Source organism: Bufo gargarizans, chromosome 2 (assembly GCF_014858855.1).
Source record: "Bufo gargarizans isolate SCDJY-AF-19 chromosome 2, ASM1485885v1, whole genome shotgun sequence".
Lineage (NCBI taxonomy): Eukaryota > Metazoa > Chordata > Amphibia > Anura > Bufonidae > Bufo > Bufo gargarizans.
Genome location: NC_058081.1, coordinates 497528975 through 497756816, shown reverse-complemented (window position 1 = coordinate 497756816; position 227842 = coordinate 497528975). Strand labels below are relative to the sequence as shown.

The following is a 227842-nucleotide window of genomic DNA, read 5'->3' as shown; positions in this document are numbered from 1 at the left end:
ATGTTTTTCCAGTGGGCCGCCCGAGTCCTCTCCACGGCGGGTGAGGAGATCTGATGCGTTAATCAATGATAGGAGCATCAGGTACTTATGCCCTCCTGAATTCCTCAGGATAGTGATACAGCAGTATTTTATACTGCACTGTGGTAATTGGCTTTGCTGAGGCGGTATTTTGTGCTGCACTACAGTATTGCTGGCCCCACCACTTCTGTTGTCCCTGCCGACTTGTGTTGTCCCGCCTTCTGTCAATTTGGACTCGTCTATAACATGGGCCCACGTTAAGTTCCCAGTCTACTCCTGGCCATGTCATTGCTAGAACTGGTAAACAGAGACTGGCAGAGGGCCAGGAAACCATCTGCATGGATGCGGCAGGGGATTGGTAAGGCGAGTATGACTCCGTTTATTTTATACCAGGAAGAGATGGCAGACAGCCCCTTCCACTAGAAACCAGGTAGTTGCAGAGCAGCTCGGCCGAATCGACCATGCACCTGTACAGAGGTGCCAGGACAGAAGCAGAAGCTGCAGGCCAGAAATCTATTGTTTATGGCTGGCAATATACAACCACCAGAGGACAGGTGGGAGATAACACAGCTTGGGATGTAGAAGAGAAACAAGCAGCTCTACAGGGTGCATGGAGAATAAAATATGATGTAACCAGGGGTGGACTGGGTACTTAATGTGGCCCTGGAAAACCCTTAAAGTGCCCCCATGTTGTAGGTGGGTCCAAATTGAAAGAAGGCAGTGCAACGCAAGGGTCAGCAATACCACAGTGCAGCACAAAATACTGCCCCAGCAGAACCATATATAGTTAAGTTACATAGTTAATACGGATGAAAAAAGACGTAAGTCCATCAAGTTCAACCAAGGGATAGGTGGGGATGTGAATCCCAGAAGGAAGTGAGAATACCACAGTGCATCACAAAATCCCGCCCCAAAAGCAGCCCTTCTGTGGTTGCCAGCACCAGCTGCCACGTTCTGCCCTCCTCTAGTTGTCTCTAATTAAAATATAGAGCAGGAGGCTTAGCAGGTGAAACGTGGACCAAGGAACAAGCCAGTCCTACCTGCAGCATGAATAATAATGACCCCTATAGTTCCCCCAGTAGTATGCTCCTCAAGTGGCCAAGGAAACAAAATGAAATACCTGCGCCATTTGTACACTGTCTTATATAGTGGCCTTTGCCCTGATGCAGTATTTACATGTATCACCATCGTATGGATAGAAATACAATTGAATTTAGGAGGGCATTTGCAGCAGATGGCCAGGTACATAAGTACCCTGGATGTAATTCATGATCCAGTATAATGCCTCATTCACACGTCAGTGTTCGGTCAGTGATTTCCATTAGTGATTTTGAGCCAAAACCAGGAGCGCCTCTAAACACAGAACAGGTGCAGATCTTTCCCTTATACCTTATGTCTGTGGAGGCTCCAGTCCTGGTTTTAGCTCACAATCACTGATGGAAATCACTGACCAAACACTGATGTGTGAATGAGGGTTAAGTGTCTGCAAAATTTCTCCAAATTATAGCTAAAGATAGATAGCTAGGGTCCACATGTAGAGGTTCTATTGTCATTTTATATAAAATTACAGCAACACTGCAGTGTGTGGCATCACCCTTAGGCCTCTTTCACACTACCGTTTTTTTTTTCCGTTTTGCGGTCCGTTTTTGGCGTTCCGTATACGGAACCATTCATTTCAATGGTTCCGCAAAAAAACGGAATGTGTTCCGTATGCATTCCGTTTCCGTTTTTCCGTTCCGTTGAAAAGATAGAACATGTCCTATATTTGGCCGCAAATCACGGTCTGTGGCTCCATTCAAGTCAATGGGTCCGCAAAAAAAACGGAACACATACGGAAATGCATCCGTATGTCTTCCGTATCCGTTCCGTTTTTTGCGGAACCATCTATTGAAAATGTTATGCCCAGCCCAATTTTTTACATGAAATCACTGTATACTGTATTCGCCATACGGAAAAACTGAACGGAACAACGGAACGGAAATGGAACCACAACGGAAGCAAAAAACGGAACAACGGATCCGTGAAAAACGGAACGCAAAACACTGAATTCAACATACTGTAGTGTGAAAGAGGCCTTACCTGGACACTTAGGCTAGGTCTACACGACGACATTTGTCGCGCGACATTTTGTTGCACCAATGTCGCGCGACAATTTTTATAATGGCAGTCTATGGTGTCGCACTGCAACATGCGACATGCTACGACTGCGACGCGACAGTCGCAGAAAATCCATTCAAGATGGATTTTTCTGCGACTGTCGCGTCGCAGTCGCAACATGTCGCATGTTGCAGTGCGACACCATAGACTGACATTATAAAAATTGTCGCGCGACATTAGTGCAACAAAATGTCGCGCGACAACTGTTGCGCCCTATCTGTCGCGCGACAAATGTCGTCGTGTAGACCTAGCCTTAAAGGGAAGGTGTCATCAGAAAATATTTTTAAATAATTTTTGATGATATTTATTTATGATTTAATTTTCCATGACAATATCTATATTTAAACAAAAACCAAAAATCCTGCCGTTTTCACACTGGCCGCCATGTCTAATTATCGGTGTCACTTCTTGGTCTGTACAGATCACTTTACTGCAGTTATCTGCTCATCCTGCCTGTAATTATAATATATCACCTCTGTGTATAGATAAGACAGGATCCACCAATCACAATAGGTGACTGTCAGAGCTTATCTATGCTTTCCTTGTACAATGACCTCTGCACAGGGCACAGAACATGCCTAGTAGACTCTCCCATAGAAGTCAGTGAGGTCCCCTCCTGGCCATTGTGTCTACTGACCATGGGGCTGCTGTAAAGCAATTTTCTTAATGCTGTGTAAATCCTGTCAAGAACAGCTCAGGCAAGATGGCTGCCCCCATAAGCATCCTCAGGAAATAGAATAAATAAATCTACAATCAGAAAATAAAAATAGATTACAAAAAAGAATATGTGTTACTGGTTTTAACTGGCAGAAAAAAAAATTGGTGACACTTTCCCTTTAAGGCACTGAAGCAGGGCTGAGTTTGTCTGCACACATAATTTAAACAGTTCCAAAAGAGTGAAATGACAAATCCAGCACTGCTACATGAAGCAGAGTTGATTTTGCCATGTAACTGTCTCTTCTTTGCACAGAGAGAACTCACTTGGCTTATCTGCAGTCCTATGGAAGACTGAAGTGAATACATTGTCATATGACCATAAACTCTTCTCTGCTACACACTGCTGCTGCTCTCCCTTTTGGTTTCTTGTAAGGTCATTCTATGTTGCTGTGACTTGCGCTTCCAAGAAAATGAAAAATCTATAGCAGGGAACAGCAATCTCCGGTACTCCAGATTTGTTGACACTACAACTCCCAGCATGCACACTTGCTTGGTTGTTTTCAGAACTCCCACAGAAGTAAATGGAGCATGCTTGGAGTTGTAGTTTCACACTAGCTGTGGTGCAGGAGATCGCTGACCCCTGATCTATAGGCAAGTCATTTGCACAGGACTGCTTGCCTGAATGTACTCACTCAGCACCAGGAGACGTCTTCTATGTCATAGAACTGACCTGTGGGGAAGGAAGAATCACCGTTAACTGTTTACTCACTGCATTATATGATGGTGTCCGGTGGCCCCTCACTCACCGTGCAGTGTGGCCCAGAATGCTGTTCTCCGCAGACTTGTTTTGCAGTCAGTTGTTAGTCATATGTCAGACTGTTGTCCCTATAGAGTTGCTGTGCTTGCAACTTTCTGTTTCATCTCAGGTTTTGCCAATTCAGACCCCTCCTACCCCTTGGCCTGGATCCAGGGTCAAACTGCAGAACATTTATGTAATCACTCACTGGAAGCAGGGATAGATAATACGAATCAGAGCAAAGACCTGTAACATCTAGGGGCGTAACTAAAGGCTCATGGGCGCCCAGAACATCTTCTCCGCGCTCGGCAGCTGCAGCCTGTGGGTTCTTTTAAGTGACCCTTCCATGCAGCACCTGCTATCAAGTTCATTGCAAGGCTCTTAAAAATCAGGGGCAATAACATAAGCTCTGACCCCCCTCCAAAAAACATTTATTGGCATATCTATAAGACAACTGATCTAACATGGCAGGCTTAGATATGGCGGCTCAGCTCTATAAGATTGCCAGCCATTCCTGTGTCCGTGAAAAAAAAATAGACATGAGGTTGGTGGTACTTGACTAGATTATTTTGGTGGTAAGTATCATCATTTTACAGCTCACAGTAAATGCTGGTGGTGCGTTCTTATCAGTATACTGCGCTATAGACATGGATTACTTATAATCTTTATCAATCATTAGGATTTTCCAATTTGTCCATAACAATTTTTTTTTTAGCTGTCCGTGATTTTGGGATAAGTTGTCCAGAAAAAAAGAAAAAATGTGGTTTGCAACCCTGTCAACGTGGCGGATCAGTTCCATTCACATGAATGGGGATTGCTGAAATCCGTGTGCTTGGATCATCTGTGTGCTTTCCGCATCCGTAAGTCCGTTCGGCAAAAAGGTAAAATATGTCTGCAAAGTGCAGACCATGGACCATTTAAAAAAAAAAAAAGGGTCTGCAGATTAAATGTGGATGGTACATGGACCGCATCTGTATTTTGCGGATACGGATACAGTCGTGTGCATGAGGCCTAATGCGGTCACCAAATAATGATCAGATATAGAGATGAGAGAACCGACTCATACGAATAGATTTGGTTAAAGCTCGTGAGCAGTGATGGACTGTCCCTAATGCTCAAGAGGCTCCCTCCCGCTTGATGGACAGGCCGGACATGTCTACTGGACCTGTCAGTCTCGCACTTGCTCTGAGGAGCGGCACAAGCACAGCGAAGGTGCATGCGCTGCTACACATCCATTTATTCTGTATCTATGACTTCTTGTGCAAGCAGCATGGGACACTAAGACCCCAGAACAGCTTCAAAATGGGGCTTATTATATTAAATAAAAATAATTTTATTTACCAAAAATGTAGAAAAATGTAATTCTTCTCATCAGTACCAAATAATCAGTATTCTGTATTATCCGCCACAGGACCTGTTAAAGCGAACAGGTCCTCCTTGAAGACAGAAAGAACAGAATTAGGGGCATACACAAAAATTATAGGGCCCCATGATAAATCTAGGAATGGGCTGCATTTGCCTGCTATACAACATCTTTGGTTTTCCAGGCCTATAATATTGATGACCTATATGTAAGATTGGCCGTCAGAATCAGATTGTGGGGGTCTGATCAGAGCCGGCCTTAGGTGTTCAGGCTCCCTGTGCGAGCTATCCTTGTGGCGCCCCCCCCCCCCCCCTTCCTCAAAAAAAAAATATATTGAGTGGCACAGTGTAGGCTATATGTGTATAACAAACATAAAAACTTACAGTTACTTGGCTTGGCCCTTGGGGATCTCAGACGCCACTTCCACACTTTGGCGGGGGGCTCGGTGGAGCTGATGTGTTTTATCCTAATGAGAAAGATTTCATAATAAGTATTTGGAGAAGGGGCAGAGGGAAAGCAGAGCAGGGAGAGGCTGGTGCTGCTACTAGGGGGTCATACCATGGGGTAGTAATAAAGCCCACCATAATGCCCCCCCCCCCCAGTAGTAATAATTCTCCTTATAATGTGCAAAAAATACCCCCATGTAATGCCCCCATTTGAGCTAATGTCCTCATAGTGCCCCCATAATGTGCCAGTATAAAATACCCCTATATAGTGCCCCTAGTAAATGACCCCATAGTGCTCCACACCCTCCTTCCTCCTAGTGCCCCCCATAATGTACCAGTATAAAATGCTCCAGTAGATGCCCTCAGTGTCCCCCATAATTTGCAAGTATAAAATACCCCTTCTTAGTGCCCCCCGTAGATGACCCCATAGTACTCCTCTCCCCCCTTCCCCATAGTACCCACCATGTGTCCCAGTATAAAATTGTACTGTACAGAGAGCCCATATAAAATACCCCTTCTTTGTGGCCTCAGTAGATGCCCCTATAGTGCCCCCAATCATGTGCCAGTATTAACAGCCCCCCCGTGCCAGTAATAACAGCCCCCAGTAATAAGAGCCCCTCTGTGTCAGTAATAACAGCCCCCAGTAATAAGAGCCCCTCTGTGCCAGTAATAACAGCCCCCAGTAATAAGAGCCCCTCTGTGTCAGTAATAACAGCCCCCAGTAATAAGAGCCCCTCTGTGTCAGTAATAACAGCCCCCAGTAATAAGAGCCCCTCTGTGTCAGTAATAAGAGCCCCTCTGTGCCAGTAATAACAGCCCCCGCCAGTAATAACAGCCCCCCTTTGCCAGTAATAACAAACAGCCCCCGCCAGTAAAAGTATTGTACATAATAAAAAAAACAAAAAAAAACACATACTTACCTCCATGTCAGTGATGCGATGCAGGCCTCTTCTGGCCTGTGTCCCACGCTGTATGGCTCAGGCGGCGCGATGACGTAATCGCACCGCCTGCGCCGGCCTCTGATAGGCTGCCGGCCTAGTGCCTGCAGCCTATCAGAGGAAGGGAAAGGGACACGCCTCTCCCTCCCCTACAGCAGCACAGGCAGGCATCTGTATCGCTGTCCTGAGGACGGTGATACAGATGACTGGAGATGAGCGCTTCTACAATGGAAGCGCTCATCTCCCTGTGCCCAGCCGCCGCCGCCAGCCCGCCCCGAGGGAGAACACAAGTGCCGCCTCGCCTGCCGCATATTACACTGCGAGCTGTCGGCCGCCCGGCGCCACTGTTGCTATGGCGCCCTGTGCGGCCGCACAGCCCGCACACCTCAAAGGCCGGCCCTGGGTCTGATCAGTTCAAGGCTGAGCTCCCTCACACCAGTCATGTGCCCTGGTAGGTAGGTACACCCCTGATCTTCCTTTAGCTCAACCCTATACTGGCCTCTTGGGAAGTTGGATGGAGTCAATCAGCAAACCACAGTAAAGAAAAGGTCAGAGTACAGATGTGTTTTGCATTCTAAGCTCTGGGGTGAATGGGTGCGCAGCTAGCGAAGTATCAAGAAGTCAAAGTTCAGATTAAACATTAAAGCTTCTGGACTACAAATCCAGGCAGTTTGGAACCACAACTCCCAGCAGGTTCAGTTAGGATATCATTCAAAGGGACTCCTCTACATTGTTCACACAAATTTGACATTTAATCATGGTCGATGGCGTCATCTGGTGGTGGAAACATGTATGTCGTTCTGTGTATTGTAAATGCTGCATGAAGTTTATTTATTATATGCACTTATATAGCGCTACTATATTCCGCAGCGCTTTACAGACATTATCATCCAACTGTCCCCAATGGGGCTCACAATCTAAGGTCCCTATCAGTATGTCTTTGGAGTGTGGGAGGAAACCGGAGTACCCGGAGGAAACCCACGCAAAGGCGGGGAGAACATACAAACTCATGTAGATGTTGTCCTAGGACCCCAGCGCTGCAAGGCACTAGTGCTAACTACTGAGTCACTGGTTGGTTTCTTGAACTTAACTTTTTTGCACCCTGATTCTATTCTAGTGACAAGTGTAAAACCCCAACTTTGAGGCCAAGATGACATTGCAATTTTGGCAGTGTACGGTTCCTGTTTTACTTTCTTTTTAAATTCAAGCCTGGGCATGGATCCAAAAGGGAAGAGGGGCTGTTTACCTCTTCAAGCCTGGGCATGGATCCAAAGGGAAGAGGGGCTGTTTACGTCTTTCTTTTTTTTGTGGATCTGATCCCCATCTGGGAACAACAAATAAAAATAGGACATGTCCGGTCGTGATAGGGGCAGGGCTTGTAAGTATAAAATAGCATAAATCTTTTCATCTGGCATTACCTAAACCTCAAAGGAAAAAGACTTGGCCTCTGTTGGAGTGTCCTTGGGCTGAAAAGGGCACAATAAAACTCCAGTATACCGAAAAAAGATGACTCGCAATCAGGCGCCACTCCCTAGCAGGTCAGATGTGGTAAAAAATGATTGTGAAGATAATAGCAATTAAAACCAATGGTGGATTATATTAGGTAAATGAACTCAATGGTCAATAAATAGAAATACAAACCGGATTCCAAAAAAGTTGGGACACTATACAAATCGTGAATAAAAACTGAATGCAATGATGTGGAGGTGCCAACTTCTAATATTTTATTCAGAATAGAACATAAATCACGGAACAAAAGTTTAAACTGAGAAAATTTACCATTTTAAGGGAAAAATATGTTGAATCAGAATTTCATGGTGTCAACAAATCCCCAAAAAGTTGGGACAAGGCCATTTTCACCACTGTGTGGCATCTCCCCTTCTTCTTACAACACTCAACAGACGTCTGGGGACCGAGGAGACCAGTTTCTCAAGTTTAGAAATAGGAATGCTCTCCCATTCTTGTCTAATACAGGCCTCTAACTGTTCAATCGTCTTGGGCCTTCTTTGTTGCACCTTCCTCTTTATGATGCGCCAAATGTTCTCTATAGGTGAAAGATCTGGACTGCAGACTGGCCATTTCAGTACCCGGATCCTTCTCCTACGCAGCCATGATGTGATTGATGCAGAATGTGGTCTGGCATTATCTTGTTGAAAAATGCAGGGTCTTCCCTGAAAGAGATGACGTCTGGATGGGAGCATATGTTGTTCTAGAACCTGAATATATTTTTCTGCATTGATGGTGCCTTTTCAGACATGCAAGCTGCCCATGCCACATGCACTCATGCAACCCCATACCATCAGAGATGCAGGCTTCTGAACTGAGCGTTGATAACAACTTGGGTTGTCCTTGTCCTCTTTGGTCCAGATGACATGGCAGTCCCAGATTTCCAAAAAGAACTTCGAATCGTGACTCGTCTGACCACAGAACAGTCTTCCATGTTGCCACACTCCATTTTAAATGATCCCTGGCCCAGTGAAAACGCCTGAGCTTGTGGATCTTGCTTAGAAATGGCTTCTTCTTTGCACTGTAGAGTTCCAGCTGGCAACGGCGGATGGCACGGTGGATTGTGTTCACTGACAATGGTTTCTGGAAGTATTCCTGAGCCCATTCTGTGATTTCCTTTACAGTAGCATTCCTGTTTGTGGTGCAGTGTAGTTTAAGGGCCCGGAGATCACGGGCATCCAGTATGGTTTTACAGCCTTGACCCTTACGCACAGAGATTGTTCCAGATTCTCTGAATCTTCGGATGATGTTATGCACAGTTCATGATGATAGATGCAAAGTCTTTGCAATATTTCGCTGGGTAACACCTTTCTGATATTGCTCCACTATCTTTCTGCGCAACATTGTGGGAATTGGTGATCCTCTACCCATCTTGGCTTCTGAGAGACACTGCCACTCTGAGAAGCTCTTTTTATACCCAATCATGTTGCCAATTGACCTAATTAGTGTTAATTGGTCTTCCAGCTCTTCGTTATGCTCAAATTTACTTTTTCCAGCCTCTTATTGCTACTTGTCCCAACTTTTTGGGGATTTGTTGACACCGTGAAAATTTGAATCAACCTATTTTTCCTTTAAAATGATACATTTACTCGGATTAAACGTTTGATCTGTCATCTACGTTCTATTAGGACCGTGAAAAAGCCCAATCTGAACTTAAAGTGAGAATGACAGCTATTCAGCACACCAGCAATTTTTGGACTTCCGAATCTGACTCAAGCCAGTCTGAAACTGGATCCGTTGCACGGACCGCTAATGACGTCCCTTTAGGAAGAGAATCCGAAGTGGACGAGGTCACCGCAAAAGGAAGGAATGTCCAACCGCGCAAATCCACGAGTAGAAGATGCCAGGTTACCTGGAAACAGTGATCATCCCTGACCAACCCCCGTCCTTACAGGACTCTAGTAGCATTGTGATCAACCTCACGGCCTATGAGTTGTCCTCAAGCTGTATCTCACTCCTCCAGCGAGGACTGGGATACAGCTTGGTGGAACAATTCAATCCTGTCGACTTCGAGGTGGACTTATACAAGGCGGTACGCAAGTTATTCTTGAGAAAGTTGTTTGCTGAGAGAAGTGCCACACGCCCCCCACCCTTACCTGGCGAAGTCCAAGCTCGTATGACATGCGCTGAGTTTCATTTGCAGCATAGATTCGATACAGAGGAGTTGTTATGCATTCAGTTCCTGGCAGGCATTGATAGTGAGGAGACTACCTTGTCCCAGCCCCAAACACTGTTTACGGGTGGCATCAGGTTCACATCGGGCTCCCCCATTGACCTTTTTCATAAGAGAGTCCTTAGGGATGCACGTGCACTGATCTATCCAGTTGCACCCCCTAATATTACTCAGGAGGAAAAGGTCCGCCCTACAGTGGCTTTGCGGTCTTGAAGATGTGGTCATTAAGCCCGCCGACAAGGGGGGCAACGTGGTCCTGATGTCGAAGGCCTATTACTTGGAGGAAGCTTCTAGACAGTTAGATGACCTGAGTGAGAACCCTGTTCCATCTATATTAGCCAGTGTTCATCCACTCCTTTCAAAATATGTTGATTTGCAGTTTCTGCCGAAAAGTATTTAAAACAAACTGGTCCCCAAGTTCCCCAAGAATCCGGCCTGGTACTTTGTTCCCAAAGTACACAAGTCGCTGTCCCATGCCCCGGGACGACCTATCGTCGCTGGTATGGGGTCAGCCACCGAACCCATTTCCAGATATACGGATTGGCTACTTAGGCCCTTGTTACGAGGCACTCCCACGTACCTTAAGGACACCGGGGACTTCCTCTGCGCCGTCAATGATATTGAATGGCGGGATGAATTCCACCTTGTGTCCATGGACGTAGAGAGTCTCTATACCCGTATCCCCCATGATGCTGGCTTGAAAGCCATAGTCCCTCAACTTGATACTTACCAACAATGTCTTCCAGTTTAATGGTCAGTGGTACCGCCAGATACTAGGTACAGCGATGGGCACGCCCGTGTCGTGTACATTCGCTAACCTGTATCTGGCGGTATTTGAGGAGACCTACGTCTTCTCCTTAGATAACCCCTTTCTTATGCACATCCATCACTTCCTGCGTTATGTGGACGATGTGTTTCTGGTCTGGTCAGGCAGCGAAGGGCAGTGTAGGCAGTTTGTGCAGCACCTCAATGAGATTAATAATATGAACATGAAGTTCACTCTCAACTTCGGTGGCAACTGTCTGTTTATTTTTAAATTCAGCCCTGCAGCTGACATAGTGAAACGAGCTGTTTACAATAATTGGGACCTCCTAAAAGGTGAACCTTCTCTGGGTGGCGTGGTTTCTAGCAGACCTCTCATTACTTTCAGGAAATGCCACACCTTGAAGGACACGTTTGTTCCACCCAAAATGGTGATCCGTCTGGCCTCTCCTTTGCTGGCATTGAGGCCGTGGGATCCATCCCTAGGGGTGGTGATCACCACCGCCTCTTGCTGCAACGGGAGGCCAGATGGATTATCAGGACGGGTGCCATGGGACCCCATGGCCTCAACGACAAGAATGACATGGCGGTCTTTTTATGACCCCACTATCCCGTCAGCATTGACGGGCTTTGAATGAACCCCCTCAATGTTTTTTGTTCATTCCCTTTCCTGGCTTCTAACCAATCATGCGCTTCTATGTACCAGCTATGTATCCTCTCGTGTACCTCCGTGCCTGGAACTTGTCGCCATAATAGGATGTGTATAATGTTTTTTGCTGTAATTGCAATGCTGTACTCTCATGTGATTGTCATTATTCTCCTGTCTCTCTCTGTTTTCCTGCAGCTGCGGGGAGCGTCAGGGATCACCAAGGTGATGATTGACGGCTTCCTTTTAAAGGCACGTCCGTGCGCCTGCACATCATAGCCGGTCTGAAGAAGCGCGATTCTTGCGCGAAACGGCCGTTAACGCTTATGCGCACCGTGGCCATCCCGCTCCCCAGCCTGCGCAGTATGCAACTTAACCTGCAATAAAGCTACAAGTATTCACATGACCTCAGTGAGTGCCGCTTCTCTTCTTCTATACTGATTTTGTTCCCCTGCATCACGCTGAGCACCACTATCCTGGTCAACGGGGGCAGCCGCAGGTCTATGGACTTCCGACATACGTAAGGGGCAAACAGGTGATTAATACTACTGCGTAGTGCCGCTGTTTTTCCATTCTTTCTCATTTACCTTTGTATTAGACTTAAAGTTTATATAGGGGGTAATGTGATTGACAGACTTTGCACCCAGTACAATGAGTGACTGAGTACCTGTCATCTGCCTGCGACTGTAACCACACCCCCATGATGAGGTCAACTACCAAACTAATAAAGAAAAAAAAAGAAAAAAATAGCCTTGATAGCCTTTGGACTGAGGCTATCAAGTCGATAGATCCATCTTGTTTCTTCTTTCAGAAGGGTAACATCAAGATCACCCCTTCTGGCGCCTAGAGTCTTTTTACAGATGCCCCAGAATTTGAGTACTTTGTGATCTCCATCATGATAAGCCCTTACATGTCTGGAGATTGACGTGTCTGCCTTGGTGTTAATGCTGCTGATATGCTGCCAGATTCTTCTCCTGAACTCTTGGGACGTCTTACCGACATATATCTTGGGACATAAGCATTGGACGGCATATACTATGCCTTTGGTCTTACAGTTTATATATTGTCTGATATGGTATTCTTTTCCATCTGCAGGATTAGTGAATGATCGACATCTTCTCACAAGAGGACAGAACACACAGTCACCACACGGGTACGTGCCCACTATTTTAGATGTTAACCAGGTAGTCTTTGGTGGTTCAGGGCGATAGAAGCTATGGACCAACACATCCTTCAAATTCCTATCTCGACGGTAGGTGACACTGGGATTCTCTGCGTGATAACATTCCTGAGATCATTGTCTGCCCACAGGACATGCCAGTGTTTCTTCAGAATCCAAAACACTTGATTGTTTTGGGCATCAAAGGTGCCGATGCATCTAACAACTTATGCAACAGATGTCTTTAGGTGCAGCGTTTAACAATTCTGTCCGATTGATATTGCTTGCTGATGCAAGACCTTTTTGGGATATCCCCTTACTCGAAAACGATCGTACAGGGTATTACTCTCTTTAGTGAAACTGGCATCGTCTGAACAATTCCTGCGGGCTCTGATCTACTGTCCACCGGAGTGGTTTCGGGTGGCAACTATTCCACTGCAATAAATTGTTTGTCGCTGTGGGTTTCCGATGGATCTCGGATTGGATGTGGCCATCAGGGTCCAGGAACAGTCTGAGATCAAGAAACGTGATTGTGTTATCATGAATCTCAGAAGTAAACTTCATCCCAATAGAGTTTGTGTTAAGGCTGTGAACAAATTGGTGACATTTTTCCGTGGTGCCTTCCCAGAGTATTAGTACATCATCAATGTACTTACCCCAGAAAAGTACGTGCTGTATGAAATCAGAGTATTCATGTGTAAAAACAATAGTGTCCTCCCACCACCCTAAAAACAAATAAGCATAATTTGGTGCACACTTACTACCCATCGCGGTACCAACCGCTTGTAGGTAGTAATGTCCATCAAAAAGAAGATAATAGTGCGTAAGTAAAAATTTAAGGAGAGTAAGAATAAACTCATTATGTGCACTGAATTGAGTGCTCTTAGTGGAAAGAAAAGTGAAGACTGCCTTAATCCCTAAATCGTGCCTCATGTTAGTGTACAAAGCCTCAACATCGAGGCTTGCTAATTTGGTCTGTGATGTGACCTGTATATCCTGGAGCCTGATGACCACATCCTTGGTATCCCTAATATATGAGGGTAAGCTTGGTACAAATGGTGCCAAAAACTCATCTACATACTGGCTGAAATTTTCTGTCATGCTATTATTGCCGGATACTATCGGTCTGCCCGGCACTGGTCGCCTTTGCCTATGCACCTTTGGAATGGCATAGATGGTGGCAGTTGTTGGATGCATCTTAAGGAGGTATTTAAATTCCTCCTTAGAGATGAGTTTTCCTTCCTTTGCTACAGAGAGTATCAATTTAAGGTCACCCAGAAACTTGTCTGTTGGATTGTGATCCAGCTTTTGGTAGGCATCTACCGTTTGTTTAACCAGGTCTTCAACCATCTTTTTATAATCCAGTTTGTCCATAAGGACAACGTTACTGCCCTTATCTGAGGGTTTTATTTCAAGATCATCATTCTCGCTGAGTTCATCTAGCGCTTGTAGTTCTTCCACCTCAAGGTTTAACTGTGTGGTGGGTATTTTGGTATTGAGGGTTTTAAGATCCCTTGTCACTAGTTGGACAAAGGTATCTATATTACCGTATTGAGAGAATGAAGGCGTGTATCTGGATTGCGGTTTTAGTGATGAAAAAGGTGCCTCAACAAGATCTTGGGCATCAGCATTATAGGTGTCCAATGATTCTAAAATGGCCACAGCTTCTTTTTCCTTGGCCTGCATTCGGTGGAAATCTCTGGATTGATGGTTAAAAGATTTATGGAGAGCAAGCTTTCTCACAAACAAATTTATGTCCTTAACCCAGTCAAAACAATCATAGGCTGGAGTCGGTGTAAAGGATAAGCCTTTACTAAGTATCCTAAGGTGCCTAGGTTCCAGCTCAAAGCTGGAAAGATTGATAACTCTCAGTGGATCATCTATGTCTTTACATTGTACGCCCACTTCTCCCTGTCTCTCAGGACTGGGCCCTGGCCTAAAAAAGAGGGGGGTGCCATAGGTGCTGCTGCTGCTGCAGATACTGTCACAGGTGGTCTGAAAAAAGACCCAGATGGTGCACATTGTAACGATTGTCCTCCATACGTGGAGGTGTACTGTTGGAAGTTGGCTGATGGAGCGGGGGAAGGCACTGTCAAAGCTCCATTTTGTACTAGGGAATAATCCCTGAGGGCCCTGCCATGGTTGGCCCGATTGTGTCACTGTACCTAAATGTGGGGCAGGTGCCTTCCTTTGATTGGATGCTCCTTTCGCTCAGTACTTACGTTTAGTCCCCACAGGGTCTTTATTTTTACTGGGTCGATTCTCTGACCCTGACCAATCCGACTCAGAGTAGTCAGATTGCGAGGCGTTAGACTTGTTAGTATTATATCTTCTGGCTTGACTGCCAACAGTACAAGGCTTATTGAAATAAACCTGACCCGTATCAAAATCCCTTTTGTCCCTGATGTATTTGTGGTGTTTTCTTTCTTTTATTTCAGTTTGGAAAGATTCAATATGCTTCTGCAGTCGCAATTATTGTGCTGCAAATTCTACATTAGGCCTGAGATTTTGGATCTGAGATATTTCTTGCTCTAATTGCTTCGCCGTTTTGGTCAGAGATTTTTCATACTCCAGCAGGTATTATTGCATCCGCAATGAGTTCTCAGTTAGTAATTGTTGCCAACCCTTGATAAAAGTGGCATCATCTTGGTGTGAATGTGGGACTATATTTATTCGCATACCCCTAAACACCAAACCCCGTTGCTGGTAGGTGTCTAAACTTGCAACTTCCCACTGGGCTCTCACATACTGTTTATAAGTTTTTTGAATTTCTCTAAACGCCACTTGTATATCAGTGGTATTAATGGGGAGGCACCCAGTCGAGAACACTTGTGCTGCCTCTGTGATATTAAAATTTGAGGACGGAACGTTGGAAAGAAAACCTGCCAAGATAGTTCTAGTTATCTTTACTTTATGATTTTTTTTTCATTGCTCAAGTGTCAGTTGACATCTATGTATATAGAACCAAAATTTTGAGCACCCTATCTACAGATCATGTTGTTTTGAAAATAGAGGTTTTTCCATCATGCTGCATATATTATATCTCATACCCCACATCTCAGTACGCTGCTGAACATACTATATATCTGTACACTCTGCATCTATTATACCTCGTACCACACATATCAGTAAACTGCTGTATATACTATATATCTGTACTCACAGCATCTATTATACCTCGTAACTCACATATCAGTACACTGCTGTATATACTATATATCCGTACTCACAGCATCTATTATACCTTGTACCTCAAATATCAGTACAATGCCGTATATACTATATATCTGTACAAACTGCAACTATTATGCCTTGTACCTCACATATTAGTACACTGCTGGGTATACTACATAAATGTGTCCACTGCATCTATTATACTTTATAATAGATGCAGTGTATATATATATATATATATATATATATATATATATATATATATATACAGGGAGTGCAGAATTATTAGGCAAGTTGTATTTTTGAGGATTAATTTTATTATTGAACAACAACCATGTTCTCAATGAACCCAAAAAACTCATTAATATCAAAGCTGAATATTTTTGGAAGTAGTTCTTAGTTTTAGCTATTTTAGGGGGATATCTGTGTGTGCAGGTGACTATTACTGTGCATAATTATTAGGTAACTTAACAAAAAACTAATATATACCCATTTCAATTATTTATTTTTACCAGTGAAACCAATATAACATCTCAACATTCACAAATATACATTTCTGACATTCAAAAACAAATCAGTGACCAATATAGCCACCTTTCTTTGCAAGGACATTCAAAAGCCTGCCATCCATGGATTCTGTCAGTGTTTTGATCTGTTCACCATCAACATTGTGTGCAGCAGCAACCACAGCCTCCCAGACACTGTTCAGAGAGGTGTACTGTTTTCCCTCCTTGTAAATCTCACATTTGATGATGGACCACAGGTTCTCAATGGGGTTCAGATCAGGTGAACAAGGAGGCCATGTCATTAGTTTTTCTTCTTTTATACCCTTTCTTGCCAGCCACGCTGTGGAGTACTTGGACGCGTGTGATGGAGCATTGTCCTGCATGAAAATCTGGTTTTTCTTGAAAGATGCAGACTTCTTCCTGTACCACTGCTTGAAGAAGGTGTCTTCCAGAAACTGGCAGTAGGACTGGGAGTTGAGCTTGACTCCATCCTCAACCCGAAAAGGCCCCACAAGCTCATCTTTGATGATACCAGCCCAAACCAGTACTCCACCTCCACCTTGCTGGCGTCTGAGTCGGACTGGAGCTCTCTGGCCTTTACCAATCCAGCCACGGGCCCATCCATCTGGCCCATCAAGACTCACTCTCATTTCATCAGTCCATAAAACCTTAGAAAAATCAGTCTTGAGATATTTCTTGGCCCAGTCTTGACGTTTCAGCTTGTGTGTCTTGTTCAGTGGTGGTCGTCTTTCAGCCTTTCTTACCTTGGCCATGTCTCTGAGTATTGCACACCTTGTGCTTTTGGGCACTCCAGTGATGTTGCAGCTCTGAAATATGGCCATACTGGTGGCAAGTGGCATCTTGGCAGCTGCACGCTTGACTTTTCTCAGTTCATGGGCAGTTATTTTGTGCCTTGGTTTTTCCACATGCTTCTTGCGACCCTGTTGACTATTTTGAATGAAACGCTTGATTGTTCGATGATCACGCTTCAGAAGCTTTGCAATTTTAAGAGTGCTGCATCCCTCTGCAAGATATCTCACTATTTTTGACTTTTCTGAGCCTGTCAAGTCCTTCTTTTGACCCATTTTGCCAAAGGAAAGGGAGTTGCCTAATAATTATGCACACCTGATATAGGGTGTTGATGTCATTAGACCACACCCCTTCTCATTACAGAGATGCACATCACCTAATATGCTTAATTGGTAGTAGGCTTTCGAGCCTATACAGCTTGGAGTAAGACAACATGCATAAAGAGGATGATGTGGTCAAAATACTCATTTGCCTAATAATTCTGCACTCCCTGTGTATATATATATATATATATATATATATATATATATATACACACACAGTACAGACCAAATGTTTGGACACACCTTCTCATTCAAAGAGTTTTCTTTATTTTCATGACTATGAAAATTGTAGATTCACACTGAAGGCATCAAAACTCTGAATTAACACATGTGGAATTATATACATAACAAAAAAAGTGTGAAACAACTGAAAATATGTACTATTCTAGGTTCTTCAAAGTAGCCACCGTTTGCTTTGATTACTGCTTTGCACACTCTTGATGAGCTTCAAGAGGTAGTCACCTGAAATGGTTTTCACTTCACAGGTGTGCCCTGTCAGGTTGCGTTGTGGAGAAGAAGTCAGGTGGATACACAGCTGATAGTCCCACTGAATAGACTGTTAGAATTTGTATTATGGCAAGTAAAAAGCAGCTAAGTAAAGAAAAACGAGTGGCCATCATTACTTTAAGAAATGAAGGTCAGTCAGTCCGAAAAATTGGGAAAACTTTGAAAGTGTCCCAAAGTGCAGTCACGAAAAACCATCAAGCGCTACAAAGAAACTGGCTCACATGCGGACCGCCCCAGGAAAGGAAGACCAAGAGTCACCTCTGCTGCGGAGGATAAGTTCATCCGAGTCACCAGCCTCAGAAATCGCAGGTTAACAGCAGCTCAGATTAGAGACCAGGTCAATGCCACACAGAGTTCTAGCAGCAGACACATCTCTAGAACAACTGTTAAGAGGAGACTGTGTGAATCAGGCCTTCATGGTAGAATATCTGCTAGGAAACCACTGCTAAGGACAGGCAACAAGCAGAAGAGACTTGTTTGGGCTAAAGAACACAAGGAATGGACATTAGACCAGTGGAAATCTGTGCTTTGGTCTGATGAGTCTAAATTTGAGATCTTTGGTTCCAACCACCGTGTCTTTGTGCGACGCAGAAAAGGTGATTGGATGGACTCTACATGCCTGGTTCCCACCGTGAAGCATGAAGGAGGAGGTGTGATGGTGTGGGGGTGCTTTGCTCGTGACACTGTTGGGGATTTATTCAAAATTGAAGGCATACTGAACCAGCATGGCTACCACAGCATCTTGCAGTGGCATGCTATTCCATCCGGTTTGCGTTTAGTTGGACCATCATTTATTTTTCAACAGGACAATGACCCCAAACACACCTCCAGGCTGTGTAAGGGCTATTTGACCATGAAGGAGAGTGATGGGGTGCTGCGCCAGATGACCTGGCCTCCATAGTCACCGGACCTGAACCCAATCGAGATGGTTTGGGGTGAGCTGGACCGCAGAGTGAGGCAAAAGGGCCAACAAGTGCTAAGCATCTCTGGGAACTCCTTGAAGACTGTTGGAAGACCATTTCAGGTGACTACCTCTTGAAGCTCATCAAGAGAATGCCAAGAGTGTGCAAAGCAGTAATCAAAGCAAAAGGTGGCTACTTTGAAGAACCTAGAATATGACATATTTTTAGTTGTTTCACACTTTTTTGTTATGTATATAATTCCACATGTGATAATTCATAGTTTTGATGCCTTCAGCGTGAAACTACAATTTTCATTTTGCCTTGCAAAAGTATTCACCCCCTTGACTTTTTTCGTATTTTGGTGCCTCACAACCTGGAATTAACATATATTGTTTGAGGATTTGCATCATTTAATTTACAGAACATGCCCACAACTTTGAAGTTCTTTATTTATTTATTGTGGAGCAAACAAATGGTGCATAACTATTCACCCCCCAAAGTAAGGCTACTTTCACACTAGCGTTCGGGTGTCCGCTTGTGAGCTCCGTTTGAAGGGGCTCACAAGAGGCCCCGAACGCATCCGTCCAGCCCTAATGCATTCTGAGTGGACGCTGATCCGCTCAGAATGCATCAGTCTGGCAGCGTTCAGCCTCCGCTCCGCTCAGCAAGCGGACACCTTAACGCTGCTTGCAGCGTTCGGGTGTCCGCCTGGCCGTGCGGAGGCAAGCGGATCCGTCCAGACTTACAATGTAAGTCAACGGGGATGGATCCGTTTGAATATGACACACTATGGCTCAATTTTCAAACGGATCTGTCCCCCATTGACTTTCAATGTAAAGTCTGGACAGATCCGTCTGAGGCTACGTTGACACTTAGAATTTTTTTTACAATATAATGCAGACGGATCCGTTCTGAGCGCTGCGATTGGCCAGCGCTACAGCATAGGAGAAAGAGACGCCGGCAGGTTCCCCCGGGTGGAGCCTAAGTAGGAACATACCGGAGGCTATAACAGGAGAACGGAGCGGCGCCCGGGGATAACAGTAAGTGCAGGGCGGTCCCTGGGCGCCGCTCTACACGTCGGTATAGTCAGTTTACATACTTTTTCCTGGTGAAAGGTCCTCTTTAAACCCCCAAGCTTAAACCAGACCACTTTTTACAATTCTGCTCTACACTACTTTCACGGTTTATTGCTCGGTCATACAACTTACCACCCAAATGAATTTTACCTCCTTTTCTTCTCACTAATAGAGCTTTCATTTGGTGGTATTTCATTGCTGCTGACATTTTAACATTTTTTTTTATTAATCGAAATTTACCGATTTTTTTGCAAAAAAAAGACATTTTTCACTTTCAGTTGCAAAATTTTTCTAATAAAACTACATTTCTATATACATTTTTCTCTAAATTTATTGTTCTACATGTCTTTGATAAAAAAAATGCAATAAGTGTATATTTATTGGTTTGCACAAAAGTTATAGCATTTACAAACTATGGTACAAAAATGTGAATTTCCGCATTTTGAAGCAGCTCTGACTTTCTGAGCACCTGTCATGTTTCCTGAGGTTCTACAATGCCCAGACAGTAGAAACACCCCACAAATTACCCCATTTCGGAAAGAAGACACTCTAAGGTATTCGCTGATGGGCATAGTGAGTTCAAAGAAATTTTAAATTTTTGTCACAAGTTAGCTGTCACAAGTTAGCGGAAGATGATTATTATTATTTTTTTTCTTACAAAGTCTCATATTCCACTAACTTGTGACAGAAAATAAAAACTTCTATGAACTGACTATGCCCATCACGAAATACCTTGGAGTGTCTTCTTTCCAAAATGGGATCACTTGTGGGGTATTTATACTGCCTTGGCATTTTAGGGGCTCTAATGCGTGAGAAGTAGTTTTAAATCCAAATGTGTAAAAAATGCCCTGTGAAATCCTAAAGGTGCTCTTTAGAATGTGGGCCCCTTTACCCACGTAGACTGCAAAAAAAGTGTCACACATGTGGTATCGCCGTACTCAGAAGAAGTAGGGCAATGTGTTTTGGGGTGTATTTTTACATATACCCATGCTGGGTGAGAGAAATATCTCTCTAAAAGTCAACTTTTCCCTTTTTTTTATACAAAGTTGTCATTTTAGAGAGATATTTCTCTCACCCAGCATGGGTATATGTAAAAAAAGGAGGGGAAAGGCGTCTGCCAGGACATAGGAGCTCCGCCCAACATCCAAACCCACTCAGCTCGTATATGCCCTGGCAAACCAGATTTCTCCATGTGGATGAATAAATCATTGCCGTTTTTTTTTTTTTATATACAAAGTGTTTGCCAAAGCATATGAACACCGCCCCTCAGCTCATAAGCCTCGGCAAACGTATCTTTTTTACTGCAGAGGAGAAATCTCGTCTTGCAGCGCCGCATACACCGACTTTTGTGCAATCTGACAGCAGCGCAATGCTTCTGTCAGAATGCACATCAGTGCTGCAGCTAGTTCATCAGTTGGTCCACCTAGAAGATAAAAAAAAAAACAGGCCGCAACGCAATAAATTTATTAACATGAACTTTATAATAACATTTGAACAGAACATTAACTTTTATAAACTTTATTTAACTTTTTTTTTTTGTTTTTTTTTTACCTTTATAGGACAAACCTCTCCTTCCCCATGGGACAATGCGCAAAGTGCAAATCGCCCAGAGATGTGGCGAAGTACATTATGCACTTTGTCCCAGGTGAAAGGAGAGGTTTGCAGCAGCTGTGAGTGAAATGGTCCTAAGAGCCCTGTGTGCCTGTCCTGTGTGACGCAATCCCTATGCGGTTTGTTTGAGGTACCATCAACGACATTGGGGAAATGTCGCTCGTGTAGGTGGCTCACTACACTGGTGGTTGGGGCCACGGAACCTCTTGGATACAGGAGGTTCTCGATGATCTATTTCTGAAATTTGAGGTAGGATCTTGTTCTCCCAGCCTTACTGTAGAGAACAAAACTATTATACAGAGCCAATTGAATTAAATATACAGACACCTTCTTATACCAGTGTCTGGTTCTGCGGGAAAGTAAATAGGGAGACAATATCTGGTCATTGAAGTACTTGTGTAAAAATTGTCCACATAAAGATGGTACCCCTTGCCAAATAAGGGTGACACCAAGTCCCAGACTGTCATCCCACTGCTCCCCAGGTAGTCAGGGCAACCGACCGGCTCCAGGGTCTGATCTTTACCCTCATAGACACGAAATTTGTGCGTATAGCCTGTGGCCCTTTCACAGAGCTTATACAATTTGACCCCATACCGGGCGCGCTTGCTTGGGATGTATTGTTTGAAGCCAAGGCACCCGGTAAAATGTATAAGGGACTCGTCTATGCAGATGTTTTGCTCAGGGGTATACAAATCTGCAAATTTGGTGTTAAATGGTCTATGAGGGGCCGAATTTTGTGGAGCCGGTCAACAGCTGGGTGGCCTCTGGGACGAGAGGTGCTGTTGTCACTAAAGTGCAGGAACGCAGGATGGTCTCAAATCGTGTCCTGGACATGGCAGCAGAGAACATGGGCATGTGATGAATTGGGTTCGTGGACGAATATGACCGCAATTCATGCTTTTATGTTAGGCCCATGTTGAGGAGAAGGCCCAGAAAAGTTTTAATTTCGGAAACTTGGACGGGTTTCCACCCTGAAAGACTGGGCATATAAGCTTCCCGGGTTGGCGGCTATAAATTGAGTGGCATACCGATTTTTTTCTGCCACGACTAAGTCCAAGAGCTCCGCAGTCAAGAACAGCTCAAAAAACCCCAGTGCCGATCCGATCTGAGCCATCTCAACCCGAACTCCAGACTGGGCGGTGAAAGGGGGAACTACTGGTGCGGCTGAAGTTGGGGGCTGCCAATCAGGGTTTGCCAGCACCTCAGGGACTCTACGGGCCTGTCTGTGCGGTGGCTGCGACGGGGGAACTACTGCACGTGCCACAGTACCAGCTTCAACTGCCCTTCTGGTGCTCGCCACTTCACCATGTTGTACGGCAGTGCTGGTACTAGGTCCAGGATGGGCTGCGCTGCTGGTGTATGCCTCACCACGTAATCCGACAGCACCAGTCCCACTCTGCTTGCCCTTGAAGCGGATCCTGCGCAACCTGTGGTCTAGCAACACGGGGCTGGGTACAACTGGTGGTATCAGGGACCTCAACCTCCTCGTCTGACCTTTGGGTCAGACTGCCACTGCTTTCTACAGGTTCGTATTCTGACCCGCTGGATTCGTCAGATGAGGGTTCCCATTTCTCATCCGACTGGGTCAGAAGCCTGTAGGCCTCTTCAGAAGAATACCCCTTACTTGCCATTTGGTCAACTAAATTTAGGGGGTATTCCCTGAGACTACCCTAGAAAAAAAGCAAGCCTGTCTTACAAATGGGAGGCTAGCGAAGTACCGGAAGCCGCCGCGATTGATAAAAAATATCAAAACAGATTTTTTTATCGCCGCTGCGCTTGTAAGGTGACACTAATACTATTATAGATATGACTGTGATCAGTTGTGAATCTGTGATCACTTACAGATACTATAAAAGTACAAATGCTGATTAGCAATACGCTAATCAGCGAATCAGTGACTGCGGTGCGGTGGGCTGGGCGCTAACCGACGCTAACTACCTAACAAAGGGGCCTAAACTATCCTAAAACCTAACAGTCAATACTAGTGAGAAAAAAAAAGTGACAGTTTACACTGATCACTTTTTTCCCTTTCACTAGTGATTGACAGGGGTGATCAAGGGGTTAATTGGGGTGATCTGGGTCTAAGTGTAGTGTTTTGTGTGTACTCACTGTGAAGCCTGCTCCTCTGCTGGGACCAACCGACAAAAAGGACCAGCAGAGGAGCAGAGAAGCCATTTAACACCTTTTTTAAAAGTCCCCAACCTGCCAGTGCTGATCATTGGCTGGCAGGCTGGTGACGAAATACTCCTTTAACGATTCCCGGCCCGCACTGCGCATGTGCGGGCCGGCTCTGCCCGAAATCTCGCGTCTCGCGAGAGGACGCATCGGCGCGTCCAGGAGGAATAACAGGGCCGCCGCCAGAACGCGATCCTGAGTGCGGCGGTCCTGTAGTGGTTAAGGACAGCCAGGTGCTGCCAAAACCCGGACCGGCACTTAAAATCCTGTCCAGTATTTGACCTCACCTGTAAATAAGCCCAGCAGCACATGCTGGGAGGAAAATACCTGTTTTCCCAGACCAAACCTCTCACTGTGTCACAAATATATATACAGACGTGGACAAAATTGTTGGTACCCTTTGGTCAATGAAAGAAAAAGTCACAATGGTCACAGAAATAACTTTAATCTGACAAAAGTAATAATAAATTAAAATTCTATAAATGTTAACCAATGAAAGTCAGACATTGTTTTTCAACCATGCTTCAACAGAATTATGTAAAAAAATAAACTCATGAAACAGGCATGGACAAAAATGATGGTACCCCTAGAAAACACAGAACATAATGTGACCAAAGGGACATGTTAATTCAAGGTGTGTCCACTAATTAGCATCACAGGTGTCTACAACCTTGTAATCAGCCATTGGGCCTATATATATGGCTCCAGGTAATCACTGTGTTGTTTGGTGATATGGTGTGTACCACACTCGACATGGACCAGAGGAAGCAAAGGAAAGAGCTGTCTCAAGAGATCAGAAAGAAAATTATAGACAAGCATGTTAAAGGTAAAGGCTATAAGACCATCTCCAAGCAACTAGATGTTCCTGTGAGTACAGTTGCACATATTATTCATAAGTTTAAGATCCATGGGACTGTAGCCAACCTCCCTGGACGTGGCCGCAGGAGGAAAATTGATGACAAATCTAAGAGACGGATAATCCGAATGGTAACAAAAGAGCCTAGAAAGACTTCTAAAGAGATTCAAGGTGAACTTCATGCTCAAGGAACATCAGTGTCAGATCGCACCATCCGTCGTTGTTTGAGCCAAAGTGGACTACATGGGAGACGACCAAGGAGGACACCATTGTTGAAAACGAATCATAAAAAAGCAAGACTGGAATATGCCAAACTACATGTTGACAAGCCACAAAGCTTCTGGGAGAATGTCCTGTGGACAGATGAGACAAAAATCGAAGTTTTTGCCAAGGCACATCAGCTGTATGTTCACAGACGAAAAAATGAAGCATATCAAGAAAAGAACACTGTCCCTACTGTGAAACATGGAGGAGGCTCTGTTATGTTCTGGGGCTGCTTTGCTGCGTCTGGCACAGGGTGTCTTGAATCTGTGCAGGGTACAATGAAATCTCAAGACTATCAAGGAATTCTGGAGAGAAATGTACTAGCCAGTGTCAGAAAGCTTGGTCTCAGTCGCAGGTCATGGGTCTTGCAACAGGACAATGACCCAAAACACACCGCTAAAAACACCCAAGAATGGCTAAGAGGAAAAAATTGGACTATTCTAAAGTGGCCTTCTATGAGCCCTGACCTCAATCCTATTGAGCATCTTTGGAAGGAGCTGAAACATGCAGTCTGGAAAAGGCACCCTTCAAACCGGACACAACTGGAGCAGTTTGCTCATGAGGAGTGGGCCAAAATACCTGCTGAGAGGTGCAGATGTCTCATTGACAGTTACAGGAAGCGTTTGATTGCAGTGATTGCCTCAAAAGGTTGCGCAACAAAATATTAAGTTAGGGGTACCATCATTTTTGTCCATGCCTGTTTCATGAGTTTATTTTTTTACATAATTCTGTTGAAGCATGGTTGAAAAACAATGTCTGACTTTCATTGGTTAACATTTATAGAATTTTAATTTATTATTACTTTTGTCAGATTAAAGTTATTTCTGTGACCATTGTGACTTTTTCTTTCATTGACCAAAGGGTACCAACAATTTTGTCCACGTCTGTATATATATATATATATATATATTTATACAGTATATGTACTAATGTGACAAGTACAAGGTATAATAGTGCAGTGTGTACAGATATATGTGGTCAGTTATTTATTATGTTTATTGTGTGAGGTACATGAGTTAATAGTGGTTGTAACTGTCTGCAGTACTATATATATGTCAGTAAGATATGAGTAAAAATAGGAAATGGTGGGCAAATGAAGAGAAAGGAGGAGGACCTCCTTTTACTACTCCATAGAGAGCTCATTGTGCAGTTCTTCTCCATGTTGATGAGGGTTGAAGGACCTGTGATGATGCTCTGTCTTCACTAGATGTACAAGACCTGTGATGCTGAAAATGATGTCATCACAGGTCCTGGCAGATGCTCCTATCTAACCTGGGAACTACACTATTCTTTGCGCAGTTCCTTTACTAGATGTACAGGACCTGTGATGACTTCACCACAGGTCCTTTAGCTTGCTCCACTGATGATAGGGATATTATAATGGAGCTGGACAGTAATGAGTGTAATAAGTGCGTGGAGCCTTTGGTCCACTGTGGGACCCTTTTCCCCGCGGGCCCCATAGCAGCTGCGTGGTCTGCCTCTACTGGAGGTATGCCACTGGATACTGGGTTTCTGGGGAAGTTATATAGGAAGGGGAGAAGTAATTTTAATATTTTATTAGTTCATTAAAAATGCAATCTGTTCTGCCACTACTCAGGGGCATAAATACCCCATTATTATGCTGCTGTTAGGAGTAGGGGAAAACAAGATTAGCATTAGAAATCAACGCTTGTGCACTGCAAAACACATATGGTCATTTGAATGGGCCCCAAAACATAATTTTTTTTTTTCAATCATGTGCAATAAAGGTTGCATTATTATGGTAGAACCATCTATCAACAAAACTATAATGCGTAGCTAAATAATACACATAATAGGCTGAGTTCACACTTCAGTTATTTGGTCAGTTATTTCCATCAGTTATTGTGCGCCTAAACCAGTAGTGAGGCCTACCCAGAGATAAGGTGTAATGGCAAAATTTGCACCCGTTTCTTGTTTTTGTCCCGAACCTGTCTTTGGATCATTATAACTGATGGAAATAAATGACCAAATAACTGGTGTAAATAACAAAATGTGCATTGATTCAAATGCATATATATTTACAGTGTTTTTGTTTTCTTAAATACTTCTTAAAGGGGTTATGCAGTAATGGATAATGATAACCATTGCTCAGGATAGGTCATCATTATTAGATCGGCGGAGTTGCTGGAACTCAGATCTGCTGTTACAGGGAGATGCCATGCTCAATGGAGCTCAGGTGACTGCAGCCGGCTCCTGGCAGCTCTCCAAGCACAGAGCTGTACATAGTAAAGCGGCTGTGATTGGTATTGCAGCTCAGCCCCACTTACTTCAATGGTCATGTGACCAATGTACAGTGATGTCACATGGCCCAGGAAGGAGCCACGCCACTGCACTCACGGAGCGCCGGCCTCTTCTAACAGATGATTGGCGGGTGTCGGACCTGATATTTATGACCTATCCTGAGGATAGGTAATCAATATTAATTACCAGATAACTCCTTTAAATAAATAAAAAACTGCATTTTTGTAAACAGTCTTGCCTAAAAATCTTCCTTTGAAGACCTATGTAGCTCCATGATTGCAGGCTACAAACATAAACTGTGGAATTAGATGTGGCACTTGTGCGTTACTTTACGCCTGCTAACAGTCAAACAGTAGAAGTTGAGACAGATAACTACAGTATCAGACTACATAGGGTTTGTTTGTAGTCTGTAACCATGGAGACACATAGGTCTGCATAGGTGCTGTATTAAAAAAAACTGTAGTAGATTTTTAATAAAGACTGCTCCAGAGGTTAGGTATATTACAGCAAAAAAAGTTGAAAAGTTTACATATCTTTTAAATACTGTGTTTACTGGATATAGAAAGTCTGTGTTCCCGCACTAGGGGTAGACACATACATTAAAAGTGAGTGCAGAGGTACCATCAGTGCCCCCTCACAGACATGTCAACCACATAGGGGGACATCAGTATTATAAATGAAACACGATGGTAGGGGATTCATGGTGCACATATTTAGTTATGACCCAGGATCTTCAAGTTAATTATCTAGAAGCACTCCATTTGACAGCTTTGTCTCCTGGGGGGGCTCCTAACATCACTGTGCCCGCAACTGGCAATTCCATTTGTTAAAGGGGTTTTCTGAGTTAATTAGAAAACGTATCAATGCTCCCAAATGCTGTTAAAAAAATGACATACCCATGACATTCTCTGGCACAATACTCTGTGCCGTTTTTTTTTCTTTCGCTGTTTACAGGCTGCAGTGGTAAAGTGCAGTTATGCGGCACAAGATGACTGCAGCCAGTCACTCTACTATGCGTTATAACATTGAGGACAGTGACTGACTACAGTAGTCACGTGCCGTAATCCTGCAAGTCACAACTGCCAGGGGTGGACTGGGAACTTTAAGTGGCACTGGAAAAAACTAAAAGTAGTTCCATGTTGTAGGTGGGTCCAAACTGAAAGAAGGTGGGGCAATACAAGTAGGCAGGGACATCAGAAATAGGTAGGTTAGCAATACAATAAAATACCACCCCAGCAGAACCAAATACCACAGTGCAGCACAAAATACTGCTACCCCTGCTGCAGTATTCAACTGTATCACCAGCCAGGTGCAGAAGTACCTGATGTTCCTAGCATTAAAGAATGCCGAGAACATCAGATCACTGATACCTGGTAGGTGGCATGAGGAGGACTTGGATGGCCACCTGGGCATTGGCCCAATGGAAAATTTCCCAATAGAGTCTATGGCCAGTTTGCCTCTGACTGCTGTAGTCTGTATATAAAAAGCAGGAGAAGGACCGCACCGGTGGTGCAGAGAGCGGTGTTTAAGAAAGAGGCGAGTATGGACCTGTAATCATTTTTTACAGCATTTGAAGGCATTGGTGAATTTTGGAATTATCACAAACCCTTTAAACTGTACATAGTTCAGCTAATGAAGGGTCCTCAACAGTAGAAGGCTGTGAATTGAGCCGTGATCAAAAGATACATCAGTCGGAGGATGGGACTGTTTTTGGAAGAGGCACCAGACTGACTCTCTGTCCAGGTTTCCTTGTGAATTTTGAAAACCCATTAGAGGTCTTATCTTTTAGCATATGCCCCTTAGGTGGAACAGGTATAGGATGGTCAGTATCCCGATGTAGCATAATACTTTCTACAGACCCTCCCCCTTCACCCGTTTGTAGTCCAATCAGGATGTCCTTCCAGGTGTTAGCAGGGAGGTTAGCAGCAGCTTCCAGGTTGGCATGGTCAGTAGTAACATGATCCTCCTGGGGGCATGGGCCAGTAAGCTTTCCCAATTTCCTTTTCTGTACTGTCCCTTTGTTATACTCAACTGTTGATTTAATTTTGACCTTGGTAGGGGGCAGTGGTCTGGTTCTTGTGGATGACTTGTGTGATATATGAGGCTGGGACATCATTTTCGGCAAAATGTTCTGCACTTTTCTGTAGGGGAACAAAAGATTAAATATGACAATGTGTGAATTTTTTTTTCAAATGACCACTTGTGATTGATAGAATTCCTCCGTAATATGGTGTTAGCTATAGTCACTTGTGCCATTTAATAGTATTTGTCAAGGTCTGATTTTCTCCTCCTTGTTTGCTAATACCGTGTCTCCTTGAAGGAGAAAGAACTACATACATCTCTATCTCCGCAGGAGTTCTCACCAAATCAGGCTGCACCAGCGTGACTGTCAGCTTATTATAGGCTGTTCTTCTGTGCCACTATGCACAAGCCCGAGAGGAGCCAGAATGGAGGATTGGTGTGGTAGAGGCTCTAAATGCAAAAGTCTATCACAATGGCTCGCCTCACACTGTTGATCCTTAGGGACAGGGCAGTGGAAAGAGGGCGGACCCTTTTTCCCCTTAAGGCACAAGTGCAAAATGAGGGTTGTAGTACATCCAGAACATAATTACAGTAGTTCACAGTGCAGGTTTTCCCAGATGGTTCTGTATTAGTACATGCCAGGTTTGAGAATGTGGTACTCCAACCAGTGATGATGGCAGGGTTTGGTGGCTGTGTAACTGTGTGCAGTGGCTAAAGGGACAGGACAGCCATAAATCATAAAAAGCATACTGGACCAAAACGAGGGGACACGCCAAAGGGGACTATAAAAAATACAGTATAAAGAAAATATAGACTATAGAAAATATAAAGAGGAGACTAAAAATACTATAAGTAGGAATAAGTGTCTTCCCCCCACACACACACACCAGACTTTTACTTGAATATACTAACATTTCCTTGTTACTCATATTATTCTCACAGTCCCGTCAACGTGACTTCTATACATATTTAGGGACTTTCTGTAACTAAAAGTACTGTAAGTAGGAGAAGCTCTATAAGGATGTTCTAGTAACAGGTTAAATTCTGCAAATGGCTCACTAAAATAGTGATAAAGTGTGTGTTTTACTTCGAGTTAAACAGATGGCAATGCGTGAAATGAGTCTGCTATGAACCAAGTCTACAATATTTTGGGAGGGGGTTATAATCCAGGACAGTAAGCAAGTATGAGAAAATCTGAACTAGAGCACATAACTGTACGCAGTACAAGAGTTTTGAAAATGCCAGTCAGGAGTCACTAAGCAGTTTCCTGCACAAGCAACACTCCGAACAGTCTGCAGGTAGACAATTCCCATATGGAAAAGCTGTGATGCACACACTGTGTGTCCATTATGGAAAAAGCTGTGATGCACTATGTTCTGACACCTTCATCACCAACATTTTTCAGTAATGTCTGCTATAGTTGCTCTTCTGTTGGACTGGACCAGATGGTTAGCCTTATCTTCTCACCTGCATCTTTGACCCTGTCACTGGTGGTCTTCTTTAAAGACAAGTTAGCGGCTCACTGAAGGATCTGATTACAAAGAAATCTATGGAGAGGGGAAGGGGAGGAGAAGGAGGGTGGCTGCTGGAGAGATGCAGAGAGACACACATACCATGCTGCTGGCTAGTCGTTTATGGTCTCATTTCACTGCTGGATTCGCATCTACACTTCTTAGGTCTGCTGTATAATGTTCTCCATTACTTAGTGCTTCAGAAGGTAAGCTACACACAGTTAGGGGTAACATGGGTATATGTCTACCTCTGAAGTGTTTCATAGAATTTTTGTGCAAAGATGAATTTGCAGTTCAATATTATTATGCTTAGTGTGCATTTTTTCCATTTTTGGTGGTAATATTTTCAGGTTCACATTTGCTTTACATGTGTTTTATATTAAGCTTGTACATTATCAGCTTTACGGGAGAAGAATCTCCTGGTTTCTCCATGTGTGGTCTATGGGAAACATCATAGCAGCTAGTCTACACCCACTCGTTCAGGGAGAATGGAGAGCTAAAGCCTGCAGTGTGATAAAACTAGTGAAAATGCAGAGTATAAGTCATATAATGGTCAGATGTCTCGCTACTCCTCATGTACACAAACATGGTGGCTTAATTTAAAAGCTCATCTGACATTTAAATAGATGTGAATGTCATTGGATAAGTTTAGCAAATGGACTAAATATGGCAGATGAGATATAACCCAGCATCAATATAAAGTTATGTTACATACATACATACTGTACATACACTTACTGGACTTTGGTGGCAGCGGTGGTATACAGAATGTCTGTTCCATTAAGAGGAGCTTGTCTACAGGTAGCCACATCTGGCAGGAAGATCTCTTCCCTCTCATGTCTCAGATGGTCTATTTTCTCCCTTTTCTGTCCACTCCCTCTGTAATCACTGTTTTGGGACGCAGGAGAACATACCTCCATGGGCTTGCTGTTGTGCTGCACAAAGTTACCTTGAGGAAAAAATTCATTGTTAGAAAAAGATGATTATTCTTAGGCTACTTTCGCACTAGCGGCAGCCTTCTCCGGCAGGATGTTCCGGTGGGTGAACAGCCTGCTGGATCCGTGCTGCCGGAGGTCCGCTCCGGCCCCATTGACTATAATAGGGGCGGCCGGAGTTTAATCGGCAGCGCGGCAAACATGCTGAGAGGCGGGCGGAATAAAACTATGACATGTCACCAGTTGCTAGGCAGATGATCCCAACCTATGGGTTATGTTAGGTTATGGCAAAGCCCAGTAATCTGCTTTGAGGAATTACTCCCTTCTGAATTTAATTAATTTTTGCAAACTAACGTGACCACTTCTTAGTGGTTTCCTAGCCACTATATGTAGATTTCTAAAAGATATTTAATTGCCCTCTGGATAGCAGATATTGGAATTAATATTAGAATAAAAAAAAACCTTGCAGGAATGACATGATATATATAACACAAATCTGCCTATCAACTAGTGACGATGGGCATGAGGACTGGTTACTGATAAAATTCTGCATAGCAACAATGGATGTCATGCTTCCATACTGACGTTCTGCTCCATGATTGGCTAATTTACATTTTTGTGCGATGGCCGGCATCGGCGCAGTCGGAACCTGGACACGCCGAACTTTGGCATCTGCCTCGGAGCCCCTTGGGAACCACATAGATTTCCACCCACTAAGTGATCTTTTGGCTATTTCTTAATATTTTGACTTATGGTGAAATTGTATGAATGTCTAATTATTTGAACACACCCACTTAATGGGAGATAGTTTCCACTCCCACCTTTATGGTAACTATATAAACACACAGTGCACTTCACTCTTCTCAAATGCTTGATAAAGACTTGCTTAAGTCAAAACATCGCAATGTAAGATGCTGACATTTTTTGCACAAATTGGAGAGTGTTGTGGATTTTCTACAATTTCGCTACTTGAAGTGCCGTTTACCATCCATTTTTTCTATTTTAAACACACATCACATGAGCTTTACTATACAGATTGGAACATTATGGACTGAATGAAGATAGAAGAACCTTCTATCTTCATTTAGCAGGACCTGCGTGGTGAGTGCGATGACGTCAGCGCAGATCTTTTGCAGGTCCTGCAAGAAGAAGAAAGAAGATGATAACGGCTGCGCGATCAAGTGGATGAGGTAATTTTTTAAATTATTTTTTAACCCTCAAATGGACATTTTACTTAGCATTCTGTATTAAAGAATGCTATTATTTTCCATTATAACCATGTTATAATGGAGAATAATAAAGTAAATGGACTTTAATGGGGTCCTGGGGCTCATCCTTATTTATCATCATCTCCTTAGCAACCATCCGTGAAAATCACATTGCATCCGCACTTGCTTGCGGATGCAATGCGGTTTTCAAGCAGCCCCATTCACTTCTATGGGGCCTGCGTTGCATGAAAAACGTAGAATATAGAACATGCTGCGATTGATCAAGTGATGCATGAAAAACATCGCTCATGTACACAGCCCCATTGAAATGAATAGGTCAGGATTCAGTGCGGATGCAATGCGTTCACGTCACGCATTGCACCCGTGAGGAAAACTCGCCCGTGTAAAAGGGGCCTTAATGAGCTACTTGTGTCACTCACCTGAATTGTGCGCTCTATTACCAGACCCATGCTCACAGACCCATGTGTCGTTGGCAGTATTAGTTCTGAAGGAATTGCTGGTATCTGGACTGATGTAGTAGCAGCATGGCTCTAGAATACTGTTGAATGGGCATCGCTGGGAAAGCAGATTTTTAAATAATGGGAGTGGCCTCTTCCAGTTAATACCTGGCAAAATAAAATAAAAACTTTTTAGGCAACATCCAACATTTTAAAACATCTGGCAGCTATGCAGACGCGATTCTAATTGGGCAGCTGCAGAAGAGTGCAGCTAGTGGTCAGAGACAGCCAGACTCCCCATAGAAAATACAGAGACAGGTTACTGCACACCCTGCACTCAGGGAGCACACTGTACACAATTTTAGTAAGCAGCAATGGCTTCTCCAGTTTAGCGATCATGTTTTCACCAGGAGCTGATTAGCTGCAGGAGCTTCAGGTTTTTTTGTAGACCAAGAACAGCTCTACACTCTATTTCAGGAGGCTGCATTCACCCTCTAAAACTGGGGCAAATATGTCAGCTCTGGTTCCAGGGAGAAGTAAGCAATAAAAAATGGTGACATTTTAAAATGTCCCCCAAAGGTCTTGTATGACCTTATGGGGAGGGATAGTGTAAAATAAAATATATGAGCAAATATAAAAAAAAAAAAGAAAAAAAAAAAGCCTGAAGCCACCGCTAGCCTCAACCCTGATGAGCCAAAGATACATATCCCCCATATAAAGATGACCATAATGAAAAACAATGTTAAACAAACAGAAAAAAAAAGTATTTTATTTTTTACATTTTCTTCTGAAAAACTAAATCACAAAAATAACCACTACATGCAGGAATTGATAAAAGTTAGGTGACAAGCCCTGTGGGAGCTGTGATGGGGGCAATGCTGGTTGCCGAGCAGATTTTTCAGAAAAAAAGTGTAAGGCCTCGTTCACACTTCAGTGTTTAGTCAGTGATTTCCATCAGTGATTTGTGAGCCAAAACCAGGTGCAACTCTAAACACAGAACAGGAGCAGATCTTTCCCTTCTACCTCATGTCTGTGGAGGCTCCACTTCTGGTTTTGGCTCACAAATCACTGATGGAAATCACTGACCAAACACTGAAGTGTGAACGAGGCCTAACAGCGGCTGCTGTGCACCACTGTTCCCCTGCTTACCGCCGCGGTCTCGGGTGCCATGTTCAGCGGTGATCTGCTACCAGTGTTTCCTTTCAGCCCTGGCCACAGCATGCTTGCTGCTTGTTTCCTGCAGCATTTCCTTAAGGCTCCATTCAGACGTCCGCACTTTGGGTCCGGATCCGATCCGCAATTATACGGAACGGGTGCGGACCCATTCATTTTCAGTGGGGACGGAAAAGATGCGGACAGCACACAGTGTGCTGTCCGCATCCGCATTTCCAGTCCGCGACTCCACAAAAACATAGAACATGTCCTATTCTTGTCCGTAGCTGCAGACAAGAATAGGCATTTCTATTGGACGTGTGAATGGACCTTAAGGGCCGACGCGCGTCTCTTCCTGTGTTTTATGGGTTGGATCATGTGACCTCGCTGACAAATCCTAGCCCTCCTGCACATATTTAACCACTTCAACCCCCCCTAGCTGAAACACCCTTAATGACCAGCCCACTTTTTACACTTCTGCACTACACTACTTTCACCGTTTATTGCTCGGTCATGCAACTTACCACCCAAATGAATTTTACCTCCTTTCCTTCTCACTAATAGAGCTTTCATTTGGTGGTTTTTCATTGCTGCTGACATTTTAACTTTTTTTGTTATTAATCGAAATTTAACGATTTTTTTGCAAAAAAATGTCATTTTTCACTTTCAGCTGTAAAATTTTGCAAATAAAAACGACATCCATATATACATTTTTCGCTAAATTTATTGTTCTACATGTCTTTGATAAAAAAAATAATGTTTGGGCAAAAAAAAAAAATGGTTTGGGTAAAAGTTATAGCGTTTACAAACTATGGTACAAAAATGTGAATTTCCGCTTTTTGAAGCAGCTCTGACTTTCTGAGCACCTGTCATGTTTCCTGAGGTTCTACAATGCCAAGACAGTAGAAACCCCCCACAAATGACCCCATTTTGGAAAGTAGACACCCTAAGGGCATAGTGAGTTCATAGAACTTTTTATTTTTTGTCACAAGTTAGCGGAAAATGATGATTTTTTTTTTCTTACAAAGTCTCATATGCCACTAACTTGTGACAAAAAATAAAAACTTCCATGAACTCACTATGCCCATCACAAAATACCATGGGGTGTCTTCTTTCCAAAATGGGGTCACTTGTGGGGTAGTTATACTGCCCTGGCATTTTAGGGGGCCCATACGCGTGAGAAGAAGTTTGCAATCAAAATCTGTAAAAAATTACCGGTAAAATCCGAAAGGTGCTCTTTGGAATGTGTGCCCCTTTGCCCACCTAGGCTGCAAAAAAGTGTCACACATCTGGTATCGCCGTACTCAGGAGAAGTTGGGGAATGTGTTTTGGGGTGTCATTTTACATATACCCATGCTGGGTGAGAGTAATATCTTGGCAAAAGACAACTTTTCCCATTTTTTTTTATACAAAGTTGGCATTTGACCAAGATATTTATCTCACCCAGCATGGGTATATGTAAAATGACACCCCAAAACACATTCCCCAACTTCTCCTGAGTACGGCGATACCACATGTGTGACACTTTTTTGCAGCCTAGATGCGCAAAGGTGACCAAATTCCTTTTAGGAGGGCATTTTTAGACATTTGGATCCCAGACTTCTTCTCACGCTTTAGGGCCCCTAAAAAGCCAGGGCAGTATAAATACCCCACATGTGACCCCACTTTGGAAAGAAGACACCCCAAGGTATTCAATGAGGGGCCTGGCGAGTTCATAGAATTTTTTTTTTTTGGCATAAGTTAGCGGAAATTGATTTTTATTTTTATTTTTCTCACAAAGTCTCACTTTCCGCTAACTTGGGACAAAAATTTCAATCTTTCATGGACTCAATATGCCCCTCAGCGAATACCTTCGGGTGTCTTCTTTCCAAAATGGGGTCAGTTGTGGGGTGTTTGTACTGCCCTGGCATTTGAGGGTCTCCGCAATCATTACATGTATGGCCAGCATTAGGAGTTTCTGCTATTCTCCTTAGGCCTCATGCACACGACCGTTGTGTGCACCCGTGGCCGTTGTGCCGTTAGACGTTTTTTTCTGCGGCTCCATTGACTTTCAATGGGGCCGTTGAAAACTCGGCTTGTGCACCGTTTTTACACCGCGCCCGTGACCCGTGTTTCTAGGCCGTGAAAAAAATATGACCTGTCCTATTTTTTTCACGGCCAACGGTTCACGGGCCCATTCAAGTCAATGGGTCCGTGAAAATCACGGATGCACCCAAGATTGTCATCCGTGTCCGTGATCCGTGTCTGTTTTTTCCTATCATTTCAATGGCAAACTTGACTTAGAATTTTATTTCATTTTTCATGTCCGTGGATCCTCCAAAAATCACGGCAGACCCACGGAAGAAAAAACGGGCACGGATCACGGTACAACGGAACCACGTTTTGCGGGACGTTAAAAAATACGGTCGTGTGCATGAGGCCTTATATTGAGGATACAGGTAATGAGATTTTTTTTTTTCCGTTCAGCCTCTGGGCTGAAAGGAAAAAATGAACGGCACAGATTTCTTCATTCGCATCGATCAATGTGGATGAAAAAAATCTCTGCCCAAAAAAAAAAAGGAGGGGAAAGGCGTCTGCCAGGACATAGGAGCTCCGCCCAACATCCATACCCACTTAGCTCGTATGCCCTGGCAAACCAGATTTCTGCATTCACATCAATCGATGTGGATGAATAAATCATTGCCGGGATTTTATTTAAATTTTTTATATACAAAGTGTTTGCCAAAACATAGGAACACCGCCTCCTCCTCAGCTCATATGCCTCGGCAAACGTATATTTTACTGCAGAGGAGAAATCTCGTCTTGCAGCGCCGCATACACAGACTTGTGTGTAATCTGACAGCAGCGCAATGCTTCTGTCAGAATGCACATCAGTGCTGCAGCTAGTCGATCGGTTGGTCCACCTGGAACGTAAAAATAAAAATAAAAAATAAAATAAAAAAAGAACAAACCAGGCCGCAACGCAATAATTTTATTAACTTTGGAACAGAACATATAAACTTTAACTTTTTGAACTGAACATTAACCTTTTTGCTTACTGGTGATTTTTTTTACCTTTATAGGACAAACCTCTCCTTTCCCATGGGACAATGTGCAAAGCGCAAATCGCCCAAAGATGTGGCAAAGTGCGTTATGCACTTTGTCCCAGGTGAAAGGAGATGTTTGCAGCAGCTCTGTGTGAATGGGCCCTAATAGCCCTGTGTGCCTGTCCTGGTGAGATGTGATCCCTATGCTAGGTGTACCTGTGTGTGGTACTTCCGGAAACACTCCCCTAAGCATAGGGCAGTCAGGACAGAAAAAGCAGGTGTCACGCCTTATTCCACTCCTGCTACAGACACGACATCTTTTTCGGGTGACGGTTGGGTTGAGGTACCGGCAACGACATTGGGGAAATGTCGCTCGTGTAGACAGCTAACTACACTGGTGGATGGGGCCACGGAACCTCCTGGGTACAGGAGGTTCTCGATGATCTCTTCCTGAAATTTGAGGAAGGATCGTGTTCTCCCAGCCTTACTGTAGAGAACAAAACTATTATACAGAGCCAATTGAATCAAATATACAGACACCTTCTTATACCAGCATCTGGTTCTGCGGGAAACTAAATACGGAGACAATATCTGGTCATTGAAGTCCACCCCTCCCATGTGAAGGTTATAGTCGTGGACTGAGAGGGGCTTTTCAATGACACGGGTTGCTCGCTCAATTTGTATTGTCGTGTCTGCGTGAATGGAGGAGAGCATGTAAACGTCACGCTTGTCTCTCCATTTCACCGCGAGCAGTTCTTCGTTACAAAAGACAGCCCTCTCCCCCCTTGCAAGACGGGTGGTAACGAGCCGTTGGGGGAAGCCCGCGCAACTAGTTCGCGTGGTGCCACAGCAGCCAATCTGTTCTAGAAACAAATGCCTGAAGAGGGCCACACTTGTGTAGAAATTGTCCACATAAAGATGGTACCCCTTGCCGAATAAGGGTGACACCAAGTCCCAGACTGTCTTCCCACTGCTCCCCAGGTAGTCAGGGCAACCGACCGGCTCCAGGGTCTGATCTTTTCCCTCATAGACACGAAATTTGTTGGTATAGCCTGTGGCCCTTTCACAGAGCTTATACAATTTGACCCCATACCGGGCACGCTTGCTTGGGATGTATTGATTGAAGCCAAGGCGCCCGGTAAAATGTATTAGGGACTCGTCTACGCAGATGTTTTGCTCTAGGGTATACAAATCTGCAAATTTCTGGTTGAAATGGTCTATGAGGGGCCGAATTTTGTGGAGCCGGTCAAAAGCTGGGTGGCCTCTGGGACGAGAGGTGCTATTGTCACTAAAGTGCAGGAAACGCAGGATGGCCTCAAAACGTGCCCTGGACATAGCAGCAGAGAACATGGGCATGTGATGAATTGGGTTCGTGGATCAATATGACCGCAATTCATGCTTTTTTGGTTAGACCCATGTTGAGGAGAAGGCCCAGAAAAGTTTTAATTTCGGAAACTTGGACTGGTTTCCACCGGAAAGGCTGGCATAAAAGCTTCCCAGGTTGGCGGTTATAAATTGTGTGGCATACCGGTTTGTTTCTGCCACGACTATGTCCAAGAGCTTCGCAGTCAAGAACAGCTCAAAAAAATCCCAGAGCCGAACCGATCTCAGCTGTCTCAACCCGAACTCCAGACTGGGCGGTGAAAGGGGGAACTACAGGTGCGGCTGAAGTTGGGGACTGCCAATCAGGGTTTGCCAGCACCTCAGGGATTCTAGGGGGTCTACGGGCCCGTCTTAGCGGTGGCTGCGACGGGGTAACTAATGCACGTGCCACCGTACCAGCTTCAACTGCCCTTCTGGTGCTCGCCACTTCACCATGTTGTACGGCAGTGCTGGTACTAGGTCCAGGGAGGGCTGCGCTGCTGGTGTATGCCTCACCACGTAATCTGACAGCGCCAGCCCCACTCTGCTGCCCTTGAAGCGGATCCTGCGCAACCTGTGGTCTAGCGACACGGGGCCGGGTACGCCTGGTGCTATCAGAGACCTCAACCTCCTTGTCCGAACTTTGGGTCAGAGTGCCACTGCTTTCTACAGGTTCATATTCTGAACCGCTAGATTCGTCAGATGAGGGTTCCCATTCCTCATCCGACTGGGTCAGAAGCCAGTAGGCCTCTTCAGAAGAATACCCCCTGTTTGACATTTGGGCAACTAAATTTAGGGGTATTCCCTGAGACTACCCAAGAAAAAAAGCAAGCCTGTCTTACAAATGGGAGGCTAGCGAAGTACCGGAGGCCGCTGTGGTTGATAAAAAATATCAAAACAGATTTTTTTTATTGCCGCAGTGCGTGTAAAGTGAATGTGCAGTGATCAAAAAAAATTTAAAAAAAATTGTCACTGCGGTGGGGCGGGTGTGGGCGAACGCACGTGTGGGCGACCGATCAGGCCTGATCGGGTAAACACTGCGTTTTGGGTGGAGGGCGAACTAAAGTGACACTAATACTATTATAGATCTGACTGATCAGTTTTGATCACTTACAGATACTATAAAAGTACAAATGCTGATTAGCGATACGCTAATCAGCGAATAAGGGACTGCGGTGCGGTGGGCTGGGCGCTAACTGATCCCTAAACTACCTAACCAAGGGGCCTAAACTATCCTAAAACCTAACGGTCAATACCAGTGGAAAAAAAAAAAGTGACAGTTTACACTGATCACTTTTTTCCTTTCACTAGTGATTGACAGGGGCGATCAAAGGGGTGATCAAAGGGTTAATTGGGGTGCAGGGGGTGATCTGGGGCTAGTGTGTGGTGTTTGGTGTACTCACTGTGAAGCCTGCTCCTCTGCTGGATCCAACCGACCAAAAGGACCAGCAGAGGAGCAGGGCAGCCATATAACAGATCATATTTACTAATATGATCTGTTATCTGGCCTTTGATTGTATTTTTTAAAAATCATCAGCTTGCCAGCCACGATCATTGGCTGGCAAGCTGATGACGCGACCCCCCTTGAAGAAATGCCGGCCCGCATTGCGCATGAGCGGGCCGGCTAAGTGCGTCATCTCGCGTCTCGCGAGATGACGCGCCAATGCGTGACTGCGCGCAGCGCTGCCGCCTCCGGACCGCGATCCTGCGTTAGGCGGTCCGGAGGCGGTTAAGTGGCTCAGCCCCCTTCCCAGATGCCTCAGTGTCAAAGTCCTTGTGTCCTGCTAAGGCTCCTGAAATCCGCTTGTGTTCCTGTGTTCTTGACTCATACTTGTGTTCCTGCATTGTGCAACCTGTTTGATCCCTGCCTGCTTGTCTTGACTCTCCTGTTGCTGATCCGGATTGCCTGACCCGTACCTGTGCCGCCTGCCCTTACCTATTGCCTGTCTGACTTCGCCTCTGCCTCATCCTTCGGTCCTGCACTGTTGCTCCTGGTAATGACTCAGCCTGCTGACAACTGTACCTCTGGTACCTCTAGGTCTGCCTGGACCAGATGCCTCGTGTGCCTATCCTCTTCAAGAGGAATCGACCTGGTGTTGCCCTCTGGAAAGTCTATCCCACCATCAGGGGTACTGTGAAGATCGAGGGGTTCACTTAGACAATGCCATTAGAGGAGGTAGGACACATGGTACAGTGGGTTTGTGACAGTACACTGAGGCTGGGATTACACCTGAGCGTTTTACAGCACGTTCCTACGCGCTGTAAAACGCTCAACAAGGAGAAACCAATGCTTCCCTATCGGCATGGTTCTCACCTGGGCGTTTTACAGCGTGTAAGATCACGCTGTAAAATGCCCGACGCCCCAAGAAGTTCAGGAGCTTCTTTGGGGCGTCTTGTCACGCGTTCCCGTACATAGACTTCCGGGAACGCGCGACAATAGGCGTTCGATTGTTCCGGAGCCGCGATTGTAAACGCGCATACAATCGCGCATACAGAGCGCTCCATCCCGTACGCTCAAGTGTGAACGCAGCGTCAGGCCATGGACCCTGCTGGTCACCCCAAGCCTGTCGTTCAGGAATTGTTACATGAAGTGAGGCGTCAGAGCGAACGTCAGGATGTCATGATGCAGTTCATGCAAAATGTTGCTGCACGTCTGGATGTCATCTTTTCTCCAGCTACTACAGGGTCGCCAGTCGCTGCTGCTCCTGCAATTCCCACACCAGTGAATCTGGATTTGTGTGCCACTGGTGTGCAACATCTTCTGCCATCATGCTATGGTGGAGATCCAAAAACCTGTCGTGGATTCCTGAACCAGTGTCTGATCCACTTTGAGTTGAATGGGCAGAAGTTTCCCACTGAGTCGTCCAAGGTTGCCTTCATTGTGTCCCTGCTGTCTGATAAGACCCTTGCTTGAGCAAATCCTATTTGGGAACATGGAGGTCCATAGACCACTAATCTGCAGTGTTTCCTGGCTACCTTCCGGCTGGTCTTTGAAGAGCCTGGCCGCACGTCCTCTGCTGCATCAGCTCTGCTGCATCAGCAACAGGGTTCCTCGTCTGTGGGTCAGTACACCATCCATTTTCATACCCTGGCTGACGAACTTGCATGGAACAATGAGGCTCAACTGGCGGTGTTCTGGGAGGGCCTTTCTGACCGGATTAAGGATCAATTAGCTGGTAGCGACCGTCCATCTACTCTGAATGACCTGATCACCTTGGTCACAAGGATAGATATTCGTTTCAGGGAACATTCTAGGGAGGTCGCAGGCACCAGAAAACCACCCCATTTGGCTCCATCCTTCCAGAGGCTGGTTCTTCCTCTAGTGTCCATCCAATCTGAAGTTCCCATGCAAATAGAATGCCTTCGATTGTCTGACCAGGAACGTTCACGCCGCAAAGCAGAGAACCTGTGTATGTGTTGTGGAGGCAAGGCCCACTTTGTGTGTAATTGTCCACAGAAGCCAGGAAACGCCAATGTTTAGGGTCAGTTGGATAGGTGTTCCTAGACGAGGAGAAGTCCTCTCCGAAACTTTCAGTTCTTGTGACTCTCTCTCTCTCACAAAGGAGTCACAATGTCTGTGCCTGCATTCTTGGACTCTGGGTCAGCCGGTAACTTCATTCACCAAGCTCTGGTCCATCAGTACCGGCTTCCTACCATCTGTCTAGAAAGGCCTCTGTCAATGGCTTCCGTAAATGGACTGCCACTTCCCGGACCTGTGCTTTCTGTTATTATGCCCCTTAAGTTGCAACTAGGGGTTCTGCGTTCAGAGATTATCTCCTATGTGCTGCCAGCGTCTGTGAATCCGGTTATCCTTGGCCTTTCCTGGCTGCGTCAGCACACTCCAGTTCTGCTGGAACTCCGGTCAGATTCTGTGTTGTGGATCATCCTGCCAGTCCACCTGCTTATCAGAGGTCCGACCTGCTTCCTCACCTACTATACCTATAGACCTGCCTGGACTTCCGCAGCAGTATGCCAGCTTCTTCAGGAAGAAAGAGGTCAAGCCCCTGCCTCCTCATTGTCCTTATTATTGTCCAATTGACAGTCTGCCTTGTGCAAGTCCTCCTCGTGGTCGAGTCTACCCACGCTCGCTTTCTGAGACCTAAGCGATGTCTGATTACATTAAGGAGAATCTCAAGAGGGGAGTATATCCGGAAATCTACTCCGGAAGTCACAGTCAAGAATCGATACCCTCTTCTGCTAATCTCCGAACTCTTTGACAGGATCCGGTGAGCTAAGGTCTTCGCAAAATTCGATCTGCGTGGCGCATACAACCTTATCCGCATTCAAAAGGGCGAGGAGTGGAAAACTGCTTTCAACACTTGTGATGGACACTACAAGTATCTCATCATGCCCTTCGGTCTGTGCAATGCAGTATTCCAGGAGTTGGTAAACGATATCTTCCGGGACCTGCTCTATGTCTGCGTGATAGTGTACCTGGACTATATACTGATCTATTCTCCAGATTTGACCACTCACCGGAGGCATGTACGTTTGGTTTTACAGCGGTTGAGAGAGAATCGACTTTATGCCAAACTTGAGAAATGCATCTTTGAAAAATCCCTCCCAGGGCTTGGGTGAACAACTCCAAACTAGCTGGTCACCCAGGGATCCGCAAGACCACAGAACTTTTGTCTCGCCACTACTGGTGGCCCACACTGTCTAAGGATGTGCATAATTATTTGTCTGCCTGTACTCAGAATAAAGTCTCTGACCAAACCACCCGGGCTGTTGTTACCTCTTCCTGTTCCTGATGCCCCATGGCAACACATTGCCATGGACTTTGTTACAGATCTGACCTCTTCTGCCGGATGTACAGCTATCTGGGTGGTCGTGGACCAGTTCTCCAAGATGGCGCACTTCGTTCCTTTGGCTGGACTGCCTTCGGCTGCTGAACTTGCAAAACTGTTAATGAGACACATATTCCGCTTGCATGGTCTACCTTGGCATATTCTTTCCGATCGCGGAGTCCAGTTTACGCTCTGGAGAGCTCTTTGCCGGCTGCTCGAAATTGAGCTGGGCTTTTATTCCGGTTATCATCCCCAGACCAACAGGCAAGTAGAGCGGGTCAATCAAACATTAGATAACTATCTCTAGCATTTTGTTTCAGCCCAACATGACAGCTCGGTACAATTGCTACCTTGGGCTGAATTCTCCTATAACAACCAGTCTAGTGAGTCTACTGGATCCTCTTCATTCTTTGTCGTTTATGGACAACACCCTCGTACTCCTCTCCCTGTTCCTACATCATCTGGGGTACCAGCTGTGGATTCCTCTTTTAGGGATTTTTTGAAGATTTGGCGTGACATCAAGGACTGCATCAACAAAGCGGTGACTCTCATGAAAACGAATGCAGACAAGAGAAGAAAACCACTTCAGTTCTCGTCTGGAGATAAGGCTCTCCTCTAAAAACATCTGCTTAAGGGTTCCCAGTTTCAAGTTTTCTCCTAGGTTCCTATGCGCCTCTGTTCGCATGCTTACTGCCGTGGTCCCGGGCGCCGTGTTCAGTGGTGATCTGCTGCCAGTGTTTCCTTTTAGCCCTGGCCACTGCATGCTTGCTGCTTGTTTCCTGCAGCATTTCCTTAAGGGCCGGCTCACTTACTGTGTTTTATGGGTTGGATCAGGTGACATCGCCAACCAATCCTAGCCCTCCTGCACATATATAAGTGGCTCAGCCCCCTTCCCAACCCGTCCTGTAGATCCTACACATTTGTAGGTTACTGAAGATGGCATCCAAGCTGGCCCCATAAATGCTCAATTGGTGATAAATCTGGGGACCAGACGGGACAAGGAAGTGATGTAATTAAGAGGAGACATTCCTGTAAAAACCCTTGCTGTGTGTGGGCAAGCATTATTCTGATGAAAAGTGCTAGTTGGAAACCCTGCCATAAGAGGAACACATGTGGCTGCAGGATGTCCTGCACATATCTCTGGGCTGTTAGTGTCTCTTGTATCACTACTAGGGGTGACCAACTGTCATATATGATGGCTCCCCAGACCATCACATCAGCAGAAGGGGTAGTATGTCGCTCCACAGCAAAGGCAGGATTCAAGCTTTCACCATGAAGCCTCCATACTCAAACCTGACCTTCATGGGATCCCAAACAGAACCTGGATTTGTTGCTAAAGACTATGCCGTTTCAGTCTGTAGAAATCCTGCTTTCTAATTTATGACACCACTACAAAGGCAATGTAATGGGTGCGTCAGCCAGAGGCTCGAGTGGAGGATAGGTGATAAGTTGTTCCCATGGGACAACTGGTTTAATGAGTAAATAAGGCCTCCTTCACACATGAATTTGCTTCTTTTTTTTTTTAAAGGGCTGTCTCACTTCCACAAATAGCATCAAGTAGAGTTAATAAGTGATTCTTTTTCCTATAGTGTGCAAGCACGACCACCACTGCAGGATTGGCCGTAACCAAGGAAACGAGAAGTGTATACTGTGATGGAAAAATGAATCAAGCGAGCAAAGGAGACAATATGGATAATAACAATACATTAGTAAGAACAACACTAGCAAAAAAGCATGTGTCTTATGTTTTAAAATTCCCATAGCCTTTCAGCTAACATCTGGCGCTTTTCCTGCAAAAAACCTGCATAATACACATGTAAAAAACAATGAGTAAAAAAAAACAACCTCAGATTCACAACTCATTCACAGAAGGCATCACTGTGTCCTAAAATGACTTAAAGAGGTTGGCCCATCTTGCTCTTTGGTGGCATATCGCTAGGATATGCCACCAGTGTCCGATAGGTGTGGGTCCCACCGCTAGGACCTGCACCTATTTCTAGAATTGGGCCTCCAAAATGAACGAGGGTGCACTGGCAAGTGCAAACACCCTGCATTCACTAGGAGTTCCAGAAAAAGCAGAGAGCACTTGTTCAGCTCTTTTCAGAACTCCCATCAAAGTCAATGGAGGGCACTTTGTGCAAGCATGGTGCACTCTTCTTCCCTTTCGGTGCCCCGTTCTAGAGATAGGACGCGCACCTATTGGACATTGGAAGCTTATCCTAGAGATATGCCACCAAAATGCGAGATGGGCCAGCCCCTTTAAAGCTTAACTGTCATATTTTTTTTTTAAATGTAATTGGATTGGTGTGACTAAGTTTACCTTAGTTCCCTAGTTAATACTTTTGTATAGGTATTGAATTACCTAGTAATTGCAGCATGTTCTTTCCTCCCCCAGGTATTTTAGTGGTGCAGCTAAAACAGCATTGCTAGGTGTCCTCCGTCTCCTATCTTCTATATACAGAAGACGGAGGACGTAGTAGTGGGCAGTCCCGAATGCTGCTGTGTGCATCAGACCGGGATAGTGCCGATATTCGCGATAAAAATTTGCGATTAGAATATTCGCGATCAACTACTCTGGAGGAAGAGGGCGTGTTTAAGTCTGTAGAAAGCCAACTGGTTGGGGTGAGGCTGTGTATTCCCGAGATGAGCCAAATTAATTCTGGGTAGTTAGGGAGGGAGGTCTTAGCCCCAGGGTAAGGGCATCGGCAGCCCTCTTGAGAAGATAGTCAGAAAGAAGTCTTGTGAGGAGCGGTTGCCATGGACGGAATCTTATTAACCACTTCAACCCCGCTAGCTAAAACCCCCTTCATAACCAGGCCACTTTTTACACTTCTGCACTACACTACTTTCACCGTTTATCGCTCGGTCATGCAACTTACCACCCAAATGAATTTTACCTCCTTTTCTTCTCACTAATAGAGCTTTCATTTGGTGGTATTTCATTGCTGCTGACATTTTTACTTTTTTTGTTATTAATCAAAATTTAACGATTTTTTTGCAAAAAAAAAATGACATTTTTCACTTTCAGCTGTAAAATTTTGCAAAAAAAAAAACGACATCCATATATAAATTTTTCGCTAAATTTATTGTTCTACATGTCTTTGATAAAAAAAAAAATGTTTGGGCAAAAAAAAAAAAATGGTTTGGGTAAAAGTTATAGCGTTTACAAACTATGGTACAAAAATGTGAATTTCCGCTTTTTGAAGCAGCTCTGATTTTCTGAGCACCTGTCATGTTTCCTGAGGTTCTACAATGCCCAGACAGTAGAAAAACCCCACAAATGACCCCATTTCGGAAAGTAGACACCCTAAGGTATTCGCTGATGGGCATAGTGAGTTCATAGAACCTTTTATTTTTTGTCACAAGTTAGCGGAAAATGATGATTTTTATTTTAATTTTTTTTTTTCTTACAAAGTCTCATATTCCACTAACTTGCGACAAAAAATAAAAAATTCTAGGAACTCGCCATGCCCCTCACGGAATACCTTGGGGTGTCTTCTTTCCAAAATGGGGTCACTTGTGGGGTAGTTATACTGCCCTGGCAATTTAGGGGCCCAAATGTGTGAGAAGTAGTTTGCAATCAAAATGTGTAAAAAATGGCCTGCGAAATCCAAAAGGTGCACTTTGGAATATGTGCCCCTTTGCCCACCTTGGCTGCAAAAAAGTGTCACACATCTGGTATCGCCGTACTCAGGAGAAGTTGGGGAATGTGTTTTGGGTGTCATTTTACATATACCCATGCTGGGTGAGAAAAATATCTTGGTCAAATGCCAACTTTGTATAAAAAAAATTGGAAAAGTTGTATTTTGCCAAGATATTTCTCTCACCCAGCATGGGTATATGTAAAATGACACCCCAAAACACATTCCCCAACTTCTCCTGAGTACGGCGATACCAGATGTGTGACACTTTTTTGCAGCCTAGATGCGCAAAGGTGCCCAAATTCCTTTTAAAAGGGCATTTTTAGACATTTGGATCCCAGACTTCTTCTCACACTTTCGGGCCCCTAAAAAGCCAAGGCAGTATAAATACCCCACATGTGACCCCACTTTGGAAATAAGACACCCCAAGGTATTCAATGAGGGGCATGGCGAGTTCATAGAATTTTTTTTTTTTTGCATAAGTTAGCGGAAATTGATTATTTATTTATTTTTTTCTCACAAAGTCTCACTTTCCGCTAACATAGGACAAAAATGTCAATCTTTCATGGACTCAATATGCCCCTCACGGAATACCTTGGGGTGTCTTCTTTCCGAAATGGGGTCACATGTGGGGTATTTATACTGCCCTGGCTTTTTAGGGGCCCTAAAGCGTGAGAAGAAGTCTGGAATATAAATGTCTAAAAATGTTTACGCATTTGGATTCCGTGAGGGGTATGGTGAGTTCATGTGAGATTTTATTTTTTGACACAAGTTAGTGGAATATGAGACTTTGTAAGAAAAAACAAACAAAAAAATATATATATTTCCGCTAACTTGGGCCAAAAAAATTTCTGAATGGAGCCTTACAGGGGGGGTGATCAATGACAGGGGGGTGATCACCCATATAGACTCCCTGATCACCCCCCTGTCATTGATCACCCCCCTGGTAAGGCTCCATTCAGACGTCCGTATGATTTTTACGGATCCATGGATACATGGATCGGATCCGCAAAACACATGCGGACGTCTGAATGGAGCCTTACAGGGGGGTGATCAATGACAGGGGGTGATCAGGGAGTGTATATGGATGATCACCCCCCTGTCATTGATCACCCCCCTGTAAGGCTCTATTCAGACGTCCGTATGATTTTTACGGATCCATGGATCGGATCCGCAAAACAAATGCGGACGTCTGAATGGAGCCTTACAGGGGGGTGATCAGGGAGTGTATATGGGTGATCACCCCCCTGTCATTGATCACCCCCCTGTAAGGCTCCATTCAGACGTCCGTATAATTTTTACGGATCTATGGATACATGGATCGGATCCGCCAAACACATGCGGACGCTGAATGGAGCCTTACAGGGGGGTGATCAATGACAGGGGGTGATCAGGGAGTGTATATGGGTGATCACCCCTCTGTCATTGATCACCCCCCTGTAAGGCTCCATTCAGACGTCCGAATGATTTTTACGGATCCATGGATACATGGATCGGATCCGCAAAACACATGCAGACGTCTGAATGGAGCCTTACAGGGGGGTGATCAATGACAGGGGGTGATCAGGGAGTGTATATGGGTGATCACCCCCCTGTCATTGATCACCCCCCTGTAAGGCTCCATTCAGACGTCCGTATGATTTTTACGGATCTATGGATACATGGATCGGATCCGCAAAACACATACGGACGTCTGAATGGAGCCTTACAGGGGGGTGATCAATGACAGGGGGTGATCAGGGAGTGTATATGGGTGATCACCCCCCTGTCATTGATCACCCCCCTGGTAAGGCTCCATTCAGACGTCCGTATGATTTTTACGGATCCATGGATCGGATCCGCAAAACACATGCGGACGTCTGAATGGAGCCTTACAGGTGGGTGATCAATGACAGGGGGTGATCAGGGAGTGTATATGGGTGATCACCCCCCTGTCATTGATCACCCCCCTGTAAGGCTCTATTCAGACGTCCGTATGATTTTTACGGATCCATGGATCGGATCCGCAAAACAAATGCGGACGTCTGAATGGAGCCTTACAGGGGGGTGATCAGGGAGTGTATATGGGTGATCACCCCCCTGTCATTGATCACCCCCCTGTAAGGCTCCATTCAGACGTCTGTATAATTTTTACGGATCTATGGATACATGGATCGGATCCGCCAAACACATGCGGACGCTGAATGGAGCCTTACAGGGGGGTGATCAATGACAGGGGGTGATCAGGGAGTGTATATGGGTGATCACCCCTCTGTCATTGATCACCCCCCTGTAAGGCTCCATTCAGACGTCCGAATGATTTTTACGGATCCATGGATACATGGATCGGATCCGCAAAACACATGCGGACGTCTGAATGGAGCCTTACAGGGGGGTGATCAATGACAGGGGGTGATCAGGGAGTGTATATGGGTGATCACCCCTCTGTCATTGATCACCCCCCTGTAAGGCTCCATTCAGACGTCCGAATGATTTTTACGGATCCATGGATACATGGATCGGATCCGCAAAACACATGCGGACGTCTGAATGGAGCCTTACAGGGGGGTGATCAATGACAGGGGGGTGATCAATGACAGGGGGTGATCAGGGAGTGTATATGGGTGATCACCCGCCTGTCATTGATCACCCCCCTGTAAGGCTCCATTCAGACGTCCGCATGTGTTTTGCGGATCCGATCCATGTATCCATGGATCCGTAAAAATCATACGGACGTCTGAATGGAGCCTTACAGGGGGGTGATCAATGACAGGGGGTGATCAGGGAATCTATATGGGTGATCACCCGCCTGTCATTGATCACCCCCCTGTAAGGGGTGATCAATGACAGGGGGGTGATCATGACAGGGGGGTGATCAGGGAGTTTATATGGGGTGATCATGGGTGATCAGGGGTTCATAAGGGGTTAATAAGTGACGGGGGGGGGGAGTTGTAGTGTGGTGTTTGGTGCGACTTTACTGAGCTACCTGTGTCCTCTGGTGGTCGATCCAAACAAAAGGGACCACCAGAGGACCAGGTAGCAGGTATATTAGACGCTGTTATCAAAACAGCGTCTAATATACCTTTAGGGGTTAAAAAAAATCACATCTCCAGCCTGCCAGCGAGCGATCGCTGCTGGCAGGCTGGAGATCCACTCGCTTACCTTCTGTTCCTGTGAGCGCGCGCGCCTGCGTGCGCGCGTTCACAGGAAATCTCGGGTATCGCGAGATGACGCGCCGATGCGTCCAGGAGGAGTAAATCAACCACCTCCCGGACGCATCGGTGCGTTAGGCGGTCGGGAGGTGGTTAAACAAGTGATTTGTGAACACAATAATTAGTGATTATGGATTATCACCACAGCAGCAACAACATATCTGAAAATTGAATTTTGAGTGAAAATATTGAACTTCACTGTTATTGAACTTCATCACAAAGTCTGGACTCAAGTTATTTCCTTTATACCCCCCAATTCAACTACCCCTTATTTGCTGCTTCGGAAGACGACACCTGGGGTCCAGCGTATCCAGGCAGGAGCACCGTGACACATACAAAACATTAAGGGACATTGTAGGCCAGCCTATACCATATATTTTTACTCACTATTGAAGGTGCTCGTAATGTCCATGACATCCTGGTTCTTGGTGTAAGGGTGGGACTAGATATAAAATAATGAACAGAAAAAATACAGATCAATTTTACACAAAAATACCGATAAGCACTGTCAGCATGGTCACTGCAGGTCTCCAGGAATAGGAGGGAGGAAACCCACTATGATGTGCTTAATAGGGCACATGGACAGGGGGTGTCTTCATGGGACAACCCCTTGAAACCTTACATTTGGAATCATGATCCCCACGTTTAGGGCTTATAAACGGCGTTGGTTTGTAATCTTGGAAACAATAGGTCTGCTTAGGAGCTGCAGACATAAACACGGTGGATACTATGTAGGAAAATTGCTTCCTTTTTTATGTTAACATGCAGTGGAGAAATACAATTTTAACCTTTTAAAGGTTGTAACCGTCCCTTTCCTGAGCCCCCCACATAGACTATTCATGGTCTGTGGACTTACCTTAGTTGTAATGACTTCTCCTTTGGCATTGAACACGAGGTAGATCATGGAGACCTGTCACACAGGCATGGGATTAGAATGGGATCCAAACAGCTCTATGTCTGGTTCTTTTATAGGACAGTCAGTAATATCTACTGTACATTATATGGGCTTGTGTACTTTTTTTTTTTTGATGGATGTAGATTAGCTTATTCTAGCTAAAAGTACACAGAGAATATGCCCGATTTCAATAGCACAAAACGCCAAAGATAGAAGAATTGGTACTGTGCTGCTCTCTAGTGTCCACAGTCAGAACTGCTTGTTTAGTAAACCTGTTTCATGTTTTCTTATAAAGGGAGGATTAGGGGCAGTTTTAATAGGAGGCAAACTGGGCATTTTCTCAGGGTGCCCGAGACTACCTGATTAAAATCAGCTCTAAAAATACCCTGTAATACTTAGCAGTGTATGGTGGTATTATGGGAATTGAATTGCAGTTGTTACTATATGGTGGTAGTATATGAACTATATATGGTGGTATTATGTGAACACTAAGTTAAAGGGCATCTGTCAGCAGATTTGTACCTATGAAACTGGCTGACTTGTTACATGTGCGCTTGGCAGCTGAAGGCATCTGTGTTGGTGCCCTGTTCATATGTGCCCACATTGCTGAGAAAAAGTTTCAATACATGCAAATGAGCCTCTAGGTGTCATGATAGAGATCAGTGAAGCCCTGAACTCTACCCACACCACTATCTGCCCTAAGTAACGGCCCACAACTGGAAAGCAGTCCTTTCCTTACTAAATGCAGGGGCCTACGTAGAACGTTACATAGGACAGAAGCAAAACGTAATGACAGACGCACAGAGCAGAAAACAGACAATGAGGTCCAAGAGAACCAGAATAGACCCAACACTGAGACACAAGCTAACAAGCCAAGGCCAATACCAGGAGGATCTAAACAAAGCCCAAATCAGAAATCGAGATCATACCAAGCCAGAAGTCAAAACAGGGAGTCACGTCAAAATCCAAATTGTCAGGCAAAGGGCAAAGTCTGGTAAGAAGCAGAGGTCGGTAATGCAGGAGTCAAAAGTAAGTAATAACTCAGGCAAGGACAGCGCAGAAACCAATCAGAGGCACTGTAGCCAGCAGTTGCCTGGATTAAATAGGCCGTGCTTCCAATCATGTGATGTGTCCTGCATCATGTGACTGGTGACGTCACCACGCTGGATGAGCCAGCACTCAATCTCATTGGCCAGTGCTCCTGCATATGCAAGCCCGGCCTTATCACCAAGGAAATAGAACGTGGTGGTGCCATTTGTTAGGAAGAGCACCTGCCAGCAAAGGTATGTATCTGACATTAATGACGGTGGTGCTGCTCTCAGCAGAGCGTGGCCGCCAGTCTATAACACTAGGAGAAATGGGGGCGTCGCTGTTACACCAAGAGGCTCTTCTCTGCACTTTGATTGACAGGGCCAGGTAGGAGTAAGGAGGTTTTCATTGCCTGGCTCGGTCCATCAAAGTGGAGATGGCGTGGCAGTTTCAGAAAGAGCTGAGCCTCTAGGAGTAACAGCAACGCCCCCATTGCTCCTAGAGGCTCATTTGCATATATGAAAACTTCATTTTTATCAGCAATGCAGGCACATGTGAAGATGGGACCAACACAGATGCCTTCAGCTGCCAAGCGCACATACAACAGGTCAGCCAGTGTCATAGGTACAAATCTGCTGACAGATGCACTTTAAAAAAACATTTCCACCATATAATACAGTACAAATTAATTTATGAAGTTATCATGCAAAGTCTCGCAAGACTTTGCAAAGTATTTCATATACAGTACAGACCAAAAGTTTGGACACACCTTCTCATTCAAAGAGTTTTCTTTATTTTCATGACTATGAAAATTGTAGATTCACACTGAAGGCATCAAAACTATGAATTAACACATGTGGAATTATATACATAACAAAAAAGTGTGAAACAACTGAAAATATGTCATATTCTAGGTTCTTCAAAGTAGCCACCTTTTGCTTTGATTACTGCTTTGCACACTCTTGGCATTCTCTTGATGAGCTTCAAGAGGTAGTCACCTGAAATGGTTTTCACTTCAGGCTACTTTCACACTAGCGTTCGGGGCTCCGCTTGTGAGTTCCGTTTGAAGGCTCTCACAAGCGGCCCCAAACGGATCCGTACAGCCCCAATGCATTCTGAGTGAATGCGGATCCGCTCAGAATGCATCAGTTTGGCACCGTTTGGCCTCCGCTCAGCAGGCGGACACCCGAACGCAGCTTGCAGCGTTTTCGTGTCCGTCTGGCCGCGCGGAGCCAAACGGATCCGTCCAGACTTACAATGCAAGTCAATGGGGACGGATCCGTTTGACGTTGACACAATATGGTGCAATTTCAAACAGATCCGTCCCCCATTGACTTTCAATGTAAAGTCAGGAGTCCCTATTAATATACAGACGTGGACAAAATTGTTGGTACCCTTTGGTCAATGAAAGAAAAAGTCACAATGGTCACAGAAATAACTTTAATCTGACAAAAGTAATAATAAATTAAAATTCTATAAATGTTAACCAATGAAAGTCAGACATTGTTTTTCAACCATGCTTCAACAGAATTATGTAAAAAAATAAACTCATGAAACAGGCATGGACAAAAATGATGGTACCCCTAACTTAATATTTTGTTGCGCAACCTTTTGAGGCAATCACTGCAATCAAACGCTTCCTGTAACTGTCAATGAGACATCTGCACCTCTCAGCAGGTATTTTGGCCCACTCCTCATGAGCAAACTGCTCCAGTTGTGTCCGGTTTGAAGGGTGCCTTTTCCAGACTGCATGTTTCAGCTCCTTCCAAAGATGCTCAATAGGATTGAGGTCAGGGCTCATAGAAGGCCACTTTAGAATAGTCCAATTTTTTCCTCTTAGCCATTCTTGGGTGTTTTTAGCGGTGTGTTTTGGGTCATTGTCCTGTTGCAAGACCCATGACCTGCCACTGAGACCAAGCTTTCTGACACTGGCTAGTACATTTCTCTCTAGAATTCCTTGATAGTCTTGAGATTTCATTGTACCCTGCACAGATTCAAGACACCCTGTGCCAGACGCAGCAAAGCAGCCCCAGAACATAACAGAGCCTCCTCCATGTTTCACAGTAGGGACAGTGTTCTTTTCTTGATATGCTTCATTTTTTCGTCTGTGAACATACAGCTGATGTGCCTTGGCAAAAACTTCGATTTTTGTCTCATCTGTCCACAGGACATTCTCCCAGAAGCTTTGTGGCTTGTCAACATGTAGTTTGGCATATTCCAGTCTTGCTTTTTTATGATTCGTTTTCAACAATGGTGTCCTCCTTGGTCGTCTCCCATGTAGTCCACTTTGGCTCAAACAACGACGGATGGTGCGATCTGACACTGATGTTCCTTGAGCATGAAGTTCACCTTGAATCTCTTTAGAAGTCTTTCTAGGCTCTTTTGTTACCATTCGGATTATCCGTCTCTTAGATTTGTCATCAATTTTCCTCCTGCGGCCACGTCCAGGGAGGTTGGCTACAGTCCCATGGATCTTAAACTTATGAATAATATGTGCAACTGTACTCACAGGAACATCTAGTTGCTTGGAGATGGTCTTATAGCCTTTACCTTTAACATGCTTGTCTATAATTTTCTTTCTGATCTCTTGAGACAGCTCTTTCCTTTGCTTCCTCTGGTCCATGTCGAGTGTGGTACACACCATATCACCAAACAACACAGTGATTACCTGGAGCCATATATATAGGCCCAATGGCTGATTACAAGGTTGTAGACACCTGTGATGCTAATTAGTGGACACACCTTGAATTAACATGTCCCTTTGGTCACATTATGTTCTGTGTTTTCTAGGGGTACCATCATTTTTGTCCATGCCTGTTTCATGAGTTTATTTTTTTACATAATTCTGTTGAAGCATGGTTGAAAAACAATGTCTGACTTTCATTGGTTAACATTTATAGAATTTTAATTTATTATTACTTTTGTCAGATTAAAGTTATTTCTGTGACCATTGTGACTTTTTCTTTCATTGACCAAAGGGTACCAACAATTTTGTCCACGTCTGTACCATCAGATCGGAGTTTTCTCCGATCCGATGGTATATTTTAACTTGAAGCGTCCCCATCACCATGGGAACGCCTCTATGTTAGAATATACCATCGGACTTGAGTTACATCGTAAAACTCAGATCCGACAGTATATTCTAACACAGAGGCGTTCCCATGGTGATGGGGACGCTTTATGTTAGAATATACTGAGAACTGTGTACATGACTGCCCCCTGCTGCCTGGCAGATGCTGCCAGGCAGCAGGGGGCAGACCCCCCCTCCTCCTGTAATTAACTTATTGGTGGCCAGTGCGGCCCCCCTCCCTCCCCTGTATTAATTGTAGCCAGTGCGGCCCCCCTCCCTCTATATTCATCGGTGGCCAGTGCGGATTCCCAGTATTAAATATGACCAGTGCGGCCTCCCTCCCCAGTATTAAATATGACCAGTGCGGCCCCCCTCCCTCTATATTCATTGGTGGCCGGCCAGTGCGGATTCCAAGTATTGTGACCAGTGCGGCCCCCCCCCCCCCATCATTGGTGGCAGCGGAGAGTACCGATCGGAGTCCCAGTTTAAATCGCTGGGGATCCGATCGGTTACCATGGCAGCCAAGACGCTATTGCAGTCTTGGCTGCCATGGTTACTTAGCAATAAATACAAGCATTATACTTACCTGAAGAGCTGCGATGTCTGACCGGCCGGGCGCTCCTCCTACTGGTAAGTGACAGGTCTGTGCTATAGGCAATGCGCCGCACAGACCTTTCACTGTCTCTCCGCTGCCACACAGTTCTCAGTATATCCTAACTTGAAGCGTCCCCATCACCATGGGAACGCTTCTGTGTTTAGAATATACTGTCGGATCTGAGTTTTCCGAAGTGAAAAATCAGATCTGAAATAAACAGTTATGCAAACGGATCCGTTCTGAACGGATGCAAGCGTTTGCATTATAGGAGCGGATCCGTCTGTGCAGACACCAGACGGATCCGCTCCTAACGCAAGTGTGAAAGTAGCCTCACAGGTGTGCCCTGTCAGGTTTAATAAGTGAGATTTCTTGCCTTATAAATGGGGTTGGGATCATCAGTTGCGTTGTGGAGAAGTGGATACACAGCTGATAGTCCTACTGAATAGACTGTTAGAATTTGTATTATGGCAAGAAAAAAGCAGCCAAGTTAAGAAAAACGAGTGCCCATCATTACTTTAAGAAATGAAGGTGAGTCAGTCCGAAAACTTTGAAAGTGTCCCCAATTGCAGTCACAAAAACCATCAAGCGCTACAAAGAAACTAGCTCACATGCGGACCGCCCCAGGAAAGGAAGACCAAGAGTCACCTCTGCTGCGGAGGATAAGTTCATCCCAGTCACCAGCCTCAGAAATCGCAGGTTAACAGCAGCTCAGATTAGAGACCAGGTCAATGCCACACAGAGTTCTAGCAGCAGACACATCTCTAGAACAACTGTTAAGAGGAGACTGTGTGAATCAGGCCTTCATGGTAGAATATCTGCTAGGAAACCACTGCTAAGGACAGGCAACAAGCAGAAGAGACTTGTTTGGGCTAAAGAACACAAGGAATGGACATTAGACCAGTGGAAATCTGTGCTTTGGTCTGATGAGTCCAAATTTGAGATCTTTGGTTCCAACCACCGTGTCTTTGTGCGACGCAGAAAAGGTGAACTAATGGACTCTACATGCCTGGTTCCCACCGTGAAGCATGGAGGAGGAGGTGTGATGGTGTGGGGGTGCTTTTGCTGGTGACACTGTTGGGGATTTATTCAAAATTGAAGGCATACTGAACCAGCATGGCTACCACAGCATCTTGCAGCGGCATGCTATTGCATCCGGTTTGCGTTTAGTTGGACCATCATTTATTTTTCAACAGGACAATGACCCCAAACACACCTCCAGGCTGTGTAAGGGTTATTTGACCATGAAGGAGAGTGATGGGGTGCTGCGCCAGATGACCTGGCCTCCACAGTCACCGGACCTGAACCCAATCGAGATGGTTTGGGGTGAGCTGGACCGCAGAGTGAAGGCAAAAGGGCCCACAAGTGCTAAGCATCTCTGGGAACTCCTTCAAGACTGTTGGAAGACCATTTCAGGTGACTACCTCTTGAAGCTCAACAAGAGAATGCCAAGAGTGTGCAAAGCAGTAATCAAAGCAAACGGTGGCTACTTTGAAGAACCTAGAATATGACATATTTTCAGTTGTTTCACACTTTTTTTGTTATGTATATAATTCCACATGTGTTAATTCATAGTTTTGATGCCTTCAGTGTGAATCTACAATTTTCATAGTCATGAAAATAAAGAAAACTCTTTGAATGAGAAGGGGTGTCCAAACTTTTGGTCTGTACTGTGTGCAAATGAGCTTCTAGGAGCAATGGGGGCGTTGCTGTTACTCCTAGAGGCTCAGATCTCTCTGAAACTGCCACACCATCTCCACTTTGATTGACAGGCAGTGAAAACCTCATATAGTATTGGAACAAAGTTTTATGCGAATCGACTTCGGATGTTTAATCTCAAGTCGATTCGCTCATCCCTAGTGGTATTATTTCGACCCCCGAAAGTATTATTTAGAAGTAATATGGAGCTGTTATTTAGGCAGTATATGGTAACATGATTTAGGGATTGTATGGATGTATTTGAATATTAAATGTCATTTTTTGGCCAATGAATGGCAGTTATATGTTGGCAATATATGGCACTGTTATTCTGGCACTTTATTGTGGTCTTGTATGGATACTGTATGGATGTATTATTTAGGGAATTGTATTGCAGTCCTGTTTTATATATGCAGCTTTGCAGTTCTGAGAAACCCTACTGATGAAACTGTGGAGCTTGCTGCTCAGTGCCCCATTTGCTCTAAAAGACGCCCAGCGTCTACACTGTGACTTGGCAGCTGCGCGCAGTGTCTTCTTCTCTGAAAATGATATCCCAGGACATATAGGATTCATCATTACAGTCCTGTATTCCTGGCATGCAACACCACATAGATGCTCTATCAGAACAGATCAATCATAGCTCACTCTTTCCAAATGAAGTTACCCAGTGCTCTGTCCATGTCCCAAGATGGTGGCTTTCAAGATGGTGGATGGAAAGTGCAACTGATAGGATAATATTCCAGGAACTATGGATTGGTATTGACAAGATCAGTAAGCCTCTTACAGAATACATACCTTTGTAGCACTTATGTCTTGGAAGAGAGGTGTCCTCTGCTGCTTGGTCATCCCGTTTTTTTTGGACACTTTGTTAAGGTTGTGCAGCTTCCTGACAGAGCTGAATTCTGACTGAGAAGATAAAGATTTGTAAATCATCTGCATAGTCCATTCTCATGTCCCCAGCAGCCGCCAGAATTTAGTTTTGCAGCTGCAGGAGAGTCATAGGTTGGGGAACAATTTTTAAGTAGAGGGCTAACCTTTTGTTGGCTGGTGCTGCCTTTTGGTGACACTCCTATATGGACTACTGCCATACAGCGCACATATAACCATACTATACAGTGCATTATTAAAAGGGTTATTTCATGAATAATATAAAAATCACATACTGTATAATCTAACAGATGATAACTTCTTTCTAACAAAGCTAGAACCAGCCCTGTACCTTACATGGATCCAGAGCTCCCCATTCAATGCTGCAATTGCTCTGTATTAATTTCAAGCTGGAGTGTGTCCTGTATGCTGTAGCTAGTGGCAGTTAAATGTTTGAACTGAGCAGGACGAAGAAATTAGTAAAAGAGCAAACAGTAGGTGGCGCCATACTGATAGATTTTAGTAGCCATAATACATTTTTAATTACATGCAATTTCAAAAATATTCAGATTCAGGTGCTGAGTGATAACCCCTGTGGGAGCTTTAATGACAAACCTATTGGCGATTACTGAGCTTTCCCAGAAATCTATACCTAAGAAATGGTTGTCTAGAATTTTTAACAGGAGAAGAAGACTCAATATTTAGCGAAGAGTTTGTGGTTTGAGGCACTGAGAAGCGTTAGCGGTGTCCTACTGTCAGGCAGTAACCAGTGATTAGAACACCCACAGGCTTTGATGAGGTGTTTATCGCGTCCGTAAAATGACAGCAATTATCCACATAGAGATAGCAGAGGACCTATCGTATAACGAGCGGTTGTGGCGCCTTCAAGGAGGCGGGATGGATAAACAGCAGAACAATTTCCTTCTAGAAATCAAAAAAATACAAGTCCTAGAGTTGTATTATTCTGTCCAGTTTTGAAAGGCTTTCTTTAACCATTTCTTAGTTATACTGTATATGTTTCTGGGAAAAGCTGAGTAACAGCCATAATGCTCATCATTACTGTAATTTGCACCGAGATTTACCATTATACCCAGATCTCTGCTATTCAGTCTTGTAAAGCTCGTCTAATGACCGTGCTAGGTTCCACCCAGAAACAAATATAACTAAATACCTTTTTTATTTTTTATTTTAATAATGACGTGAACGCACCGGAGATCATTTAATAAATGCTGTCCTCGTCACTGGGGAGTGGCAGAGGTATGGCAGAAACCGGGCCAGGCCATCAGCCCCCTCAAATTCACAAACATTTACTAACATTACTCCAGTCAGGGGCTGTGGCAGATTTCACTCTAGGCGCACAGACTGCTGGAGGATGCGCCTAATTTATGATAAGGCCTGCACCTTGTCATAAATTAGGCGCATTCTGCGGCAGCACAGGGGGTATCAAAGACAGAGTTATAAATCCCCTGCTTAGATATAAAGCTTACAAACTCTGTTTACCTGCAGCCACCACTAGAGGGAGCTTAGGAGCTTACACATGCCTGGCATAGTGTTTGTACAACAATAGGCTCAATAACTAAACAGTATGCAGTAGTCTCCTGAGCTCCTTCTAGTGGTGATTGCGGGCAGACAGAATTTTAAGATATATCTTTATGTCTGTATGGGGGGATCTGATCTGAAGACCATAGCTACAGTCTCTATTTAAGAAATGAATCAGCACAAAATGTTGGGCATATTTGTAAGATACATATTTTATTTTCCAGATGAATTGAAATATTCATGTTTGGATTTGTTCTAATCTAGTCCTGCTCATGCAGCTGAAGGTTTGTTATAAAGTATCAGTGTAGACAGTCCTCTATAGGTTGACGATAGCAGTAGCATAACTCCTCCTCCTGTCCTGGACGCCAGACTAATTGGTCTTACCTATGCTGATACTTTGTAACAAACCCTCAGTTGTGTGAGAAGGACTACACCAGGTTTTCAGTCTAAACATTGACATTCGCTGTCAGCAAGCAGAGAGATGAAAAATAATAAATTCAAAGACAAAATCAAAAGGCGTGCCTTACCAGCTCAGATTTTACCTTCCCGTAGAACTAGTGTGCAGTTAAATAAAAATAAAAATAGGAAACGTTAAAGGGGTCATGTGATGAGAAGTTTAAAGGTTCCCAAGCAACCTAAATGCCCTTTTATGTTTAGAGGATGACAAATAAGCTGGCCACATATGACCCTTTGCTCATGTGGCTGCTTTCAGTAGTTATAGGACAAATCTCAGTGTGATCCTTTGTCCCAAAAAGTCTAGGAGGCGGAGCCCATAACATGCAAGCACACAAATGGCACACTGTACATGAACTGACGGCCATAGGCTATAATTTGTAGGACACTGCATTAAACCCTAAAATAAAGAGGTGTGTGTCCAGCTTGAGCTGCATAACATCTATCAAGCATAAACCTAACCAAAATCAGCACAATGGCTATGTTATATTAGATAGGCAAAAAAAGTTGTACACTACTGAATGCAGATGTTATTTAATACATAAGTTGAAATGTCATTTAAAGAAAACCTGTCACCATGAATGGGAATCTGCAGGCAACATGTTATAGAGCAGGAGGAGCTGAGCAGACTGAAAAGAGTCAATCAATTTGTAATTTATACATTCAAAGAGGACCTTTCATCAGTTTAGCCCTAGTCTAATTATGGTCTTACCTTAAAGGGCGTCCCCCACTGATGCCATGGCACTTTTTTTTCCCCAAAGGCCCCCCCCTCCCCGTTCGTCCACTGTTGGCCGCGTTGATTTCGGCCCCTTACATTATAATAAAAAAAATGTGGGTGGTTCAGTCAGCACAACCCTGTATGCAGGTGCACATTGCTATGGCGAAATACACATACAAACGCAAAAACACAAATGCAATCGCACTCTGCAACCAGCACTCTGCCCTGCCTCTATGCTGGATGTTGAATGAGGCATTAGTGTACATTTTGGCCAAAGCGTAATAAGCCACTCACCACGTCAAGGTCGCCTCTATGAGTGGTCCCTAACACTAGTTCCTACCTGTTATGGGCCATGACAGCCACACAAAGTCCAGGGAGCGCAGGTACAGCATGCACGCCAAGCACACTCTGCTTTTAACCCCGTCCGGTGCCATAACAGCTTCCATCGGATCCAGGGATGCAAGTACCAACATGCATGCAGAGCCCACTATATACTTCTCCTGGAGCACCGGACGGGGTTAAAAGCAGAGTGTGCCTGGCGTGCACGCTGTACCTGCGCTCCCTGGACTTTGTGTGGCTGTCATGGCCCATAACAGGTAGGAACTAGTGTTAGGGACCACTCAGAGGCGACCTTGACGTGGTGAGTGGCTTATTACGCTTTGGCCAAAATGTACACTAATGCCTCATTCAACATCCAGCATAGAGGCAGGGCAGAGTGCTGGTTGCAGAGTGCGATTGCATTTGTATTTTTGCGTTTATATTATAATGAGCCGACTCGGTTATACTAGGCGGAGACTTGCAGTTTCGCTGGGGGCGGTTCTCTTCTCCCTAGATGTGAGCACATCCAATCAAAGTGCACCACTCTTAGCCAGGGAGGAGCATTCTCCACCTAGTATAACCGAGTCTCCACCTAGTATAACCAAGTCTCCACCTAGTATAACCGAGTCGGCTTATTATAATATAGGGCACTGAAATTAACGGGGTCAACAGTGGACGGACGAATAGGGTAGGGGGGGGCGGGTTGGGGGTTCTTTGGAAAGAAAAAAAGTGCCATGGCATCAGTGGGGGCCTCCCTATAAAAGGTACAACCATAATTAGACTAGAGCTAAACTGATGAAAGGTCCTCTTTAAATCTCTGCTCTTTCTGCGCTCTGTTGTATACAGGGGCTATTTCTGTATACACACTTACACAGAGAATGCTATCAATTACTGATAACACCTCCCTGTGTACAACAGAGCTGGGAAACAGCAGGGGGTTTTCCTGCATTTGGCATAGCGACAACCTGCCACCTTTTTACATAAACAATGAGAAGTTGTCACAGCTCCACCCCTCCACTGAAGAATTTTTAAGCCTCAATGGCTTAATTGCAGATTTTTTTTTCTAAATGTTTCACCATGTGGATTATGGTAGTATTGAGTTAATGTACTGCATGCCCCCAGCTACATAAATAGCTATAGCATGTGCTGTAGATAGTATTTAACATCCTCATATGGGAGGCCTACGGCTCTGTTAATCCTGTGTTTTAGGTTTCATAAACAGAAATCCAAAAGCACAGTTGAAGACTCACACACAGGTAGAACAGTAAATGAGGTGGTGCGAGAGGTATCTATTTCTGCAGGTTCTATGGAAAGATGGGTGACAACTACTAGGGACACTCTAAAAGCGGCTATTGCTGGTTGTCACCCAGCCCAAGAGACGTTTCTTCTAGTCACCAAATGACTTGCTCAACAGTCACAGCACACACAAAACCTAATATTTGAAACACAATTTTAGAGACCAAGATGTGAATATTTCTCAGAGACTGAACAAGAAGGATATGCAAAAGCAAAGAATGCTCACATTAACTCTAAACTTTAACAGTCTGTTCATAAGATGTCTGGTAGTGTATTTGAGAGAAGCTACAGATGTTAAAGGACTACTCCTGCCATGACATGTATCTGCTTCATCTTGTAGGACTTGGGTTCCTTGTATTTAAGGCACAGTTTGGCCAGATAGTCGGTTCCTGGGAACGGTTTCCTTGTTTCATGATCCCACACACCCAATCCGGGCAGCCTTTGTACAACAGCTAGTGAACATCTGTTCTAGAGGCACCATGAACTGAACTATTATAGGGCCACTATGACTGGTACTGTGGCTGGAATTATTATAGGGGCACTGTGGCTGGAATTATTATAGGGGCACTGTGGCTGGAATTATTATAGGGGCACTGTGGCTGGAATTATTATAGGGGCACTGTGGCTGGAATTATTATAGGGGCACTGTGGCTGGAATTATTATAGGGGCACTGAGGCTGGAATTATTATAGGTGCACTGAGGCTGGTATTATAGGGATACTGTGGCTGGGATTATTATAGGTGCACTGTGGCTAGAATTATTACAGAGGTGCTGTAGCTGGAATTACTATAGGGGCACTATGACTGGAACTGTTAAAGAGGAATTATAACTGGAATTATTAAAGGGGCACTGTAACTGGCAATAATCTTGGGTCACTGTGGCCTCCACTATTCTTAGGGCACTGAGGCTGTAATTATTATAGGGGCACTGTGACTGGCACTGTTCTTGGGGCACTATGCCCAGAGCTGTTATGGGGCAATGTGGCTGGTACTATTCTTGCGACACTGTGGCTGGCAGTGTTTTGGCGGCACTGTGGTTGGAATTATTATAGGGGTGTTCTGACTGGAATTTTTCTGGGGGCATTGCGGCAGGAACTACTTTAGAGATACTGTGGCAGAAACTGTTTTAGAGGCACTGTGGCTGGAACTAATATAGGGGACCTGCAGCTGGCCATATTTTCATGGGACACTGCAGCTGGCTTTCATCCAGTAGCACTCTAGCGGCACTGCGGATGACAGTATTCTAGGGGCAGGGTACCAGACTCCATTCCAGGGGCACTGCAGCTGGCTGAGTTCTAAAGAAACTTTGGCTGGTAATATTCTAGGGTCATTATGGCATGAACAATTTAGGACACTGAAGCTGGCTCTATTCTAGGGGTATTGTAGTGGCACTCTTTCAGAAGTACTGTAGCTGGCTGTATTCTAGAGGCACTGTAACTGTCATTATTCTAGGAGCACTACAGCTGGCACTATTCCAGGGGTAAGGCAACTTGGACTAAGCATTGGTGCGGCCTCATCTGGAATATGCAGTTCAGTTCTGGGCACCAGTCCATAGAAAGGACGCACTACAGCTGGAAAAAGAACAGAGGAGAGCAACTAAAATGATAAGGGGCATGGAGGATCTTAGTTATAAAGAAAGATTAAAATAATTAAATTATTTAGTCTTGAGAAGAGATATCTAAGGGGGGACATAATTAACCTATACAAATATATAAATGGGCCATACAAAAAATACGGAGGAAAAACTGTTCATGTAAAATGCCCTCAAAAGACAAGGTGGCGCTGCCTCTGACTGGAGAAGAAAAAGTTCAGTCTCAAGAAGCGTCAAAGCTTCTTTACTGTAATAACTGAAGCTGTGGTATAGACTTCCTCAGGACGTGGTCACAGCAGGAATAGTGGACATTTTTTAAAAGGGTTTAGATGAATTCTTGAAAGTAAATGACATTAATGCTTATGAAAACGTGTAGAAATCCGAGTCTCACTTCCTTTAGGAATTCACATCCCCACCTATCCCTTGGTTGAACTTGATGGACTTATGTCTTTTTTCAACCTTATTAACTATGACTATATCAGGAGACTTATATCTGTCTATATATTATGGGCATTAGAATGAGGCTTACATCTGACACCATCACATATTCCTATTCTCCCTTCTCTAAAAGTAGGAAGGATGACAGTAGTATGGTTTCTACACTGTAGAACCTGAGACTGTTATCTCCCCAACACCCCAAGTATTTTCCCTTAAAGCAAATGTGTCAGGTTTTGTTAGTTCCCTACAATAGGTTAATCAAAGGAACATTACGCAATAGCTGGAGTTCTACTTTAAGACTCGTTTTTAATACCCTTCAACTGCAGAATAAAGATGCCCTATCACATCATGGTGTAGAAAGGACTGTATATTTGTTTCAAATAATAAGCATTGAGCATATTTTTCACATCAGAAACAAACACAAGCTTTTAATGCGTTTTCTCTTTTCTTCTTTAAAATATCGGAAATACTGATATACTGCATTTAAAAGGACAAGTCTGCTTTAGACAACCCCTTCCCATACAGTGGGATGCGAAAGTTTGGGCAACCTTGTTAATCGTCATGATTTTCCTGTATAAATCGTTAGTTGTTAAATATATCATATAGGAGACACACACAGTGATATTTGAGAAGTGAAATAAAGTTTATTGGATTTACAGAATGTGTGCTGTAATTGTTTAAACAAAATTAGGCAGGTGCATAAATTTGGGCACCACAAAAAAGAAATGAAATCAATATTTAGTAGATCCTCCTTTTGCAGAAATTACAGCCTCTAAACGCTTCCTGTAGGTTCCAATGAGAGTCTGGATTCTGGCTGAAGGTATTTTGGACCATTCCTCTTTACAAAACATCTTTAGTTCATTCAGGTTTGATGGCTTCCGAGCAAGGACAGCTCTCTTTAAGTCACACCACAGATTTTCAATTATATTCAGGTCTGGGGACTGAGATGGCCATTCCAGAACGTTGTACTTGTTCCTCTGCATAAATGCCTTAGTGGATTTTGAGCAGTGTTTAGGGTCGTTGTCTTGTTGAAAGATCCAGCCCCGGCGCAGCTTCAGCTTTGTCACTGATTCCTGGACATTGGTCTCCAGAATCTGCTGATACTGAGTGGAATCCATGCGTCCCTCAACTTTGACAAGATTCCCAGTCCCTGCACTGGCCACACAGCCCACAGCATGATGGAACCACCACCATATTTTACTGTAGGTAGCAGGTGTTTTTCTTGGAATGCTGTGTTCTTTTTCCTCCATGCATAACGCCCCTTGTTATGGCCAAATAACTCAATTTTAGTTTCATCAGTCCACAGCATCTTATTCCAAAATGAAGCTGGCTTGTCCAAATGTGCTTTAGCCCACCTCAAGCGGCACATTTTGTGCTCTGGGCGGAGAAAAGGCTTCCTCTGCTTCACTCTCGCATACAGCATCTCCTTGTGTAAAGTGCGCCGAATGGTTGAACGATGCACAGTGACTCCATCTGCAGCAAGATGATGTTGTAGGTCTTTGGTGCTGGTCTGTGGGTTGACTCTCACTGTTCTCACCATTCGTCACTTCTGTCTATCCGAGATTTTTCTTGGTCTGCCACTTCGAGCCTTAACTTGAACTGAGCCTGTGGTCTTCCATTTCCTCAATATGTTCCTAACTGTGGAAACAGACAGCGGAAATCTCTGAGACAGCTTTCTGTATCCTTCACCTAAACCATGATGGTGAACAATCTTTGTCTTCAGGTCATTTGAGAGTTGTTTTGAGACCCCCATGTTGCTACTCTTCAGAGAAAACTAAAAGAGGAGGGAAACTTACAATTGACCCTCTTAAATACTCTTTCTCATAATTGGATTCACCTGTGTATGTAGGTCAGGGGTCACTGAGCTTACCAAGCCAATTTGAGTTCCAATAATTAATTCTAAAGGTTTTGGAATCAATAAAATGACAACAGTGCCCAAATTTATGCACCTGCCTAATTTTGTTTAAACAATTATAGCACACTTTCTGTAAATCCAATAAACTTCATTTCACTTCACAAATATCACTGTGTGTGTCTCCTATATGATATATTTAACTGACATTTTTTATTGTAACAACCAATGATTTATACAGGAAAATCATGACGATTAACAAGGTTGCCCAAACTTTTGCATCCCACTGTATATCTTAATAGGGCATGTGGTATAGCAGGACAGCGGGAGCTACAGAGACAATCTCATACTCTGCAGGATTGCTGCAATCAACTGTTCAGGAGGACCTCCAACCTAAAAACATTTGACCCCTTTAACTCCTCTTTTCAACTCCACAATCAAGTTACCATTGTCATATCAGCCATAACAGTAAACTAATATTCTGTAGGTCCCCTTGCTCCACCATATCAGCTCTGACCCATCAAGACATGATCAAAACCTCTGACAGTGTCCTGTGGTACCCGGCACCAAAATGTTAGCAGTGAATCCTTTAAATTGGTATTTTTATAGAAAGTAATGCTCTATCACTAGGCTATGCCACTATTTCAAGATGAGTGGGTGTCCGACCTTTGGGACCATTTTAATAGAGCCGTGTTGCTGTTCTTTGCATAGCATCTGGATCGGTGCTGCGGCCCCTTCATACTCATGATTAGTGGCAGTTGAGTCCTAGAGGTCAGATCCAAACCAATCGTAAAGTGGTGGCATATCCTAGTTATTTGCCATGACTTTACAAAATGGGAGTACCCTTTTAAATCTTGTAGGTTATGAGGTGGGGCCTCCATGAATGAGACTTGTTTTTCCAGCACATCCCAAAGATGCTCCACCTTCTGTAAATTTGGACCCACCTACAACATTGGTCCACTTTTAGATTTTTTTCCAGGGCCACTTTAAGATCCCAGTCCACCCCTCTGTACATGCATGACTGCTGCTCCATTGAAACTGGGGAGCATTGGTCCCCAATCTTATAATCGGTTGGGGCCCCGTTAGATTAGGTTATTTTAATGGGACAACCACTTTAACTTCTAATCTGTGTGCATGTAAATATTACATCCCCCACTATTCACTGCATCAGGCACTAAACTGAGCCTTTCAAGTTGAGAGGTACTGTAGCATACAACCAGAAGAACTTTGAATGCAGCTCTGGATATGATTAGAGTAAAAGACATAAAGTAATTTAAAGGGGGATTCCCAAGATAATTGGCATATCCAGAAGGATAGGGAAAAGTACAATATAGTCCAGAATCAGAAAACTCATTAAAAGCTCTCAGATATCTACAGAACATTTACATTCTGGTGATCAGTGCTAGTCCACCGTGACCAAGTGTTTTTTCCGGCGCCTGATTCACAGTCTGTTGTATAAGATGCCACTGCCTCAGCCTTAAGACGCAGAAGAGAAAAAAATAAAACATATACCACATAGATAGTTAATACTGTAACTTCTTAAAGGGGAAATAGACTTTTAACACTTGGGTCCTGGGCACTAAATTCAACATTGACACCCACTATGGCCAACATCCACTCCCACTTTAGTTGTCATTCAGCTTTCCAGGATTCCAATACCTAAGGGCTATGTACACCTTCGGAGGCAATTTTTGCTTATGATTGCATTTTTCTAATTTTGGGCTACAAATTATATTTCCAATTGGCTTTTATTAAAAATATTGAGCCATTCTGTCACAAAGGGTTAACTTTTTTTTATTGTGGCACTTTCAGTTTGTTCTGGTCATCTAACAAACCTTATCTCTAAACTACTAAGAGGTCATAAACACTTATTTAAGCAACATTCTTATCAGTAAGATAAGGATTGAGCTATAATGAGTGTTTATAATGTCAGAGAACAGAGATAAGGAGTCTGTCTGCTGCCCAGATGACGGAAAAGACAGAAAATTCACAAGCTGCTACTACAGCAACTCAGCCATGTACTGTACATATTGTAATAAAGACCAATTAAAAAAATTATTTTTAGCTCAAAATAAGTACAATTCAATAATAATAAAAAATTTACCCCAAAGGTGTACATAGCCTTAAGCAGTGATACAAACTGTGGATCATTGCATAATAAGGAGAATATCCCAAGGAAAGCTCTGTGACAACTGGTCACCATTATAATACAAAATATGTAGACTAGGGATGAGCAAATCGATTCTAATGAACAGTGACTGCACATGCGCTCCTACACTTCCATGCAAAGGAACAAGACCAGTCGCTACTCACAAAGCCAAATTTGAGCACCGGTGCAAGGCCCAGATTATAAGGCCGGGGAAGATGTCAATTACCAGGAAGGTAGGAGCTTCTTCACCTGTATGGACAGCCCCTTGCAGGTGAAGAGCTTGATCTCTAATGTAGACAGTAGTGATACTTACAGTCTCTGCATTCACCCGCCGCTCTACAATGACCGCCCTAGCGTTCTCTCCAGAGCTTTCATCTTCCTCCTGGACAGAGAAAATGTCTGCTTATGAATGGAGTCACTTTATATATCACTAACAAATATTATTTTCCCAAACATTACAGCCTCTTAGGATATTAGTATTTTTTAGCTAAGGTTCCGATTACTTTCTTATGATGTAACATCATGACCAGGATGTCATGTAACAGACATCATGTGACTGTGGCAGTCACAGCACCTCCATGACAGTACCAGACATAGTGCCCTCCTGACTGGACCAGCTACAGTGCTGCCAAACTAGTGCCATCCACTGCTCCTTTTAAACTGTACAACAGTGCAGATTAAAGAGAATACTGTGTCACTTATCTTTTTCTTCAGTGAAAAATACTTTCCTTTTTTCATCAGTTTTTATTTTTTTATTATAGTTTATGTTCATCCTGTTTCCTGAATATGATTATGGTAGCGGCCATCTTGCCTGAGCTGTTCTTAACAGCATTTAGAGATACATGACAGCAGCTACATGGGCCCTAGACACAATGGACAGGAGGAGACTCATTGCCTTCTATAGGAGAGTTTTCTAGTCATGCTCTGTGACCTGTGCAGAGGTCAGGAGGGACTAGATAAGCTGTGATATCACCTATTGTGAACAGTGGATCCAATGTTCTCTTTATATAGGTGATATATGTCATTGCAATCCTGCCAGTGATGATAAGCAGATAACTGCAGTAAAGAGACCTGTACAGACCAAGAAGTGATGCTTAGGCTTAGTGGCCAGCGCAAAAACGGCAGCATTTGAGGATTTTTCAAAACATGGTGACATGGAAAAATAATAATATCAGCACCAAAGTTCTTTAAAGCGGCTCTGTCACCCAGATCAACCCTACCCTACCAGGCATATAGCCTGGTAGGGTTGATGACGCTGTTGGAGAAAAAGAAACGTAAAAAAAAAATGCAAATGAAGTATTTGAGCACCAGGAGGCGAGCTTATGCGTTTCGAGCACCGCTCGGAAGCCTATGGTGCTCCATAATGACGCCCCTCCGCTGTAGCTCATGCCCCCTGCCTTTAGATTGACAATCCCCTTGTCTAGCACTGAGATCATGCACACCCATGCCCAGAACAGCGCGTGCACACAACATCTATGGCTTCATTCTCAACTTGTGAAGATGCATGGTGCGCAGGCACGGGATCTCAGCACCAGACCAAAAATATGTTTAACATAACAATTTTACTTAAAGGGATTTTCTGGGAATTAAGAAAATGAAAATATTTAAGTATTACTTTATTGTAAATATATTTCCAAATACCTTTCATTAGTTGTAATGGCTCGTTTTGTCTGGGGAGCAATCATTAGGAGAAATAAAATGGCCGCCGTCCTATTAGTACACACAAAGCCTGTCCTAATCACACAGGAGGATAAGTTACTTCTCAACACTGAGCTATAAAGCTTCCTCCTCCTCATCTGTGCTCTACTTGTCAGGGATTATGATCCTGAATACAAATGATAAGATCTTCAGCTGAATATCAGTAGGAATAGAGTTCATGAGGAGACATGAAGTACAGAGAGGATGAACAGGACAGACTGTGGTAATGAGCAGCAGCACTTGTTTGCAGTCTCCATTACCACAGCCCCACATTACCACAGTCTGTCCTGTCCTTCCTCTCTATACTTCCTGTCTCCTCATGAACTCCATTCTTACAGATATTCAGCTAAAGATCAGCTGTATTCAATATCATAATACCTCACAAGCAGAGAAGAGGATGAGGCAGCTCTTTGGCTCAGAGTTCTGAAGTAACTTGTCCTGCTGTGTGATCAGGACAGATTTTGTTTGTACTAATAGGATAGCGGCCATTTTATTTCTCCTAATGATTGCTCCCTAGACAAAACAAGCCATTATAACTAATGAAAGGTATTTGGGAATACTTTGTTATTATCGGATTTACTACTACTCCTGCACTTTATTAAAGAGAGACTTATATATTGATAATGACTGGCCCAGTTACAGTACATACTCCACCATTTGCTGTCCATTTTACCTGTTCTCCTGCCTTGCACCTAGACAAACACCTAACATCAGGGGTTCCCCAACTATCACCAGGCAGCAGCCCCAATACCAGGGTGTTACCCAAAGGAAGGAAGGGAGAGGGGTCCTCCAGTCACTCCATGGCCCTAGGGAGCCATAACCACTACCCCCATCCTCTGCTCACCCCTCCTGGGGCTGCTGCACCAGCTATAATGCCTCCAAACTAGTCACAGCCACAGTACCCGCATAGTAGTGCAAGCAACAGTACCCACATAGCAGAACAAGCAACAGTATCAAATAACAGTGCAGGGGTGTGGAAATTTTAAAAAACCTACTTGTCGAAGGACTAAAGCGGGGTCTCAATCTACTTGTCCCTCATGACAATCTACTTGTCCTGATACAAAAAGTAATTTTAAATCAAAACCATATTTAAATGAATCCCTTTAATGTACATGCCATACTGGGGCAGTGAATCCCTTTAATGTACATGCCATACTGGGCCAGTGAATCCCTTTAATGTACATGCCATACTGGGGCAGTGAATCCCTTTAATGTACATGCCATACTGGGCCAGTGAATCCCTTTAATATACATGCCATACTGGGGCAGTGAATCCCTTTAATGTACATGCCATACTGGGGCAGTGAATCCCTTTAATGTACATGCCATACTGGGGCAGTGAATCCCTTTAATGTACATGCCATACTGGGCCAGTGAATTATCCCTTTAATATACATGCCATACTGGGGAAGTGAATCCCCTTGATGTACATGCCAGTATGGGGAAGTCCCCGTCCCCCCCTATTCATGGAGGGTGACTGGCTGGAAGTTGGAACCTGGCAGCACTCCTATTGACACTTCAATGCCAGGGAGAAGAAACAGAGCGGCAGCCTGACAGCAGAGCATAGCTGACCCAGAGCAGTCACCACACACACTACCTGCTGGGCTATCTATCACGGCACGGGCTGCCACCATGTCAGGAGCTCCTACTACAGCCGCTGACTAACGTGTGCCTCCGCTGGGAGCTGACTTCCGGCCCGTGGCGCCCGACTTCCGGCCTGCACAGGAGAGCTGATAACACTGCGGTAAGCAGCCCGGACTTGCTGCACCGAGCTGTGTATTAGAGGAAAACACGGCGCAACCCTAGCCTGCCTGCACAAACTACCTGCCCGGCGCCCGGAACTGCATGTCCCGGGCGTCGGGCGATAGGAATTCCACACCCCTGCAGTGCCAGCTACCCTGGCCCATAACAGTTACAACCACAGTGCCCCAAACTAGTTCTAGCTACTGTGCCCCAAAACTAAAGCCAGCCATAGTGCCCATAAACTAGTGCCAGCTACAGTTTCTCCAAACTAGTGCCAGCTATAGCGCTCTGAAAATAGTGCTAGATACAGCGCACTTTGTGACATTTCTAGAAAAACCTACTCTTCTGGGACTGAGAGGTCTCCCCTTTCTCCCTGCAGTGTCCAGGATTGTCGGCAGATATGACTAGCGGCTTGTACTGGAACAGACTCCACTCATCTACACAGTTAATAGAATTCAATCCAGAGTTCTGTCAATGGATCCAGAGGGGAACATTAAAAAAACCAAAAATGTACATAATAGTTCAGTGTAATCACAGAAGCGTTTCCTCTACTGAAATGCCAAACAAAAGGTGAGACAATTATGCGGATAATGAGTAATGACTCCGTAATCACAAAGCGTTTATTTCCAGGTTGCGCATTCGCTTTGACCTTTTCCGTGATAACTTTTTGATGTGTCCCTGGTGGATTATTGTGTAGGCAGATATTGCACTGTGATCAGTTCTACAAAAATAGCAATGTGCAAGTATAAGAAGACTGCTGTCTGCAGAGGTGTAACTATACTTGGTTAGTTGAGATAAGCGGCGCCAGAGATGTTCTAGTAGCTCCTTATCTCCATCTGCTATACTGAGGCCTGTCTGGCTAGGATGATTGTGTGTGTTTCGCTTACCTGTGGTTCCTGAATTAGAACCCTCCCGGGAGTTTTCCTCTGGGAATTTCTTTCTCTCTTTGACTTTAGCAGCTTTCTCTGTGGTTTTACCTGCTCATAATCAGAGAAAGAATTAAGACATAACATCTGAGTAGGATTCATAGTGCTATTCATCCTGAGCTTCCTGGTTCATGAACAGAATGCAAGAACCACAGTGAAGACTGACACACAGCAGTAAGATTTTTATCACTCAGCTTTCCTGCAGGGTTTAAAGACCCTTATAAAACACAAGGCGGTACAGACAAGGGGCATGTGTGTCATTGAGATAGCAGCTACAACCTGCTACAAAGTAAAAGCCTAGTTCCTTATTTTTCTCACCCTCTGATATAATATGAATTATCCTGATATCTATGTGAGGAATAGGATATACATACCTTACAAGCTAGCTCCATCAGGTGGGCAGGAGGACCATTCGAGTCAGAGCTGTCCGATCCTCCAGTGCTGAAACCAACAGAAAACAGTCATACATACAAGACTCATACTACAGCATTCCAAATACACTTTACAGTCTAAATCTTTCTTTGTACTCTAGTCACATCCACAGCTGCATCCAAATTCTGCTGCCCTCTGCTGCTTTAACGTCTGCGGTACAGGGCGGTATGTATAACACTATTTAAAATCCATCCGTTTTAACCTATTGGGGTCCATCTCATTCTTCTTGCTACTTGTAGCTGCCCTTAGATTTTGTTGTAGGAAAAAGAGTGTATAATAATAATAATAATAATACATATATCTAATACTAATATTAATATGATAATAATCCTGTACAAGGCAGTCAGAAAACCCTTAAAGCGGTTATCCCACTGAAATATATTTCTAACAAAGTTAAAACCAGCCCTGTACCTCACATGGATCCAAAGCTATGCTCTGCTAAATTTATTTCAAGCTGGCAAATCAGGGGTCGTGTCCATTATGAGGGCGGGTCCTTTCTGCTGCAGCTCTCTCCCTAGCACAAGCTAAGAGGGAGTGTCTTTTCAGCTTCTGCTCTTTACCCGTCTGCAGTTATCCCATGTCTGTGGTTATCTATTCACAGTCTCTTTCTAAGGCTACTTTCACATGACCGTATAAATGAGTCCTCATCCGTTCCATAATTTTGCGGAATGGGTGTGGACCCCTTCATTTTAATGGGGCCACAAAAGATGCAGACAGCACACCATGTGCTCAATATATCGATCGGTACTGCGGGAGATAGAGTGGCGGTGTGCGTGTCCCATGTAGATCAAAGGAAGAACGGACCGGCACTCGCTGTTAGTATATAATCTTGAGATTTATTGTCACATTCCAGTGACAGCGCGTCGGCATAGAATCTGTCTGTTCGACAGTTTGATAAAGGCAGATTGTATGCCGAAACACCGTCACTGGAATGTGACAATAAATCACAAGATTATATACTAACAGCGAGTGCCGATCCGTTCTTCCTTTGAGCACACCATGTGCTGTCCGCATCCGTGGTCCCGTTCCGTGGCCCCGCAAAAAAATAGAGCAAGTCCTATTGTTGTCCGCAACTGCTAAGCATGTGCGACCACTTCAGCAATGTTACTGAGGTGGACAGAGAAATAAGGAAAGGAACAATCAGTAGGTAGCACTATACAGATAAATTCTATTGAATAACACAGTAAATATACACATTTTTAATTACATGCAGTTACAACAGTATTCAGATCCAGGTGGTGGTTTGAAATATGTAGAATATTTTTGTGGGACAACCCCTTTAGGGCTGAGTTCACATCTGCTTTGAATTGTCTATTATTCTGTTCCATCAGAAGAATAGAAAAACCTTTTTTTTTTTTTTTCCATTCAAATTGTACATTCTACATTGCATACAATGTATTGGAAATCTGGGGAAAAAATCTAAATGGGGTGGAATTGAAAAAAAACCCCACCACATTTCCACCGGCATTCCCTATGTGGTAAAACTGGCCTGTTACCATGATTATGATACCACATTTTAATATGGGGAAAGTAAGATGATTAGAATTTTTATATTTTTTGAATATTGTTAAAAACTTTATTTTAATTGTTTTTCAAAATCCCCCTAGACTGAACATACGATCATCTATGCTTCTACCATGGACTGGAATGAATTACAGCCGCAAAATATGGGAAATTTGCTATGTTCCTATGGAGCCCTGCTTGCAATAGGAACATTGATGTGTTAGCCTCAGATCCTTTAGAACAGGGATGCCCAACCTGCGGCCCTCCAGCTGTTGTAAAACTACAATTTCCACCATGCCTTGCTGTAGGCTGATAGCTGTAGGTTGTCTGGGCATGATGGGAGTTGTAGTTTTGCAACAGCTGGAGGACCTGCTTTAGAAGGCTAGTGGATACCACAATGAACGAAGGGCTCTCTTGATCTCAGTACAGGGGAGCTGTTTGGGCCCTGGGAGCACAGTGCTACCGGAGAAAAACCTCTCAGATGCCGTGGTTACAATTAACATTATCGCCCATCACAGACATTATCGCCCATCACAGACATTATCGCCCATCACAGACATTATCGCCCATCACAGACATTATCGCCCATCACAGACATTATCGCCCATCACAGACATTGCCTCTGAACAGAATAAAAGAACTCAGCCAAAGAAATGCAATCCTTGTTGTTGAATACCTAAAACTTACCTAGAATCAAACTCTGATAAGAAATTCTCCAGAGTGGATTCGGAGTCCAAGCTGAGTTGCCGATTGCTGTTCACTCTCTGTTTTACCATCTCCTCCAATTCTCTCAGACAAGAGTAATACTAGAAAAAGAGCAACACATCCATTCAGGTGTATAAATATCGGGTAGAATGTATTCTTGTACATAGGGAGCAGTATTATAGTAGTTATATTCTTGGAAATTAGGGCAGTATTATAGTAGATAAAGTTGTACATAGGAGGAAGAATTATAGTAGTTATATTCTTGTACATAAGGACAGTGTTATAGTAGTTATATTCTTGTAAATAGGAGGCATTATTATAGTAGTTATATTATTGTACATAGGAGGCAGTATTATAGTAGTTATACTCTTGTACATAGTAGCAGTATTATAGTATTTATATTCTTGTACACAGGGGGCAGTATTATAGTAGTTATATATTTGTACATAGGAGGAAGTATTATAGCTTTTATATTCTTGTCCATAGGGGGCAGTATTATAGTAGCATAGCACCCTCCTCCAAAACAGCCCCTGGCAGTGTTAGAGACCACTCATCTGTGCCAGTGATGTCAACGAGCTCACTGCTAGGCAGATGTCTCCACTTAGCATAGTGATGCGAAGCCAGGTATGTCACCAGTGTAAAACAGAGCATTGCGCTGTGCAATGCAGCATGACAAGGGGGAGTTATCAGAGCAAGAAAATGCTCCACTAATATGTAGTCTATAAATAAGGAACAACTTATACCCCTTGTTCATAGGCATCAGTATTATACTACTTCTATTCAGAGGAAGCAGTATTATAGTAGTTATATTATTGACCATAGGTGCTGGAGCCCTTCTGCATTTTCTTTACCTGCAGTATTGTAGTAGTTATATTCCTGTACATTGGGGCAGTATTACAGTAGTTATATTCCTGTACTGTACATAAAGTGCAGTATTATAGTAGTTACAGTTAGGTCCATAAATATTGGCACAGCGACACAATTCTAAAATTTTTGGCTCTATACGCCACTACAATGGATTTGAAATGAAATGAACAAGATGTGCTTTAACTGCAGACTGTCAGCTTTAATTTGAGAGTATTTACATCCAAATCAGGTGAACGGTGTAGGAATTACAACAGTTTGCATATGTGCCTCCCACTTGTTAAGGGACCAAAAGTAATGGGACATAATACTAATCATAAAGCAAACTTTCACTTTTTAATACTTGGTTGCAAATCCTTTGCAGTCAATTACAGCCTGAAGTCTGGAACGCATAGATATCACCAGATGCTGGGTTTCATCCCTGGTGATGCTCTGCCAGGCCTCTACTGCAACTGTCTTCAGTTCCTGCTTGTTCTTGGGGCATTTTCCCTTCAGTTTTGTATTCAGCAAGTGAAATGCATGCTCAATCGGATTCAGGTCAGGTGATTGACTTGGCCATTGCATAACATTCCACTTCTTTCCCTTAAAAAAACTCTTTGGTTGCTTTTGTAGAATGCTTTGGGTCATTGTCCAGTTCTGAAGCATTTGGCTCAATATGAGCAGATAATTTTGCCTGAAACACTTCAGAATTCATCCTGCTGCTTTTGTCAGCAGTCACATCAATAAATACAAGGGAACCAGTTCTATTGGCAGCCATACATGCCCACGCCATGACACTAGCACCACCATGCTTCACTGATGAGGTGGTATGCTTAGGATCATGAGCAGTTCCTTTCCTTCTCCATACTCTTCTCTTCCTATCACTCTGGTACAAGTTGATCTTGGTCTCATCTATCTGTCCATAGAATGTTGTTCCAAAACTGTGAAGGCTTTTTAGATGTTGTTTGGCAAACTCTAATCTGGCCTTCCTGTTTTTGAGGCTCACCAATGGTTTACATCTTGTGGTGAACCCTCTGTATTCTCTCTGGTGAAGTCTTCTCTTTATTGTTGAATTTGACACACATATACCTACCTCCTGGAGAGTGTTCTTGATCTAACCAACTGTTGTGAAGGGTGTTTTCTTCACCAGGGAAAGAATTCTTCGGTCATCCACCACAGTTGTTTTCCGTGATCTTCTGGGTCTTTTGGTGTTGCCGAGCTCACCGCTGCGATCCTTCTTTTTATGAATGTTCCAAACAGTTGTTTTGGCCATGCCTAATGTTTTTGCTATCTCTCTGATTGGTTGGTTTTGTTTTTTCAGCCTAATGATGGCTTGCTTCACTGATGGTGACAGCTCTTTGGATCTCGTCTTGAGAGTTGACAGCAACAGATTCCAAATGCAAATAGCACACTTGAAATGAACTCTGGATCTTTTATCTGCTCATTGTAATTGGGATAATGAGGGAATAACACACACCTGGCCATGGAACAGCTGAGAAGCCAATTATCCCATTACTTTTTCGAACTCCGTCAATTAAACCTTCTATAGTTTTTCCAAGGAGACCAGATTTTAAGAAAGCGAGGACGTGTGAAGGATTCCCAATGGGTCAGCTCCTCAAATCTATAGATCTGATAGACCTTGTCCCGCCACATCGGAACAGTAGGGGGTTCAGCATTTTTCCAAAGCAGCGGAATCAGCAATCTCGCCGTCATGATAAGCATAGTGGGAAGATCAGATCTGCAGGGAGAAAGTGAGTCATTGGGGCACCAAAGTAGGATCAGTTTGGGATCCAGTTTGACTTGAGTTGCACAGATCACATTGATCAAAGCTTCTACGTTAGACCAGAAAACTTTGATCCTCTCACAATGCCACCAAATGTGCGAAAGGGAGCCTACATTCTTTCCACACCTCCAACATGCACTTGGGATATCTGCATTAAGCCTATGCAGAAATTACGGGGATTTCTACCATCTTTTAAGAAGCTTATATGAATTCTCTTGTATTCTAATACAGCGACTAAAGCCATGGGAATGTGAGAGGATAAAAGCCCTTTCTGGTTCCGAGAGGCGGATGGAAAGTTCCCTTTCCCAAGAATTGAGGAAGTGTAGCTCAGGAGGGGAGGATGAGAGCAACTCTTTATATATGGTAGACAGCGGTTTAGGGAGCTTACAGGTGTCCGATAGCCGTTTTCCAACCAAGAGGGGGGGCTAGCAGTAGTTAGGGGTGGTAGTTTAATCAATTTAATATCCTTCTGCAGGGCAAATACCTGAAGAAAAGAGGCACTTTTAACTTTGGGGTCATTTAAGACTAGAGTCCAATCTAGGTTCCCATCTGGGGTCTGGATCTCCCTCAGGGGAGTCTCAGCCAGAAGGGGCCAGATGCCCGAAGGCGTCTTAGCATCCGGGTGTATGTGGAACTGCAAGGAGGAGAGTAGGGTGCCTGGAATTGGGAATGTAAGCACTTTGGCCTTGTATTGCCTGGCCCATTCCACCAACAGGCTCTTCTATAGGGATGAGAAGGACGAGCTACCTAGTGAACAAGGGGATAGACCCCAAAGTATCTGTCTCATTTTAGTGGTGAGCAGAGAGCGCTCTAAATGCATATACGGAGCATCATAGATGTTATTGAGAAGAGACAGACCCCGGAATAATTGAAAAGCCGCATAATAAGTACGCACATCTGGGAGACCAAATCCGCCAAACCTTTTCTCTCTGGTCAGCACAGAGTAAGCAATTCTGGAAGGTTTGTTTCCCCACAAAAACAGAAAGAAAACTCGGTGAATGTCAACAAAAAATGAATGCGGTAACCATATAAGCAAAACTTGTAGTAAAAATACAGGAATTTAGGGGCTATAAAGGTCTTGAGGTAGCTCCTCCTTCCACACCAGGAGATAAACGGAAGTTTGATGGAATGTAAGCGTTTCCTAACCGATGAGAGTAAGGGGGCATAATTAAGTCCTTTGCATGAGCAGGGACATGTACTCCTAGAAATACAATGTCTTTCGTAGCCCATTGAAAGGGGGTGGTTCTCTGAAGGGCCACTTTCACCGAGTCCGGGCAGGTGACATTGAGAGCCATGGACTTGCTATAATTGATTTTGAAGTTTAAGACAAAGCCAAACTCCTCAAAAAGGGACAAGAGCCTAGGGAAGGATATTTCAGGATTAGACGTCATTATTAGTAGATCATCAGCATATGCGGCTGTCAAGTGGGTCCGAGAATTGATGGTAAGGCCCCTAACAACAGGATCCTGCCGTATCCTACACAACAAAGTCTCCATAACTATGACAAACAAAGACGGTGAAAGGGGGCATCCCTGCCTCGTCCCATTAGAAATGGTAAAGGAGGGGGAGAGCGTACCATTTATTTTGAGTTTGGCAGACGGGGCCGAGTACAGAGTGAGGATCGCGGATATGAACGAGTCTGGGAAACCAAACCTCGTCAGGGCCCGAGACATATAATGCCAACCGACTCTGTCGAAGGCCTTCTCCGCGTCCGTGCTTAACAAGGCCAAAGGCGTGGATGAGCTTCTAGCACAGTCCATAAGATGAAGCAGGCATATCGTGTTCTCGCAGCCCTGTCTGCCACGCACAAAACCCACTTGCTCACTGTCAATAAGATCCGGCAGGATCAGCTGAATACGGACGGTAGCTGCCACAATGGAGGGGGTCTTTGTTTTCTTTGTGGATTATGGTTATGTGAGCTTCTAATGTTTGAGGGGGCAGGGAACCACCGGATAGGAGAAAGTTACAGAGGGTCCGGAAGTGAGGGGTCAAAATGTCCTTGAAGGTTTTATAATATGATATGTGAGGTCCGTCTGGACCTGGGCTTTTACCTGATGGGATGGAGGATAGGACCTTATCAACCTCCTCGCTTGACACAGGAGCGACAAGTTGAGAGGCTTGGAGGGGGCTAATAGAGGGGAGCTGAAGAGTTGATAGGAACTCATCTGTGGCCTGCTCAATAGAGGTGGAGCCAGGGCGGTCGGGGGTGGGTAGATTGTAGAGATCAGCATAGAATGTACAAAAAGCTTTTGCTATGTCATGGGTCGATTTATGCTTATTGCCTTTGGCGTCTAAAATTGCGGGAATAAATGAATCCGCGTGATGTTGCTTAGCCATGGCAGACATCAGTTTATTCCCTTTGTTCCCATGAGCATAGGCTTTAAAATTGGAGCGAAAGATACGTTTCGCAGATTTGGCGTTAAGCATGTTTTTCAATTCCGTCCTGGCCTCCACCAATTCAGCAGCCACAGCTTGGGCCTGGGTTTGCTTATGGGTCAATTCTAGTCGTGCTATATGGGACAACAGGTCATCTACTGCTTTGGAGCGTACCCTTTTGATATGAGAACCCAAGGCTATTAGTTCCCCTCTAACCACTGCCTTATGGGTTTCCCACAAAACGGAGGGAGAGGGAAGAGGGACACTTGCAGTATTAAGGGAAAAGAATTCAGACATAATCCGGGAGATTCTAGTTGCATTAGCAGGGTCAGAGATCAAAGTGTCATTAAGACGCCACATTCTTTCCCTTTTGGGAAGGGCGGTCATAGACACCCTGAGAAAGACAGGGGCGTGATCGGATAACGTGATGTTACCTATCTTCGTGTCACCTGGGAAACATGAGGGGAGGACAGAAATATGTAATCCAGCCTATGGAAAGATTTCTTTGCATTGGAGTAGAATGTGTAATCCCGACTAGAGGGATGCATAGTACGCCAAACATCTATAACCTGCAATTTCTTCAACACAGTCTTCAGACGGCGTAGAAGTTTGTGGGACAATTCGGATCTCTGGGAGGATGAGTCAAGGTCTGGCTCCAGGGTCACATTAAAGTCACCTCCTAGTATAAGCAAGCCCTAACTGAAAGCAGATAACTGAGCAAGGGTCTGAACAAGCCAGGGGATCTGACCCCTGTTAGGAGCATATATGTTGGCCAGAGTGACAGGTGTGTCAGCGATGTGTCCCTTCACGAACAAGAAGCAACTGTTTGTATCCGCAAGTACCGCGGAGTGTTTAAAGGGTAGATGTTTGTGGATGGCCACGCTAACACCCCTGCTAGCTGAGGCATATGAGCTATGGTACCATTGTGGGAATATGTTTGGGGACAATTTCGGAAGCTTTCCCGTCTTGAAATGAGTTTCTTGGAGAAATGCAATCGAAATGTCATCCTTCTGTAACAATGAGAGTACTTGAGACCGCTTACATGGCTCGTTCAGACCCTTGGCATTCAATGAGACAACTACAACAGAGACCATAATAAAGGCAAAGGAGACCTGTCGGCCCACAGCATAAGGACATCCAGTCTGGAAAGCAATGGACGGAGTAGAGAGGTAGAGAAGGGTAAGGAGGTTAAAGGGAGAGTCAAAAGAAAACCAAAAGACATAACAAATGAGAAAAAGACAATAGACAAATAACAAGGCATGTCTCCCCATGAACGGGGAGCTCGTGGTCCCACCCAGCAACTGACATGAAGGAGATCCTTTTTCATTACGGCAAACAGCCGGGATCTATCAGAGGGGGGCTCCCGTGGGACCATTAGGGGTTTTGAGGTGGGGTGTGAGGGGGAGGTCAGTAACATTACCAACAATAAGGGCAAACATGTAACCCCAGCAAAATTGACAATGTGGATATAACATCAGATCTAAACCTGATACATGTGCAAAAACATTAGCAACATGGGACCCAACCCAAAGCCCATTGTAACAGGGCAGTGGGCTAAGGCCCGGTTTTAAGGCCACAAACAGGCATCAATCAGGCAATAAACAGCTCGGACAGAGCAAACAGAGTCTCTCCAGCCTGAAACTCAAAGACGTCCTAGTACTCTGGACTCAATAGTGGATAACCATAAGCAGGTTCAGCTTCTCACAAAGCAAAGTCACGTAGTAGTAACTTGAGAACGGCTTTTCCCTTGCTTCTCTGGTCTGGTCGGCGAGACCCGGTGCCACGAGTCCACGCTTGGGGAAGACAGCAGGGGGTCACCCTGATCCGCCGGCATCCACGAAGGCACTTCAACGGGTGCAATTCCAAGGGGGCCCCATATAGATCATATAGATTTAAGATCCCCCGGTGTCCGCACCGTGTATTGCTTGCCGTTTTTCAAAATAGCCAGGCCGAAGGGATATAGCCACTGGAATGGCGTGGCTGAGGCCTTGAGAGCCTCCAAAAGTGGCCTTATAATGCGCCTCTTGGCAAGGGTGGAGGGGGCCAGATCCTGGAAGAACAAAATGGGTACCTCACCATACATGATGCGGTCTGCCTCGCTTCCCGCCTTAAGAAGTGCCGCAGTGTCCACGTAGCTTAGGATGCCACACACTACATCCCTCGGCGGTTCGTCGGGTTTAGGTTTAGGCCGCAAGGCCCTATGAATGCGCTCGATCGTGATCTGTGCTGCCCTTTCCGCACCCAGCAAGGAGGAGAAAATCTCACGTGCAGCCGAATGGAGAGCCTCCACTGCAAGGGATTCAGGTAATCCGCGTATGCAAATGTTTCGTCTCAGTCCACGATTTTCTTGATCCTCAATTCGCAATAGCGCATCATTTAACAGGTCTCTATGCGCGTGCAGGGCCGCGCTTGTCTGACCTTCGTGCACCATTATGGCCTCCTGTGCGAGCTCCAACGACTCCACTCGATGCCCAATATGACGGAGGTTACCCTTGATTTCCTCCAGGTCCTTCTTCAGAGGAGCCAGCGCTGACTCTAATAGATCTCTGAGGACCGCTTTGGAGAGTGAGGTGTTTTTCCGCGCCAGTCTGCAATCTGAAACATCGGAGGCGCTCCCTGCTTCTGAGCCCTCCTCTGGATCTGAGAGCTGCCGCGCCATCTTGGACACCTCTGCGGCGGGAGTTCTGGATAGCTGTTTTTTAAGGTACTGATCCATTTCGGGCTGTCTGGAGCAGGCCACTGTCGGCTCTGGTGTTTCAGAGTAATGATACTTGCCAGTTTTCCCCATTTTCACTGGATTAGAAGCTAATAATAGGGGTTACAATAGCTGCCAGGAAGAGGAGCTCAGGAACAAGCAGCCATGCAGCTCCAAGGTCAGGCTCCGCCCCCCACAGTATTATAGTAGGATCTGGATACAAAGAACTCATAGAATACAGGATACAAAGAAAGATAGAAGCTTTACTAATCCACCGATTTTTGCATTTTATCTGTGGATTATTAAAGATTCTATGTTTCATTCATTTAGACCTTGGAGGTCTTTGTATCCTGATCCTACATTTTTCGGTGCTACCCTGCACCATACGTGCATCCTGTAGAGATATAGGTCAGCTGAACGTTTTCTTTTTTGTTTTCTTGTTACATTCTTGAACATAGGGGGCAGTATTATAGTAATTACATACTTGAACATAAAGGGCAGTACTATAGTAGCTATATTCTTGTACATGGGGGCAGTATTAGAGTAGGTATATCCTTGACCTTAGAAGGCGGTACTCTATGCTTCTTTTATAAAATGTCTTCACCACAGGAATGTTTCCTGTATGACTAAATAAAGTAGTTGGCTGCAGGGCCGTCTTTGCCACAGGGCAAAAGGGGCAGCTGCCCCGGGCCCAGTTGCTCCTGGGGGCCCAAGGGAGCTCCGTTTCCTGACTCCTATTCACTAGTCCAGGGGCGTTGCTAGGTTAAAACATTCGGGGCCTGGGATGTTTTGTCCCAGGCCCCGAATGTCCTGCCTGCCTGCCTGCTAGATACAACTGTATTGCCGTACACAGAACGGCAATACAATTGAATCTTACACTGGGAAGAGCTGAAGGACCTGCGGTGACATCACAGGTCATGTGATCAGCAAAACAGGCTGTGATAGGATGACCTGGATGATGTCACCATCATGTGACCAGTGCAGGATTGGACCGGAGTGAAGAGAAGAAGGAGCCTAATGGTGATGTCTGTACATGAGAAAAGGTAAGTGAAGGGAGAGGCAGATGCTGGGAGTTGTAGTTATTTAACTGGGATGTATGTTAGGGCTGAAGGGAGGGATGTTATTGACATAGAACTGTATGCTTGAGGTGGCTGGGTGAGGGAGTGATGTTATTTACATGGGACTGTATGTTGAAAGTGGATGGTGGGGGAGAATGATGTTTATGTACATGGCACTTAATGTTTAGGCTACGTTCACACTGGCGTTTCTGGGTCCACTTGTGAGACCCGTTTCAAGGCTCTCACAAGCAGCCCCAAATGCATCAGTTTAACCCCAATGCATTCTGAATGGATGCGGATCCATTCAGAATGCATTCGTTTGGCTCCGTACGGCCCCCCGTTCCATTTTGGAGGCGGACCCCAAAATGCTGCAAGCAGCGTTTTTGTGTCCGCATGGCCTTGCGCAGCCAAACGGATCCGTCCTGACTTACAATGTAAGTCAATGGGGACGGATCCCATTGCATTGACATAAAATGGTGCAATTGTAAACAGATCCGTCCCCCATTGACTTTTAATGTAAGTCAGGACGGATCCGTATTGGGACTTAGAGATTCAAATCTAATACAAATCGGTCCTGAACGGATGCATTCGTTTGTATTATCGGTGCGGATCCGTCCTGTACAAGTGCAGGACAGATCTGCAGGAACGCAAGTGTGAAAGTAGCCGTAGGGCGTGATGTTTACATGGGATTGTGCGTTGGAGGCGGCTGGGGAGGAGGTGATGTTATTTACATGGGACTGTATGGTGGAGGGAGGATTATAACTGCAGGGGGCACTGCAGATCCAGGGGACATTATAGGCAGGTCCTATTACTACTGGGGGCTGCTACCTCTGCACCCCCTATAGCTACACCCCTGGGGGGGGGGGGGGGGGGGCACAGCAAGCAGCAAGATAACACTGTTGGGACTCCAGTTGGGGGATAATGATAGAATGTGAGGAAGCTAAGATATCTGTTTGTCACACTCTGCAGAGACGAGGCGGCTGAGAGAAGTTGTCCAGACCGAGTGGAGAAGATGATGACAGAGAGGAGACGTCACCTGGAGGCACTGGATGTGACAGGTAAGTGCTGCTGTATAGCAAGTACAGCAAAGTGCAGGTGGGGGGGGGGGGGGATCCAGGGGGCCCAAGTAAATTCTTGCCCAGGGTCCAATCAATATTAAAGACGGCCCTGGTTGGCTGCCCACATGGATTGTGAGTGCTTATCCTGGAGCATGGTATACAGGTCCTTCTAAAAAAATTAGCATATTGTGATAAAGTTCATTATTTTCTGTAATGTACTGATAAACATTAGACTTTCATATATTTTAGATTCATTACACACAACTGAAGTAGTTCAAGCCTTTTATTGTTTTAATATTGATGATTTTGGCATACAGCTCATGAAAACCCAAAATTCCTATCTAAAAAAATTAGCATATCATGAAAAGGTTCTCTAAACGAGCTATTAACCTAATCATCTGAATCAACTAATTAACTCTAAACACCTGCAAAAGATTCCTGAGGCTTTTAAAAACTCCCAGCCTGGTTCATTACTCAAAACCGCAATCATGGGTAAGACTGCCGACCTGACTGCTGTCCAGAAGGCCATCATTGACACCCTCAAGCAAGAGGGTAAGACACAGAAAGAAATTTCTGAAAGAATAGGCTGTTCCCAGAGTGCTGTATCAAGGCACCTCAGTGGGAAGTCTGTGGGAAGGAAAAAGTGTGGCAGAAAACGCTGCACAACGAGAAGAGGTGACCGGACCCTGAGGAAGATTGTGGGGAAGGACCGATTCCAGACCTTGGGGGACCTGCGGAAGCAGTGGACTGAGTCTGGGGTAGAAACATCCAGAGCCACCGTGTACAGGCGTGTGCAGGAAATGGGCTACAGGTGCCGCATTCCCCAGGTCAAGCCACTTTTGAACCAGAAACAGCGGCAGAAGCGCCTGACCTGGGCTACAGAGAAGCAGCACTGGACTGTTGCTCAGTGGTCCAAAGTACTTTTTTCGGATGAAAGCAAATTTTGCATGTCATTCGGAAATCAAGGTGCCAGAATCTGGAGGAAGACTGGGGAGAGGGAAATGCCAAAATGCCTGAAGTCCAGTGTCAAGTACCCACAGTCAGTGATGGTCTGGGGTGCCATGTCAGCTGCTGGTGTTGGTCCACTGTGTTTTATCAAGGGCAGGGTCAATGCAGCTAGCTATTAGGAGATTTTGGAGCACTTCATGCTTCCATCTGCTGAAAAGTTTTATGGAGATGAAGATTTCATTTTTCAGCACGACCTGGCACCTGCTCACAGTGCCAAAACCACTGGTAAATGGTTTACTGACCATGGTATTACTGTGCTCAATTGGCCTGCCAACTCTCCTGACCTGAACTCCATAGGGAATCTGTGGGATATTGGAAGAGAAAGTTGAGAGACGCAAGACCCAACACTCTGGATGAGCTTAAGGCCGCTATCGAAGCATCCTGGGCCTCCATAACACCTCAGCAGTGCCACAGGCTGATTGCCTCCATGCCATGCCGCATTGAAGCAGTCATTTCTGCAAAAGGATTCCCGACCAAGTATTGAGCATAACTGAACATAATTATTTGAAGGTTTACTTTTTTTGTATTAAAAACACTTTTCTTTTATTGGTCGGATGAAATATGCTAATTTTTTTAGATAGGAAATTTGGGTTTTCATGAGCTGTATGCCAAAATCATCAATATTAAAACAATAAAAGGCTTGAACTACTTCAGTTGGTGTGTAATGAATCTAAAATATATGAAAGTCTAATGTTTATCAGTACATTACAGAAAATAATGAACTTTATCACAATATGCTAATTTTTTTAGAAGGACCTGTATATGATGCATATCTGCTGAGCCTGCAACAAACTTACATTTCCCCAGTGGTGGAGCAGCAACTCATAAGGAGATCACGGTCACCTCTGGGAAGTGAATACTGTAACCTGCAAATGTCAACCTGTTCCAGATTATGAATGTTCACAGCAGAAGAGCCAAGTGTCACTGTCATCACCCTCAGAAATTAACATGACTCACTTCTCAGAAAGTGTCCTCCTCGGAGTACTAGGAACCTGTTTGTATTTCCCACAGGTGTTGACATGCGTACCTTTTTTTGGTCTGGGTCACAATAATCTAAAAGTGCATCACAGAAATGGTAACCAAGCGACTGCAGATCCTTTGCGCTAAAATGAGTTCCACGCCGTTTACCTGTAATTTACAGAGAAGAACAGAACTGAATTAAAGGGTCATTTTAAGATCTATCTTTTGTACATCAAGCTAACTACGTAGCAGGTGTGTATTTACATAGCTAGAGCATACTTTTAAAGGACACTCCAGGCAAAACCGATACACTGTTTTATACCTACTTCCATGCCTGAGTGGGTGGAGCATGACACAGGGATTCACATGACACTTAAAAATCCACTCATACTCCACCCCTTCAGGCTTTGCACCAAGTATAACAGTGTTTCAGGTTTGCCTGCAGTGCTCCTTCACAGTTAACACACTTGTATTTCTAGTAGACATGGATATACAGGTGCATCTCAATAAATTAGAATATCATTAAAAAGTTAATTTATTACAGTAATTCAATTCAAAAAGTGAAATTCATATATTCTATAGATTAATTACACACAGATTCATCTATTTCAAGTGTTTTTTTCTTTTAATGTTGATGATTATGCCTTACAGCTAATGAAAACCCAAAAGTCAGTAACTCAAACATTTTTAATATTACATAAGATCAATAAAAAATGATTGTTAATAGAGAAATGTTGGCCTACTGAAAAATATGTACAGTATATGCATTCAATACTTGGTTAGGGCTACTTTTGCATGAATTACTGCCTGAATGCAGCGTGACATGGAGGCGATCAGCCTGTGGTACTGCTGACGTGTTATGGAAGCCCAGGTTGCTTTAATAGCAGCCTTCAGCTCATCAGCATTGTTGGGTCTGGTGTCTCTCATCTTTGTCTTGACAATACCCCTACTCATTAAGGTTTGGTTCTGGCGAGTTTGCTGGCCAATCAAGCACAGTAATACCATGGTTATTAAACCAGGTATTGGTACTTTTGGCAGTGTGGGCAGGTGCCAAGTCCTGCTGGAAAATGAATTCAGCATCTCCATAAAGCTTGTCACCAGAGGGAAGCATGAAGTGCTCTAAAATGTTCTGGTAGATGGCTACACTGACTTTGGACATGATATAACACAGTGGACCAACACCAGCAGATGACATGGCTTCACATACCATCACTAACTGTGGAAACTTCAAACTGGACCTCAAGAAACTTGGATTGTGTGCCGCTCCACACTCCCCCAGGACTCTGGGACCTTGATTTCCAAATGAAATGCAAAATTTACTTAATAGGACTTTGGAGAACTGAGCAACAGTCCAGTCATTTGTCTTCTTAGCCCAGGTAAGACACTTCTGATGTTATCTCTGGGTTATGAGTGGCTTAACACAAGGTATGCAACAGTTGTAGCCCATGTTCTGGATACGTCTGTGTGTGGTGGCACTTAAACATAGAATGTGTCGGCCTGACTCCAGCTGCAGTCCACTCCTTGTGAATCAACACCAAATTCTTGAATGGCCTTTTCTTGACAATTCTTTTAAGGCTGCAGTTTTCCCCGTTGCTTGTGCACCTTTTTCTACCACACCTTTTATTTCCACTCAACTTTCTATTAATATTCTTGGGTACAGCACTCTGCAAACAGCCAGTTTGTTTAGCAATAACCTTTTGTGGCTTGCCCTAGTTGTGGAGCGTGTCAATGACTGTCTTCTGGACAACCGTAAAGTCAGCAGTCTTTACCATGACTGTGTAGCCTACTGAACTAAACTGAGGGACCTTTTAAATGCTTAGGACACTTTTGCAAGTGTTGTGTTGATTAGCTGCTTAGAGTGTAACACCATGAGTCTACAATATTGAACATTTTTCACAATATTCAAATTTTCTGAGATACTGACTCTTGGGCTTTCATCAGCTGTAAGCAGGGGTGCACCTAGCCTTTCTGCTGCCTGAGGCAAAAACTAAAACTGCGCCCCCATATGACAATTTCTTAACCTAACCCCTTTGCCACAATGAAAGCGCTAATCGCCCATGACCCTTCGGCTGCCTCGCTCTTGTCCCTAGCTGGTGCTGCCTGAGGCGATCATCTCACCTGGCTTCATTGGTGGTGCACCCCTGGCTGTAAGCCATAATCATCAACATTAAAAGAAATAAACACTTGAAATAGATCACTCTGTTGTATTGAATCTATATAATGTGTTTCACTTTTTGAATTGACTTACTGAAATAAATTCACTTTTTGATGATATTCTAATGTATTGAGATGCACCTGTAATACAGTGTTCCCTCTGTTGCTAGTGAACAGGCAGTTAGAGACCTGGGGGCTGCTCCCTCTAAGCCGGGCAATTTACAAACTACATTATTGCATCCTAATAATTCATTATAAAGCAGCAAGATATACAGGGCCACATAGCATCCAAGCAAATAGTATTAAACAGCATGCAGTACTAGTACAGGGAAGGTTATGCTCTGCATTCCTGGTGGTCTAGGGCACAGAAGGGGTTCATTTATCTATCCCTGTTGGTCTAAGATAGTAAAAAGTTTTATACCAGCATTCCTGGTTGTCTATGGCAAGAAAATGATTAGTGTCAGAATCCCTGGTGATCAAGGGTCATGAAAAGAGCTAATACTAATATACCTGCCTGACCAGGGCAGTAAACCAGTTAATGTCAATATTCCTCATGGTCTAGGCTAGTGAATGGGTTAATGTCAGTATCCTCCATGGTAGTGAAGGAGTGGATCTCAGTATACCTGGTGGTTTAGGGCAGTTAGGGGGATAATTCCAGTATCTCCTGTGGTCTAGGACAATTAAATGGTCAATTCTAAGATCCCTGGTGGAGGGCAGTGGAAGAATTAACACTGTATACGTGTGGACCAGTGGGATACTGACCTCTCTAGGCTCCAGCACTGTCCTATATCTAATAGGAGGGTAAAGTGTACAGTTTATGGGCTTCTGACAGGTTTTGGTGAGTACTTTAGAAAGTATTTTCTTCGACTGCAGGACTTTTTTCCCTAGATGTATTATATGGTCTCTTGAGTGTGTTCGGTTTAGTGCAAGGTTGTTTTGGGATGGACATGGGGTCTGAGCATCTTTTGGGCCTGGGATGCATTCTAGGCACAACCATTACAAGAACCTGAACACTTTTTATAATTGGGTAGAGCAATTCAAGATCACTCTGTCTGAGCATTATAGGCATTTTCCAGGATTTTAATACTGATGGCCTATCTGATATATCTGATTGGCTGGAATCTGACATCTCGCAACCCAGCTCAGTTTCAGAGTGGCTCCAGCGCTCCAAGTTGGCACCACTGAAGTGAATGGGAGCACTGAATGGCACCGACTCCGGGCGCTGGAACTACTGGTGAACAGCTAATCCGCAGGGGTGCAGGGTGTCGGATCCCCATTGATCATACAGACGTGGACAAAATTGTTGGTACCCTTTGGTCAATGAAAGAAAAAGTCACAATGGTCACAGAAATAACTTTAATCTGACAAAAGTAATAATAAATTAAAATTCTATAAATGTTAACCAATGAAAGTCAGACATTGTTTTTCAACCATGCTTCAACAGAATTATGTAAAAAAATAAACTCATGAAACAGGCATGGACAAAAATGATGGTACCCCTAGAAAACACAGAACATAATGTGACCAAAGGGACATGTTAATTCAAGGTGTGTCCACTAATTAGCATCACAGGTGTCTACAACCTTGTAATCAGCCATTGGGCCTATATATATGGCTCCAGGTAATCACTGTGTTGTTTGGTGATATGGTGTGTACCACACTCGACATGGACCAGAGGAAGCAAAGGAAAGAGCTGTCTCAAGAGATCAGAAAGAAAATTATAGACAAGCATGTTAAAGGTAAAGGCTATAAGACCATCTCCAAGCAACTAGATGTTCCTGTGAGTACAGTTGCACATATTATTCATAAGTTTAAGATCCATGGGACTGTAGCCAACCTCCCTGGACGTGGCCGCAGGAGGAAAATTGATGACAAATCTAAGAGACGGATAATCCGAATGGTAACAAAAGAGCCTAGAAAGACTTCTAAAGAGATTCAAGGTGAACTTCATGCTCAAGGAACATCAGTGTCAGATCGCACCATCCGTCGTTGTTTGAGCCAAAGTGGACTACATGGGAGACGACCAAGGAGGACACCATTGTTGAAAACGAATCATAAAAAAGCAAGACTGGAATATGCCAAACTACATGTTGACAAGCCACAAAGCTTCTGGGAGAATGTCCTGTGGACAGATGAGACAAAAATCGAAGTTTTTGCCAAGGCACATCAGCTGTATGTTCACAGACGAAAAAATGAAGCATATCAAGAAAAGAACACTGTCCCTACTGTGAAACATGGAGGAGGCTCTGTTATGTTCTGGGGCTGCTTTGCTGCGTCTGGCACAGGGTGTCTTGAATCTGTGCAGGGTACAATGAAATCTCAAGACTATCAAGGAATTCTAGAGAGAAATGTACTAGCCAGTGTCAGAAAGCTTGGTCTCAGTCGCAGGTCATGGGTCTTGCAACAGGACAATGACCCAAAACACACCGCTAAAAACACCCAAGAATGGCTAAGAGGAAAAAATTGGACTATTCTAAAGTGGCCTTCTATGAGCCCTGACCTCAATCCTATTGAGCATCTTTGGAAGGAGCTGAAACATGCAGTCTGGAAAAGGCACCCTTCAAACCGGACACAACTGGAGCAGTTTGCTCATGAGGAGTGGGCCAAAATACCTGCTGAGAGGTGCAGATGTCTCATTGACAGTTACAGGAAGCGTTTGATTGCAGTGATTGCCTCAAAAGGTTGCGCAACAAAATATTAAGTTAGGGGTACCATCATTTTTGTCCATGCCTGTTTCATGAGTTTATTTTTTTACATAATTCTGTTGAAGCATGGTTGAAAAACAATGTCTGACTTTCATTGGTTAACATTTATAGAATTTTAATTTATTATTACTTTTGTCAGATTAAAGTTATTTCTGTGACCATTGTGACTTTTTCTTTCATTGACCAAAGGGTACCAACAATTTTGTCCACGTCTGTATATTAATAAACTTCCTGAAGATAGGCCAGCAATACCAAAATCCTGGACAGCCTCATTAAGGCCTCATGCAGACGACCGTTCCGGTTTTTTGCGGTCTGCAAATTGCAGATCTGCAAAACACAGAAGCCGCCTGTGTGCCATCCGCAATTTGCGAAAACGGAACAGGCGGCCCATTGTAGAAATGCCTATTCTTGTCCGCAAAACAGACAAGAATAGGACATGTTATTTATTTATTTTTTGCGGGGCTACATAATGGAGCAACGGATGCGGACAGCACACGGTGTGCTAATACAATATATCAATCGGCACTGCAGTTTGAAGTAGAGTAGCGGTGCACGTGTCTCAGGGCCGGCGTCCCTTGTAGATAAGGAGAAAAGAGATCGGCACTTGCTTGTTTAGATAATCTTGCTGTGATTTATTGTCACTGGAATGTGACAATAAATCACAGCAAGATTATCTAAACAAGCGAGTGCCGGTCTCTTTTGTCCTTAGCACACGGAGTGCTGTCCGCATCTTTTGCGGCCCCATTGAAGTGAATGGGTCCGCACCTGAGCCGCAAAAACTGCGGCTCAGATGCGGACAAGAATAACGGTCGTGTGCATGAGGCCTAACAGGTAATCTCAGGGAGTCTTCGCGGAGGAACAATTTTTCTGAGCTGATGCACAACTTAGAGGGAGCAATAATATCAAGCCCTGGATTTCATCTGAGTTTTCTATTTAATAGTAATAGCATCTTGTATTTATTTTGCCTTACTTCAGTCACACCCAGAGCTGCATTCACAATTCTACAATCTCTATCTCTCTATCTATCTATCTATCTATATAGAGAAGAAGAAGCCAAAGGCGGAAGGTGTTGGGCTGGGGACTACCACTAAGGTACTGTTTACACTGTGTATTGAACCAGTTTACTATCAGGCTCCATTCACACATCCGCAATCCCATTCCGCATTTTGGGGAACGGAATTGCGGACCTATACATTTCTATGGAGCCGCACGACGTGCGGCCCCGTTCCGGAATTGCGGAAAAAAATAGAACATGTCCTATTCTTGTCCGCAATAGCGGATAAGAATAGGAATATTCTCTTAGTGCCGGCAATGTGCGGTCCGCAAAATGTGGAACGCACATTGCCGCTGTCCGTGTTTTGCGGATCCGCAGATCCAAAAAACACACACGGATGTGTGAATGGACCCTTACTATGTTCCACTATGGAATAATTACTTATGTACAGTATTAGCATTCGCACTTCATTGTTATGTATTGTTCCTAGTGATATGTCGCCCTTGGTGCATATTCGCGTCCCCTATTATACTGTACTTTGCTTGTTTTGAATTGCTTTGTGTAATTTAATAAAGTTGTTAGCGATGTGTATGTGATTGGCATGCAGTGCTTTGGTTTATAGAGTTGTGTATTATGTGGTGGCACATGCGTCTTTGCTATATGCCACTGTTTAGGGTAACTGGTATACATGTGGGGTATAGGACGACCCCCTGCTCTGTGTATGTGAACAGAGCGGCTCCTAGAGAGTGGGACTGCAGTGTGACTGACAGTTTGGCTCTCACCTACCGTTATGTCCCTGTGTTGGGAGATCTCAGCACACCAGTATCAGCATTATAGTGCAGTATTTACATGACAATTGGCATAATTAACTGGCTGATGACAAGATGCTATTATATTCTATACAAAATGGGGGGGTGTAGTACGTCATAAGAATTTACCCAGTGAAGACCCGCAGAAAGTGGCCTCCAGTGTATAGCTGTTCTGAATGCCCATTTTCCACATGACCACGCGGCCCGTTCCTTCCTTGTTCCTCTGTACTTGGAACTTGCAGGCTGAAAAGGAAAACTGAATGGGACATTCGTAAGGATGTGCGTTATGCCGTAAAATAAATGGCGGTGGGTGCTCATGTGGGGGCAGACTCTGCACGTCTTCCTGCTGCAGTTCTTCTTTGAGAAAGATTATACTTAGTAGTGAAATGGATTTTAGTGAAGTCCAGTTTTCTACCCCTAAAAATGTTTGCAAGGTGTGAAGACAAAAATTAAATAAAATGTGTAAAAATAGGACGTGCAGTATGATATACAATGGTTGAGGGAGATTTTAAAAAGAGGCAGTCGTCACTGGAAAACTAGGTACAGAGGGTGAGATTTAGAGAAATCAGTGTAAAGGAAAACTGGCTTAGTTGCCCATAGCAACCAATCAGATTCCACCTTTCATTTTCCAAAGGAGCTCTGAAAAATGAAAGGTGGAATCCGATTGGTTGCTATGGGCAACTAAGCCAGTTCTACTGTACACCGGTTTGATAAATCTACTCTAGTGTCCTGTGGGGCTAGCTCCACTGAATGTAATGATAGCTTTTACTAAGCAATCTGTTTGGGACTGGATTTGGGACTTTAAGGCTATATCTGCACATATTGCAGATTACATACGTTTTCTCTGTGTGAAAACTGCAGCGTAATACAGTAACAAAAAACTGCATGAGATTAGGCACTGGGTTATTGGTGTTTTTATAAATGGAACAGAATTTGCCTTCAAAAATGCTTGTTTTTGGCTACATTCACATGACCGTATCCGTCCACACCTGTCCATGGGGTATACCTGGCATTGCAGCAAAGATTCCCTGAAGAGACTGGGGTTGAGCTGCAACACCACACATAACTTGCTGACTGCCATGTTTTTTTCAAGGGCTCATGCACACCAATGCATTTTTTGTCTGTGTTCGTTCCTTTTTATTTGCGGCCTGTATGCGGAACCATAAAAGAAATGACTCTGCGTCTGCTGCACATCCGTATGGCTACATGTACGTTCCGCAAAAAAATAAAACATGTCATATTATTGTCTGCTTTACGGACAAGGATATAACTGTTCTATTAGGAGCCGGACATTCCGTTACGCAAAATGCGGAATGCACACAGACGCTATCCGCGTTTTGCAAAACAATCGTCGTGTGTATGAGCCCCTAATCCTGTAAACAATTTCACTATGGTGCGAGATCTACCATCTCCCTAAGGCCTCTTGCACACGAACGTATTTTATTTCTGTGTCCCTTCCGGTTTTTTTGCGGACCGTATGCGGATTCATTCACTTCAATAGGTCCGCAAAAAAAAAAAAGCCAGAAGTTACTCCGTGTTCATTCAGTTTCCATATGTTTGTATGTCTGTTCCGAAAAAAAATAGAACATGTCCTATTATTGTCTGCATTACGGATAAGGATAGGACTGTTATATTAGGGGCCAGGGGTTCCGTTTTGCAAAATACGAAATGTACACGAACGTCATCCATAATTTTTGCAAATCCGTTTTTGTGGACCGCAAAATACATATGGTCGTGTGCATGAGGCCTGTGATTTTTTTTTTTAAACACCATTGTGACTAAATCTAGACACAGCCTGTGCCTTTGTGCCCGACTTGTGCAGTGTGTTCTGTTTTGATATTTTTGGGGAAATAGTGTTTTGAAGCATCAGATTTTTTAGATTTTTTTTGCATGGCTTGAGTCTTTCTACACTCTTTCCTCAATCTGATGTAATTTCCTATTTAGACCTGTATAGAAAAATATAGTGTTACAAAAAAATAGCATGCAAAAATGTCGACAGCCGACCAAAGCATGTGGCATAAAAAAAAAAAAAAAACACCATTGACCCAAAAAAAAAATGCACCTAAATGATCAAAAATACCACCACAAACAAAAAAAATGCAGGTTTGTGCTCTTTAATATTTCCCATAATATTCCATAGATTCTGGAGCTTATTGCCCAAAAAAAAGCCAGAAAAAATTTGTGAACCTAGCCTTAAGAAACTGTGCTATATCCTTAGATGGCCTCCAATGATTACCTTGTCGGGGGAGATCTTGCTGAGCATTAACGGGAAGATGCGCTCGCACAAGTAACTTTGGCCGCCATTCTGGCCACCCCTGCCTTTACACCCGTACATAAAGACATTTTGCTTCCTGCTGTGTCCATGCATGTCACAATAAAGCAATATCTCCCGCTCTTCCATCACCCTGTGAGAAAGGAAAGTAGAGGAACCAAGTTACAGAAGCACATTGACCATGTCATGATTCAACAAATCAGGAGTCCGCACAAACTGTGTGCCTGCCCACACAGTATATAACTACTGTAATACTGCCCCATGTACAAGAATATAACTACGTTCAGGGGTTTTATGCTGTTTTTGAAGCCAAAATCAGGAGTGGGTCATTAAAAAGCAAAAAGTATTAAGGAAAAATGCTACTACTCCATTTTTTTAAATCCACTACAAGTTTTGGCTTCAAAAACCGCATCAGGGGCCCCAGAACTAGGGTGTGCCCTGAGGGAAGAAAGGGTGCAACCTCCTTTCACTGTACAGGCCTGGTGAGAGGGAAGCTACTGTGATTGACTTTAACAAACAGAGCCACTACCACTCCCAGCCTCTACTCCGACTCCTGGCCGCTGCAGGAGAAAAATGAACATTAGATGTACAGTGGATATAAAAAGTCTAAACGCCCCTGTTAAAATGTCAGGTTTCTGTGCTGTAAAAAAAAAAGAGACAAAGGTAAATAATTTCAGAACGTTTTCCACCTTTAATGTGACCTATAAACTGTACAACTCAATTGAAAAACAAACTGAAATCTTTTAGGTGGAGGGAAGAAAAAAAAAACCTAAAATAATGTGGTTGCATAAGTGTGCACACCCTCTTATAACTGGGGATGTAGCTGTGTTCAGAATTAAGCAATCACATTCAGAATCATGTTAAATAGGAGTCAGCATACACCTGCCATCATTTGAAGTGCCTCTGATTAACCCCAAATAAAGTTCAGCTGCTCTAGTTGGTCTTTCCTGAAATTTTCTTAGTCGCATCCCACAGGAAAAGCCATGGTCCACAGAGAGCTTCCAAAGCAGCAGAGGGATCTCATTGGTAAAAGGTATCAGTCAGGAGAAGGGTGCAAAAGAATTTCCAAGGCATTAGATATACCATGGAACACAGTGAAGACAGTCACCATCAAGTGGAGACAATATGGCACAAGTGACATTACCAAGAACTGGACGTCCCTCCAAAATTGATGAAAAACAGAAACTGGTCTGGGAGGCTACCAAGAGGCCTACAGCAACATTAAAGGAGCTGCAGGAATATCTGGCAAGTACTGGCTGTGTGGTACATGTGACAACAATCTCCCATATTCTTCATATGTCTGGGCTATGGGGTAGAGTGGCAACACAAAAGCCTTTTCTTACGAAGAAGAACATCCAAGCCAGGTTACATTTTGCAAAAACACATCTGAATTCTTCCAAAAGCATGTGGGAAATGGTGTTATGGTCTGATGAAACCAATCAATTGAAGTTGAATATGGATTATTCACATATAATCACTCACATAAATCTTAGAAATCGTATTTTAGTGATCTGGATAAATTAAAACTTAGCTTTTATTATAGCTCTATAAGATAAATGAGATTTTGTTCCTCAAGTTGAAAAGAGGTAGGTAATTACAGATTGCTCGCAGTGTCCCATAGTCTGACGGGACTTTTACTGAGGGCAACGATAAGATGTCCACGATGACAAGGAATGATGCAACTGGTGTACTCGTACAGTGATGCCCCAAGGCCTAGGCAACCAGAGAGGTGTACATTAGCATCCAAACCGCAGGATAGTCAAGACGTTGGCACACATTTGCGCCAGCATCTAACGCATCAAAGATGGACATATGACAAGTGTTTCACAACAAAAAACATATGCACGACGACAAACACAACACAAAAAATGACATGGATGCAAGAAAATCCGTGTTAGACATTGTACACTGATGCATCCACAGCATAAAGGTGCACGGCGGCACCGCTTCAAAAAAAACCACCAGGTGTCCTACCGTACAGGTTTTAGGTACTCGGGACACCTCTTTTCTTGGGTCTTTATCAGGCAGGGTGGTCCGTTTGCGGCAGTTAGAGGATACTGTAAAGGGAATAGAAATGAAGATTTTCTTATCCCTAATTGGCCCTCGCAGCCCTAGAATAAACCTCTAAATCTAGCCACGAGGTGTCCCACTAATTGGGCCTCCGTCCGGAACCTAACCCTGGAATTGTGGTCCCTATAAGGCCCTAAATGGATCCCTACATGCACGTTTCTGGGGTAGGGGAGTAAACCCCTCCTCTCATCAGGGGATATGATTTCTATGGGCCAGAAAATACGGCTTTATTTGCCAAAGATAGACAAGGGCAAATACAGAGAAGAAGAAAGAAAAAGAGGGCCACCAGAAATGGTGGCTCTCCTATAAAGTGAAGCGCACAGGTAGGTGCGCGACAGGCAACGGGAATAAGGGAGAGGGGACAGATGAAAAAAGCTCCCTCCCTTTTAACAATAAAGTGAAGCGCACGGATAGGTGCACAACCAATATAGCGGTGAAGATAGAGAAGGAGGACAGATATAAGCGCCCCTTGTCTTCCTCTAGTGCACAGGTTGGTGCCGCAGGCATATATATTACCGGGTCTGGAAGTAAACGCGTCCTCTCTTTTAAAGGCTCGCGCCGAGATGTCGACACGTCGCGCGCCATGATGACGTCAGCCGTCACCTGGTACAGCGGCTGACGATGATGACGTTTTGCCCTTACTTTGCGTGTCATACCCGCACGCCATATAGACGCTGAGCATGCGTAATGGGACACGCACATTACATATTCCAATACCATTGCATCGTGGCTTGAATAAATATATCCAGGCCACGATGCGCAAAGGTAATTGCCAGGATCCAGTAAGCAGCCTCTATGGGGCAATATTCATATCTGTGTTATACCAGTAAACCATCGTACTGGCAACTTCGCTCCCATAATTGGGCTACAACCTAAAAAGTGCTGTTGTTTTGCTTGTCTATCATTAATCAAATGCTGCCATAAACGACATACATAAAAAGAAAAAGAGAGTATACAGAGAGCGCCGAACAAAGTAATACATATTGTGCTGGCGCACACTATAAACCTACAAATACAAAAATACGGACAAAGCATAAGTGTATATTTCGTCCGTATATACGGGCGTATTGATATATAGGCTCCGTATGAGGGTGCATCTGTGGGCAGCGGAACATATGTCCGACAGATGCACTCAAATAACCCTGATATGGGTGTATAACATGAATTATTTGGTGGTATTTTTTGCGGTCTTGTTAGTCTCATTTTCCAACAGTGGTCAGCAAAAAGTGACACAAGGCAGTTAGTGGGTACTACGTGCTATGTCACCCATACAGCCGAGATTTAGTAAAGCAGGGTGAGGCAGTATTAGGTATTTATTTAATTAGATCTGTATTAAGGACAGAAATCCTGAAGGGGAGGTATTCTTAGAGGAAGCAGCCAAAGTGGAGAGATTCGTTCAAACCTTTGGGGGATACCGTGTCCAGTTGGAAAGTCCAACGTGCTTCTCGTTGAAGTAGGAGACGGTCCCAATCGCCACCACGTATTGGTGGTGGGATTTTGTCAATTCCAATGGCTCGAATGCAATTTGAATCTCCACTGTGATGTTCATTAACATGTCGGGCCACTGGGGTGTCGCGTTCATTCGCGATATCGCCCAGGTGTTCTCCCAGACGTCTACACAACTCCCTCTTGGTTTTGCCGACATATTCGAGTCCGCACACGCATGTGATCTTGTAGATGACACCGCGTGTGCGGCAATTGATAAAATCCTTAATGATGAATGACTTATCTAAATTCGAGCTATGAAAGGTCTTACTGCTCTGTAGGATTCTGCAAGCTACACAGCCACTACACCTATAGCAGCCGTTGATCTTGCGATCCAACCACGTCGCTGCTTGAGTTGCCGGGGTGTAGTGGCTGTGTACCAGCATATCCTTTAAGCTGCTCCCTCTCCTGAAGGTAATTTGTAGGTAATTAAAGATGACTTTGTTGATCTCCGGGTCCATCAATAGGACAGGCCAATGTTTACGGAGGACATCCCTAATCTGTCCTGACGCAACGTCATAATCCCTAATCTGTCCTGACGCATCGTCATAAATCTTCTTTTCCGTCTCCTCCTTTCTAGTTTTGGGTACTAGGAGGTCGGACCGCCTTGCTGTTAATGCGGTTCGATACGCTTGTTTAAGAACCTCATTGGGATATCCCCTATCCAAAAACCGATTTTGTAGGGCCTTAGCTTGGTCGACGAACTCTGACTTGCTGGAACAGTTGCGTCTGAGGCGCAAATACTGACTTTTTGGGATCCCTCTTTTTTGGGAAAAGGGATGGCCACTGTCCCAGTGCAGTATAGAGTTCGTCGACGTCGGCTTCCTATAGATAGTGGTATCGAGTTCATTAGAGCCCCCTCTGGATATCTTGATGTCCAGGAATGCCAAGCTGTCAGAGTTGGCCTCAGAGGTAAAACGTAGTCCTACCGTGTTGGTATTGAGTCCAAGGACAAAATCAAAAAAGGAATCTTTCGTGTCATTCCAAATGACAAAGATGTCGTCTATGTACCGTGCCCACATAAGTATGGGCCCGGTACATGACGACATCGCATCCCCAAACACTGTGGTTTCCTCCCACCAGCCCAGGAGCAAATTGGCGTAGGACGGCGCACAGGAACATCCCATCGCCGTGCCCCTGAGCTGGTGGTAGATCTTGCCATTGAAGAGGAAGAAATTGTGTGTCAATAGGAATTCCAGTAATCTGAGCACAAATCGACTATGGGCCCTGTACTGAATACCTCTTGTATTCAAGTAATACTCAACCGCCTTAAGCCCTTCCTCGTGTGGGATCGAGGAGTACAGGGCCTCAACGTCTATGCTGCCCAGAACACTCTCCTCCTCAATAGTCACACCATCAATCCTCCGCAGAAGATCCATACTGTCACGAATATAGGACGGGAGACATACAACAAAAGGCATTAAGATTTGATCTATATAGACGCCAACATTCTGACACAAACTATTAATTCCTGACACAATTGGACGACCTTTAACAGGACTAGTCCCCTTGTGGATCTTTGGAAGGCTATAAAATGTAGCCATAGTCGGGTTCCGTGGGCACATAAATTCAAATTCCTCATCTGAAATGATTTTTTCTTCCTTTGCCTCTAGCAGAATTTTCTTTAGCTCCCCCAAGAAAGCCACTGTGGGGTTATGTGTAAGCACAGTATACTTATTTTTGTCATTAAGAAGTTGTTGACACATGTTAACGTAGTCGAGGGTGTTGAGGATCACAGTGTTACCACCCTTATCTGAGGGTTTTATGGTAACACTGGAGTCTCGCTTAAGGGACTGTATAACATTCCATTCCTCCATAGAATAGTTGCGACTTGGGGAGGATGGTCGAATATTAGAAAAGTCCCTGCAGACTAGCTGCAGAAAGACGTCTAGGCAGGAGACTTCGGCTGCCGGTGGCATCTTTTTGCTGCTATTCCTCAGGGAAGTGAAGGGGCCCTCCCCCTTGTTCTCACAGGGGGTGTCGGATAGACCAAAAAGTAGTCTCACATCCTGAAGCATATCGGGTGGAATGCCCAAGTCCCGACAGCTTCGCTTATCCGCATTGAGATGGAATTTATGCCACCGCAACTTGCGGATAAAAAGATGGAGATCTTTAACCCATCCGAATCTATCAAACCGGTGTGTCGGGACAAAGGTAAGTCCCTTACTGAGAACTGTCATCTCTATTGTTGTAAGGGGACGCTGAGACAAATTGATTACCTCTGGGCCGCCCCTCCCTGAGTGTTCGGTCGATTTCTCAATGGGTATGGATTGGTCTGGTCTAAAAAAATCAGACGAATGGCCTGTGGGGTAGCTCCTACCTCTACCTCCTCTTCCTCTTCCTCTCCCTCTCCTCTGGGTGTTTTTGTATTTGCCGCGATTCGGCCTAGTGGATTGTTCTCGGTTGCTATCTGAAATGTCAGTTTCCGAGGTGGACAATTCGGACACAATATCCTTACTGATTGGTCTCTCTGTAAGAACACAGTAGGCTTTATTCTCTTTGAACTCGGAGAGATCTCGATTAAACTGCCGGTGTTTTCTTTCACGTAAGTAAAATTGATATTTTTCCACCGTGGTCTGAAGTAGTTTCTCCTTATTTGTAAAATCCGGGTCCGAAGAGAAGGACTTTGTTATTTCAATTTGGTTTTTTAGCTTGTCACCTAAGCCCGCTAGTGAGGTTTTCTCCTCCTCCAAGAGTAATTTCATAAATTGCAGTGAGCTAGAGGTGGCAAGCTGTTCCCATCGGGAGTTAAAACCAGTGCTTCTTTGTTTAAGGACCGGAGTTAACGAAATTCTCAGACCACGTGGAACTATACCGTGTTTAATGTAATTTTCCAGACTCTGGACTTCCCACCAGCTGGAAATATGATCTTTATAAATTTTATTTAACTCCTTAAATGCTGTTTTAAATGAAGGGGTAAATTGCTTTTGTACATATACCTTCTCTGAAAATACCTCTTTTGCCTCATCCAGCCAGGAGTCAGTATTAAGGCCACATGTCAAAAAACCCGCCATACCACAGATTAGTACAATCAATTGAAGTTGAATATGGATTATTCACATATAATCACTCACATAAATCTTAGAAATCGTATTTTAGTGATCTGGATAAATTAAAACTTAGCTTTTATTATATCCAGATCACTAAAATACGATTTCTCTGATGAAACCAAGGTTGAACTTTTTGGCCATAATTCCAAAAGATATGTTTGGCGCAAAAACAACACTGCACATCACCAAAAGAACACCATACCCACAGTGAAGCATGGTGGTGGCAGCATCCTGCCAAGGGGCTGTTTTTCTTCGGCTGGAACTGGGGCCTTAGTTAAGCTAGAGGGAATTATTAACAGTTCCATATACCAGTCAATATTGGCACAAAACCTTCAGGCTTCTGCTAGAAAGCTGGACATGAAGAGGAACTTCATCTTTCAGCATGACAACGACCCAAAGCATACATCCAAATCAACAAAGTAATGGCTTCACCAGAAGAAGATTAAAGTTTTGGAATGGCCCAGCCAGAGCCCAGACCTGAAGCCGATTGAAAATCTGTGGGGTGATCTGAAGAGGGCTGTGCACAGGAGATTTCCTCACAATCTGACAGATTTGGAGCATTTTTGCAAAGAAGAGTGGGCAAATCTTGCCAAGTCAAAATGTGCCATGCTGATAGACTCGTACCCAAAAAGACTGAGTGCTGTAATAAAATAAAAAGGTGCTTCAACAAAGTATTGGTTTTAGGGTGTGCACACTTATGCAACTATATTATTTTATTTTTATATTTTTTCTTCCCTCCCTAAAAGATTTTAGTTTGTTTTTCAATTGAGTTGTACGGTTTATAGGTCACATTAAAAGGTGAAAAAAGTTCTGACATTATTTATCTTTGTCTCATTTTTTTTACATCACATAAACCTGACATTTTAACAGGGGTGTGTAGACTTTTTATATCCACTGTAGTGTCCTGGAAAAATTCTATTAATATTCAGAGTATGACTTCAGTTCACGAACAATCCCCTAGTGATAAAATGTCTAGCATTATACTAGTTACATTGTCTTCAATAGGGGACAGTATTATACTTATATTCTTGTACATAGGAGGCAGTATTATAGTAGTTACCGTATTTTTCGCCGTATAAGACGCACTTTTTCTTCCCCCAAAATGGGGGAGAAATGCCCCTGCGTCTTATACGGCGAATGCAGTCAGTTTTACATCGCTGGCAGCGATGTAAAGAGAGCGAGGACTCGGGGAGGGACTGGTAGGAGGAGCTGGGGCCGGCAATAGCGGCGGGGCGGTGCAGTCACTGTACTAAAGGCCCGCCCCGCCGCTCCGGTGCACTAATAAAATATGTCATATTCAATGAATGGTTATTAAATATGCCCCTTTATGCCTAATAGTACCTTAAATCCTAAGCTCATCCGTACAATGCAGGCCGGGCGGGCGGCAGCGTAACTCCCTGATGTCACGTGCCTGCGCCGCCTACTTTATGAATGAAGCAGGCGGCGCAGGCAAGTGACGTCAGTGAGTGACGCGCTGTGCCGGCTGCCCGGCCTGCCGGCATTGTACTGAAGCGCTTAGGATTTAAGGTACTTTTAGGAATAAAGAGGCATATTTAATAACTATTAATTGAATAAGACATATTATATTAGTATACAGGAGCGGCGGGGGATCTGTGGATGGCACAGTTATGGGCTGGGAGGGTCTGTGGATGACACATGTATAACCGTGCCATCCACAGATCCCCCCCTGTAACAGTGCCAGCCACAGATCCCCCTGTAACAGTGAAAGCCACAGATCCCCCCATAACAGTGTCTGTCATCCACAGTTCCCCCCTAACAGTGTCCGTCATCCACAGATCCCCCCATAACAGTGTCCGTCATCCACAGATCCCCTCATAAGTGTCCGTCATCCACAGATCCCCCCCATAACAGTGTCAGTCATCCACAGATCCCCCCATAACAGTGTCCGTCATCCACAGATCCCCTCATAAGTGTCCGTCATCCACAGATCCCCCCATAACAGTGTCAGTCATCCACAGATCCCCCCATAACAGTGTCCGTCATCTACAGATCCCCCCATAACAGTGTCCGTCATCCACAGATCCCCCCATAACAGTGTCAGTCATCCACAGATCCCCCCATAACAGTGTCCGTCATCCACAGATCCCCAGTAATAGTGCCATCCACAGACCACCTAGTTCCAAACCCACCAAACCCACAGCACACCTTTTGGTTAAAAATATTTTTTTTCTTATTTTCCTCCCCAAAAACCTAGGTGCGTCTTATACGCCGGTGCGTCTTATACGGCGAAAAATACGGTATATTCTTATATATTCGAGGCTGCATTATAGTATTTATATTCTTGTACATAGGGGGCAGTATTATAGTAGTTATATTCCTGTACATATAAGTCAGTATTATAGTAGTTATATTCTTGTACATAGGGGGCAGTATTATAGTATAAATATTATTGTACATAGGAGGCAGTATTATAATAGTTATATTCTTGTACATAGGGGCAGTATTATAGTCGTTATATTCTTGTACATTAGGAGACAGTATAATAGTTATATTCTTGTACGTATGAGGCAATATCATAATACCGTATATACTCGAGTATAAGCCGACCCGAATATAAGCCGAGGCCCCTAATTTTGCCCCCCAAAAATGGGAAAAATAATTGACTCGAGTATAAGACTAGGGTGGGAAATGCAGCATATGTGGGGGATCTGTGGAGGACGCTGTTATGTGGGGGATCTGTGGAGGACAGTGTTATGAGGGATCTGTGGAGGACACTTATGGGGACCTGTGGATGGCACTGTTATGGGGTGGATCTGTGGAGGACGCTGTTATAGGGGATATGTGCTATGACACATAGGGCCATGAGGGGGGGGGGCAGCATAAGACATATAGCATCTTATGCTGGTCCCCCTCATGGCCCTATGTGTCCCCTCGTGTCCTAAACTGCGCACATAACTGCCTTTGCGTGTAAAGTATGTTACACCTGTGTAAAACAATCTCTCTCCTATTGATAACAGGTCCGGCCTCTGTACTCACTGTTACGATGAATGCACTACAGCTAGCGGGAGCTGGCTGGCCGGCACGTGACTGACATCACTTAGTAACGCTCCTCCCACTTCAGGAAGCAGGAGCGTCACTAAGTGACGTCATTCACGCGCCGGCCAGGGCCGCTCGCTGCAGTGGCATTTTCGGGTCGGCCAAATCGTCTTATACTCGAGTATATACGGTAGTTATATTTTTGTACATAGGAGGCAGTATTATAGTATTTATATTCTTGTACATAGGGGCAGTATTATAGTATATATAATAGTTATATTCTTGTATATAGGGGCATATTATAGTAGTTATATTTTTGTACATAGAAGGCAGTATTATAATAGGTATATTCCTGTACATAGGGGGCAGTGTTATAGTAAACTTGAAAAGAAAGTTCATTCCAGCTTCTGGATAAAACAATGGAATCCTTTATTGAGAAATAGTCATAAAATCTAGGTATGCTAAACACATAGTGCACAGAAAAATAGAACACCCTTAGGCTGCATGCACACAACCGTATATGGGGTCCGCAAAAAAACAAAACAAAAAAAAAAAAAAACAGAACAGGCATGGAAACAAACAACCTTTTGTGTGAATGTAGCTTTAGTTGTAGCAAGGTGGTGTGAATACTGGTGCTGCTTATATCAGAGGTTAGGGCAGAGCTGAATTCAATTAATAAAAAAATGTAATACATGTGTGACAACAGCTCGCAGTGAATGACCCCCACTAACCTCAGATACAGCAGTAAACATAGGAAAAACTAAAAAAACTAAAACTTATGAGTTATTTTGAAAGTAAATATTTATTTGGCAACACTAACCCCTTTGCTCGGTGGCTGCTCTGGAATGTTCGCTACATCGATGACCTGCTGTTTATATGGTGTGGCGATGTAGCGGTCTTACCGGAGTTCATCCATTTCCTGAATAGTAACACTCTTAGGGCTCATTCACACGATCGTGGTTTGGTTTCGCATCCGAGACGCATTTTTTTGCAGCTCGGGTGCGGACCCATTCACTTCAATGGGGCCGCAAAAGATGCGGACAGCACTCGATGTGCTGTCCGCATCTGTTGCTCCGTTCCGTGGTCCCGCAAAAATTATGTCATTTCCTATTCTTGTCCGTTTTGCAATTTGCGGACCGAAAGAGGGTTTTTGTAAATTGAAATCCCAAAAAGTGATATGTTCCTGGTAATGGTAATCAGTAAAGCTAAGGTTAAGAGTGTTACTATTCAGGAAATAGATGAACTCCGGTAAGAACGCAACATTGCCACACCATATAAACAGCAGGTCATCGATGTAGCGAACATACCAGAGCAGCCACCGAGCAAAGGGGTTAGTGTCGCCAAATAAATATTTACTTAAAAAAATCATTTTTTTTTTGTTTTTCCTATGTATACTACTGGTTGTGTCTGCTGTATCTGAGGTTAGTGGGGGTCATTCACTGCGAGCTGTTGTCACACATGTATTACATTTTTTAATGAATTCAATTCAGCTCTGCTCCAACCTCTGATATAAGCAGCACCAGTATTCACACCACCTTGCTATGAATAAGGCCCCTTTTACACGGGTGAGAATTCCGCATCAGGTAAACGCCTTGCACCAGCACTGAATCCGGACCCATTCACTTCAATGGGGCTGTGCAGATGAGCAGTGATTTTCACGCATCACTTGTGCGTTGTGTGAAAATCACAGCATGTTCTATATTCTGCGTTATTCACGCAACGCAGGCCCCATAGAAATAAATGGGGCTGCGTGAAAATTCTTGTACATAGGAGGCAGTATTATAGTAGTTATAGTCTTGTACATAGGGAGCAGTATTATAGTAGTTATATACTTGTATATAGGGACCTTAGATTGTGAGCCCCATTGGGGACAGCTTGATGCTAATGTCTAAAGTGCTGCAGAATATAGTAGTGCGATATAAGTGCATAAAATAAAGATTCAAAAGGAAGTTTGCTTAAATAAGTGACAGTACTCAAACTGACCACTAGAGGGTGCTAGGAAACAACACAGAACATTGAGCAGTCACAATGCACATCCTCTTTTTATGAATTTTAGATACGGACAATATTTTTTTTTGTGTAGCCATTATCAGATGAAATAAGCTTTGCTGTGTAAATGTAGAGCTGAATGCAGCATGACTGACAGCACCAGACAGACCATTATAGGCAATCAGCTCCACAATGAGAGATTTAGGCTGTTGAAGTGGAAGGTACATGAGCAGAGATGGAGTCTTTATGTTATCAGCAGGTGTTATCATTACTGTAATAATTAATTTTATCTCTTATCTTATGCATTAAGTATTGAAAAAAAGCTTCCATCATCCAACATCAAAGATGGAAAGAAAATGACAATGTGACTGCCAGAGCTGATTGAAGATAGTGATGCCTTATAGTGAACTGCCTGCTACAAACCCAAGGGAAACTATAAGGTATTTGAATTTCCCCTGTGATCCTGTCCTTGGTAACTTTTCTGATTGAACAGTATTTACCTTATAATTTCCATATTGTCACAAGATACCCTGGGGCATATTCAGAGTAGCTGGACTAGGTAGACAGGAGAGACACTGCAGCAACTTCCAGGTGAGATCCACTGTAGAGTGAAGTAGCAGGGTTGTATAAAGGGGCACATTAGGGTGCTCTGTAGGGTGCCGCACTGCGGGTGGGAAGAGTAGGAGTGTAATATTGTGAGCTACTGGGGCTGATTACAGTACTAACTACAGGCAGTTGTTTTCACTCTGCATTTAAATATTATTTGATCTTATATGGAGGTATTTTGACTCCTTATGGCGATATTATCTGATCTTTGTATGGTGGTACTATTTCGACTGCATGGCAATATCACTTTATGTTGGTTTGGTAATAGTATTTGGAGGCTGTATGGCAGTATATGGTTGTATTATTTGCTTTGTATGTATACAATACTAGAATTTGAACACTCTGTAGTAAAATGATATCAGCACAGTTTAATACTGCTTGGGCACTGTGACGGTACTTGTTGGGCTCTGTATGATGCCAATTCTGTCTGGTAGTATTATTTGTCCTCTGTATGCCGTGTTATTTGAGCTCTGTAGGACAGTGTTATTTTGGCTTTATTGGGTGGTAATATTTATATGATAGCATTATTTGAATGCTGTATGGCGGTAATATTAGGACTTGTGTAGTATCAGTGTCAGTACAGCCCTGGAGATTATCCATTCAGTGACAAGAAAACACAAGCATGTCCTGGGCTCTGTGGCTCTGCTTTACTATCGGGTTTTTTACCAATCCTGCTCACTAATATATAACATTTTGGTGCAGTGATATACTGCATCTGCCAGAAATCACAATGATATCTGACTGATTACCTTGTCTATATAGCGAATAATATTAAATTCAGCAGTTTATGGAGTATGTTCACCCCCTACTCCAGTACCCATTACAGTGTCTATACCTGCACCTCAGATAAACATAATTAGCGTGACAAACTGATTTTATAAAATGTGAGGACCACTTATTTCTGATAGATTGATAGATAGATAGGAGATAGAATATCACATAGATAGATGGATAATATATTGGATACATAAATAGATTAGACATATAGATTACAAACAGATAGATAACCAGCATGATGTTTGTATGTTCTCCCTGTGTTTGCGTGGGTTTCCTCCGGGTTCTCCGGTTTCCTCCCACACTCTAAAGACATACTGATAGGGACCTTAGATTGTGAGCCCCGTTGGGGACTGTGTGATGCTAATGTCTGTAAAGTGCTGAGGAAAAATATCAGCGTTATATAAGTGAGTCAAATAAATTAACAGATATAAGGGAAATAGATGATAGTTATGAGATGAATAGATAAAAGGACATATTAATTAATTTTATGCACTCATATAGCGCTAACATATTCCGAAGTGCTTTACAGACATTAGCATCAAGCTGTCCCCAATGGGGCTCACAATCTAAGGTCCCTATCAGTCTGTCTTCAGAGTGTGGGAGGAAACCCACGCAAACACTGGGAGAACATACAAACTCCATGCAGATGTTGTCCTTGGTCGGATTCGAACCTAGGACCCCAGGGCTGCAAGGCACCAGTGCTAACCACTGACATATGAGATAGTTAGTTATGAGATGAATAGACACATGCAAGATAGACATACATGAATCAATCGTTAATGTGACACTTAACATGTTAAAGGGCTTCTGTCACCCCACTAAAGTGTTTTTTTTTTTTTTTGGCTAGTTACATTCGTTATAGTGCGATATATGAGAATATAATGTTGTTACTTACTTTCATGCGGCCGTTTCTTGAGAAAACGAAGTTTTATAATATGCAAATCCGGTCTCTACCAGCAAGTAGGGCGTCTACTTGCTGGTAGCCGCCGCAAAAAACCGCCCCCTCGTCGTGTTGATTGACAGGGCCAGCCGCGATCTCCTCCTCCGGCCGGCCCGGTCAGTATTTCAAAAATCGCGCGCCTCTGTTCATTCGGCGCAGGCGCTCTGAGATGAGGAGGCTCGTCTCCTCAGAACTCCCTCAGTGCGCCTGTGCCGATGACATCACCGAAAGAGATGACGTCTTCTCTTTCGGTGATGTCATCGGCACAGGCGCACTGAGGGAGTTCTGAGGAGACGAGCCTCCTCATCTCAGAGCGCCTGCGCCGAATGAACAGAGGCGAGCGATTTTTGAAATACTGACAGGGCCGGCCGGAGGAGGAGATCACAGCTAGCCCTGTCAATCAACACGACGAGGGGGCGTTTTTTTGCAGCGGCTACCAGCAAGTAGACGCCCTACTTGCTGGTAGAGACCTGATTTGCATATAATAAAACTTCGTTTTCTTAAGAAACGGCCGCATGAAAGTAACTAACAACATTATATTCTCATATATCGCACTATAACGAATGTAACTAGCCAAAAAAAAAAAAATCACTTTAGTGGGGTGACAGAAGCCCTTTAAATACACAGAAGATGCTCCATAATTATAAGGAGGTCCATGCCTCTTAATAACTTTGGTTCATCTAAGGAGGTCTGTGCAGCAGTAAATAAAATCTAAGCCAGTAAGCAGTTGGTATAGGTTCCTTTTGTAATTTAACCCAGTTTTGTGGATCAAATATTGTTAACTTTGTCAGGCAGTATAGGCCCCACTCACTTCCTGCTAATTTTTTAGAAAAGTGGTGAGCTTGCATAAGAGGAGAAAAAGATGTAAATTATGCACAAAATTGTTTTTTGCCAAAATCTACAAAAAAGGGGACTCATAAATGCCCCCTCCCCTCAGAGTATTTAATGCATTAGTGTCACAATAATGTTTGCTACATCCATAGACAGACAGATATATGGAAAGATGTAATAGACACACAGACATAAACCACTACTCTTACCGTTTGATCATGTTACGGGTGAACCATATAGATGGGAATGAATCCTTCAGTCTAGACTTATAATTGCGATTTAAATCTCGTCCGGCAAGAGAGCACCGATAGTTTCCCACAATCACCCCATCTGGGTTTAACATGGGCACCACCTTGAAGACAAAGTTGTCTCTCAGCAGCTGGGCATCACTTCTTGAGCTTAAAATGTAGTCCAAGAAACCTTTCATCATCCAAGAGCTGTTGGTCTCACCTGGATGAACCCTGGCTGTCAGTATTACAGCCTTCTTCTTCTTGGGTTCCTCAGTGGCCAGAGAGGGGTTGGTGATAGTCAATACATATACAATGTTACCAGCCAAGGAGTGGCACAGGACCCGAATCTTACAATACCTGGACCGTTTTGGATCATTGGCTATCTCGGCCAAGTAATCTTGGAGGTTAGAGTATGTATATGGATAACAGTGGGCAAAGTAACAGATGTCTCCACTGTGTGGGAACCTGAAGGTCCAAGAGAGGGAGTAGTATGATTGTCCTTCTCTGCCAAAGCTGTTCTTGTAATACTTGATCTCATCCCCGATCCTCTTCCAACCAATGTGTTGGGTGTTGGCATCAGTCTCGGAGTACATGAGGGGACGCATACCATGGTTGTAGAGACTTGTGGGTTTCCTGAAGTTAATGATGGTAAATCGGTAAGGGATACCAGCCTTTGTGTTCTTCACTCGAAAATAGTACCACTGGGTGTGGCGGTCAGTGTAAAGGTCAGTTCGAAGGATCAACTGGTAGTCGTAGTCACCACTGTAAGAGGACCATAAAAAAAATCAGCTCAAGGGTCATTGTTTTGTGTAGATGGGATATCTCTCACCAATCTTAAGGTGATGGCATATTGTGGCAAGGAAGGCTTTATAATAATTTACCTTAAAAATAGAAAAGCAGAGTAGGGCTTAAAATGTCCTGCAACTTTGGATTGAAATGCTGGTAAGTAAGTGTAACATGATCAATCTGGGACAATTCGTAACTTACGCTACCACATAGTGCAGTACTCCAGAACAGGGTACTTGCAAAATGTTATTTTTATGTATTGTTATTTAATTTATTGTACAACCCAGTATAGTTTTGTATGGATCTGTCACGGTGGGGAGTGGGGGGGAAACGCCCCACCGTACAATGTAAAAGGGATAGGGGTAGCAGCTAGGCCAGGCTGCCAAGAAAAGGGAGCTGGTCACCTCCTATAGCATCCCTAAATCTGGCCCTGTTCTCCTAACTGTATGAGCCGACCCTTAAGGTAGGAGGGCCCATACGCTGAAAACCTCAGACCCCTGAAATCCCTGAATGTCCCTGAGGTTAGGAGACAGGGACAAGAGACAACCAGGTTCATCCAAGACACGGATGAACCAGAGTCTCCACAGGCCTAGCAGCAAAGGGAAAACACACCAAATAGGATGACCAGGGTAAGAACACCAGAAACTTACCTGCCGCAGCCACCACGACTGGAACCCGTGCATAAGTACAGGTGCCCACACACCAAATAGGACACCGTACAAACACCACACACAGGAATCCAGAATACCTGATACCGCCTGGGTCCCATAGAGCAAGGTGCACGGCAGCCCCCAGGCAGCACTGCATCCAAACTTATGGTTCACCCCTCCGGGAAACCAGCCCTCTTTCGGAGGTATCAACATACCAGGTAACGTGCAGGGACCAACACCAGCCCAGACATGTAACAACCAACAAAAAGCTACACACACCCAGAACATAAACCCACACCACACATACAACAAGTGAGGGTAAAGGTACAAGGAGGGTACAAAAGAGAGGACAATTTATGTTCCATAAGGTGGCCCTCAAGGACTGGGCTTGAACACCCTGGCAAGGAGCAAAGCTCCAACACCAAGCAAGGCTGTAGTACCACTGCACCCAGCCAGCAAGCCACAGGTTTATATCAAGCCTGCGGCCACACCCAGGAAACACCTCAATCCCCACTAGCCAGAAGATTAACCCCTTGCTCACCAAACAGCAGGGAGGCACACCTTAAAGAGGAAGGGCACGTGCAAACCACAAACTACACATTGCCCCTGGCAACCAGTCTGCACGGCAACTGTGTCACGGTCAAACACCAATATGACCGTGACACTGCCCCTGCAGGAACCAAGGAGGGACTATGGTCAGTGCCTAGCTCAGTTAGTGTGTGTTAACTGAGGAAGTGAGAGAAGCTAATTGTGCTCACTCACCAGTAAACTATGCCTGGCTTTCAGAGTATCATCATCTCTGAACAAGAAAGTAATTGTTATCCAAAGGTACTTCATAAAGAGAAAAGAAAGTACTAGAAGGTCAAAAATCTGCATGGCTGAGCATCGGAGTCAGTAAGGTATTCGCTGTTTAAGGCTGTTAGAGACTTACCTGCAGTGAGAGGAACATTGCTAAAACACCTGTCACTGTCATGGTCTGGCCCACAATATCTGAATCCTGTTTCTGAGAATTACAGCCACCATTGTAAGAGTAATATTGCCAGCCTTAGACTCTGCAGAGAGAGACTTTGGAGAGATAGAGGAAAGGAGTACTACAATCCCCATCATAGCCTATACGCATACATTACTATATAGAAAGATTTGCACAGTCAATTGTTTTGAACTGTGTTTTCATACCATTGGATGTACTACAGCTCCCATGCTGCACGTTAGTAAAGAGAGACTTGTTAGTTTTCTATAACTGGCTTGGTTAGCATTCGACAACCACAGCACCTGCATCTCCTGCCTTGCACCCATACAACAGTCATAACACCAAGGGCACCCGAACTACCATCAGGCAGGAGCCCTTTATTTCCCTGGGTGTGCCTCAAGGAAAGAAAGGCTGTACCAATCACTGCCTTGGCCTTAGGGATTTTCGGTGTGAATAATTACCAAGAATAAGAACCAAATAACAGTACAGCACAAAACTACTCCTCTAGCAGAACCAGATACCAGAGTGCAGTGCTAAATACTGCCACCCGACCCACAGTATGAATTGGTATTATCATCCTGATGACGGCACTATCACTGAATTCAGGAGGGCGCCTGCGGCCACTGGCCAGGTACATAAGTGCTTGATGCTCTTACATTAAATAATGCTGAGAGCATCTGATCCTTATGCACCTTGCTGACGACCAAGAGGAGGAATTAAAGGGGTTGTCAGCAAACAGCATTTATTATGTAGAAGAAGTTAACTCAAGGCACTTACTAACAGTGATGGTCAGTTCGCAGTGTTCGCCAGCGAACACATGTGGGCTGCCATCTTTAGTAAGGTAGACTCACCCGTCCGGCGATGCACAGGTAAGCCCTTACCTGTGGCAGGAGCCGGTCTGAAATCAAATGCGGTCACCGGGAGCAGGCAGTTCCGAGAACAGCCACCGGGGGGCCTTCATCGTGCTGTTCTCGGAACAGCCTGCTTCCGGTGACCGCATTTGATTTAAGACCGGCTCGCGGCACAGGCAAGGGCTTACCTGTGCATCGCCGGATGGGTGAGTCTACCATGTGTTCGCTGGTGAACACTGCGAACTGACCATCACTGCTTACTAATGTATTATGATTATCCATATTGCCTCCTTTGCTGGCTGGATTGATTTTTCCATCACATTATACACTGCTCCTTTCCATGGTAATGACCACCCTGTAATCCAGCAGAGGTGGATGTGCTTGCACATTATAGGAAAAAGCACTAGCCTAGGCCCACTCCCACAGACCCGACCGCCAGAGTCCAGCACTTTTTCCTATAATGTGCAAGCACGACCATGACTGATGGATTTCAGGGTGGTCGTAACTATGAAAACTAGCACTGTATAATTGACTCCAGCCAGCAAAGGAAGCAATATGGATAATAACAATACATTAGGAAGTGCCTTGTATTAACTTTCTCTACATGATAAATGCCATTTGCTGAAGTGAGAAAACCTCTTTAAGTGGCCCCCTGGGTAGGGTCTATGGCCGATCCGCCCATGGCTTGAGGCAACAGCAGGTGTGCATACATGAATATTCTTTATGAAAATAGGGTGCAAAAAATACAAAGTCAAGTATAGAAGTGTCTTTTAAAGGGAGTCTTTCACCTAAAATGACCATTATACACCACAAACATGATGATATCCATTACATTCCCCATATTATAATCTTACCTTTGATATTGCTGTCCGTCGCCTATTCGCTCTTAAAAACACTTTTATTCCATATGCTAATCAGGTTCTGAAGGTGCCCAGGGGCGGCGTTTATGCGGCCGGTGCCCAGGCTCCACGGCGCTGTTCAAATCAAACCCCTCCCCTTTCACCCCTCTGGCCCGCCCTCGGTTCTTCAGATACCATCCTCCAAGTCAATGACAAATCCGGCGCCTGCGCACTCCATTACTCACTAGGGCAGAGGCAGCAGAGCGTTTAATGCGCATGCGCCGGCCCGTACATCCCGATATTTTGGCAGTTTACTTCCGCCGGCTAGATCGGGATGTACGGGCCGGCGCATGCGCATTAAACGCTCTGCTGCCTCTGCCCTAGTGAGTAATGGAGTGCGCAGGCGCAGGCGCCGGATTTGTCATTGACTTGGAGGATGGTATCTGAAGAACCGAGGGCGGGCCAGAGGGGTGAAAGGGGAGGGGTTTGATTTGAACAGCGCCGTGGAGCCTGGGCACCGGCCGCATAAACGCCGCCCCTGGGCACCTTCAGAACCTGATTAGCATATGGAATAAAAGTGTTTTTAAGAGCGAATAGGCGACGGACAGCAATATCAAAGGTAAGATTATAATATGGGGAATGTAATGGATATCATCATGTTTGTGGTGTATAATGGTCATTTTAGGTGAAAGACTCCCTTTAAAGAGCACTTCACCCTGAAAGAAAGGAATATCCCCATTCTAGCCACCATATGGATAATATCTAGTTTTTGCAGAGCCCTGAATGTCAAGTTTGCCTATCTTGGCAACAATACCGACACATACATATCAGAAACAGGACCTCCAATAAAACAATACTGACCACTAAGCCAGCTTCACAGCTGCCAAGATACTGTCACACAAACATTAAATCTTAGTCAGGCAATAGTACATGGGTTGACTTCTGGGACAGTTCTGAGAACCTTTACTGCTGCCATTAGTGATGAGCGAAGCAGGTTTGGATTCTAGATCCGAAGTTGCTTCGCTGAAAACTTCGGATTAATGCTATACGGAGGTCCGTCTTTCTACAGCATTAACATTTATGGCCTCCGACGAGGCGAAGTCAGTTATTCCGAAGCCTCGTGAGACTTCAGTGAATAACTTCGGTATTTGCTTTTTAAACTGAAAAACCAAATCCGAACTCAGCTTTGGTTCCGAGGTACCAGTCCAGGTTTAAAATAGTTTTTGAGTTTAAAAATCATATACCAAAATTATTCACCGAACTCTCGTGAGACTTCGGGAAAAACTGACTTAGTCTCGTCGGAGTCCGTACATTTTAATGATGTACGGAGATGGATCTCCATACAGCATTAAACCGAATTTTTGAGCTAAGCAACTTCAGATCTAGGATCCGAAGCTCATCACTAGCTGCCATGTATGTGGTCACACAGCTTTTCTAGAATCCTTCCTGTTCAGCCAGGAGAGGGGTTGACTTTTTTGGGGAAAGCTCGTGATGAACCATCTGCCCACATTTAGAGCTGCTAGATACGCAATCACACAACTCAAATTCTGCTAGTCGGGCAGTAGATAGAGGGGTTGGCTTCTGGGAAAGCTGTGCGATTACCAATGTGGACATCTTTACAGCTGCCACATATGCAGTCACACTGCTTTTCTAAATTTCAGAATGGCAAGTCTTCTGGGACAGCGGTGTGATAAAAATCTGACAACCCTTACAGCTGCCATACATGCAGTCAAGGCATGCTGGGAGTTCTTGTCTTGTAACAGCTGGAATACCACAGGTTGGAGATCGGTTGGAGACCTTTGTGCTTTTAACATAATTCCTGTCAGCAGGTTTCTATTCTTCTCTGGTGATATATAAAGTGGAGCGTGGCGCACACCTCCAGCGGGCAGTAAACATAATATGGGTATAGTGAAATGCGTGAGCTCATATTGCTGGGCATGAGTCCTGTTAGCCTCCAGAGTGAAGACTGTGAGTTATACCATTATTATGCACAGCTACTAACTGAATTTATGGCAATTTATTCTATAAAAAGCAGACAGCAGCTCAACTGACTGGGGAAAAAATGCTGCCCTGCTGAGAAAATAAAAATGCTAATGTGGGTAATAGATTTCTGAAATGGACCCGACTGGCTTGGGTGCGTGTGCATGGAATTAACAACCGTCTGTGGTGGAAAAAACCTGACAGCGATTGTCTTGTTGCAGTTCTGTATACAGGAAGGACGTAGACAACCTCAGCGATCGTTTGCGCTAACCGCAGGATGCTGTTTGCTACTGGTCTGATGTGAAGTTTTTGCAGAGTATATGAATGTTCCCTTTTTACATTTCCAAGACCAACCACTGGGCGGCGCTGCAACACAATGAATTAGGCTCCTGTTTCAATGAGATACATTTATTTCCATTCTTATCAACAATCAGCTGCCAAATGATGAACAAAGCCTAATACATTACGGGAGAAATCAATTGCTTGCTAGCCGAACTTTTGCTAGAAATCTAAAAAAAAAAAAAAAAAAAAAGAGATTTTTTTTTAAAATCATGGTGAAAGATGCTTAAATGGCAATCAAATCTGTTGTCTATATCATACCTTTTTTAACATCCGATTTATAAAATTGGAAGGGATAAGAGGAACCAACATTCACAAAAGATGAGGGAAAGAGTTCATCTCCTTCTACCACTTCCAGCCCAGTGACCTCACATGACACAGAGCATGCTCACTACACTCTCCTATAGAAGAGATCATCTCCTCCTCACTCCTCCTCTCCCAGCACACTGACCTCACATGACACAGAGCATGCTCACTACACTCTCCTATAGAAGAGATCATCTCCTCCTCACTCCTCCTCTCCCAGCACACTGACCTCACATGACACAGAGCATGCTCACTACACTCTCCTATAGAAGAGATCATCTCCTCCTCACTCCTCCTCTCCCAGCACACTGACCTCACATGACACAGAGCATGCTTACTACACTCTCCTATGGAAGAGTTCATCTCCTCCTCACTCCTCCTCTCCCAGCACAGTGACCTCACATGACAGAGCATGCTTACTACACTCTCCTATAGAAGAGATCATCTCCTCCTCTCTCCTCCCTCTCCCAGCACAGTGACCTCACATGACACAGAGCATGCTCACTACACTCTCCTATGGAAGAGTTCATCTCCTCCATCTCCCAACACAGTCACCTCACATGTCAGAGCATGCTTACTACACTCTCCTATAGAAGAGATCATCTCCTCCTCACTCCTCCTCTCCCAGCACAGTGACCTCACATGACACAGAGCATGCTTACTACACTCTCCTATGGAAGAGTTCATCTCCTCCTCACTCCTCCTCTCCCAGCACAGTGACCTCACATGACAGAGCATGCTTACTACACTCTTCTATGGAAGAGTTCATCTCCTCCTCTCTCCTCCCTCTCCCAGCACAGTGACCTCACATGACACAGAGCATGCTTACTACACTCTCCTATAGAAGAGTTCATCTCCTCCATCTCCCAACACAGTCACCTCACATGACACAGAGCATGCTTACTACACTCTCCTATAGAAGAGATCATCTCCTCCTCACTCCTCCTCTCCCAGCACAGTGACCTCACATGACACAGAGCATGCTTACTACACTCTCCTATGGAAGAGTTCATCTCCTCTCCCAGCACAGTGACCTCACATGACACAGAGCATGCTTACTACACTCTCCTATGGAAGAGTTCATCTCCTCTCCCAGCACAGTCACCTCACATGACACAGAGCATGCTCACTACACTCTCCTATGGAAGAGTTCATCTCCTCCTCTCTCCTCCCTCTCCCAGCACAGTGACCTCACATGACACAGAGCATGCTCACTACACTCTCCTATAGAAGAGGTCATCTCCTCCTCACTCCTCCCTCTCCCAGCACAGTGACCTCACATGACACAGAGCATGCTCACTACACTCTCCTATAGAAGAGGTCATCTCCTCCTCACTCCTCCCTCTCCCAGCACAGTGACCTCACATGACACAGAGCATGCTTACTACACTCTCCTATAGAAGAGTTCATCTCCTCCTCTCTCCTCCCTCTCCCAGCATAGTGACCTCACATGACACAGAGCATGCTTACTACACTCTCCTATAGAAGAGTTCATCTCCTCCTCTCTCCTCCCTCTCCCAGCATAGTGACCTCACATGACACAGAGCATGCTTACTACACTCTCCTATAGAAGAGTTCATCTCCTCCTCACTCCTCCCTCTCCCAGCACAGTCACCTCACATGACACAGAGCATGCTCACTACACTCTCCTATAGAAGAGGTCATCTCCTCCTCACTCCTCCCTCTCCCAGCACAGTGACCTCACATGACACAGAGCATGCTTACTACACTCTCCTATAGAAGAGTTCATCTCCTCCTCCCTCTCCCAGCACAGACACCTCACATGACACAGAGCATGCTTACTACACTCTCCTATGGAAGAGTTCATCTCCTCCTCACTCCTCCTCTCCCAGCACAGTCACCTCACATGACACAGAGCATGCTCACTACACTCTCCTATAGAAGAGTTCATCTCCTCCTCACTCCTCCTCTCCCAGCACAGTGACCTCACATGACACAGAGCATGCTTACTACACTCTCCTATAGAAGAGTTCATCTCCTCCTCACTCCTCCCTCTCCCAGCACAGTGACCTCACATGTCACAGAGCATGCTCACTACACTCTCCTATAGAAAAGTTCATCTCCACCTCACTCCTCCCTCTCCCAGCACAGTGACCTCACATGACACAGAGCATGCTCACTACACTCTCCTATAGAAGAGTTCATCTCCTCCTCACTCCTCCCTCTCCCAGCACAGTGACCTCACATGACACAGAGCATGCTTACTACACTCTCCTATAGAAGAGATCATCTCCTCCTCACTCCTCCTCTCCCAGCACAGTGACCTCACATGACACAGAGCATGCTTACTACACTCTCCTATGGAAGAGTTCATCTCCTCCTCACTCCTCCTCTCCCAGCACAGTGACCTCACATGACACAGAGCATGCTTACTACACTCTCCTATAGAAGAGTTCATCTCCTCCATCTCCCAACACAGTCACCTCACATGACACAGAGCATGCTTACTACACTCTCCTATAGAAGAGATCATCTCCTCCTCACTCCTCCTCTCCCAGCACAGTGACCTCACATGACACAGAGCATGCTTACTACACTCTCCTATGGAAGAGTTCATCTCCTCTCCCAGCACAGTGACCTCACATGACACAGAGCATGCTTACTACACTCTCCTATGGAAGAGTTCATCTCCTCCTCTCTCCTCCCTCTCCCAGCACAGTGACCTCACATGTCACAGAGCATGCTTACTACACTCTCCTATAGAAAAGTTCATCTCCTCCTCACTCCTCCCTCTCCCAGCACAGTGACCTCACATGACACAGAGCATGCTTACTACACTCTCCTATAGAAGAGTTCATCTCCTCCTCACTCCTCCCTCTCCCAGCACAGTCACCTCACATGACACATAGCATGCTCACTACACTCTCCTATAGAAGAGTTCATCTCCTCCTCACTCCTCCCTCTCCCAGCACAGTGACCTCACATGACACAGAGCATGCTTACTACACTCTCCTATAGAAGAGTTCATCTCCTCCTCCCTCTCCCAGCACAGACACCTCACATGACACAGAGCATGCTTACTACACTCTCCTATGGAAGAGTTCATCTCCTCCTCACTCCTCCTCTCCCAGCACAGTCACCTCACATGACACAGAGCATGCTTACTACACTCTCCTATAGAAGAGTTCATCTCCTCCTCTCTCCTCCCTCTCCCAGCATAGTGACCTCACATGACACAGAGCATGCTTACTACACTCTCCTATAGAAGAGTTCATCTCCTCCTCACTCCTCCCTCTCCCAGCACAGTCACCTCACATGACACAGAGCATGCTCACTACACTCTCCTATAGAAGAGGTCATCTCCTCCTCACTCCTCCCTCTCCCAGCACAGTGACCTCACATGACACAGAGCATGCTTACTACACTCTCCTATAGAAGAGTTCATCTCCTCCTCCCTCTCCCAGCACAGACACCTCACATGACACAGAGCATGCTTACTACACTCTCCTATGGAAGAGTTCATCTCCTCCTCACTCCTCCTCTCCCAGCACAGTCACCTCACATGACACAGAGCATGCTTACTACACTCTCCTATAGAAGAGTTCATCTCCTCCTCACTCCTCCCTCTCCCAGCACAGTGACCTCACATGACACAGAGCATGCTTACTACACTCTCCTATAGAAGAGGTCATCTCCTCCTCACTCCTCCCTCTCCCAGCACAGTGACCTCACATGACACAGAGCATGCTTACTACACTCTCCTATAGAAGAGTTCATCTCCTCCTCACTCCTCCCTCTCCCAGCACAGTCACCTCACATGACACAGAGCATGCTCACTACACTCTCCTATAGAAGAGTTCATCTCCTCCTCACTCCTCCCTCTCCCAGCACAGTGACCTCACATGTCACAGAGCATGCTCACTACACTCTCCTATAGAAAAGTTCATCTCCACCTCACTCCTCCCTCTCCCAGCACAGTGACCTCACATGACACAGAGCATGCTCACTACACTCTCCTATAGAAGAGTTCATCTCCTCCTCACTCCTCCCTCTCCCAGCACAGTCACCTCACATGACACAGAGCATGCTTACTACACTCTCCTATAGAAGAGTTCATCTCCACCTCACTCCTCCCAGCACAGACACCTCACATGACACAGAGCATGCTTACTACACTCTCCTATGGAAGAGTTCATCTCCTCCATCTCCCAACACAGTCACCTCACATGTCACAGAGCATGCTCACTACACTCTCCTATAGAAAAGTTCATCTCCACCTCACTCCTCCCTCTCCCAGCACAGTGACCTCACATGACACAGAGCATGCTCACTACACTCTCCTATAGAAGAGTTCATCTCCTCCTCACTCCTCCCTCTCCCAGCACAGTCACCTCACATGACACAGAGCATGCTTACTACACTCTCCTATAGAAGAGTTCATCTCCACCTCACTCCTCCCTCTCCCAGCACAGTGACCTCACATGACACAGAGCATGCTCACTACACTCTCCTATGGAAGAGTTCATCTCCTCCCTCTCCCAGCACAGTCACCTCACATGTCACAGAGCATGCTCACTACACTCTCCTATAGAAAAGTTCATCTCCACCTCACTCCTCCCTCTCCCAGCACAGTGACCTCACATGACACAGAGCATGCTCACTACACTCTCCTATAGAAGAGTTCATCTCCTCCTCACTCCTCCCTCTCCCAGCACAGTCACCTCACATGACACAGAGCATGCTTACTACACTCTCCTATAGAAGAGTTCATCTCCACCTCACTCCTCCCTCTCCCAGCACAGTGACCTCACATGACACAGAGCATGCTCACTACACTCTCCTATAGAAGAGTTCATCTCCTCCTCACTCCTCCCTCTCCCAGCACAGTCACCTCACATGACACAGAGCATGCTTACTACACTCTCCTATAGAAGAGATCATCTCCTCCTCACTCCTCCTCTCCCAGCACAGTGACCTCACATGACACAGAGCATGCTCACTACACTCTCCTATAGAAGAGATCATCTCCTCCTCACTCCTCCTCTCCCAGCACAGTGACCTCACATGACACAGAGCATGCTCACTACACTCTCCTATAGAAGAGATCATCTCCTCCTCACTCCTCCTCTCCCAGCACAGTGACCTCACATGACACAGAGCATGCTTACTACACTCTCCTATGGAAGAGTTCATCTCCTCTCCCAGCACAGTGACCTCACATGACACAGAGCATGCTTACTACACTCTCCTATAGAAGAGATCATCTCCTCCTCACTCCTCCTCTCCCAGCACAGTGACCTCACATGACACAGAGCATGCTTACTACACTCTCCTATGGAAGAGATCATCTCCTCCTCACTCCTCCTCTCCCAACACAGTCACCTCACATGACACAGAGCATGCTCACTACACTCTCCTATAGAAGAGATCATCTCCTCCTCACTCCTCCTCTCCCAGCACAGTGACCTCACATGACACAGAGCATGCTTACTACACTCTCCTATGGAAGAGTTCATCTCCTCTCCCAGCACAGTGACCTCACATGACACAGAGCATGCTTACTACACTCTCCTATGGAAGAGTTCATCTCCTCCTCTCTCCTCCCTCTCCCAGCACAGTGACCTCACATGTCACAGAGCATGCTCACTACACTCTCCTATAGAAAAGTTCATCTCCTCCTCACTCCTCCCTCTCCCAGCACAGTGACCTCACATGACACAGAGCATGCTTACTACACTCTCCTATAGAAGAGTTCATCTCCTCCTCACTCCTCCCTCTCCCAGCACAGTCACCTCACATGACACAGAGCATGCTCACTACACTCTCCTATAGAAGAGGTCATCTCCTCCTCACTCCTCCCTCTCCCAGCACAGTGACCTCACATGACACAGAGCATGCTTACTACACTCTCCTATAGAAGAGTTCATCTCCTCCTCCCTCTCCCAGCACAGACACCTCACATGACACAGAGCATGCTTACTACACTCTCCTATGGAAGAGTTCATCTCCTCCTCACTCCTCCTCTCCCAGCACAGTCACCTCACATGACACAGAGCATGCTTACTACATTCTCCTATAGAAGAGTTCATCTCCTCCTCACTCCTCCCTCTCCCAGCACAGTGACCTCACATGACACAGAGCATGCTTACTACACTCTCCTATGGAAGAGTTCATCTCCTCCTCTCTCCTCCCTCTCCCAGCACAGTGACCTCACATGTCACAGAGCATGCTCACTACACTCTCCTATAGAAAAGTTCATCTCCTCCTCACTCCTCCCTCTCCCAGCACAGTGACCTCACATGACACAGAGCATGCTCACTACACTCTCCTATAGAAGAGGTCATCTCCTCCTCACTCCTCCCTCTCCCAGCACAGTGACCTCACATGACACAGAGCATGCTCACTACACTCTCCTATAGAAGAGGTCATCTCCTCCTCACTCCTCCTCTCCCAGCACAGTCACCTCACATGACACAGAGCATGCTTACTACACTCTCCTATGGAAGAGTTCATCTCCTCCTCACTCCTCCCTCTCCCAGCACAGTGACCTCACATGACACAGAGCATGCTTACTACACTCTCCTATAGAAGAGTTCATCTCCTCCTCACTCCTCCTCTCCCAGCACAGTCACCTCACATGACACAGAGCATGCTTACTACACTCTCCTATAGAAGAGTTCATCTCCTCCTCACTCCTCCCTCTCCCAGCACAGTCACCTCACATGACACAGAGCATGCTCACTACACTCTCCTATAGAAGAGGTCATCTCCTCCTCACTCCTCCCTCTCCCAGCACAGTGACCTCACATGACACAGAGCATGCTTACTACACTCTCCTATAGAAGAGTTCATCTCCTCCTCCCTCTCCCAGCACAGACACCTCACATGACACAGAGCATGCTTACTACACTCTCCTATGGAAGAGTTCATCTCCTCCTCACTCCTCCTCTCCCAGCACAGTGACCTCACATGACACAGAGCATGCTTACTACACTCTCCTATAGAAGAGTTCATCTCCTCCTCACTCCTCCCTCTCCCAGCACAGTGACCTCACATGTCACAGAGCATGCTCACTACACTCTCCTATAGAAAAGTTCATCTCCACCTCACTCCTCCCTCTCCCAGCACAGTGACCTCACATGACACAGAGCATGCTTACTACACTCTCCTATAGAAGAGATCATCTTCTCCTCTCTCCTCCCTCTCCCAGCATAGTGACCTCACATGACACAGAGCATGCTCACTACACTCTCCTATAGAAGAGTTCATCTCCTCCTCACTCCTCCCTCTCCCAGCACAGTCACCTCACATGACACAGAGCATGCTTACTACACTCTCCTATAGAAGAGATCATCTCATCCTCACTCCTCCCTCTCCCAGCACAGTGACCTCACATGACAGAGCATGCTTACTACACTCTCCTATGGAAGAGTTCATCTCCTCCTCACTCCTCCCTCTCCCAGCATAGTGACCTCACATGACACAGAGCATGCTTACTACACTCTCCTATAGAAGAGTTAATCTCCTCCATCTCCCAACACAGTCACCTCACATGTCAGAGCATGCTTACTACACTCTCCTATAGAAGAGTTCATCTCCACCTCACTCCTCCCTCTCCCAGCACAGTGACCTCACATGACACAGAGCATGCTTACTACACTCTCCTATAGAAGAGATCATCTCCTCCTCACTCCTCCTCTCCCAGCACAGTGACCTCACATGACACAGAGCATGCTTACTACACTCTCCTATAGAAGAGATCATCTCCTCCTCACTCCTCCTCTCCCAGCACAGTCACCTCACATGACAGAGCATGCTTACTACACTCTCCTATGGAAGAGTTCATCTCCTCCTCACTCCTCCCTCTCCCAGCATAGTGACCTCACATGACACAGAGCATGCTTACTACACTCTCCTATAGAAGAGTTCATCTCCTCCATCTCCCAACACAGTCACCTCACATGACACAGAGCATGCTTACTACACTCTCCTATAGAAGAGTTCATCTCCACCTCACTCCTCCCTCTCCCAGCACAGTGACCTCACATGACACAGAGCAGGCTTACTACACTCTCCTATAGAAGAGATCATCTCCTCCTCACTCCTCCTCTCCCAGCACAGTGACCTCACATGACACAGAGCATGCTTACTACACTCTCCTATAGAAGAGATCATCTCCTCCTCACTCCTCCTCACTCCTCCTCTCCCAGCACAGTCACCTCACATGACACAGAGCATGCTTACTACACTCTCCTATGGAAGAGTTCATCTCCTCCTCTCTCCTCCCTCTCCCAGCACAGTGACCTCACATGACACAGAGCATGCTCACTACACTCTCCTATAGAAGAGTTCATCTCCTCCTCACTGCTCCTTGGGAACAAAACGGAAGTGTTTTTTTTCCTCCGGTTTTGCCATCCTCTGACGGATCTCAAAACCGGAGAGGGAAACGAAGATGTGAAAGTAGCCTTAAACGTGGGGACATTTTAGAGGCGGTTTGTCACATATTGCAGGGTGGGGAAAAAACTTTCAAATATGTTTACTGATGAAATTCTCCATCTGTCCATTGTGATCAAACGCTGATTAACAGTACCATTCAAGGGCTGCCTTGGAATGCCACATCACTATGGACGATGCAGCCCTGATGTCTACGAGCCATTGGATACCGGGGTCATGTGGAGGGCCTAGTCAACAAATGACACCACTGGTGCAAAGCAGCGGGGAATAGAAGAAATTTTACAATGGTAATATTTCTATATTACTATGTTGTCAACATGGTGAACGTGGAGCAGCGAAGGGGGAGACAACCCAAATAAGTAAAGAAACATTATAACTGGCAGTTTATAATAGAGCAGCCCTGTTATAAGTGGAGTGGCTGATATTAGTCGCACATATGGATATTAGTCGCACATATCCCTGAGGTCGTCAGCAGTGGAGATATGTAACAAAGTCAACATGGGAAGCATGGAGTTTTCTGCATTTCCCTTCAGTCATCTGACTCAAGAACCCTACAGTCGGCTCTCCTCAGCCTGAAGTGGAGGATACCAGGAAACCATAGCATCACACATTGCACTAGTGATTCCAGTAAGGCAAGCCGCAGCAGACAGGTGCTGGTATTGTGGTGTTATCTATAAGGCAGGCTTTGTTTTACTTTATTCTACATGGTAAAACTGCAAGAAAATACATATATATATATACACACACACACACACACATACATACACACACAGTATATCTTAGGACATGGTTTCTTACATCTTGACCACTTTCTGCAAGTTCCCGCTCTCAAATCGAGACTCAAACACCAGTGTGTTATCAGATTCTTCACAGCCATTCGGGGATACAGGCTTGAGGGGGCTGCGGTTGCCACCAACACGAGAACACATGAAGTAAGATTCCTTCAAACCTGAGAGAATACAGAGAAGAAATATACAATTCAGCCTCTAGGATGGGAAGATAATGACGAAGAACTATGACAGAGCAAGAAATGTGTGAGAAAGAAGAGGAGAGGGAAAGAAGGCTAAAGAATGAACTGAGTGTGAAGGAAAGGACAAAAGATGGGGGGAAGGGATAGAGACAGATGAGAGTGGGGGGTATAAAGTACATAAATGAGAGGACAATAAAACAAGAGAAGAGCAAATTATAGCAGCTGCACAGAGGAATAGTACCATGAAAAAAGGGGATACATGAAAGTAAGAGACGCTACATAGAAGCCAAAAGAGAATACGAACAGGGAGAAAGACATATGCATGTAGGAGGAAAAAGAAGGGTGTAAAAAAGTAAGAGAAAACAAAGGAGAAAGAATAAGAAACAGGTCAAAACCAAGGAAGAGGAAGCAGAAGGACAAGTAAAGGGAAGTGACTGACAGTAGAAAAATACAGAAAAGGAAAATTGTAGAAAGAAAACACATAAGAGGTTATTATTAGGGATGAGTGAACTTCTGTTTTCAAGTTCGGCGTACAAGGTTCGGGATATCTAAGAATTCCATTATGGATTCCGCTACCACCGACCATAAGTTATGGTCGGTAACTTATGGTCGGTGGTAGCAGAATCCATAATCGAATTCTTAGATATCCTGAACCTTGTACGCTTAACTTAAAAACAGGAGTTCACTCAACACTAGTTATTATTTATCAAAGACCAATATTTTAGTCAGTCTTTGATATCCCCTGTACCACCAACAAATGAGGAGACACACGCCTCGTCATAAATTAGGCTTATCCTCTGGCTTTCAGTGTGCCTAGATTGAAATCTACTCCAACTGGTAGATGGGGTAGATAGATTTCAATAGTCATTTACGTCAGTAACCCATCGTCAATTATATTGAGTGTACCTGGGCCGATAAACCTGCCCACACCCCACCATGCCCCTTTAATGAAAGTGGCGAGGGTGGAGTAGAAACGCTACTTGTGACAAAATTGAGGTCCAATGGCGTTTAAAAAGTAGCAAACCTGCAGTTTTTTTACTTCATTTTATCCCAGTTTATGGTGTACAGGGGCATAGTTAATGACCCCTATAAAGTAAAGAGAAAGAGGATGGGAATACCAGACAAAAAGGAAGCACTTTAGACATGAAACAAAATTGGGGCTTCAGAAAGTGGGAGTAAGCAATAGGATGTAGAAAACAGAAGACAGATGCAAGAGAAAGATTAAAGGGGTTGTACTCTATACTATTGATGACCTATTCTCATCGATGGGGGTTTGACTCCTGGCAACCACTGAACAGCTGCCTTCTCTGCTCTGTTTACCTGCTCGTTGCAGGAACTGCAGTGGTGAGCAGTGTAATTACAAGTATCGAGTCCCCATTCACTTCTATGGGACAGCTCCTTCCTGTGAACTTCAACAGACGAAGCCATCCCATAGAAGTAAATGGGGACGCCATACTTGTAATTACACTGCTCACCACTGCAATTCCTGCAACGAGCAGGTAAACAGAGCAGAGAAGGCAGCGCTGCTTCTCTTCATACAGCTGGTCAGTGGGGTTGATGGGAGTCAGACCACCGCTGATCTGATTATAAATGACTTATCCTGAGGATAGGTCATCAATAGTAAAAAGCAGACGACTCCTTTAAGGACAGTAAGAAAAGGAGGAAAGGCAGAGGTGAGGTTGAGAAAGACAAACATGTAGCAGAAGGACACAAAAAATAGCAAGATAAACGAGATAAAAACAGGAGAGTGAAGGAGAAAGATAAAAGGGAAGGACGAAGAATAGTAAGAGGTAGGAAACATTTTTGGTGAGTGTAGGAAGACATAAAATGAGTAACAATAAAAACATTCAGTGGAAGAACAAGCAAGATAAAGAAAATGAGACTTCATATTATAACATTTTGTCTAATTTATGAAACCATTAAGGTGAAATAGAATATCCTTGGGACAGAAAATCAATGGGAGACAGATATGATGATAAAGACAACTGAAGAGGTGGCAGAGATTGGATTAAGATATGAGAATGAGGACAGGATGACAATACAGTACCAAAGTCACGGAACAAAGCAGAATTCATGTAACTTACAGATGTTAGATAATTCCCACGAGAAGGAACTAATTATAAGGAAGAGGAAAGATAAGACGGACTAGAATTAGGGACACGGGTTGAAATAGATTGGCAGCCTGTTAATGAAATGCTGGAGAAAGCAGACAGGAAATTAAATACGCGAATCACCAGAGAAGTAGAAAATGTAGATCAGCCAAGAGAGCAACTGGTTAAAAAAGGAAAGGATTAGTTCAGAGCCAAAGGCAAAACTGACAAGATAAAGCGAGAAAAAAAAGTCAAAACATTAATATTTCTGTCACAGGTTATCTATAGGTCCAGTGTCTCAGAACAAAATGGCTGATATTGTGGCTGATGCAAATTCTGAAGGTTTCTGTAGTAACTCAAGCTGCTCATTGAATTGTATGAGTGTGTGATACCAATACACAAGGTTCAAAGTTCCTGCAGGTACAGGGCAGTAAGGTTAACTAGGTGGGTACAGGAATGAAATAGATAGGAGACCACAGAAGAATAAACAGTAGGATATAGAACAGGAAGGAGGACATTGAAGAGTGAAAGAATTCAGGAGAACACAGGAGAGGAAGAAGAAGTAGAAGGACATAAAAGAGGAAGAGGTAGAAAGAGGACATGAGAGACTAAAATGAATCAGGGGTGGAAGAAGAAGTAGAAGGACATAAAAGAGGAAGAGGCAGAAGGAAGACATCGGAGAGTAAAAGCACAGAGGACCGGAAAAGGAAAACACTGGCAAATGAGTAATAGAAAGGACAAAGGAGAGGAATTGGCAGAAGAAAGAAAAAAAAGAGAGTAAAGTAGGAAAGGAAGGTCAAGCAGGACATAGGAGGGGAAGAGGCAGGAGCACACAAGAAAGGAAGAGAAAGCAGAGAATACAGGAGAAGAAGTAGAAAAAGAAAGACATACAGTAGGCAGAAAAAAATCAGAATAAGGGAGGACACGGGAGAGAAAGATAACAGGAAGACACAGGAAAAGGACATTGTACAAAGCAAGGGGACACATGAGGGAAAAAGAATACAACTAGGATTAGTAAAGTAAGAGAAAGCTGTTGAGCATAGCAGAGGAAGAAGGACATGGGTACGTGATGACACAGGAGGGGCAGATGGAAGACACAAGGGAGGAAGATGAAGAGGTGGAAACTGGACAGAAAGAAGGAAAACACAGTAAAGTTACAAGGAGTAAGACAAAGTAAAATAAGTGGAAGAAGGACACAGGAATGTAGGAAGAAAGGTTTCACACAGGACATTCAGGAAAAGCAGGAGCGAAAGCAAAGATGGTTGATCAGTGGAGAGAACAGCCAGATGAAAAAAGAAAACAGCTAAAGACAGAAGTGAGATGAGCGATAGAAGGAAAGATAGAAACATAATTATTATTTGCAGGTTATCTATAGGATTAAGATCATTCAGAATGGCTGAGCACAAAATCACGGACCCAAATTCGAGGGTTTACTTGGTAACTAATGTCATGGAATTGTATGATTGTGTGTCGCCGCGGCACGAGGTTCAACGTTACCTCTTAATTGCCACATAAATATACATCTCCAGCCCAGAGACGCAATTAACTTTTAGATCTCAACTCTTTCAGCGCCATTTCCCCAAATCCTGTCTTGCTCAGAGCAGGTTAAATTATGTTTATTCATATCGGTAGTAAAAATGGGAAAAAAAAAAAAGCCACAAAGCAGCCTCAGCGTGACAGGAGGGAGTTTTGTGAGAAAGTGGGAGAATTCTACAGAATCTCAAAATATTAGCAATTAAGGCTCAGCTCTCAAACGGGGCCGATGAATCTTACCATTCTGTGACATTTTCAAAGAGCATTTTATAGTGCAATTATTTTTCTCCCCTCCCCCTCAAAAATAAAATGATTTGATTAAAAATAGAGCACAGGATGGGGTGGAAGGCAAAAATAGAGTGTCAGAGAAACAATGCCTCTGCTGTGAGTCACACACGTCTTGTGCTAATAAGAAACTGTAAAGAATTTAATCAGTTTAGGTACAGAACGAGACTATTATGTCTCTATGGAGATGGAAGTTCTCTGCGTCTCATCTACATATTATGGAGATGAAATTAAGTGGAAATTAGTAAACATATTTTTATGAGGTTCAAGCTGTAAAAAGTCATCAGGCTGAATTGAAGAACAAATAATAAAAATCCTAGTAAGCAAATACTTTCCACCATATAAATGTGCACCCAAAATAGCTTGTCACAACATACTTTGCTTAAGGCCTCATGCACACGACCGTTGTGTGTTTTGTGGTCCGCAAATTGCGTGTCCGTGTGCGTTCCGCAATTTTGCGGAAAGGCGCAGACAGCCATTAATATAACTGCCTATTCTTGTCCGCAAAACTGAGAAATAACACAATAACTTAATTACCTGTGTCAATACCGTTACAGCAATACCGAATACATGTAGTTTTCTAAATTACCGCATTTTTCGTTCCATAAGACACACTTTTTTACCCTAAAAGTGGGAGGAAATGGCACAGTATCTTATGAGGCGAATACTAATGAGCACTGCCATTGTGTAAGTGTTCATTAGTACATAGTAGGACCGGAGAGCAGGGAATATAATGCTCCTGGTGTTGGTTTTACTCACCGCTCCGTGGTCTTCTGCCGGCAGCATACTGTACTGTGTCTTGACTGTGTACAACGTCAGGACGTAGTGCATGTAAGCCTGCACTATGACCTGACGCTGTGCAAAGTCTGGTAATAGTGAAGCGCTGCAGGAAGAGACTGCTGGATCTCAAGAGCGCCGCCGCCGTCTGGAGCAGGAGAGGTAAGTTCTTTTATTTTATGTCTGATCTGAGGTCTGATGAAGATTGAGGTCTGATCTGAGGTCTGATAAGGATTGGGGATCTGATCTGAGGTCCGATGAGGATTGGGGGTCTGATCTGAGATTTGATAAAGATTAGGGGTCTGATGAAGTTTGGGGGTCAGATCTGAGGTCTAATGAGGATTGGAGGTTGGATGAAAATTGGTGGTCTGATTTGAGGTCTGAACAAGACTGGGGGTCTGATCTGAGGTCTGATGAAGATTGTGGGTCTGCTTTGGGAGTCTATTAAAGATTGTGGTCTCATCTGAGGTCTGATAAGGATTGGTGGTCTAATGAAGATTGGGATGGGGGGTCTGATTTGAGATGTGATTAACACTGCGGGTCTGATTTGAGATGTGATAAAAAAAAATAAAAAAAATCTTATTTTCCACCACTAAAACTTAGGGGGATCTTATGATCAGGTGCATCTTAGGCTACATGCACACGATCGTTCCGTTTTTTTGCGGTCTGCAAACCGCGGATCCGCAAATAACAGAAGCCGCCCATGTGCCTTCCGCAATTTGCCATTGCATAAAATGCCTATTCTTGTCCGCAAAACAGACAAGAATAGGACATGCTATATTTTTTTTGCGGGGCCACGGAGTGCTGTCCGCATCTTTTGCGGCCCCATTTAAGTGAATGGGTCCGCACCCGAGCCGCAAAAACTGCCGTGTGCATGAGGCCTTAGACAGAGAAAAATCTGTTAAGTTTTATCACTTTTGCACAATAAAAAACATTTTTCTTAAAGAAAATGTTTTTGCAGAGCCACCTCTCAAGAACTACAACCTTTTTATTTTCCCATCTGTGTGGGATCTTGATTTTTGTGGGATGACTAGTTTTCATTGGTATCATTTTGAGGTACATAACACTTTTTGGTTGCTATTCTAGCATTTGTTTTCTTTCATGAGTTCTCCATGCAGGATACATTATGTGATAATTGTGTAGTGAGGGATGTTATGGATGTCAAACCATATATTGTTATCCCCTTGGAAGGTCTTAGGGAAATCAATACGTATACATTAAAGGCCAAAAGGCCAGAAAATTCACACTTAGCAACCAATCAAAATGCTATTAAATGTAACTTTTAATTCTTAATAAATTAAAATATAAATATAGCTACATGCCATATATTGACTTAAAAATATCAGTCAATCACCAGATACAGTAATTGTTGTCAATATACACAGGGATCTATTTGATGGCAATCTCTGTACAGTAATTTCACTGGGATAAAGTGTACAAAAAAAAACTCTGCTTCAATTGATTACAGATTGTAAGTGACTAGAGGGGATTGTGTTTTTTCTATGTATTATACACAGGATTTTCTGTGTCTATAAACAGATTATACGTGCGGGAATACTATTGTGTGGAGATTTATAAATTATTTATGAACAAGATGTCTTTTTCTGCTCAATTTGGCTGTTTCTTGAGCACCTTGATCCTGTTCTTTTTAGGAAAGATAAAGAACATTCCATGTAGGTCCCCCTGTCTGTTTCAGTGACACTCCACCCTGTATAGCGGTTAATATTTGGTCTGCAGAGAACTATAATTACTGAGAGGTCAGTTTATACACTGCTACAAATTCTTGGGGGTTGTCGCTAAATAAATATACTTAAAGGGGTTCTGCACTTTCATTTAACTGATGATCTATCCTCTGGATAGATCATCAGCTTCTGATCGGCAGAGGTCCGACACCCGGGACCCCCGCCAATCAGCTGTTTGAGAAGGCAGCGACGCTCCAGCCGCGCCGCGGCCTTCTCACTGTTTACCGCCGGCCCACTGACGTCACGACTAGTATCAACTAGCGTGGGCGGGGCTAAGCTCTGCCGCTGCCTTCTCAAACAGCTGATCGGCAGGGGTCCCGGGTGTCGGACCCCCGCCGATCAGAAGCTGATGATCTATCCAGAGGATAGATCATCAGTTAAAACAAAGTGCAGAACCCCTTTAAACTCAATAAATTCAGGTTGAACCTGTGTAATTGAGTGTTGTTCTACAGTTGTGGATAGTGCTCAGTGCGCTTCGGACAGTTTCTTCACTCTGTTTATAGTGTATATCTATTTAATATGGAGAACCTCTCACCCAGAGTTGAACACAACCTTACACTCAATGCAATGTCCACAGGCACTTCCATTTCACCCCTTACATTGGGGAGGCCACCCCCTATTCAAATACACTCACTCCTTTTCCCGATAATTATTGCATTGACACTTGCCTTATATAGAGATTGACCATTCACACTATATCCTAGTGTATTTGTTATCAGTATTTTGTATTTCTAAATCCATCTAAAGGTGGATTTACACAGCCCCATTTCCTGCGAATGCTTGTTCCAGACAATCTGCCCATCTAAATGTGCCACCGATCACCCAATGAACAAGCAAAATTTTCATTCCTTGGGTGATCCTTTCATTCTTGCAGGCAGATCAATCATCATTTCAGGGCAACAGGTCGTGCTGTATAAACATCAATTATACTGTGAAGGAGATTTTTACTGGATTGGCCCCCACTGTCCCCAGACCTCAACTTAATCGAACACTTGTGGGTCGAGTTGAAGAAAAAGCTGTATTCTTACCCAAGCGAGTCGACCAGTATGCACCAACATTGGGAATGTGTAGAATAGACCTGGGAACAGATTTCGGTCGAGATAAGCGTGAATATGATCAGGAGCATGCCCAGAAGGATTCAGGCAATATTGAAAGCCAAAGGTGGATTTACAAAATACTAAAAAAAAAAAAAAAATTTAACAAAACAGTAACAATTTATGTATGAGATAGCCAAGATGATTGTCTATAAAATGATGATAGTCTCACGTTCGAAGGTGTAGTGGATGATGAGATATGGAGCCTTAAAGTCAAAGGTCCAAAACATTGTTACCCTTTTGTTAGTCTGTGTAAATAAATATATACACTCAACTAAAGAATTATTAGGAACACCTGTTCTATTTCTCATGAATGCGATTATCTAGTCAACCAATCACATGGCAGTTGCTTCAATGCATGTAGGGTTCTGGTCCTGGTCAAGACAATCTCCTGAACTCCAAACTGAATGTCAGAATGGGAAAGAAAGGTGGGCTACAACAGCAGAAGACCCCACCGGGTACAATTCATCTCCACTACAAATAGGAAAGAGAGGCTACAATTTGCACGAGCTCACCAAAATTGGACTGTTGAAGACTGGAAAAATGTTGCCTGGTCTGATGAGTCTCGATTTCTGTTGAGACATTCAAATGGTAGAGTCCGAATTTGGCCTAAACAGAATGAGAACATGTATCCATCATGCCTTGTTACCACTGTGCAGGCTGGTGGTGGTGGTGTAATGGTGTGGGGGATGTTTTCTGGGCACACTTTAGGCTCCTTAGTGCCAATTGGCATCGTTTAAATGCCACGGGCTACCTGAGCATTGTTTCTGACCATGTCCATCCCTTCATGACCACCATGTACCCATCCTCTGATGGCTACTTCCAGCAGGATAATGCACCATTTCACAAAGCTTGAATCATTTCAAATTGGTTTCTTGAACATGACAATGAGTTCACTGTACTAAAATGGCCGCCAGAGTCACCAGATCTCAACCCAATAGAGCATCTTTGGGATGTGGTGGAACGGGAGCTTCGTGCCCTGGATGTGCATCCCTCAAATCTCCATCAACTGCAAGATGCTATCCTATCAATATGGGCCAACATTTCTAAAGAATGCTATCAGCACCTTGTTGAATCAATGCCACGTAGAATTAAGGCAGTTCTGAAGGCAAAAGGGGGTCCAACACCGTATTAGTATGGTGTTCCTAATAATTCTTTATAAATGAAAGGTGACCCCAAATGTGCAGGCTGCCATTAAACTGTGGGTGGTTGGGCAGGAGTTATTGCAGGCACTAAGCAGCACCAGACACAGGGCCGGCGCCACCAGTAAGGCGACTTAGGCAGTCGCCTAGGGCGCCATTTAGCAGGGGGGCCCGTTGAGGTAAAAAAAAAAAATTGGTTATGTAGGTTCGGGCGGCCGGCCGGCGGCGCCCCTCATGCTGCGCCTCCTGAGCGGCCGGCTCAGTGCTGCGCAGCCTGCCTGCGCCTGCTGTGTTGTTAATGTAGCATGGCCGAGCTCTGTTCGGTCCGGGGTACAGGAGCATTTGTTTCCTGTACCCGGCCGGACTGAAAGGAAGTGCACACTAAGTGAGCACTTCCTGTCAATCCGGCCGGGTACAGGAAACAAAAGCTCCTGTACCGCGGACCGAACAGAGCTCGGCCACGCTACATTAGAGGTGACAAGGGGGAGGAAATGTGAGTGACGGGGGGGGGGGGAGTAGAATGAGAGTGACAATGACAAGGGAGGGGGGAGTAGAATGAGAGTGACAAGGGGGGGGGAGTAGAATGAGAGTGAAAAGGGGGGGGGAGTAGAATGAGAGTGAAAAGGGGGGGGGGGGAGTAGAATGAGAGTGACATGGGGGGGGGGAGTAGAATGAGAGTGACAAGGGGGGGAGTAGAATGAGAGTAACAAGGGGGGGGGAAGAGAGTGACAAGGGAGGGGGGGAATGAGAGTGACAAGGGAGGGGGGGGGGAATGAGAGTGACAAGGGAGGGGGGGGGGAATGAGAGTGACAAGGGAGGGGGGGAAGAATGAGAGTGACAAGGGGGGGGGAATGAGAGTGACAAGGGAGGGGGGGAAGAGAGTGACAAGGGGGGGGAGTAGAATGAGAGTGACAAGGGGGGGGGAGTAGAATGAGAGTGACAAGGGAGGGGGGGATGAGAGTGACAAGGGAGGGGGGATGAGAGTGACAAGGGAGGGGGGATGAGAGTGACAAGGGAGGGGGGAAGAGAGTGACAAGGGAGGGGGGAAGAGAGTGACAAGGGAGGGGGGAAGAGAGTGACAAGGGAGGGGGGAAGAGAGTGACAAGGGAGGGGGGGTAGAATGAGAGTGACAAGGGAGGGGGGGTAGAATGAGAGTGACAAGGGAGGGAGAAGAGAGTGACAAGGGAGGGAGAAGAGAGTGACAAGGGAGGGAGAAGAGAGTGACAAGGGAGGGGGGGAGAGAGTGACAAGGGAGGGGGGGAGAGAGTGACAAGGGAGTCCCCAGAGCCAGACGAAGAGCCAGACTGCAGCCAGAGACCAGATCATCTTATTGTCCTGGTGGTAAGTAGACAATGCAATATGTTTATTATTTAATTGTTTACTTATTAATACTACATTGGAAACTGATTTACCTCACATTTAGGGTCCATTCACACATCCGTGTGTGTTTTGCAGATCCACAAAACACGGACAGCTGCAATGTGCGTTCCGCATTTTGCGGACCGCACATTGCCGGCACTAAGAGAATATGCCTATTCTTGTCCGCTATTGGGGACAAGAATAGGACATGTACAATTTTTTTCAGGATCGGAATTGCGGATCCGGGTCCGCAATTCCGGATCTGATAAGGGGGGCGTCAATTTGTATCTTGCCTAGGGCGGCAAAAATCCTTGCCCCGGCCCTGACTAGACATTTGGGGGGGCTGGCGGCTTCACTAAATGCTAAATGATGCGGGCAGCCCGTGCTTCCATTATGCACTACACTATCACGTTGGGCAAGCTGGCAGCTTCTCTGTATGCACTGTACTTCTGCCAGCCCGCACGTCCTTCACTCACCACAGCTGGAGCAGCAGGAGGATCCCCTTCTCCTCCGTGCTGCCTGGCCATCCAGCTGATTGGCGGTGAGCGCGTCATGCTCCCCCCCTCTGCCTCCACCAATCAGCCCCCTACATTTCTCCCGCCATATGACACTTTCCATGGTCCTGGTACCGTAGATTACTGTCCAAGTCCCTTGGTGAGGACAGCTCAGGGCAATATACGGCACCCTAATGAAAAATAAAATGTGTGCCAAATATGACTATAAGCCCCCTCATTCATAGGAATCCACCCATGTACTGCAGTATATTTGTGGATTCCTATGGATGTGAGGGGTTATAGTCATATTTAAAATAAACACTGTTATTGGCATGTGTCTAATATGACTATAACCCCCCTCATCCATGTACTGCAGTATATGGGTGGATTCCTATGGATTAGTCATATTCAATATAGACACATGCCAATTACAGAACAGTCCCTAGACAGTGTTTATTTAAATATTACTATAACCCCCCTCATCCATAGGAATTCACCCATATACTGCAGTGGGGGGGGGGGGGGGGGTTATAGTCATATTTACCGTAATATAAACACTGTCCAGGGACTGTTCTGTAATTGGCATGTGTCTATATTAAATATGACTAACCCCCCTCATCCATAGGAATCCACCCATATACAGCAGTATATGGGTGGATTCCTATGGATGAGGGGGGTTATACGGTAGTTATATCAGTTACCATAAGCCAATATTGGTAGAGTCCCTGGACAGTGTTCATATCCTCATCCTTAAGAATACACCAATGTACAGTACTACAGTACATCAGTGTATTCTTTAGGATGATGGGGATTATAATCACATAACAGTGTCATCCACAGATTCCCCGATAACAGTGTCATCCACAGATTCCCCGATAACAGTGTCATCCACAGATTCCCCGATAACAGTGTCATCCACAGATTCCCCGATAACAGTGTCATCCACAGATTCCCCGATAACAGTGTCATCCACAGATTCCCCGATAACAGTGTCATCCACAGATTCCCCGATAACAGTGTCATCCACAGATTCCCCGATAACAGTGTCATCCACAGATTCCCCGATAACAGTGTCATCCACAGATTCCCCGATAACAGTGTCATCCACAGATTCCCCGATAACAGTGTCATCCACAGATTCCCCGATAACAGTGTCATCCACAGATTCCCCGATAACAGTGTCATCCACAGATTCCCCGATAACAGTGTCATCCACAGATTCCCCGATAACAGTGTCATCCACAGATTCCCCGATAACAGTGTCATCCACAGATTCCCCGATAACAGTGTCATCCACAGATTCCCCGATAACAGTGTCATCCACAGATTCCGATAACAGTGTCATCCACAGATTCCCCGATAACAGTGTCATCCACAAATTCTTCGTAATAGTGTCATCCACAGATTCCCCGTAATAGTGTCATCCACAGATTCCCCGATAACAGTGTCATCCACAGATTCCCCGATAACAGTGTCATCCACAGATTCCCCGATAACAGTGTCATCCACAGATTCCCCGATAACAGTGTCATCCACAGATTCCCCGATAACAGTGTCATCCACAGATTCCCCGATAACAGTGTCATCCACAGATTCCCCGATAACAGTGTCATCCACAGATTCCCCCATAACAGTATCATCCACAGATTCCTCATAATAGTGTCATCCACAGATCCCCCATAACAGTGTCATCCACAGATTCCCCCATAACAGTGTCATCCACAGATTCCCCCATAACAGTGTCATCCACAGATTCCCCCATAACAGTGTCATCCACAGATTCCCCCATAACAGTGTCATCCACAGATCCCCCATAACAGTGTCATCCACAGATTCCCCCATAACAGTGTCATCCACAGATTCCCCCATAACAGTGTCATCCACAGATTCCCCCATAACAGTGTCATCCACAGATTACCCCATAACAGTGTCAGGGTCCATTCACATGTCCGTGGTGTATTGCGGATCCGCAATATACCCGGCCGGCACCCCCCATAGAACTGCCTATTCTTGTCCGCAATTGCGGACAAGAATAGGACATGTTCTATTTTTTTGCTGAGACGTGGCCCGGAAGTTTGGGGCCAAAGCCAGGAGCCGCGCTCCGGAAATGCGGATGCAGAGAGAACATAGAGAATGAATGGGTCCACACCCGTTCCCGATATTGCGGAACGGGTGCGGACCCATTTGCGGACATGTGAATGGACCCTCACCCACAGATTCCCCATAACAGTGTGTCAACCACTGATCCCCCCATACCATTTTCATCCACTGATATTCTCACCTACAGTGTCCGCATGACTATGAAGGACACAATGTTAACAGTTTCTTTTATTACTGTATTTTGTTCTAGAAAACTACCGTACTGTAGTCTCCTGCTGCATCCAAATTTAGAAAGATGTCAAAGCAGAGAAGGCTTTCATATAAGATCCCTTTTAAACTGGAGGTGATAAAATACACCAGAGAACATTGAAACAGTGCTGCTGAGAGACATTTCGGGCCGCCTCCAACAGAGAAAATGATACGGGAGTGGAAGAAACAGGAGGATCAGCTGCAAAAAGCAGAACACACTTTTCGTGGGCGTACTGCAAAATGGCCACAAACTGATGTGGAAATGAAAGAGTGGAACACACGTCACAGAAACAATGCCTTGTCAGTATCTACAAAAATGATCATATATGAAGCCAAGTGTCTAGCAGCAGAGAAAGGCATTGATGAGTTCACTGGATCCCCATCATGGTGGTACAGGTTCATGAGGAGATTTGGCCTTGCTATGCGCACCAAAACTTGAATTGCACACAAAATGCCAAAAGAATATGAGTCCAAGATTCTTTTTTTTTCACAAATATGTGCTGGATGCAAGAAAGAAAAATGGCTATGAAATAGGCCAGATTGGGAATATGGATGGTCCCATTAACCTTTGATGTTCCATCGAACAGGACTGTTGATGTGAGAGGCGCAAAAACCATAATGGTGAAGACCTCAGGACACGAGAAAACCCATTGTGTTGTCCTGCTGCGCAGATGGGACCAACCTGCCACTAATGCTAATTTTCAAGAGGAAGAGCATGCCAAAAGAGGCGATTCGAAGAGGTGTAATAGTGCATGTACACAACAAAGGGTGGATGGATGAGAACTGCATGAGAATATGGATTGACAAAGTGTGGTCCAAACGCCCTGGAGGGCTTCTGAAGAAACCAGTTTAGGGCACATATCAGTGAACCCACAAAAAATGGACGTGAACATCTAGCGGTGATTCCTGGGGGGCTTACCAGCCAACTGCAGCCTTTTGATGTGTTAATCAGCAAGCCACCTAAGGTTTTTATGCCAGAGGAGTGGAATAAATGGATGGCTGGGAATCACAATCTTACACCCAGTGGACGGATGAAAAGCCCCACTATCACCCAAGTCTGCGAGTGGGTGAAGTCTTCATGGCAGTCAGTGAGGGATGAAACTGTTCTAAACTCCTTAAAAAAATGTGGCATCAGTAATGCCTTAGGCTGTTCTGATGATGGTGTCCTGTATGAAGACACCAGTGACAGTGATACCACTGATAGTGAGACACTGAGCTTGAGTTCGGACAGTAGTGAGGACTTTTTGGGGTTTCCAGATGACCAGAGGTGTATTGTTCTAAATCTTTCCTCATCTGTTACCGTTAATTACAGTAATAATGTTTCCTAATGCTGCTGTTGGATGTTTGGTAATGTCTACACATTACATGTTATTTTATTAAAATGTTTTAGCCCACCTTTTAGTTCAAATTATTTCCCCCCCCATTTTCCTCCTCTGAAAAGTAGGTGCGTCTTATCAGGTGCGTCTTATAAAGCGAAAAATACAGTATATATAATACAGTATAAAGGACCTTCATGTCACAATCTGTGGGTTACAGTGCTTTGGAAAAGTATTCAGGAAATGTATGTACAAGGCCGCAAGATTGAGGTTGATGACCACTTGCCCATTTGAGGCTCAGGGTTTTGTACCCACCTTCATTAAGTTGGTAGATAACCTTGCTTTCTGTAGGGTTAGCACATGTGGGCTCCTGCTCTAAACCTGAAGACTTGTACATCGGTTCAGGAACAGGAGGATCCCACTCTGAAACACAGACAGAAAAATGAATAAAACCCACAAAATATTCCATATAAAATTTACATTTGAAAAAAATCTAAATAATACAGCACGATGAGACAAACAATGGCATGGAGTACGATAGACTAGTTGCTAAGTGCATCTCCTAATTGTTACGATCTTTTCTATAGAATTGTCAATCTGTATGTCACTAGTGGGAATGCAAGGTGGCTTCACAGAACTCAACATTTCTCTCCCCATATTAATCAGATTTCTGCAAAAATACATTCCACTAGCGAACCTATGCCAATAACCGTATTATTACAATGTACACATCTATACTATCTCTGTGCGTTACTCAGTATGGTTTCTATGAAGACTTATACAGTGTTACTCCTCACCTATGTGCTCAATTTTTTCCTTGAGAACCTGGCACTCATATGGCCACCGTGGTAGTTGGAAGAAGCTGTTTGAGGATACACCGTAGAGATCTCTTGGCTCTCGAAGGCGTGCCACCTTCCTTCCAGAGTGGTATTCATACACAATCTGGTTGGTCTTCTGGGTGTAGCAGTATAAAGGTGAATTGTCTGTAGAGAGAGTTTACATTAACACAAAATAATACTGAAGAAGACTTCTATACGAATCGCCTATTTCTTCTAAGCCCTAGCTGAAATAATTATTGTATTTTCTGGTCTATAAAATGTACTTGAATGGGACTTGGATGCCGTACCAGACACAAACTATGGAGGCGATGAGTCACACAGGATTGCTATAACCCACTCACATACTAACGGCAGCATAAAGTAGAGACAGGTTAGTTGATTTCAGCGATCTGTCTTTTAAAAGTAAGTGGTTGCCAAGAACCAATATCCCAATCATTGCAGACCGGGCCTGGAAAAGAGTCCCGGCCATCTGAGAAGAGTCATGGTTATTCATGAAGTCCTGCTCTCCCTGCCCACCTGCTGGTGATTGACAGGCTTCTACCTAGTTTTCTCCCTTTCTCTCTAGGAGAGAACTGCCAATCATCAGCAGATGGGCAGGAGAGCAGGAGATTATGAATAACCAGGACTCTTCTCAAGTAGATTTGACTCTTTTCAAGGCCTGGGCTGTAATGATTATGATGCTGGTTCTCAGCAACCTCTTACTTTTAGCTCATGAGTTACATACCGCTGAAATTAGCATTTCTGTCACTATTTTATGCTGCGGTCAGCATAGAGTTGATGACAGGTTCCAGGGGTCCTGGAGATCAGACTGCCACTGATCATACACTGATAGTCAGACCATAGTCAGAGAACCCATATAACAAATAGAATACCACTTGAAATGAGTTACTGATTCAACATAGGTGATGGTTCTATGCAAAGTGCTTCCATTAATTTCCTCGGTACGAGAGCACGCTATTGACCTTTCAGTCGTTCTGTACCTCTGCTGGCTTTTCGCCTGTTCCGCAGCCCATCAATATGCTGACTTACTGTAAAGACTGGAAGCTACTTTGTTACTGAACATTTACATTAACCCGTTTCCATTCTGAAATGACAGTACATCACTTTGCGTCTCATTGAATTCTGAAGAGTCCGGACTTTGCAGCCATTAACATGTCACTTTGTGATATTTCAGAGCTCTGTTTTAGTAGCTGTAACAGGAAAACGACAAAACTCGCTGCAAAGCTGAGTAATTTGTCTTTTGACACTTTGGGGAAAACACGCAGTGCGCTGTCACTAGGTGCACGCTGTTAGCCGCCACCGCTATCATGAATTAGAGATATTGTCGTCCTTCTGCTTAGTGCTTGTAATTAAAGTGAATTAATTATTTAATGGTTTAGATGTTTGTTCACAATCTAATGAAATGAGGGCTGCAAACAATGGGATTGGTGAATTGGCGTTTGGTGTGGAAAATTAGGTTAACGGGTGTGTATACATTTGCAAACCCCTTTTTGTTATTTTTTCAACAGATCTAAATAAAAAATGAAGCAACTTTGCAAATCGTCTTGGTAAAAAGCCTATCTTTTGATGCATACAGCTCCTATACAGACATATGTGTTTCCATAATGCCTCATTCACACATCAGTGTTTGGTCAGTGATTTCCATCAGTGATTGTGAGCCAAAACCAGGAGTGGGTCTAAACATAGAACAGGTGCAGATCTTTCCTTTATACCTTATCTCTATGAATAGGTTCCACTCCTGGATTTGGCTCACAATCACTGATGGAGATCACTGACCAAAACACTGATGTGAATATAATGCCTAATGCCCCTTTCACATGATTGAGTTTTATGCGCGGGTGCGTTGCACCACCAATGAGACCAGGTGACGCGATTTCCTCAGGCAGCACCAGGTAGGGGGAAGAGGGGGGCAGCAGAAGGGCCATGGGCAATGATCGCTTTCATTGTGGCAAAGGGGTTAGGGTAAGAAATTGGCATAGGGGGGCGCCGTTTCAGGTTTCGCCTCAGGCAGCAAAAAGGCTAGGTGCACCCCTGGATGTGTGAAGTGAACGCATTGCACCCACACTGAATCCTGACACATTCATTTCAGTGTTTTTCACGCATCAGTTCTGCGTTGCGTGAGAATCGCTGCATGTTCTATAGTCTGCGTATTTCACGCAGCCCTGGCCCCATAGAAGTGAATGGTTTAGTAAAAAATGCATTGCATCTCGCAAAGCTGTTTTGTTTAATTAAGATGCATGGGTATGTCACCACAATTCTGGACTATTATCTAAGGTAACATACAAGTAGTACTGCACATAAGGAGTCCAGATCAGATTTTTTTTATCTTCCTACTGCCCCCTATGCCCCCAGTGCCAGCATGCAAAGCTGCGGTGAAATAGACAGTCCAGACTGCTTGCTACCATAGCGGAGGGGACTCGTGCACATGCTTTAAACACTGACAGTGAGGAAAATAAAACTACTCATGTATTACTGCAGATAATAGTTCAGCTGGGATTTTCAAACACCCTATCAGGAAATTCGGAGAAAACAACCGCAGAGTCCCCAATTGAGGACCCTAACAGATACAATGGAGAAAGTGCAATGCTTCATTTCTACATTCAGGTTTTCTAATGCAATTTTTGAATCCAAAACCAGGGGTGGTTGAGGATGAGGTAGTATCTGACCTTTATATCTACCTCTCATTTTATCATCCACACTGAGTTTTGGCTTCAAAAACTGCTTCAGAAAACCTGAATGTGTAGAGCCAGCCTGCAAGACTTGCTGTGGATTCCCCGGCAGAATACAGCTGGGAATAACCAAAAGGGTTTGTCCAAAGTGAAGCAAATGGCTTTCCTGTGCGGGCGCAGACATTGCTCCACTCATCCTGTGTGTATTGGGACTAGCGCTCAGTGAATTTCTTACAGCACTGCTAGAGTTATCCTTCCCTATTGCTCTCTGACCAGCTGCTGACTAAGGTGATCATCATCTTCCTATTTAGCTGAGCTGATTGTTCCACCTCCTTGCCTGAGCTTTAGGGTTTTCTAGTGACTAGTAACCAGCAAAGGTGTCTTTCTGACTACCTGTGTACCGTACCTTCCCTGACTAATGATTCTGCTCCTTGCCGTATGCCCTGATTGGGATTGCACTAGGACTATTCCAGGAGGTAGTGGCTTGGTTGTTTCCCTGCAGCGAAGTCCACGTGCCTGTACAGAGGTTAAATACCAGGGGACCCGTTAGGTCAATGCCCTTAGGTCTAGCCCAAAGTCAAACTGTCCGTTGCAATAAGCTATTGTCATGGGATTTAAAGGTGTTGTCCCATGATGTGTGGGGGTCCAACCACTAGGACCTTTGCTGATCTCGAAAACTGAGGTGTGTATTTGTTGTTTGAATGGAGCAGCAGACGCGCATGTGTATCCACCTTTCCACTCGAGATAGCAGGGAATACCAAGACACCCCCCCAGGTCAATGCCCTTAGGTTTAGCCCAAAGTCAAACTGGTTATTTCTCACAGTGGGTCCTCACCCACTGTCCGTTACAATAAGCTACTGTCATGGGATGTAAAGGTGTTGCTCCATGATGTGTCTGATCAGTGGGGGCCAACTACTGGGTCCCTTGCTGGTCACTAAAACTGGGGCGTGTATTTCTTGTTTGAATGGAGCAGCAGTCATGCATGCGTGTCCACCGCTCAATTCCAACACTTAGCTATCTCGGCAGTCCCATAGAGTTGAATGGAGCGGCGGACAAACGTAGATAGTGGATAAGTTGTTGTGATGAGACAACCCCTGTAAAGAGGAAGCACAACGAACAGCAAATAAATCACGGGGGGGGGGGGGGGGGGGTATAATGTAGTCACACTCCTGTGACATCTCTATGGTCACCACATAGATTTCTGCATCCAGTTAGATATGGAAATGAATGTTTTAGTGGATTAGTAATCAGATAAGAATCTGAGATAATGAATTCATTTGTTCTATGCAAGAGACACTCAAGTGATTTAGCAATGCAAACACTCACATGATGAGAACCGCAAACATGACGCCATTCCTGGAGGATTCCGTTACCAAACTGAACAGGAGGCAATTGTTCAAAGAACGAAAACATTTATTCCAGTAAATCTACTTAGTTTTTGCTTCATGATAATCAGGGCGGTCAAAGAGGGGAAATCCTCCCAGAAGTGATTTTCTATATGTCATAGAGACATACAGTATCAGGATACAACACTGGGGACACACATTCAATAGCTGTTGGCCAAACGATCGTTCAGCTGACCACTATCTCTCCTGACTGCCCCATACACATACACCTTCAGTTTAGTCAAATGTGTATGGGCCTATCCTTAAGGCCTCTTTCACACTACAGTATGTTGAATTCAGTGTTTTGCGTTCCGTTTTTCACGGATCCGTTGTTCCGTTTTTTGCTTCCGTTGTGGTTCCGTTTCCGTTCCGTTGTTCCGTTCCGTTTTTCCGTATGGCATATACAGTATACAGTAATTACATAGAAAAAATTGGGCTGGGCATAACATTTTCAATTGATGGTTCCGCAAAAAACGGAACGGATACGGAAGACATACGGATGCATTTCCGTATGTGTTCCGTTTTTTTTGCGGACCCATTGACTTGAATGGAGCCACGGACTGTGATTTGCGGCCAAATATAGGACATGTTCTATCTTTTCAACGGAACGGAAAAACGGAAATACGGAAACGGAATGCATACGGAACACATTCCGTTTTTTTGCGGAACCATTGAAATGAATGGTTCCGTATACGGACCGTATACGGAACGCAAAAAACGGACCGCAAAACGGAAAAAAAAAACGGTAGTGTGAAAGAGGCCTAAAACTGCAGATCATCCAAAGCCCTCTGGTGCAGCTCAGAGAGTGACTTCTAAACAAAGGTTCAAATCAGTGATGCTCCAGTCGCTAAAATCTCAAAAAGGTCTCTATGTTTGAGTTTATAGCGTGTAAGATAACATGGTAGAAGATAATCTTTGGTCGGATAGAAATAGATTTTCCATGTCCAATTATTAAACACTATTGTGTTGCTTTAAAGGGTTCTCCGAGACTGGAAACCAATGGTTTGGGGACAATATTCCTGCAAAGGTCACTGGAAAGACCATCTATTGGCTGACAGCAGTGACGTAGATGTAAACAACATGTCAAACTTGTGGTCCAGCGGGGACCCCAGATGGTGAAGATGGGAGCTCGGCGCTGGACCTGGAATGTTCTGAGCAGGTCAGTGATATATATATATATATATACACATACACACACACACACACACACTCACCTAAAGAATTATTAGGAACACCATACTAATACGGTGTTGGACCCCCTTTTGCCTTCAGAACTTCCTTAATTCTACGTGGCATTGATTCAACAAGGTGTTGATAGCATTCTTTAGAAATGTTGGCCCATATTGATAGGATAGCATCTTGCAGTTGATGGAGATTTGAAGGATGCACATCCAGGGCACGAAGCTCCCGTTCCACCACATCTCAAAGATGCTCTATTGGGTTGAGATCTGGTGACTGCGGGGGCCATCTTAGTACACTGAACTTATTGTCATGTTCAAGAAACCAATTTGAAATGATTCGAGCTTTGTGACATGGTGCATTATCCTGCTGGAAGTAGCCATCAGAGGATGGGTACATGGTGGTCAGGAAGGGATGGACATGGTCAGAAACAATGCTCAGGTAGCCTGTGGCATTTAAATGATGGCCAATTGGCACTAAGGGGCCTAAAGTGTGCCCAGAAAACATCCCCCACACCATTACACCACCACCACCAGCCTGCACAGTGGTAACAAGGCATGATAGATACTTGTTCTCATTCTGTTTACGCCAAATTCGGACTCTACCATTTGAATGTCTCAACAGAAATCGAGACTCATCAGACCAGGCAACATTTTTCCAGTCTTCAACAGTCCAATTTTGGTGAGCTTGTGCAAATTGTAGCCTCTTTTTCCTATTTGTAGTGGAGATGAGTGGTACCCGGTGGGGTCTTCTGCTGTTGTAGCCCACCTTTCTTTCCCATTCTGACATTCAGTTTGGAGTTCAGGAGATTGTCTTGACCAGGACTACAACCCTAAATGCATTAAAGCAACTGCCATGTGATTGGTTGAATAGATAATCGCATTAATGAGAAATAGAACAGGTGTTCCTAATAATTATTTAGGTGAGTGTATATATATATATTTTTTTTTACTTTTACACTATGCCCGCCCACCGGTGGGCTTGGCATGGGAGGGGTATGGGACAGGCAGACAAGCCAGTCTCTTTCATCATTTTCTATGCCTGTTTTAGGCGTAGAAAATGGTCTAAATGTAAGACAGCTAGGAAGCTGGCTTACATTTAGACCAGCACCGGATATGCCGAAGTTATGTAGAGGCCGGCGCAGGAGTTACTAAGACTGGCGTCTAAAACGCTGGTCTTGATAAAGTACCCCCAAAGTTCTGTCTGTTACTAGTTACCACTAGAGGGAGCTTAGGAGCTTACAACTTACCGATTTATTATTGAGTTCATTGTATAACAGTTTGCAGCAAGCTCCTAAGCTCCCCCTAGTGGTAGCTGGCAGCAGACAGAATTTTAGTATTTATCTCTGTCTATGTAGGGGATTTGAGGCTCTATATCATTAAAACAAGAGCTTTAACTACCACAAAGCTATATTAATTAATCAGTACAGAATTTTACACCTCAAAATTACATTGACAATTTGTCTAGTGAAAAGTCACAGTAAGGCTACTTTCATCTGCGTTTTCCCTTTCCACTATTGAGATCCATCATAGGATCTCAACATCGGGGGAAAATTCTTCAGTTTTGTCCCCATTCATTGTCAATAGGGACAAAGCTGAACTTAAGGGAACGGAGTGCACCAGAATGCGTTCTGTTAAATTTCATTGCGTTCCCATGACGCACACAAAAGCGCTACAAGCAGCGTTTTTGAGTGCGTCCTGGGAAACTGATCAAGACGGATCCGTCATGACTCACAATGTAAGTCAATGGTAATGGATTTGTTTTCTCTGACATAAAAGAAAACAATCCATCCCCCATTGACTTACAATGGTTTTAGAGACGGATCCGTCATGGCTATTTTAGACATAATACAACCGGATTCGGTTCATAACGGATGCAGGCGGTTGTATTTTCATGATGGAAGTCTTTTTGCTGATCCATGGCAGATCCAGCAAAAATGCAGATGTGAAAGTAGCCTAAAACAGTTACTGCAACCTGTATGGAACCTCAATGTTAAAGATCTAAGTTGTTGGAATTCTTGCAATCCTCAAAAGTGATTGATTGGGTGCTACTGGAAGTTCTATTCAAACACCAGCGATTAAAGAAATGACAAGGCTGAATGACATCGTTCCTCTGTAACTCCTCCTGGAAATATATGAATAAAATGGCAACTGGACATTGCCATTCCACTTGTCAATAGAGTGTGCTCTTGCATTGTTATTTTATGACTATTTACTGAAACCAACATGTCAGGAGAGAGGACGGGTCTCCTTTAAGAAGGGATATGAAAAATTTTGAGAGAACATATTTGCCATTTCAGCTCCAGTGCGAAGAAAATTCCTGTGATCCTCCCACGAGAGACATAACTGTGCAACAGCTGGGGTGCTGTAGGTCACCAGGCGCTCTTTGGATCTGCGCAGCAAATGTGCTCATTTTACGGCAGTTATTTACAGACGCGCTTCTTGCAAATCCGTAATAATAGGAAGAAGTCTTCATCTCATTAACATAACAGGCTTTTTAATTAAGCGCATTTTCATTTATTTTGATTATTTTTTTCAGATTCGTGGAGTTTTTAATTAGATGGCTTTTATATTCTGCTTTATATCCTACTGATTTAGACACCACGAGGAGATGGCGGCACGGATGGATGGAAATGGAGTGCATCAGCATCTGTTTACTCGGCTGTCTCCCTCTTCTCATAACGGTGATGTATTTACAGAAAACTTCCGCTTCAGATGATCTTTAAAAGAATCCAGCACATTTCCTCCTAAAGAAACTGAGTAAATGTTTAAAGGGGTTTTTGGAGACTTTACTACTGATAGGTCGTCAGTATCTGATCGGTGGGGGTCCGACCCCCGCCGATCAGTTGTTTGAGAAGGCGTCCTGGCATGTGACATCACATTCATCGGTCACATGGCCTAGGCACAGCTCAGCCTCATTGAAGTGAATGTGGCTGAGCTGCAATACCAAGCATAGCCTATAACAAATGGATGGCGCTGTGCTTCGTGAGCAGAGAGAAGGCCGCAGAGCTACTGCGAGCATCGGTGCCTTCTTAAGCAGCTGATTGTCGGGGTCCCGGGTATCAGACCCCCACCGATCAGATATTGATGACCTATCCAAAGTATAGTGATGGCTAACCTCCGGCACTCCAGCTGTGGTGAAACTACGACTCCCAGCATGCTCCATTCATTTCTGTGGAGTTCTGAGAACAGCCAAGCAAGTGTGCATCTTGGGAGTTGCAGTTTTACCACAGCTGGCGTGCCGGAGGTTAGCCATCACAGGTATAGGTCATCAGTTGTAAAGTCTAAGAAAACCCCTTTAAGTCCTGCAGTAGTCCTATTGTGTGAAGTTAAAAATTCTATACAGGTGTTTGTAAGTTCTGGATCTAGCCAATATTTCTCAGTCTCCTGATATCCAAATCCACTGAAAGAGTCACTGCACATTCACACAATTTCATTTCATTTAATAGAGAATTGTGTAACTAGCAAATGTCGAAATCACTTCATTTAAAAAACCTGCCTGCATCCTCCTGAAAAAGAGCTGTAAATGTTATGGCCACTAGGGGTCTCACTTCCACCTGTTGTCAGGCAAGATTTGTCCCTAGTAACAGAGATTCAGAAGACGGCTCACGGGAAATGGGGTTGTGTCAGAACGAAGTGATCTTTTAGCTTTCCGTTCTTCTGATCTGTCAGAAGAAAAGAAAAATAAATTAAAAAACTCATCCGTTAGGGCTCATTCAGTTGGCCGTATGCTGTCTGCAAAAATGCGGATAGTTTTTTTTGCGACAGTTCAGCATGTCTGCAAAAAAACGGATTGCATTCAGTTTTTTTGCTGATCCATAGACTTCAATAGGGCCATGTCCTGATTTTCACTTACAAGTATAGGACATGTTTCATTTTTTTTGCTGAGCAGTGCAATGGAAAAAAAGGGCCGCATAGAAGTGAATGGGACAGCATCTAATCCACAAAAAAACGGATCCACATTTTTGCAGACAGCATACGGCCGTATGAATGAGCCCTTATTGTGAGCGGTTATGATCAGTCCTGCATGCAGTACCTTTTCTCCCGTTAAAGATAACTGATATCTGACAGAAGTGACTCAAACTGATGCATACAGATCATAACTGAGGCTAAAAAAAAAAGACAAATCAGTTATTTTTTGTGCAAACTGATGCTGAGCATAATACTCCAAATAATTTATTTTTATTTTTCTGAAGAAGATCAGAAGAATGGAAAGCTAAATGGTGATGTGAACCTGGCCTGAGCCTGATAAAAGAAGCTTCTAGAGCTTTTGAAGACCACAGGAGAGTCCTGCCTTTCTTTGAGTGTGATTACCACCCCCCCCCCCCCCCCTTATCTGCTCGGTGAGCTTGATTGCTGAAAACGAACACAGTGGAAGTAAGAGAAAGAATTTCACAACAGTACAGTTCTGGTAGATTTCACAATGCTTGTAAGTGAAATGCATCTAGCTGTGCAGCTGAAACAGGGAATAATATGACTAAAAAAAGGAAAGCCCCAAAACACCTGCTCCTTCACAGTTATGATTGTACAAAGAAGCACAGCCATTATGCAAACTTTTTTTGAAAACTCAGGTACGCTTAAAGGCTACCTGCACAAGGTCGTAGATTATGTGCGTTTTTTCTGCATGGATTTTCATGCAAAAGAAAAACCCTAGATTTTGTACAGATTTTAAAATCCACAGCATGTCAATTTTATGTGCTACTCAGCACCTTCTCTACAGTGGTTCACCCCATAGACTTCAATGGGGTTGTTAAAATAAACTGAAAATCCACACCAAAATCTGCTACAAAAAATGCACAAAAACCATGATAAATAGTGCAGAACTTTGTCCATTTTTATGTGGTTTTGATTTAGAGTTCATGCAGATTTTCTGCATGCAAATATGCAATGTGTGCAGGTATCCTAAAAGTGTTGTCTCATGATGATCCTGTCTAAAATAAAGGATCTTAGAAAGACCTCACATTGATCCAGAAATCTCCCCATTCATTGCTTTATTTGCTAGGTTTATATCAAGCTGGCAGCTCAGGGGCGTGTCCTTTCTCTAGGGCATGTCTTTTCTAAGGGGGTGTGTCATTACTGCTGCAGCTTTCTCCCTGTAACTGTCACAGCTTCTAACACTACATAGATAGTGTTGGAAGGATGGAACTGAGCATGTGCGACCACCTCAGCAAGGTGGACACAGAAATAAGAACAAACAGCAGGTGGCGCTATACGATACAATTTCTTGAATAACTCAGTGGCTATACTAAATTTTTAATTAGATGCGATTACCAAATTATTCAGATCCAGCTGATGGTTTGAAAAATGTAGATCATCATTTGTGGAACAACCACTTTAACCACCTCCCGACCGCTGTACGCACGGATGCGTCCGGGAGGTGGTTGTTTAGTTCCTCCTGGACGCATCGGCGCGTCCTCTCGCGAGACGCGAGATTACGTCACAGCCGGCCCGCGCATGCGCATCGCGGGCCGGCATTTCGCAGAAGACTATTTCGTCAGCAGCCTGCCGGCCACGATCATTGGCTGGCAGGTTGATGATTTTTAAAAAATCCAATCAGCAGCCATATAACCCCACATATTAGTAAATATGATGGGGTTATATGGCTGCTGTGCTCCTCTGCTCCTTCTTTTGGTCGGTTGGTTCCAGCAGAGGAGCAGAGGAGCACATCTTTACTGTGAGTACCCACCACACCACATTTAGCCCCCAGATCACCCCAATTAACCCTTTGATCACCCCTTTTATCCCCCCCTGTCAATCACTAGTGAAAGGAAAAAAGTGATCAGTGCAAACTGTCACTTTTTTTTTTCACTGTTATTGACCGTTAGGTTTTAGGTATAGTTTAGGTCCCTTGGTTAGGTAGTTAGCGATCAGTTAGCGCCCAGCCCACCGCACCGCAGTCCGTTATTCGCTGATTAGCGTATCGCTAATCAGCATTTGTACTTTTATAGTATCTGAAAGTGATCAAAACTGATCACGGTCAGATCTATAATAGTACTAGTGTCACTTTAGTTCGCCCTCCACCCAAAACGCAGTGTTTGCCCGATCAGGCCTGATCGGTTGCCCACACGTGCGTTCGCCCACACCCGCCCCACCGCAGTGACAAAAAAATTTTTTTTTTTTGATCACTGCACATTCACTTTACACGCACTGCGGCGATAAAAAAATCAGTTTTGATATTTTTTATCAACCACAGCAGCCTCCGGTACTTCGCTAGCCTCCCCTTTGTAAGACAGGCTTGCTTTTTTTTTCTTGGGTAGTCTCAGGGAATACCCCTAAATTTAGTTGCCCACATGTCAAACAGGGGGTATTCCTCTGAAGAGGCCTACAGGCTTCTGACCCAGTCGGATGAGGAGTGGGAACCCTCATCTGATGAATCCAGCGGGTCAGAATACGAACCTGTAGAAAGCAGTGGCTCTCTGACCCAAAGTTTGGACGAGGAGGCTGAGGTCCCTGATAGCACCAGGCGTACCCGGCCCCGTGTCGCTAGACCGCAGGTTGCGCAGGATCCGCTTCAAGAGCAGCAGAGTGGGGCTGGTGCTGTCGGATTACGTGGTGAGGCATACACCAGCAGCCCAGCCCTTCCTGGACCTAGTACCAGCACTGCCGTACAACCTGGTGAAGTAGCGAGCACCAGAAGGGCAGTTGAAGCTGGTACGGTGGCACGTGCAGTAGTGACCCCGTCGCAGCCACCGCAAAGACGTGCCCGTAGAGCCCCTAGAATCCCAGAGGTGCTGGCAAACCCTGATTGGCAGTCCCCAACTTCAGCCGCACCCGTAGTTTTCCCTTTCACCGCCCAGTCTGGAGTTCGGGTTGAGACGGCTCAGATCGGTTCGGCCCTGGGATTTTTTGAGCTGTTCTTGACTGCGGAGCTTTTAGACTTAGTCGTGGCAGAGACAAACCGGTATGCCACACAATTTATCACCGCTAACCCGGAAAGCTTTTATGCCCAGCCTTTCCGGTGGAAACCAGTCCAAGTTTCCGAATTTAAAACTTTTCTGGGCCTCCTCCTCAACATGGGCCTGACAAAAAAACATGAATTGCGGTCATATTGGTCCACGAACCCAATTCATCACATGCCCATGTTCTCTGCTGCTATGTCCAGGACACGATTTGAGGTCATCCTGCGTTTCCTGCACTTTAGCGACAACACCGCCTCCCGTCCCAGGGGCCACCCTGCTTTTGACCGGCTCCACAAAATTCGGCCCCTCATAGACCATTTCAACCAGAAATTTGCAGATATTTATACCCCTGAGCAAAACATCTGCATAGACGAGTCCCTAATACATTTTACCGGGCGCCTTGGCTTCAAACAATACATCCCAAGCAAGCGCGCCCGGTATGGGGTCAAATTGTATAAGCTCTGTGAAAGGGCCACAGGCTATACCCACAAATTTCGGGTCTATGAGGGAAAAGATCAGACCCTGGAGCCGGTCGGTTGCCCTGACTACCTGGGGAGCAGTGGGAAGACAGTTTGGGACTTGGTGTCACCCTTATTCGGCAAGGGGTACCATCTTTATGTGGACAATTTTTACACAAGTGTGGCCCTCTTTAGGCATTTGTTTCTAGAACGGATTGGCGCCTGTGGTACCGCGCGAACTAGTCGCGCGGGCTTCCCCCAACGGCTCGTTACCACCCGTCTTGCAAGGGGGCAGAGGGCCGCACTGTGTAACGAAGAACTGCTCGCGGTGAAATGGAGAGACAAGCGTGACGTTTACATGCTCTCCTCCATTCACGCAGACACGACAATCCAAATTGAGCGAGCAACCCGTGTCATTGAAAAGCCCCTCTCAGTCCACGACTATAACCTCCACATGGGAGGGGTCGACTTCAATGACCAGATGTTGGCTCCGTATTTAGTTTCCCGACGCACCAGACGCTGGTATAAGAAGGTGTCTGTATATTTAATTCAATTGGCTCTGTACAATAGTTTTGTTCTCTACAGTAAGGCTGGGAGAACTGGATCCTTCCTCAAATTTCAGGAAGAGATCATCGCGAACCTCCTGTATCCAGGAGGTTCCGTGGCCCCATCCACCAGTGTAGTTAGCCGTCTACACGAGCGACACTTCCCCAGTGTCGTTGCTGGTACCTCAAACCGACCGCCACCCCGAAAAAAATGTCGTGTCTGTAGCAGGAGTGGAATAAGGCGTGACACCCGTTATTTCTGTCCTGACTGTCCCGACCACCCTGCCCTATGCTTAGGGGAGTGTTTCCGAAAGTACCACACACAGGTACACCTAGCATAGGGATCACATCTCACCAGGATAGGCACACAGGGCTATTAGGGCCCATTCACTCACAGCTGCTGCAAACGTCTCCTTTCACATGGGACAAAGTGCATAACGCACTTCGCCACATCTTTGGGCGATTTGCGCTTTGCACATTGACCCATGGGGAAGGAGAGGTTTGTTCTATAAAGGTAAAAAAACAAAAAAAAAACAAAAAAAAAAAAACAGGTAAGCAAACAGGTTAATGTTTAGTTCCAAAAGTTAAAGTTACATGTTCTGTTCCAAAGTTAATAAAATTATTGCGTTGTGGCCTGGTTTTTTCTTTCTTTTTTTTTTTTTTGTCTTTTTACCTTCCAGGTGGACCAACCGATCTACTAGCTGCAGCACCGATGTGCATTCGGACAGAAGCATTGCGCTGCTGTCAGATTACACGCAAGTCGGTGTATGCGGCGCTGCAAGACAGGATTTTCTCCTCTGCAGTGACAGATACGTTTGCCAAGGCATACGAGCTGAGGAGGAGGCGGCGTTCCTATGCTTTGGCAAGCATTTTGTATATATATATATATATATATATAAAAAAAAAAAAATCCCGGCAATGATTTATTCATCCACATCGATTGATGCGAATGGAAAAATCTGGTTTGCCAGGGCATACGAGCTAAGTGGGTATGGATGTAGGGCGGAGCTCCTATGTCCTGGCAGACGCCTTTCCCCTCCATTTTTTTTTTTGGCAGAGATTTTTTCATCCACATTGATCGATGCGAATGAAGAAATCTGTGCCGTTCATTTTTTTCTTTCAGCCCAGAGGCTGAACGGAAAAAAAAATCTCATTACCTGTATGCTCAATATAAGGAGAATAGCAGAAATTCCTAATGCTGGCCATACATGTAATGATTGCGGAGACCCTCAAATGCCAGGGCAGTACAAACACCCCACAACTGACCCCATTTTGGAAAGAAGACACCCCAAGGTATTTGCTGAGGGGCATATTGAGTCCATGAAAGATTGAAATTTTTGTCCTAAGTTAGCGGAAAGTGAGACTTTGTGAGAAAAAACAAAAAAAAAATCAATTTCCGCTAACTTATGCGAAAAAAATATAAAATTCTATGAACTTGCCAGGCCCCTCATTGGATACCTTGGGGTGTCTTCTTTCCAAAGTGGGGTCACATGTGGGGTATTTATACTGCCCTGGCTTTTTAGGGGCCCTAAAGCGTGAGAAGAAGTCTGGGATCCAAATGTCTAAAAATGCCCTCCTAAAAGGAATTTGGGCACCTTTGCGCATCTAGGCTGCAAAAAAGTGTGACACATCTGGTATCGCCGTACTCAGAAGAAGTTGGGGAATGTGTTTTGGGGTGTCATTTTACATATACCCATGCTGGGTGAGAAAAATATCTTGGTCAAATGCCAACTTTGTATAAAAAAATGGGAAAAGTTGTCGTTTGCCAAGATATTTCTCTCACCCAGCATGGGTATATGTAAAATGACACCCCAAAACACATTCCCCAACTTCTCCTGAGTACGGCGATACCAGATGTGTCACACTTTTTTGATGCCAAGGTGGGCAAAGGGGCGCATATTCCAAAGTGCACCTTTCGTATTTCACCGGTCATTTTTTACAGATTTTGATTGCAAAGTACTTCTCACACATATGGGCCCCTAAATTGCCAGGGCAGTATAACTACGCCACAAGTGACCCCATTTTGGAAAGAAGACACCCCAAGGTATTCCGTGAGGGGCATGGCGAGTTCCTAGAATTTTTTATTTTTTGTCGCAAGTTAGTGGAATATGAGACTTTGTAAGGAAAAAAGAGAAAAAAAAAAAAAATCATCATTTTCCGCTAACTTGTGACAAAAAATAAAAAATTCTAGGAACTCGCCGTGCCCTTCACGGAATACCTTGGGGTGTCTTCTTTCCAAAATGGGGTCACTTGTGGCGTAGTTATACTGCCCTGGCAATTTAGGGGCCCAAATGTGTGAGAAGTACCTTGCAATCAAAATGTGTAAAAAATGCCCTGCAAAATCCGAAAGGTGCACTTTGGAATATGTGCCCCTTTGCCCACCTTGGCAGCAAAAAAGTGTGACACATCTGGTATCGCCGTACTCAGGAGAAGTTGGGGAATGTGTTTTGGGGTGTCATTTTACATATACCCATGCTGGGTGAGAAAAATATCTTGGTCAAATGCCAACTTTGTATAAAAAAATGGGAAAAGTTGTCTTTTGCCAAGATATTTCTCTCACCCAGCATGGGTATATGTAAAATGACACCCCAAAACACATTCCCCAACTTCTCCTGAGTACGGCGATACCACATGTGTGACACTTTTTTGCTGCCAAGGTGGGCAAAGGGGCGCATATTCCAAAGTGCACCTTTCGGATTTCACCGGTCATTTCTTACACATTTTGATTGCAAAGTTCTTCTCACACATTTGGGCCCCTAAATTGCCAGGGCAGTATAACTACGCCACAAGTGACCCCGTTTTGGAAAGAAGACACCCCAAGGTATTCTGTGAGGGGCATGGCGAGTTCCTAGAATTTTTTATTTTTTGTCGCAAGTTAGTGGAATATGAGACTTTGTAAGAAAAAAAAAAAAAAAAAAATCATCATCATTTTCCGCTAACTTGTGACAAAAAATAAAAAGTTCTATGAACTCACTATGCCCATCAGCGAATACCTTAGGGTGTCTACTTTCCGAAATGGGGTCATTTGTGGGGTAGTTATACTGTTTGGGCATTGTAGAACCTCAGGAAACATGACAGGTGCTCAGAAAATCAGAGCCGTTTCAAAAAGCGGAAATTCACATTTTTGTACCATAGATTGTAAATGCTATAACTTTTACCCAAACCATTTTTTTTTTGCCCAAACATTTTTTTTTTATCAAAGACATGTAGAACTATAAATTTAGCGAAAAATTTATATATGGATGTCGTTTTTTTTGCAAAATTTCACAGCTGAAAGTGAAAAATGTCATTTTTTTGCAAAAAAATCGTTATATTTTGATTAATAACAAAAAAAGTAAAAATGTCAGCAGCAATAAAATACCACCAAATGAAAGCTCCATTAGTGAGAAGAAAAGGAGGTAAAATTCATTTGGGTGGTAAGTTGTTTGACCGAGCGATAAACGGTGAAAGGAGTGTAGTGCCGAAGTGTAAAAAGTGGCCTGGTCATGAAGGGGGTTTCACCTAGCGGGGCTGAAGTGGTTAAAGAGGACCTGTCACCTCTCCTGAAAAGATTGGTTTAGGAAATACTTGTATTCCCCATAAAATATCAATTTTGAAGCATCTTTTCATATAAAACTATGTTGTGGTGTTATTCCTCCTGGAAAGTTATCTAAATTGACAACTAGGTGTCACTATTCCCCTTTACCAGGGTTATGTGGACAGTGAGTACGTAGGTACACACCCACAGCTGGCAACGCCAAGTTGCCAAAAGGGCTGAAATTCTCCTTAATAGGAACTTCTGGCATTGTTTCCTTGATAACTTTACTGCCCAACATGACAGCCACATGTCTCCCATCACAACTGCAAATTTTGGGTGGGAGACACAGAGAGAATGCAATGATAGCAATTCTTTGTGCAGGTGAACCACAGACTTCAGGCCGCACATTCCCAAAGAGCAGTTCCAGTACCTGGACCCATGGGATATGAGCTGTATTACACAAAATCTGTGGTTTCTAAGGGCCCAGAAAGAAGGGCTAGGAGTGCCGCCCAGGTCCGTCCCTTCCCCTATAGGAATATGATGCTTCTAGATGATTATACCCATGTGTAAGTACATTTAGGGTAGAACTGCCGCCTTTGTCTGATCTATGGATAAATAGACCGTCTTGCTTTAATGGCTTTATTGAAAAATGAAATTGACTTCAGTCTAAATGTGAAGCATATTTCTAGTATTAACTGCATTTGATTAAAAATCATTATCTCTTTGGTCACAATATGTTTCCCTTTCAGCAAAACAGATAATGGTGAGCCAGAAATTACCGGAACACACATTTACCAGATGACATGCTGCTGTTCTTCTGCTGTGCGTGTGTATATGTGCGTCTAGCAATCTATCTCACTTCTATCTATCTGTCTATAGTATCTATCTACTGTATCTATCTATCTCATATCTATAGTATCTATCTATCTATCTATAGTATCCTTCTGTCTATAGTATCTATCTATCTCATATCTATAGTATCTATCTATAGTATCCTTCTGTCTATAGTATCTATCGTATCCTTCTGTCTATAGTATCTATCTACTGTATCTATCTAATATCTATAGTATCTATCTATCTATCTATAGTATCTATCTGTCTATAGTATCTATCTCATATCTATAGTATCTATCTACTGTATCTATCTCTTATCTATAGTATCTATCTATGTCACATCTATCTATCTATCGTATCTATCTGTCTATCTATGTCACATCTATCTATCTATCGTATCTATCTGTCTATCTATGTCACATCTATCTATCTATCTATCTATCTATCTATCTCATATCTATCAATCTTTCTATATATCTGCCTATCCATCTAATATTTATCCATTGTATCTATCTATCTATCGTCCTCGAGGGTCCAACAAATGTTGTGCAAGGAAAGAAGGGCTAAAGTGGGGGCAGACTCTTCATTTTAGGTGGGAGGTCTCAGCTGTTGGACCCCAGTGGTCACGTTCAGCACTGTTGGAATAACTGTAGGTTTGGATGGAATCCCCTTTTAGGGTCTCGTATGCTTAGTAGTTCTCCAGAGCATTATCATTATAGTCTTTTCTACCACATGTCAGCTGGGAAATAACATATTGTGTATTGACAGGAAAGGGCATCCGCTTTCTCCCTATGGTGCAGCGCTTTCCAACCTGTGGTTAGTAGTGTCAGTGTCAGGCAGTACTCGAAACAAGCCTACATTTAATTTTTCCATATCCTTACCATGTCACTATGGAGCAGGATTTTAGGAGCTAGAGCGACAGCCGATGTTACCCTTACTAGAAATACAAACATATAGATATACCTCACATTAGTTGGGGGCGAGGGGGGTGCTAATTACCATTTTAAGTGAATTCTATATTTTTTTCTCATCTCTTGGACCTTTAATTCTAACACCCACTGAATGCATTTGATAGAAAAAAAAGTAATTATGAGAAAATCATAGTCATTTTCTTTCCCTTTGTGATAAAGCATTTTAATTACCATCACACAATGTCTAATGGTTTCTAGATGTGCACCTTGAAGACTCTGGCGTGTACAGTACAGAACAGGTGTTTGCTCACCCCGTGCCGCCATAAATAATGTAAATGCACATTTAATCAGCCCAGCACCAATACCAGGATTTTAAAACCGTCCACCCTCACTAAATCTTCCATTCAGGTCGTCAATTCCTCTGGAGTGCATGGCTCTCTTAGATTTCTACCTAATTGATAGTCCGTGAGGATATAATGTTATCACTGTCAAAGCTATTGAAATGCAACACCTACGCTGAGACAAATAAATCACCCCATCCTTTAACAGAGAGGCAAATGAGTACTACATTACAGACCAGAAAGGACCATTAATCACCGCACGCCAAACAATAAATAAGACCGGAGCATCCATCAATCACTGCAGCTGTCTCTGTGCTCCTGTTACATGTATGCGCACAAAGGGGGACGCAAAATCATGGTAAAAATAGTAGTAAGAAAAAATATACATTTTGAAAAAACTGATTTATATTTTTCTACATTTAGATTGCTGTTCAATCAATTTTTTTCCTAAAATTCTTAAAGGGCATCTGTCGGCAGATACAACCTGTTGCATGTGCGCTTGGCAGCTGAAGGCATCTGTGTTGGTCCCATGTTCATATGTGCCCACATTGCTGAGAAAAAGTATGTTTAAATATATATGCAAATGAGCCTCTAGGAGCAACGGGGGCGTTACCGTTACACCTAGAGACTCAGCTCTCTCTGCAACTGCCGCGCCCTTTGCCCATTAATTGGCAGGACCAGGCAGTGTAAACGTGATCATGCCTGGCTCTGCCAGTAAAATGCAGAGGGAGCAGCAGCTGCAGAGAGAGCTGAGCCTCTAGGTGTAATGGGAATGCCCCCGTTGCTGCTAGAGGCTCACACCTTTCTCAGCAATGCAGGCACATATGAAGATGGGACCAACACAGATGCCTTCAGCTGCCAAGAGCACATGTAACAGCTCAGCCAGTGTCATAGGTACAAATCTAATGACAGATGCCCTTTAAATGATTTGGCCAATATAGTTCAAGCAGCTTGCAACACAGCCTGTGAGCAAATAATTACATATAGTAACATATAGAGTTGTAGCTACATGGGTTACAGGATATGTTCACATGGTATAAAGCTGATGTATTGGCCATGGAATCCACATGTGGACACCCTCTGCAGTTGCAGTGACCTGGTAGACCACTGTTAAATGGATTAATGCATTGTGAACATGCACTGTGTAATACCATAAGGCTATGTATAGTTAGTAAATAGTTAACAACTGGCAGCTTCTTAGTGGTATTGCCGTGGAGACAGGCTGCCCAATCCACTCTGGTTTGTCGTGGCTGGTTTACAGACCAGTCTGATTGCAGCCAGTGTGAAAGAAGGAGCTTAGGGGACTGACTGTGGCCTGTGAGGAGTCTACAACCTCAGAAAGCAGGAAGGACACTTACAGACCTTTAGGACCAGGTGAGTGCGTGCGCTGGGACAGTAAAGATAACGTTGGACTTTGCTGCACGTGGCAAGGGTAAACTGCCTCAGGTGCCTGCCACACTAGGACCTACACACCTGTAGTCAATATGGAAAGATTGCAAAGTGTTTAGAGAGAAACTCAGAGAGGACTACTACTACCACCATCATTGCCACTAGACCTACTGTGTGATATACCTAATAAAATGTACCTATCATACTTGTACTGCATCACCTATCATCCTTTGTTATCACTAAACTGGGCCTGGTCATTGCCATCATCCATCTGCCGGTCCCTACATTTGCCTTACTGCCTTGTAGTCAATTACCTAACATCAAGGGCACCCCACCTATCACTAGGCAGGAGCCCCAAAAAAGTCCAGGGTGTGGGAAGAAAGGATGTGCCCTCCATTCAGTGCATGGCCCTAGGAATCGTTGGAATGGGGACTGCCACCATGAAACACTACAACTCCTATCAGTGTTGCAACTAACACTTCCCTCCTCTCAGCTCTCTCCTGCGGGCTCACTGCACGGTTTTAGCACAATTTCAATGCAGATGTGGAATATTAGCCAAAAGCTGCGTGGAAAAAAAAGCTGTGTGAATATTACCTATAGGGGCCCAATGGCCCTCTGTCACATAAAATGACACCACTATTACATATGACACATGCCAGCAAGAGGGGGGGTGTTACCGATTATGTACTTGTAGCCCAGGAGCTTTAAAGGGGTATTCCCATCTGGCACATTTATGGCATATTAATAGACTATGCCATAAATGTCTCATAGGTGCGGGTTCCACCTCTGGGGTCCACTTTTGTCTCAAGAACAGGGTCCTACCATAAATGGAGAGCAAGCTGCACACCTTCCATTTACTGCTATTGGACTTCCAAAAATACAAACCGGCACTTGGCTATTTTCGGAAGTCCTATAGCGTTGACGGGAGGGGTGGCTGCTCTGCATTCACAGCAGGGTTCCATTCTTGAGATAGGAGTCGGTCCCAAATGTAAGATGTGCACCTATTAGACATTTCTGGCATATCCTCTAAATATACTGCAAATGTCCAAGATGGGAATATCCCCTGGAAGCTCATGTGCCACAAACACAGCGCTTGCGCAGTTAAAAGCATTCCTGCCTTCTCAGAGCGCTTTGAGGATGGGTTTCTACTGTGCAGACACTGAATACTTGATGTGGAGTCTGCCCAGAGGAACCTATGCAGCTATTTTCTATGATGCTATCGACAGGGGTGAGGGCTGCAAAAACAGTGCACAGGCATGGTTTCCAGGAGCAGCAACCAAGTTCGAAACCAGCAGTGGAGAGACAATATGGAAGAAAGTTGCTGAACATAACAGAAGGGACAGAAAACCAGTGAGTAAACTAAGGCCACTTTCAAACGGGCGAGTTTTCCGCACGGGTGCAATGCGTGAGGTGAACACATTGCACCCACACTGAATCCGGACCCATAAATTTCTATGGGGCTGTGCACGTGAGCAGTGATTTTCACGCATCACTTGTGCGTTGCGTGAAAATTGCAGCATGCTCGATATTGTGCGTTTTTCACGCAACGCAGGCCCCATGGAAGTGAATGGGGCTGTGTGAAAATCGCAAGCATCCGCAAGCAAGTGCGGATGTGGTGCGATTTTAATGCATGGTTGCTAGACGACGATCGGGATGGGGACCCGATCTATATATTATTTTCCCTCATAATATGGTTATAAGGGAAAATAATAGCATTCTTAATACAGAATGCTAAGTAAATTAGGGATGGAGGGGTTAAAAAAAATTTAAAAATTAAACTCACCTCATCCACTTGTTTGCGCAGCCCGGCTTATCTTCTGTCTTCTTCTTTGATGACCTGGGAGGAAAAGGACCTTTGGTGATGTCACTGCGCTCATCACATGGTCCATCACATGATCCATCACCATGGTGACATGATGTCTTTCTTCTCTCTTCCTTCTCGCTGCTGTATGTCTATGGGACTGCCAGAAATAACAGAATACAGACACTTGGTTATTTCTGGCAGTCCCATAGATATGTGGATAGGGGTATATTGAAATAATCGGAAAACCCCTTTTAAGGGTTATTGTCAACTGCACATTTATGGCATGTCAGCAGGATATGCCATAAATGTCCTACAGGTGTGGGTCTCACATACTGCATGGGACTCGTAACTATCTTAAGAACAGGGGACCCCTGTCCCATGGCTGCTGTCAGTGAAGAGGTTGCCGTCTATGCGTGGCTCTTTCCATTTACTTCCGTGGAAGCGGCGAAATTAGCCGAGCATGCTTGCTCACACAGAAGTGAATGGAGAGGGATGCAAGGGCTGCCACCTCCCCATTCACAGCAGCAACAATAAAAAGGGGGTTGGACCCACATTCTCATGATAGGTGAGGGTCCCAAAGCTAGGACCCAAAGTTTTGGACATATATGACATGTACATTCTGTGACTATTTCATGTGGATATCCTGTGGAATAACCCTTTACATTAGTTATTCTTTCTTGAGACTACATTCCACCCATTTTATTAGTTGGGTTGCCCTTCTCTGCTTTTGCTCCACTATTATGTATTTTTTTTATACATAGATGTCCAAAAAGTTCTACGGCATCCCATATTAATTTGGCTTGGCAGCAGATTCCTGGTATTGGCAGATACTGGTATAGTCTGGCTTCTAGGACCCCTACCAAACTGTCTCAGAGGGATAAAGTCAAGGGCCTCCAGGGTCGTATTTTATTTTAATGGAGGATATTCCCTTTAGCAATAGTGACGCTACTATAAAAAGTGCTCTGAAAGTTTTTCTATTTTTGTAATTGTAACTTTGTGGGGAAACCAAGCATCCTACTTCCAAGCATTGCTAACCTCTACTGCATGTTGAGCAGTTCTGTGCTCTCAGTTGCCTGAGAAATCTCTTTAGAAAGACCAAATCTATGGGTCACCGGATGGATAATTACCTTAGTGACCATGTAGCTTTAGAGGATTGTTCAGACAATGATACATCTGAAAGTGGAATGAACCTTTAAACTCGGAGGTTTGATGCCTCCATGTGGGGGGTTTGTTCTAGTTATAGGCTTTGAGGGAAGCCATAGTTTACAGTCATTATATCTTGGATACAAAGCATCCTACGTTATAAAGAAACAAGGAGGAACGACTGTTATACTAGACGTTCCTGCGGTGATATGATTACTGGAATATATAACTGGCATAAAAAGTCACTGACAGCTGTGAACAACCCTGCAGGACTTTCTGCACCAAAAATACTCAAATGGCTCCATACAAACCATTTTATAATAGTAGCTATATTCATATACATAGGAGCAGTATTATAGAAGTTATACTCTTGTACATAGGGGACAGTGTTATAGTACAATATATTTCGCCCTATAAGACACACCTGCCCATAAGAAGCACCTAGGTTTTAAAGGAGGAGAATAAGAAAAAAAAAAAAATTTCATTAGACCTCAGATCAGACCACCAATCAGACCCTCAATGTTAATCAAACCTCAGCTCACAGCCCCAATCAGACCCCCAATGTTAATAAGACCTTAGATAAGACCTCACCTCAGACCCCAATGTGAATGACCCCCAATTAGACCTCAGATAAGAGCACCAATATAAATAAGACCCCCCCCCCCCATTCAGACCTCAGATCCACATACCTCAGATCAGCCCCCATGTCTCAGATCAACCCCCACACCTCAGATCAGCCCACCATGCCTCAGATCAGATCCTCATGAGAGTTTTGAGGCTCACCAATGGTTTACATCTTGTGGTGAACCCTCTGTATTCACTCTGGTGAAGTCTTCTCTTGATTGTTGACTTTGACACACATACACCTACCTCCTGGAGAGTGTTCTTGATCTGGCCAACTGTTGTGAAGAGTGCTTTCTTTGCCAGGGAAATAATTCTTCAGTCATCCACCACCGTTGTTTTCTGTGGTCTTCCGGGTCTTTTGGTGTTGCTGAGCTCACCGGTGTGTTCCTTTTTTTTAAGAATGTTCCAAACAGTTGTTTTGGCCACACCTAATGTTTTTGCTATCTCTCTGATGTTTTTGTTTTGTTTTTTTCAGCCTAATGATGATTGCTTCACTGATAGTGACAGCTCTTTGGATCTCATCTTGAGAGTTGACAGCAGCAGATTCCAAATGCAAATAGCACACTTGAAATGAACTCTGGACCTTTTATCTGCTCATTGTAATTGGGATAATGAGGGAATAACACACACCTGGCCATGGAACAGCTGAGAAGCCAATTGTCCCATTACTTTTGGTTCCTTAACAAGTGGGAGGCACATATGCAAACTGCTGTAATTCCTACACCGTTCACCTGATTTGGATGTAAATACCCTCTAATTAAAGCTGACAGTCTGCAGTTAAAGCACATCTTGTTCGTTTCATTTCAAATCAATTGTGGTGGTGTATAGAGCCAAAATTTTTAGAATTGTGTCGATGTCCCAATATTTATGGACCTGACTGTAGATATATGGCATGCTCTTTTACTTACTGTGTTAGGAAAGAACCGTAATACACAGTGTCGCCATGTGTATGAGCTTGTAGACGGCTCCAGTGTTTCTTGAAGGTTACTGCCTACCAGAGGTGTCTTCTCTCAAGAGCTTATGCATTTAAAGTCTTTGAGACACTACCTGATTGAAGCCCCGGCTAGCCAGACATTTCCCCTGCCCACATAGCGGCTAGTCCCTGAGATGAATGGCTGCCCACCCAAGAGCCTCTCCTTGTCAGCCGCACTTGGCTCTCTTTCACACTCCTGACAAGGGAATTAAAGAGAGAAAACCAAATATATCGAACGATACCTGAGTGAAGATCATAGGCATCAACGTTTTCTGACTCATAGGGGTCTTCATCCTGTAGAAGCAATAAAATGAACATAATGAGCAGACAAGGAGCCATTTAAAGGAACTGTAAACCTAAAAATAAAAACAATAAAGGACATAGAAGAAAATCTTTGCCATGCTGTTTGTTGGTCAGTAGGGTTTTCTGCAAACCCTGAAACAAGAGGTCAAGAGAACACAAGGTTGACTTTTCTCTTGATTCCTTGCATTGATAGATAGCAGAAGGCATGTGAAATAGCATCCCTGGTCTTCTACTGCAGGTACTTCAGTGGGGGAGGGCTCTTGCTACAGTGAGTTGCCTTACAATCAGACAGGTCTGATCTGAAGTTTATTAGAAAGAGACCATAAAATGGCTGATATATAAAGAATTATTTAAGAACATAAACAAAAAAATGTTACACTGCCCATAACACCCTCTTATACTTACCCCATCATGTCCGTTTATACATTAGATCACAGTGATGTTGCATCTATGGCTCGTCTCCACGTGACTGCATTGACTAACCAGTGTTGCCTTTACATGTACGGTCACCGACTGTGGGCCAGCCGCACGGGGATCGCGACCCCATTCACAAAAAGATAGGACAAGGTCTATCTTTTTGCAGAACGGAAACACGGAACCGAACCCCACGAAATCACTCTGTAGTGCTTCCGTGGAGTTCCGATCCGTGCTTGCGCACTGCATCTCTGGATTTGCAGACCCATTCAAGTGAATGGGTCCGCATCCGTGATGCGGAATGCACGCGGCCCGTGTATTGCGGACCTGCCGTAAATACGGCTGCAATACGGCCCTGGGGGACACACGGCCGTGTGCAAGAGCCCTTATGCTGTCATGCAAAAGCTGCTGAGGGAAAGCCAGATATATTTTAGGGCATGTTCACACTGCGGAAATACATGTTTCCACTGCAGTTGCACAGAAGCAGTAGGTGGATTAGCCCCAATTAGGAGTTATTTGCCTGTGGCTACTAGGATTTTCCACTGCAACACATGTTCTTTCTTTTTTTTCCGCAATACAAAAAGCCACAACGCATTCTCATTAGGAACGATAGAAGGCTAATGTTAAGAGGTTTTTTAAGCGGAAATCCACAGTGTGAACATGCCCTACATTAGCAGCAAAGTCTCATCCACATAACGTGCAAAAGAAATTAATTCTGAGCTAAACTGACATTCTCTATTGCAGAATTTTGTCAGGGATTTTGGTGCAGATTTTTGTGGCATTTTATGTCCCATGTAGCTTACCTAAAATGGCTTCTTATGCATTTGTAAACAATGAGAAGCTACCTCAGAGACGTCCTACTGAGCTATGGATAAACTGTCTCCACTGCTAACAAAGTTGCATCTGCAGAAAGGCCCCTTTCACACAGGCGAGAATTCCGTGCGGGTGCAATGCGTGAACGCATTGCACCCGCACTGAATCTGGACCCATTCACTCCAATGGGGCTGTGCACATGAGCGGTGATTTTCACGCACCACTTGTGCATGCGTAAAAATCGCAGCATGCTCTATATTGTTTTTCACGCAACGCAGGCCCCATAGAAGTGAATGGGGCTGCATTAAAATCGCAAGCATCCGCAAGCAAGTGCGGATGCGGTGCGATTTTCACGCATGGTTGCTAGGTGACCCGATCTTTATTATTTTCCCTTATAACATGGTTATAAGGGAAAATAATAGCATTCTTAATACAGAATGCTAAGTAAACTAGGGATGGAGGGGTTAGGAGGGGTTAAATAAAAAATAATAATTAAACTCACCTCATCCACTTGTTCGCGCAGCCCCGCTCATCTTCTTTCCTCAGCTTTGAGGACCTGAGAGGAAAAGGACCTTTGGTAACGTCACTGTGCTCATCGCATGGTCCATCACCATTATGATGGACCATGTAATGAGGGCAGTGATGTCACTAAAGGTCCTTTTCCTCCAAGGTCCTCAAAGAAGAAGAAAGAAGAGAAGCCTGGCTGCGCGAACAAGTGGATGAGGTGAGTTTAATATTTTTTTAAAATTTAACCCCTCCATCCCTAGTTTACTTAGCATTCTGTATTAAGAATGCTATTATTTTCCCTTATAACCATGTTATAAGGGAAAATAATAAAGATCGGGTCCCTATTCTGATCGTCACCTAGCAACCATGCGTGAAATTCGCTTGCTTGCGGATGCCTGTGATTTTCATGCAGTCCCTTTCACTTCTATGGGGCCTGCGTTGCGTGAAAAACAATATAGAGCATGCTGCGATTCTGTATTACGAATGCTATTATTTTCCCTTATAACCATGTTATAAGGGAAAATAATAAAATCTACACAACACCGATCCCGAACTTCTGTGAAGAAGTCCAGGTTCGGGTCTGGGTACCAAAGATGCCGATTTTTCTCGCGCTCGTGCAAAACGCATTAAAACACTTTGCACTCGCGCTGAAAAATCACGCATTTTCCCGCAACGCACCCGCATCTTTTCCCGCAATGACCGTGTGACCCCAGCCAAATGGCTCCAATTTTTGCAGCAGTATTGGACTTCGACCTCCGCTGATTGGTGAAGGGTTGCCTTCTCCGATAAGTCACGCTTTCTGCTTCATCGATTGGATGGATGTTAGCGTGTCAGGAGAGAAACATCAGAGGACAAACACCCTCCAACCATTACTGAAAGAACACAAACTGGTGGTGGCAGCGTTATGGTCTGGGCAATGTTTTTGTGTCATTCTCTTGGCCCATTCATCTATGTGGACGCCACCCTTAACCGATTGGGTATGAATCCATCCTTGCAGATCACGTACACCCATACATGCTGACTGTCTTCACTGGGGTGGATGGAACCTTCCAGCAAGACAATGCGGCATCTCACATGGCTAGAAATGTCCAACACTGGTTGGGAGAGCATGAACAAGACTTACAAATATTACCCTGCTCCCCCTAATTCCTCAGACTTGACCTCAAATGATAAGTTGGACCGCCTCGATCATTGTGTTTATTCCATTGATCCTCCCCAACGCACCCTTCAGCAGCTGTGGGATCACCTTGTGTTCCCCCCTCTAGCAGCTGTCAGCATGGCTCCAGATCCATCTGACAACCTACCAGGACCTTATAGAGTCACTCCCAGCCCATCAAGCTGCTGTCCGTGCTGCACACAGCGATTACTCTGGGTATTAGCTGCTGGTTATAATGTTACTCGACTGTGTATGTGTCTCTGGTACTGCAGTACAGCTTTAAAGGGGTATTTCAGGGATACATATATTGATGACCTATCCTCAGGATAGGTCATCAATCTCTGATTAGTGGAGGTGTGACTCCCAGAACCCTGCCAAGCAGCCAGGGGCGTAGCTAAAGGCTCATGGGCCCTGGTGCAAAAGTTCAGCTTGGGCCCCCCTTCCCTCAAACCTTTGTGCTGCATGAGGCAAAAATTGAAACTGCACCCCCCCCCCCTCCTCCATACCAAATTCTTAACCTAACCCCTTCTGTCCAGAGGTCTAACCTGCATACACTTTCTATAATACCAGTGTCTTCTTATGTGGCACAAGGGTCTTTGGGCCCCTTAGGCTCCTGGGCCCGGTAGCGACTGCTACCTCTGCACCCCCTATAGCTACGCCCCTGCAAGCAGCTATTTCAAGAAGGCATGGTGCTCTGGTGAGCGCTGCGTCCTCTTCCTAGGCCTGTGACGCCACGTTCATCGGTCAAATGGCGTAGATGGTCTTGAGCTGCAATTCAAAGCACAGCCACTATACAATGGACAGCGCTGTGTTTGGTTTTCTGTGTGGAGGCTACAGCACCTAACTCAAACACCAGGGTGCCGGGTGTCGAGCCATCACCGATCATATATCAATGACCAATCCTGAGGATAGGTCATCCATATAGGAGTTCAGGAAAACCCCTTTGAAGTGGTTGCCTAATTTGTGAAAATATTTTCCAGCAGCTCCTAATTTATTCTTTGTGCGACATACATCTGTAGGTCAGATCATATCTTACTCCCACCCCTAGGTCCACTTCTCTGCCCTATAATAACATCTACAAATCTCAGCAGGAGTCTGCAGGGCGCAAGATGGCAGCAGCGATGTGATTCCCCCGCTGCTTTCCCTACTGTCCCTGTACAGAATCTCTTCTGTGCATGCGCTGAACAGTAAATGAACATATTCAGGGGAAGAGCAGAAAATAATCCATCCAGGGGCTGAACAGAAAGTGGTGTCGTCACCTCCGCCATCCTGCACCCTATGCGAGACAGCTGAGGACTGTAGGTGCTTGTATAGCCCAAAGAATGGGACCAGGGGGCCTTTGGCTGCAGAGAGGGGATACGTTATAATGGAACATACAGAAGTATGTGGCACAAAAATAGATTAGGAGTGCAAGAAAATATCTTTACAAACTTACCAACCCCTTTACAGTGAATGGAGCTGGCAGAGAGGACTCTCATCGTCTTCCTTCTGATTGAAATCACTACTGATATTGCCATCAGTGGTACAGCAGCCCTTCCTACATTTATTAGTAAAAATTACAAAAAATCTAAACAATTTTCCCAAATGCTTACATTTTATTCTGAATTTCTCTCCCATTATGACTCAGATTTGCTATTCTCTTCACTCTGGGTGGAGCTTTCTTGGGTGCTCTCTATCGCCCTCTGCTGAGCAATTTATATTGTAAAACAGTTGGAGGAAGGGAAGCTCCATCAGCTTTAGGGCGCATTCACACTACCATAGTGTTTTGCGGATCTGCAACTTGCAAAAAACAGACACGGGAGGCGTGCGTTCCGCAATTTGTGGACCGCACATGGCCACAACTATTATAGAAAATGCGCATTTTTGATTGCGGACAATAGGACATGCTCTATCTTTTTTTTTTTTTTGGCGGGGCCGCGGAACGGAAATCATCTTTTGCCGACCTATTGAAATGAATGGGTCTGCACCCATTCCACAAAATTGCGGAAAGAATGCAGACTCATTCATACGGCTGTCTGAATGAGCCCTTAAGCACTTTTCTGGGAGTCAAAAAAGGTTGGCACTTTTCAAGCCCTATGTCAAGAACAGGGCCCTATTACATGCCACCTGGCATGGAGAGGAGGCTGCATATGTGCGGATCTCTCCATCCATTTCGGAAGTCCTATACCAGTGAATGGAGAGATCCATGCATGGGCGGCCTCCTCTCCAGGAGCTGGTCCCAAAGATGGGACCCACCTTTCAGACATTTATGGCATATCCTGTGAAAATGCCATAAATCGTCTAATGTCAATAACCTTTAGGTCTATGAATTTATATATATTTTTTTTTTATCGTGCATTTTTTATCATGTATACATTTTTTAAGTCTATTTTGTTTTGAGCCAGTTGCTGTAATTTGCAGCTAATTTATGAAATGGTGCAAGTCTTTTAGCATACCTTTAGGCCTCATGCACACGGCCGTTGTTTGGGTCCGCATCCGAGCCGCCGTTTTTGCGGCTCGGGTGCGGACCCATTCACTTCAATGGGGCCGCAAAAGATGCGGACATCACTCCGTGTGCTGTCCGCATCCGTTGCTCCGTTCCGAGGCCCCGCAAAAAAAATATAGCATGTCCTATTCTTGTCAGTTTTGTGGACAAGAATAGGCATGTCTACAAGGGGCCGCCCGTTCCGTTCCGCAAAAAACGGAACGGTCGTGTGCATGAGACCTTAGGGTCCATTCACACGTCTGTAAGTGTTTCGCGTATCCGCAAATTGCGGATCCGCAAAACAAGGACACTGGCAATGTGCATTCCGCAATTTGCGGATCCGCAAAACAAGGACACTGGCAATGTGCATTCCGCAATTTGCGGACCGCACATCGCCGGCAGTATAATAGAAAATGCCTAATCTTGTCCGCAATTGCGGACAAGAAAAGGACATGTTCTATTTTTTGCGGAAACGGAAGCACGGATGCGGATCCGCAAATGTGGATGCGGACAGCACATTCCGGCCCCCATGAAAATGAATGGGTCTGCACCCGTTTCGCAAAATTGCGGAACGGATGCGGACCCATTTTGCGGACGTGTGAATGGACCCTTGTACACAGAACTTTTGTCTAGAGATTTTGCTCTAGTTTTTGTATACCACCCCCTGCTGGAGTAACACTTCACCTTTTTTTGCAACTTTTTAAACTGTTGCAATTGATAAATTTAGCGCGCACCTAATGAACTAAACCTATTTTTCTCAAATTAAAGATAAGGCATGCTACAAATTTTTGGAGCAAAATGCATGATAAATCCCCCCCCATGGCTGTGTGAAGGGGGGCTTAGGATCAGAAGCTCTGTATTAGATAAATAAGCTCCAAAGCGCCCTCTGGTGGTCACATTAGACTAGCAGAATTTTATCATTTCTCTATGTCTATGCAGGGGATTTGGAGCTCTATGTCTAAAGATATATCACGGACAGAATTCAATATATTCTATGCCGTACGACATGAGTAGACAAGCCGACAGGACGCTGCCGCTTTCACACTCCGCACTGTGGTTTTTGAAAGAGGTTACCCACAGTTCAGTGATTCTTCATTCACAGCTTGTAAGCCTATCCTGCAGCTGCCGCTATTGTGCCACTCACACGGGAACATGTGACTGACATCGCGGCGTGCGGATGCGGCATCTCTCTGAGACACAAAGATGGGAGGAATGGTAAATTATCTTCAGAGAGGTGAGAGATTTCCAACAGACCCAAAATAAATCTGGAATCACCATCTATCCATAAGTAGAAGGAACATTGGATCAGTTTTGGGTTAAGACCCTAGCGGTAAACCCCCATGGGAACTGCCCGAGAATCCAGAACACTTTATACTGTATATCCCAACTGAATACAGGACATTTATTTTTACATTAGGGTTCGTGTTCTTTTATGACTAGCACATACCGATTCTGAATCACTGCTGCTCGTTTCATCCGACGCAAAGTCCTGGATTTCTGTGGCATGAGACATTGTCCAGACGTTCTCCAGCTCTACAAAAAGAAGAAATGTTCTAAGATCATTTTGCTGCACCGCAACTACATAGAATATCAAGAAACAAAAAGTGGCAAAAACCTCACATAAAATAATAACTGCATTCAGAATTTAACGGATTCCCTGGTAGCTCTCCATCTTCAAGATGTCCATTGCTGTTCAATATTCCTGATGTATTTTTCTTCTCACTCCTGGTTAAGGCTACTCTCACACTGGCGTTTTGGCTTTCCGTTTGTGAGATCCGTTCAGGGCTCTGACAAGCGGTCAAAAACGGATCAGTTTTACCCTAATGCATTCTGAATGGATAAGGATCCGCTCAGAATGCATCAGTTTGCCTCCGTTCCGTCTCCATTCCGCTCTAGAGGCGGACACCAAAACGCTGCTTGGAGCGTGTCCGTCTGACGAAACTGAGCCAAACGGGTCCGTTCTGACACACAATGTAAGTCAATGGGGACGGATCCGTTTTCTCTGACACAATCTGGCACAATAGAAAACGGATCCGTCCTCCATTGACTTTCAATGGTGTTCATGACGGATCTGTCTTGGCTATGTTAAAGATAATACAAACTGATCCGTTCTGAACAGATGCAGACGGTTGCATTATCTGAAGTAATCCGTCTGTGCAGATCCATGACGGATCCGCACCAAACGCGAGTGTGAAAGTAGCCTTACTTGCTTGTAGTTCTTGCTGTAAATTGACTGTCTGCTCAGGGGCACTGGGTTTGGGCTTATAAACCTCAGCCAACATGAACAGGCAGTGCTGCAGTATAAAGCACTGGGAGAAGAAAGCCCAAGCGTAGCTGTGTCTTGCAGAAGTATCACCACATTTTCCAAGTGGCACAGGAAAACACCATCAGACACGACATTCAGTGCGATCTGTCTTCAACCTGTTGTTGTGTGCATTTTCGGCTGCGACTCGTGCGATTTTAGATTTGCAACACCCGTTAAACAATAAAAGTATAAAAAGCAGACGTGACAGTCGCACGCAGTTTGCATTGACCTCTATGCCTGTGACAACTGTAAATCCAGAAGGTTTGGTCTCAACCCGACCACATTCACTACAATTATTACTTGCCACGTCCTAACACGACATTGCGATCCATAGGATGAAAATGAAGTCAGTTCACCTACATAGAAACTGCCTCGATATTTTTTTAAATGACCCTAAGGGTACATTCACACAACCGTATTATTTTATTCACATCCGATCCGCATCCGTTCCGCATTTTGCAGAATAGATGCGGATCTATTCATTTCTATGGGTGAATAAAATGTGCGGCAACGTTCTGTATGTTGTCTGCATCCGTGTTTCCGCATTTCTAGTCCGCAAAAATATGAAGCTTGTCCTACTATTGTCCGCACAGATTGGTCCGCAGCCCCATTCAAGCCAATGGATCCGCAAATTGCGGATGACATACGGAATAGCTTCCGTATGTCATCCGTTTTTTGCGGATCCGTTTCCGTATTTTTGAAGGCCTTAATAATTCTTTTTTATTTTTCTCTCTATCTTTTTTTTTTCCTTCCATTTTTTTGCGGACCATAAAAAACGTAAGATATACGGAACACAAATGGAAGTCATTTGTCCGCAAAATGCGGACACGCGGTTCCGTTATTTGCGTACCGCAAAACGGAAAGGATTACACACGGTCGTGTGAATGTACCCTAAAGTGGGCACCCTATAGAAGGAGGGTCTGATATCAGTGACATCTATGGGCGTAAGATTCTCTGCCATGGAAAGTTGTGATCATGATTGGCATGACTGACTACAGGCAGCCTAAAATGGCTGACAACAGGAAACAATAGACTGCCTCTGGCTGCATAGTGGAGAGCGAGGGGGATTTTATCAGGTGAGGATCATAACAGGGGAGAAAGCGTTAAGGGCAGATACAACTTCTCTTTTTTTAATCAACTTCCAAAACTGCATAAAAACCCTTTATGTGTGTCGGCACCCTGCGAAGCCTGAGATCCGTTAAATCGCTTACCTCCGTCACAGTCCACACCCTGATATCCAGTAAACCTGCGGAGGGGATTACCGGAATCTCATTCGTTTCCTGCTTGCAGGTACTTAGTGGTAACCAGGCAATTATACTAATTAGTGGATGTACATGTTCTGCACACAGTTCCAGGCCTATGACAAATTAGGGTTTCCCCCGCACCCTCCTGGCTCTCACTCTCTGCTCAGACAGAAAGTAAAGCCAAACATACGGGGGAGATTTATCAAAACTGGGGTAAAGGAAAATTGGCTCAGTTTAACCTAGCAACCAATCAGATTCCACCTTTCATTTTTCAGAGCTGCTTTGGAAAATGAAAGGTAGAATCAGATTGGTCGCTGGGCACACGCTGTTGATGTGGACACCAAATCATAACTTCAGGGCAGTAGATCATGCTGTCTAAACAGGCATCTGCTGCCCAGAAACACTGCGATCGGTACGGCATGTAAATGCAGCTCTCACCTCATCTAATTCAGGCAATTATCAGGAACATATACTATATATATAAACCTACAAAACCTCTCCGTCTAACGCTGACAGCACTACACTCCACCTGGGGAGTTATCAGGAACAAACAGATCTTTCCCACTAATTGCCTGCTCGGTCAGCCCATGTAAAGGGGCCTTAAAAGGGTTTTCCTCTGGATAGGTCATCAGTATCTGAACGGTGGGGATCCAACGCCCAGGACCCCCACTGATCAGCTGTTTTGAAAAGACACCGGCACTCGGCCTTCTCGCAGCTCACCAAGCACAGCGCCGTACATTGTATAGTGGCTGTGCTTGGTATCACAGCTTAGCCCCATTCCTAGGCCACGTGACTGAAGAATGTGTGGTCACTAGGCCTAGGAAAAGTAGAGAGAAAGCCGTGGCGCTACTGCTTATCACACAGCTGATTGGTGGGGATCCCAGGCGTCAGACCCCCACCGATCAGATATTGATGTCCTATCAAGAGGATAGGTCATCAGTAAAAAACAAATCGTAAGTGCCTGATCCCTGGAGGGTACGATCGCTGGAACCCCCTCTATAGGTATGGAGCAGTGGTGCACATGCGTGACCACCGCTCTATTCTCTTCTATGGGACTGCTAGAGATATTGGTGAGGACTGTACTCTGCAGTCCCAAGAAGTGAATGGAGTAGTAGTCACAGATGCCCACCACTGCTCCATACATCCAGAGACTTTTGTGATGCCAGGGGGTCCCAGCAGTCAGACCTCAGCCATCAGACAGTTCTCCTCCATCCATCCTGTGGGTATGGGATGTGTTATTAGTGTGAAAACATCTTTAAAAGGGTTTTCCAAGCTGCTGATATTATTGACCTATCCTAGGTCATTGATATTTGATCGGTGAGGGTCTCCGCTCCCCCCATCGATCGTCTGTTCCCTGCAGCCTCCGGCGCTGGAACTAGCACTTTGAATGAAATAGGAGGCACAGCTCCAATCAAAGTGTAGTGGCTGTGCTGGGCCATGCAGAAGGAATGGGAGCTGAGCCACAGTAACCCGGTACGGAGTAGAATGGAGCTGTGCTTCCTGTTCCATTCAGTGCTAATTCCAGTGCCGGAGGCTGCAGAAAACCGCTGATCAGTGGAGGAGCGGGGTGGAGGACCCTCACCGATCGGACTTTAAAGACCCATCCTGAGGATTGGTCATAAGTAGCGTTGAGAGAACCGAGTTCAGACTGCTTATATTATAAAACGTTGCTTATAATATGTGCTCCGTACCACAGTAAAACGTATGGGCTCCGCTGAGGCCTTCTTCTAGCCACAAGGAACGCGAGACTGACTTGTTTAGTCTCGTGCCTGTGACGTTACATTTCGGTTCTGCAAATTCATTACGGTTTCAAAATCCGAAGCTAAACTCGACTTTGTTATCGAGGCACAAACCCAAGATCGGCTTTGTATTTTGAAAGGGTTATTTATGCGCAGAACCGAAATGTTACGTCACAGGTAGGGATGAGCGAACTCGAACTGTATAGTTCGGGTTCGTACCGAATTTTGGGGTGTCCGTGACACGGACCCGAACCCGGACATTTTCGTAAAAGTCCGGGTTCGGGTTCGGTGTTCGTCGCTTTCTTGGCGCTTTTGTGACGCTTTCTTGGCGCTTTTTGAAAGGCTGCAAAGCAGCCAATCAACAAGCGTCATACTACTTGCCCCAAGAGGCCGTCACAGCCATGCCTACTATTGGCATGGCTGTGATTGGCCAGAGCACCATGTGACCCAGCCTCTATTTAAGCTGGAGTCACATAGCGCCGCCCGTCACTCTGCTCTGATTAGCGTATGGAGAGGTTGCGGCTGCGACAGTAGGGCGAGATTAGGCAGATTAACTCCTCCAAAGCACTTGATTAATTGATCGATCTGCAGCTGTGCATCATTGAGCTGCTGAAATTCAAATGCTCACTGTTTTTAGGCTGCCCAGACCGTTTGTCAGTCACTTTTTTCTGGGGTGATCGGCGGCCATTTTGTGTCTTGTGCGGTGCTGCGACCAAGTGCATCCAAGCTGCGACCAAGTGCATTTAACCCTCAATGGTGTGGTTGTTTTTTGGCTAAAGCCTACATCAGGGTGAAGCTGTCACACCAAGTGCATTTAACCAGCAATAGTCTGTTTATTTTTTGGCCATATACTACATCAGGGGCAAGCTGCGCCTGTCACCAAGTGCATTTAACCCTCAATGGTGTGGTTGTTTTTTGGCTAAAGCCTACATCAGGGTGAAGCTGTCACACCAAGTGCATTTAACCAGCAATAGTCTGTTCATTTTTTGGCCATATACTAAATCAGGGGCAAGCTGCGCCCGTCACCAAGTGCATTTAACCAGCAATAGTCTGTTCATTTTTTGGCCATATACTACATCAGGGGCAAGCTGCGCCCGTCACCAAGTGCATTTAACCCTCAGTAGTGTGGTTGGTCAAGCTGTCACACCAAGTGCATTTAACCAGCAATAGTCTGTTCATTTTTTGGCCATATACTACATCAGAGGCAAGCTGCGCCCATCACCAAGTGCATTTAACCCTCAGTAGTGTGATTGGTCAAGCTGTCACACCAAGTGCATTTAACCAGCAATAGTCTGTTCATTTTTTGGCCATATACTACATCAGGGGCAAGCTGCGCCCGTCACCAAGTGCATTTAACCAGCAATAGTCTGTTCATTTTTTGGCCATATACTACATCAGGGGCAAGCTGCGCCCGTCACCAAGTGCATTTAACCCTCAGTAGTGTGGTTGGTCAAGCTGTCACACCAAGTGCATTTAACCAGCAATAGTCTGTTCATTTTTTGGCCATATACTACATCAGAGGCAAGCTGCGCCCATCACCAAGTGCATTTAACCCTCAGTAGTGTGATTGGTCAAGCTGTCACACCAAGTGCATTTAACCAGCAATAGTCTGTTCATTTTTTGGCCATATACTACATCAGGGGCAAGCTGCGCCCGTCACCAAGTGCATTTAACCAGCAATAGTCTATTTATTTTTTCGCCATATACTACATCAGGGGCAAGCTGCGCCTGTCACCAAGTGCATTTAACCCTCAATGGTGTGGTTGTTTTTTGGCTAAAGCCTACATCAGGGTGAAGCTGTCACACCAAGTGCATTTAACCAGCAATAGTCTGTTTATTTTTTGGCCATATACTACATCAGGGGCAAGCTGCGCCTGTCACCAAGTGCATTTAACCCTCAATGGTGTGGTTGTTTTTTGGCTAAAGCCTACATCAGGGTGAAGCTGTCACACCAAGTGCATTTAACCAGCAATAGTCTGTTAATTTTTTGGCCATATACTAAATCAGGGGCAAGCTGCGCCCGTCACCAAGTGCATTTAACCAGCAATAGTCTGTTCATTGTTTGGCCATATACTACATCAGGGGCAAGCTGCGCCCGTCACCAAGTGCATTTAACCCTCAGTAGTGTGGTTGGTCAAGCTGTCACACCAAGTGCATTTAACCAGCAATAGTCTGTTCATTTTTTGGCCATATACTACATCAGAGGCAAGCTGCGCCCATCACCAAGTGCATTTAACCCTCAGTAGTGTGATTGGTCAAGCTGTCACACCAAGTGCATTTAACCAGCAATAGTCTGTTCATTTTTTGGCCATATACTACATCAGGGGCAAGCTGCGCCCGTCACCAAGTGCATTTAACCAGCAATAGTCTGTTCATTTTTTGGCCATATACTACATCAGGGGCAAGCTGCGCCCGTCACCAAGTGCATTTAACCCTCAGTAGTGTGGTTGGTCAAGCTGTCACACCAAGTGCATTTAACCAGCAATAGTCTGTTCATTTTTTGGCCATATACTACATCAGAGGCAAGCTGCGCCCATCACCAAGTGCATTTAACCCTCAGTAGTGTGATTGGTCAAGCTGTCACACCAAGTGCATTTAACCAGCAATAGTCTGTTCATTTTTTGGCCATATACTACATCAGGGGCAAGCTGCGCCCGTCACCAAGTGCATTTAACCAGCAATAGTCTATTTATTTTTTCGCCATATACTACATCAGGGGCAAGCTGCGCCTGTCACCAAGTGCATTTAACCCTCAATGGTGTGGTTGTTTTTTGGCTAAAGCCTACATCAGGGTGAAGCTGTCACACCAAGTGCATTTAACCAGCAATAGTCTGTTTATTTTTTGGCCATATACTACATCAGGGGCAAGCTGCGCCTGTCACCAAGTGCATTTAACCCTCAATGGTGTGGTTGTTTTTTGGCTAAAGCCTACATCAGGGTGAAGCTGTCACACCAAGTGCATTTAACCAGCAATAGTCTGTTCATTTTTTGGCCATATACTAAATCAGGGGCAAGCTGCGCCCGTCACCAAGTGCATTTAACCAGCAATAGTCTGTTCATTTTTTGGCCATATACTACATCAGGGGCAAGCTGCGCCCGTCACCAAGTGCATTTAACCCTCAGTAGTGTGGTTGGTCAAGCTGTCACACCAAGTGCATTTAACCAGCAATAGTCTGTTCATTTTTTGGCCATATACTACATCAGAGGCAAGCTGCGCCCATCACCAAGTGCATTTAACCCTCAGTAGTGTGATTTGTCAAGCTGTCACACCAAGTGCATTTAACCAGCAATAGTCTGTTCATTTTTTGGCCATATACTACATCAGGGGCAAGCTGCGCCCGTCACCAAGTGCATTTAACCAGCAATAGTCTGTTCATTTTTTGGCCATATACTACATCAGGGGCAAGCTGCGCCCGTCACCAAGTGCATTTAACCCTCAGTAGTGTGGTTGGTCAAGCTGTCACACCAAGTGCATTTAACCAGCAATAGTCTGTTCATTTTTTGGCCATATACTACATCAGAGGCAAGCTGCGCCCATCACCAAGTGCATTTAACCCTCAGTAGTGTGATTGGTCAAGCTGTCACACCAAGTGCATTTAACCAGCAATAGTCTGTTCATTTTTTGGCCATATACTACATCAGGGGCAAGCTGCGCCCGTCACCAAGTGCATTTAACCAGCAATAGTCTATTTATTTTTTCGCCATATACTACATCAGGGGCAAGCTGCGCCTGTCACCAAGTGCATTTAACCCTCAATGGTGTGGTTGTTTTTTGGCTAAAGCCTACATCAGGGTGAAGCTGTCACACCAAGTGCATTTAACCAGCAATAGTCTGTTTATTTTTTGGCCATATACTACATCAGGGGCAAGCTGCGCCTGTCACCAAGTGCATTAAACCCTCAATGGTGTGGTTGTTTTTTGGCTAAAGCCTACATCAGGGTGAAGCTGTCACACCAAGTGCATTTTACCAGCAATAGTGTGGTTATTTTTTGGCCATATCCCAGTCTAATTCTGTCACTAAATCCATACCGGTCACCCAGCGCCTAAATACTAGGCCTCAAATTTATATCCCGCTAAATCTGTCGTTACCGCTGTACTGTTGTGGCTGGGCAAGTTATTTAGTGTCCGTCAAAGCACATTTTTTGTTCAGGGTTGAAATACAATTCCCAATTTAGCAATTTCGTAATTTAGTGGTTTCTGCTATATCAGAGCTATTTGAAATCTATCCCTAAAAGGGTATATAATATTCAAGGTGCACATAGGGTCATTCAGAATAACTTCACACACACGCTACTGTGCATTTCCAAGTCTAATTCTGTCACTAAATCCATACCGGTCACCCAGCGCCTAAATACTAGGCCTCAAATTTATATCCCGCTAAATCTGTCGTTACCGCTGTCCTGTTGTGGATGGGCAAGTTATTTAGTGTCCGTCAAAGCACATTTTTTGTTCTGGGTTGAAATACAATTCCCAATTTAGCAATTTCATAATTTAGTGGTTTCTGCTATATCAGAGCTATTTGAAATCTATCCCTAAAAGGGTATATAATATTCAAGGTGCACATAGGGTCATTCAGAATAACTTCACACACACGCTACTGTGCATTTCCAAGTCTAATTCTGTCACTAAATCCATACCGGTCACCCAGCGCCTAAATAGTAGGCCTCAAATTTATATCCCGCTAAATCTGTCGTTACCGCTGTCCTGTTGTGGATGGGCAAGTTATTTAGTGTCCGCCAAAGCACATTTTTTGTTCTGGGTTGAAATACAATTCCCAATTTAGCAATTTCATAATTTAGTGGTTTCTGCTATATCAGAGCTATTTGAAATCTATCCCTAAAAGGGTATATAATATTCAAGGTGCACATAGGGTCATTCAGAATAACTTCACACACACGCTACTGTGCATTTCCAAGTCTAATTCTGTCACTAAATCCATACCGGTCACCCAGCGCCTAAATACTAGGCCTCAAATTTATATCCCGCTAAATCTGTCGTTACCGCTGTCCTGTTGTGGATGGGCAAGTTATTTAGTGTCCGCCAAAGCACATTTTTTGTTCTGGGTTGAAATACAATTCCCAATTTAGCAATTTCATAATTTAGTGGTTTCTGCTATATCAGAGCTATTTGAAATCTATCCCTAAAAGGGTATATAATATTCAAGGTGCACATAGGGTCATTCAGAATAACTTCACACACACGCTACTGTGCATTTCCAAGTCTAATTCTGTCACTAAATCCATACCGGTCACCCAGCGCCTAAATACTAGGCCTCAAATTTATATCCCGCTGAATTTGAATACAATACATTGGGCCAAATAATATTTTTGTTGTTGTGGTGAACCATAACAATGAGGAAAACATCTAGTAAGGGACGCGGACGTGGACATGGTCGTGGTGGTGTTAGTGGACCCTCTGGTGCTGGGAGAGGACGTGGCCGTTCTGCCACATCCACACGTCCTAGTGTACCAACTACCTCAGGTCCCAGTAGCCGCCAGAATTTACAGCGATATATGGTGGGGCCCAATGCCGTTCTAAGGATGGTAAGGCCTGAGCAGGTACAGGCATTAGTCAATTGGGTGGCCGACAGTGGATCCCGCACGTTCACATTATCTCCCACCCAGTCTTCTGCAGAAAGCGCACAGATGGCGCCTGAAAACCAACCCCATCAGTCTGTCACATCACCCCCATGCATACCAGGGAAACTGTCTCAGCCTCAAGTTATGCAGCAGTCTCTTATGCTGTTTGAAGACTCCGCTGTCAGGGTTTCCCAAGGGCATCCACCTAGCCCTTCCCCAGCGGTGAAAGACATAGAATGCACTGACGCACAACCACTTATGTTTCCTGATGATGAGGACATGGGAATACCACCTCAGCATGTCTCTGATGATGACAAAACACAGGTGCCAACTGCTGCGTCTTTCTGCAGTGTGCAGACTGAACAGGAGGTCAGGGATCAAGACTGGGTGGAAGACGATGCAGGGGACGATGAGGTCCTAGACCCCACATGGAAGGAAGGTCGTGCCACTGACTTTCACAGTTCGGAGGAAGAGGCAGTGGTGAGACCGAGCCAACAGCGTAGCAAAAGAGGGAGCAGTGGGCAAAAGCAGAACACCCGCCGCCAAGAGACTCCGCCTGCTACTGACCGCCGCCATCTGGGACCGAGCACCCCAAAGGCAGCTTCAAGGAGTTCCCTGGCATGGCACTTCTTCAAACAATGTGCTGACGACAAGACCCGAGTGGTTTGCACTCTGTGCCATCAGAGCCTGAAGCGAGGCATTAACGTTCTGAACCTGAGCACAACCTGCATGACCAGGCATCTGCATGCAAAGCATGAACTGCAGTGGAGTAAACACCTTAAAACCAAGGAAGTCACTCAGGCTCCCCCTGCTACCTCTTCTGCTGCTGCCGCCTCGGCCTCTTCCTCTGCCTCTGGAGGAACGTTGGCACCTGCCGCCCAGCAAACAGGGGATGTACCACCACCACCTCCGTCACCAAGCGTCTCAACCATGTCACACGGCAGCGTTCAGCTCTCCATCTCACAAACATTTGAGAGAAAGCGTAAATTCCCACCTAGCCACCCTCGATCCCTGGCCCTGAATGCCAGCATTTCTAAACTACTGGCCTATGAAATGCTGTCATTTAGGCTGGTGGACACAGACAGCTTCAAACAGCTCATGTCGCTTGCTGTCCCACAGTATGTTGTTCCCAGCCGCCACTACTTCTCCAAGAGAGCCGTGCCTTCCCTGCACAACCAAGTATCCGATAAAATCAAGTGTGCACTGCGCAACGCCATCTGTAGCAAGGTCCACCTAACCACAGATACGTGGACCAGTAAGCACGGCCAGGGACGCTATATCTCCCTAACTGCACACTGGGTAAATGTAGTGGCAGCTGGGCCCCTGCGATCCTTCCGCCACCAAGGATCGCAGGGCAACATTCTTTGCCTCCTGTTGCCACCTCCTCCTTCTCGGCTTCTTCCTCCTCTTCTTCCACCTGCTCATCCAGTCAGCCACACACCTTCACCACCAACTTCAGCACAGCCCGGGGCAAACGTCAGCAGGCCATTCTGAAACTCATATGTTTGGGGGACAGGCCCCACACCGCACAGGAGTTGTGGCGTGGTATAGAACAACAGACCGACGAGTGGTTGCTGCCGGTGAGCCTCAAGCCCGGCCTGGTGGTGTGTGATAATGGGCGAAATCTCGTTGCAGCTCTGGGACTAGCCAATTTGACGCACATCCCTTGCTTGGCGCATGTGCTGAATTTGGTGGTGCAGAAGTTCATTCACAACTACCCCGACATGTCAGAGCTGCTGCATAAAGTGCAGGCCGTCTGTTCGCGCTTCCGGCGTTCACATCCTGCTGCTGCTCGCCTGTCTGCGCTACAGCGTAACTTCGGCCTTCCCGCTCACCGCCTCATATGCGACGTGCCCACCAGGTGGAACTCCACCTTGCACATGCTGGACAGACTGTGCGAGCAGCAGCAGGCGATAGTGGAGTTTCAGCTGCAGCACGCACGGGTCAGTCGCACTACAGAACAGCACCACTTCACCACCAATGACTGGGCCTCCATGCGAGACCTGTGTGCCCTGTTGCGCTGTTTCGAGTACTCCACCAACATGGCCAGTGGCGATGACGCCGTTATCAGCGTTACAATACCACTTCTATGTCTCCTTGAGAAAACACTTAGGGCGATGATGGAAGAGGAGGTGGCCCAGGAGGAGGAGGAGGAGGAGGAGGAGGAAGAGGGGTCATTTTTAGCACTTTCAGGCCAGTCTCTTCGAAGTGACTCAGAGGGAGGTTTTTGGCAACAGCAGAGGCCAGGTACAAATGTGGCCAGCCAGGGCCCACTACTGGAGGACGAGGAGGACGAGGAGGTGGAGGAGGATGAGGATGAAGCATGGTCACAGCGGGGTGGCACCCAACGCAGCTCGGGTCCATCACTGGTGCGTGGCTGGGGGGAAAGGCAGGACAATGACGATACGCCTCCCACAGAGGACAGCTTGTCCTTACCCCTGGGCAGCCTGGCACACATGAGCGACTACATGCTGCAGTGCCTGCGCAACGACAGCAGAGTTGCCCACATTTTAACCTGTGCGGACTACTGGGTTGCCACCCTGCTGGATCCACGCTACAAAGACAATGTGCCCACCTTACTTCCTGCACTGGAACGTGATAGGAAGATGCGCGAGTACAAGCGCACGTTGGTAGACGCGCTACTGCGAGCATTCCCAAATGTCACAGGGGAACAAGTGGAAGCCCAAGGCCAAGGCAGAGGAGGAGCAAGAGGTCGCCAAGGCAGCTGTGTCACGGCCAGCTCCTCTGAGGGCAGGGTTAGCATGGCAGAGATGTGGAAAACTTTTGTCAACACGCCACAGCTAACTGCACCACCACCTGATACGCAACGTGTTAGCAGGAGGCAACATTTCACTAACATGGTGGAACAGTACGTGTGCACACCCCTCCACGTACTGACTGATGGTTCGGCCCCATTCAACTTCTGGGTCTCTAAATTGTCCACGTGGCCAGAGCTAGCCTTTTATGCCTTGGAGGTGCTGGCCTGCCCAGCGGCCAGCGTTTTGTCTGAACGTGTATTCAGCACGGCAGGGGGCGTCATTACAGACAAACGCAGCCGCCTGTCTACAGCCAATGTGGACAAGCTGACGTTCATAAAAATGAACCAGGCATGGATCCCACAGGACCTGTCCGTCCCTTGTCCAGATTAGACATTAACTACCTCCCCTTAACCATATATTATTGGACTCCAGGGCACTTCCTCATTCAATCCTATTTTTATTTTCATTTTACCATTATATTGCGAGGCTACCCAAAGTTGAATGAACCTCTCCTCTGTCTGGGTGCCGGGGCCTAAATATATGCCAATGGACTGTTCCAATGTTGGGTGACGTGAAGCCTGATTCTCTGCTATGACATGCAGACTAATTCTCTGCTGACATGAAGACAGATTCTCTGTTACGGGACCTTTCTCCTCTGCCTGGGTGCTGGGCCTAAATTTATGAAAATGGACTCTTACAGTGGTGGGTGACGTGAAGCCTGATTCTCTGCTATGACATGAAGACTGATTCTCTGCTGACATGAAGCCAGATTGTCTGTTACGGGACCTCTCTCCTCTGCCTGGGTGCTGGGCCTAAATATATGCCAATGGACTGTTGCAGTGGTGGCTGACGTGAAGCCTCATTCTCTGCTATGACATGCAGACTAATTTTCTGCTGACATGAAGCCAGATTGTCTGTTACGGGACCTCTCTCCTCTGCCTGGGTGCTGGGCCTAAATTGATGAAAATGGACTCTTACAGTGGTGGGTGACGTGAAGCCTGATTCTCTGCTATGATATGAAGACTGATTCTCTGCTGACATGAAGCCAGATTGTCTGTTACGGGACCTCTCTCCTCTGCCTGGGTGCTGGGCCTAAATATCTGACAATGGACTGTTGCATTGGTGGCTGACGTGAAGCCTGATTCTCTGCTATGACATGCAGACTAATTCTCTGCTGACATGAAGCCAGATTGTCTGTTACGGGACCTCTCTCCTCTGCATGGGTGCTGGGCCTAAATTTATGACAATGGACTGTTGCAGTGGTGGCTGACGTGAAGCCTGATTCTCTGCTATGACATGCAGACTGATTCTCTGCTGACATGAAGCCAGATCCTCTGTTACGGGACCTCTCTCCTCTGCCTGGGTGCTGGGCCTAAATTTATGAAAATGGACTGTTGCAGTGGTGGGTGACGTGAAGCCTGATTCTTTGCTATGATATGAAGACTGATTCTCTGCTGACATGAAGCCAGATCCTCTGTTACGGGACCTCTCTCCTCTGCCTGGGTGCTGGGCCTAAATATCTGACAATGGACTGTTGCATTGGTGGCTGACGTGAAGCCTGATTCTCTGCTATGACATGCAGACTAATTCTCTGCTGACATGAAGCCAGATTGTCTGTTACGGGACCTCTCTCCTCTGCCTGGGTGCTGGGCCTAAATATATGTCAATGGACTGTTGCAGTGGTGGTTGACGTGAAGCCTCATTCTCTGCTATGACATGCAGACTAATTCTCTGCTGACATGAAGCCAGATTGTCTGTTACGGGACCTCTCTCCTCTGCCTGGGTGCTGGGCCTAAATTGATGAAAATGGACTCTTACAGTGGTGGGTGACGTGAAGCCTGATTCTCTGCTATGACATGAAGACTGATTCTCTGCTGACATGAAGCCAGATTGTCTGTTACGGGACCTCTCTCCTCTGCCTGGGTGCTGGGCCTAAATATATGCCAATGGACTGTTGCAGTGGTGGCTGACGTGAAGCCTCATTCTCTGCTATGACATGCAGACTAATTCTCTGCTGACATGAAGCCAGATTGTCTGTTACGGGACCTCTCTCCTCTGCCTGGGTGCTGGGCCTAAATTTATGAAAATGGACTCTTACAGTGGTGGGTGACGTGAAGCCTGATTCTCTGCTATGACATGAAGACTGATTCTCTGCTGACATGAAGCCAGATTGTCTGTTACGGGACCTCTCTCCTCTGCCTGGGTGCTGGGCCTAAATTTATGAAAATGGACTCTTACAGTGGTGGGTGACGTGAAGCCTGATTCTCTGCTGTGACATGAAGACTGATTCTCTGCTGACATGAAGCCAGATTGTCTGTTACGGGACCTCTCTCCTCTGCCTGGGTGCTGGGCCTAAATATCTGACAATGGACTGTTGCATCGGTGGCTGACGTGAAGCCTGATTCTCTGCTATGACATGCAGACTAATTCTCTGCTGACATGAAGCCAGATTGTCTGTTACGGGACCTCTCTCCTCTGCCTGGGTGCTGGGCCTAAATTTATGACAATGGACTGTTGCAGTGGTGGCTGACGTGAAGCCTGATTCTCTGCTATGACATGCAGACTGATTCTCTGCTGACATGAAGCCAGATCCTCTGTTACGGGACCTCTCTCCTCTGCCTGGGTGCTGGGCCTAAATTTATGAAAATGGACTGTTGCAGTGGTGGGTGACGTGAAGCCTGATTCTCTGCTATGATATGAAGACTGATTCTCTGCTGACATGAAGCCAGATTCTCTGTTACGGGACCTCTCTCATCTGCCTGGGTGCCGGGGCCTAAATATCTGAGAATGGACTGTTCCAGTGGTGGGTGACGGGAAGCCAGATTCTCTGCTATGGGACCTCTCTCCAATTGATTTTGGTTAATTTTTATTTATTTAATTTTTATTTTTATTCATTTCCCTATCCACATTTGTTTGCAGGGGATTTACCTACATGTTGCTGCCTTTTGCAGCCCTCTAGCCCTTTCCTGGGCAGTTTTACAGCCGTTTTAGTGCCGAAAAGTTCGGGTCCCCATTGACTTCAATGGGGTTCGGGTTCGGGACGAAGTTCGGATCGGGTTCGGATCCCGAACCTGAACATTTTCGGGAAGTTCGGCCGAACTTCTCGAACCCGAACATCCAGGTGTTCGCTCAACTCTAGTCACAGGCACGAGAGTAAACAATTCAGTCTCGGGTTATTCGTGGCTAGAAGAAGCCCTCAGCGCAGCCCATACGTTTTACTGCGGCACGGAGCGCATATTATAAATGAAGTTTGGAAACAAATCGGGCTTAGATAGAGCAGTCTGAACCTGATTCGCTCAACGCTAGTCATAAGTATCAGGAGCCTGGAAACCCCCTTTAAGAGGAAACAAAGGAACGCACAGGTTAGAAAACAACTTGTCTGACCATGGCTTCCTACAACATAACAGTCTGTCCTTCTAGACCAGGGGTGGACTACCTGGGGCCCGCGATTGGGAGTGCTACAATCTGATAATATGGTTCTTGGACCACTGGCCACCTCACTGCCGCCCCCCATTACAGAGAGGTGCACATGTTTATATATTGGTATACAGAGTGGGAGACGTCGGAAAGTAACATGGAGGGTGCCATTCGGTGCGATTAGCCTCCTAATACTGACAAACCCTTCTCTTTCTTCAGCACAATCCTTCTATTTGCCCACAAGTTTACACTTTAACCACAGTCATGCCCTCTCACCCATAGCCCGCCGCTCTGGAATGTCATTTCTGCAAGCGCTTTCAGACTGGCCAAGCAAGACTACACAGATCACTGACTGCTGTGTGCATGTTTCTCATCAGTCATCCTTTTTATTAACCATTTCAGGCTTGTTGAGCTGATATAGGGGTGTCCTGTGCAAGAGACCCCCCATTCTCTGATTCTGGTGGGCATCCTTTTACTGTTCAGATGTTAGGCCAGGAATTGGATTTTACAATTAAAGTCCATTAATCCGGCGACTGGTACTTTGGAAATCAGCTGTCTGAAATAAGTCCTTCTCACAGCCTATCTATCTCATATCTATCTCTCCATCCATCTAATATCTATCTATCTATCTAATATCTATCTTTCCATCCATCTATCTCATATCAATTTATCTACAGTATATCATATCTATCTATAGTATCTATCTCTCCATCCATCTAATATCTATCTATCTCTCCATCCATCTAATATCTATCTATCGCTCCATCTATCTAATCTCTATCTATAGTATCTATCTATGTCCAGTGTCGAGTCTAGGAACAATATATAGGGGGGGGGGGGGGGGGCACATAAGATATCACAGTCAAAAATGGGGGGGGCGGGGGGGGCACTAATAATTTTCACCACTTAATCATACTACTAAGGCCCCATGCACACGGCCGTGTTTCACAGCCGTGTGCGGGCCGTGGAACCGCGGCCTGGATCCCTCCTGAGAGCAGGAGCGCACGGCGTCACTGGTTGCTATGACGCCGTGCGCTCCCTGCTGCCGCCGCAATACAGTAATACACTGGTATGATCTATACCAGTGTATTACTGTACTGTGCCGGCAGCAGGGAGCGCACGGCGTCATAGCAACCAGTGACGCCGTGCGCTCCTGCTCTCAGGAGGGATCCAGGCCGTGGTTCCACGGCCCGCACAAGGCTGTGAAACACGGCCGTGTGCATGGGGCCTTAAAGAAACTAAATAAGTATATATAAATAAGATTACAAAATACGAGAGTATTGCTGTATGCAGGGATACCATTTTATTGTACTAACCTAATACGTAAAAGACAAGCTGTCAAGAGTTTTCCTTTCTTTCTCGGTATTGCTTCAGTCCTGAGAAAGAGAGAAACACTCTCGAAAACTTTTCTTTATAGTTTAAAGCAGTTTCAGCAAACACCAGGGCTGTGTAAATAATCCCATATGTTAAACATGTCACTAAAGAAGACCAATGAGCAGATGCTCACAGGCTTATTCACAAAAGGGTGAAGAGTTTGGAGAAGGGAATGATCTAGGACAACATAACTGAATAGGAAAGTGAGCTGAATTGAAGATTTTATTTCAAATCAGTTATGTTGTCATATATTGTTCACTTCTCCAAACTTTTCACCCTTTTGTGAAATAACCCTGGGGGTGTTGTTGGTGTGTGCAACTAATACTACTACTTCTGCTTGTAACGCAGAATGGTGCGGTCAGGGGTATGTGTAACGCAGAGTGCAGTGGTCAGGGGTGCGTGTAACTCAGGATGCGTTAGTCAGGGGTGCTTGTAACGCAGAATGTGGCGGTCAGGGGTGCATAAAACGCAGGGGGCGCTGGTCAAGGGTGCGTGTAACTCAGGATGCGCTGGTCAGGGGTGCTTGTAACTCAGGATGCGCTGGTCAGGGGTGCTTGTAACGCAGAGTGCGCTGGTCAGGGGTGCGTGTAACTCAGGGTGTGCTGGTCAGGGCTGCGCGTAACGCAAGAGGCGCTGGTCAGGGCTGCGCGTAACGCAGGGGGCGCTGGTCAGGAGTGTGCGTAACGCAGGGGGCGCTGGTCAGGAGTGCGTGTAACGCAGGGGGCGCTGGTCAGGGGTGTGCGTAACGCAGGGGGCGCTGGGCAGGTGTGCGCGTAACGCAGGGGGCGCTGGGCAGGGGTGCGCGTAACGCAGGGGGCGCTGGGCAGGGGTGCGCGTAACGCAGGGGGCGCTGGGCAGGGGTGCGCGTAACGCAGGGGGCGCTGGGCAGGGGTGCGCGTAACGCAGGGGGCGCTGGGCAGGGGTGCGCGTAACGCAGGGGGCGCTGGGCAGGGGTGCGCGTAACGCAGGGGGCGCTGGGCAGGGGTGCGCGTAACGCAGGGGGCGCTGGGCAGGGGTGCGCGTAACGCAGGGGGCGCTGGGCAGGGGTGCGCGTAACGCAGGGGGCGCTGGTCAGGGGTGCGCGTAACGCAGGGGGCGCTGGTCAGGGGTGCGCGTAACGCAGGGGGCGCTGGTCAGGGGTGCGCGTAACGCAGGGGGCGCTGGTCAGGGGTGCGCGTAACGCAGGGGGCGCTGGTCAGGGGTGCGCGTAACGCAGGGGGCGCTGGGCAGGGGTGCGCGTAACGCAGGGGGCGCTGGTCAGGGGTGCGCGTAACGCAGGGGGCGCTGGTCAGGGGTGCGCGTAACGCAGGGGGCGCTGGTCAGGGGTGCGCGTAACGCAGGGGGCGCTGGTCAGGGGTGCGCGTAACGCAGGGGGCGCTGGTCAGGGGTGCGCGTAACGCAGGGGGCGCTGGTCAGGGGTGCGCGTAACCCAGGGGGCGCTGGTCAGGGGTGCGCGTAACGCAGGGGGCGCTGGTCAGGGGTGCGCGTAACGCAGGGGGCGCTGGTCAGGGGTGCGCGTAACGCAGGGGGCGCTGGTCAGGGGTGCGCGTAACGCAGGGGGCGCTGGTCAGGGGTGTGCGTAACGCAGGGGGCGCTGGGCAGGGGTGCGCGGAACGCAAGGGGCGCTGGTCAGGGGTGCGCGTAACGCAGGGGGCGCTGGTCAGGGGTGCGCGTAACGCAGGGGGCGCTGGGCAGGGGTGCGCGGAACGCAAGGGGCGCTGGTCAGGGGTGCGCGGAACGCAGGGGGCGCTGGTCAGGGGTGCGCGGAACGCAAGGGGCGCTGGTCAGGGGTGCGCGGAACGCAAGGGGCGCTGGTCAGGGGTGCGCGGAACGCAAGGGGCGCTGGTCAGGGGTGCGCGGAACGCAAGGGGCGCTGGTCAGGGGTGCGTGTAACGCAGGGGGCGCTGGTCAGGGGTGCGTGTAACGCAGGGGCAGTAGTCCCCATAGCGAAGCGGGTGGGCAGCTTGGGCAGTACTTTCAGTTTGGAAAAACTGATCGATCGCAGTGTACTGAAATGACCTTTGCCCCCCTGTAGCGATGCCTGTTCATGTCTATCTAATAGTATAACATATAGCATAATATTGTAAAATATCTCTACACATTATACAGTATAATAATAGATATTATATGTATGTATTTACAAATAAAATACTATAGAAATAATAGATAAAGTAATACATTTCTAAACAGCACATGGTAACTTTGCCTCTTAGTTAATTTCCACCCGCCCCCCGGGGGTCCCCCATTGATTCTCCCTCACCTTCTTCCCCTCGGGATGTCCTGTGCATCCTCTCTGTCCCGCGGGTACTAGTGAACCCTGCTCATCCTCCTGGTCCTGCTCTTGCTCCACCTCCATGGCCACGCGCCAGCTCCGGGGAGTCTGTGTTTACTTGTCTCCATAACTACCGACCACCTGGGCTGCTGCGTTCCAAGCCTCGTTCTGAAGCGGTGGTGCGATTGGTGGGAAGTTTATAACCACGCCCACTCCTCGCTCAGGTTGTGGATTAGAGCTGTGAGGTTGATAATATAGCAGCTATAACAGAGCTGGAATCTGGTTGCTATGAACATTTTCATCAGCCTGTAGTGACCAGTGTATTGTGATGGTTATGCCTGGGGACAATTGACTCTGACTCCCTTGGGATTCTCACCATATGCTGCCATTTTATTATGTATGTTTTTATGATTACCTATGTATGCTCAATACAGGATTTATTGTTATGTACTAATTAGTGGCGTTAGTAGTTATTATTGGCGAGGGGCTTTGTACAATCATGCGGAAAGTTTAGTTAGTGCTTACCTGTCCCTCGCTCTGCCGATGCCGCCCTCGGCGCATCCACCTGGGTCTTGACCAGACGTGTGCGCTTCTTTTCATGTTTAGAAGAACAGGAAGAGAAGGGGAGAAATCTGATCAGGACCCCAATGGAGGAGCCCGCTTAAAAATGAATAAAAACTGATCAAATGGACGCATGTATTGCAAAATGGCATCATCAAAAACTACAAATTGGCCTGCAAAAAAAATAAAAATGAATCCACACCCGGTTCTGTCAGCAGAAAAATAATAAAGTTATGGATGTTAGAATATGGTGACACAAAGCAATTGTTTTTTCTAAAAGCAAAAAGTTTTTAACATTTTTTTAAAAGTAGTAAAATAAATGTTTTACTCTTAAAACGTTATAAATGAAATCCCAAAACCACTGGTGGAATTGAGGTTTTTTTTTCATGCCGTCGCCTCAATAAACAATTTTACAAGTCATACAATACATTACAGGTTACCCACAATGCTGCCACCAAAGTGACATCTCGTCCCACATTAACCCGTACAGTACCAGCGCCGTACATGTACGGCAGTGGCTACTGTGTCCAAACTTCCAGCGCCGTAGTAATACGGCGCGCTGATCGGGCGGGTGCAGGAGCTGCGTCCGACCGATCATCTGCAGGGGTCCGGCTGACCGCTGCACGTGCGATGTATGGGAAGGGAGGGAGCTGCCTTCGGGTCCCTGTACTGCTGTGGCATCGTTAGGCATCTTGGCTCTCTTCCATGTAAGCCTGCGAGATCCAGCCCCCTGGATCTCACAGGCAGGAAGGATATAAGTGTATTAGGGTCCATTCACACATCCATAGTTTATTGCAGATCCGCAATAAACCCGGCCGACACACCCCTTAGAACTGCCTATTCTTGTCCGCAATTCCGGACAAGAATAGGACATGTTCTAATTTTTTGCAGAGCCACGGCCCGGAAGTTTGGGTCCAAATCCCGGAAGTTCGGGGTCGGGCTCCAGAAATGCGGATGCGGAGAGCACAATTGATTCTAAACTTCTAAGCCTTCTAACGTCCTAAAAAAAAAAATATAACTTTTACAAAATGATGCCAACATTAAGCAAACATATAGGGAATGTTGATTGATAACTATTTTATGAGGTATTATTATCTGTCTTAGGGCTCGTTCACAGGAGCGTTTTTTGCGTTCCGTAAACGGACCGCTTTTATGCGTTTCATATACGGTCCGTATACGGAACCATTCATTTCAATGGTTCCTAAAAAAAATCTGAATGTACTCCGTATGCATTCCGTTTCCGTATTTCTGTTTTTCCGTTCCGTTGAAAGATAGAGCATGTCCTATTATTGCCCGCAAATCACGTTCCGTGGCTCCATTCAAGTCAATGGGTCCGCAAAAAAAGGAACACATACGGAAATGCATCCGTATGTCTTCCGTATCCGTTCTGTTTTTGCGGAACCATCTATTGAAAGTTTTATGCCCATCCCAATTTTTTCGATGTAATTACTGTATACTGTATATGCTATACGGAAAAACGGAACAGAAACGGAAACAAAAAAACGGAACAACGGATCTGTGAAAAATGGCCTGCAAAACACTGAAACGAGCCCCTAAAAGTAGAGAAATCCAAATTTTGAAATTTGAAAATTTTTCATAATTTTTGGTCAATTTTAGATTCTTTTATAAATAAAGGTGAAATATAGCGACTCAACTTTACCACTGACATGAAGTACAATGTGTCACGAGAAAACCGTCTCAGAATGGCTTGGATAAGTAAAAGCGTTCCAAAATTATTACCACATAAAGTGACACATGTCAGATTTGCTAAATTTGGCCTGGGATTTAAGGTAAAAAGTGGCTTGGTACTGAAAGGGTTAAACAAGCTCAAAACCGTCTTTGTTGTCATAAAAAAAAATGAGTTATGACTTTTCAAATGCGGAGATAAAAAAGACAAATCGCCGAGCCATAAGTACAAAACTACCCTATTTTTAAGACCAAATTTTTGTGCACGACTAACATTAAAGTCAATGGAGTAAAAGCTGAGTGTAAGCTGCAACGTGCAACACTAAATATGACATATCTGGATTTTTTCCAAATAGCAGTCGCAGCATGTTGCATGTCACATTGCGTCACCATTGACAAACATTGCATGACATGTTGTGTGTACTCGTACCCTAAGGCTACATCCACTTGACCCACCTATTGGGGCTCTCATTCAGTGAAAATGGACAAAATAGAACATGTTCAGTTTTTTTTACGTCTATTATTAACCCCTTCTACTCCGGGCCAGTTTTCACCCTCCTGACCAGGCCATTTTTTGCAAATCTGACATGTGTCACTTTATGTGGTAATAACTTTTTTTTTTTTTTCTATATCTCTGATTTTAAAACAGAAAGTGATACCTCATAAAATAGTTATTACTTAACAATCCCCATACGTCTACTTTATGTTGGCATCATTTTGCAAATGTTATTTTATTTTTTAGGACGTTAAAAGGCTTAGAATTTTAGAAGCAATTCTTAAAACTTTCTTGGTTTGTTCGTTTCAGTTTTACATGATTTTTGAAAAAAATTATGTTTTTGTGTCTCCATTTTCTGAACGCCATATTTTTTAAAAAATTTTCTGCCGATTGTCTTGTGCAGGAACTTGATTTTGGCAGGAAGAGTTGATGTTTTTATTGGTACCATTTTTGGGTACATATGATTTTTTGATAATTTATTATTCCACTTTATGGGGCAAGGTCACCAGAAAATTGGTTGTTTTTTCTTATTTATTTATTTATTTATTTATTTAAGTTTTACACAATAAAAGCATTTTTGTAACCAAAATAATTATGTTTTTGTGTCTCCATAGTCTAAGAGCCACAGTTCTTTTATTTTTGGACTGTAGGGTCTAATTTTTTGTGGGAGGAGGTGACACTTTGATTGGTACTATTTTGGGGGGCGTACGCCCTTTTGTTCGCTTGGTGTTGCCCTTTTTGTGATATAAGGTGACAAAAAATAGCTTTTTATTTACACAGTTTTTATTTTTATTTTTTTTACGGTGCTTATTGGACGAGGTAGATTATGTAATATATTTATAGAGCCGGTCGTTATGGATACGGCGATACCTAATATGTGTGTTTTTTTTTATTTTTTTTATTTGTTATCATAAAATCAGGGGAAAGGGGCATTTTTTTCTATTTTTACCTAAAAAAATGACTTTTTTTTAAACTTTATTTCTGTTCCACTCTGGGACTTCAACGTTTGGGGGTCTGATCCCCTCTGCAATGCATTACAATACATAGAGTAATACACTAACAGGTTGCCTAGGAGACGCAGCCTGGGGCTGGATCTTCTCTGCCCCCGTAGAAGGCAGGTCACGATGCTGTGCAAGGCATTGGGCAGCCTGTGCATGGCATTGGGCTCCCTCACCCGCCGCATGCATCAGTGACAGCCGGGACCCTGCAGTGCCCGCCCGATCACCATGACGTAATAGTACGTTAAAATGCGGCAAGTCACCTGCCGCTATGACGTACTATTACGTCATATGTCACGAAGGGGTTAACTGACCGTCAAAAAAGCACTGTGTGAATAACCCCATAGACTACCATTGTTCTTAAAACAGTTGTGTGACGGTCCTGTAATTTTAGCCTAAGAAACACAGCCTTCTCCATCTTGAAGGTCTTCCAGCTGCAGTGAAAGGAGATAAACGCTCATGTTATCTGCGGCTGAAGGACCTTTGATGATGTCACTAATGGGAGGGGCCAGACCAGGAAGACAGTGTACAGATATGTCTTTTTATTAAAGATAATTGTGTGTATATGCATGCTGTGGAGCTGTGTGTGTGTGTATGTAGCATAGATCTGTGTGTATATGTATGCATGCAGCAAAACTGTGCATATGTATGCAGCAGTGCTGTGTGTGTATGCAGCAGGGCAGTATGTGTATATAACAGTCCTGTGTTTGTATATGCGGCAGAGTTGCGTGTGTAGCAAAGATGTGTGTGTCAGCTGTGCATGTAGCAGTGCTGTGTGCAGGACCATCTTTAATATTGATTGGACCCTGGGCAAACATTTACTTGGGCCCCCTGGATCCCGCCTTCCCACACCTTAGCAGGCAATCACACCCTCCACCACAACGCTCACACAAAAAATCCACACATCTGGTAGAGTCCAGTGAATGACTGTAAATACTTCCAGTTCTGAAGACTCCAGCGGCTCAGGATCAGTGCTCTGGGCTCAGGCTGGAAGTAGTCACCGCTCTGCAGGAAGGAGACCAGGGCTCGGCTCACCCTAGTGTTACAGTGCACCCCAGCACCCCGCAGTATAGCACCCTATAGTATACAGCACCACACAGTATGCAGTATAGCACCCCACACTATACAGTACCCCACAGTATACAGGGAGTGCAGAATTATTAGGCAAGTTGTATTTTTGAGGATTAATTTTATTATTGAACAACTCCCTGTATAGTAGAGCAGTATAGCAGCCCACAGTATACAGCACCCCACAGTATAGCACCTCACCGTATACAGCACCCCAAACTATACACGATACAGCCCCCCACACTATACAGTACCCCACAATATATAGTAGAGCAGTATAGCAGCCCACAGTATACAACACCTCACAGTATAGCACCTCACCGTATACAGCACCCCAAATTATCCAGTACAGCAGTATAGCACTCCACACTATACAGCACCCACAGTATACAGTATATAGACCCCCACAGTATACAGTACAGCATTATAGAACTCCACAATATACAGCCCCCCACACTATATAGGCCCCCCACACTATACAGCCCCCCCCACACTATACAGGCCCCCACAGTATACAGCCCCCCACAGTATACAGGGCCCCACACAGTATACAGGCTCCCACACAATATACAGCCCCCCCCCCCCACACTATACAGGCCCCCCACAGTATACAGGCCCCCCTACAGTATACATGCCCCCACACAGTATACAGCCCACCACACAGTATACAGCCCCCCCACAGTATATAGCCCCCCCACAGTATACAGGCCCCCCACAGTATACAGTCCCACACAGTATACAGGCCCCCACTAGTATGCAGGCCCCCACTATACAGTAGTTTACAGTATATTAACATAACAGCCCCTGTCACCTTTTCCTGATGTAATCTTCACACAAAAAAGCTCCACAGTTAACTTCTGCAACACTCCTGGTAGGACCTATGATGACCTCATAGCCATGTGACCAGTAATATTGCTAGGTTACTGGTCACATGGTGATGATCTAAGGTCCTAGATCACATTCACAGTTCTAACACAGTACAATGCCTGGACTCAGTGCCGGCAGGCATGGCATGGCAGCACCCCCTGTGTAGCTGACAGCCTGACACCAGGGGCAGTGGCTTGCAGGGCTCAAGAGGCAGCTGCCTTGGGCCCCCCAGAAGCAACTGGGCCTTTTGCCCCTTGGTAAAGACGGCCCTGGCTGTGTGTGTATCTAATATGTGTAATATGTGTGCTGCAGAGCTGTGTGTTTGTATAATGTGCGGGCTGCAGACCTGTGTGTGTGTATTTGTATAAAAGCCATGATCATGGACAGTAAAATAAATGGTGACAAAAAAAGCATGACGGGACACTACAAAGCAATGAGATATTGCCGGTGGTCAGCAGATTACACACTAAGGTTAAAGGGCTTCTGTCACCCCACAACAGTCATTTTTTTTTTTGGGCTAGTTACATTCATTATAGCGCGATATATGAGAATATAATGTTGTCACTTACTTTCATGCGCCCGTTTCTTGAGAAAACGAAGTTTTATAATATGCAAATCCGGTCTCTACCAGCAAGTAGGGCGTCTACTTGCTGGTAGCTGCCCCAGAAAACCGCCCCTTCGTCGTGTTGATTGACAGGGCCAGCCGCGATCTCCTCCTCCGGCCGGCCCTGTCAGTATTTAAAAAATCACGCGCCTCTGTTCATTCGGCGCAGGCGCTCTAAGATGAGGAGGCTCGTCTCCTCAGAACTCCCTCAGTGCGCCTGCGCTGATGACATCACCCCCTCTAAGCTAGATACCAAAGTTATTAACCTTACTAACCCTCTTCTTCATTAAATCACCAGGAAAGGTTTAATAAGCAGAAAATATTTTTTCTAATTTTCTGTTATCTACAACTGGGGTGTTTCTTATAGCCAGAAATATACAGTAGGCGGTGTTCTTAAGGGGTTCAGGCAGGGGCGTAGCTAAAGGCTCATGGGCCCTGGTGCAAGAGTTCATCTTGGGCCCCCCCTCCCTCAGTGCTTTGTGGTCAGGGGCAGGGAAGCACATGGTCTTCATGCTGCCTGAGGCAAAACCTGAAACAGCACCTAAGGCTAGGTCTACACGACAACATTTGTTGCGCAACATTTTGTTGCACTAATGTCGCGCGATAATTTTTATAATGGCAGTCTATGGTGTCGCACTGCAACATGCAACATGCTGCGACTGCGACACAACAGTCGCAGAAAATCCACTGCCATTATAAAAATTGTTGCGCGACATTAGTGCAACAAAATGTTGCGCGACAAATGTTGCTCCCTATCTGTCGCGTGACAAATGTCGTCGTGTAGACCTAGCCTAAACCACCAATTCACTTTCTATAATACAGGAGTCTTCTTATGTAGCACAAGGGTCTTTAGGCCCCCTCAGGATCCTGGGCCCGGTAGCGACTGCTATCTCTGCACCCCCTATAGCTACGCCCCTGGGTTCAGGCCATGTTCAGATTTGGCAGATTATTTTCATATTTTCCTTGCATATTGTGCACTGAATATCTGCAATAAAGTACAATACAAGACAAGACGCAAACCCCTGTTTATATGTGGCATAAAATAGGCAAAATCCCATTTATACTGTACTCGGGATCACAAATTTCAGGGTGTATATAATTCTACTTAGTTAGGTCCTGGACTGTCTGAGTAAAATCCCCCTTCTTTGACAATAGAATGCACAGATGAGTGTATCTGCCATAATGAGAGCCCAGGTTTTTAAAAAGGGTTTCCAGGATTTTTATACTGATGACTAGGGGTGAGCGAAATGAGATTCGGGTCCAAGATCCGAAGTCGCTTTGTTCCCCAACTTCTTTTCAATGTTGTACAGAGACCTGTCTCCGCACAGCATTAAAATGTATGTGCTACGCGTCTGAAGTTGCGCAAGATTTTGGTGAATAACTTCGAACTCCGATTCTACGACTTTAAAAACATTTTAAAACAGGACTATGAGGTTGACTTCAGTATCGGCTGGTTCCTCGGTAAGGAAGCCAACTCCGGATTCCTGTTCTCGCAGCTTACCAAGCACAGCGCCGTACATTGTATAGCGGCTATGCTTGTATCGCAGCTCAGCCCCATTCATTTGAATGGGGCTGAGCTGATCCTAGGCCACGTAACACATAAACATCTCGGCATTCGGCCTTGGTAAAGCAGAGAGAAGGCCATGGTGCTCACAGGAGCCTTCTCACACAGCTGATCGGTGGGGGCAGATACTGATGACCTATCCTGACCTATCCGAAAATCTCGGAAAACCCCTTTAAGCGGCCAATAGAGGGGAGATCCAAGCAGGGACCAGGGGTGCACCTAGCCTTTCTGCTGCTGGGGGCGAAAACTGAAACGGGCCCCTTTCCCCCCAATGCCAATTTCTTAATCTTACCCCTTTGCCACAAAGAAAGCACTCATTCCCCATGGCCCTTCCGCTGCCCCCCTCTTGCTCCTACCTGCTGTTGTTTGAGGCGCTTGCCTCACCTGGCCTCATTGGTGGTGCGCCCCTGAGGCGCCCCTGAGGCGACCCTTCATTTTTATGGCGTTAGTATGCTCTAATTGGTTATATGGAAAGATTATGTCCACATGAGAGTCCCTAAAATATGTTTATCTGATCCCTCCATTATTTCCAATTTTGCTTTGATTTCCTCCTCTGGTTTGGAAGGTAAGTTGATTAACGTGTATTACGGCCACAAAGCATGACTTGCTTACATAGCAGATGGTGCGGAGTTTGTACTGCATCTGAACAAATTCAATCACTCTGTGTCTTCTGAAGAAAATCTATCAGCCTAAACCGAAACATATCCCCTTGTGTATATTTAGTGACTGCGCTGTGGACAGATTTTTTTCATGTTTATGTTAAGGGTATTATGTTGCATAAATATAATTTTATTACAAGACACGGAGGCTCATATTTGCTTAACTCTTTCTTTACTGAAAAATAGCAGCAAAGACAATTGAAGAAAAAAACCATAAGAATATCCATGGTAACAGCTCCACCCCTTCTACCCCTATATAAGGGACATCACTGGCTGGACACTTCCTCTTTCTTTGCTGCTCCAGCTCAGATAAGTGGTCTAAAATTTCTTCATTTTAATGTCTTATTGATTTCTCCTTTTTAGTTTCTGAGGGGTACCTTTTTGAGTTTGTGTTTGGATTATATCCTTTCCCCAGTTCCTTCTGGAACAGGGGTTCTTAGAATTATCTTTTAGGGCCTTTTTTCCTTATTGTGTACCCTGTTGAATTGTCCCGACTTGCAAGGGTTAATTGTGCCGCTTGCGGTCCCTCTCGCTTCTCCCCTGTGACACCGGGTCGGTCTCCGGCTGTTCGGTGCCGTTTTCCGATAGCCCCTTATTATATTTCGGCCATTTTGACTGCTACTTCTCCTTCTCCTTACCTGTGCCTTCCCGCGCTGTTTTCCCGGGCTTCGGCGTCTCAGATCTCGTCAGACGAGATTCTCAGGCGCCATCTTGGTTTTTTCTCCCCTCTGACACCGAGATCTCGCGTTTCTGTGCGAGATTCTCGGACGCCATCTTTCTCCTCCCTTTCTTCCGATTGGTCTTCTCTTGGAGGGGGAGGAGTCTTTCTCCTGCGCTCCTCGTCGGCTCATTGTTCCACAGTGCACTGTCCGCATCGCTCGTCGGGTTTCCTGCTCTCTTGCCAGCGTTTCTCTTATCCTGCTATCTGTTGGGGTGACCTACTCCTCAGGTACATATCTATAAAATGTCTTTGGTCCCTGTGTCCCCTGCCAGTTCGGTACCGGTGAGAAGATCCAGTCAGGTCTCACCTTCCCCCCCTCATAGGGTTAATGATGCCCCTGTGCAGGAGTTGCAGGCTGCTAATCTCCAGCAATCTATTTCAGATGCAATAGTTGCTGCTATGGGGACAGTTTCTGAGTCCTTATCGCACACTATATCCCAGGCCCTCAGGGCTCAAACTAACCCTGTTATGCCCCCTCCTGCCTCCAGAACAAATGTGAATGTGGGTTCTGGCCCATCCAATGAATGCGCTGTCAAATCGCGCAAAAGAGCTAATTCACGCCCGGCAGAAAGGGCACGTGCATGGAAGACCGCCCGGTCCTTACCGGAGCAGGTATCTGATTCGGACGCAGAGTCCGTTGAGGAGGCGTATGATGATTACCCCCTTTATCCTGGGGATGATAATTTAAATGATGTGGCAGTAGATCCTGCTATTGAGGAGGACCCGTCTAAATCAGCGGGGACCGATATAGACCCTTTAGAGTCCGGCAAGGACACTATTCTGGATCCCATGGGTGACCCCCTATTTAATCCGGACCAGTTACACCATCCTAGGTCCTCTGAATGGCTTCCCGCCACTCATGTGGCACAATACTTGGAAGCTAGGATTCGTACTCCCCTCTCCAAGGAAGCTCGCAGTAAGCTTCGGGCAGAGTGCCCACGACCCCTGATTCCCCACAGGATTTGTGAGACACCTAGTGTGGACCCAAAAGTGGTGCAATTTCTAGCTAAAACGGGGTTCAACCCGCGTAAGGGCTTGGACTCGGCATTAAAAGCCTGTCAGGATAAATTATTGGATATGACAGGTCCGCTGGCCAAAATTTTTGACCTAGCCGAATCTGCTAAGGCAGCGGGCACCCAGGTAGATCCTGAGGATCTTAGCGGTTGGGCCCAAAGAGCAATTTGCCTAGCAGGCAATGTTAATACTTCTTTAGCCATTGAAAGAAGAAAGGCCATTTTAATGAAAATTGAGCCTAAATTGGCAAATTTATCCCTGACGGAATCCGGGAAAGAGGCGCAAGGCCTATTGTTTGGGGACCCCTTCATAAAAGAGTTGGGGAAGTATGTTGGCGCCTTTACGGCCCTTGATAAAGCGCAGAGCTCTATGCGCCGCGTCTTTCAGGCGCGTTTTTCCTCCAGGGCCGGCAATCCTAGGGGCCGATTGTCCGGCCGCTCCAACTTTCAGCCCAGAGGCACGGGCCGTGGCTCCTTTACCTATCGACAGTCGCTGCAGGACTCCAGGTACCAACCCACCTTCTTTCCGTCCCGTGGAGGTCCTTCCCGTTCCAGAGGTTTCCGTGGCACTCCGGGCTCAAGGCGCCCATATGGTAAGTCCTCCTTGTGTGCCGCCCCTGAGTTCCCAGCAGGTTGGGGGAAGACTCCGTCACTTTTTCCATGTGTGGTCAGGGATCACCTCAGACCAGTGGGTCCTGTCCACGGTCCGGGGTTTTACCATCGAGCTAGTATCCACCCCGCAGGGCCTTCCCGCTGTTTGGGGGGGTCCGACCTCGGACCGGTCGCTCCTAAATTCAGAACTGTCATCCCTTCTATTCAAGGGGGCCATAGAATTGTCTCCCCATCCCTTCACGGGGGTTTTGAGCAGTATCTTCCTGGTACAAAAGAAAGGTGGCCAGTTTCGGCCGGTCATAAATCTCAAACATCTAAATGTCTTCGTTCGCTACAGGCATTTCAAGATGGAGGGCATCCATCTGCTCCGGGATATGCTTCTGCCGGGAGACTGGTTCGTCAAGCTGGATCTGAAGGATGCATATTTAACGGTCCCGGTAGCTCCTTCATCTCGAGATCTCCTTCAGTTCTTATGGAACGGCCGGACGTGGCGGTTTACGTGCCTCCCGTTTGGCCTGTCTTCCGCCCCTTGGTGCTTTACGAAGATCATGAAGCCGGTAGTGGCTTGGCTCAGGGCGAGAGGGGTGCGTCTAATTATTTATTTGGACGACATCCTGATCATGGCCCAGAATCCTTCCCTTCTGTTGTATCATTTAGAGATGGCCAAGTCCCTGCTTCAGGGACTGGGTTTTGTTCTCAACCTGGAAAAATCATGTCTGGTTCCGGACACCTCGGTGGAGTTTCTCGGTTTCTCCGTGAACTCTTTGGATCAGTCCCTCAGTCTGCCCTTAACCAAGGTCAAATCAATACGCAAGGAAATTCGGCATGCTCTCTTGCTTCCTCAGTTATCTCTCCGTCACCTTGCTCGCCTGATCGGTCTCCTCACCTCCTCCATTCAGGCGATTTTCCCTGCCCCTCTTCATTATCGGGCGCTTCAGAGGCTGAAGATTGCTCACCTTCGAGCAGGGGCCTCTTATTCAGACACTCTTGTCCTGGACACAGAGACCAGGGACGAATTGATGTGGTGGATACACAATTTGTCTGTATGGAATGGTCGAGCGATATTCGGTCCTCTTCCGGATCTGGTCATCGAGTCAGATGCCAGTCTGAGGGGGTGGGGAGCACACTGTCACGGAGTATCCACGGGTGGAGCATGGTCTCCGGAGGAGGCTCATCTTCACATCAATGCCCTCGAACTCTTAGCGGGCTCTTTCGCAATCCGCAGCTTTGCTCAGGGGTCCGTACGGGCGTGTATTCGCCTTCGTATGGACAATGTCTCGGCGGTCCGTTACGTGAATTGCCTGGGGGGAACGCGGTCCAGGGTTTTGGCCTATCTGGCCAAAGATTTTTGGGAGTTTTGTCTTTCCAGGGGAATTTCGGTGGTGGCGGAGTACATTCCAGGACTCCACAACACATTGGCCGACTGGAGTTCTCGTTGCATTTCGGACTCCAGCGACTGGAGGTTGGATCCGGGGGTCTTCCGAGATATTGTGTCTCTTTGGGGCCCATGTTGCATCGATCTGTTCGCATCTCGCCTGAACACGCAACTGCCCAGGTACTTCAGTTGGCGTCCGGATCCTCAGGCAGAGGCCGTGGATGCTTTCCTCCAGAACTGGGGGGGTCTCCTCCATTATGCTTTTCCTCCTTTCGCTCTCATCCCTCGGGTACTCGCCCAGGTCCGTCGCCAGATGGCTCAATTGGTCCTTGTGGTTCCCTTCTGGCAAACACAATCGTGGTTTCCTCAGTTGCTGCATCTTCTCGCGGAGGAGCCTCGACTCCTACCGTCGTTTCCGCAGCTTTTGCTCGACCCTTTTGGTCGCCTTCATCCCCTTCTCCTAGACGGCTCTCTGCAGCTTCTAGCTTGCCGGGTTTCAGGGGGCCCTGGGATTCCTCTGAGTTTTCCACTGCAACCAGACAGCTGTTGGAGTCGGCTTGGGCTCCAGGCACTAGACGAGCCTACCAGGCGGCTTGGGACGTCTGGGTTCGTTGGTGCAATCCACGGGACTTGGATCCCGTTCAAGCTCCTGTAGTCGCGGTTCTTCAGTTCCTCACTTCTCTCTTTGAGGCGGGTAAAGCTTACCGTACCCTGAACGTCTACCGCTCGGCGATTTCTGCCAGACATTCCGGATTTGATGGTTGCCCCGCTGGTCAACACCCGTTGATCTGTCGTCTGTTGCGTGGGTCTCGCTTGTCGCGTCCTCCTAGGCCGCGTTTCTCTACCACTTGGGACGTTGCGACGGTTCTCCGGTTTCTGGAGGCTTGGCCCCTCAATTCGTTGCTGTCTCTTCGGCAGTTATCCGCCAAGTTGGTGACCCTTTTTTGTTTAGTATCTTGTAAGCGCGTCTCGGACGTACGGGCTTTAGATATTGACGCGCGTTATTTTACGCCTCAAGGGGTGCTGTTCAATATATCCCGTCGCACTAAGACGGGTATCAAGTCGGTTACTTACCCGTCTTTTCCTTCTTCTCTGCAGCTGTGCCCCGTGGCTTGTTTGCGGGAGTACGAGTCTCGCACCGTAGCTTTTCGCTCTAGGGATTCCCCGCAGTTGTTCATCTCTTTTCGTCGCCCTTTTTCCCCGGTTACCAGTGTTACGCTTTCCCGTTGGGTTAAGTGGATCCTTTCCCTCTCTGGTATTGATACTTCCATTTTCACCGCGCATTCGGTTCGGGGAGCAGCCGCTACTTCTTTGTCTGTGGCTGGTGCCCGTTTGGAGGATGTCATGCGGTTGGCAGATTGGTCCCGAGTCTCTACCTTTCGGGAATTCTATTTCAGGCCAGATCCTCACGTGTTTGCTTCAGTTATTGCCCAGCTTTAAACTTGCAAATATGAGCCTCCGTGTCTTGTAATAAAATTAGAGATTTTCCTAAGTCATGACGTAAAGTCATGATTTTATTAAAGACACGGAGGCGAGTATTTCCCGCCCATTGCTGTTTCACCCTCCCTGCTGGGTTTTTAGAGTCTTTATACTGTTCCATATTATTTATCTGTCTGTTACGGCATGTGAAGTACTTGGGCTGTTGTGCTTGTTCGGAAGCAATGCAGTTGGGTGAGTTGCTGCCATGATGTTTGTTTTTCTCTTCCCTCCAGGTTGATGCACTTTGGTCATCCATCGTCTGATGTTCACCTTCCAGAGGTTCCGTTTGACTGTTCTACAGCTGCTGTTCCGGTTGTGGCTGTCCGTTCCAGAGTCCAGTTTTCGCCGTTGAAGACTGCAAAGAAAGAGGAAGTGTCCAGCCAGTGATGTCCCTTATATAGGGGTAGAAGGGGTGGAGCTGTTACCATGGATATTCTTATGGTTTTTTTCTTCAATTGTCTTTGCTGCTATTTTTCAGTAAAGAAAGAGTTAAGCAAATACTCGCCTCCGTGTCTTTAATAAAATCATGACTTTACGTCATGACTTAGGAAAATCTCTAATTATTCCACTGTAATGGTGAAGTTTACTTACAGGGCAATTGCAATTACCATTGATATGATAGATACATTAAGCATTATGCTAAATACAGTTTTTAAAGGGGTTTTCAGGGTAGGTAATTAATATCTGATCGTGGGGTTCCGACACCCAGCACCACCCCTGATCAGGTTGCGGCACTCTGGTGAGCACTGCAGCCTCCTCACAGCATGCCAAGCACAGCGCCATTCACTGTTTAGCCACTGTATTTGGCATTGCAGACTAGGTCCATTCACTTATATTAGACTGAGCTGCCCCTCAGCCATGTGACCAATAAACATGATGTCACTGGCCTAGGAAGAGGCCCCACTGCTGGTCGGAGCTCAGCTCTTCAAATGGCTGATCAGCGGAGGTGTCGGGAGTCAGACCCCCACCGATCGTACAGACCCTAATTACAAGAATCCACTACCACAATATTGCTCCTGATATACAAAAATATAACCACTACAATACTGCTCCTATGTGAAGGAATATAATGCTTATATGTACAAGAATATAACTACAAAAAAACTGCCCTTATGCACAAGAATAAAAATACTATAATACTGCCCCTATGTACAAGACTAAAACTAGTATAATGCTACTTCCTATGTACAAAAATATACAGTAACTACTATAATTCTTCCATCTATATACAAGAATATAACTACTATAATACTGTGACATGTGTAGAAAAATATAAGTACTATAATACTGCCTTCTACAGAGAAGAATGCAGCTACTACAACACTGCCCATTGTGTACAAGAACGTAACTGCTATAATACTGCTTCCTATGTACAAGTATACAGCTAACATAATACTGCCTTTATGTACAAAACTATAACTGCTAAAATACTGGCCCTATACTGTATGTATTAGAATATAACTACTACAAAGTACCCCTATGTACAAGAATAAAATTACTATAATACAACACCCTATGTACACAAATATAACTAATATAATATTGCCCCCTATGTATAGGAGTATAACTACTACAATACTGCCTCTTATGTACAAGAATATAACTACTATAATACTGCTTCCTATGTACAAAAATATAACTACTATAATACTGCCCCTATGTACAAGATTATAACTACTATAATACTGCTCCTGTGTACAAGAATGTAACTACTATAATACTGCTCCTGTGTACAAGAATGTAACTACTATAATACTGCTCCAATGTACAAGAATGTAGCTACTATAATACTGCCCCCCATGTACAAGAGCATATGTGGCAAAAAAAGAGGAAGAGGCACTCATAGGGTTTTTGTTAAAATGGGTTTAAAAGCAATTGTTAGGCTCACCTTTACGTGTTGTGCATACGCAGGCACAACACTCGTGAGGGCAAATGGTCGGTGCTACCAGTATCGTTCATCCCTCGCTTGTGGGGCTGCCAGTCCTCCAGAGGAATGATAAGGTGAACAATAGAGAGATATGGACTGGAAAAGTCTGTAAGGTTCAATACTTCTTGGCTGGAAAACTCAACCTCAATGTATTGTGGATAATTTTTTTTTATTGAGATGAAGGTGACAACGGGTTTCGGAGTAAATACACTCCTTTTTCAAGTCTGCAAGTCCGTGCTCATGAGACAAAGAGGAATGTTTGTGCTACAAGCTCCTAATCCAGATGGCGTGGTTTTCACCTATATATACAAGAGTATAACTACTATAATACTGCCTCTATGTATAAGAATATAACTACTATAATACTACTTCCTATGTACAAGAATATAACTACTATAATACTGACTCCTATGTACAAGAATATAACTACTATGATACTACCTCCTATGTACAAGACTATAACTACTATAATACTGACTCCTATGTACAAGAATATAACTACTATAATACTACCTGTTATGTATAAGAATATAACTACCATAATACTACTTCCTATGTACAAGAATATAACTACTATAATACTGCCTCTATGTATAAGAATATGACTACTATGATACTACCTCCTATGTACAAAAATATAACTACTATAATACTGCCCCCTATGTATAAGAATATAACTGCTATAATACTACTTCCTATGTACAAGAATATAACTACTATAATACTGCCTCTATGTATAAGAATATGACTACTATGATACTACCTCCTATGTACAAGACTATAACTACTATAATACTGACTCCTATGTACAAGAATATAACTACTATAATACTACCTGTTATGTATAAGAATATAACTACTATAATACTACTTCCTATGTACAAGAATATAACTACTATAATACTGCTCCCTATGTACAAGAATATAACTACTATAATACTACCTGCTTTGTATAAGACTATAACTACTATAATACTGACTCCTATGTACAAGAATATAACTACTATAATACTACCTGCTATGTATAAGAATATAACTACTATAATACTACTTCCTATGTACAAGAATATAACTACTATAATACTGCCTCTATGTATAAGAATATGACTACTATGATACTACCTCCTATGTACAAGAATATAGCTACTATAATACTGCCCCCTATGTATAAGAATATAACTACTATAATACTACTTACTATGTACAAGAATATAACTATTATAATACTGACTCTATGTACAAGAATATAACTACTATACAGCAGCTCGACTGTTGATCCCCCTTTTATGGAAAAATGAATCAGCCCCTTCGTTCTTGATGTGGACGGAAAAAATTGAACAATTATATCGGTTTGAAGAATTAGCCCACTGGGAAAATGACTCTAGAGCAGTTTTTGTAAAATTGTGGTCTCCTTGGAAGCTATATCGCAAATTCTAGGCTTAGACATGTCTTGAATTAAGAGTTTGATTGGCATCCAACTCTCCCCCCCCATCTCCCCCCAATCCACCTTCCTTTGTCTTGTTAGAACCCCCCCCGTCAGATATTTGTTCACATATGTCACTTTATGATTTGAAGTCGTGTATGCAACTAATTTGAATATTTTGTGATTGCTGATTATGCACTTTTCCAGCTGCGTCTGGTCACAAGATGTATAACTATCTACATGACTGTGTATCTTTCTCAAATAAAAAAGAAATTTGATAAAGAATATAACTACTATAATACTGCCTCTATGTAGAAGAATATAACTACTATAATACTGCTCCTATGTACAAGAATATAACTACTATAATACTGTCTCCTATATACAAGAATATAACTACTATAATATTGCCCCTATGTACAAGAATGTAACTTCTATAATACTGCCCCCTATGTACAAGAATATAACTACTATTCCCTTTCGTCCTAACCAGCAGCACAAGTGGGGTATTCGCCCCTGTGAAGCTGGTCAGGACAGGCGGAATTTTTGCTGAATAAAATTCTGCATCTCTAGTAATTAATTAATTAATTAACTCCCCCCTCCTTATATAGGCCGCCCTCCACAGGGCTAGTTGCTTTTATTTTGTCCTGTGTGTTGGTCTGACAGGCTTGACTCCATTTAGAGTCTCTCCCTCAGTAGTTGGGGGAGAAATTCGCAGAATTTCTGCATTTTTATTTTGTCTTAATGTTACAATTTTCTTTTACAGGTGCTGGCGTAGAACGGCTGTCCCCTGCCTGGATGGGAGCGTAAGTATGGGGACGGTCTGGCTGCAGGTAGCCGGTAAGTTCAGACAGGGTGTACTCAGTAAGCGGAGCTGTGAGCTCCCTTCCCCCCTGTCTCCTCTCCGCTCCGCTCCGCTCCGCTCCTGCCGCTCCCCTCCTACCTCCTCTGTAATCTGCGTCCGGCCCTGAGATCGGTTCTCAGCTCCGGTGTATCGGACGCGAGACCGGAAGTGCGTCATTGTCACTTCCGGTCCGCAACTTTAAAAAAATAAAAAATAAATCGCCGCCGCGATAAAAATTAGCGCAAATTAGCGCATGGTGCTTGTGGAGGAGGGGGGGGAGGAGCGAATTCGATTAAGTTGTTAATAAAACTTCGTTTTTATAAATGGGTGCCTCAGTGGGGAGCCTGGAAATTTTTTGGGGAGGAGCTGTTGCTCCTCCTCCCCCTGGCCCTCCCCTTCCTGCTATATAAGGCCAGGCTGCTGGCAGGGTCAGTGTTGCACTCAGTTCCTGTGTGCAGCTGACCTTGACTTTTGCTGATCCAGTGCTAAGGCCGTGAGAGTACCTACTCTGATCAGAAGGTTCTAGGGTGCTCAGAATTCTTAGAGTCATGACGTCACCATCTCAAGGTAAGATTGACGTCTGGGCTTGACCCCTTGGGCGCGTTGAAACCAGTTTTAATAGTGCTTACTTCTTTTCTAGGAAAAGTCACCCACAAGCAGAAGCACCTGGCTTGTTCCAGTTGTGGCACCCCGTTACCTGATGGCTATGAGTTTCATCGTTGTCCAGGCTGCCGCCCTAGGCCAGCCAACCCTGAGCCGACGGTTGTTGAAATGTTTTCCTGGATGAAGGAGTTCTTGGACACCTCGCGGAGATCAAGGGGGCGGTCTCCAACAAGAGACCCAGGCAGGCCTCGCCTGGGCCTGTTCCTATGTCGGAAGACGTGATCTCGCTTGGCAAGAATTCTTCCTCTGAGGAAGAGGAGTCGGTTTTTTCCTTTCCGGCGGAGAAGACACAGAGATTACTGCGCTCCATCAGGTCAAGGGACCAGAATGTTGAGCATGGGGAAGCTCCACACTCCACCGCTAGGGGGCCAAGGGCCTTCAAAGTGGACTTAAGTCGCTTAAAAAACTAATGGCGACCGAATGGAAACATCCAGAAAAAGGACCGGTCTTAACCAAGAGGTTTAAGCTGATGTTCCCCCTACAGGACGGGGACTCCCTGGATTGGGTCCCACCGCCTAAGGTGGATATGGTGATAGCCAGGCTTTCTAGAAGAACCTTGGTACCTTCCGATGACGGGAGTAACCTGAAGGATCCCCTGGATAGACGCGCAGAATGTTCACTTAGGCGTAACTATGCTGCGGCGTCCGCCTCTGCCTCTATGGCCATAGCCGGTACCGAGGTGTCTGAGTTCATTCGCGCCCGTACGCTGAAGATCCAGGCAGACATAGACTCGGGAATCGCCAGAGATGACATCCTGGATCAATTCAAGACCCTTCTATTAGGCATAGATTTTTTGGCGGATGCGTCTCAGCAGCAGCTAAGGCTTGCTGCCAAGTCAATGGCTTTGTCTGCTGCCAGCAGACGGCCCTTATGGCTGAAGCCCTGGGTAGCGGACAACATATCAAAATTTAATTTGTGCTCCCTCCCTTACGAGTCTGGCAGGTTGTGTTCGGCTCCGAGCTAGACCGCCTCATGGAGAGTCTAGCAGACAAGAAGGGGAAATCACTCCCTCAGCAATCCTTTCGAGGACGTGGGAGAGGCAGAGGGGGAAGATTCCAGGGAAGAGAGAGGAACCAGAGACGTTCCGAAAATAACAGGAGAGGTAGAGGTCGCGGGAACCGCAGGGCTGATCAATGACTCTCGGCAGCCCGTCACCTCCCCATCCCCACCCCTCTCACTCTCACACGAATCTCCCTGCCTGAATCCTCCAGTAGGAGGTCGTTTATTTTTGTTCAGAAATTTTTGGGAGCAAATAATTCCAGATCCTTGGGTGCTGCAGGTCATCAGCATCGGTTACAGGATTGATTTCAGTTCCCAACCTCAAGAGAGGTTCGTCCTCACAAGACGTCTAACACCCAGCAGACAACTGATCCTGGAAGACTCTCTGTACTCCAGTACATTGTCAAAGGGGCCTTAGAGGAGGTTCCTCCTCAAGAGCTCGGTCAGGGAGTGTATTCTCCCATCTTTCTCGTTCCAAAGCCGTCAGGAGACTGGCGCATGATTATTGATCTGCGTTACCTAAATCGGTTCATCAGAAAGAAGCGTTTCCGGATGGAAACCATTCGCTCAGTCCTAAACATCCTGAACCCGGCAGACGTGATGGTGACGATAGATCTGAAGGACGCTTACCTTCATGTTCCTATCTGTCCGGCCCACAGGAAATTTCTCAGAGTTGCTGTCTGCATAAAAGAGGTAGTGAAGCACTACCAGTTTGCTGTGTTGCCCTTTGGCATCTCCTCTGCTCCACACACCTTCACAAAGGTTGTGGCTCCTGTGGTCGCCCACTTAAGGCTCCTCGGCTTAGAGGTCGTCCCTTATTTAGACGACTGGCTTTTAAAAGCCGCGTCCGCAGACATCTTACAAGCCCAGCTTCAACAAGCTCTCCACACTCTGCAGAACCTGGGGTGGCTCGTGAATTGGGACAAATCAGAGTTGGTCCCCTCTACCACAAGGCAGTTTCTGGGGTTTGTGATAGACTCACAACTAATGACCCTATATCTATCTCCACAGAGGAGAGACAAAGTAATAAGAGCTGCAGAGTTTCTCCTACCCCCCAGACGGGTGTCTATTCGGGTTCTCATGAGGATGTTAGGCCACATGTCAGCGTCTGCAGAGGCAGTACCTTGGGCCTTGTGGCATCTTCGGCCACTACAAGAGGAAGTCTTTGCGGTTTGGAATCGCAAACCCAGAGACCTAGATCGGAATCACTCCCTGTCTGCAGAAGTCCGTTCCTCCCTCAGGTGGTGGAAGAACCTAGTGGATGGGATGCCTCTAACCCAACCTACTTGGGTGATCCTGACCACGGACGCCTCCCTTCTAGGCTGGGGAGCCCATCTGGGACGCAATACAGTTCAGAATACCTGGAAGCCTCAGGAGAGACTCCTGTCGTCCAATCTGAGGGAGCTAAGGGCGGTGAGGTTAGCCCTCAATCACTTCTCACCTCTCATTCAGGGTCAAGCCGTGAGAGTACGGACCGACAACACGACTGTGGTGGCTTATTTAAACAGACAAGGAGGTACGAGATCCTGGACCCTCCTGAGGGAGGTGGGATTGATTTTATCTTGGGCAGAGAGCAATCTATCTCATCTAGTGGCAGTTCACATCAGAGGGGATCTCAATATAGTAGCAGATCGCCTAAGTCGGGGCCTTCCGGTACCAGGAGAATGGTCCCTGAACGACAACATCTTCTCCAGGATAGTCCAACGCTGGGGGACTCCAGAGATCGATTTGATGGCAACCCGTCTGAACGCCAAAGTAAGCAAATTCTGCTCCTTGTACAAGGAGGACAATCCGGTAGCGATAGATGCTCTGTCCATAACATGGAGGTTCAGGCTGGCCTATGTATTCCCTCCAATTTCCATGATACCAAGGGTATTGATGAAGATCAAGCAAGATCAGACCTCTGTGATAGCCATCATCCCATTCTGGCCGAAGAGGTCTTGGTTCACCCAGCTCATGCAGATGAGTCAGGGCAATTATTGGAGACTTCCCCTGATACAGAACCTAGTGTACCAGGACACAGGTCCCTGTCTAGATCTGACGAGGCTCAGTCTGACAGCCTGGAGACTGACCGGTCCCTTCTAGAAGCTAGAGGGCTTTCGGTGGAGGTCCTGAGAACAATCTCTCACTCCAGAGCGGATTCTACGAATCAGAAATATTCCCGCATATTCAGAATATTTATGCGATGGTGCACGGATAGAGAGGTAGTTTCCTCAGATCCTCCTCTCTCTGAGATTCTTCAATTCCTGCAAGATGGTCTAGACAAGGGTCTAAGCCCATCTACATTGAAAGCTCACGTTGCTGCCTTGTCAGCATGCCTTGGTAAGTCAGTTTCTCAGGACCCCCTAATTAAGAGGTTCCTTAAGGGTGCTCAGAGGCTTAGGCCCAGCATCCAGAGACCAATCCCTGAGTGGGAGCTCCCGGTGGTCCTAAGGGGGTTGTGCCCCCCCCCCCTTCGAGCCTTTGGAACAGGTAGACTTAAGGTACCTTTCCCTCAAGGTTACCTTTCTCTTGGCCATAACCTCAGCCAAGAGGGTTGGGGAGCTTCAGGCTCTGGGGGCAGCGGAACCATACTTAAGTTTTCTGCAGGACAAGGTCCTGTTAAGATTTCTGCCTACCTTTCTACCAAAGGTTCCTTCATTTGCGAACACCAACCAGACAATAACACTGCCGGTGTTGTCTCCTATCTCTAACTCTCCTGAGGAGGAGAGATTACTTTCCTTGGACATCCCAAGAGTCCTTAGAATTTATTTGAATAGAACGGAAGAGTTCAGGAGATCAGAAAATCTGCTGATCTCCTATTCGGGGAACAATAAAGGGCTCAAGGTTTCCAAGCCCACCTTGAGAAGATGGATTAAGGACACTATTAAGCTGGCTTTCACGTCCCAAGACTTACCACCGCCATCCTTCTTATCTGCCCATTCTACAAGGGCAGTCTCTACATCATATGTGGAAAGGAAACTAATCCCCTTAGAGCAAATTTGTGCAGCTGCCTCGTGGAGCACGCAAAACACCTTTATTGCCCATTACTGCCTGGAGAATAGGCGTTCTGAGGGAACAGCCTTTGGACGGTCCGTGTTAGATGCTGCTCGTCCATAGGTCAGCTCTCTAACTCCTGTGGGATTATTCAGCTACTTAGTGTAGTCCTTTAGCCCTCCCAAGATTTATGTGAGGTTCCTTGCTACTTCCCCACTTGTGCTGCTGGTTAGGACGAAAGGGAAGCGTCAATTTTGACGTAAATTTGTTTTCCCTTAGTCCTAACAGCAGCACACAAATATCCCTCCCTCTATGCTGTTATGATTACTTGTTAAAAAAGCAACTAGCCCTGTGGAGGGCGACCTATATAAGGAGGGGGGAGTTAATTAATGAATTAATTAATTAATTACTAGAGATGCAGAATTTTATTCAGCAAAAATTCTGCCTGTCCTGACCAGCTTCACAGGGGCGAATACCCCACTTGTGCTGCTGTTAGGACTAAGGGAAAACAAATTTACGTCAAAATTGACGCTTCTCCTATGTAGAAGAATATACCGTAACTACTATGATACTCACACTCATGTACATGAATATAACTACTATAATACTGTCTCCTATGTAGAAGAATATAACTACTATAATACTGCTCCTATGTACAAGAATATAACTACTATAATACTGTCTCCTATGTACAAGAATATAACTACTATAATACTGTCTCCTATATACAAGAATATAACTACTATAATATAGCTCCTATGTACAAGAATGTAACTTCTATAATCCTGCCCCTATGTACAAGAATATAACTACTATAATACTGCTCCTATGTAGAAGAATATAACTACTATAATACTACCCCTATGTACAAGAATATAACTACTATAATACTGCTCCCATGTATAAGAATATATGGTAACTACTATAATTGTCTCCTGTATGAAGAGACTATGACGCTGTATTTTTTGATATCAGGTAAATTAATACATTTCTCATTAAAAACATATCACTCTGTATAAATGGCTGTGCCATGGTTTGGGGCAGGTCATGGATACCTGTAGTATTATACATTATTTTTGACACCTATTGTAAAGCAGTGAGATGATAAGCATATAGCCATAAATACCGATGTCAGGGCAGTGCAGCACTCCTAAATTTCAGCTGTCACCGAGAAGCAAAAAGTTCAGCTTTTTCCTATTAACATCCAATTTATGTTTATGGGCCACTTATTCTAAAATTCACATGAAGGACTCAAACCCTGCGAAACCCGCAGTAATTCACACACAGTTGACGTGTTTCAGTTGCTGCTCATTAATCTTTCAGCTAAGGGAAGGGGAAGACAAGAATTGCTTTCTATGCGTTTCCATGGCAATTTGTTTAGTGTGGCTTAACTCCTTGCGTGATGGGATTTTTTTCTTTTGCTCTCCTTCGTCCATAGTTTCATCATGGCTACAAAAGTTTAATGTCGTATTCAGTCACCACATCATTTTCCAGAACCGTTGTTGTAGGCCATCAGTTTTGATTGGTAGAGAAAGGGAAAGGGTCTTTTCACATGGCGGTTTATGCTGCCAGAATGTTGTCGCTTATGCCGCACCACAATTCTTGCAGCGACTGCTTGGTGTCCGCCTTTGTTTTCAGTAGGAGGCAGCGCTGCATTTCGTGTGGCCACGTCCAAAGCCACAGATATGTCCCTTCTTGGTGAGTTGTCCAGACAGATGCCGCTTGAATCCACAGCAGGTTTAGCACCACCCAATGGAACTAAACCATGAGCAGGTCTATGGCATTCAAAGGGAACAACCGCTGTAGAAACCGTGGTGGATTTTGACAGTACCTCCAGGTTTAGGGCTGGTAGTAGGCAGATGAGGCAACTGCCTTGGGGCATCTTTCTTCTCACAATTTGTGACCAGCATAGTGAGCCAACAAAGGGATTCAGATCCAGATTAAGGGATGCTTAGGGCATGAACATTAAAGGGGTTGTCTCCCTTCAGCAAATAGCATTTATCATGTAGAGAAAGTTAATACAAGCCACTTACTAATGTATTGTTACTATCCATATTGCTTCCTTTGCTGGCTTGATTCTTTTTTCCATCCCATCATACACTGCTCATTTCCCCGGTTACGACCATCCTGAAATCCATCAGTGGTGGTCGTGCTTACACACTATAGGCAAAAGTGCTGGACTATGTGCGCTCCCATGGTTCCGGCCACCAGAGAGGCCGAAACTTTTTCCTATATTGTTCAAGCACGACCACCACTGCTGGATTGCAGGGTGGTCGAAACCAACAGTGTATAATGTGATGGAATAATTAATTTAGCCAGCAAAGGAAGCAATACGGACAATCACAATACATTAGTAAGTGCCTTGTATTCACTTTCTGTACATGATAAGGCCTCATGCACACGACCGTTGTTTTATTCCTTGTCCGTTGCGCCGTTTTTCATGATTTTCTGCGGACCCATTGATTTTCAATGGGTCAGTTGAAAACTCGGCTAATGCACTGTTTGCCATCCGCGTCCGTGATCCGTGGTTCCAGTCCGTCAAAAAAATATAACCTGTCCTATTATTTTCGCGGAAAACGGTTCGCGGGCCCATTCAAGTCAATGGGACTGCTAAAAACCGCGGAGGCACACAAGATTGTCATCCGCGTCCATTTTTTTCCCTATCATTTGCATGGCAAACCTGTTTTAGATTTTTTTTTACATTCCTTTATGTCTGGTGGTCCTCCAAAAATAATGAAAGACACACAGAAACAAAAACGGAAACGGATCACGGAACAACGGAACCCCATTTTGCGGAATTGAACACAACGGTCGTGTGCATGAGGCCTAAATGTAATTTGCTGAAGTGACACAACCCCTTTAAGGAGCCTGTACTCACTCCAGATTGGTTTCTGACAAAGAAACCAATGGCACTCTTATTGTGGCACTTTATAGTGAGGGCACTCAAAAACACAGTTTTTTAGGCAATTATTTCTTTAAGAGGTTGTGTCACTTCAGCAAATAGCATTTATTATATAGAGAAAGTTAATAGTAGGCACTTAGGGTACTTTCACACTAGCGTTGTTGGATTCCGTCAGGCAGTTCTGCATGCAAACGGATATCATTTGTTTCCGGATCCGTCTGACAAATGCATTGAAATACCAGATCTGTCTCTCCAGTGTCATCTGGAAAAACGGATCCAGTATTTAGTTTTCTCACATTTTTAAAGTTCTGCGCATCCATCAATGCGGCAATTTCCTGAACACTTTGTACCGGATCCGGCATTAATACATTTCAGTGGAAATTAATGCCAGATCCAGCAATCCAGCAGGTGTTCTGGAATTTTGGCGGCTGATGCATACTGAACGGATTGCTTTCCTTTCAGAATGCATTAGGACAAAACTGCTGCGTATTTCTTTTTCGGTATTGAGCCCCTATGATGGAACTCAATACCAGAAAACTTTAATGCTAGTGTGAAAGTACCCTTAGGGTGGGTTCACATCACCGTTATTGTTTTCCGTTATAACGGAAAATAGCGGAATTCATAAGACGGAATTCAAAATGGAAACCTTTAGAGACATTCCGTTTTGATCCGTCATAATAGAGTTCTATGGGCAAGCATAACGGATCTGTCTGGTTTCCGTTATGCAGGATGGAAAAGAAAGTCCTGTCGAATTCCTGACAGGTTAACTTTAAGCCCAAATTTTACTCCAGAATTATGGTATAATATTTCAGCAAAATGGTGCATCTTAGGCTCCATTCACACGTCCGCAGAATGTGTCCGCATCCGTTCCGCAATTTTGCGGAACGGGTGCGGACCCATTCATTCTCTATGGGGACGGAATGGATGCGGACAGCACACAGTGTGCTGTCTGCATCCGCAATTGCGGAGCGCGTCCCCGATCTTCGGGTCTGCAGCTCCGCAAAAGATAGAACATGTCCTATTCTTGTCCGCAGCTTGCGGACAAGAATAGGCATTTCTATGGGGGTGCCGGGCTGGTGTGTTGCGGACCCGCAACATATCACGGACGTGTGAATGGAGCCTAAGGCCCGCTTCACACTGCTGTTATTAGCTTTCTGCATTTGGCATTGCCGGGTGTTACCAGAATTGACCATTGACTATAACGGGGTCCAACAGAGATCTGGAGAGACAGAAAACGCTGCATGGTGGAACAGCCTTCTGGAACTCATAACGGTAGTGTGAAACAGGCCTTAGGTCCCGCAACCCTTTTCAGTGAAGCTACTCCGCTTCCTTTTTAAGCCCTGTCCCCTTTTTGAGTGAGAAAAAGTTGTAGAATACCAAACTTAATGCAATCAAAATGGCATTCTGAGGCACTGTATGGTGCTGTAATTTATGCAATCTAAACTCCAGGGGTGTAGCTATAGGGGAAGCGGCTGCTTTGGGGTCTTAACTTAGAAGGGGCCCACCCAGGATGAGGACTAACAGATTTTATTGTCAGGGCCTCCTCAACCGTATTATAATATAACATTAGATACGGTGACACTGTAAGAAATGGACGGAGTGGCTGCTGGACCTCATCTGAGAGAGCGATGAGGCCCCCTTCCAGTGGTCTTCCTCCAATCTTTAGAGAATACAATGTTATGGAGCTCTGAAGGCCCCCGTCACCAATGAGGCCACCTTCCAGTGGTCTTCCTCCAATCTTTAGAGAATACAATGTTATGGAGCTCTGGGGTGGTTGGACTCAGGAGCAGAGGTGAACTGGAATCAGTCTGCCCCATCAATTAGCAGCTAACTGATTGATAGCAGCTGCTTTACTGCCTGTGCTCCCGTCATACACTCCCACCCCAGCATACACTCAGATACATTAGTCATGAAGAGCGTCGGGACAGAGAGGGTGGGGGGGGATGTTTTCATCCACTCTGGATCCTGCCAGCTAAGGGTACTTTCACACTAGCGTTTTTGTTTTCCGTCACAGGAGCTCAATACTGGAAAATAACTGATCAGTTTTATCCCCATGCATTCTGAATGGAGAGTATTCCGTTCAGGATGCATCAGTTCAGTCCCTCTTATGTTTTTTGGACGGAGAAAATATCGCAGCATGCTGCAGTTTTTTCTCTGGCCAAAAATACTGAACACTTGCCGAAATGCCGGATCCGGCATTAATTTACATTGAAGTGTATTAGTCCTGGATCCGGCAAAACGGATCCGGCCTTTCGGTCTGCGCGTGCGCAGACTTTTAAAAGTGCAATTTTTTTTTTTATTCCGGATCCATTTTTCCGGATGACACCAGAGAGACGGATCCAGTAATTCAATGCATTTGTGAGACGGATCCGAGGGCAGTTCCGGCGGAATCCTCTGACGCAAGTGTGAAAGTACCCTAACTCTCCCTCCAGCTCATCCAGCTATGCTGCATAAAAAGTAAGTGTATATGTGTGTAAAGTGAATGTAATTATGTGCATATGTGAGTGTAAATTTGCAAATGTGTGTTAAGTGCATATTGTGAGTTTTTATGTAGGTACAGTCCTGATCAAAAGTTTAAGACTACTTGAAAAATGGCACAAAATCATATTTAGCATGGCTGGATCTTAACAAGGTTCCAAGTTGAGCTTCAACATGCAACAAGAAGAAATAGGAGTGAGACAAAACATTTTTTGAGCATTCAATTTAATGAAAACAACGAATAAACTGAAACAGGCTGTTTTTCAGCTGATCAAAAGTTTAGGACCACACCTCCCCCCAAAAAACTAAACCCCCCACTAAACAGAAATCCAACTTCCAAACATGAACTCAGTAATGAGTAGCTCCGCCGTTATTGTTTATCACTTCAAAAATTCGTTTCGGCATGCTTGATGCAAGCGTTTCCATGAGGTGAGTGGGAACATTTCTCCAAGTGGTGAAGACGGCCACACGAAGGCCATCTACTGTCTGGAACTGTTGTCCATTTTTGTAAACTTCCCTTGCCATCCATCCCCAAAGGTTCTCAATTGGACTTAGGTCAGGGGAACAAGCAGGATGGGCCAAAAGAGTGATGTTATTCTCCTGGAAGAAGTCCCTTGTCCTGCGGGCATTGTGTACTGTAGCGTTGTCCTGTTGAAAAACCCAGTCGTTACCACACAGACGAGGGCCCTCAGTCATGAGGAATGCTCTCTGCAACATCTGGACATAGCCAGCGGCCGTTTGACGCCCCTGCACTTCCTGAAGCTCCATTGCTCCACTGAAGGAAAAAGCACCCCAGACCATTATGGCGCCCCCTCCACTGTGGCGCGTAGAAAACATCTCAGGTGGGATCTGCTTGTCATGCTAGTAATGTTGGAAACCATCAGGACCATCAAGGTAAAAAAAATTCTTATCAGAGAATAAAACTTTCTTCCACCTTTGAATGTCCCATGTTTGGTGCTCTCTTGCAAAGTCCAAACGAGCAGTTCTGTGGCGTTCAGGGAGATGAGGTCTTTGAAGACGTTTTTTGTTTTTGAAGCCCTTCAGTCTCAGATGCCGTCTGATGGTTATGGGGCTGCAGTCAGCACCATTAAGGGCCTTAATTTGGGTCAAAGATCGTCCAGTGTCTTGACGGATAGCCAATTGGATCCTCCGGCTCAGTGCTGATTAAATTGTTTTGAGTCTTCCAAATGACTTTTTTTTTCCATAACCCTCAGGATCATTTAAGAAATTTCAAATGACTGTCTTACTGCGTCCCAGCTCAGCAACGATGGCGCGCTGTGAGAGACCCTGCCTATGCAGTTCAACAACCCGACCGTGTTCAAAAAGGAAGAGTTTTTTTGCCTTTGCCATCACAACGTGTGACTACCTGACAGAAAAATGACAATGAATCCACATCTTTGCACAGTTTGGCCTTTTACAGGCATGTGGTCCTAAAATTTGGATCAGCTGAAAAACAACCTGTTTCAGTTTAATCGTTATTTTCTATTAATTAAATGCTCAAAAAATGTTTTGTCTTACTCTCATTTCTTCTTGTTGCGTGTTGAAGCTCTAGTCAGAAAATTATGTGAACTGGGTATCTTAAAACATAACTTTTACTATGTATTATTAAAATAGGTATCGTATACACCACATTGTTGTGAGACAAAAACGCAATTTAGATAAAAGCGCCACTTACTAGTTCCACAGGATAAGGCCTCATGCACACGACAGTGTTCACTGTCAGTGATTTGGCTTCAGTGGTCCGTGTCCGATTTTGCTTCAGTTGTGTTTCCTTGTGTCTTCCTTTTTTTTTTCTGACAGGGGAAAAAAAAGGAAGGTTATTGAAAAGAGTACATTTATTGCACCAAGGTCTTGTAGAAAAAAAACGGACACGGACACAGATGACATACCAGTTGTGCATCCGTTTTTTTTTGATGGACCCATTGACTTGAATGGGTCCGTCCTCCGTTTTCCACTGACAAGAATAGGACAGGTTATATTTTTTTTGACGGACTGTAATCACGGATTACGGACGCAGAGAAAAAACGGAAGACTAACAGTTTTTTTTTCACAGCTCCATAGAAATGAATGGGACCTCCGCTAAACTGTGAAAAATGATGGAACGGACGCGGATGCACACAACGGTCGTGTGCATGAGGCCTAAATGGAAAAAGAAAAAAATGGGTGGATCTTACCACGTCCAGTAGAGAGATCAACACCTGGTGGCGTAATGGCTTTTTTGTGGAGTGGCAGAAGGACAATGGTGACCGGCACTCTTGTGGTCAAGGCATTTGTTTGTTCTCCTATTTTACCCTGGAATAAGGCCCTACCTATGTAAAGGGTAGGGGGCTAAACAGGTTACCTGCCTAACAGACACAGAGCACCCGCCCCGATAGGGGCGACCCCATACGGAACCTTTCCCTGTATTGGGGCCTAATCCCTACTAGTACCCTATTTATAAAGCCCTACATGCTATGTTTCATCCCGAATTACCGGAACTCATCAGGGGACTTCAATGAACTTTCAGGGAATATAGAATCAACTGAAGGTAGGTTCCCTGTCGTATTCTCTGTATGGACTATCAGTGGCAAATGTCCATACTAAGTGTAGGGAAGTGTCCCCTATACACCTATGTCTCGCCGCAATTGGTGGTGGTTTGGGATAGACTGCCTTGTCGTTGAGAATCCTCATGTATTGCTCTTTTTTCATGGTGCCGTTTACTGTGATTAAGTTCCCTAGTCCATTGGCTGAACCCCCCCCCCCCAAAGCATTAGGTACCCACCACCATGTTTGACAGTGGGGATGGTGTTCTTTGGGTTGAAGGCTTCTTCTTTTTTATGCCAAATGAGGGAAACATCATTGTGACCAAACAATTCAATATTTGTTTCATCTGACCATAACACAGAAGACCAGAAGTCTTCTTCTTTGTCCAGATGAGCTTTTTCAAACGCCAAGCGAGCTTTTGTGTGCCTTATCTGGAGAAGTGGAACCCAGCAGTGTGCAGTGTCCGTTGGATTGTCTCCCTTGAGACATTGCCACCAGCAGAGCCCAGATTCACCAGGATGGCCTTGGTGGTGATCCTTGGATTCTTTTTCACCTCTCTAACTATCCTCCTGGCCAGCACAGGTGTCACTTTTGGCTTCCGACCACGTCCTCTGAGATTTTCCACAGTGCGGAACATCTTGTATTTTTTGGTCAAATGTAAATAAAAGCTGCGAATTTTTTTCCCCCACAATAATGCCTCTTGTACATGGTCTTATTATCTTTTGGGAGACACCTATGTCATTTCCCGTCAAAAAATTACTTGCTGGTTGAATAAAAGTAACTTTAAGTCAAAATTTGCCAGGGGTATGAATAATTATGGGCAGCACTGTATATACCTATATACAGTAGAAATATATATTCTCTTATTGAAGTCAACAATAGGCAGAAGTGCTCAGTCGAGTCTTGTTCCTCCTCACTAGCTGAAGACTTGGCAAGGCCTCATGCACATGACCGTATTTGTTTGCGGTCCACAAAACACGGATCCTGGCCATGAGCATGCCACCTGTTTTTTTCAGTCTAGAGAAAAGAACATTTTTATGCAGGGACACGGAATAGAAGTACGGATGTGGACAGCTAATGGTGTGCTGTCTGCATTTTTGCGGCCCATTGAAATGAATGTGTCCGCATTGGAGTCGCAAAAAACATAGAATGCATGCAGACCATAAATACTGTCATGTGCATGAGGCCTTATAGAAAGTCTGTGATCCAGTTTTTCGTTAGTAAGGAGGCACAGTGCAAGGCTGAGTATTTCCGCCTCCTTGTTTAAGCGGGGTCTCAATACCTCGATTCCCACCAATCAAAATTGGCAGGTCACTATGACATGTAGAAAGTGTTTTTAAAGGAAAGTTACACTTTAAAGGCTATATTTGTTTGTCTTTCCAACCTACTTCTTGTTTTTTTTTTCAGTTAAAAGGTTTACCTGGGAATTCGATATGACTTGTCTATCCTCAAGATAGGTCATCAGTATCAGATCAGCGGGGATCCGACTCCTGACACCCCTGCTGATCAGGTGTTTGAAGAGGCCACTGCGTTCATCAGAGCTCTTTATAGTTTACCAAGCCCAGCGCCGTACATTAGACAGCAGCGATGCTTGGTAATGCAGATCATCTCCTTTCACTTGAATGGGACTGAACTGCAACTAGGCCTTGTGACTGATATACAGTGACATCACTGGCCTCCCAACAGTTGATCGGCAGGTGTCCCGGGAGAAGGACGCCATCCGATCTGATACTGATAACCTATTCAAAAAATGATCTTATACACCTTGCTGGTACTGTATTACACTGCAGTTTCTCTGCACGAGAATCTGCATGGAAAAACCATGTGTAATCCGCAATCAGTGCAGGCAGGCTATGTGTGAATGTGTTGTTTGTGCAATATTTCTTTTGGCGCTCCACTTAAAATTTTGCCCAGGGCCACACTTTGTCTATAACTGTCCCTAGCCACAGGAGTGGGGGTTGCATGGAAGTTGGGATTTGTGAAGAAGTGCCTGGGGTGGGGTGGGGGATTCATTAATTTGCTGTGGGGCCCATTCCTTTACCAGTTACACCAGTGCTAAACTCATATTCTGATTCACTGTATCGTGCCGCTATGTGGGCAATGTATGGTGGTATTGCTGAGGCACTGTATGGTGTTATTATTTGTGCACCCTTAGGTGGTATTACTGAGGCACTGTATGGTGTTATTATTTGTGCACCCTTAGGTGGTATTGCTGAGGCACTGTATGGTGTTATTATTTGTGCAACATATGGTGGTACTGCTTGGGCAATGAATTGGTCAGTTATTTGGGCAATGTTTGGTGGCATTAATTAGGCATAGTAAGAGGCTGTTATATGGGCAAAGTATGGTGCTTAGGCACTGTATGGTTCTTTAATAATGGCAATGTATAGTGTTGCTCCTTCAGCACTGTGTTGTCGGGGGTAGGCATTGTACTGTGGTGTTATTTGGCCATTATTTTGGGCAAGAAAAGTGAAGTAGGGTTGTATGAACATTATTTTGCACATCTTTTCTTTAATATTCTTCATACAAATAAAGAATACAGTTGCTTTTTGCATCCGTGGCATTGGTGCAGACAGTGCTGGCCTGTGACCATGGATGCCATTAATATTCTGGTATAATCTTCATAAAGTTTTATACACTGCTTGTTCTTGAGGGAGTAGGTTAATCGATCTGACATAAAACTTGCCCTACTATGTCCACATGTTCATAGTAAAATCAGATTGTAAACTCCACTGGCACAGAGACTGGTATGAGTTGGCACATTCTGTTTGCAGGTCAGCAGGGTACATCTAGACTACATAAATAACAATAATAACATAAAACCTGGCAATAAATAGAAATGCTTGAAGACTTAAGTATGATGTATGCGAAACTGGGTCTCCCGATCTTTCTTGCATGCTGGGGAACATATGGAAGGAAACAAAGGAGTGGGGCAAGCCAAGACAATTACCCTACTTATTATCATTTGCACAGGATAGGGGATACCTATTAGACCGGTGGGGGTCCTACCACTGGGGTCATGAGATCGGGGCCCCATAACCCCTGCGGCCCACTTGAAAAGAACTGAGCAACCAGTCGCACATGTGGGTGGCCACTCCATTTATTTTTATGGGAGTTCCACAGATAGCCGAACGCAGGGGGGGATGTCGAGAACACACCACCTCTTGGCTACAATTTTGCACTTTTCTTGTGATTTGGGTTTTGAACCTGCAGATGCAGACCTGATACTGCAGCAGACTGGGGCATTCCAGACATTTAAGTGGACCATGGTTTTAAGTCCCTTCCTGCTTAATTTTTGATTCATGATTCAAGTAATTGTCATAGCCAGTAAATTGCTGTCCCAAGAAAATATGGGTGTCCATCTCAAGGGATGTTCATTTTGAGGAATCCTCCTTTCTTGTGCACACACCTTTGAGCTAGTGTCTGCTAACGGTGTGGCAAAATCTATTTGCTAACACAAAATCCCATATTGAGCCATTGGTGAGAACAATAAGTAGATTGTGAAGAATATTGGGTTACTGAAGGGTTAAATCTGTAATGTGCGCTAATCAGTCATTGTGAAGCCCCAAACTGTTCTGACAATCAATAATTTATTCATGGAGAGGTGTTCTAGTGTTAGGAGATAAATACGCTATTTATGATGACTCCATATAGTCCTGGAAGATTACAGTAATCCTTTT

General features: G+C 45.0%; 1 protein-coding gene and 2 long non-coding RNA genes across 5 annotated transcripts; 2 read left to right on the top strand and 1 right to left on the bottom strand.

Annotated features, from left to right (window-relative positions):
- Nucleotides 1-4062: 4062 nt before the first annotated feature.
- On the top strand, nucleotides 4063-13154 carry LOC122928417. The gene is made up of 3 exons (XR_006387886.1): nucleotides 4063-4203; nucleotides 4344-4509; nucleotides 11661-13154. It is a non-coding gene; the product is annotated as an uncharacterized LOC122928417 (long non-coding RNA).
- A 12618-nt stretch (nucleotides 13155-25772) lies between these two features.
- On the bottom strand, nucleotides 25773-193762 carry AGBL3 (AGBL carboxypeptidase 3). Of its 2 annotated transcripts, XM_044281215.1 has the most exons (21): nucleotides 193713-193741; nucleotides 191395-191454; nucleotides 174483-174568; nucleotides 167621-167672; nucleotides 142667-142852; nucleotides 142185-142292; nucleotides 127517-127667; nucleotides 111562-112344; nucleotides 96572-96740; nucleotides 94465-94591; nucleotides 87741-87841; nucleotides 75875-75993; nucleotides 73627-73693; nucleotides 73214-73303; nucleotides 69199-69267; nucleotides 58460-58570; nucleotides 51237-51290; nucleotides 50768-50822; nucleotides 33204-33389; nucleotides 31359-31569; nucleotides 25773-29228 (listed from the first exon to the last, which is right to left on the bottom strand). In XM_044281215.1, exons 3-21 carry the CDS (start codon nucleotides 174546-174548, stop codon nucleotides 28775-28777), a joined length of 3159 nt encoding a protein of 1052 aa, XP_044137150.1. In that variant the 5' UTR covers nucleotides 174549-174568; nucleotides 191395-191454; nucleotides 193713-193741; the 3' UTR covers nucleotides 25773-28774. The 2 variants fall into 2 exon arrangements, with proteins under 2 accessions (XP_044137150.1, XP_044137149.1); XM_044281214.1 differs by lacking the exon at nucleotides 191395-191454 and having other exon boundaries at nucleotides 193713-193762.
- On the top strand, nucleotides 108301-150794 carry LOC122928416. Of its 2 annotated transcripts, XR_006387885.1 has the most exons (5): nucleotides 108301-108419; nucleotides 108509-108638; nucleotides 147740-147921; nucleotides 148566-148622; nucleotides 150539-150794. It is a non-coding gene; the product is annotated as an uncharacterized LOC122928416 (long non-coding RNA). The 2 variants fall into 2 exon arrangements; XR_006387884.1 differs by lacking the exon at nucleotides 148566-148622.
- Nucleotides 193763-227842: the final 34080 nt, after the last annotated feature.

What these genes read in the sequence shown, in the direction of transcription:
- AGBL3 (XM_044281214.1), bottom strand. Translation starts at nt 193,740, where the DNA reads ATGCACAGGACATCCCGAGGGGAAGAAG. An exon ending in GTGACCCAGACCAAAAAAAG is followed by an intron (nt 75,994 to 87,740) that starts GTACGCATGTCA and finishes CTCTTTTTCTAG; the next exon opens with TATTACTCTTGTCTGAGAGA. An exon ending in GAGAAGTCATTACAACTAAG is followed by an intron (nt 50,823 to 51,236) that starts GTAAGTCCACAG and finishes TTTTATATCTAG; the next exon opens with TCCCACCCTTACACCAAGAA.